The sequence below is a fragment of the Mus musculus genome, chromosome 5 (genome assembly GCF_000001635.26).
Source record: "Mus musculus strain C57BL/6J chromosome 5, GRCm38.p6 C57BL/6J".
Classification (NCBI taxonomy): Eukaryota; Metazoa; Chordata; class Mammalia; order Rodentia; family Muridae; genus Mus; species Mus musculus.
Genome location: NC_000071.6, coordinates 43,619,337 through 43,868,237, shown reverse-complemented (window position 1 = coordinate 43,868,237; position 248,901 = coordinate 43,619,337). Strand labels below are relative to the sequence as shown.

The following is a 248,901-nucleotide window of genomic DNA, read 5'->3' as shown; positions in this document are numbered from 1 at the left end:
ATGGCTTAATACCTCCTAGGTGTTTAGCATAATCCCTAAGACATAACAACCGATTACTCAATAAATGTAAGTTATTGCTGCTTACTCTAGGGGGTTGACAAAGGTAGGATTTTAGAGTTGATAGGATGCTCGCAACCCATCTCATGTGCAGTAATACTTCATCCCACATGGGAACCCCAAATACAAAGGCTCTTCCTGGCTCTCCTTCCCAAGAAGACCCCGCACTCTTCTGCTTAAACAGAGACTTGTCACAGAATGGATCATGACACAGGATTTTCACGGGACACTTTTCAGGCAGAGGGTACTGGATGCAAGAGCTGGGGCAGGAAAGCCCCTTGTTCTGTTTTAAGATGCGGGAAAGCAGCATTGCAGCTATACTACAGGATGACAGAGAATCCTTCCGAAGGCAGCAGGAGAGTAAGTCTCTGCAGCTCCGTATGTCAGGAGGACTTTTTTAGACTGTGCATTTCATTTTTTTTTAAACGTTTGCTGTCATTTTGCTTATTCATTTTGTGTGCCTCTCTCCCTCTCTTTCTTTTTTTTCCTGTGTTTTCTTTTTCTTTTTTAAAAATACATTCTTTAATCTTTTTTTACAGTCCAGACTTCATCTCCCTCCTGGTACATTCCCTCACCTCCTCCTCCCCACCCCCTCTCCAAGAGGATGTCCCCACCCCTATCCCTACCCCCCACCCCACCAGACTTCCTCACTCCCTGGGGCCCCAAGTATCTAGAGGGTTAGGTGCATCTTCTCTGACTGAGTCCAGACCCAGCACTCTTCTGCTGTATATGTGTTAGGGACCTCATATCAGCTGGTGTGTGCTGCCTGGTTGGTGGCTCAGTGTCTGAGTGGTCTCGAAGGTCCAGGTTAGTTGAGACTGCTGTTCTTATAGGGTTGCCCTCCTCCTCAGCTTCTTCTAGCTTTTCCCTAATTTAACCACAGGGGTCACCAGCTTCTGTGCATTGATTGGGTGTAAATATCTGCATCGGACTCATTCAGCTGCTTGTTGGGCCTTTCGAAAGGCAGTCATGTTAGGCCCTTGTTTGTAAGCACTCCATAGCATCAGTAATAATGTCAGGCCTTGGAGCCTCCCCTTGAGCTGGGCCTGTTAACTGGACCTTCATTTTTGTTCCTGCAGTTCTTTGGTTCTCTCTCTCTCTCTCTCTCTCTCTCTCTCTCTCTCTCTCTCTCTCTCTCTGTGTGTGTGTGTGTGTGTGTGTGTGTGTGTGTGTGTGTGTGTGTGAATATATGCCACAGGACATGAATGGAGGACCAAGGACACCTTTGAGGGGTCCTTTCTCTCTCTCTGCCATGTGTGTCCAAGGCATTAAACTGGGGTCATCAGGTCTGACAGCAGAGAAGACTGAACAGGTCAGGCCATTTTATCAGCACAGAATTCTGTTTTAACCTGTTTAAGATCAGTGACCTTAAATGACCTGGCACATGAAGTTTCAGCACAGTTTGTAAAGAGGGTCGTCATGTCACAGAAAGACTATGTAACAGATGGAATGGAGAAGTTTTAAAACCTTGGGGAACATTCTTGACGTAAGAGTCAGAAAAGTGTGAAAATCCCAGCAAAGGAAACTTGGAAGGGTGACTCATGAAAAAGAAAGAAGTTCTTAACTAACAAAAAATTAATTAATTAATTTTAAAAAACAACATATTATTTGTGCATGTATGTGTAGGCTCTTATGTGGGATGGCCATATGGGCCAAAGTAGGGCATCAGGTCCCTCAGAATTGAAGTCGTAAATGGCTGTAAGCTGCCTGATGCGGATGCTAGGGCCTAAGTCCAGTTTTCTGCAAGAACAGCAAAGTCTTAAATGCTTCTTTCCGTCCTCGAGAGGGAACATTTTCAGATTTTCAGGGAATGAGAAGGACACAGTCCAGCAGGTAGGTTCAAGAGAAGGTTTGAAGGTTCTCTTAGTAAGTTAGGGTGCAGTTGTGTTGAAAAAGGGAGCCATTTTGTTTGTTTGTTTGTTTGCTTGCTTAGTGTCAAAAGGAACAGAGAAATAAGGATGCAATTGGAAGATGCTGGGCATTATGATGTGGATATGTAAAATTCTCTATAGGATCATGATTTTAGAACTCTTGGACCTCAGGTTGGGGAACTATTTTAGAAGGTTTATGAATTTAGGAGGATGGGCCAAGATGGAGGACTTGGGTTACTCGTTAAAAGTCTTTGATGCTGTACTGTGCTATCCCTGACAACTTCCTGTCCAGTTCTCTGCCTTCTGGTTGGTCATGATGTGAACTATTCCTCTATGCCATATAATGCTCTACCAAAAGCATGAAGTTGCCGGGCGTGGTGGCGCATGCCTTTAATCCCAGCACTCGGGAGGCAGAGGCAGGCGGATTTCTGAGTTCGAGGCCAGCCTGGTCTACAAAGTGAGTTCTAGGACAGTCAGGGCTACACAGAGAAACCCTGTCTTGAAAAACCAAAAACAAAAACCAAAAAAAACCAAAACAAACAAACAAACAAAAAAACCATGAAGCCAAGAGACCATGGACCAAATCCTCTAAAACCTGAACCAAAGTGAAATTTCCTTCTTTTCAGTTGTCACGTTGGATATTTTTTCCTCAACAATGAGAAAGTAACAATAGCCTGGGAGTCAGGAAACAGCATCCTGTTCTGAGACCAGACTTCTCACAGGACTTTTGGAGGCTGACAAGATGACTCACACAGTAACACTTGACAAATGCAGGAGATGGGGAGAGGAAGCTGAGGCACGGTGGGGATGTGGGCTGAAGCTCCAGCTCCTTACAAAAAGAGGTGGAGAATATGCAAGGGTGGGGGTTTTGACAAGGAAGTTGTCTCCTGATTGCTTCTTTCATGAAGTAGAAAGAGAACACTCCTGTGAGGAACTGTTTGGAACACTGATGGAGACTACTAGTCAGGCTGGGGAGTAGACAAGTCTTCAGGGTGTCATTAAATGGTTAAAAGTTCAAAGAAAGGCCAGTTAGTGAACCCCGCCCCCTCCCGCCCCACCCCCAACCCCACCCCCGTTTGTGCAACCACACCCACTGCCTAGACAAAAACAAAAAACAAAACAAAACAACAACAACAAAAGAAAATGGACAAAGGTCTAAGCTCAGTCAGCCAGTCTGTTGGAGATGCCATAGCACAGTATCACACACACTGGGTGTCTTAAGCAAAAGAAATGTATTGTCTTGCACTACTGGATGTTCAGGATCAAGGTTTCTGCATGGGTGGCTCGTTCTGAGGCCTGTCCACTCGGCTTTCAGTCTGCCCTTCTCTTCGTCTTTATTCGCTGAGCAGGTATGTCTGTAACAGTCTGCGATCTAATTTCCAGTTTGTATGAAACCACCAGGTGATGGATTTGAGCCTTCCCTCCCTCCATGGTCTCAGTTTAATTATTCTATACAGGTAACTGGGCTATCTTCTAATACAGCTGCCTTTTGAGACATGAAGTTTAGGGCTTAGACCTAAGAATTATGGGAGTTGTCATGAAGTCCTGTTATCCTTAACACTGGGTAAACACCAAACTGAAATTTGAGCAAGGATAGATTTAAATAATAGACCATGGCTCCTAAATCCTCCAGCACAAAAGAAAGATAAAAAACAGTGAAAAGACACAAGTTATTGCTGCCATGATTCTAATGGGACTGCAGGATTATAAGAGCCCAGGACATTTATCCTTCCGTGACTTCACAGGTCAAACTCAACATTAGTCTTGTCCACCGTGGCAGAGGCGATATGGAGGGAGCATGAGAGAGCTGGTCTTTGGTCAGGAAGCTTAGAGCAATGAAAACTATCGTTCAGTTCACATTCTTTTTATTTAGACTAGGGTTCCCAAATGATAGAATGGTTGGGATATTTATCCATATTATCCTTACTTATGATTAGTCTTTCTACTTCAACTAGCTCAATCTAGAAAAATCTTCCGAAAACATGCCAATGACATGTCTCCTAGATGATTCCAGAGTCGATATTAACCGTCACAGCAGGCCTTCAAGTTGTACCCTCTCGTGGCTGAACACTACAGATGCCAGCAGATGTCCTGAGACAAGGCAGATCTCACAGGCTTGGGAATGAACTACCTAGCCACCAAACACAACTTTGCAGAACGTCTTCTAGGCTTCCTTCTCATAAGGCCGAGTATTTGCTTAGGGTGTGGTTGGTAACAGTTGATTTTTTTTCCTCTTTGTATTCTGAAATTTAACATAAAGTCCTTAAGTGCCTGTTAGGCGAATAGATGCACAGCTCCCCCAGTTTACTCCCGGTATCTAGACTTTCCGATGAGTGGAGGGTTACACATGTCACATCTGAACTATAGATTTGAAAATGGAGCATGAAGTGCTGCTCCTACTTTGCCTCAAGTTTGCCTCCCTTATCTCTGACCCTGTGCTGTTCTCCCACTTTCTTTTACCCCTTTGCCCGGTGTTTCTTTTCATGTTATCTGTAAGGGCAAAGTTCAAATACAATTACTGTGTAACGAGCCTCACTCTCTCCCCCAACCATCCCTTTTAAAAGAGTATTGTTAACTTTTTCAAAGACATGTTCACTTTTTGTTTATCTGTATGTGTGTGAGCCTATGTAGGTTTATATGTACAAGGTGTGTTCAAGAGCCCCCGGAGGTTAAGAAGAGAGCATTAGATTCTCTGAAGCTGAAGTTAAAAGAGGTTGTGAGCCACCCATGGTAGGATCTGGTACGAAATTCAGATTCTTTCAAGCACTATTCTATCTAGCCCTATGTATTTGCTTTTGACAATAAATATGATCAATACACATGGAGCAAACTGGTAAACATAAAAAATGACTTTTTCCTTCGCTGGTTTCCTCTTATGTTAATGAACAAATAAGACACACATTTACATATATACATATTTACTTGTATATAATCATATACACATGCATCCACACATACATAGACAGATCTTCATTATAGCATGCCATGTCCTATTGGTTACCTGATTACCTTGGAAAGATATCACCAGCCAAAAACATTGTAACATTGTACCAAGTGGCATGATATCTAGACTGGATTTCCTGGCATTCACATGAGTAAACCTGCTCTTTTTGCTGTCTTCATTTCTTGTTATTAATCTTCAGTGAGTTGAGGAAACTTGGGCTTTTTGTTCCTATTTCTGATAAATATAACAAACACAGAAAATGAATCCAAAACGAAGCCTGCCACCTTTGACTTCTGCAGTCACTTGGTTTGTGAGCTCTCTCCATTTGCATTTTATTTTTCTAAAAGATGCCCAGCTACCATATCTGAGATTGATATATTCTTAGAGAAGAAAACTACATCAACTGCTCATCTCTTTCAAACAGAGCATACTGCTACGATATGACTAGGGGGCTGGTTCCCTACGCCTTTCTTTTGAGAAATAGTTGACATGCGATGTCTAATCAGACAAAAGTGAGGCTGACACGAGAGAAAGCTACACACCTAAAATGGACACAGTCCTGTGATTATGGACGTATTGGGACACAGTTAACATACTGAGACACAAAGCATAGTGCATGATAGCTTTGATTCATTTGTTCATTTATTTGACAGATATTGAGGACCCACCATGTGCAAGCCACTATGTTAGGTGCCGAGAGCACAGAAATAAAGGGGCCTTGATCTTGGGACACACAGTGAAAAGCATAGGCTTTGTGGCCAGGTAGGAGGGCTTGGCCTTTCCAAAAGAGCATGAGTCTGCTCTGAAGCACACATTCCTCTTCTGTACAATGAAATTAAAGGAATCTTTGGGCTTTGTAGAATTCCTTTGCTAGGGACTCCCTCCAACACAAGTTTGAAAAGTGAGCTCAGATAGTAGCAGCAGCTACATGTCTGACCAGAGGGATGCCAGTAGGTCTGAGCAGCTTTAAGAAAGGCTTAGAGAAGACAGGGTACTACATTAGGGTGTAAATAACAAGCAAGGTATGTAGACGAAAGAGATGGGTGTTCAAACACAGCCTTAAGCAATCTTGTGGATCTGGGGGTGCTTCTAGAATGGCCCATACACAATTCCTGTTAACATTTTTTATATCTTTCTGTTTAGCCTTGTTGTTGTTGTTGTTGTTGTTGTTGTTGTTGTTGTTGTTTAATCTTTGGTAGGTTCAAAGGTAGTTATGAAGCCCAAGGGCTGTTAAGTCTGTTATGAAATTGTGTCTCTTAGAAATCACAGGGAAGCAAATACTTATGATACTGTAACAATATGGCCGCCTAAACAAGACCTGAACAACGACAACACTGATAGACGAGATATGGAAGGAAGAAATCTCATGGGGATCTACCCTTAGACAAAGCTACAGGCAGCTAATAACTGCTGGGAGAGGGCAAGTTAATTTTCCCCAGGGAGGAACCCCTACCTGGCTCTACAATATAAATCGATCAGCTTGAAATCATACATACAAGGAACACTAAACCATCTCAGCAGGTTGTACTTATATATATTTGTGTGTGTGTGTGTGTGTGTGTGTGTGTGTGTGTGTTGTGAGTGTGGGCATGTGTAAAACAAGAAGAAGGAGGAGGGGGGCAAAAGGAGGGGAGGAGGGGGAAGAGGGAGGAGGAGTGGGGAGGAGGGGGAAGAGGAAGGAGGAGGAGGGGGAGAAGAAGGAGAAGGAGGAGGAGAAGAAGGAGAAGGAGGAGGAGGAGGAGGAGAAGGAGGAGGAGGAGGAGGAGGAGGAGGAGAAGGAGAAGAAGAAGAAGAAGAAGAAGAAGAAGAAGAAGAAGAAGAAGAAGAAGAAGAAGAAGAAGAAGAAGAAGAAGAAGAAGAAGAAGAAGAAGAAGAAAGAGGCTATGAATCTGGGACAGAGTGGGGTGGGATGGTGGTAGGAGGGGTTGGAAGAAGGAAAGGAAGGAAATGACGGGGCCCATCTCCTCTCTGTGACACAAGAACCCAGACTCACTCTTCAGGAGCTCCTTGAACATGAGTGCCCTCCTTATGTAATCTTTTCCCTTCCCAGGCTTGCTGCACATATACCTCCTCCTGGGTCAAGTCTCCAGGAATGGGTGGAGCCTCTCCTCCATCCTGCCCCTGCAGCTCTCCTCCTCTAGGACAGTACACTGCTTGCCTTGGTTCATCAACTATCACAAGTACATTATGCCCCCAGTACCTAGACAATATGCAGCATGAGGCTGGCACCAGGCAATGCCTATAGGAGGAAGCCCTTTCTCAACACCTAGTTCCTGGCATTGGGCTGAGTACTAGACCATAAATCTAAGTCAAATATCATACATCACGGCAATTTTTTTTCTTATATTTCCTCAATCATCCACTTACTCATTAAATGTTTATTGAGAGTTTAACTTATGACATGTAGCCTCCCCCAGCCTCGAAGCAGGCTGATCCAGACTTTGACCTTGCTGCCACTAAGGAGAATACCTAGGGTGGAGCCTTCCTACCTAGATGGCTCTATTGTTGCTGTTCTCTTTCAAGACGTTGCTACCTGCTGAGAGGCCCCTGAGATATTCCAGAGACTACACCTGCAGCTGGTTCCAGGCACCAAGAATGGATTGGTGGGAATGCCCCCCACCCCTTTATAATCACATTTACTATTTACATTTGAGCTTTGATCAGGAACCTTGACTTAGCTCCATTTTTCTCTCGACCGTCTATTTCTCTCTCTTTCAGCTCCAGTCTGCCTCCCGGGTGTACCCCGTTTCTTGTGAGCCGCAGGTCAGCTCGCAACAATGAGCTGTTATAAGTAGCAGGTATCCAAGAACTAAAAATAGTCCTGCAGTCTAATAGAAGCAGACATGGAATAGACATACTCATTAAGTAATCCATTACACAGGTGGAACAGTGCTGGGGGGCCAGAAGACCAATTAAACAGGGCATGGATCTGGAATTGGAAGATTGCTATGGGCCTAGCGGACTGAGGAGGGTCTCATGGGGAAGGTTATTATCTGAAAGTGAGGTAGCCACATAACACAGACAGAGCAGGTGAAAGGTCTCACTTAAGGCAGGAGTAAGCCAGATATGTTCAAGGAGCGTCAAAGGGCAACTAGAGGACCCTGGTGCCAGGATTCCAGAAGAAAAGCGCAGGGGCTGAGCGATAGGCTCAGATCTGTGGTCAAAGGTAACTCTGGGATTTTAGCTGCTACAGTGAGGCTCCAGGTGCGTGCATGTGTGTATGAACAGGAATGCTGCTGACTGTGTGTTGGCAGTGGGTGCCAAGCAGACACATATATAAGAAAGTTACACCTACGGGCTTGAATTTTATTAGAGCCCTTGCTGAAAAGCAATAGAAAGGACCCCAGAAGTAGAAGCAGCTAGCAAGATCATTTAAGAGTCTGTGGCATTTGGATCCAGACCAGAGATGATGGTGTTTTGAAATGGGTTAGCAGCGGCAGATAAGATTAAACCCTGGGTGTAGCTACTAGGACGGGCTGCTAAAAGAGATATTTAGCGTCAGAGGCAGCCGCTGTGATCTGGGCTTGCGCAGTGGGGAGGATAGCGATGATGTGAGCAGACGGGTTGATAGAGAGGTTGCTTGCTGAACTGAGAAAGACGGAGGAAGGGAAATTCATCCCAGGCCCAAGTTTGGGAAGCCCATTACTCCCACAAGAAAAAAAAATGTTGAGAACAGAAGCTTTATAAATGTTAGCTCATTCAGATCTATAACGAGTTCAAAACACAGGCTGTACATGTGACCCAGACTACTGTGAGAGAAAGACTGGCTTACTAGTCACTGGTAGAGAATGGGTACTGGGATTCAAGCCTGTAGGATGGACATAGGTGTCTGTTCTTCCTCACTGTATCTATCACCTTGCAGCAGAACACTGTCACACATCCATGCGCACACCTGGCGCCTCATTGTAGTAATTAAAACCCTAGCGTTGCCTTTGAGCCCACTTCCGAGCCTATCACCCAGTCCATCCCTAGTGTGTGCTTTAAATTCGAGCAACTCCTATAGCTTGACTTTGGAAGTGGAACCCCAGGTGGACTGTGGGTTGAGTGAGAGAATGATCCTGTGTGGAAAATCAGCTTATGGACACGAGAAAAGGATGCCCTGATTCTGCCTATAATAAACAGTGTACTCACTGATTTAGTGCTCAGTGCTCACTGATTTAGTGCTCAGTGCTCACTGATTTAGTGCTCAGTACTCACTGATTTAGTCAAATTAACCCCTTTATTGCCCAAGTACTAACTCTGCACATTAGCTACTCTATACATGCATTGCCAATCAACCGAGAATACCAACATATGCCATTTCCTTTCAACAGATCTTATAAGATGTTTACTTCACTTCTAGGGATATTTATGCTTTCCATTCTTACATTCAACACCAAGAGGCTGAAGGACAAACATCTTAGCTGGAGAATTCTGGAATAGCTGAAGGACACTGAGTAATGCTCTCTCAGCCCAGTTTTAATACACTGGAAGCGAATTAAAAACAAAACAAAACCAAAAAAGAAGCAAAAAATGAAGAGAAAGTCCCAAGTGAAACCCATTTAAAGACTTTGACCCTAACTATTGAAAGAGTAGTAAACTCAGTGCTCCAAGGTATGCTAATCATAAAACAGATAGCGACATTCATTCCTCCACCCACCTGTTTCCTGGGTTCAATTCAAAGAATGGCACCCTGACCATTACTGGAACCTGCAATGCAAATGTGCTATTGTTAGGGGCTCTTAAAAACTGTCTTGAGAGTTAACAATTACCAGGTATTCCTTGTGACACCTGTGACTTTGTACTTCCTTGTGACTCTTAACTGGTATCTTTGGTATCTTCCAACAACGCCCTCCCCACTTTCTTGAGTTGTGGTTTCTTCCTTTAAATACCCCCTTATCTAGCTACTCGGGGTGCCACGGTCCTCTACCCCTGCGTGGTGTATGACGGTGGTCCCGAGAGTGCTCTTGAATAAAAATTCTCTTGCAGTTTGCAGCAAGACCGTTTCTCGTGGGTGATTTTGGGGTGTCGCCTCTCCTGAGTCAGAACGTGGGGGAGTCCTCACATTGTGGGTCTTTCACTATCACTCACTGACTTTCACACGTTTCCTTTCAACAGTGAACGTCCTTTTTAGGACAGCTTTTACATTCATAGCAAAAATTGAGCAGGAAATAGAACTCTTACACATTCCCTCATCCCTCCACCCATACCCATCCACCTATACCCAAGCACACCCCCATCCACACCCATATACCTCTTCCCACATTCATGCACACCACCAGCCATCTACCCCACCCACACCCATACCCATATCTATACCCATGCACCCCACACCCATGTATCCCCCCACTAGGTTGATTAATATTCATTATCAATTTAACTGAAATTAGAATTATCTAAGAGACATAGCTCTGGTTGTATCCAGGAAAGTTTCCAGAAAGATTTAGAGGAGGAGGGGAGAATCACTCCATTGTAGCCTGGATGGAATCTGGAACTGAGTGAAAAGAGAAGAAAAGGAAGGAAAAAAAGGAGACTGAGAACCGACATCTGTCTCCCCCATTCTCTGGACTGAATGTAGTGAGAACAGCCTCACATGCCTGCTACCCTACCTTCCCTCCTTGACTGACCAGATCCCTTCACAAACCATGAGTCCAAATCAACCTTTCCTTGTTTTAGTGGCTTTTGACAAGTATTCTGTCAAAGAAGCAAGCAAGAAGTCACTAAAACCAGAAAACAAAAGTGACTCCACATGTTAGCCAGATGTCATTGAAAGAACCTAGTGGGGAAACCCCCACTCAACTCCCGATTCAGCGAGCACCCAAGAATCATGAACAGAACAGAACGCCTTGATGTAAAAACATGAGGTAGTTTAATGGCGGAGCTCTGGGTCGAAATTTATCTCATGCAGGAGACAGTGGTTTCGACCACGAGGCTTGGAAGCTAGGGTTTTTTATAGAAAGGGGGCTGGGGCTGGGGGAGGAATTGACGTGGTTTCACAGGATTGGTCCATTTAAACATCAGCAGATTGTACATACAGATAACATTTAACTTAGGTCAGAAGGGTGGGAGATAGGGAGGCCTGGGGCCAGTCCCGCATGTCATTCTCTTTATCTTTATGGCCAAGCAGCCTCAGGAATGTCTTAACAATGGGCCTGCCCAGGCATGTCCTGGCCTGTTCTGCTATGTTCTCAGCCCCAGGTTTCAAAGCTCACAAACAACTCTTTGGGCTATTTGACATAAATTACATGAATCACAGGTCTCAAGTTTTATTTTCTTTCATCATGACTACAGTATAAGTACCCGTCTACTCTTTATACCCCGGCCCAGTCCCGTCGCCTGACATTCTATGATTTTTTGCAGGGGTGGAAGAGTATGCAGCACCTACTATGTTTGCACCCTGTTCCTGCTCAACTCAGGTAACCATTGTTTTTCTTGATAATCTTCTTTTTTTTTCTGGATTATTTTCACTGGAATTGTACAATAGGTTACTTTTTCAAAAGTTTTATTTGATTTTTTTCATGTGTCTGAATGCTTTGTGTATGCTTCTGAGGGATTGGCCTCCCTTCCTGAACTTCTCTGCTTCCATGCTTATTTCCCATAATCCCAAGCCCCTTATCTGTGCCAGTGCAGGTTCAAGACCACTAGCTAAGCCCGCCTCCCTCAGATAAGGGACAACTAGAAAGTTGTCCTTCACTCTGGTCCAGTGGACATTTTCAGCTGCCTTCATTCTTGCCACTGGGAAGTTGTACAAACATATCCCTGTGCCTGGTCTTTCTATTGCAGAGATTCCATGATCTCAAGAGCTTGAATTTAATCATCCCTGACCTAGATCAGTGGAACCAAGTGGTGTTTGACCTTGAGCCCAAAGGGATGCATTGAAGGTGATGGTGATAGGGCAGCTCCCCTTCACACTGTAGGCTCTTCGGAAGGACTATAAACTAAATGGACACAAACAAATTAACAAGGGGGAAAGCTACATTTAAATATGCAGGATATCTGAAGTCCCTGGGGGAAAAAGTAACTTGAAGAAAGAGCAAATGGTTAAAGTTTATGCTATATGCTAGGCAATGGTGGTGCATGCCTTTCATCTCAGTGCTTGGGGGTGGGGGGGCAGAGGCAGAGGCAGAGGCAGAGGCAGAGGCAGAGGCAGAGGCAGAGGCAGAGGCAGAGGCAGAGGCAGAGGCAGAGGCAGAGGCAGAGGCAGAGGCAGAGGCAGAAGGAGACAGGCAGATTCTATGACTTCTAGACTACTCTGGTCTACAGAGCTAGTTCCAGGACAGCCAAGGCTATTACACAGAGAAACCTGGTCTCAAAAAAAATTTTTATGCAACACATCCTCATTACAGGAAGGGATGGGGGTTGAGGCTTCTATGAAAGTGGGCAATTACCCAAGATGTGGTAGGGCTGGGGAGGAAGTATGCCTATCTTGCAAATAAGTCTCCCGGAAAGAAAGATTAATCTGGGTACTGTCCTCTACTTGACACGGAAAGTTTACCCTTTTACACTTCCTTTTCAAATATGTGTGTGTTTACAAAAGGAAAGCTTGCCAGAGCTGCTGCTACATCTGCAGTTTCTCATGATAACCAGCCTCAGATATGCTGAGTATAATTTGAGGTAGCATATTTTGATCTCCTATGATCATATTTAAGGGTGATGTGTCCTGAGCCCCAGTAACTGAGCATTGTGAAAAAAGAATCGGCAGGCATGGCACACAGAAAAACTCAGTCTTTAGCATGATTAAGAAAGCACCTTTCACAGAAGAAGAAGAAGAAGAAGAAGAAGAAGAAGAAGAAGAAGAAGAAGAAGAAGAAGAAGAAGAAGAAGAAGAAGAAGAAGAAGAAGGCGGCACACAAAAGGACCACAGACTTGTGTCGACAATGGAGACACTCAGTTTGAGTGGTATGTAGTCCTCAACAGTGACTGCAGCTGGTGCACAGCCCTCAACAGAGACTCAACTCATCATTTTTTTTTCTCTTTGGAATTTATGGCTCACAATGAAGTTGTCCAACTTATTGATAGCCAACAGAGAGGTTTATGACCCCTGACATAGATAGTGTAGGAAATATCCATGCCAACACAGAATAATCTCTAAGATGCATTAAGGGGAAGAAAAGCAATGGACTGAAGTTTGTTTTGAATGGCTTCATCTTTCTGTAGGACAAGGTTAAGGGCAACCATGTGTGTTCATATCTGTTTGTATGTACACAAAGAAACCCCTGATAGGCCCATAGGAATCTCTAAACAAGTGGTAACCCGAGTCGGGTACAGATCAGAAGAGGTAATGAAAGTGGGATTCCTGATCTACTATAGCCTCCCCAACTCATGTTGAAACCTACTTGACGCTGAAACAGTGTGAAGTGAGACTCCCAGGGTGTGCTGATGCCATGGGAGTCCTGCCACCATGCAAGAGTCAGTGGCTGCTGTTACTCTGGGGGTTCCTGTCCAGTGTGCTCCTGAGAAAGGAGAAGAACAAAGCTTGAGTCCTCTCTGTCTGGGTATACTGGCTTGTCCATTCAGCTTTGTCATGACAGGGAACAAAAGTTCACAGAAGGTGATACTGTGTCCCTAAGTATCCCACTCACCAGAGGTATGAGCAAGATAAATTGTTATTCTTCTGGTATACTAGTTTTTCTTCTCAGTTTTATATTTGTAATGGAGTCTCAGTCTGTAACACAGACTATTTTGGAACATGCTCTGTAGCCAAAGTTGGCTTATAACTTCTAACAATTCTCCTGCCTCAGCCTTTTGAGTGACAAGATTTCAATCATGGTATTCTATAGCCACAGAAAAGGAACAAAGATACATGATGTGTGCTTTTATAAGAACTTTTAGTTTTTAAATGCATATACATATTAGCTTTTCAAAAATAACATTAAAAACCACCAGATGTAAATAATTAAAAATTCTATTTATTTATACTATACTATAACGGTGGACCATTGAGAGATAGCTTGTGTTCCCTGTCACCAGGCAAGCTTTTAAAAGTACTCACTGTTGAGAGATCTACGGAAGAGTAGTTCCTTTTGGATAGGGCATTGTTTCTTCCTAGCATTCACAACACACTTCCTTCCTGTTTCTGCTGTAGCCCTAGAAGCCCTGAGAACACAGAAGAAAATAAAAGGTGCAGGCACCTCTTACAGAGCCCTGTGTAACTTCTCCAATTAGGGCCACCAACTGTGGAGCAAATGTTCAAATACCTGAGCCTCAGGGTAACATCTCTCATCTAAAACACCATAATGATCAATCTGTATAGTTGGAAGAGACACTCGACAAAAGTGCAGATATTTTTAATAATTTTAAATTCCAAGAGGATTTCCTGCTAATGCAAGCCTTACTGGTAGTGTTCAACATACTTCATGGCATTGGAATAACTCCGGTGGGTCTTGATGCAAATTCTTGTGCTTCTAGGACCAATGGCTTGAAACAGGATTTCTAAAATCGCTTGACTTCATGCAAATCACTTGCTCAGTCTGAATGTGATTTCAAGTATTCAGTTGGCTGATCGCGTTTTGCTATTTGCTCCGAGACTATAGTTTTCAGAGGTTTGTGTGGTAGAAAGCAGGCGTTTCTGTGCTCTCTGGAAAGACTAGTGCATTTTTAGAACCTACGTTCTGTGTTAACAATTGGTTTGTGAAAAGCCTTCTATGAAGAATCTTTTTTCTTTTTTAGTTTACCTCACCTGTGGTCTCGAATTAGACACCCCCACAGACAAGTAGATGCCATGGTGGCAGGTCTTCTGGCCTTCTCTCTCAACCTCTTCCTGTCTCACGAGCAGCAACTGTTAGGTGTGAGCTGCATTGCCTACAAAACTTTGCAGCAGGAGTAGGTTCAAGTACCTTGTGGTAAATGCTACGTGGTCTGAACTGGCTTCCTTCTCTGAGCAATCCATTCCCTGAGCAGACTTACGGTCTGTCACGGGGTCTGTTTCTGAAGAAATATAGCTAATGACAATGTCGCCTTACTTAAGGACTAAAGAGGATTTCCTGATGCTCAGCATGGGGGAAGGGCATTCTCCAAGTCCTGAGATCCTGCCCGGGCTTGTTCCAGCCATGGCAGGGGAGCTGAGAATGGTGGAAGGAAGAATAATAATTGGCTGTGTGTTGGCTGGGAGGGAGGGAGTGTCAGGGAGCTCTTGTGCCTCCATTGGACTCTCCTCATGTAGCCAATGGGGCAGGACTGACTAACCTGCTTCTTTTAGGCTGAAGGTCAGCAAACCTTTCCGGACAGGAAATGAGTACTTTCAGCTTTGATGGCTTCCTATCTCTGTACATCTAGCCAGGACTGCCATCTTAGCAGAGAGCATTAGTTGACACACACAGGAAGAAGATGGCTGTCTGCAATCAAACCATGTCCATGGACACTGGAATTTCAGCATCTTGCATTTTTTTAAGACTATAAAATGATGTTCTTTATAAATCTTTCCAATCATTTCAAAGCGTAAAATCCACTCACAGGATGACAAGATGCCTGAGTGACTGAAGATGCTTGCTACCAAGCCCTGGTGATCTTAGTTTAATTTCTAGAACCCACATAGACGAAGAGGAGAATAGACTCGCCGACATTGAACGTTGTCCTCAGACTCCCACAAGCATGTCCCATGCACACACAAGCACACACAAGTCAATCAAACAATAAAAATGAATAAACGCACTTTTTAAATGAATGAGAAAACTGACACCATGCATAGCCTCCAGGTGTATGAAAGCAAGGAAGAAGTAGACGCTGTCCGTTGCAGGCTGTCTTGGTTATTGTTTTATTGCCATAACAAAGCATCATGACCAAGGCAGCTTGTAAAAGAAAGAATTTATTTTGGGGATCAGAGTTCCAGATTGTTAGAGTCCGTTGCCATCTGTTGGGAGCCATTAAGGCAACGCTATTGTCCTGATCTCTGAATTGGGCCTCTCCCCCCCCCCCCCCCCCCCCCCGAGAAGAGGGTCAAAAGCGGGCCACCAACACATGGATTCTGAGAACCACGGGATGTTCCAGCCCTAGGTCATCACCGATGTCCTGACCACACCCTGATACCACCAAGTTCCTGCTTCCCCGTGTAGCTGTCAAAAGAAAGAATTTCTATTGCCCCCCTTCCCATAAGTACTTCTCCTTTTGCTTGTATTGCCCTACCCCTCCCACTGATAAGTATCTGTACTTCCCCCTTTGCTTGTGCATTTAAACCTTGGACCTTTCTCAATACATTGGGGTCTTGATACAACTTCAGAACGGTTTCCGTGTCGTTATTCGTACAAGACCCTCGTCTCTCTCTACCCCCCATTTGGTTATTAGGAGGAGGTCCCCTCGAGATCCTCGAATAACTGGACCTGCTGGACGGGTCAGCCATCATAGCAGGGAACATGGCGGCAGGTGGGCAGACATTCAAAATGAAGTGCAATGGTGGCTGAGAATTTACACCTGATCCACAGACTTGAGGGGAGAAAGAGAAAGAGCGAAGGTGGGGAGACAGAGACAGAGAGACAGAGAAAGACAGATAGACTGAGAGCTAACCAACTAATAGCATGGTCTTTGGACCACCAAAGCCCATCCCCAGTAACACAACTCCACTTCTCCTAATTCTTCCCAAATGGTTCTGCCAATTGCAGACCAAACATTCAGATATATGAGCCTATGGGGACCATTCTTATCCAAACCACCACACAGGCCATTGACATATACAGTCTGCAATGCTAGTTTCCCCTAAGCATTGCATTGTAAGCCACTTTACAGCTTGGGACATCCCAGCACCTATCATTGTAATTTTTCAAAAGGATTGTCAAGGGTGTAAATAGTATTTTAATAGCTAGCCCCTGGTTGTGTGCCTTGGCTCTCTTCTTTCCAGTAGCCAATTCTACTAAGAAGAACACCTGATAAAATTCTAAGGAGCCAAGAGCTCTTTTACACAGGAGCAAGGGTGTTATATCATAAGTATAATGCCATCCCTGGCCTAGCCATCTCCTCCAGGAACAGGCCCTACTACAGGGCTAAAAATATCTAGCTACTAAATAACTGTGTTAGCATTCCACCACTCTGTTAACATACCTAGAGTAATTAGCTCATGGAAAGGAAAGGTTTCTCTTTGCTCTCAGTTAGGGAGGTGTTGTTTATGATGGATTGATCTTATTGATTTGTGCCTGTGGCAAGGCAGGGCGCCACGGAGAATACTACAGAACAAAGTTGCTCACCTCATTCATGTCCAGGAAGCAAACAAGAAGACTGAAGTCCTGTGGTTACACTCAACGCCAGTCCTCAGTAACCTGAAGGTCTCCCACTAGGCCTCACTGCTTAAAAAATGTCTGCAATATTCTAAAAGTGCCACCATGAGCACCAAGATCTTAATGCATGGGCCTTTCTTGGGCACTCTGAATCCAAACTGCAACACTAATGATATCTGCATTCTAGTCGGTGATTTTATTAGTCCACACAACCTTATTAGGCAGCTCCACTGGAGAAGGGATGAATGAGAAGCCAAACTCAGAGTCGTGCCTTGAATATAATACTACCACAACACTGCATCTCCTCCCACCATTCCCAATCAAAACTGTCTGCAAATGCGGACCGAGCAAATCGGGAACGTGAAAACGCTTCATACAAACTCAGCATTTAAGAACATAAACCTTTCTGCACATTCGTGTCCCATACACTCCTTTCAGACTGGGCTCTTTCACCTGGCTGTATAACTCTCCTCCCCAGTCTCTGTCACTTTTTTTTTCCTCCCATGATGCTCAGCTGGATGGAGTCTTCCACTCTGAATCCTGAGGATCTCTGGGCCATCTTCATCACTTACATAAAACAGATGTTACTTGCTAGGCTAATTCTCCCCTAGTGGGTGTCTGTCGCCCTCCTCCCCTCCAGTCCCCTGCTCACCCGGCTTCTGAACGACATTGGTAACAGCCATGTTGAAGAATAGTGTTCCGGTGGTTACATTTTTTTTGTAAATCTTTATTTCTCAAACCCCAAACAAGCTTACTGTGCTCTTAAAGCTTGTAAGTGTGGACTTGGTCTCAAACTGTTAAGGTTTAAAACACCGTCTAGGTAGGACTAATGTGCTACATTTTCTAAAACGTGTGGAATCCTGCAGGTTAAGTTGGAAGAAGTTCAAAGCAAACCGCCCTGCTTTGGCATTGAGAAGGCACCTGTACCCGAATCAGCTTTTCAACATATGTTTTCTCCAAATAAATAAATTATTTTCTAGGAGAATTTGGGTAATTTTAGCAGCTGTCACATGATGAAAACTTCTCAAGGAGAGAATAATATAATCATGAATAAATACCTATTAGAAAAAAGTGATGCATTTTGAGTCTTTGGGGGTAAAACAAACTATAAAATGCCAAGTAATTTAACAATACATATTTCTTACTACTGGGATAGCCTTTCACTGGCTTTACAAAGAAAAACAGAAACAGTTGGGACTCAAGTCCCGGTGATCATGTTGGAATTAGCATAGTTCAGACTCTACAACCAGCCTTGCCGGGTATTAATGTGGCTTTTCAGAGCCCTTGCCAGGTCTTGAAAAGCAGTTTTCCAGTCTCAACAATCAGTCCACACTGGTCGCCAGAAGTCTTTCAGTCTGCCCCTTTCCGTGGTGCCAAAAGTCTCCTGAGAAGGGAAAGGCTGAGGTCTGGCTTTCAAAACAAGCCTGTTTACTGAGTCCCAGGAATGGCACAGTCTTCAGCGAAGATTCCTCTTCATGGGTCCTGATTGCTACCTTGAAGAATTTTGAATAGTCTCCCTTGGTGGAGAACAAGCTAGGGGCCAGTTCTGCTTGTTTGGAGTCAAATGTGACTTCTTTCCAAAGTGATGTTTGGTTCATTCATACCCATTCCACACCCTTTGCTAATCTTGACCTTGAAAGGACCACTTTTGCACAGATGTGACCTTACACTTCACTGTGGACATACTCTGTACTGGCTGGTTTTGTGTGTCAACTTGACACAAGCTGGAGTTATCACAGAGAAAGGAGCTTCAGTTGGGGAAGTGCCTCCACGAGATCCAGCTATAAGGCATTTTCTCAATTAGTGATCAAGGGGGAAGGGCCCCTTGTGGGTGGGACCATCTCTGGGCTGGTAGTCTTGGGTTCTATAAGAGAGCAGGTTGAGCAAGCCAGGAGAGGCAAGCCAGTAAAGAACATCCCTCCATGGCCTCTGCATCAGCTCCTGCTTCCTGACCTGCTTGAATTCCAGTCCTGACTTCCTTGGTGATGAACAGCAGTATGGAATTGTAAGCTGAATAAACCCTTTTCTCCCCAACTGCTTCTTGGTCATGATGTTTGTGCAGGAATAGAAACCCTGACTAAGACATACTCATTGTTTTATTTGTTTGCTAAGGCAGCTACATAAAATATGGAGTTGAGAAAAGACTGTGTTTCTTAGTGAACTGTGACCGGGACAGAAGTGCTGTAGACGATCAGCTTAAATCGGGGAAAAGGCTTCAGGGGTTTCCATCCATGGTTGACTGCACCATCATTTTGGAACTGGTGGTGATCACTGATGAAAGTACATGGTAGAAGAGACTGCTCATCCCTTGGTAGCCAGAAAAACCAAGAGAGGAGGTTTAGATCTCAGAACATCCCTTCGAGGGCAGATTCAACTCCCTCTACTAGGCTGTCCTCCTTGAAGGATCTACCACCTCTTGGAAGATCCCAGAGTTGGTGCTGATAGGCTGAGGACCAACTCTGTGGTACACAGGTCAGACTGTGGTGGGAAGGCATACAACTGAGTACCATCCAATCGGAACCTGCAAGGGGTTCCCTGAGAATTGAAGGCATTTCATGTTCTCAGTATCTTCAGCATCACAGCTTCCTCAGTTTCCTCTTTAGGTTCTGGTAGTCTTTTGTTATCAAGGCTGTTGTGTTTGAGTGGAAAACAGTCAAGTGTCGGGAGGCCAAGATGGGAACCTAGTGCCCAGAGCAGGAATGAAACAGGAACTTAGTTCTCTCAGGTCTCCACAGTTCCTCTCTTGTGCTCTGGAGTCTTCCAGGAGCATTTCTTCTTGAATGAAATGTGTGTCGTTCATTCACCCATTCAGCATGTCTGCATTATGCATCCTCTGTGTGTCAGAGGTTTGCTGGTGCTGGGATCTGTCCACTAATAAAGAAACACATGAATGGTGCCTTCCTGCTGAGGTTTGCTGCCCTCTGACTTGGGAAGGGGAAAGCAGAGGCTATGGGAGGAGTCCTTGACTAAGTGAGTAGTATGCTCTCTGCGATGCATGATAATTACAAAGATTTCACAGGGTTAAGAAAGAAGTAAAATGAACGATGTATGAAGATATTTCACCCACACATGCTGCAAGTAGCAGCTCACTTGTGCACTATTTTGGCAGGTGTTGACTAGACAACTATAAAGTAATTATATCTGTAACAATAACACCAACAATAATAAGCCCCAACACTTTCACAGTACTAAAAACATGCCTCATATCTGGGTCTACTACGCATGTTGTCTGATCATGAGTTCTTACAATCCTTACTTAAAACAATATCAAGCATCTTACTGTAAGCAATTTGTCCAGGGCTACACAGTTAGCAGGTGATAAAGTGGCATTTGGTCTAGAGTGTTTGGCCCCAGAATCCATGCTCTTTGCCATACTATTGGGCTGCTTCCCTGTGATGGTTTCTGTTCTTGTTGTTCCCCAAACCTGGTGAATCATTCCATTTTATTTATACTGTTTGTGGTGGTTTGAACAAGCTTGGCTCAAGGGAAGTGGCACTATTAGGAGGTGTGGCCTTGGAGGAAGTGCATTACTGTGGGGGAAGGCTTTAAGGGCTCATGCTTAAGCTTTACCCAGTGTGGAATTTCAGAGGCTCCTCCTGGCTGCCTGTGGAAAACAGTTGTCTCCTCCTTCTGCTGCTTTCCAGTCAAGATGTAGAACTCTTGTCTCCTCCAGCACCATGTCTGCCTGAATGCTGCTATGCTTCCTGCATGATGATAATGGACTAAACCTCTGAAACCATCAGCTTTAATTAAATTCTGTCTTTTATAGAAGTTGCCTTGGTTATGGCGTCTCTTCACAGCAATGGAACCCTATGACACTTTTCTTTTCAATTTTTATTAGCTCTTTGAGAATTTCATACAATATGTTTTGGTCATATTTACTACCCCAAGTCTTCCCAGATCTACCTTCCTTTGCTTAGCTGCCCAACTTAGTGTTGATTTTGCCTTGTTCCTCCTCCCCCTCCTCCTCTTCCTTCTCTTGTTGTCATCCCCCTTTCCCTCCCCCCTCCCCTCCTCCTCCTCCTCCTCCTCCTCCTCCTCCTCTTCTTCTTTCTTCTTCTTCTTCTTCTTCTTCTTCTTCTTCTTCTTCTTCTTCTTCTTCTTCTTCTTCTTCTTCTTCTTCACCAATCAAATCTAGTTTGTTCTACTCATGTACTTCTAGCTATCTGGCCTTCCACTGGACCTTAGTTGACCTACCAGGAGCTACATCCTTTAAGAAAACTGACCCCCCTCCCCCGGCTGCAGCTATTAGATGACAATAGCTACACAGTTAAGTGTGTGTGTGTGTGTGGGGGGGGTCGTTGAATAACCTCCCTTTTCCAGGCTGGGATTTTGTCTGGCTTGAGCTTTTGCAAAGGTCCTGTGCACACTCTCACAATCCACTGTGAGTTCTTATGTGTAGCTACCCTTTGGTGAAGGGATGAATACTATTTCCTTGTAGCTGTCTACCTCTTCTACAAAGATTCCTGAGCCTTGGGAGAAGAAGTGTGATGGAGATGTTCTACTTAGGGCGGAACATGCCAAAGTTTCTTCCCTACACTGTGACAGACTGTGAGTCTCTGTATTAACTGCCAACCACTGAAGAAAGAAGCTCCTTTGATGAGAGTTAAGAGATGCATGCACATCCAAGAGTGGTTCCTTCCTTCAGCCACTGTCCACAGAAGCAGGGACAAACAGATGCGGTCAGCATCCTCAAGAGAGACTTCACAATAAAAGTCACTAGGTCTGGAATGAACAGTGGGTCCTGCAGAGAGAGCAAACCTGACGGTTGTAAGAGGGAGAGGAAGGGGTTAAACAGGAGGTAACCAAGGGGACTGCAGCTCTGTGTCTCCTGACACTCAGAATTCCCTTATTGTGCTGAAGCAGCTTTGAAGCTGAACCAGGTTCTGTTTCAGAGGCTGGTGCCTGATCACATCCCAATTGTCACACACACACACACACACACACACATCCTGAACAGAACATCTGCGACTCCCTTATAAAAACATTTACATTGTGGTTTTGAGCCCTTCCCTTGGGATTTTCCAAAGCATCATGGGAAGAATTTTCCTAATAGCCATATCCAGTATATCATTGTTTGAGAGGTAACGGGGGAAAGCCACCTGACCCTGGAAATGAACCACTCAACCCATAAAGAATCCTAAGATTTCCTAAAAATCCACAATGCCCAGCCCAGTGTGCTACTGAACCCCTAGACCCTGCTTTCTAGTCTCTCTCTGGAGTGTAAGCTTTGGGGTGTTTTAACTGGAGCTCTGGCCTGACTCCCTTGCTGTGAGAAGAGCTGGGGTGAAGCCTTCACCTGCTGACAGATGGACAGCAGGTTGGTACTGAGAATGGGGAACTGAGAGAAGACGTGGGGTGGAGCCCCTTCCAGGCACAGGGCTAGAACAGTGCTTTAGATCACAGGAAGATAACCCTGAACACTAGGCTTAAAAGTATGGAATTTTGGCTGGCATGTACCTCAGTGGTAGAGTTTTAAGTTATACAAGGGCCAGAGCCTGAGTCTGTGTGAAGTCTTCACATAGCCAGTGTTACAGAAAAAATATAAACATGTATGAACACACACACAGGGAAAGCTTTGATACATACATAGCCTCGGCTATCAGAATGATATCTATTATCTTTTCCCCCATTTTTCTATATTGGAATTTTTTCTCAAGTGAGAAGGTATCATTCATTTTACGTTCAGAAAAAGAGAAACACTACTATTATCTTTAGAAAAAAAAAGCTTTCATTTTTTTTCTTCACAGAATTCCAAAGTGCAGCCAGCATCTAATTAAGTCACAGGTTAGTGTGCTGTGGGTGACTGTGGAAGACCCCTGTAACCCAGGCAACCTGAAGGAGCGGACACTGTGTTCTCCAAGACAGTCTGAGAGACACCCCTTGGCTCCTACTTCCGTGAGATCAGCCTGAGGAGCTGGTTGGCTCCAAAGTAAATTTGGCCCTTTGCTTCTGTTTTCTCTGAGCCAAATAGTCCTCGGCAGCATTTTCTCTCTCTGCTTCCTTCTCGCGCACACACACAAGAAATACCAGACACTTCAAAGATTTTACTGAAATGTAGAATAAATACAGAAAAGTGTGGCTCACCATACTTTTAATACTGTCTCTGCCCATTCCTGGTCTCCTCCACGAAAGACTTGCAAAAAGTGCATTTTTTTTCAAAGCTTAGTTCACATTGAATCACTTATGTCCAAATGTCTCAAACTCAGCTAAGCCAGGCCTGCAAAGATGGTTAAGTCTTCAAGGAAGCCAGGAAGCCACCGTCCAGATTAAATCCAGGTTTGGCAAAGACCACCCACACAAAAATAGCAAGACAATGGCAAGGGACCTATAGTGGATTTCATGGAGGCCAAGGAGGTAAGAGAAAAAAAGTGAGGAATAGGGCCAGGCAGTGTTGGTGTATGCCTTTAATCCCAGTGCTTGGGAGTCAGGGGCAGGTGACCTGTGGATCTCTGTGAGTTTGAGGACAGCTTGGTCTGCATCATGAGTTCCAGGACAGCCAGGGCTACCCAGAGTAATCCTGTCTCAGGAAAAAACAAAACAAAGCAGAAAGCAAACAAACAAACAAAGGAAGAAGACTAGGAAGGCTGTAGGGGGTGGGTCAGAATAGTGTTATTGTTTTTCTAAACTAAAAAAGGTTCTAGGAGAGGAGGTGACGTCCAATGTCTAAGCAGGGCTTTGAATCTGCCAGATAAATGACAGAGTAGGAAGAAAGGTCAATGAAGAGAGAACAGCAAGTTCAAATACCCAACGAAGAGAAAATAGGGCACAAGTGGGCTCTAGCAATGAAGTGATCTGGGTGACAGGGAGCTGGGCATGGCGCCTCTAAGAAGTGACAGCATTTTTACAGTAAGCTATGGTAACTATCAAATGGACCTCTACCATATGTCAAGTCTTTGTTACTCTATAGTGCCTCACATCTCACATCTGTTCTTCATCCTCCTGAATCTGACTGTGTTCCCCACCCCTGTCTTGGCTGTGACTCACAAGTCCCAGAGAATCCTAGTCTGGAAGGGGGACTGCATGTGCCTACTGGGTGCCTGGGTGTGTGCTGGGTATAAAAGCTGGGTATAAAAGGGGGAAGGCGGGCTGCATATAACTCAACAGTGCTAACTATATCCATGATGATAGTGATGAGGATGAAAGTGACTGGAGAGCCATCCATCTTTGGACTATTACAACACAACTCACATAGGCTACTTCATCCAGAAACAATTTATTTGGGTTCAAAGCATTGAAAGTGTCAGGTCGCCGGGCGGTGGTGGCGCACGCCTTTAATCCCAGCACTTGGGAGGCAGAGATAGGCGGATTTCTGAGTTCGAGACCAGCCTGGTCTACAAAGTGAGTTCCAGGACAGCCAAGACTATACAGAGAAACCCTGTCTTGAAAAAAAAAAAAAGAAAAGAAAAGAAAGAAAAGAAAGTGTCAGGTCCTAGCATCACAGTATAAACTTTACCCTGATTGAGTCTCATGGAGCAAATTTGTGTGTGGATTCCAAAGGGGTGGAGTTAGGTAAAGAGTGAAGAGAAATCAGGAATCAAGAATCAGAACTAACTATGTCAACCATATTAGCTTTGAACTAACAGAGATTCTCCTGCACCTACCTCCCAAGCGCTGGGATCAAAGGCCTGTGATAAGGCATGGAAGGCTGAGGAAGCCATAAATTGCCTATCAGGGAACTCTCATGCCTGCTGTCTATAGGTAGAGAACAAATGTATCTGTGACAGGATTTAATTTTGTTTTATTCTCTTCAGGAAATGTTCCCTATTCAACCACATTTCTGCACACATATGGTAAGTGTGTTTCCTTTTTTTCTTTGATATACTGTAAAGAAGCAGAAAATATTAATAAGCCAAAGATCAAAAACAGAATAGCTGTGAAGTCCCTATTCAGAGAGAACTGCACTCTCCTTGGGGTTATTTTCTTTTATTCATTTACAGTGTATGCATATGCTATAAACACACATAAGGAATGTGATAGTATTTCTTACATTCATATTATATTTCATAACACTTGCATCATATTGTGAGTAGTTTTATATCCCATCTCTAACACATGTTAACATTTTCTTATGTGATGAAATGTTCCTAAGACAAAGATGTTAAATTTGCATCCTGTGAGATTTACTCCTTCTGATGCACAGCTTTGAGAGTTTTGAGAAGTTTATGTGAGATGCCACCTTGGTGTTTCTCACTTCTCCTTTAACTTAGCCCCTCCCCCCCTCATGCCTCTGGCACCCCGCCCACCCATCCTGGAATCCACCGCATTCCTCTTTCTCCATAGCTTTGTCCTTTTCAGAACTCTGTATTTTTATCTGCAGTGTGTAGCCATTTGGTCAGGCTTCTTTCCCATAGCACAATGCACTGGAATTGCCATTCATATGACTATACATCAATACTAGTTCCTGCTGATGGCTGAGCAGTAGTGCCCAGTACAGAATGCACTACAGTTACAGAATGCACTACATTTGACTTAACTGTTCACCAGTCAGGTGACACACATGACATTTACTTAACAAATGAACGTTCCATCCTATGGGTATACAAAACCTTATGTAGCAGTTCCAAACCTGTGTGTGCTTGTGTGTGCTTGACATTTTGGGTTATTTCCTTATCATAAGTAGCCATTAAATAGACATCTTTAGATATACATCTTTGCATAACATCTATATATGTATACCTTTATATGCTGTACATGTAATTGAAGCTCTTAACAAACACGTGTTGTATCATTTGAAACACAAGAAAATACAGAAAATAAAAAATACAGATGCTTCCATAAATACATTTAATTATTTAAGATTAAACTATTCTCCAGGTCTCAGTGCTTTGTACCATTATCAAATAAGAGATAATAACTTTAACTCCACAGTAGCAACTTCTGTCTGCTAAGCAGGACTAGATGAATGCCTTGTTTCTTGAATCATGAGTGTAAATACAACTGGATTACCGTCTGGTTACATTGTTTTTCTAGAAGGGTTTGTCTTGAGACAGTGGGTTTCCTTAGTTTACACAGGACAGTGGACTACTCAAGGGTTGCTGCAAGGCTGGCTTCTGTTAGAACCCTGTGGGGATTTTCTAGTCACGCCTGAGAACTTGAAGCCAAAGCTACTAAGAGAGAAATGAGAAGGCTGGCGTCTCCTATTGCATGAAGAGATGCGCTCTCCCTCCGCATAGATGCTGAGGCTCTAAAGAGAATAAGAGAAATAGAGACAACATGAGTGTGTGACAAAAATCACAATGCACGCCACAGAAACGTGTGGATAGAACAGAACGCTCATAAAGTGAAAGTAAAAATTCTTAATCACTCTATTCCCATCGAACCACAGTTAATAATGTCAGTTGTCCTCCCAAGGAAGACAGCACACGCATGTACACACACACACACACACACACACACACACACCCCTCTTTATGTAAACACACAGAATGCTATTTGCTTCCTTTGCCTGACACCACCTCTTGGCACTTGGACACAGTTCATGCCGGCACACACACAGAGTCAATTCATGTTTCCTTGTGTATGCATTTCTATTTTACAAATGTTCTAGAGTGTTAGCCAAGTTCCTTATTGGTGAATAGTGTATCATCAGAGTTTAGCTGATTAAGAAAATCTTGTTCTGACTTTAAAACACTGAGCAGAGGCCCTGGCCAAATCTCATTTAAACTAGATAAGATCTGACCTTCTGAGTTTTTGAAATAGAAATTACTGAATTCTTTTCAACCAGTTAAAAGGTGAATTTAAAAAATAATAAAACTATCTTATCTTGGTTCAGAATCAAGACCCATCGATCTGGACTTGTTAGTGGCCACGTATCTTACCAACTTCCTTAGGAAGCTGAAGCCCCTTCTTTACTAGCCAATGGCGCCCTCTACTGGACATTCACTATAGTTGCAGTTCTGATTCTGTTTATGTCTATATTGCATTTCTATATTCAGTTTATGCACTATGTTTCTGGGTCTATGCTAGACGTGTTGGTTTGACACATTTCAGAGTCAAAGATGGTTGTGAGCCACCGTGTGAATGTAGGGTATCATCCCTAGATCCTCTGGGACAGCATATCTCTAGCCCTAGAATCAATTCCTTAAAAAAATATAGGAACATCTCCAAGACATACTGTTAAGAGAAAAAGAAAACAAACCCCAGAATCTTATCTATATTATCATTTATTATAACTTATATGAGAGATCTATGTGTGTTATGTGGGTACATGACCATGTGTGTGTATGAATGCACACATGTGCTGTGACAGGAATATCTTACTCTATAAGGACACACAAGAATATAGAAGTTATGGTCTACCTACTCTGAGCTTTAAAAAAAAAAAGCTGGATCATATAAGAATAAAAAAATAACAGTGTTTGTTCTCCTGACCCTTTTAATAATCGCAAACTTTGTTTCTAGCATGTATATTAATCTTTCACAAAATAAATTAAGATTAAGAAGGAAAAGGTCCAAGGTCGCCCTGTGGCCCCACCTCTAGAATTGTCTGCTGAAGTGTGCTAGGTAGAGTATGGTGTTGGGCCGTCTGGGAAGTTAGCTCAGCTGGCAGATGTCTGTGGAACTTGCGACAATTTAACCAGAGACTGAGAGGCTACAGTGCAGAAATGACCTGCTCCGCAGTGAGCTATTTAGGAAATGGATGGACAATCAGACTACAGTTCACCTGTGTTGATTCAGGCCATTTACTTACGAGTTCATGATACAGTCGGGGTGAGTGCTGTGGTCCACACACATTAAGAACTTCACTGGTCTACAGAAGAAAAACCGTACTTAAGAGATTATCCAAATCACTCCTTCGAGTTAAACACCTATGATGTGGTTGCAAAGCGCTTGGAACACAAAACACATCTTTGAAGAGCCTACAGTTTCCTCCTTTATAAACAATACTGGCTAGGCTGGGACTGGTGACTCACACCTTTAGTCCCAGCACTAGAGAGGGAAGCAGAGGCAGGCAAATCTCTGTAAGTTTGAGGCCAGCCTGGTCTTCATAGAAAGTTTCAGGACAGCCAGAGCTATACAGAGTGACCCTGTCTCAGCACCCTTCTCACAACAGGTAGCATTTATCCAGCACTTACTATGTTCCACAAATATTGTCTGTGTTTTATTTAGGTCATACCATCCGACCCTCAACAATCTAATGAAGTCGATCCTATTTTCAACCACAATTTGCTGCAGATGAAGCTGACTGTTTTCCTTATGTTCTAACAGTGGTGAGTGAGAGATCTATCCTTGAATGTGGTAGGCTAATCCAGACCCTTCCTGCCTGCACCTCCTACTTTATTAGGAAAACTCCTTGATGTGTGCTTGGACAGAAGGTTGAACGAAAAGCACGTGAGCAATAGCCCAATTGAGAATGCTCATTGCCTAGTATAATCGAGGCAGAAAATGTGAAGTTCCAGGGCAACCAGGAGGGAAGGAAGGCAGCAACAGAAGCAGGGGCAGGTGACAGTGACACAGAAGGCGTGAAATACAAGGCAGACTAAGACAACACCTCTATGACCAGATGACTGGAAAGAATTGGAAGACATGGAAGAGTTACACAGGCATGCACTGCAGGCGCTGTAGTCCCCGCTTAGAGTCGCCTACTTACAGTGAAGTTTAGTCTGTATACATACATTTTATGGCTAGTGGGTTTTGCAGATAGTATCTCACTAGGATGCCTAGGCTACTCTTGAACTTCTGGGCTCTAGTGATCCTACCACCCTGGCCTCCTGAGTGTCAACAGATGCAATCTGTCCAAACATATTTAAAAAGAAATAAATTCGGTTGTTATTGTCTTTTGACCAAGACAGACTTTGAATTTTGTGGAGTCTGATCCATTGTGGTATTGGAAGAAACCAACCAAGAAGAAAGAGTCTGTGTAGAGATAAGGCTCTGCCAGTGTCACCAAAGACCCTTATGTGAACTTGGGCTGACTCAAGACGAAAGGCCATTCCACTGAACGCTGAGGGTCAGGAGAGTCTTACCTATGTTTGGGTTGATCTTCATTTATATTCAAACCTTAGATTCTTTGCTACCCTGGAGCAACAGAAAGGCCACAACACAGAACAGGAGCCTGCAGGAGCTGAGTGAAGCTTGGAGTCCCAGAGCCAGCAGCCAGAAGAAGTGGACGCCACACAAGGGAGGAGGGACATAAACTGAGACCCAAGTCAGCTGTGATGGGGGAAAGGGCTTTGGGGTCTGGCCTGACTGCTACAGTGTTGGCTAGAGATTGAAAAAAGAGCCTTTCTAGAGAGTTCTTGGGCCAGAAAAAAGTGGTGGTAACTGAAATCTGTCCTCATCGTTGAGCTGTAATGCAGTAAGAATTGCCCATGTAGAAGTATTTCTAACACATGGTACTTTAACACAGGTGGGAACATTAGTAGGAAGTGCTGGGGAGATGTTTGCTTCAAGACTACACAAAGTCAGGTTCAAAAATCAACTCTGATCTTGAGTATTGACCTTGAGCCAGTTATTAAACTTCGTAATTCATCTACAAACAGAGAATATTTACAGCCCAAAGACAGACAAAACTAACTCACAACGCTACAAATCTAGCCAGTGATACCACAGGAGCAGACAGCTGTGACAAACAGGGACTCTTCAAGACACTAGGGGATCTTCCCTCTAGAGGATAACTGGAAAGCTGAGCTGCTGCACACTGAACTGTGTAGGGAAATGTATACATTTCCCTGTATACAGGCTATATGTCCAGAAAAGTGTATTTGCTTCTAAAGTGGATGGTAGATGGCACCTGCGTTTGCATTTGTGTCAGCATGAGCAATCATAAGTAAAGGGGCACAGGTGAGAGTCATGGAGGCCTGGAACAGGGATGGCGTCACTCACAGATGACGTCACCCACACATCCTGAGGTTGTAATCAATTGGGAGAATGGTGCAGTTCATACAGCTTTGGGAAGGCAGAAGGCAGCAACGTTATGGTGCCGGGCAAGAATACTCCAGGACATTCTGCCTAGACACACCCATTAGTGTCTAAGAAGGCCTTTCAGTGTTGAACTGAAAACCTATTCAGCTTGCACACTTACGAGCTGAAGTGCTGGTAAGAGCACATGCCATTAATTCCAGTGTTCAGGAGACAGAGACAAGTAGATCTCTGAGTTTAAGAACAGCCAAGACTATACAGAGAAACCTTATCTTTAAAAGGGATCGGGGTGGCGGCGGGGGGGGGGGCAGTTAGAGAGGAGCAGAGGCAGGAATTCTGGGTCCAGAAGAGATTACAACCACCCCAGGCTTAGAGCCAGTCTTTGCTAACATCTGTGTAGAAAAAGCCCTTGATGACACCCAAGTCACAGTATATAAAGTTCAGGTCACAGTGTCTCAATAGACAGTGATTGATATGACTTATTTCTTAGTATCTATGGTTAAGACCCATCTGTCAAACAAATGCTCAGCTTAGTATCTTTTGTACTGTGGTTTAAAGATATAGTGACCACAGCCCATGGCTCTCAATCTCGTCACACATCAACCAAGGCTGAAGGGAAAAAGCAGACTCCTCCAGCTGTCATTAAAATGAACTCAGGAAGGGTCTCCCTGCCCACTCACCCCTAGGCAACCCGGAAGTCACCAGCCACAGCCCAAACCAACTCTTTGAATAGCTCTAATTATTCAAAGTGCTTATACATAGCGCCACCTACCGGTAGTCATTGATACAGCTGTGCTGGAACCCCAGGGCCTCCAATCTGTCTTCCAGGATTTTCACACTGCCTTCGCCACAGGATTCCCTAAAACATAGACAAGTGTGGGTTTGTTTTGTTTGTTTGTTTGTTTGTTTGTTTACTCAAACAGACTACAGAAGGAGGAAAAGGTAGAAGAAGCTGTTTCAGAGATAACTGAAGATCTTTAGGCCATCCTGAATGTTCTTCCTTCTAGAGGATCACTGGAAAGCCGAACATTTGAGCATTCGCTGGAGACCCATCACCAGGAAAGAAACACGGAGGGTGTGGGGGCAGGGATGGCACCGCTTGCACCGCTTGTAGTCATGTCTGCCCCGCAGCAAACGTTTGTGATGGTCCCCAGCGGGGTGAATCTGCTCCACCTATACCAAAAGCTTCAAATAATAACAGTATCCAAAGTTTCAAGTTAGAGAATGCAAATCAGCAGAAGAGAAAAAGATCATTGCAAGTCTCAACCATAGAGATAATCACTGCTAAGACCTTCTAGATGATATTAGCCCCGCCCCGCCCCGCCCACCCCCGACGTACCCACAGTTATGCTTTCGTGATTCAGTTAGCCAGTCAATGTTGGCCTGAAAATACTAAGAAGAAAATTCCAGAAACAAAACCATTCAGAAGTTTTAAATTGCACTCCTTGATCGGCAGGAGGAAATCTCTTGCTGTTCCACTCTGTCTCACCAGGAGGTGCATCACACACCACACTGGGCCAGCATAGCCACACTGTATGCCTCCTGTCCACTGGTCGCTAAGTCATCGTCTTGGATGCCAGATGGATTGGCATGGACTTGCAGCCTTTGTTTTGGCTCTCAAAACACCAGAGCAGTTGTGCCGGCAATTTGGATATGCTGGAGAAGCTGTGAGCTTCTTCTAGGTAAAAATTCTTGACTTGGAAAGTCTTCTCTAGGCTTAGCTGAGGTTCCTAAGCCTGCAAAAGAAAAATCTATCTAGGAAGTTCTGCCGAAGAAATGTGCTGGGTTTGCTGTCATAGTCTGCAGCACAGAAGTTCTGCCCACAGTGAGCGCACACAGTCACTCTTCATTTCACCCTGGCATGGAGGCATGAATACAGTGGGATATTTAAAAGCTAGATCGCATTCAATTTTTAATTATTGTATAATATTGTTATTCTATTTTATTACTCGTTGTTCTTGTTTTTTCTTATTGTGCCCAATTTATAAAAGAAACTTCATTGTAGGTTTACTGACAGGAAAAAATACTATACATAAAATGTCAATCTTCCACTAGGCATTTAAATCGCAACCAAGAGGGGAGGAGCTGCTGTGTATAAGTTTAGAGGCTTTGCACGTGTAGCATTGAATGCTATACAGTGTGTTTGTGTGCTTCAGCCCACGTCTGTATGTATGTGGACACATATAAACATATATCGTTGTTTGTAAATCCTGCATGTATAATATATACATCTGTTGGGAGCCGCCCCCACATTCGCCGTCACAAGATGGCGCTGACATCCTGTGTTCTAAGTGGTAAACAAATAATCTGCGCATGTGCCAAGGGTATTTTATGACTACTTGTACTCTACCTTTCCCGTGAACGTCAGCTCGGCCATGGGCTGCAGCCAATCAGGGAGTGATGCGTCCTAGGCGAAATATAACTCTCCTAAATAGGGAAGGGGTTTCGGTTTCATTATTGAAGGGGGCTTTCGTTTTTGGGGCTGGGCACTGGGCGCTTGCCCTCCTGGCTCCCAAAGATGTAAGCAATAAAGTTTTGCCGCAGAAGATTCTGGTCTGTTGTGTTCTTCCTGGCCGGGCGTGAGAACGCGATTAAGAATTGGTGCTGAAATCCGGGACGAGAAAAAATCCGGGACGAAAAAATACAAGAAAACTCGGGACCGGCACAAGGAAGATCCCTCATTCCAGAACCAGAACTGCGGGTCGCGGTAATAAAGGTTCCCGTAAAGCAGACTGTTAAGAAGGATTCAACTGCATGAATTCAGAACTTTTCAGCTGGGGAACGAGAGTACCAGTGAGTACAGCTTTACGAGGTACGCCTGGCCTTGAACTTTCTAAGGAAATTCAAGACAGTCTATCAGAAGTAAAGTGGAAAATGTTTGGCCTTGAATTTTTTCTAATGTTAGGAGCCCTTTTGTTCCTTTTCACATGTTATCAGGTGATTAAGATAGGGCTGAAAATTCTGGATGAAATTCAGGGCAATCTATCAGAAGTAAAGCGGGGAGAGAGAGTAGGAGCAAAGAGAAAATATGGTACACAAAATAAGTATACAGGCCTTTCCAAGGGTCTTGAACCCGAGGAAAAGTTTAGGTCAGGTAAGAATACCTGGGGAGAGATTAGAAGGAAGGAAAAGAAAAAAGAAAAGAAAAAAGATCGATTAGCGGAGGTCTCTAGGAGATACTCGTCACTAGATGAGCTCAGGAAGCCAGCTCTTAGTAGCTCTGAAGCAGATGAAGAATTCTCCTCTGAGGAAACAGACTGGGAGGAAGAAGCAGCCCATTACCAGCCAGCTAATTGGTCAAGAAAAAAGCCAAAAGCGGCTGGCGAAAGCCAGCGTACTGTTCAACCTCCCGGCAGTCGGTTTCAAGGTCCGCCCTATGCGGAGCCCCCGCCCTGCGTAGTGCATCAGCAATGCGCAGAGAGGCAATGCGCAGAGAGATGCGCAGAGAGGCAATGCGCAGAGAGATGCGCAGAGAGGCAATGCGCAGAGAGATGCGCAGAGAGGCAATGCGCAGAGAGATGCGCAGAGAGGCAATGCGCAGAGAGATGCGCAGAGAGGCAGTGCGCAGAGAGGCAGTGCGCAGACTCATTCATTCCCAGAGAGGAACAAAGGAAAATACAACAGGCATTTCCAGTCTTTGAAGGAGCCGAGGGTGGGCGTGTCCACGCTCCGGTAGAATACTTACAAATTAAAGAACTCGCCGAGTCGGTCCGTAAATACGGAACCAATGCTAATTTTACCTTGGTGCAGTTAGACAGGCTCGCCGGCATGGCACTAACTCCTGCTGACTGGCAAACGATTGTAAAAGCCGCTCTCCCTAGTATGGGCAAATATATGGAATGGAGAGCGCTTTGGCACGAAGCTGCACAAGCGCAGGCCCGAGCAAACGCAGCTGCTTTGACTCCAGAGCAGAGAGATTGGACTTTTGACTTGTTAACGGGTCAGGGAGCTTATTCTGCTGATCAGACAAACTACCATTGGGGAGCTTATGCCCAAATTTCCTCCACGGCTATTAGGGCCTGGAAGGCGCTCTCCCGAGCAGGGGAAGCCACTGGGCAGTTAACAAAGATAATCCAGGGACCTCAGGAATCCTTCTCAGATTTTGTGGCCAGAATGACAGAGGCAGCAGAGCGTATTTTTGGAGAGTCAGAGCAAGCCGCGCCTCTGGTAGAACAGCTCATCTATGAGCAAGCCACAAAGGAGTGCCGAGCGGCCATAGCCCCAAGAAAGAACAAAGGCTTACAAGACTGGCTCAGGGTCTGTCGAGAGCTTGGGGGACCTCTCAGCAATGCAGGTTTAGCGGCTGCCATCCTTCAATCCCAAAACCGCTCCATGGGCAGAAATAATCAGAGGACATGTTTTAACTGCGGAAAGCCTGGGCATTTTAAGAAAGATTGCAGAGCTCCAGATAAACAGGGAGGGACTCTCACTCTTTGCTCTAAGTGTGGCAAGGGTTATCATAGAGCCGACCAGTGTCGCTCTGTGAGGGATATAAAGGGCAGAGTCCTTCCCCCACCTGATAGTCAATCAGCTTATGTGCCAAAAAACGGGTCATCGGGCCCTCGGTCCCAGGGCCCTCAAAGATATGGGAACCGGTTTGTCAGGACCCAGGAAGCAGTCAGAGAGGCGACCCAGGAAGACCCACAAGGGTGGACCTGCGTGCCGCCTCCGACTTCCTATTAATGCCTCAAATGAGTATTCAGCCGGTGCCAGTGGAGCCTATACCATCCTTGCCCCCGGGAACCATGGGCCTTATTCTCGGCCGGGGTTCACTCACCTTACAGGGCTTAGTAGTCCACCCTGGAGTTATGGATTGTCAACATTCCCCTGAAATACAGGTCCTGTGCTCAAGCCCTAAAGGCGTTTTTTCTATTAGTAAAGGAGATAGGATAGCTCAGCTGCTGCTCCTCCCTGATAATACCAGGGAGAAATTTGCAGGACCTGAGATAAAGAAAATGGGCTCCTCAGGAAATGATTCTGCCTATTTGGTTGTATCTTTAAATGATAGACCTAAGCTCCGCCTTAAGATCAACGGAAAAGAGTTTGAAGGCATCCTTGATACCGGAGCAGATAAAAGTATAATTTCTACACATTGGTGGCCCAAAGCATGGCCCACCACAGAGTCATCTCATTCATTACAGGGCCTAGGTTATCAATCATGTCCCACTATAAGCTCCATTGCCTTGACGTGGGAATCCTCTGAAGGGCAGCAAGGGAAATTCATACCTTATGTGCTCCCACTCCCGGTTAACCTCTGGGGAAGGGATATTATGCAGCATTTGGGCCTTATTTTGTCCAATGAAAACACCCCATCAGGAGGGTATTCAGCTAAAGCAAAAAATATCATGGCAAAGATGGGTTATAAAGAAGGAAAAGGGTTAGGACATCAAGAACAGGGAAGGATAGAGCCCATCTCACCTAATGGAAACCAAGACAGACAGGGTCTGGGTTTTCCTTAGTGGCCATTGGGGCAGTACGGCCCATACCATGGAAAACAGGGGACCCAGTGTGGGTTCCTCAATGGCCCCTATCCTCTGAAAAACTAGAAGCTGTGATTCAACTGGTAGAGGAACAATTAAAACTAGGCCATATTGAACCCTCTACCTCACCTTGGAATACTCCAATTTTTGTAATTAAGAAAAAGTCAGGAAAGTGGAGACTGCTCCATGACCTCAGAGCCATTAATGAGCAAATGAACTTATTTGGCCCAGTACAGAGGGGTCTCCCTGTACTTTCCGCCTTACCACGTGGCTGGAATTTAATTATTATAGATATTAAAGATTGTTTCTTTTCTATACCTTTGTGTCCAAGGGATAGGCCCAGATTTGCCTTTACCATCCCCTCTATTAATCACATGGAACCTGATAAGAGGTATCAATGGAAGGTCTTACCACAGGGAATGTCCAATAGTCCTACTATGTGTCAACTTTATGTACAAGAAGCTCTTTTGCCAGTAAGGGAACAATTCCCCTCTTTAATTTTGCTCCTTTACATGGATGACATCCTCCTGTGCCATAAAGACCTTACCATGCTACAAAAGGCATATCCTTTTCTACTTAAAACTTTAAGTCAGTGGGGTTTACAGATAGCCACAGAAAAGGTCCAAATTTCTGATACAGGACAATTCTTGGGCTCTGTGGTGTCCCCAGATAAGATTGTGCCCCAAAAGGTAGAGATAAGAAGAGATCACCTCCATACCTTAAATGATTTTCAAAAGCTGTTGGGAGATATTAATTGGCTCAGACCTTTTTTAAAGATTCCTTCTGCTGAGTTAAGGCCTTTGTTTAGTATTTTAGAAGGAGATCCTCATATCTCCTCCCCTAGGGCTCTTACTCTAGCTGCTAACCAGGCCTTACAAAAGGTGGAAAAAGCCTTACAGAATGCACAATTACAACGTATTGAGGATTCGCAGCCTTTCAGTTTGTGTGTCTTTAAGACAGCACAATTGCCAACCGCAGTTTTGTGGCAGAATGGGCCATTGTTGTGGATCCATCCAAACGTATCCCCAGCTAAAATAATAGATTGGTATCCTGATGCAATTGCACAGCTTGCCCTTAAAGGCCTAAAAGCAGCAATCACCCACTTTGGGCAAAGTCCATATCTTTTAATTGTACCTTATACCGCTGCACAGGTTCAAACCTTGGCAGCCACATCTAATGATTGGGCAGTTTTAGTTACCTCCTTTTCAGGACAAATAGATAACCATTATCCAAAACATCCAATTTTACAGTTTGCCCAAAATCAATCTGTTGTTTTTCCACAAATAACAGTAAGAAACCCACTTAAAAATGGGATTGTGGTATATACTGATGGATCAAAAACTGGCATAGGTGCCTATGTGGCTAATGGTAAAGTGGTATCCAAACAATATAATGAAAATTCACCTCAAGTGGTAGAATGTTTAGTGGTCTTAGAAGTTTTAAAAACCTTTTTAGAACCCCTTAATATTGTGTCAGATTCCTGTTATGTGGTTAATGCAGTAAATCTTTTAGAAGTGGCTGGAGTGATTAAGCCTTCCAGTAGAGTTGCCAATATTTTTCAGTAAATACAATTAGTTTTGTTATCTAGAAGATTTCCTGTTTATATTACTCATGTTAGAGCCCATTCAGGCCTACCTGGCCCCATGGCTCTGGGAAATGATTTGGCAGATAAGGCCACTAAAGTGGTGGCTGCTGCCCTATCATCCCCGGTAGAGGCTGCAAGAAATTTTCATAACAATTTTCATGTGACGGCTGAAACATTACGCAGTCGTTTCTCCTTGACAAGAAAAGAAGCCCGTGACATTGTTACTCAATGTCAAAGCTGCTGTGAGTTCTTGCCAGTTCCTCATGTGGGAATTAACCCACGCGGTATTCGACCTCTACAGGTCTGGCAAATGGATGTTACACATGTTTCTTCCTTTGGAAAACTTCAATATCTCCATGTGTCCATTGACACATGTTCTGGCATCATGTTTGCTTCTCCGTTAACCGGAGAAAAAGCCTCACATGTGATTCAACATTGTCTTGAGGCATGGAGTGCTTGGGGGAAACCCAGACTCCTTAAGACTGATAATGGACCAGCTTATACGTCTCAAAAATTCCAACAGTTTTGCCGTCAGATGGACGTGACCCACCTGACTGGACTTCCATACAACCCTCAAGGACAGGGTATTGTTGAGCGTGCACATCGCACCCTCAAAACCTATCTTATAAAACAGAAGAGGGGAATTGAAGAGATTTTACCCCGAGCACCAAGAGTGTCTGTGTCTTTGGCACTCTTTACACTCAATTTTTTAAATATTGATGCTCATGGCCATACTGCGGCTGAACGTCATTGTACAGAGCCAGATAGGCCCAATGAGATGGTTAAATGGAAAAATGTCCTTGATAATAAATGGTATGGCCCGGATCCTATTTTGATAAAATCCAGGGGAGCTATCTGTGTTTTCCCACAGAATGAAGACAACCCATTTTGGATACCAGAAAGACTCACCCGAAAAATCCAGACTGACCAAGGGAATACTAATGTCCCTCGTCTTGGTGATGTCCAGGGCGTCAATAATAAAAAGAGAGCAGCGTTGGGGGATAATGTCGACATTTCCACTCCCAATGACGGTGATGTATAATGCTCAAGTATTCTCCTGCTTTTTTACCACTAACTGGGAACTGGGTTTGGCCTTAATTCAGACAGCCTTGGCTCTGTCTGGACAGGTCCAGACGACTGACACCATTAACACTTTGTCAGCCTCAGTGACTACAGTCATAGATGAACAGGCCTCAGCTAATGTCAAGATACAGAGAGGTCTCATGCTGGTTAATCAACTCATAGATCTTGTCCAGATACAACTAGATGTATTATGACAAATAACTCAGCAGGGATGTGAACAAAAGTTTCCGGGATTGTGTGTTATCTCCATTCAGTATGTTAAATTTACTAGGGCAGCTAATTTGTCAAAAAGTCTTTTTCAGTATATGTTACAGAATTGGACGGCTGAATTTGAACAGATCCTTCGGGAATTGAGACTTCAGGTCAACTCCACGCGCTTGGACCTGTCCCTGACCAAAGGATTACCCAATTGGATCTCCTCAGCATTTTCTTTCTTTAAAGAATGGGTGGGATTGATATTATTTGGAGATACACTTTGCTGTGGATTAGTGTTGCTTCTTTGATTGGTCTGTAAGCTTAAGGCCCAAACTAGGAGAGACAAGGTGGTTATTGCCCAGGCGCTTGCAGGACTAGAACATGGAGCTTCCCCTGATATATCTATGCTTAGGCAATAGGTCGCTGACCACTCAGCTCTTACATCTCACGAGGCTAGTCTCATTGCACGGGATAGAGTGAGTGTGCTTCAGCAGCCCGAGAGAGTTGCACGGCTAAGCACTGCAGTAGAAAGGCTCTGCGGCATATATGAGCCTATTCTAGGGAGACACGTCATCTTTCATGAAGGTTCAGTGTCCTAGTTCCCTTCCCCCAGGAAAAACGACACGGGAGCAGGTCAGGGTTGCTCTGGGTAAAAGCCTGTGAGCCTAAGAGCTAATCCTGTACATGGCTCCTTTACCTACACACTGGGGATTTGACCTCTATCTCCACTCTCATTAGTTGGGTGGCCTATTTGCTCTTATTAAAAGGAAAGGGGGAGATGTTGGGAGCCGCCCCCACATTCGCCGTCACAAGATGGCGCTGACATCCTGTGTTCTAAGTGGTAAACAAATAATCTGCGCATGTGCCAAGGGTATTTTATGACTACTTGTACTCTACCTTTCCCGTGAACGTCAGCTCGGCCATGGGCTGCAGCCAATCAGGGAGTGATGCGTCCTAGGCGAAATATAACTCTCCTAAATAGGGAAGGGGTTTCGGTTTCATTATTGAAGGGGGCTTTCGTTTTTGGGGCTGGGCGCTGGGCGCTTGCCCTCCTGGCTCCCAAAGATGTAAGCAATAAAGTTTTGCCGCAGAAGATTCTGGTCTGTTGTGTTCTTCCTGGCCGGGCGTGAGAACGCTATTAAGATACATCTGTGTACATATGAGTATGTATACATATATGGCATGTTTGTAAGCTCTGCATGTAAGCATACATGTGTGCATATATAAGTATGTACAATATATGTCATTGTCTTTAAGCTCCGCCTGTATGTTTGTATAGATTTGTGTCTCTCATGTATGTATAGATTTGTGTCTCTCTATATAATTATATATGCATATATGCCATTGTTTGTAAATTCTGCATTGTCTCCCTTACATCAACAGATCAAATCTCACAGAGCAAAGTCCCCATTTCAAGGACCTAAGTTGATTCTTATAGTTCATTGTTATTTAAACTATAACAAAATTTGTTGAAATTTCATTTTGTACATATTAATTTTCTGTTTCTTTGGCATCAACTCCTAAAGGTGGGCTTTTGTGAATCAAACTTTGAAATTCATTCTGGGGCTCAAATTTTCACAGATAGCTTTTCTCTTAGCAACCTCAGCATATGATTTTTTTTTTCTTAAAACAGTTTTTTTTTTTTTTTAACCTAGAGAAAGCTCACAGCTTCTCTGGCATAGGCAAGTTGCCACCATGACTTCTCTGATGCCTTGGGACCAATAATAAGAACGGCACATCCACGAGAGCAAAATCGTTTATCCTGAGCATACCCATGTCCCTCATTTGCACCAATAGGAAGTGTCACCTTCCCGATGGCCACAACTAGTCGAGAGGATTTCTAAAGGCATCCAGTGACAGACACAGTACTGTGAGCTGTGGCCATGACAGAGTCCTGCTGAGTCTCTGTGGGATGGGAATGTTAGCAGTCTCTCCATCATTAAGCTGGTTGGGAGTGCATGCTCAGTGAACTGATAAGCAGCTAGAGAAAGGTTCTGTAGAAATTGAGTTCCAGGCAGTCTACGAACGGAGAGGACAAAGTACTGAGAGAGGCCATTATTTAGAACTTGTCTCAGAACGTGGGCTGATGCCCTTCTCTGGGCCCGGCTTACTTTTTAGTCAGCAACACCACAAGCCTCCAGCCTGACACAGTGTCAAGGAAAGGTTTCTTTTATGGCCTCTATAGAGTCAGTTAAAGCTGTGTTAAAAGGGCATCTGCCACACAGCTGGCGGTTCTCAGACTGGAAGTTTTGTTTAAATACACATCACGGTGTACATTTGAGGCTTGTCACAGGATGCTATAAGATCCACATACTTAGTAAGATCGTTACCAGTAAGACAGATTGACCCAGCTCTCCCTTCACCCTTGCTTTCTTGTGGCAAGGGCAGCTGCAATCTGATTACCTGAACGTAATCCCTATGGTGACACAATTCATTAGTGCTAAGCTTCATTGCTTTCCTTAGAATCTGAGACATCCAAGTGGGCGCTAGCGAGCTCATAACCTGCAAGCAGTTGCGTCTTGTGGATCAAATATTACAAGCAGGTGTTCTGATCACGTTTGAATTCCTCCTACCACAGAGGCGAGGACCTGAGATGTTAAAATGACATTTCCCAAATGCAGGGTCAAAGGACAAAATCTAGTAGATATAACAACATAACCAGTTGAAAAAGAGAAACTTCTATAAAAGGCAATTTTAAAAAAACCCAAAGTATAATGATTTTCATGCAACATTAAGCATAGTTTATTTTCTAGGAAGAAAAATGCAGATCTTGGTAAAACTTATGTAATACACAGTTTCTGAAGTTGTTGCAATCTGTTACCCAACTGGGGATGGTAAGCCATCATGAGGTGAGACTTAGGCCATATTTGAAAGGGAACTTTTCAAGGTTCTCTCGACACACAAATTCTGTGTCATATGCATCCTTGAGTTTGGCAATATTCCCCTACATGTGACATCAAGGCTTTGAAGAGCAGGCCTCTCCTCTGAAGCCCCCTCATGGCTGCTTAGCTGGAAACAAACTGTGGCCCTACTGCCAAGCTTCTGGACCAAATGGGTTTAACGTTTTAATTTGGCAAAATTTAAAACAGCAGGTAGAACTGTTTGAAAACTATAAGCAAGTTGACGAGGTAGTTAGGGGGTCTTTAGGCTCCTTGGCAGTGGTGTTCAGACATGGAAAAGATGAGCTCCACCCTTGCTTATATGTAAACTCAAGTCGTTTTGAGAAGCTGTAGTTCTCTGAAGTCTGGTCCTCACCAGTCAGCCAGCACCTACTTACAGAAGTGGTTGCTCTACAGAGAGCAAAGGCTTCCTCATAGACTAGCCCTGGGATGATCTTGAAAGCTTTGGTGAGGGTATTGAGCCTTCAGGTGACAGGAAAAAGAAGCTGGCTTTGACCCTCAGAAATATGTAAGAAACTCATTTATCCATAACTCCCAATGCCACTCATAAAAATCAGCATGGTGCCAGGCTAGGAGCACGCTGGCCTTCTCATCGGTTCTCCTTCCTCACCAGTCACATTAGAATCAGAGGCTGGCATGCTCAGAGCAAAGGGGCCACGATCATATCACATCCAAGCAAAGCAAGACCTCACAGCTACCGCCCCAAGCCCCAAAACTTACACATTGGGCCCTCCAACGTCATGCATAACCCAGATCTCTATTCTTGTGACTTTATCCTTTTGTAAGTACGGGATTTCAAAATCTGCAAAAAACCTGGGAGACAAGGAGGACATTTATTTTCATCTGTTCTTCCTTGGCTTTGAGTCTGTACACGCTAGGCAAGTTCTCTGACATTGAGTCCTGCCTTCAACCTAAGAGAACACTTCTTCAAGTCTTAACACAATGTAACAACTAATCCATTTTGGCCATTAGTTTGTTTATACATTAAAGTTTTGAAAAGTTCCCAGGAAAGCCAGTTGTGGTAGTGCATGCCTTTAAATCCAGCATTCAGGAAATAGAGGCAGGTAGATCTCTTTGAGTTTACGGCCAGTCTGGCCTACATAGTGAATTCCAGAACAGTTGGGGCTAATTCAGAGAGACCCTGTCTCCCCTGAAAAGAGTTTCTAGTGCTCATTTTACACGTTGAGTGCATGCACATGTTTATGTGTATGAGGGTGCACATTTGTATGTGTGTGAGTGTATGTACACTGGAGAACAAAATTGGGCACTGTCTAGTCTCTCATGATATCCTGGAACCCTCCAAGTAGACTAGTCTGTCTGGAATAGTGAGCCCTAGACGTCTACTTGTCTCTGCCCCCACAGCATTTGGATTACAAATGTGCCGCCACTCCCAGATATTGTACTAGAGTTCTAGGGATCAAACCGATGCCCTTGTGTTTACACAGCAAGCACTGCCTACCGGCCTGTCCCTCCAGGAGTTCTTCTTACCATCTACCTTTGGAGACTTGCCAGGGTATTGGTCTGCTCTTAACAGTTTAACTGTTTATACATGTCTCTGATCAACACATCATTCAACTGTTTTACTTACTATACCACGCTGTACAAAAGCAAACATCAAATTGGGTCTGAGGAGCTTCTCTAGCCTTTCGTTTGGTGTCTCTGGTGTCCTTACCCTCTCGTGGGATAGGCTCCTTTTGGCTCCGAGCCATTCAGCATGACGTTGATCACCCCTGAACTGTCTCTTGAATACTGCAGGAAGAAAGACAATTTTTTTTTTTGAGCAAATGAAGACACATCATTTTGTGCTGTAGAAATAGGTATTTTTTTTTGAGTGTTTATTATTTCTATTTAGGTTTTCTTTTTTTATGGTATTTTTTTAATTAGGTATTTTCTTGATTTACATTTCCAATGCTATCCCAAAAGAGGGTTTTTTTTTTTTAATTGACAATTTTCAATAGAGGAAAATTTTGTATTTTGCGTGTCTAGTAGAGATGCAGACTGACTGGTTCATTCGGAGAAGCAAATCGTCTTTAAGGTCCCCCATCCACAGACTCAGTAATTCCATGTCAGGTAATCTGAGGACACACGCCATCGTGTCTGCTAGAGTAAACTAGCCTAGACTGATGTGACAAATAGCCTCAACACTGCAGTGTCGTCACACAAGGCTTCACTTTGTGCTCCCACAGATCAGTCAGTCACCACAGGCCTCTGGTGGTTTGGCACTTTGAGTTCTCAGTATGAGGAAGCCACCACACCTGCAAAGTTGTTAACTGCCAGGAAGGGAGACAGGGCAGTGACCTGGGCTACAAGTCACACATGACACTCCCACTCACAGCCCATTGGCCCATAGAAGTCTCATGTAAATAACCGGCCAAAGCAGATCACAATTCACAGGTGTAGATGTCTCCTGGGAAACAGTACCAAGTCCCACCACAAGCCCTGCACGCATACACATGTGCACAGGGCCATGGGCTTACAAGACCAAAACATGCTCACCAGCTCGAACAGCAAGGAAACGGTGCACTAGGTTCCAACACAGCATCAAACTCTGAATAATTAATGCACCACTAGTATGAAGCTACAAGGGACATGCACGGTCATAGGACATGGTTACATTCAAGACAGAGTGCAAGATTAGACAGACAGAAGATGAGCTTCCCTGCAATGTTATAACGTGAGGCTGAGGGTATGGCTCAGGCATGCTAGCATGCACAAGGCCTGGGGTTCAGTCTTTGGTATCATTAAATAAACAGATTAATAAGCGGATGTCTAGTTGGTCTTGTTCTTAGGGTAGTGGAGACTTCTTGTCGTTGAGCCTCAGAGACAGGTTTACTCACTAATGAAATGACACCTGATGCCAGGTGCTCCAAAGCAGAGATCATCTAGTGCCAGTTCTCTCCAGCTGCTTTGTGCCAGTACTAACAGTAGCAGTTTAAGTCTTCGGATGCTGAAGTCTGACCACCTCTGTGTGAAGGGGGTAGCATTTTGGTGGTGGGAATATGGGGGCTCTCATTTGTCTTTGTGTAACTTGCTATTCTCTACCACGAGCAGTGGTTGCGATGATGACGGGAAAACATTGAAAAGGATGTGGGCATACGTGGCCCATAGCTGTGGAAAGGATTGGTTGAAAATCCAGCCTCTGAAGCTAACAAGCCTGTTTCTGAAACCTGGTTCACCAACTTACTACAATCTTGACCTCAGGGAAATATTTTTGACCTCTTTGTGATTAATTTTCCAAGTCTTAACAGTTACCTCAGAGGATGGCTATATAGATGAAACCTTTAAACTCCTAGCATTTCAGCCTGGGAGATGTAGTTCATGGTAGGAACTTGCTAGGTATGTACAATAAAGAAACTAACTTTGACCCCCAGCACCACAAATAGTAATAATAATAACAACAACATTTATTGACTACTTATAAGGTTCAGTCCCTCTCATTACTGTACGGTATTAGCTTTGCTTTAGCTTCAACTATCCAATGTACTCTAAGGGCTTAAAAGTAGGAGGTATTAGCCCAGCAATGGTGGCGCATGCCTTTAATCACAGCACTTGGGAGGCAGAGACAGGCAGATTTCTGAGTTTGAGGCCAGCCTGGTCTACAAAGTGAGTTCCAAAACAGCCAGGACTATACAGAGAAACCCTGTCTCGAAAAACAAAAACAAACAAACAAAAAATTGGAAGTATTGATACTATTTTCCCATACTTGCAGCCAGTTGAGGAACACACCTTAAAGTCAGGAAGATTCATAGTAGCCTGTGTTACAGTTCTTTTATGGACAGTGTTGATCGGAGCCCTCTTTATTTGTGTTAAGCTTTCCAGTCTCCAATAAGAGTCTATGGCAGTTAACCAGAGCCTGTATTTCAGATGAAACCCTCCCCCCAAAAGTGGGAACAAACACTGCTCCCGTGGGAGCTAACTGAAGTATACAGTCTTCAGCATGAGGTCTTATGCTTACAGGAATCCCTTTGTGTGGCCCCGGTGGAAGGTTTGACCAAAGTCCTTCACCCTATCAGTGGCACCATTGAACTCCTAGAGAGCAAAGTAGACAAGGGGAGGCAAGGACACATCACCTCTGAAAGGGGAGGGGTAGAAGTCCCCCGTCTTCTTCCTGCTTCTCAATCAGCACAATCAACATTTAACCATCAGCACAGAGCTAAGGACTTAGCCCTCCTTGTTTCTAATCTTTATTCCAATACTCATGGCAGAGACTGTAGGCTACAAACAATGTCATTTTATAGCCACTGACAGCTCCCATGAACTGTGAGGGCAATGTCCTCAGAGACACAGACATGTCTTAGCAACACTTCCGTGGCTCCGACTTATTAGTAGCCCATCAGCTCTTCTCCCATTAAGGCTACTCTGTGGACACCTCTGATGCCTACAGTGAAGTCTCCACTTTCCTAGGCTCTCCTGTAAAATCAAAGCCATTTTTTACAGCACTAAGAATGAACACGGCTTTGAACCACTAAACACGCCACGGTGCAGGAGGAATGCTGACAGTCCCCTAGCCCCACTGATAGCTAACACTTGCCGAACATTTCTCTCTGCACCAGCCACCGCAGTAAGTATTTCATCTTCATAAACCCTCACAGATTTGTGGAGCAGAGAAAAGAGTCAGAGTAACCATTACAGTGGAAAGGAAGATACACAGAAATTAGGTAAAGGCCTGGGGGTCAGTTGGCAGATTCCACACATGCTCCACACTCGCTCGCCCATCCCAGGATTACCTGCATGGATGCACTTTTCCAATAGGAGTCCACGGCGTTGTTTTCACAGTCTTCTGATGTGGGGCAGGACTGGTAGTCAAGTCCTAGGAGAAAAGTACACAGATGCATTCCGTATTGGACATGTATTAATTTCACGTATTTGCTAATTCCACATCTGGCATGGATGCTGAAAAATGTATATACTGCATTTGCCCCTTTTCAGCCTCTGTTTCCCACATCTGGAAAATAAAGGCACAAAGGCAGAGCCCTGCTGGATTGGAATCACAGGCTCTATGGTCTGACTGTGAGGCTACACAGCTTCTTGGCTATACATTCGGAAGCAACTCCCTTAATCGTGCCGTGCCTCTGTTTCCACAACTCTCAAAATAGGACTGGTCATAGTGGATAATGTGTGGACTCTAGCCTTAATGTGTCTAAAATACCGGTAAGAGCATGCAGCAAAGGTTAGGTATACTCTGCTCACTGTTGTTTGAATCCGTTACTATAGACGCCGCCTACCTCGGAGGATTTGGGAAGGATTAAATGAGATGAACGTCTATGAAGACACCCAACACGAAAGATAAACCCACAGGCTGAGGAGCTTCGATGTGTGCAAAAGTCTTACCAGAGGCATTTTCCTGTCGACACCAGCTCAAGAAATCGCCAACTTTGCCATACAGCACGTCGCACAGGGCCACGAGGCGGCGGGTGTTCTCCCCATAGCTCATAACGAGCAGGTGGTTATTCTCCCAGAACAGTGACTGATGAGAAACAACCAGGAGTTAAAATACGAAATAAAATGGAAGCACCTTGACTGCAGTGTCGTCGAGGTAAGTCAGCAGCCGTTCCTCACGGAATGCAGACCTGCCGCAGGCCCGCAGCTTTCTCTTGCCTTGCTGCTGTGGCGCCTTTGAAGAGTGTCACCTTTGTCCTTCCTGTACTACAAAGACACCATGCAGAGCAGTGGTTCTCAACCTCCCTAATGCTGTGACCCTTTAATGCAGTTCCTCGGGCTGTGGTGACCCCCAACGGTAAAATCATTTTCATTGCTACTTGCTAAGTATCATTTTGCCACTGTTATTAATTGAGATGTAGATATTTTTGGAGATAGAGGTTTGCCAAAAGGGGTCCCACTGGTTGAGAACCGCTGACTTAGATGATGACATATCTCCCCTGTAGTACAAAATGTGTGCATCATTGCTAAGAACCTTGCATTAGGAATGATTAAGACCAGGGCTTGAAGCCTGGCTCCATCGCATGCTAGATGTGTAATCTTTGTTAAGGCATTCCGTCTCTCCGTGTGTGCCTCCGTTTCTAGCTGTGGAAAAGGAGGACCAGAAGCCGTAGGCCTTGTTCCGTAGCTCTGATTAGGAAGGTATGCGATTGCACAATGCCCTTCCTGGAGCGAACAGTGCTTCAAAACACCGAATTCTTCACAGCATACCTGGAACCTTCCAGGATAAATAGTGTCTCCACGCTGCACGTACAACAACATTCTTGGTCACTGGCTCATCTGGTCCTCAGTAGTCCAGTCTCTTTGTAGACTGGAAGGGCTACAAGAACTGCTGTTTATGTCAGACCCTTAACCCTTAATGCAGCAACACCAGGAACAGAAGGATTTCAATACGTTATTTGCTTAGTTCATTGACCAGCATAATTTTTGAATTATGTTTCTGCTTTTCCTCAACAAAGACGTAGGAAGAAACAAAAGGCAGCATAGATGTAAAAATGACACTTTGGTCCATAGCTGAAGGATCTGTCCTTACCTTGTCCCTAGGAATGGGGTGCCTGGAGAGGTTAATGAAGAGATCATAGTCTGAGGGGAGCACAGAGCAGGGGTCCTTGTCCAGCACCCCCTTGAAGGCCTCCCAGATGGCTGTGCAGTTTTTGTTCCTGTACAAAAAAGTGCCGGTCAGAACTGGAGACGCAGTTCGGAGGGTAAGGCCGCTTGTGCCATAGGCAAGAGGACCTGAGTTCATCACCCACCAACCCTGCCCATATGGCTGCCGGTGCCTCTAACCCCAGCATTGTATTAGGTGGAAACAGGAAGATGACTGGGACTTGCTGGCCACTAGCCTAACTCTAGCTTCCAGACTAAGACAGAAAATGATAGAGTAGGCTGTCTTCCTCTCTGTGGGCACAGGCACAACACACACACATACACACACACACACACACACACACACACACACACACACACACATTCTGTGCACACAACAAAACAGAGTTCTCCAGTTTAAGGAAAGCAGTCCCCTACCCCATCCCCACCTCCAGACTTATGACAGAAGCAGACAAGGCCACAGATAAAAGTGATGCTAGAAAGTGACAATTTCAATGTCAATAAACCAGGAAACTTCTGGTTTTCAGAACTCTCCTTCTCCCTCTCCCTCCCCCCTCCCTCTCCGTCCCCCTCTCCCTCCCCCTCCCCCTTCCCCTCCCCTCCCCCTTCCCCCCCCTCTGTCTGTGGTGGAGGTACTGCACATGTATCATGTAGTCAACTGTTCTAGCACTGAACCACACCTCTGGCTTTCGCCTATTCATTAAGACACAAGAGTGGAGCTCCTTGTTCAGGTTCATTAGAGGGCGAGTCTCTGGGCCCACTGAGGTCAAGTCAGGAGGCAAGACTTGGGAAGATAGGAGTGGATGCCAAGTGTTGGGAGCAGTTTCCTCTACTGAGTCAGAGTGGCTTCTGGGGCCAGTTTTCACTCCTGAGGTCCAGGACGCCTTTCAAAATCACGTTCTATAGCAATGGTCATGTTGTCCTACCTTTGGTGACAATGACCAACCTGACTTCTTATGTTATTCTCTCATTTTATTTTATTGAGCTGCATCCCAATTAAAAACAACTGGCATGAGAAAGAGTGGTGTAACAACACAAAAAAGCAGATCCAGAGAAGGAAATTATTTCAATAGGAAACACAGTGTGCACAAGGTAGGGGGAACCAGAATCCTCTAGATGGGACAAGGGGAGCTAATTCCCAAGTGGTGCTCAAAATACCCAAACTGGCAGTTGTTGATAGTAGGCAAGGCTCTTTCACTCAAATTCACCTCTAGACTGGTGTCGCATTACAGCTTTCTCCTCACCTCTACACCCACAGGGGCAGCCTTAGCAGTTTCCTCCCGGGTCTGGAAATCCCCTGCACAGGGGATCTTGTCCCTAAGAATCACCTACATACACATCACCTGCATGGAGTCCCGCTAGTCCCTCCACCTGACTTTCCAAAGCCCTCACCTCACCCCACCCTTCTGCCTTTTCACTGTCTGGCTTAGCACTTACCCCAGGCTCAGCAGCGTGGTGTACTCTGCGCAGCGGCCCAGGAAGATGCTCTGGAGGTGAGGAGTGGTACCCTCCCCTGTCCACCGCGCTCTTGCCCCCAGAAGCACTGTCAGCAAGGACAGCCATAGCCACAGCCACAGAGACAACAGGCCTCCCTGGACAGCCATCAAGAAGACTTTGATTCCTCTAGCCCGTGGCCTCTTGGACTCCTCCCAGTTCCTCTTCCACTGAGGAGGCGGTTCCCCTTAGCTGAGCTTTGGCAGGACTCATCCAGATGCCAAGCCAGCCCACCTCCCATCCTCTTTCCTCTTCCATTACGACAGAAATTAAACTTAGGGCATTGCCTGGCAAAAGACGCCTCGTGGAGGGACCCCAAAGGGAATGGGAATTTGAAGCGCGCGCGCGCACACACACACACACACACACACACACACCTCTATAGAAATCTGTTACCATGTGAGCCCTAAGCAAACTTAAATTCTGTCCTGGTTCACACAGTCTTTCCAGGAGAGACATGTGCTACCCTTAGTGAAAATTGATGGCTTTGAGAAAAGCCGAAGGCACAAGGGCACAGACAAGAATCACATGCCATTCCTAAGTTGACTCTTAGGGAGTTTGTCTGGGTGGACTCTGGATGTGACTGACTGGTGCCTGTTTTGTCTTTCCTTTTCTTCCTTTGTGAGGGACATCGTCCACAGGCATCACTTACACCTGCCCCATGGATTCTGGAGCACAGGGCTTGTTTTCTAGTTTTCCAAGTGCTCACAGATAACTTTGTCTGAGAATACAGTACGGTCAGAGCTACACTCCTTTGTAATTTAGGCAGTTTAGATGTGAGATTTGGGGACTTGAATTGATACTAAAATAAGTTCATAATTGTAGGGGACGGTAGGTTAGGTAAAGGAATTTATCATGTAGGATGGATGTGAATTTTTGAAGACCAAAGGATAACTCCAATGAAGCCAAAATACCCATTAGAGATGTTTACACTCATATTCTGGAGTTCTGTGATGATTGCCTTGCATGGTAGTGAAGGCTCTATGCCCCAGTATAAGGGAATATCAGGACCAGGAATGGGAGTGAGAGGGTTAGGGAGCAGGGGGAGGGGAGAGGGGAGAGGGAATTTTCAGAGGGGAAACCAGGAAAGGGGATAATATTTGAAATGTAAATAAAAAAATCTTTCTTTAAAAAAGAAATTGCCAAAAAAAGTAAATAAACAGCAACCCCAAAAGTCCCCAAAACCCCCAAAAAACCAATCACTATAATATGCCAAGATTGTTACACAAAGATCATTTTCAAAAACAATTTCCTAAGTGAGATTTTTTTTTCCTGTGAGGAAAATGTGAATTTCTTTCCTGAATTCCTAAGCCCCGCCAACTACTTTCTTTTGGGAAAACCCAACATACTGTGTTGTGCTAGAGCAGGTCAGTATGAGTAATTCCAATATCTGAATCAAATGTTTCAAGAGATCAGCTACTCAGTGGGCTTCCTTGTCAAAGGGAAACTTTTCACTGCGCTTTCTATACTTCTGTGACAACCTGTGGAATTTCTCTGGACGGGAAAGCAACTCAGCAGATGACACAGAAACTGCAAGTGTGTTGCTAGCCATTTCTAGCGTAGTGTTAGCTCACCTCTGTGTTCTCAGTGGAACTTGCTGCTCCATCTCTTGTGATCATTTGTAACTTTCCAGCTTATTTGATATTGACCATATATATGCTTTTCTAATTCTTTAAAATTATATAAAGACTCAGATGTGAGGTTAAATTTAAAAAGCAAAAATATCTTCCATAAAATCTTCTCCACACACACATTTTACATAAACTTTAATAGTGTTGTGTGGCTCCCCTCATGGGTATTTTTTATCATGCTGGATTGCAAAATCTATCCTGGGTTATAACTGAATAATAAGCAACATTTCTAATGGTTCTGCAATACTACAGATTAGAAGAGCTACTGTGTTATTCCTAAGTTTCATTTTCAGCTTCTCTGCTGACTCATCACTAGAAATTGTCCACACCAGAATCAAATAAGCTGGGACAATTCCTTCACCATCTGTGTAAGACACTCAGGACTCCTTCCTATCAAAAGAAGGACAACCACGTTGATAGTTTTATGTCTTTTTTCTTTCTTTGAAAACATTCAATTGTCTCACCATTAACTACATCATTCTAAGTTTCTGAGCACCCCTTTATTTTGGAAGGTTTTAAGCTTTTATTTGCAAGAATATTATTACAAACGATACTTGGATGTCTTTCATTTCCAAAGGGCTCTGCACATTTGATAAAGCCATATTTTAAGTAATCTTCATTATTATGCTTTAAGCTCACTTTTTCCTTTCTGAAATGTGACTCAACTGAAGTTGAAGCTACCAAATTAGGAACAGTATTCTCCATTACTGTCAGCATTAACACTCACAGATCCAAAAGTTGAACTTAAACGTGTGTCTTAAAAAAAAAAGACTCATTTTAAAAGTATTTCTTCCATTTTAATTGAAATATCATAGTTGCTACTAATAAAAAGCAGCCTAAATAACAGTTCCAAAAATGCACTTAGAGTCTGCAACTGATTCTTTTAGAAATCACAGACTTCACTTTCATTTGTAAGTCATAGTTGATGTCCTCTGTCTGTCGAGAGAGCGAAGAGAATTGGGACACAAATATGTTCCACCAGGCTCTGGTCTGGCCCGGAATACCCAAAGTGTTACAGCTCTTAGAAGAGAAACAAGAAGGTTTGGGCAGGCTCAGGGCAGGTAGTCGAGTTTCTCGGTCTCTCATCAGCTACCACCAGCCGCACCAGCTCCAGAGGCAGGGGTGGCTGGGGCAGCTGGGGCAGCAGAGACACGGGTCTGGCCAGTTAGGCAGGTCCAAGGTCATTGATAAATGTTTCGGGTGAGAGAACTCTTCCCCAAGTGTTACAGCTCAGTAAAAACAGTCACTCTCAGATAGTCCTCCATCAAATAACTTGTGTGCTTTATTCCTTGTGATCAGAGACTATATAAACATTGATGGGTGGGGTGGGATTTAAGGGTAGATGTTTCCTATTGGCTCAGTGTGAGATATAGAGTGATGCTCTATTTGCATGGGAAAGGACGTCAGTGTTGCCTATGTGACTGACTGACTGCCTGGTTCTCTCAGTGGGGTGTCATGGTTAGGCAGGTACAAATATGGATAGGGTGTGGCTGGACTCCTGCTGATCTCAAGTCTCTGAGATTCCAGGAATCTGAGCTCACTCAGCCTTACCAGTTCTTCTGTCTGGTGGCACATTTAACTTGCCCCACAACTCCTTTTTGGTAATATAAAGGAGAAGTGTCATTGAATTAACTGTCTCCTGTATTGGAAATGGTTTGGCATCGAAACAAAACCTGATTAGTAGTGATCTTTTTAATGATACTCATGTGCAGTTTTAGAAATCGGGTAAGTCAAGGTGCCAGGGCTCCAATGGCTAGTGTGGGACCAAGGAGGGGAAGAAGTCAAGCTACCAAGGGATGTAAGTACCGTAAGGTAGGGGTGTGGGTAGCATAGTGTGCCTGAGGATCTCCCCTAAGATCTTTGAGCATGTGTATGCCTTGTTCTACCAGCCCGGATTCATTGACATAGAAGAAACATTTCTCCCCCTAGCAAAATGCGTGTCCCTCTCTGTTCAGCAGTCAGTAAGTCCTCGGGGTTTTTGTTTGATTGTCTGTTTGTTTGTTTTTTGTTTTTGTTTTTTGAGACAGGGTTTCTCTGTGTAGCCCTGGCTGTCCTGGAACTCACTTTGTAGACTAGGCTGGCCTCAAACTCAGAAACCCACCTGCCTCTGCCTCCTGAGTGCTGGGATTAAAGGCATGCACCACCACGCCCGGCTGAGACTCAGGTTTTGAAGAGCAACTCTTGCTAAGGACATTATCTGGCATAGAAAGGACTCAAGGGTGTCTGCAGTGGAGGCCATTGACTGGCCAAGTTTGTCTTGGAAGTCACTGAACAGAAGGTGTGTTTGGACGAGGGCTGCTCCAGTGGTTCCTGCTATGCCTAGTGAGACAGAGAGCCCCAATCTGACCAGCCGAGGGATGAAGATCTCTCTCTTCTTCTGAGCTCCTCCCAGCTGTAAGGCGAGTTCTTCAGGTTTGTAAAGATAAACCTGGGGAACAATCAATACAGGGGTGTAGGAACCTTGAAAAGGGAGGCTTATGCAGGAACCTGTAGTGCCTCCGCACCAGAAAAGAGCACGAGGGGTGAGGGGGGATTTAGCACATATTGGTTTGGTAATGGACACATGCATGTAGGATGGAGTCTTGAGGAGAGTCCTACCAGGCAAAGGGAGAGGGTAGATCAAAGGAAGGAATGTCTTGTGATTTTCCTGTGGGTAAGGATCCAGGGAGTTCATGAAAAGAAATGTTAATGGGAACAGCTGCCAATCCATTCAGAAAAGAGAAGCACAGGAAAAGCATTGGGAGGAGTTAGGGTGGGTGGTTAGGGGACAGATGTCAGCTGCCATACTGGATGTATCATTGCCAGGAAAGGGTAGCTTGGAGCTCCTTCTGAGATTGATTTTCCTGTTGATGAATATTAACATGGATGAAGACTGATTTGGGGCAGGGACAAGCTATCAAGAGACATGTAGGTCAGCTACAGGATATTTGGCATAGCCATTAGGGTAGAGCTTACCCATGGCTCCCATCTACCAACATTCATCCCAGGGATTACTGATGGAAAGCTGAAAAGGAGTTTTAAGGTTGGCGAGCATGGTGCCACCACAGCCGGTGGATTCCATTCTACAGCTCCGACATCTGTATCCTCCATATGTGGAGGCCTCCTGGAGGCATTCACCTGTGTTTCAGTAAGGAAAGCAGAGGAAAGAGCTGGGGGTGGGGGCGTAGTGGAGATGGAATCGGGTTGTAGGGGGAAGTGGGCAGTCCTGGGTTCCTATGATTTTGTTGTGTTTGTTGTGGGTCTTCCTGGTGGACAATCTCCAGTAGTGAGTACTAGGAAGGCTAGAGAGAGGCTTGAGCAGTAGCAGAGTTAGTATGAAGAAGGACAAAAACAGCCATAAGAATAGAGGAGAGGGGGGCTTGTGGAGGGCACATGGCCTGGGCAGCCGCTACCAGGTCATAATGTCCTTCCAGGAGATCTTGTTGTTCCTTTAAGAGGTGGGATCTCCTCCGCCTCTTCCTCCTCCTCTGACCTTGATCTGTCAGTTGAGAGTCGGGCCATCTTCTTGGTTGGTGAGGATAGGTCTAGGCTGGTCCTGTAGAAAAACACTAACAAACCCTTTTTGTTTGTAAGGAGGGGGTTTGGTCCCTTCCAAATTCCATCTAAGGGATTTCACCATTGTTTCTGGGTTATTTCTGGTGTGTGCCAATGGAGAGAGATAGGAAGGAGGGTGTTTGGAGCTCTGGTAGATGTTAAATATATTTAGGGTAGTCAGGGCTGTCATTAATTTACATTAGGGGATAGGTATTTGGCTTTTGTTTTAGAATCTGGGCTTTTAGGGTTTGACGTGGTCTTTTTAATATTCCTTGTCTCTGAGGGTCATGGGCAATCCCTGTATGGTGGGCAATTTCCTGTTGTGAGTAGAAAGTTTTGAATTGAGATATTATCCATATAATGATACATATTGAGTACCTTGCCTAAATAATGTTTCAATGTAGTGGTCACAGCCTCCTGGCAGAGGGTTGGGCTGTTAGCCATTCCCTAAGGAAAGAGGTTAGACCAGAGTTGGTAATGGGGGGACTGTGAATGCAAAGCATTGTTAGCAAAACATTCACAATTCTTGGGTGGGTGGGTGTGGAGAGGGATGGAAAACATAGATATAGTTTTTTTATATCTATTACCAATGGGGGGACAATGGCAGGAATGGCTGAGACATGGGGCATCCCCCTTTGGGGAAAGGCCCAGACTTGCTTGGTTTTATTAATTCCCCTTAAATCATGTTATTAGTTTCCATAACTCTGAGCTTTTTTTTTTTTTTTTTTTAAGAGCAAACATAGAAGTATTCCATGGACTACAGGAGGGGCAGATGTGTTGTAGTAGAAGCTGTTCTTTTACCAGTTGTGCGAGGGCTTCAAGTTTCCCTTGACAAAGGCCACTGTTCAATCCAAAGAACTTCATTGGAAAGCCAATCAAGGCAGAGAGTATTAAAATCTAACAATGGTTCTTAGGGGTTGATTTGGAGGGAGAGGTTAGGGTCTTTTGGGTATAGTTTTCTTTATAGGCATTGTTATGCATCCTAACTCTTTTAACATCTCATTACTCATGTAATCCCTTTCTGATTGAGTGGTAAGCACTGCCTCTCCCTAGAGCTACTACAGGTAATATTAGCTCCATCAGGATCTTCCCACTGAAGAGGACAGCTCAGGAACTTTGGAAAATTCCACCAGACCCTTCCCCTCCTGGAAGAGAAAGGTCATAGAACACATAGGCACCCCTCCCCTCTGGAAGGGGGAGGCTAATTACATTCTTCAGACCACAGGGGGAACCGACCATTGGCCACCTACAAATGAGGGAAGTCCAGAGCATGTAGACACATTCCTCAGGGCAGATGGACCCTTGAAAGCTGTATAAAAACTGGCTGAATGGACTGCCCGGGGTCACCGCCTCTTTTGGGTATAGGATGACCCCGACAAGTTGAAACAATAAATTCCTCTTGCTTTTGCATCAATCTCCTGCTCTGAATTGTTCACTGGGGGTGGGGGGTGGGGCTCAATAAGCCAAGGCTCATCAGAGTCTTATACCAACTGTAGACCTGATTGGTGAGAGGAGTCCCCAACGCCTAGATGCTGGGGCCCAGGAATTAATCGTCAGTCTTATAAGATCTCCTGTTGTCTTAAAATTGTCTTGCCTGCTCCAGTATCAATGAGTCATTTAAACAGCTTTTTATCTAGTTTGATGGTTATTTTTGGGTGGGAGCCTTCTGAGATGCTGGACACCTCTAAGGCTTCTATGGAAGCAGTTTTCCCTCTTACTGTCAGGGCTGAGGACCACCCCCTTTTAACTTTAAAGGTTCCAATGGTTTGCCATCTTTCTCATATAAGAAGGTAAAATCTCTTCTCCAGGGGAAACTTTCGCAACACAGTGGGAGGACTGTCTTAGGGGCATTGATTCCTTTATGGGAAGGGACTTTTCTGAGCATTCATTTTTTTCGGTGTCCTGTCTCTCCACTGCAGAATCTCCTAAAGAAGATCTCTTCTGTGCTTTATTGCTGCTGCTAAAGCCTGAGCTACAGATGTAACCTGATGTGATGTTCCTAGCCATGGGTTGCCACAACCCATCTATCATAGTGTTCATCCCAGAGACCTTGACAGGCTAGCCTGGACTCAGAAGTCATACCCTCCCAGATGATGTTCTAAGAAGGAGATCTCTGGCTGTGGGGTTGGGAATTTTTCTTTCTACGCTTATTTTAGTTCTAAGATAAAATCAAATAGGGGCTTGCCCGGCTTTTGATGGAGAAAGAGCAAGGAGAAGGCAGGCTCTTCTGAGCCTGAGGGTGGGTGAGTCTGTCCCATGCTTGAATTGCATAAAGGCAGATCTGTTAATAGTAACCTATTAGCTGTGTTGTCTGCTGTGCTCTGGTGGAAAAGTCTCCCTGGCCAAAGAGTTCATCAAATCTCTATGGAACGTCATCCCCATTCTGATTTTACCTGATTTGTTGCAGGCATTCATCTTGAAATAGGGCCTCCCATTGTAAAAATATCGGACCAGGCAGGGAGAAGGAGCAAATATCTCTCCAATCTTGGGGCATGTTTAAGGTGGCAATAAGGCTCTGTAGAAGAGATTTTGTCCAGGCTGCATGAATTCATCTTTCTTTACTTCCTGCCCAAGTTCTTTTAAGACTGAGGCTTGGAATGGATACCAGTTGAGTGGTTTATTTAGAATGGGGTTAATATTAACTGGAAATGCCTGACATTTGGGGGATTCTGGCTTCTTATCAGAGTCATGAGTAGAGTGGTAGGTGGAGTTTGTTTTCTGAATAGAATAGAATAGAAGATTACAAAGCTGTTGTGTGGTAGAGGGTCGCTGGTAGGGGGCTTTGAAGTTATGTGGCTTTATGTCTATGTTTTTGGTAGGTCTTTGGAGTGTGTGGCTTTGTTGGCTCAGGGAGGAAGGAGCAGAGGTTAGTTCTGTTCATTTTGCGGGGTGGGGGTGAAGAGTACAGAGAGGGGTGGGTGATCTTGTTGGTTTTTCTAATGGAATCCTGTAGAGAGTCAGGTAGTTGGTTGAGGTAAAGAGGGGCAGGTGAGGCCAAGGTCCATCTATGGAACTCTTCCCCAAGTCTTACAGCTCAGTAAAAGCAGCCACTATCAGATGATCCTTGGACAAATAACTTGTGTGCTTTATTCCATGTGGTCAGAGACTATATAAACATTGAGGGGTTGGGTGGGATTTAGGTATTTCCTATTGGCTCAGTTTGAAATGTTACTGATGCTTTATTTGATTGGAGGAAGGACTCCAGTGTTTCCTATGTGACTGACTGCCATGGCCCTCTCAGTGTGGTGTCCTGGTTAATGTGTTCCAGAGCAGGTACAGAAATGGATAGGGTGTGGTTGGATTCCTGCTGATCTCAAGTCTCTGAGATTCTTAGGATCTGAGCTCATGCAACCTTACCATTTTTCTGTCTGGTGGCATGGTTCACTTGCCCCACACATGGTGATAGAAAACTAAACTATATATATCCTTACTTTTGTTCTCCTGAATACCAAATGACACTCACAGGCAAGTTATTAAAAATAATTACTAGTCAATATATTCATCATCTCTCATTCTTTTCTAGTGTATTAAAATTGACCTCAATAATCCTTGGCATATGAAAAATTCAGGCAGAGGACTTTTGCAAAACATTCTGGTACTCTGTGTTTTATTTTGTTTCTAAAAGTTCACCATGTGGCCAACAATCGACTTAATGACTCAAAGACATACTGGGGTAAACACTGATAAGAAGACATTTTGTGCTGACTGCTACTTGAGTGTCTGATAATGAAAGATTTGCTGATCTCCTAGACATTTCAGACTTGCTTAGGAACTTCTTAAAGTGTTTGAAATACATCCTAGATTTTCACTGCTGATGCCCTTTGATGGGGAGTATTCAATGATCAGGTTGGACTTGGTGATGGATGGATTTTCACAGAACTTTCTTAGAATGCATGCTTGGCCTGGGGTTAAGACCAACAACATGACAGAAAAGTATCACAATACATAATAATATTATTACCAGCCTTGTTCTGACCGGTACGTTCCCTTTGCATGTAATACCTGCCTTTTCTTCCAGATAAAGTCACACTACGTTGCTCAGGCTGGACTCAAACTGGTGATCCCCCACCTCAAACTACTGAGTGACTTGGATTCTCCAGGTATACACCGCCATACCTGGCCTTTTCTTGCTTTTCATACAAACTGAAATCCTTTTCACCATTTATAACCTATCTCAAATGCTACAACATTCAACAAATAAGTATCTAAAGTGTTGGACACTAGAGACACAAAACAAAACACAGTGGATATCGTTGTCAGTAAACATGTGCAGAGTGGTCTGTATTATTGTGGGGTCGACTTAAATCCAACCTAACTCAAACACCATGTCAATGCAGATGACAAAAATTTATTGTAATCAAAACACTATTGATAGATCAGGACCACAGAATAGACTTGGGAGCTGAAGTGTGACCTTGAAGGGACATTACACAGCATATTTAAAGGATGAAACCACAAAGCAAGGGAGAGCAGGGTGGGCTGTAACACTGTCCAGTCGTATTTTGATGTAAAAGGTTGAGTAAGAGAGTTTCCATCCATTAGGATAGGAAGAGGTTCTAGGGAACATGAACTTCCATGTCTGACATTGCCAGCAAGATGGGGAAGTTGTCCTTGAGATGTCTAGACTCAGACAACTATCTCCTTATTTTTTTAAAAAAAATATCATTATTTTTTTCTAATAGAAGATGTTTAGTTTGGGGGAAGGCCCCAACTCTCCTAGGGCCTGGGTCCTTGAATGTATCTTCCCCTATGATTAAATGGAGTCTGAAAACGAAGTGATAACATTTAGAATAAGTTTCTTTTGCGTGTTCCCAATAGTATGAAGTAGAGCTACAAGAAAAACCTTGAAAGTAATATTATGTGGACAAAATAGGTATAAAGAAAATATAAATTCCTGGCCTAAAATTCACAACACCACACAGGATATGTTAACTTAAGAATTAAACATAAACATATGTGGGAAGTAGTTACTATGCAAGAAAGAGAGGTTCATGAGCAAAGTGATGGGAATAGATCAAATGACTAAGGACTTCAATTGTTTTTTAGCATTTATTTCTCCAGTTGGGTAAGTATACATAGTGTTTCTTCTGACTTGTTTTTTGTTTGTTTGTTTGTTTTTTTGTTTGTAAAATGATCTTATTATGTTTTAAAAGCATTCATTAAGACTTAGTGACTTTAAAGCCCGGCTCCATCACCTGTCTTCTCCTTCGTCATCTATATTGTCCGAATACAGGGAATCTTACAGATAGTAACTTCCAGGTGCCAGCTGTAGGAGTATTAGAATGTAAACATCTTCCCAGGAGACCCCCAACTGATGGCTCCCGGACCTCCAGGGACCCAGCTAAGACTCCAAAGCACTTCAGCCTCATTAAAGGAGCTGATCTGTGCATCTGTCCTCTGGGATACAGAATATTACCTCACTCTTCTTCCATCAGAACTTAATTTATCTCTGAGTAAATCCAGAAGGTCACCTTTTCGGATCCAGCTCCATTATAACCAGCCTTTCCTCCACCAGACGCCCAGCTGCAGACAAACTTAACCCAAAACCCTGCAGTTGAACCTGCCCGCGCATCAACCCCAAACGCCGGCTAGTGCGGAGCTGGGAGCCGGGAGCCGGATCGGCCTGAGCGCATGCACGAAGTCCTCGGCGGCTCCAGGCGTTCTCGCCGCGTTACCGCGGAAGCATCTCCTCTCGCGGGAGTGATTTGAAGCCCGGCGGAAACCGGGCTTGCCAGGGCTGAGTCTGAGGGGACGGTCGCGAGCTGCAGCTCCGAGCGCGTGGGCCGGGGAGAAGCAGCTGCTGATGAACAAGGGCTCTCAGGCGGGCTGTCGCAGCAGCAGCAGCAGCGCCAGAGCCACCGGCTGATGGTGGATCCACTCCGCTTCCAGGATCAGCCGCGACCCAGGCGATAAATCCTAATAAATCCCAGAGTGACGCACAGCCCCTGTGCGAGTATCTCTGAGACTGTTGACGTTTGGATTCCGGTTTACCTTGTCTATTTACTTAGAATACTATAGTGTTTTTGATAATCACAGTAGTCTTGTGTGGCCTTTTAGGTTAAGACAACCATTGATTAAAAAAAAAAAAACCTATAAATTCATTAATTAGATGTACATATGTATCTTTCCCTGTAATGATTTTTAATAAAACACATTTTGAAATCACTAACTAGTAAGTACAAATGAATGCATCTCTGTCACAACCCATAATTATTTTCTGTTTAATGTAGCTGCAGTCTTTCATTACAGTTCAAGAAGTAGATAAAGTGACTAAAAGCATGTATTAATCTTGGAGAGGATTGCCAGCACTTCCTTCAGGTGGCTCAAAGCCACCAGTAACTCCAATACTAGGGGATCCAGCACCCTCTTCTGGCCTCTAGGCCTGTACACACACACACACACACACACACACACACTTTTTATAATGAAAAAAAAGTTGGGCACAGAAGTTTGAATCTCAATTCAAACTTTATATGACATTTACCTCTCTCTCCCTCCCTCCCTCCCTCTCTCTCTCCCTCCCTCCCTCCCTCTCTCTCTCCCTCCCTCCCTCCCTCTCTCTCTCTCTCCCTCCCTCCCTCCCTCTCCCTCCCTCCCTCCCTCCCTCTCTCTCTCTCCCTCCCTCCCTTCCTCCCTCCCTTCCTTCCTTTTTGAGATTTCCCTTTCTCCTTTTTCTCTCATACCATGCATCTACTTCTCATACATCAGCTTTCACTCCCTCCCTTCCTCCCAGTCTCCACCCCTAACTTCCCCTCTCCCACATCTGCTGCTTCTTTGTTCAGAAGAGAGCCTGCCACCACATGATACCAACCAAACGTGCCATAACAGGACGCTGTAAGAGTAGGCATAAACCCTCACATCAAGGCTTGGCGATGCAACCCAGTAGGAAAAAGGGGTCCCCGAGCAGGCCAAACTGCTCCCACTCCCCCACTCCCATTGCCAGGAGTCTAGCAAAAACCTCAAGCTTAACAACCTCAGCTTGGATGCAGTGGGCCAGGTTCAAACCCAGACAGGTTCTGTGGTTTCAGGTTCGGTTTCTGTGAAATCTATGAGCTCTGCTTAGTGGATTCCATGGACCCTATTTTCCTGGTTCTTGACCCCTCTAGTTCCTACAGTCCTTCCTCCTCCTCCTCCTCCTCCTCCTCCTCCTCCTCCTCCTCCTCCTCCTCCTCCTCCTCCTCCTCCTCCATCTTCTGCAGAGAACCCTGAGCTCCACCTATGTTTGGCTCTAGCTCTCTGTATCTGCTCCCTTCAGTGGCTGGAGGAAGCCTCTCCGATGGTGACTGGGGCAGGCACAGATCTTATACCTTCATGTTGACTCTTACTCCAGCTGTGATAAGCCTCAACACCATAATCGTGTGTGAGTCATATATGTCAGTCATGGACCTGGTTCAAGGGTATTGACATCTAATCATCTTCTTGGGACTTTGTTCTTCTCTGCCTTCTTTGTCTACAACCACAGCCTCAGATCCACGGGGGCATCAGTCACACGGTCGAGAATCTCATGGTGGAGCGTGGGGCTGGCTCGGTCATTTTTTTTTTCTTGGACTGCTAATTTCATAATCTGAGAGGCTCGCTGCGCAGGGTTTTAAAGACACTTCTTTCCAGGAGTGCGTGGTGGCGCACGCCTTTAATCCCAGCACTCAGGAAGCAGAGGCAGGCGGATTTCTGAGTTCGAGGCCAGCCTGGTCTACAAATTGAGTTCCAGGACAGCCAGGGCTACACAGAGAAACCCTGTCTCGAGCCACCCCTCCCCCCCCAAAAAAAAAGAATAACCTCTAATGTTCTAAAGTAAGCTGTGTTCCTATGGTTGGCAGTATTTACATATTTTGCAATATCTCATAGAGAAGACTTCAAACATTCCCACCACAAAGAAACAGTAAATGTTTACTGTAAGGGATGCCAGTTAACCCCAATCTATTAGGCATTACACATTGTATACACATGTTGAAGTAGTACACCGTACTCCACAAATTCAGACCCATTATGTGTCAATTAAAAATTAAAGTACTCTTTGATTCTCAAACCCATTTGTTGATTTGCAAATATTTATTTTACATGGCTCAAACTATATAAAAGGAAATTCACTGAGAAGATTCAGCCTCCTTAGTTCACTTTTGTCATGGTTACTTTTATTGTCTTGACAAAACACTGTGACCAAGGCAACTTGTAGAAGAGAGTTTATTTCTGAGCTTGCTTACAGTTTCAGAGGATAAATCAGCAACCAGCATGGCGAGGGGCATGGCAGCAGGCCAGCATGGCAAGGGGCATGGCAGCAGGCCATGTTGGAGCATGGAGTGGTGGAGCAGTAGCTGAGAGTTTACACTTGACAAGCCCCAGTCTGAGGGGGAGAGTTAACTCAGAACGGCATGGGCTTTCAAAACCTCAACACCCAGCTCCAGTGACACACCTCCTTCCACAAGGTTATATGCCCCTAATCCTTTCCAAACAGTTCCACCAAGTGGGGACCAAGTATTCAAAGCTGTGAGCCTATATGAGCCATTCTCATTGAAACCACCACACCATCCAATACTATTCCTGATCATCTTCTACAGGTAACTATTTTTAATTAATGCCTTTTATTTTTCCATTCTTACTGTAGACACAAGCTAATGAGAATATATATTCTTTTTGCTCATTTTGTTGTTGAGATGGTCTCATGGACAAGAATTCCCTATAAAACTGCTACATTCACTCCAGTAGTGACAAGCACGACAGGCCCTGAAAACCTGGGCACTGTCCCGAGGCAAAAAGTTCACAGAAACTTAGTCTCCTGGAATCATGGCATCCTGTATAAAGAATGCTCCAATGTCCTTGCTTTAGTTGGTAAACGGATCTGTGTGCTTTCCCTTAATATTGCTTTATTGCAAGTGCTCCTAAGGATTGATTTTTTGACATATAGCTAAATTAGATTCTAGGCAGTCCTTGATCCAACCTTGGGCATGGATAGCTGAGTCACTGCCCTACACAGAAATTTACCATTATCTAGGAAGAAGGAAGTTTGTGATCTAAGAAGGAACCAGAGTAGATACTTAGAACTATAGATAGCTGAGATACAGCCATACACAAGTATTTACTATGGCCTAGGGGGAAGGTAGACTATACAATAGACTAGAATAGGAACCATGGCAAGGGCACCCAAGAAGCCCTTGACCCTGGCTTCTAAGATTAAGTGGACCTTAGGTGGAGCTGTTTTTGATCCCAGTTGTTAACATTGAATTTTATCCCAGCTGGTTCCTGCCAGTCCTTCCGTGTTTGCATTCCTCTGTTTTGTGTAAGAATCTTTGTACCTTGCCGGTGTGTCACCCAACTTCCCTATTCTGTATACAAAGTTTGATGCTCGATTTGACAAATTACATTCAGATTCTACACAATCTCATGTGTCGCTTCTGTGTGTCATTCGCCAACTCCTTGTCCACCTGCAACCAGAGACCCGTTCCACGTAGATAGGAGACCCAGAAAGGGGATAGTCTGCGGCATAAAAACCAAGAATGATCTTGAACTCTTGATCCTCCTGTCAAGCCCTGGAATTATAGGCATGAACCACTGCTCTTGGCTGAGAATGTAGTCATTATTGTTAATTATGATAACAATAATTACTATTATTTTAACATTCAGTTCTTTTTGGTGTTTTGATTGCATGTATGTCTGTGTACCATATGTGAACAGTGCTCATGGAGGCCAGAGAAGGCATTAGACCCCCTGGGACTGGAGTTAAAGATGATTGTAAGCCACCATATGGCTGCTGAAAATCAAACCAGGGTCCCCTGGAAGAGCAGCCAGTGCTCTTAATTGTTGAGCCATCTCTTCAGCTCTAGAAGTACATTCTTATCTCACTCAATTCTTCCTTCAGAATTTCTGTAGTATTCAACACCGTTTAGAAATGTACTGTATCATGGCTATTCCTCCATTCTAGTATTTAATTAAGTGTACACATTTTCCCCTGTCACATATTCTATTTTGTCAATATAATCAAAGCCCTATGTATGGGCACTTGTGTTGTTTCTAGTCTGTAAATATTGGAAAGAATACTTTGTTGAATGTCTTATGTCTTAAATTTGCAAGTATGGCTGTCCAACTCTTAGAATTACTGATCAAAAGAGAGATGTTTTGTAAATGAAATAATATTGACACCTACCCTTCACAGGGAAGAGGTATCAATGAGAACAAAGTATACTGACATCAAAATGCCATAATGAAACTTGTTTCTTTGTACACTGATAATCAGCTGGAGAGATAGCTCAACAGTTTAGAGCACTTGCTGCTCTTTCAGAGGAGTGAAGTTTTCTTGGGTGGCTCACAATCATCCATCAGCTCATAGTCACCTATAACTCTAGGGGACCTGACACTCTCTTCTGACCTCCAAGGCACCAGCACATGTACACATAGTCACACATAGTCACACACTTATAAAGAACTTTGTAAAAACTAGGTAAAAGTTTCTCTTCTGCAGACTCATCAGCAAAGAATGGAAAATATTGTTGGCTCTTGATTTGTTTTAGTTTGGAGGCTATTCTTATTCTCTCCCTGAAAGGTTTGACAATGTAATTCAATGACAAAATTTGAGTGTTTGCCATATGTAAAATAACAATTTTAATGTAAAGGATACAATGTTAGGAACACTGTCTGAGTTATGGTTTCTATTGTTTTGATGATACACCATGACCACAGTAACACTTATAATGGAAAGTTCTTAATTGGGGCTGGCTAACAGTTCAGAGGTTTAGTCCAGTGCCATCACAGCAAGAAGCACGGTGGCATGAAGGCAGACATAGTGCTGGAGAAGAAGCGGAGAGTTCTACATCTGGATGAGCAGGCAGCAGGACAAGAGAATCACACTGGACCTGGTTTGAGCTTCTGAAACCTCAAAGTCTACCCACAATGACACACATCCTCTAACAAGGCCACACCTACTTCAACAAGGCTACACCTTCTAATAGTGCCACTCCCTAGGAGCTCATGGGGGCCATTTTCATTCAAATCACCACAAACACCAAATGGAAAAAACATGTGGAACCTCGATACAAGGCTCTCATGCTCTCTTTATGTGCTTCAATACCAAATGATCTGTGTCTTCAAACTGGAAAGTCCTTGGATGTGGTTGCTTGAAAGTCTTTACCTGACCTTTTACTTAGTATCTATGGTTCAACTGTCCCTAGGCCCTCTCCTGCTCTTAGAGTTGGAAGGATGGGTTGACTAATCCAACTCCATATATGTAGTTGATTGTACTACAGGCTAGCCTAGGATGTGGAGCTACCTAATATTCCTCTCTCCAATCCAATTCTCATGCATCACCTCCCTAGTATAAATTCAGATGTGATTGAAGGAGTGAATTACAAAAGGATTCATGTCTGGAAATGACAAGTATTTAAATGGCTCTCTGCACTAGGAACTGGGGACAAAAATCAAGTCCCCCCCCCCTTTTTTTTGTACTATTGTGCTATTTAAAAGGATAATAAAATGAAAGCATCTAACATCTGACTTAAGTAATAGAGGCGTGGTGGGGGTCATATCTGTAATCCCAGCACTTGAGAGGCTGTGGTAGGAGAACTTCCATGAGTTAGCCAGGGGTACCATGTGTGTAGTTAAGAACCAGAATGCTAAGTTGGCTTTTTAAGTCTTCCTTTCTGACTGTATTCCTTCTAACGAGAAGCAGCCACTACAAGTTTTGTGTTATCTATTATATCGCTTTCCTGTTAGTTAATGCCTTTTAGTTAGCCTTTTGGATACTAAAAATGTCATGTCAACTAACAGTGTTTATACATAGCATATCTAATTCAAATTTGCGTGTCATGCTTAAACAACATAATGTCCTTCCCCAGCTGATCTTTCTACATATGTCTATCAAAGTATTGTGTAACTTGTTCTCGAAGACTGGATTATGAAATCTTACAGCTTGCAAGTACTGCTTGTAAATGTTCTGCAATGGTAAAAAAAAATGAATGATGTTAGATTGAGGCTGGAGATCACCAGGAGAAGGGTTCCCCAGCAGACGCCATGGCCTGAGTTTGATTTTCAGCATACAGTTTAAAAAGAGGAGGAAGTGAGTCAGCTAGGTAGTTTGTTAACTCTGCATAACTTTTAATTAGCTGAGCTATCAAGGTATGTATGCATCTACAAAGATGTAAAGGAATGCATGAACTGCTTTCTGCCACACAGTGGCTATTCCATGGAAATATGATTCATTAATAACAGTGGTGGAATAACTAAGAAATTAGATAGGACTCCTGAAGATTACTTTTCAATTTCTTTATCAAATAAACATATTCCCCCTTTTCTCTTCAGTGCTACAAATTATGTGTGAACTTGCAGACATTAGGCAAATGCTCTAACAGTGAGCTACAACTCCCAGTTCCTATATAGCCTTATTAATTTTTAGTATTTTAACCTTTATTTCAAGAATACCATGTGACACACTTGAGGAACTCAGAGGTTAAGTTTATCTTTAACCTAAATCTTTATTATATTTTACTTCCTTTCAAGAACATATTTTGAAGTTAAAATTTGCTGTTTAAAGTAAACTTTAAAAAATAACATTCCTATTTCTTTTTTGAGAATTCCATATGTTTTGGTCATATTCTTTTCCCTCCCCCAACTCCTCCCTGATACTACCCTACCTCCCTACCTACTCAAATTCATGTTCTTTCTCATTCCAAAAAGGAAAGGAAAGGAAAGGAAAGGAAAGGGGGAGGGGAGGGGAGGAGGGGAGAGGGGGAGGGGAGAGGAGAAGGGGAAGAGGGGGAGGGGAGGAGGGGGAGAGGGGGAGGGGAAGAGGGGGAGGGGGAAGGAGAGGGGAAAGGGGGGAAGGGAGGGGGAGGGAGAGGGGAGAGGGGAGGGGAGGAGAGGGGAGGGGGAGGGAGGAGAGGAGAGGGGGAGGGAGTAGGGGGAGAGGGAGGGGAGAGAAGGGGAAAAACAAACAGACCTTGGAGTCCAGTTAGTGTTAGCTGTTACTCCAGAGCATGAGCCTGCTTTGGAAAGTGGTTGATGTACACAGTGTCACTCTATTGAAGAACAGTGGCTTTCCCCTCTCCCAACTGCTATGGATTGCAAAGAGCTTCTTGACTAGGGGCGGCACTTTCTGCCTCCTTTCCCCCCTCCATACTAGGACTTTGGCTGGTCTGAGCTTGTGGTTTTGTGTATACAGTGACAACATTTTTCTTTTTCAATTAAAAAAATAATGTGTGGGGGCACAAGTGTGCTGCAGCAAATGTGTACGTGCATGGGTGAAGGTCAAGGGTGCATGCACAGAAGACAGGCTTCGAGATTTGAGACTTTATTTCCACTCTGTGGAATTATCATTTTATACTATATTCCCTTGATAGTGGATCTGTCACTGAACCTCAAGCTAAGCTGGCAGCCAGCAGACCCCATCAGTTTTCCTGTCTCAGGCCAGCACAGCTCAGGGGTCATAAGTAAACATAGCTCCCTGCTTTTTCCTGGAGCTAGGGGTTTAAGGTGAGGGTCTTAAGACTTGGGCAGCAAGCATTCTTATCCACTGAGTTATATCTCCGAGGCTAATATTCAACTTTTAAAAACAGAAATAATATGTATGAAAATGTCATCACGAAACGTTAAAGACTAATTTTCAAAGTTAAAACCTGTTTAAAACTTAATAAATAATGCAAACAAAACAGAACAAAAACAAAACAGTGGTTAAGCCCAACTGCTGGATCTCATATGCAAAGTGCCCTTTGATCAATCGCTTCTGATCTTCCCCCATCCCAGTCTCTCTACTTCTAGTTCAGTGTTTTTAGAATCTACATGTAAATATGATCATGCATTATTTGTATATCTGTGTTTGTCTTATAGTAATTTCTTTTAAAATGAAGCTTACTTATTAACAACAGATTAAAACACTACCACTTGTTTAAAGTCATAATCTACTAAGAAGTGGGTGAATTTCACCCATTACTACTTTATTCCCCACAAACTGTAGTTTTATCAAAGTTAGTGCAATATAAATAACAGCAGCAACCATCAGTACGATAACACTCGTAGTTTAAAAACTGAAACACTCAACCTAACTAAAAGGATTTCTATTATAGGAGCAAGTTAGAAGAAAGTAAGAACAACGAATGCCATTGCTGGGAAATTGTGGCAATTCTGGACATGAAGCCATGAGGAACATGAATCAACTTCCTCTTGCTTCACCTCAGAGGGTGTGGTGGTATGTGGCCTTGGACAGATCACTTACTTTTGACCCAGATTCTTCCAGAGGGTTCTAGAGCATAAATGTTGGTCGACTAGTGTTTTTTCCCCTCTAATTTGCTTAAACTGCAGGATTTTGTGCAGTTTTTGCTCGTGTCCTTTTCTCTCATAAGCATTAGCTCAGCTCAGATAGTGCAACTTCTTATTACTTGTTTAAAAAGAAAACATTCGGGGGGGGGGGGTACATGCAGAACTCTGGTAGGCAGGGAAGTGGGTGGATGAGAGCCAAATTATACACTGTGAACATTAACTATGGGTGGTCGAGGATTCAAATAATTTTAGATGTATTTGGGAAAGTTGTAGATGACCTCAGGAAGCCCTATGGAAATGTTAGCCAAGGTAACTATCCTGAGTCAGATTGTTTCTCAGAAGAAATTATCTGAGTCTGCAATAAAGCTATTTCTAGAGAGAAGGGGAAAGTGATTATGGGGTGGTATTCGCTACTTGTACATCACTGTTACCAAAAATCTAACAGAGCATCTTCCATTCATGGCTTCACAGGGCTTTCTGTGGCAGGCGTGAGTGTTGGAGCTCTTCATGGCGTGTTGGATCAGAAAGCAGAGACTATGGCCAGAACCAGGGATGTTTTCAATCCTCAAAAGCCCAGTTCTAGTGGCCTTCTTCTGCCACAGGGACCCTACCTCCCAAAGACTCCTCATCAATCCAAATCAATATGGCAAGCTGGAGGACTAGCATTCAAAACACAAGCCCAATGGGAAACACTTCAGATTCAAACTGTAACATTGTATCTCTGCCTGAAGAAGGCTTCTGGGCTTCTCAAACTGCAAAATGGTCTTAGCAAAACCTCAAGATTTAGCATCGTTTTAACCAATGACATTGTTCAAGGTCTGATATCTAAAATATCTTCTAAAACGTATACCAATCTCTTAGCTGTGTACTCCTGTAAAATATAAAACGTTATAAACTTCCAATATTCATACATACATACACACACACACACACACACACACAGAGAGAGAGAGAGAGAGAGAGAGAGAGAGAGAGAGAGAGAAAGAGAGAGAGAGAGAATATTAAAACTCAGAAGGGAAAACAACAAATGTAGCTCTCCATTATCCAAGCTCTGGCCACATGTCTCTGACATGTGCTTCATCTGATGGTGACTTTGGCTGGCTCCTCTCAGTGCCTTCAGCTTCCCTCTGGAGACATCTTTTGCTCCCAGGGTCTCCACTTCTTGGCCTTTCCATTGCACTTTAGATTTCATTTTCACAGCTTTGTAAATAACCTGCTCAGGGCTTCCCATTTTACACTGCCTGGCCGCTGGGATTTGGTGCAAGCAGCCTTGACCCCGTAGCTTTTATGTTATGCAGGCCTGCAAAATCAGCATGGGTAATGCTGAGTTCTGCTCCCATCTGGAACCCTGGCTGCAGAATTCTATGGGTACCTACATATCTGACCTGGGAAATGACTTCCTTGGACAGCCTTTCCTTATAGAGTGCTTCTGTGGCTTTCTTTTCAGGCAGTTTTTCATATGTTTGTATGTTCACATCTTGGAATTGTTAATGTGCAGTGCCTGGTCCATGAGGCGCTTTCCCTCTTGTCCCAGTGCAATCTGCACAGGTTACTTTTCAATGGCTCTCATCTCTTTTACATTATAGATGTTTTGTCTGCAGATGTTAAAACACTTGTCCTCCTTCCTCCGCACAGAAGGACACATTTTAAAATCTGTCTCCTCAGCCGTTTGTTCTAAGTCTCACAGAAATGCTGTCTCCCAACAACAAACAACAACCGTTACATAGACTGTTATTTTATCTTGAAATTTCCTACACCAACAATATTCTGCATTTGAATTTGCATTTTTATTCAAATCTTTAGGGCACTGGCAGAATGTAGCCAGATTCTTTTCTACAGTGTATCATGACTATACTGTTGTTCAGATCCCTGTAAGTCCTTGTTCCCATCTGTGCCTAACAAGCAGACTCTGTCGACCATACTTCTGTTGGTATTCCAGTCTTCTGCATTCCTACCAGAATGACTCGTCGAACAAAGCTCACATCATTGTAGAACTTCTCTCACCTAGTTAAGTTCTACCAAATTCCTCCCACAGATTAATTCCAAAAGTTTAAGAACCACATAGTCAGGTTTTGTCACAGAAATGAGCCCACCGCTCTGGTATCTTTTTGTCTGATTAAATTTGCACTGTTGTGACCGGAATAAGTAACAGAGACAAGTTAAGGTAAGAGAAGTTTATTTTTGTCTTTGTTTTCAGGTGGATTTCAGCGCAGTAGGATGGGGAAGGAATGACTGACAGGAGTAATTCTGTCCATGGGTAGGTATGTGGTAGAACTCGTCACATGACTAAAACCAAGGAAAGCTCTATCTTTCAGAGGCCTGCTCCCAATGGTCCATCTCTGCTAGCTAAGCCCCACCTTATTAGTGGCTCTGCAGTTCCCTCAAATAGCACAACCAATCAACATAACGCATAGACTATGGAGGATTCAAACCATAAGTGGTATGAATATCTCAAAGTTACCTTAAAATTTCAGAACACTGAGAGTGTTCCCAATAACTGAAGAACTACAGGGCTCTCAGTGACAACAACTGCAAACCATTTCACTGAACATGTGGACCAAGGCATTCCTCCACTGGGACTTTTAACAATATGTTCACAAAGGAGTAAGCCATTCTTTTCTACCTGGGTACCTGAACCCACAATGGCTGCACAAAAATGTAGGACTCAGAAGAATGGGAAAAACAATTGGCTTACCTTTCAAGCAGGTCGTCACCATAGCCATAGTGGTGAAACGTCAATGACTGTCTGTCTGTCCATGACTGTCAAAAATTATCTGTGAGGTCAAAATGCTTGTTGGTAAGATGGGGGTCTGTAGAGGCTCTGTGGATTACAGACTTTGGTAAGTCATGTAACCTCCTTTTTATTCTTTTTATCTGCAAATCCAAGATGATAGTAGCATCAACACTTCATATCCTTATCCTATGAATGGAAATGATTTTATGTTCCCAAAGTCCTTAGAAAACTGCTTTGCAATCATGCTTAATTGCTAACATTATTTCTTTTAGGACAAATGCATAAACAACAAGTTAGTGAGCCCCTCTCTTCTTATAAAATGGACATCATGGTGTAGGCCTGATTCCAGCACTTCAGAGATAGAGGAAGAAAGTTCTGGGGTTCAAGGTCATCCTCCGCTACAGAGAAGTTTGAGGCCAGCCTGGGCTAGATGCTGTCTCCCAAGCCAACCAAACTAAATAAACATACACACACACACACACACACACACACACACACACACACATCACCTCCAAAATAAGCAGAAGTCAACGAGAGGATGGTACCATAGTCTACACTGAGATGGATCATGAGAGCCCTGGAGGTCAAGCCCTACCTAGACAACCTAGCAGATCCCACCTAAATCTATAAAAGTGAATGAGATGGGAAACCAGAAGACCTGGCAAACTTAGAGGACAGAAGAACAGTGAATCACACTGTGCTTGTTGAATAGTAAGTGAGCAAATTTTGTTTTTAAAGCACTTAAAAAAAATCATGTACCAGGCACTGGTCAGTTAGCAACATACTTTTTGTGGACTGACAATAATAGAAAGTTTCTTTTTTGTTTGTTTGTTTTCTTTTTTTGTTTTCTCAAGACAGGGTTTCTCTGTGCAGCATTGGCTGTCCTGGAACTTACTCTGTAGACCAGGCTGGCCTTGAACTCAGAAATCTGCCTGCCTCTGCCTCCCAAGTGTTGGGATTAATGGCATGCGCCACCACTGCCCAGTGTGAAAGTTTCTTATTCTAGGATGCAAAAGGGTTCTGATTTATTGTAATGGTAATGCCACAATGAACGGGCCAGAATTTGAACACAGACAATTGGATTTCAATGCTAATATGTTGAGGTGTTACTAAAATCCTTACATACTCACTGGCTCTTAATACTAGAGTCTAATAAGAGAGTTGTTTAATAATAAAGCTGTTTCATATAGCTTTACATTTGTAATCACCACGGTACCTATTGTAAGGGCTAATCTTTAATGCCAACTTGAATTAAGAAGCATCTAGGATACTGGTAAAGCACACATCTAGCCTGTTGTTATGATGCATAATTTGTTGCTAACTGACCAGTGCCTGGCACTTAATGTTGCTAAATGCTTTAAAAACAAAATTTTCTCACTTGTTATTCAAGAAACAATGTGACTCACTATGTGTTGGTGAGGGATTTTCTGAGGAGGATTGACTGAAGAGGTAAAAGTTACCCTGAATGTGGGTAGCACCATCCTGTAGGCTGGGCCTTTAGATGGCAAAAGGGAAAAAGGAAGTTCACCCACCCAGGTATTCTCTGCATCCTAGTTGCTATGTGAGCCACACCCTCTCTTCTGTGATGGACTGGTCTCTGAAACAACGAAGCAAAACAAATCCTTCCTTCCTTAATTTATTCCTCTCAGGATTTGTCACAGTGACTACCATACCTAGTGTTTGCTGGGTGTCTGCTATGCCAGACATTCTAATCACTGTTTTCCTGAAGGATGTAGAAGCTAACATTCATAGAAGTTTGTAACTATGCCCACAGTTGCATATGCAGCAGAGATTTGAGTACAGGCTTCTTTATCACCAATGCATTTTTCTATTTCTATACGCATCTTTCATATTTAGCATATTATATATTTAACCCTCCTTACCTGCAGGCTCCACATTCATGGATTCACTCAATCATGAAATGGAAGTGTTTATGTCTCTCTGTGTATGTGTGTCTGTGCCTGTCCCTACTCTTGTGAGGGAGAGCTTCTTTCTGAGATGAACAGTGCAGACTTTTTTTCCTCCTTACTTCCCAAAGTGTGGTGATTTGAGTAAAAATGTCTCCTGTAGTTTCAGGTACATGGACACTTGGTCCCCAGTTGGTGGTGCAGTTTTGGGAATAGTACTGCCTTGCTGCATGAAGTACATCACTAGGGGTGGCCTTTGAGAGTTTACATAGCCCCCGAGCCACTTCTAGTTCAGTCTTTTTGCTTCACACTTGTGAATGAAACCAGCTCTCTGCTTCCTGTTCCTTTTGCCATGCCTGCTACTGACAGTTATATCTTCCTGTCGTGATGGTCTCATCCCTCTGGAACTGTAAGTCAGAATAAACTCTTTCTTCCACAAGTTTGTTCCATAAGTCATGGTGCTTTCAACATTAAAGAAATATTGAATGTTAAAGGAATATTACATCTATAACTCAAAAGTTAAGGGACGTGTGTGGAAGTATATATTCAAATATGGTATCATTTTGTGTAAGAGCTTGAGTTTCTGGGGGATTTTGGTGTTCTTGAGTGGGGTGGGAGGGAGCTGTTCTGGAATCAATCACTGTACTTATTTGTGTGGTATCCTGATGCCACAGGCTTTACAACCCCCTTATTAGGGGTAAAAACCTTTTACTACGGAAGCATCACCAGTGACTGGAATGATGTTTTTCGAATGTTAGTTACAAAGGAACATTCTAGAATCCTGAGACTAACTACAACTGCATTGACTCAGATTTCCATGGGAAAGACTCAGGCACTACATCCCTTTATGAGTCTTGAGGTCCTGATGCAGGTTCTCCAAGACCATACTTTGAGGGCACTGTGAAAGATGCTATGTCAATACTCTTGGCATTCAAGTTTCTGGGTGAAGTTTTACTACAGTGGTATTGTTGGTACTGTAGATTTTATCGCCTTCTAGATCTTATCCACTATCATTACCTTAGCTGAGGGCAAGCACGTAGGTAAGAACTTTGAACAGCATGTACTCTGCCTCCTGCTATGTGGAACATGATTATCTCCTATGGTCTCTTTCCACTGATGGCTGTGTAGCTCAACAAGTCTACAAGGTCAGATTTGTTTTTAGTGAGACGTAAACATGTAATAATGGTGCTACAAGGAAGCATTGACTAAATCCTACTTCTTGTCTCAATTTGGGTTCCCTCATCTGTTAATAGAACCCCTTTTCAATGTTTTAAGGTAACATTGTGCTAGTATACGGCCAATCTTTCAATAGCTATGCTATCATCATTGTATAATAGAGTCCTCCCTTTGCAGAGGAATAAAAAAAGTGTTATGCTATGGCTAAAGGAAGGACTATCTTATCTTAGATGAGGGAAAACATGAGCAAAACATATAATATGGAAAATTAAATATAATAATAATAATAAAGAATTGACTTGAATCTATTTTGTCATATATATTAGAATAGAAACACATAGCCCTGGAATTTCATCTAAGTCATTTTAATCAGGGGTCATTAGTATAGACTCTGTAAGTTTTGGAGGAGAAAATTGCCTTGTTTTTGTTTGTTTTTCATGTTCTTTGTGTCTTTGTGCTGAGATCTGCTCATCAGATGTTAGATCATTAGTTTAGACTTGCTGGTTTTGTTATTTTAAATCCAGGTTGCCTTTTCTCTTTCTGGTGGATTAATTTGCAGTGTTCAAGAGAGACTGGATTGTAGCATAATTGTGATGATATTTCATCCTCTTAGATTGGGGTTCTAGGCATCTGGTTCTACCTTTAATCTGCCCCATGAGTTGAGTGCTGCCTGCAGCAACTGCCACTATCTAGTATTTAATCCACTCTGATAACAGAGTAGCAGTAGACGTCAAAACTGTCTCTTGTTAGGTGCTGGTTAATTTTGGGAGTGAGGCGACCATAATGATACCGTGAATAGTCATATGTTAGGATAAATGCAACGGAAGAGAAGAGGTTAGCAATCACCTTGAGAGCAGTGATGAGCATTCATTTATATGGGAAGCAGATGATAGAGATATACATAGGAAGAGTACGTGGATGTGAGGTGTTTTGGTTAATAGTAGACTATAAAGAGGGAAGGTCAGCCTCTGGGCTTTGAGAGATGTCACAGTAAGAGGAATGAGTATGGGAAAGAGAAAGGGCAAAAAAGAAGGGAAAAGGAAAAAGAGGAAGGGAAAATAGGAGAGGGAGGGAGACACACACACACACACACACACACACACACACGAGAGAGAGAGAGAGAGAGAGAGAGAGAGAGAGAGAGAGAGAGAGAGAGAGAGAGAGAGTTGGAGACAGAGAAAGGGGTTGGGAGCTCACCAGCACAAAGATATGTGAAACAGCCAGGGACAGTGCTGTCTTGTTTCAGTGCCTCCTGCTCTATCTAGATAAGAAGTTAAGCTGTAGGGGAGCGGGGAGAGCTGGAGACAGTGGGATCACTGGCAGGGAAGAATAGCTGTGGTGGTAGAGGTGGAGCGATGGCTTCACAGTTAAGAACACTTGCCGCTCTTCCAGGGAACTCAGGCTTGATTCTCATCACCCAGATGGTAGCTTCACAACCAACCGCATGCCCTCTCCTAACCTCCATGGACTCTACACATATATGTGGTACACATACATGTGTGAGGACAAGACACTCACATATAAAGTAAAAAGAATATAGTTGGCCGTGGTGGCGCATGCCTTTAATCCCAGCACTTGGGAGGCAGAGGCAGGTGGATTTCTGAGTTCAAGGCCAGCCTGATCTACAGAGTGAGTTCCAGGACAGCCAGGGCTACACAGAGAAACCCTGTCTCAAAGAAAAAAAAAGAATCTGTAAAAATAAATAAATAAATAAATAAATAAATACTTTAAAAAATATAGGTATAGAAGGGAAGGGGAGCTGGGTGGAAACAAGACAATGAGATTACTGGCCTGACTTAGAGTTCCTCTCCTTGGCTGATCCACAACTTTGCTAGCTTAGCCCAGGTCCTGGCTGTGCGCCTACTGCATCTGAACAGTCCCGTTTTCTCTGTGGGCTCCCAGCTCCACACACTAATGTTTTCTTGACTGTTCTCCGGCACGTTGATAGATGAAGCTATCAACTGCCCAGGCTCAGCTTCTGTGTTCTCACAGAGGCAGCAGTGGCTAGGGGCTGCATGGTGCCCCATCAATGTTCATACTTTGTGTTTACCTCCCACAGCTTTCTCTTTCCCTGTTGGAGTGCTGATGGTGGTGGCCTTGGAAGTAGTCACTGGGAAGCTCTTCTGTGAAATCTCCAAGAGCCTGCTTTTGTGGAGTCTCTAGTCAGTCCTTTAGCCAATGTAGCCTGGAGGAAAACGCCCCTGTGACAGTGGAGCAAGTCAGGTCCTGCTGTAGATAAAATTTGTGACCAGAGAGAGGAAAGGGTTGTTTGAGATGTTGAGCAAGTCAATTCCAGGTTAGAAGAGGCAGCTAATGGATTGATAAAACATTCCTGCTCCCCACCCCCTTTTCTCTAATCTGTAATCAGGTACTCCATCGGATGCAGTTTCTATTCCATCATCCTACCCAGAAGCCTTTATTTTTTTTGTCTATGAATATTTACCTGGATGAGTGTTCCTGTAGCATTTGTTTATTTAATGCTCATAGATGCCAGTAGAGAGCACCGGATCCCCTGGAACTAGAGTTTCAGAGTATTGTGAGCTCCCATATGGGTGCTGGGAACCAAACCTGGATTCTTTGCAAAGGCGTTGAGTGCACTTAACCCCTGAACCATCTCTTCTGCTCCAGAAAGGGTTTTTCTGTTTTGTTTCTTACATAACATGGAGTAGGTGAGATGAACAGCTCAGCACATAATGCCTGACTACATGAGCTCTGCCTAGAGACTCACTTGTTGGAAGGAGAGTGCCAATTCATACAAGTTGACTCCTGACACAAGCTGTCTTCACGACCTCTTTGGTACTGTTAACCTTGAATGTGGGAGGAGGAAGACCCAATCCAGGACTGTCTGCTTAAATCCAGCTTTATTTTAGAAGTGCACCCGGAACTGACCCTGTTGGGATTTGAGCGATCAGCCCCTGACTGGCTTTTTGAGGTCTCTTTTATGGGGTGCAGGGAAGCTAAGGTCAATAGAAAACAGCTGTAAGGGTGTTTATGGGGCAAGATGCTGCTGCAAACAATACAATGAAAGGTGAGAATAAAAGCAAGGATATCCATCATGTGCAAAGAGTCATACACTATGGGGCAGGTGGGCACAGGTATAGATCAAGGTATCTTGGAAGGAAGGCAAAGAACAATCATACACCGTGGGGTCACAAGTTCACTGCAGAGTACAATAGGTTTAGCAAACAGAAACTTATTCTTTTTTTTTTTTTTTTTCTCAATGACATTTCCAATGCTATCCCAAAAGTCCCCCATACCCTCCCCCCCACTTCCCTACCCACCCATTCTCAGTTTTTTGGCCCTGGTGTTCTCCTGTACTGGGGCATATAAAGTTTGTGTGTCCGATGGGCCTCTCTTTCCAGTGATGGCCGACTAGGCCATCTTTTGATACATATGTAGCTAGAGTCAAGAGCTCCGGGGTACTGGTTAGTTCATAATGTTGTTGCACCTACAGGGTTGCAGATCTCTTTAGCTCCTTGGCTACTTTCTCTAGCTCCTCCATTGGGGGCCCTGTGATCCATCCAATAGCTGACTGTGAGCATCCACTTATGTGTTTGCTAGGCCCCTGCCTAGTCTCACAAGAGACAGCTATATCTGGGTCCTTTCAGCAAAATCTTGCTAGTGTATGCAGTGGTGTCAGTGTTTGGAAGCTGATTATGGGGTGGATCCCTAGATAAGGCAGTCTCTAGATGGTCCATCCTTTTGTCTCAGCTCCAAACTTTGTCTCTGTAACTCCTTCCATGGGTGTTTTGTTCCCAATTCTAAGAAGGGGCACAGTGTCCACACTTTGGTCTTCATTCTTCTAGAGCAGAAACTTATTCTTAACTAGCAATAGAAACCTATTCTTGTAGGGCACGGGGACTTAACAACAATGTGGCTCTTTAACAACAGTGCGGTGACTCGATTCTGGTTTCACAGTACGAGTGCACAGTATGTATTCTTTGTCAGGATGCCCCCACACTACACGAGTAAGCATAATAAATAAAACAAAGATACCTTTAAAATAAGTCAAGGCCTAAGAGCAGAGTGCACGCTTAGCACATACAAGTCACTGAGTCTTATACCCAGCCCTTAAAAGAAAGAAATCAATCATAAGTATAACAGTTTTGTTATCATCTTGCATACAAAGAAAATGATCAGAGTAACCCAAACGAGTCCCCTCGGTAGAGACATTATGGACAGTGAATGAAGAAATCGTGATTACCCTGATAACACAAAGTAATAATTGATTGTAGGTAATATAATCATTGACTGACTTATCTGCTTGTTGATGATTGATTTTCCAAAACAGGGTTAGTACTTACCTGACAAAGTTATTTTTCCATGTGCTAGAGATTAGTGAGGTTTTTTTTTTTTTCTTTCTTTTTTTTCCCAATGCCCCCTTATCACTGAGCAGCATCCCAGACCAAGGCTGGAGTTGAAAAAAATATGTCCCTAGAGTGGGACTATCATAGGCAATGGCTGAAGTAAGATTAGAGTTCAGGCCAGTATTTCATTTACTCATGGCTGTTTCAGAAGAACAGTGATTAGTCTATCCAGGGAAATCCTTGTCTTTTTGACCATGAAGTTTACAGTTGTACCTGTACTTTTTGTCTACTTTATTGGGTTCTTATATCTACCACCCTTCTCCACTCCAATTCCTCTCATCCCCCCAATACTAGGTAGGAGAGAAAGAAGATTAGGGGGGAAAGAAAGAGGTTGCCGAACTCTTAGACTACTTCCTGTTGATTAGAGTAATGGATTGACTTGGGGCAAGTCTAGTTTTCTTTGCCAGGATATCTCCAACCAGCAACCAGCAACAACTAGCAACCCGTAGCCATCAATCCAGCAAACAGTAACCACCACCACCAGCAGCAGTAATAAGGGAAGCGGCAGAAGGAGCAGCAGAGGGAGCAGCCCCTTACCCCATCTGACATTTTTATACCCTCTGAAAGAGTCCCCAGCATATCCCGCCCCTCGCCAGAGCACTAGACAAATCATAGTCAGCTGCTGTGAACAATCTGAAGCAGCCTCATATCCCACGCCTGGGAGTGAAACAAAAGTACATTCACCTAACATTTCTGTGTTTTTAAAGGAAACAAAATCCTCACGACACTTTGTAAATTTTCATAAAGTTATTTTATATAATATGAATTTTTTTGTACTCTGAAGTCCCCTGCCTCTGTGTCCCCATCCCCCTCCCCCTCAGTCAGAGCTAGAGAGGAAGGAAACAGACTAGTATTTCTGTAAACATTTACCCGCCTTTTGGATGGGATTAGGCAATTACTCACTGGATTTCGTCATTACAATGACTAAATCCAACAATTTACAGAAGCTTATTGCTCTTTTGTTCTAGCTGCGTGTGCTGTTTCTTACTACAAGGTAAAATAGGCGCGATGAGCTGGCTATGAAACCAGCCACCTTCTCGCAGGCCAACACACCTTGAGTACACAGTCAGGAACACAGCCTGAATGGGAAGTCCAAGCTGGTGTTGAGTTAGCAACATTAATTGAGAAAAAGAGAGGGGGGTGGGCTGTGAACATCACCAAAGTACATTGTATGCATGTATAAAATTCTCAAAGAATTAATAAACTATTCGTGTTAAAACAATAGGAGAGGTGAAAAGGTCAGGGTGTTACTCAATAGTGGAATGCCCGTCTGGCATGAACAAGGGGAATGGGGTGTGTGTGTCAGACTCTAGCAGTTAAAACAATCCAACCAACCACCACCAACAAAAAGCCTAAGAGAGATGACACTCAGATATGTTTAGGGAATGGAAGGCTCTTGTCTGGAGTGTTTGCAAAGAGACACAGGCCTTTCAACACTTCTTCACATCTCTATATTTTAAACAAAACAAACCTTCAACAAAAGGAAATCTAATAAGTAGGCATGGTTATGCTTGCTTGTAATCCTAGTGCTTAGGAAACTGAGGCAGGAGGATTGCTACAAGTCTCAGGTTAGCAAGGGGTATACAGTCAGACTGTCCCAAGAAAAAGTAAAAAGGGAGGTGGGGGCGGGGGGGGGGGGAGGTGTCCTAGGAAATGAAGGAGCATCCACATTTGGACACTTGAGAATTTATTGTATGCTTTCCTCCTCTCTGGAAACTAGAGCGAGTCATTCTTCTACTTACTCTGTCTCTATTACTTCCTATTTTCTTTACTTGTTTGCTATTTCACTAGGACAGAGAGTCCCAACAACAGTCAACTTTGGTTCCATCCCAGAGCTTAATAGCACATATTACTAGGCATTCAATATGCTGATATAAACTAATGACAGGAATTACATTTTGAGCAGCAGAGTGAATGCGTAAGACATGAATTTAGACCATAATGTTTTCCACTCACTAGCTCTATGATACTGGAAGCCAATGCCTGTCTTTGTACATCACCTTCTTTCCATTTAGTGGGAAAAATATAACAGTTGACATAAAATTACATATGACCCTCTGGAAAACATCATAAATGCCCGAGGCATGCATTGATGTATTTCAAGTATGGTTTCTTCCCGTCAATTTTTTTCTTTCCTATTTTCTTTCCCCTGCTCTGATTTTCCTCATCTTTAAAGTGTTTAATTTGTTATTTGTGCACGTTTGTGTGAATGTACGTTCCATGCCATACTGTAGAGGAGGTCCAAGGACAGCTTTCAGGAGGCAAGTTTCTCCTCCCACCACGTGGACGCAGCAGTCAAACTCTGCTCATCGGGTTTGGTGGTAAAGCTCCTTTACCTGCTGAGCTACCTCACTGGCTCCTCCTCCTCTTTTTATTCCTAGCAAACTTATCCTCCCACCCCTACTCTATCCCTTGTCTCGGGTATCCTATTTCATGCCTTTGAATATGTCCGACTAATTCTCATGTACTGAGTATCAGCGAACTACCTCTAGGTAACCGAATCTCACACCTTCAAAACAGGGCACATTATGTAGTTTCTGTCTTCCAATGTGATGCTCTTCGTAGCCTTCATATAAGAAGGGAACTATGTGCTACAGATATGCTTCCTCAGTCAGCTCTCTGTTGCTGTAACCATGGTGGTAATGGGTGGCAAAACTACTTAGCTCATGGCAGGAACTTGAAAGAAGGAACTAAAGTTCTTGTATCCCCTTTAAGATGACATCTGCCAAATGACTGGATGAACCCTTACTATTGTCTACTTCTTAAAGGTTCTACAACTTCTCCAAAGCACTATGAATTGGGGACCACACCTTTAATGTGTGGGCTTTGAAGCATACTTAGGTAAATCAGTTTAACTTGAAATTCTGTAAGTGGACACCAAGACTAATGCTGTGTATAAAAGCAGACTCCAATTAGGAAAATGTCCAAGGTGAGACATGTCCCTGAAATAGAAACTTAAGGGTTCTTTGGAAACTTGGTTGGATGATGTTTTGCTGGGGCAAACACACGTAGGAACATTTAGCTGAAGCAGACACAGGTAAAAGGATGTCTGCTAAAGCAAGCACATGAAAGCACATGTGATGAAGGATCTTTGCTAACAATACGGTTATATTGGTCCACCTTACATTGTGTAGTTGAGCTGCATTTGTCAGGATTCTATATAGAGAAATGCACCAAAAAATCTTCTGGTGGTATGCTGCAGTTTTTGGCTGCTTCCAAGGTCTTGATTGGCAGAGTGATGTCAGCTGAGACAGACATACATGCTGAGGTAAGACCTGTGGAGAAATGATGTATGGAGGAAGTATAAATAGGACTCGATGGACAGTGCCAGGGGTGAGCTTGACTTGCTTAATAGAGCTAGCTGTACAACCCTCGTGGTTCTCACGTCTCTGCTGATCTTCGCTTCCCTGAGAGAGGCAGAGCCGAGATCCTTAGGATCCTAGGGATCCTTCTGGTCCCTCCTGATTACTTGTGCTGAGGCTGAGGCCTTGCTGTCTCTGCTAGGTAGTGCTACCACTGATGATTCGTGGTTGCTATCCTGACTCTATGGAACTGGACTGCTGGTGTATCCATGAAGTGTTTGGGAGTGATTGAGCTGCCTGCCTCTGCTGACCTGTGAACTGAACTGCCGATTTCCAGACGACACAGACGGCAGTTGCTCCGAAGAACCAGGTCACTACCCCATCTCTTTTATTTCCCACTACCTCTGGTGGGTGGTGGGCTAAAAGGGAGGTTAAAGCATTTAAGAACCATTATTAAAAATAGGTTTTGAAAAAAATTAAAGTTACATGTCCTTGGACTTCTGACAGTTAGTTATTTGGACCTTAAAGGGAGCTGGTACCTATTTCAGGTAGTTAGGGAGAACTCACCAAGATAGTGTGCCTTATGTGTGTCTTGTAGGGCTTGGTCTGAAAAACTGAGAGTGCTTTCCCAGTGAAAAATGGAGAGACTTAGGTGTCAGGAAGGCAAGACACTTGGCCCCAGTCTCTGATGTCTGAGACAGGATGGGTCTCAGAGATTAGCATAACTCAGGCATTGCCTACAGATTTTGTTGCCCTTCTTGTCGATGTGACCAAATATCTAACAAGAAACAACTTAAGGGAACAAGGGTTTGGCTTTCTGTTTGAGAGTAGAGTCAGTTCATCATGGTGGGACAGGCAAATGGCTGGAGCACTCAAAGCTGCTCCACAGACCCGTAGGAAGAGACAGCACAGGAAGTGAGGGCAAGGTATTAGCCCAAGGTCCCATAGGTCTACTTTGTTCATTAAAACAAAGGAAGTGAATGCTTGAGGAATCTCCTGTCTCTGTCTCTGTCTCTCTCTGTGTGTGTGTGTGTGCGCGTACAAGTGGCATTGAGGTCTATTTACATATAAAAATGAGGAAAAACCCCAAGCACATTTGGTCTTGCATTTCAACTTATGAGCTATCTTTTATCTTTTCTTTCTCCAGTGCCAAAATTCTTTCTAAAATCAACTTACCTCATTGTAACAGATGCTGAATGGCCACTAAAAAGTTATTACTTATGTGTATGAGTGTTTCGTCTTCACGTATGTCTTTTTATCACATTCATGTCTGATGCCCATGAAGGTCAAGGAATTGAACCCAGGTCTTTTGGAGATGTAGCCAGTGTTCCTAACTGCTGAAGGCTCTCACTAGCCCTGATTAGCTTTTTTTTTTTTCCCTTTCATAACGGCAATGATCAACTCTAGTACTGTACTGAGCTCATGATTCTGTTTTATAATGGCAACCTTGTTGTCAGTACTTCTTTTCAAAGTCAACCCTCTGGTGGGGACAGTACTAGGTCATATACTCAAGTAAAGTTATATGCCTTAGAATTGGCTGATTCTGACTAGGAATTCTTCCTCAAGTCTTCACAAATACTGTTGGGAAATTCTGGGAAATGCCTTCTGTCAGTGTATTTTCAGTTTTCCAGAGAACAATTTGACACCTTCCTCCGCTTCATGTTTACTTCCTATAAGATTAAGAGTGAGGGGGAAAAAGTCACCAATCCAAGAATGAGGCTTTTCATGGCAGTGATATTACCCAGCCCCTTTGTGGGGATAAGTGGATAGGTGGTCTGTTAGAGTTTCTGTTGTCATACCTAAAGGGGTCACAGAGAGATGACTAACCTGCTAGACTGGACTTTAGTAGCAATTCAAATCTGTTGTGATTGTAGGAACTTAGAGCAACAGTATAACATTAGTTAGTCTTGTCTCTTAGGCTGAAGTTCAACGTGAATTAGTCATATCTATAGCCAGATGATTGACTGATCTTTACTTGGCCCATGGGGATAATGTCAACAGCTTCCTTGAGAGGGAAAATGACTCATAGGCCTTATTTTTTAAAATCGCTTATTTCTTTCATTTTAGTCCTTGAAATAAATCCTGTGAAATAGCCAAATTCCAAAGTAGCTGTATTTTTTCTTAGTGGACTATAATCCTTCCAATCCAGGTTATAGTGAAACTCAGTTTGTAGGTGACTATTTTTGTTGTTATACACCTACTAAATGAGGCATATATAATATGATGTATTTATAGTTAATATGAGAAAAATCACAAGGATGCTGGGTGCATCCCTCATTCTTTCTTTATTCTGGTATTCTTGATCCAGCTACTGAGGAAAATCTCTTCATATAGCTCTATGTAACTGGTACACTGAAGTCGGAGTCTATATTCCAAGATGGCTAGAGTGAAAGATTAGGATATAACAAATGAGGGGTTAGCAAATGTCTTTTGAGAATTGTTAAAAATATGGAGGCAAAGCCCTGCTTAAACAGCGGAGAAAAGAAGGGGAAAAGAGGGAAACAGAGAAGGGAACAGAGGAAAGAAGAATAATGGGGTGGAGAGGGAGGGAGAAATCTGTCAAGACTTATCAGTTCTGTAAGCTATTTTTGTTGTTGTTGTTTTCTTTTTCTTTTTCTTCAGTCACCTCTTTGTTCCAACTAATACAGTACACAGGAACAAACTTATCGTCAGATCTAGATACATTTGGCCAGAATTTTATGTACTGATTTGTGAAATCCTGGGCAATGTCTTAATTTCCTTTGTCATAGCTGTTTTCTCTAACATTGTTTACAGGGAGTATTCGTGATGAGGTATTCCTATTAGCACTTCAAAAATACACGTACTCCGTTTTCCTTAAAATCTTATGAAGTAGGTTATTTATTCCCCTCATCTCATTTTACATAAGAGAATACTGCGGTCAGAACACAGAAGTCAGGTCGCTCTCCAAGGTTAGTACAACTAGAGTTTGGTGAAACCATGAACCTAAGCTTCATCTCCAGAGTCTGTTTTCCAGCTCAATTTGCATGTTAATATCAAAAGGTAACCAGAACTAGCTGCACTAATAGAAGTATCTTTTTATTCATTTTCTGAGAGTCTGGTTCCTTTTAACCATTGACATGAATTTGGGGTAGGAAATACAAAGGTGAATAATGTAGCATATCTTCTGCTTACTGTTCAAAGTTTATGGTTGTTGAGAAAACGACACACCCTTCCCAGGTTCTCAGCCTTGCCCGTGTTTCTCCCATTTTTCCACGAATTCTAAAGCCACGGGGTGAGAGCCGGCTCTGATACTTGGGAAAAGTCTACTGGAGGGCTTAGATGAGGACAGGTGACGTGCACTGGCCTTTCTCTAGGCAGTGACCTCATTTATGGCCCTTTCTTCCTGTCTGAGCCTCCTCGGCTTAAAATGGCGGGATTTGTGCTAAGGCTCTCTCCCTACTAGACAGCCATGATGGCTCCCCGCCCCCCCCACCCCCCCCAAACCCCCGCAGGCTCATCTGGCCGCTCTGGGACTGTCGTTCCTGATCTGAGGTGTTGGTCCTCCCTCTGGTGTTTCCAGTTCCCCAGGGCCACCATCCCACTCTGCTCCGTGCCAGGAGGGGTGAGGAGGGGCTGCCAGGTCCCCAGCTCTCAGCCGCAGGGGAGAGGCCATGCTAGGCCCAGAGCCAGCATCCCAGGCCTAGCAAAACCCGAACGAGGCAGCAAAGGCGGCTGAGGGCTCGGCGCGCGCACAGCCCGCCCGTCCAGAGCACGCAGGCTCGATCTGGTCACGCAGGTCCCTGCCTCAAGGCCAGGCACCCGGAGAAGCGCCCTTGAAGACCCTCGCCCTGGGACAGTGCGATTTTTTAAGAGATGTAACGCAAGGGACCAGGGACGACCATGCCCACCGGAGGAGAGAGCTCTGGGCGCCTCAGCGCGCGCGCCGGTCACGTGGGCCGCGGCACCGCATGGCGGCGGCCCGCGCGCCCCCGCGTCACGGCCCCGCGGAACCGCCCGGGCGCGCGCGCCGACGGGGCGGGCGCATGCGCAGGGGGGCGCGCCGCCTCTGCCCCGCGGCGAGGGTGTCTATGGAGAGGCGGCGGCCGCGGCTGCTGAGGCGGACGCTGAGGCAGTGGCGATGGCGCCCTTCCCCGATGAAGTGGACGTCTTCACCGCCCCGCACTGGCGGATGAAGCAGCTGGTGGGGCGCTACTGCGACAAGGTAAAGGAGCGCGGGGCGGAGGGCGGCCGCGGAGGAGCGGCCGGGTTCCGGGAGGCCTGGCCTGCGTGCCTCCCGCAACCCCCGCGTTGGCGCCGCGCGAGCCCGTCGCCCGCGCCCCGGCACCCGCGCGGCTCCCGAACCTTCCCACCGGGGTCCCGGGAGCCCGCGCTGGCCGCGGCCTGGGACGAGCGCTCGCGGGACTGACCTGTGCCGGGGTGAGGGGCGCTCCCGGCCGTCCGGCTCGGCCGCCCGCGGGGTGCCCGCTCCCCGTCCGCAGGCCGCTTCTGCGGTTACTCGCAGCCACAGCACCGCTCGCCCGGTCCCTTCGGGCTCTTTTAGTCGCTCTGCAAACACTGCATCCTCTCTCTGGACCTCTTGACTTGCTTCCTGGCTCCACAGGCAGCGTCTTGCAGCCCCTGGAGCAGGCTTATTTTACCTGCCTGCTTTGCACTGGTTTGGTTCCGTACACAAGCCCGGTACACGGACTGGGAAGACCTGCACTCCTCTTTCCTGGTTACTCTTTTTTTCCTTCCAGTTTTTATTTTTCCTGGATACTTTATTCCTTGTAGAATTTGTTCCTCTGTTGGACTTTTTACTGGAAGCAAATGAGAGGGGCCCCTAGGAAAAGTTGCCTTGCAGTGGAACTCACTTTGGACTTTTAATGGGTGTAGCCGAAGTTGAAGAAGCACTCTTGTGAAGATGAGTTGGGAACCTTTTTCTAATGATGCTGAAAACTCTGAATTGTCACTTTATGTTCGGAAGATCATATATGAGTAAATTCTGGGCAGTCATATGTTTTGCAAAAAAGGTGAACCAAATAAATAGCTGTTAAGTAATTATTAACTTAAACGTAAAAATAAATTGAATTATCAGAGATTACGTGGAATTAGCACCACTATTAACAGCAAACAAGAGTTGTCTTTCAATCTGGAGAGGTGCTAGGAAGGAGGCCAATGTCTTCCCTGGTAGGCCACGGGAAGACCAGCAATTTGAAGTGTAGGATCTTAGCATCTTGGCTGCACAGTCCTCTCCCTCCATTTTGGGAAAAGAAAAACAAACAAACCAATAAACTCAAACCCAGTTAGTCCTAAGCCAGTGGACCTTTAAACACCAAGACCATAGGCTCATGGCTCACACTACTTGGTTGCCCAAGCTTGCTGTTAAAATCCTGATGGCTGAACCCTAACTCAAATTGGAATCTCTGAGCATAGAACCCAGATGTCAAGTACAGTTTAGAGCTCTCAGTGAGAGTGGGGCCCAGCAATGGTGAGTACCACCTTCCCAGGGGAGGCTTAAGGACTGGCTAAGCCTTGAGCAGAAGAGTATGTATACTCGCGGTAGTTCTCATTTAGTGGTTGTGTTGTTTGTAATCTCCCTGCCTTTTGATTTTTTTTTTCATTGCACTACCCTTTAATTTCAGGAATTTCTCAAAAAAGCAAAAGGGAAATGAAGTGAAGACTAATGGCTAGTTTTGGGGAGAGGTAGTCCAGAGACTCCCTGGTAATATGGGCGAAATTTTGTCAATGTGTACATCTTCCTTGGTGCTTTCTATATCTCTTCTCTTTTTCCTTCTATTTTGTTTTGTTTTTCCTGTGTCTGGATCTTGTTCTATAGAGCCAGCTAACCTTGAATTCCCAGAGATCTGCCTGCCTCTGCCTGGGATTAAAGGTATGAGCTACCATACCAGGCTTGTCTATCTGTGTGTCTGTCTTTCTTTTTCTTTTTCTTTTTTCTTTTGGTTTTTCAAGATACGGTTTTTCTGTGTAGCTCTGGCTGTCCTGGAACTCACTCTGTAGACCGGGCTGGCCTTGAACGCAGAAATCCGCCTGCTTCTGCCTCATAAGTCCTGGGATTAAAGGCTAATATTTCTTAAGATGTTTAACATTGTCAAAGGATTATGACCTTCCCAAATAATCAAAATTTGTAATGTAGTACCCAGTCTCTTTTTTAAAATAATGAGGAAGTTGGTCATTATACTTTGGTTGGTTTGGTTCTGATACTGTTTTTGAGGTAGAATCTCCCGTAATACAGGATGGCCTTGAGAACTCACTGTATTTCAGAGGCTGTCCTTGAACTCCTGATCTTCCTTCTAGATTCGAGAACTACAGGCATTTGTCATCACCCCGGGCACAGTAATTTTGTGTCTCCTTTTTGAGAATGTTTGAATAAATTTTGAAACTGCAGTTGACTTTAAAAAAAAAAAAAAAAAAAACAAGTCAAATAAGATTATTCTCAGTAGTTAAATATTCCCTATTGCATAAACTAATTTAATAAAGCATTTTTAATTTGGTATAGCTTTGGTCAAAATTGCCACTGATTTATCACCAACACTGTACAGAAAATCACTAATTCTGAATTAGTTGAATATAGTTAATGAGATTATCACATATATTCATCAAGAGTGCTAAAATTCCAGTTTTCTTAACTATGATCAAAGTAATTTAGTTGAGAAAAAAGAACTACACAGGCATTTTCATCATTTCTCGGGGTTAACATGGCCAGTAGAAGGTAATCTGGATGTCTTTGCAAGTGAAGAGTGGGAAAATGCACGTTTGTGATGGCAGAGTAGTAGCCTTGAAGGATTAAGAGTGGTTTTGACTGGTTTGTTCTCTCAAGGCTTGTCCTTTCATTTAGCTGTGTAGGTCAAGGATATCAATCTGAATGTCCAGAAACTATAAAGATTTCAATTTTATTCCCATTATTGAACTTATATATTTATAAAATGATTTCTTTAGGAGCATCAAATCAGTTGTTCTATTATTTGAGCAATGCATTATTCTTTAGTGGTTACAGATTATGTTAACAATTGCTGTATAATAGTTTAATGTGTTGCCTGTAGATTTTCTCATATAAAAAGGTCAACCAGACAAAATCCAACAAGCAGGGAGAAGGGAAAGTGGGTTCAGAGTCTGAATCTACTGATGTAGTAGTAATTTACAAGTGATAGGTTTCTCTAATGACTTGTCACTGGGTATATCAACCACCCTCCCCATGCCCAGGAGTAGTTGGCCAACAGAAAACAGACTCCATAGTTTTTTGTTTTGTGTACATGTTTTGTTTTGTTTTGGTGTTTTTGTCTCATTGATTTTGTTAGTTTGTTTTCAGAAAAAGGTGTTACGGGAAGGTTCTTTATCTCTGCCGTGCAGACCACAGGCCTTTGGCGCAAAGCAAGTAAAAGTATTGTTTGCTTCTGTCTTATGCTGGGGATTCATGGGCCTGGATTGGTTAGGGGAGAGCTTATTAAGATAGTGATAGAGACTCAGAACTACCCAAATCAGGTTTAAGACTCTCAGCTTAATTTTCTTCATCAGAAGCTGAGATAGCTTTTGATTTGTTTTGTAACAAGAGTCTTGTTTCATAAGTCACTGACCCTGCAGATTGGATTATGTGTAGTAAAAATTGGAGGCAAATGGTAGGTAATCCTTGCTCCATTTTCTTCACAATTTCTAGTATTCCCTTTAATCCTCAACACTTATTTCCATTAGTTCTTTTCTGTCTGCCCTGTAGTAGTTTCTATTGGCATTGTGAGGCCTGATTGCTATTCCTCAGGAGATCACAGTTTCATATCAGTTTCATATGCACTATCATCTGTGCTAATACAGAAATCCAAAAAGTGCAGTGGGAGCAAACAGAAGAAGGTACACAGCAAGCACTGGGAGTAGTTGCTGAGTTGACTTCTGAGAACAGTTACGTGGTTCCTATAGAGATCCCCACCACACACACACACTATATATATATATATATATATATATATATTTGTTTGTTTTTTTGAGACAGGGTTTCTCTGTATAGCCCTGGCTGTCCTGGAACTCACTTTATAGACCAGGCTGGCCTTGAACTCAGAAATCTGCCTGCCTCTGCCTCCCAAGTGCTGGGATTAAAGGTGTGTGCCACCACCACCTCACAATTTATATATATACCTGAGTTACAAAAAAGTTGGGGAGAGGCTTGAGAGATGGGTTAGCAACTAAGAGCAGAAGTTGCTCTTCCAGAGGACCTATGCTCTATTCCCAGTACCAACATGCTAATTCACAATACTCTAACTCCAGTTCTAGGGAATCTAATGTTCCCTTCTATCTTCCATTAGCATCAGATATGCATGTGGTGCATATAAATCCATGCAGACAAAACACCAACCACCCTTACCTAAAAAAATTAGTGGTGAAAGCAGTTAGAGGGAGCCTAAGTTTTTCAAGCAAGGCTGAAAGTAAACACAAAATTGAATAGGTTACTCTCTGAAACTTGAATGTAGCTTTATGGTCAGGTTCTTCCCCCTGTACCCCCATTTTTCTACATTACCTGTATTGGCATTTGGGAAGACTTAGTGGACATAATACTGAATCTTGAGCTGAGAGGGAGGAAAAGGGAGTTTAATGGATTCTTACTTCGTACTAACATTATTTCTATAATCCTTACAAGAGCTTTGTAAGACAAGTGTTATCCCTCATTTAAAAGTGAGGAAATAGTCTTAGTGGTTAAATAACTTACCAGCTCACTCGGCAATTAGAGCCTGAATTTTAATCCGAGAATTTTTTTCTCCCTCCGAAACCCATGTTTTTTAACCTTGCCTCACTTGTTGCTTATTACTAACTCTTTTTGAAAAACAGTTTATTTGTAGGTCAATTTTTCCATCTGTAAATTTAGCCAGAGCCTGTGTATCTCTGATTTACTGAAAGTATGATCTTGATAATTGGACAGAAATGGGGTGGTAATGTTTGGATTCCTGCTGTGCATTTCTGTTCCTATTTTTTAACATACTGGCTTTATGTTGCAGTTATTTTTGGCAATCAGTTTTAAGGCCAGCCTTTCTATCTTAGGCTGTACAGTATCTTGAGACAGAAAGACAGTAATGCATTTTCGTGTGAAAACCACCATTTAATTGTTTCACTGATGTTGATTGTGTGTGTCTTGTTATATGTAGGTTCTTTGTTGAATGTGGTGGCCCCCAGAGTATCTAATTGTGCAGGCTACTAGTGAGCTCTCATTCTACCACAGAGCATTGTTTTCCACAGTATATCTTATGACCCACTAGTAGGTCATCAATCAACTTTGTGCATCAGAAATGGCATTAGAAAAGGAAAGTGGAAATGTAAATACATCCCAGAGTACAGAGGGAGATAGTTTCTCCTGAATTATCTTTGAAGTATTTGTTCTCTGTCTGGATTTCACTACATTGTTTCATTATATTTTGTATAGAGAGAGACTACCAAGGTCCTTTGTAGTAAACAATATTTGGAAAACACTTGGCCTGGAGCAGCATTTTGCAGCTGAAGCACTGTTGACATTTTGGGCTACATAATTTGTTGTGGGGGTTGTCCTCTGAATTGTAAAGTGTTTAGCCATGTTCTTGGCTCATATCCACCCTATGTCAGTGGCACTTCTCTATTGGTGACAAACTAAACTGTCCCCAGACCTCCCCTTTTATATCCTGGGGGACAATGTTTCTTACAGTGAGATCTTTGTTGTCAAACCATTATTCTGACCAGTTACTGTCTTGGGTCCAAAAAGATAGCTTTCTGTGTGGGATAGACATTTTATCTATGACATAAATTAGCTACAGAAGCTAACTCTCCATTATTGCATAGTTATGTGAAGAGTTATGTTGTGTGTGAGCTAGCATTTTTTAGTTTATGTTTGTTTTTATTTTGTGGTATTGAAGATTGAACTCGGGTACTCGTTCATGCTTAGTTCTCTAATACTGAGTTTCGTCATGGATATGCTTTTATCCTTTAAATCCACTAACTTCTGTTACTAGATTAGAATTACTTTTATGTGGACAAAAATTGATGTGGGTCGTAGCTTGAGAACCTGCTTTCTCTTTTCTCTTCTTTTCTTTGTTTTTGGCCTTATTCACTATTTTATCAGAGCAACAAGTAGAAAGAATTTAATACAAAACTATTTTCTTTACCTATTCTATTAGCATTTTTTTTCTCCAGAAAGCACTTTTCAAATCTGATTATTTCCCCCCCAGCTTTAAGGTATAGTTGATAAAGTTATATATATTCAAGATGTACAGTGGTATGGTATGCCACTTACAATATGCATTTACAGTGTTTAATAATTGCCCAAATCCAATTGATTAACCTACTATTAACATAGTTATAATTTGTGTATGGGTAGGTAGAAGAAAAACACATGTTAGAGCTACTTTGTTAGTAACTGTCAAATACAGAGTAGTTAGCTGTAACAACTTTCTTAACTCACCAGTATATTGTATTCTCTGGGCAGTAAAAGTTTATGACAGTGCTTTTATGTCCTATGTCTACTACGTTCCTTTTTCCATCCTGGGGTTGAACAAACCTATCACCTAGTGCTTGCTAGGGGGGCTTTTTATTGCTCATGATATCCCTAGCCTCTAATAGGAAGACTTTTTAAAGCCCTCCCTCACGCCTCCCTCCAATTTAAGCAAAAATTACCCATGATACTATTTGTATCTAATATCCTCCAGTGAAGCTTGTTTTAATCTGGTATGGTGTATTTGAACATTTTTAAAATCTGAAGAATGTCATCAACTCTGTTATATTGCTTTTAGTGTGGAAAGGAGCAAAGCATTATTGTTTATATTGTTTCATAGTTGCACGCAAAAGAATATTTTGTGACATGTGAAAATTAAACTTCAAACGTTGTTGTCTTTGAATACAAAGTTTTATAGAAATAAAGTAACGGTCATTTGGTTACATATCACATGTGATTTCCTTGGGGCTATAGCAGCAGAGTTAAGTAGTTGGCATACGTTTATACCCTGGGAAAATGAAAATATTTACTGTTTGACTCTACAGAAATGTTGCCAACCCCAGTTCTAGATGACTGGCTAATGTAGGTTAACTATTCATTATCTTCTCTTCTGTAAAGTGTCAATTCCATGAAGACAGAAATTCTTACTTTGTTCCCCCGTGTATTCCCACACACCAGGAACTATCTGGCTTATCATAACTGCTCACTGACTATGGAATAGAACAAAAAGTATCTGCATTTATAAAAATGAATATTTAATTTTTAGAAAATGTTAGGCATTTTGTTCCTAGTTATCATCAAGCAGAAAAAAAGACATTGAGAGACAAAAGTTACCTAGCTAAATAAATGGTAGAGCTGGATCTCTTAGGGAATTTGATTCTATAGATCTCTGTGATCCTGTTGCTGATCCATGCTGCCGTTGAAGGAAGATATTTAGTTCTGTTCTGGGTAGATAGGCTTTTCTTCAGTTTGAGTGTTTTGCCATCACACCACAGTTCTTGCCGTGAAAGGCCAGTAAAACAGCTTATGGTGCCCTCTTTAGGAAAGGAAGCCTCAGAGATTTGGTGTTAGCAGCATTTAACATTTGTTGTTAATTTATCTACCTGTTGTATTTAACCTAATTGTTTCCCCATTTAAAATGAATTTTGTAATTAGAACTGAACGATAGAAGTTAGATTTAGTATAGATAATGGAAGGTTTGAATATTACTTTGAGTTTATTTATTTATTTATTTATTTAGGCAGAATCTTTCTACGTAGCCCTGGTTAGCTTTCTATTTAGAGCAGGTTGGCCTTGAACTCACAGAGATCCACCTGCCTCTACCTTCAAAATTCTGGGATTAAAGTTATCTCAATGTGCTTGGCTTACTTTAAAATTTGAAACATTTCTTTGATGTGTGTGTTTTAAATAATTGAATTTAATTTTCTATTAAGTGTGAAAGCTTGGAGTTACATTAGAATGATCATTTTCCTTCCATTGAATGCTCCAATTAAAAAATGATGGCACACTTTATATTATGTCAGTTTTCTTAAAAATATACCTCTTCAGTTGGTGTGGTGGCTCATGCCTTTATTCCCAGCTCTTGAGGTGCAATGGGTCTTTGTTGATTTGAGACCAGTCTGGTTAACCAGGACTATATAATAAGACCCTGTCTCCAAAAACAGTGTTTTCCAACGTTTAAACTGTAGAAGCAGTAAGTTTCTTCTCATGTATGTGCCTTTAGTGTATCTTTTTTTCTTTATGACACCCAGAGAGTAATGGAATTTCAGGCTTGCAGGGAACTGGGTCTGATAGGTTTTATTTAAATAAAGTATGTTATTCTCCCCCCACCCCCTGTTTTCTGTATTACCAAGTACTCGAGAATGCAGCCTTCAGCTTCCTGGTCTAGGGTACTTTTAAATCTTACAACTATAAGTTGTTATTGTATGATTTTCTTTTATTTGTAGTTTAATGTAATCATAAAGGAAATATCTTGTTATGAGCAAAAATTTAGGTGTACATTTGAATTGTATCTTGTTACATCATTTCATGTTTACATCTATTAACTATATCTTTTAAAATTTTTATTCAGCTTTCTAAAACCAACTTTTCCAACAACAATGACTTCCGTGCTCTTCTCCAGTCTTTATATGCTACTTTCAAGGAGTTTAAAATGCATGAACAAATTGAAAATGAATACATTATCGGTTTACTTCAGCAGCGCAGTCAGACCATATATAATGTACACTCTGACAATAAGCTCTCCGAGATGCTGAGTCTCTTTGAAAAGGGGCTGAAGAATGTCAAGGTAAGTCGCAGAAATTGATATGTACTGATTCTCTAATTTTTATTAGCCACAGTAATAAGTGATGTTATTTATGGAAAGATACTTCATTTATTTGAGACGGCTACGAAGGCTGTTCATGAGGATTGGTTACAGTGAAGGCTTATAGCAAGTTGAACGTAAGAGAGAACATCAGGACCAGGAGGGTTCTTGTTGAATCAGCTCTACCGGATTTTTGCTGAAGATAGGTCAGGGAATTAATCCCGGGTACTCTGGACGCAGAAGAAGGGGAATCTTTGTGAGTTCAAAGTCAGCCTGGTCTACGTACTGAGTTCCAGGCCAGCCAGGGTTATATAGGGAGACCTGTTTTCAAACAGAATAAAACTATCAAAATAGAATTGGAAGTGGAAAATGTAATTCAGTGGTAGAATTCTTGCCTAGTATGAGTAAGGCCTTAACTTCGGTCTGTAGCAGTGGAAAAAAAAATGGAATGGCAGCTATAGTGTTCACGGTATTTTATTTTTCCCTATTGTAGGAAATTGACTGGTTAAAGAAGACAATTTCAGTTATATGGCACGAATGGTGGCAACTTACTTGAAATTCCAGTAGTCAGGAGGATCACTAGTTAGTTCAAGTCCAGCCCAGGGTACAAAGTAAGATTTTATCTCAAAACCAAAACATAAGAAAATAATAAAAAAGAAAATGAAATGGATTTATGAGTATAGTTTAGAGTAGTGATGCATGTATATTAATTATATTTGTCTTAGACAGTATTTGAAAATTAATCTTAGTTTAACCCTTTCAGTTCAGAGTAGCACAGGAGCAAGTCATAGCTCCCATCAGGCCACCATATACCCTTTACTTAGACACTTTGCTTTAGAAAAGTGATTCAGTAAGAGGGGAGGTTAATTTCAAAGGACAAAAAACACTCAAATTGAAGACCATTATTAAATTCTACCAGTAGTTTCTGGAAGGAAAAACACTACATAGATATCCAGAGGAGATGTGGTTGATTAGTACAGGGAAGAATACTGGGTAGTAAGAAAAAGGAGATTTCCTTTTGTATTGAATACTCCTTTGTAAGCTCCATGTTTTGTATCATACTCATGTATTATGTAGTCAGTAATTTCTGAACCAAAGTAGTGATTGTTGAAAATATAGGGGAAGGGACATGCTTGACAATTATGTATGACCTAAGACCAGTGGAATACTAGGATTATACAGAGTGGTAGAGGAAAAGAGAGAGAGAAGTGAGAGAGAGTTGTACTGGACTTTTGTATGTGGAAGGGGGCCAGGCATTAAGACTTATTCTGATCTACTTAGTAATACAAGTGTGCATTACTAATAGGAGGAGAGGCATTGGTGGGTTTGAAGAGCAGAAAGAGTGAGGTAGTGTGAAAAGCAGATTTGATAATTACTAGCATATATGTGGAATTGGAAGCCGTACGTATGGATGGGTTTAAGGGATATGTCAAAGTCTCAGCAGAGTTCAACAGTGAACTGAATATTGGAAAGTAATTGAATAAATTATCTAAAAGAAAAATCAGGTCCTGACAGAGATAAATTAGTACTTGTCTTAGTTACTTTTTATTGCTGTAATAAAGCACCATGACCAAGAAAACTTAGAAGGGTTTATTTAGAGCTTATGCCTCCTTCCGTGTGTGTGTGTGTGTGTGTGTGTGTGTGTGTGTTAACCGGCAGGTATAGTGATTGGAGCTGAGAGCAAAGTACTCAAATCTTAAACCACACACAGGAAACAGGAAGTAGACTGAGCTTGAAATGAACAAGAAATGATGAGGATTTTTAATCTCTTGAAGTCTGTCCCAAGTGACATACTTCTTTGAGTGGGGCCACATCTCCTAAGTCTCCCCGGCAGTGCTGCTAAGCAGGTCCAAACCTCAGATACCAGAGCCTTTGGGGACATTCTCCTTCAGGTCACCACAGTATCATAGTTTTAAGTATTTCACTATTTTGAATGCTCCCTATATTTTTACATTGGAAAAGATGGAGAAATTAGAGAGAGGTTTGATTTTAATTCATATGTGAAAGAAATGTTTGGCTCTTGAGAGGTGTCCAGAATTAGAATGATTAAAGTGTGAATTTCTTGCCTTTAGAAATGTTGATATTAATATTTATGGCCTGTTAGGATAACATAAAATGTATTATGAAAACTTTATAGTATATTTGTAATATATTTTAAAATATCTTTTCTCTATTTTAGTAAAATTTAAAAACCAGAATTGGAGTTAGTAGGGAGCTCAGAGCTTGTTTCAGGGCTGTGTGTGGGAGGTGGTGTGCCAAGGCTGACTGTAGAGTGTAGACACGTTAGCAAGTGCTCTAGCTCTGAGCTGCACCCTGGCTCCAAGGACATCTTTATGCTAAAAGAAAACTAAATGGACTTCCTGTGATCAAGCAGTATATAATGAAGCAAACCTTTATACAACATTACAGTGAAGCAAAACTTACATATATTTGAGGCAGAATCCTACTATGTAGCCCTGGCTGGTCTGGAACTTGCTATGTAGGCTAGGCTGACCTCAAATTTAGAGAACCATTTGTTCCTGCCTCCTGAGTTCTGGCATTAAAGATAAGTGTCTCTACTTCCTGCTAAATGTGTATTACTCTTTGTTTCTAGAATGAGTACGAACAGTTAAATTATGCAAAACAGCTGAAAGAGAGATTGGAGGCTTTTACAAGAGATTTTCTTCCTCACATGAAAGAGGAAGAAGAGGTAAGTAGAGTTTTTCTTTGTTGTGATTTATATTCGTAATTTAACAGAAGATACTATTTTGAGTTGAGTTCCTCAAAAGAAGGAGGAAATGTGCTGTTGATAGAATCAGCTGTTTCTTCTTGGGCACAGGAATGAAATCCAGTGGAATTATAAAAAGCATAGCTTTAATTCTTCTTTTACTGAATGAATGATTTTATTTACTTAAGAATAAGTATATATATATTTTTAAATATTTATTATATATATGTGAGTACACTGTCGCTGTCTTCAGACACACCGGAAGAGGGCATCGGATCCCATTACAGATGGTTGTGAGCCACCATGTGGTTGCTGGGAATTGAACTCAGGACCTCTGGAAGAGCAGTCAGTGCTCTCAACTGCTGAGCCATCTCTCCAGCCCCATAAGTATATTTTTATGTGTGATGGCACTATGATACATTTTCATAATTGTCACTAATTTTTCAGAACTTTTAGAAGATTCTGTAAATCTTTAAATATTTTCTTTTTGCCAGGTTTAAAGAGTTCTTAGTGTTTTTTCATTAGTGGACTTGAGTAATTAAATAGTGGCTAAGTTTATCACTGTTGTGCCTCACATACATGCATTAGCATATCACTAACACACTGCAAAACAATTTGTTTTCTTTGAGTAATAAAGGATGATTAAGTATCCAGTGTAAGATAAAGAGAAACTATCCTATGAGGACTGACTACATCTGCCTTTTTTCTCTTCTAAAGATCTATTTTCATTTTACATGTATGAGTGTGTTTTTCTGCATGTTTGTATGTGCACTTTGTGCCAATGGACAATATCTGTTTTCCTGGAGTGAAGTTCCAGATGCTTGTGAGTCACCATATGGGCACTAAAGCCAAACTCAGGCCCTTCACAGTAGCAGCAAGTAGCCTTAACTGCCTAGCCATCTTTCCAGCTCTACTTTGAAAAACAAAGCCAAAACATTCATTGTGCAATTGGGAATTGTCTCCTTCCACTATGGGTTCTGAGAATTCAACTCAGGTCATCTTTCTTGGGAGCAAATATTTTTACCCACCAAGCCACCTTGTTGGCCTATGAATCCTCTTTTTTTAGTTGTAAATCATTTATTGTAGTGATTTGCAATTATGTTTTCATTTTATAATGCCTTGATAATAAAATGAAGTGTAGGCTACCCTCAAAACTCTACTTGGGATAGGCAGCATTGCCTTGGTGTTCTTCTTTGGTAGTTGATATTATTCTTTACATTGTAGTATGTAGCCTGTGCTGAAACCAAGGTAACAAACAGTCTTTTTTCTTTTTGAAAAAAAAATTTTTTTTCTAATATAATATATCCTGGCTATGGTTTCCCCTCTCTCTACTCCTCCTGGCTTCTCTCTACCTCTCCTTCTACCTGGATCAAATTCCTTTTCTGCTTCTCATTAGAAAACAAACAGGCTTCTGTGGAATAGTAAAATTATAATAAGGTAAAACAGAAAAGCTAGTGCTCAGAATTGAACAAAACAAACAGACGAAAAAGAACCCAAGAGAAGGCACAAGAATCAGAGAGCTTCCAACTGCACACCCAGGGATCCCATAGAAACACCAAACTGGAAGCCATATCCATGCACCTGGAAGCGACAACAAAGCCTTGGTTGTTCATTTAAAGATTATAATCCTATAAATTGGAGGTTAGGGCTGTTTTGCAGAAGAAATCTCTGAAAAGTTTTTCAGGACCCACTGAACTAAAATAATGTTTAGAATAAGCAGGTTGGATAGGTCATATCGACTGAGCTGCGATTGTTAGGGTTCTGGGATTGTTAGAGTTGGTGTCATACTCATGCAAAGGCCCTGTTCTGTTAGAATTCAGTTACTCAGTACCAACCAAAACAACTCTTACAGAAGAAATACGTTTAATCTGGGGCTTGCCTTCAACTTTCAGGGGCTAACTCTGTGAGTATGGCAGGGAACATGGCATCAGGGAGCAGGAAGGCATGGTGCTGGAGAAGTAACTAAGAGCTGTATCCTGATCTGTAGGCAGGCAAGTGGACAGAAAAGCAACCCCCCGCCCCCAATCCCCTGCACTCCCCAATGGCCTGGTATAGGCTTTTGACACCTCAAAGCTCACCGACGGTGACACACTTGACACACTTCCTCCAACAAGACCATACCTTCTAATCCTCAAATAGTGCCACTCCCTGATGACTAAGCATTCGAATATATGAGCCTATGGGGTCTTTCTCAAACCACCACAGGCAGGTACTGGGCTAAATGTCTAATAATAACTAAATGATTGGCTGTTTAACAAGCTTGGTACAGGAAAACCTTCCTATTCTTTAAAAATTTATAGAGGCTTGCAAAATCAGAGAAATTACAAATGTTTTGATAATTTAGTGGTAATAACTACAATTTTTATCTCTTTGAAATGTATGTTCATAGAACTTGGTTTGAACCATTAGTAAAGGGTTTTGGGTAAAATAAATTGAAATTCTTTCCCCGTGAATACTTTTGAATTTAGGTTTTTCAGCCCATGTTAATGGAATATTTTACCTACGAGGAGCTTAAAGATATCAAAAAGAAAGTGATTGCACAGCACTGCTCACAGAAGGACACGGCAGAGCTCCTCAGAGGGCTCAGTCTGTGGAACCAAGCTGAGGAGCGACAGAAAGTTCTCAAGTACTCTGTGGATGAGAAGGCAGATACAGGTAAGACTCACCTGCTCCCGATAGAGCAGTTTATTAGTCAGTGCTGTTGACATTTTGTTACAGAGTCTGTTTGAGAAAAAATTTAGGTCAGGATCATACTGTGGTTAGTTTAAACCATTCTCACATAAAGCTATAATTGAAGACAGTAGTTTTTATTTAGTAGAATTTAGTGTTTGCAATATTCTTCGATCTAGGGTTGGGTTACATGTAGTGTGGTGTTTCTTGAGTGAATTTGTAGGTATAAAATTAGTACTATTTTGACCAGTGAACATTCAGGACTGCTATGTTCAGAGTAATAGTATAGTATCAGCCAGTTTTCTGAGCTCCTTCGATTATAGTGACAGGTTTAAAAGTTTTTGTGTATCTGTGTACCGTTTGCATTCAGTACTTGCATACCCCAGAAGAGGGTGTCAGATCCTCTGGTCCTGGAGTTACAGTTGATTATATGCTACCATGTGGATCCTGAATAGAACTTGGGTCTTCAAGGAGAACAACTAGTGCTCTTAACCTCTGGGCCATCTCTCCAGCCTCACAGTAGCATGTTCTATTTTTGTGTATTTTTTCACTTTTCAAAATCAGTTAATTTATAAACATTGTCCTTGAATTAGGTTTAACATAGAATGTTTGGGCTTTAAAATGGCACGAAAGTAATTTGTATATTTCAGTTTTGAATTTTGACCCTTTTTCTGTTGGCCTAGCTTACGTGCTGAATAGAAAATAAAAAGCTTTCTAAATGTCCAAATGCTAGGCAGCAGCAGTGAGCCACGGTTCCTAGACAACTGTGCCCATTCCAGGGATCAACCAGTTCATGTTGTCCATGGAGAACTCAACAGCCATCGTGGTTGCTAGGTTGGGTGCACTTTTGTTCCTGCACATAAGGAACTGAGGATGAATTTGTTGTGAGTTAAGGAAAAGAACATTTATAATTTTATTTTTACCCTCTGATGTTTATCATTCAGTTTATCTCCAGTAATGTTCAGGGTAGTGAGTGTGAGAGAGAAACAAAGCAAAACTTTAGTCATTTTGAGAATGCATACAAGAAGTGCAGATAAAATAGATGCTTATTTCTTCTAGTAGACTTTGATTATTTTTATTCATTTCAATTGTTTTGCTTTTTAAAACATTAAAAAACCGGTTGTACAGACCTTTAATTCCCAGCACTTTGGAAGCACAGAGGCAGGCAGATCTCCAAGTTTGAGGCCAGCTTAGTCTACATAGCAAATTCCAGGCCCGCCAGGGCTACATAGACAGACAAACAAAAGAATACAAATGGTTGGCATCCTTCCTCTAGTAGCATTTCTGCTTCTCAATTAGCAATGGCAATGTTAGTCCTGTAAAATACTGTACAATTTTTTGAAATTGGTATTTTTCCAATATAAAAGTAGTCAGATTCATGTTTGAACAAAAGCAAGTTGAAGCTGTGATTAAACCCATAAAGTTCATGAGCTTTACTCTTGGAATCCAGCTTGTGCCCTGGAGACCATGCCAAAGCCTGTTAAGTCTTGTTTAATTGTAGCTATAAGATGGAGTTTAAAAGCGTCACACATTTAATTTTCTCTCTCCTTCAAAGCAAATTATAGCTACTTTATGTGTAAATATTTGGCACTTTAAAAGTGGCAGTTTAAAGTAGTTTGATCATATGTTTCTATATTGAAGATTCTTTGTGAAGACAAACCATATACATAAGATAGTGAAATTTTTCTTCTCATCCTCCTCATTGTCCCTCCATCTCCCCCCTTCCTCCTTTTCCTCCTCCTTTTTTTTTTTTTTTTTTTTCCTTTTTGAGACTTGGTTTCTTTGTGTAGTCCTGGCTGTCCTTGAACTCACAGAGATTTGCCTGCCTCTGCCTACTGAGTGCTGGTATTAAAGGTGCCACCGCTGCCCTGCAAATCTCAAATCCTTAAATAGTACTTAACACCCCATGTTCGTTTTTCTTTCAGAAGCATGCTAGCATTATGAAATCATAGGAAGTTGAATCTTTCTACAATACATAATAACAGAAGATTTCTTACTAGTTTACGAGGGAAATTTGTTTACAGAGTAGGCACATAGCTTAAGTAGATTAAGACATTTGTAAATTAAAGACCTTTTATGAAATGTCAAAATCAGAGGGAACACAAGGAAGGAACTAACAAGAGCCTTAGTGCATGAATCGAAAATGTGAGCATGTGTGTCATTTAATAATGCGTTGTAGAGCTCATAATCTGGCTGAGTATACGCTTGCTGATTTAAAGCAGTGTAACCTGTTTGGTTCCTTTTTCAAATGATGCTGCTTATGCTACAAAGTGAGTATTGTTCTGTCTATGATGCCTCTGTAAGAGGAAGTCAGTTCTGTGTTCATTATTGTCGCTCCCACTGATGAAGTATGATCTGGGCTGTGATAGTTTAACTCACGGGTTCTTAACAAGTTCAACATCCCCATGTTCCCTCTAATAGGTGTTATTTCCTTTTCACATGTTGCAAGCAGGAAGGAATCGACTTCAGGCACTGGCTTTTACTCGTGATTGTAATTTCTTAATGCATTTATTTGCTCATGTAGCCTAACTGTTAAAGGTTTTCTTTTTTATTTCAGAAGCGGAAGTGTCAGAACACTCCACAGGTATAACCCATCTTCCTCCTGAGGTAATGCTGTCCATTTTCAGTTACCTTAATCCTCAAGAATTGTGTCGGTGTAGTCAAGTCAGTACTAAGTGGTCTCAGCTGGCAAAAACAGGATCTTTGTGGAAACATCTTTACCCTGTTCATTGGGCAAGAGGTAGGTAAATGGGACTTTGAGTTTGTTTAAAAAGTATTCCAGTCTGCCTTTTTAGACAAATAGTGACAGCCATTACTATGTAATGCCAGGGAAAGGAAGGAAACTTTGAGGGTTTGACCAAAACATAGATTTTTTATAGTTGATTTGGTTTTAGTATACAGTTTAGAAGAGCAAGTCAATGGTGAAGTATTTGTGAGTAAATTATTAATGGCTGCTACTACCTTTAGAATAATGGGGAAAATACGTCAGAGAGATTGTAAAAACTACTGGTAAAATGTTGATAATTGTTGAAGATAAAAAAAATGGGTACACAGAAATTCATTGTACTGTATCTTTATACATATGTCAGTTGTAGGAATTTTTCATAGCAAAAGTTTAAGATGAATATAAGTGATTTTTTTTAAAAAAGAACTGTTAAATAATTATATTTTTTGAGTATTTTAAACATAGAATCAGTTCTGTAAAATATAAAGGTGAGATATATACAGTTTCCTTTTGGTCATGGCTTAAAGTAACCGACTCTGGTTTTGTCTTTGACATAACTTTTTACAATGATGGTTAATGTATTGCTCTTTAAATCACATTAGTTACATTGCACCAAGTTACTTTCACATATGAAGGTTTAGAGAAACTTCCCATGAGTATATTATACAATCATGGCATATTTACAGCTATTGTATATACATTGCTTCGTCACTGAATTAAAACAGTCTTTTAAATATCATCGTCAAAATTTTCCCTTATAGGGAATTTTGCAATGGAAATATGTATTTCTTAAGAAAAATTTGACTGATTTAAATTATGAGTCTTATTTAAAAACAGTTTATTTGGTAAGATGTATAGCTCTTTGTTTTGTTTTTTTTTGAAAGACAGCTTCTTTCTATCTTATTGTGTATCCCTGGCTGGCCTGGATCTCACCCAGGTCCACCTTCTTCTTCCTCTGCCAGAACTGTGCTTTGAATATTCTACTGCCTCACCTGACCTCTTAATTTTTGTCCTCCTGCATCAAACTCCTTAGTGCTGAAATTAGAGGCACCTGATGAGGGAGTTGTTAGATATTTAGTGTTTTAGAAGTAATCAGAGTTAGTTTTGTATGGATTTATTTTTCATATTACTTGTAGGATGGTAAACTTGAGTAAAACATCAGATAAGGCACATGAATGAATCAGGTTTTTCTTGTTCAGCTGTTTTTAAGAATTAAGACAAAGTCAAATAATGGTTTAAATATTATCAAAGGTGATAATGCTTATTTCATGAAGCCACTGCATGGTAAATATGCAACTTCACGTTTTTCTGTTTTTAACACATTTAGACCTTGGTTAAAAATTCCTTTTGTTTATGATAATTGTTTTTGCCATTTGTATATTTGCGGAGACATCCTTGCCTCTCTTGGTTCTGGTTACTGTGGCAACATCTAGTGCAATGGATCTCAGCTTACGGGGCTGGGACCCCTCTGGGGTTGCATATCAGATATCCTACATATAAGATATTTGTATTACAATTCATAACAGCAAAATTACAGTTCTGAGATAGCAACAAAAGGTCACCACAACATGAAGAACTAACTATATTAAATGACTGTAGTATCAGGAAAGTTGAGAACCATCGATGTAGTGGGTAGAGGCCTATGATGCTACTAAGTACCTTGTAATCCATTGATCAGCAACTTACCCAGCCTCAGATGGCAATGGTGTCTAGGTTGGGAAATCTTAAGGAAGATATAACTTTAAGAATGTAATAAATTGATTGTTATTTTCTATATCTTCATGAACATATATGTACTGTGATTGTAGGAGCTTACATTTATGATCTTGCTTTACCTCAGCGTGTCCCATCTTCTCTTCCTACCTACTGTACATTGCTGACTAATCACTATAGAGAAGCTAGCTGTTCTCAGAATGGGGCTATTTCTGGACCCAAAGTGAAGTCACAGCAGGGAAAAAAGATTAGGTTATTTCTAGTAATTTAAAAAATTGTACCTATAAATACTGATAATTACTTCTTAAAAATCACATTATGCTTAGAAACCTCATTATACTATGCTTTTTATAACCTGTATAAAGAGTAACACAGATACATGGCAGGTATACAGCAGACTGTAAGCTTCTCAAGTTCTTTTTTAGTTTTAAAGAAAGATTACTTTGGGAAATACTGTTGGTTAGTAATTAGAACTATTAATTAAACTCATATAGTCATAGTTATTTTTTATGTTTTAAATTGAATCCTTTGCCTATATATGTGTAGGTTTTTTTTTTTTAATTACAGGTATTTCCAAAAATAGCTATTGCCTGAAGTTCAAATGTGAATAGGAGATTATAATGATCTATCTAATTTGACTTTGTTCCTCTCGTCCATTCATGGTATAGGTGACTGGTATAGTGGTCCTGCCACTGAACTTGATACTGAGCCTGATGAGGAATGGGTGAGAAATAGGAAAGATGAAAGTCGTGCTTTCCAGGAGTGGGATGAAGATGCCGATATAGATGAATCTGGTATTTCACGCTTGGAATAAAAATTATTACATGGTGTTTAAATAATAGGCATTCTGCTTAATAATTATTAGGCCTTAAAGTTCATGTATCTTATGATTTCTAAAGACTTTAAAAGCCTACTTCTCTGAAGAACTTGAAGGAACAATAAATTTAGAATTTCTTGTTAGAAATATTTTTAAAAGAGAATGTTTTCTTTTTTAATATTAAAATAACAAAATCAGAAACTGATGGCTATTTTTGTGTGGAAATGAACTATTTTCATTAAAGTCTTTAGTTTACAATATGTGATTAGGAGTATTTCGGTTAATCAGTTCATCAGCATTTATTGAATCATCTGGGTTGAGAATTGGGAGGCAGGATGATGGTATGTGTGTAAAGTCATGTCACTTGCCTCAAGGTTGTTACACAGTTAAGAGGTAATGTGTATGAGAGACTTTGGGTGGGTGTAGCTTAGGGTAGAACTTTGTATAACATGTATAAAGTCCTGGGTTTAGTCTCCAACACTACAAAAAAAATCATATGTGAAAATTAATTGTGTTGCACAGCTTTGGTCCACCCCCATTAAGTATTATATGAGGGGTGGTCTGAGAGTGGGTACAAATTCATCCCTACTGTTAAATAATAGAAGTAAGGGAGAATTTAGAATATATAATATCTTTGTTCCAGGTACATAATCAGAATTGCTGTAATAGAGATTCACAGTGATGTTTGGGAGCATAGAGGAGGAAGACAGATTAGATTGTATCTTTATATATTTATTACTTTAGATAAATTTTAAAAGATCATAAAATAGTGAAAATGTATAGATGAGAAATTTTCAGAAGTTTCTGTTTATAAAACTAAGATAAGCTGGTCTGGTGGAAGATGTGTATGTATAGAGAAGAACTACAGTGATTATTACTCCAGGAGTGAAAGTGGTTCACATTGTTGTGAATTGGAGAGGACCCATTTGGGTATAGTTTTAGGAGTTTGGAAATTTGTTTAATAAGGCAGATATTAGTCTAGTTAGCTTCAATCGTATGCTTCTCTGTGGAGGCAGTAGAATGTGTAACTGTAGGGTTTTTTTTGTAAACGAAGCATACCTAGACAGGGAGGGCCACAGGGAAAAGAATGAATTAAGAATAAAAGTATAGTGGAATAAGAAATGTTTTCTGAAGTGATTTTTATGATACACATATTGTCCAAGTAAAGGAAGAACTTGAGGTATTTATGAAATACACAAAGTCAATAAAATAGTTAGTAATTACTCTTTTCACATAGCTTTCTTTTAATCACTATATTTAATTTTATTTTAAACAAATCTTTACTATATTAAGCTACTTTATTGTGCAGTACATTAAGGTTAGGAGTTTAGGTAAGTATAGTAAAGGTAGAATCCTGAAAAGTAATACAAATTTTAGGCTTACTTACAGTGTGTTTGCTTTTTATTAAATTGGGATTGTAGGAAAATTTCTTTTCTTTAATTTTCGGGCTTGAATTCAGGTCTTTACTCATCCTGTAAAAACAGTCTGCTGGCAAGCTAAGCCTGTTTAGTTTTTTGTTTGTTGTTAGAGAAGTATTACTTGCTATAGACATCCAAGCTCTATAAAAGTTACCAAGTGCAGGAAGCCATGCTTATGTTTAAACTTCTTATGAGCTGAGGTGTCTTTGCTTGAAGATTCGTACTGATTAGGTTAATGGCGTTGTTTCATATCTAGCTCTGTGTGTCCTTTTTAATTAGGTAGAATAACTTATGTTACTTTAAAAAAAAGCCAAAACATTATAGATCATTTATTCCTTCTCTTGAATGAATTTTACAGTTCTTTGACTATTCAGAACTTTTTCTTGTTGCTGGAAAGTGAATTGTTTACAAAAGTGAGGGTAGTATAGAGTATTTCATATTTAATATTTTGATGCATCCTATTGGTGGCATACTTAAAATTGGTATATCTAGTTCTTAGATGTTTGAATTCATTTTACAGAAGAGTCTGCAGAGGAATCGGTTGCTATCAGCATTGCACAAATGGAAAAACGTGTACTCCATGGCTTAATTCATAATGTTCTGCCATATGTTGGTACCTCTGTAAAAACTTTAGTGTTAGCGTACAGCTCTGCAGTCTCCAGCAAAATGGTATGTACAAATGAACACTAGCTCGAGTATTAAGGAAAATAGCAGTGAGACAACTTTAGTTTACTTATTAATGTTTAAGAGGGAAAAAATAGTGTCTTCCCATGGATAGGAGTACACTGTTCGCATTCATATAATTTCATTTCTTAGGGTATTCTATGTAGCATAGAAATCTTGCCTGTGTTATAGATAAGGGAACTAAAACTAGGCAGCTAAGCGTTTACTTGGCTTTATAGATGTTACGTGGTGAGTCTTAATTCTATAGAGTTGATTATAACATGTAAGGCATAGGAAGATGCACAAGTGAGATAATTAGTTTTATAAAATTATGACTTCCTACATATAATCTCCTTGAGTATTCCTTTAAAAGGGTGATTTTTCTGGGTCTAATTTCTAAGAAACTTTAAGAAGATTACTAGAAATATGGGCCCAGGGATTGGAGAGGTAAAAGTTCATTTGGTAAAGTGCCTTTTGTGCAAGTGTGAGACCCTGGATCCCCAGAATGTAGATATATGTATAATGGCATGTATTTGTAACCATAGTGCTGGGACCAGGAGAAATGGGTGCAGAGACAGGCAGATACCTGGTGCTTACTGTGCAGTTACACTAGCAGAACCTATGGTTTAGAGTTCAGCGAGAGATTGTGGCTCAAAATTAGATGGAGGGAGACACACTGGCTTAACTTCAGGCCTCCACACACACCTCACCAAAACAGAATTTGAGCACAGAGTGTAACTATTTTAGTGCATTGTTGGAGTGATTTTTTTTTTTTCTTTCAGTATGCATGTAGACTTAGGAAAAAACCACGGTGTTATATTTATCATTGTTGCTTTTCTAACTGAAGTTCCCACAGGTCCTCACAGTGGATTTCCTTTCCTTCTTAGGTTAGGCAGATTTTAGAGCTTTGTCCTAACCTGGAACATCTGGATCTTACCCAGACCGACATTTCTGATTCTGCATTTGACAGGTTAATTATTTTAAATATCTAAATATAGTAAATAAAATAAAACAAAGCCAGCAAAAGATTGTCTATTTTCTTGTTTACATAATTGCTGTTTACTAATCCTACCCTGTATTGTTACTAAACCCCTGCCATGTATGGTGGTAACTTGATAGAACCTTCCCAAGTTTTCCCTTGTTCACATGTGGCAGCCGATCCAGAACATCATACTTGCCATTTGTATGTCTTATCTAGCTTGCTAGGCTTGCTCTGTAACTGTTGTCTCGGTCAGTATTACTGTTCTCAAGGTTTTATTCCAGATTTTAAGTGCCTTTTCACAGAGCTCCTTTAACGTAATTCATTGTTTTTTGGTTCAGTACCAGTCTGTTCAAGCCAGACAAATGATTCTTCCTTGGAGATTGCTAGGTTTCTTGTTATTTTAGCTCTCCTTTCTTCACAGTTCTGATAGATCCTATTTCAAAGGGAGAGACAGGGTCTTTACCTGTTTCTAGAGTTTGTTTCTTCTGTATCTTCATTATATTTAGCAATTCTTTCATGTGTGTGCTGCCTCCCCTTTAACTGCTTACTTAGTGTACAGGAAACTAAATCTCTCCTATTCATTTTTTTCTGCTTTCTTTTTTCCTTCTTTAATTACTCGTCTTAGTATTTTTTTCTTATCCTTAGCACTTAACATATTCCCTGATGATTGAAATTCCAGAAATGTTAAAGTATCGATTTTGTACTTACAGTAATGCTCTTACCCATCTATCTGTATGTATAGTTTAATGCTTTTCAGGAATTTAATAGTCTTCTTCCCTCTTGTAGTTGGTCTTGGCTCGGTTGCTGCCAGAGTCTTCGGCATCTTGATCTGTCTGGATGTGAAAAAATCACAGACATGGCTCTAGAGAAGATTTCTAGAGCTCTTGGAGTTCTGACATCTCATCAGAGTGGCTTTCTGAAAAGTGCAGGCAAGGCTGCTTCAACTCCATGGACAAGTAAAGACATTACCATGCCATCCACCACGCAGTATGCCTGTTTGCACAATTTAACTGACAAAGGCATTGGTGAAGAAATAGACAACGAGCACTCTTGGACTGAACCTGTGTCTTCTGAAAGTTTGACTTCTCCTTATGTGTGGATGCTAGATGCTGAAGATTTGGCTGATATTGAAGATGCTGTAGAGTGGAGACACAGAAATGTTGAGAGTCTCTGTGTGATGGAAACAGCCTCCAACTTTGGTTGTTCCTCATCTGGTTGTTACAGTAAGGACATTGTGGGATTAAGGACTAGTGTCTGTTGGCAGCAGCATTGTGCTTCTCCAGCCTTTGCATATTGTGGTCATTCATTCTGTTGTACAGGGACAGCTTTAAGAACTATGACTACACTCCCAGCGACTTCTGCAATGTGTAGAAAAGCATTAAGGACTACATTGCCCAGGGGGAAAGACTTAATTTATTTTGGGAGTGAAAAGTCTGACCAAGAGACTGGACGAGTACTTTTGTTCCTCAGTCTGTCTGGATGTTACCAGATCACAGACCATGGTCTCAGGTGGGTGATCAGCCCTAGTTGTTAGGAAATGGATGTATTTGCACATGAAATATTACATTACTGATCTAAGTTTTTCACTTGGCTTTTTTAAGCAAGAAAGTTAACCAAGGTTTGCTACAAGTATTGGAGTAATAGTGCTTCTGATACCAACATGAAGTTTCATTTTAGTCAGTTCAAATACATTGTGGAATATAGAGGAATATACATTTAGAAGTTTAATTGCTTAGTAATTGGCCACATTACATTTTTATAATACAGTTTGGTAGATAAATGTATAGGTTATAATCTCAAGGATATGTTACAGAAGTAAATTTTATATTGAGGACTTTGTCAACCATGTCTGTTGTGGTTTGGTGTGATTTTTATACCGTGAAGTACCTATAAACCAAATTGCTGTTGATCTGTGTCCATTCGTTGCTGCTGTTGTTGAGACACTGTTAGTAAGTAACCTTGGCTGGCCTGGTGCTTGTCTTGTGGACCAGTCTAGCTTTGAACTTGAGGAGATCCACCTAGCTCTGCTTCCTAAGTGTTATGATTAAAGGCAGCACTTACTGCTTTCTTGAGGCAAGGTCTCACTCTCTCTGAGGGTGCCTTCATACTTACCGCAGTCTCTATTTCCCAGCACCCACGTGGGAGCTCATGGGAGCCAGAAACATTCTGTATCTCCAGTTCCAGGTGACCCAGTGCTCTTCTGTCCTGTGCAGGACCAGGTAGCAATTTGGTGCACACATACATACCGGCACACTACCTTCAGTTTCAGCATTGCTGGAGATCAAACCTAGACCTTTGTTTGTGCCAGCAACTCTAGCAACTCAACTGTGTTAACATCCTAACCCTATAGGCTCAATCTTCAGCGTAGTATATTAATTGCTCCAACCCTTTTAAGTGGAGAGAAGTGGGAGTAAAGTGTTGCATATCTCTTAGAGGCTGAGAGGCAGATCTCAGCAGCCAGATCTTCCTTATGTTAGGGGGACCCCTTAGATATATTAGGTTATGGATATTCTTTTTGTTTTTAGATTTATTTTTAATTATGTATGTAGGTGTATGTTTTTGCATTTGCACATATATGGAGGTGCCTGCAGAGGCCAGAAGCAATGGATCCTCTGGAACTGGAGCTATGGTTGGTGGTGAGCTGCCTGATGAGGGTGCTGGGAACACTGCTGGGTCTACTGGAGTTAGTACTCTTAATCTCCGAGTCATCTCTCCAGCTCCAGTTATACAATGTTAGAGGCAGTAAATGCAGAAACATACACACATATAGTTTAAAATAAGTAGAAATAATCAAATACTTTAGGATTTTATGGTTTTTAATGCTACTGTAAATAGAATTACATTCTTAATTTCCTTTTTCAATTAGTGTATAGAAAATAATAGTTTTGAGACAGGCATTCATCGTAGAGGCTTCCCTCAAACTCTTTCAGCTTCCCAAGTTCCGAGGTTGTAGATGTATGAATGCCCTCATGTGGACAACGTTTAGTAACAGGATTGGGTTTGTGTGTTGGTTTGTTACACATCTGTTTTGATAACTTTTCAGTTGTATCTGTGTTAAGTATGTGTTTTTGTTTTGTTTCGGGTTTTTTTGTTTGTTTGTTTGTTTGTTTGTTTTGTTTTGACCCTTTTCCCCCATGAACTAACCCAGGACTTTGGATATGTCAAGGTGCTCTGCAGTTGAGCTATACCCTAAGTCTTTAAGGATTTCTACTTATCTCATTGATAAACAGATCATTTAAATTATAACTTCCCTGTTTGGGTGCCTTTACTTTGTTTTGCTCATCCAGTTGTTCTGACTAAACATATAGTGTTTTAATGTAAATAGAAATGACCGTGCAATATTAGTGACCATAACTTTGTAATAAGTTTAGAAATTTGTCTTCCACCTTCTGTTATTTGAGATTGGTTCTCTGGAGTCTCTTGATCTTAAATGTGAATCTTAAAGGTAGCTGCATCACTGAAAAGCCCTCTATGAGTCATAAAAGCTGTACCCAGCTCTCTCTTTAATTAGCTCTAAAGAAGAGTTTTCTTATCCTCCACAGTTATTTACTGCTTGTGTGATATTGGAAGTCTTCCTTATGAGTCTTGAGCTGGGTCTTATAAGTGTGGTGAACTTCGTGCATTAGTTTTGTGAGTTTACTAAGTCTTCTGAGCTTCTCCCTCTAGGAGAGAATGTCTGAATTTAGGAGGAATAGTATACAATAACCCTTATTCTAACTTTTTGATTCATCCTATACCCACATCCCTGATATTATCTGAGTTTTGGAGGCCCTGATTTTATCTGTGTTTTGGAGGGGGTGATAAACAAATCTGGTCTTTTTCTTCCATTTGTGTCTGAGCATTCATTATAACACCTTCTATAGTGGCAGCTGACACCTAATCCCAGTAGCTTGACAAATTCTGACTCTCTGAAAAAAACTGCTTAAAGTTTTCGTCCATGACTAAGATTGACAGCCACAGTAGTCTGTGAGCATAAACACAAATATTTAGTAGAATCCAGTATGTAGGAATATCACATTTATTTAAACAAAACAGTAGTAGTGGCCTTGCTGGCTGCCAGAACATGAGAGAGGTAGCTCACTTCTGATAGTGTGACTTTTAAGAATACTTTTTCCTCTGTGTGTAAGGTGCCTTCCTTCAAACTGTTTATGTTTTTTTTGGGGGGGGGGTTCACAGGTGGGGTGTTAGTAAGGGATTTATTTAGATCCAGAATCCCAGGTAGTCCAGGCTGACCTCAGACTTACTTACGTATTCAAAGCTGCCCTCCTTGAGCTCCTGATGCTGCTGTCTTGTCTTTCTCAAGTGCTGGGGTTAAAGTCCTGGAGTGCTGCTGTTGTAGGGATGCTGGGTATCTCGCTACCTCCCATGAGTTTGGCAGGGCAATAAGGGGGAATAAAGCTGTGTACTTGCTTCCCAGACCTGCTTCTGGAGCCGGATCATGGGCTCTGCCAGGCTCCAGGAGCCTCTTCATAGGCCATACTTGGCTGCTCAAAGGCACTAGGTTGAGTGAATAATCTTGCCCTTCAGTATACTTTTCTAGGGGAGAAATGACAGTTTACTATAGGGAAGGAAACTGCCCCTAGAACGGAATGATCTTTTCTGTTCACACCACCACACACGAGTCATGCACCAAAGCCTTCCAGAGACCACCACCAGGACAACATCTGACTTTGTCATTTTATTTTTTCTAATGTTACATATCTTTTAGAAGCAGCTGGAGAGATACTGTATTTCAGAGTTTAGTCCCCTGAGAGCAGCTTTAGAATCAAGTTCTGAGCTTATAATCTCAGAAACCTATGTGACACTTGAGTCTTAGAAGAGGAAACTCTGAGGCAGACTTGATTTCACATGAGCCAAAACCCTGGTGTCTGGGGTTGAAGAGATGGCTCAGCCATCACCAACATGATGGCTTACAGGAAGTCCATAAGTTCAGTTCCAGGGGATCTAACTCTTCTGGCCTCCATTGGTACCAGGCATGCACATGATACATAGACATACACCCAGGCCAAACACTCATAGGTGTATGATAAAGTAAAACCAAAACTAATGTCACTGACTCTGAAGCACCCGTCAGCACCATGGGCCCAGGATCCTAGGTCTTAGTTGGCACAGAAGACAGTGCGCCATCTCAAACTGGGAATAGTATGACCGCTTAGGATGACCAAGGTACTTTCTCTGGGAGAAGGGTACTATTTTGGCTCAGGTAGGGGACATGATCATGACTAAGGCACCGACTCCCTGGGACTTGATTCTTGGGCCATCAGGGATGACTGATGACATCAGGGATGAGGTTGAAGGATGCCATGACTCCTTCCCTCTGGAGCAGGGCAGCAGATGTTCATGGTTTCAGAACTATGTAATGCAGTTGTTGTGTGGTCACAGTGTTGGCTCCCTCTGGCATGTCGCAGCTGCGTGATCACTAGGTAGCTGTCAATTGTGTGAGTTGACAATTGACAAGCTGTCAATTGTGTGAGGAACTGTAAGTGTTGAAAGTGGTTGCAGGGGTGCTAGAGGTCCTTACTTTTCTTTTTACCTTGGATAAGAAGTTCATCCCGTTTGCTGGTTAGGGACTGGGCTTTGGAGATGAGATGTTTTCTTTCAGGTTCTAGTGAACTGGTCCTTCTTGTGTTGGTTTCATTAAAATATAGTGCTTATTGGTTGTATTGGCTGCATTTGGGGGAGGGGCATTTAGTTGGCTATCTTGCTGATATCTCCTCTAAAAGTTCTTAAAGTCATTGTTTACTAGTTCTACCGTTTTTATAATTTATTGATGTGTGTTTCTCTTGTATGTTTCTCATAATTTTTTCTCTCAGATTCTTTTAATATTTAATAATTTTTGGTTGGACACTAGACAGTTTGAATTATATATTGTTGAATTTGGGACTTTGTTTTATTCGTTAATAATCTTCCCTTTTGCCAGGAGGTGGTGATACATGCCTTAACTCCCAATGCTTGGGAGGCAGAGGCTGGTAGATCTTTGTAAGTTCAAGGCTAGCCTGATGTATAGAACAAGTTCTAGGACAGCCAAGGTTACACAGAGAGAGCCTGTCTTGAAAAACAAAAACAAAACAAACAAAAAATTAACCCCTCTGAGTCACTGTTGCTTGCATCAGTTCTATAACTTGTACATGTTTCAGTAGCTTTTTCTTCTTTTTGTATTATTGTTTAAATGTTTCTTTCCCTCATTAAGGGCAGAATTTGTTTATTATATGTTTTTTTGTTATTTCGGTTTGAGTCTGGCATCTTTGGGCATTTGTGACAAGGCATAGATGAGAGAGATCTTTTTAGAATATATTTTCTTGCTGTACGTTATCATACCTCAGTCTTTCATTGATTGGGTCATACTGCCTTTGGCTAAAGACAGTATTTTAACTTTTGATATCCCTTTACTTTTTCTTACTCTCATCATTGCCCTCAAAAGGCGTGTGTGTGTGTGTGTGTGTGTGTGTGTGTGTGTGTGTGTGTGTGTATGTGTGTGTGTGCATGTACACACACACACACTCAGGCATACTTGCACATACATACATACATACATACACACACACATACGCGTTAGCTGTAAACAGCTGTTTTCTCCTTTTCTATGGTACTGTGCTTCTTATGTCTTTTTGTATTTTCTCTTTGTAACATAGTACTACTGGCTAAATCCTGTTCATCATTCTTTCATACATATGCCATTATGCTAGAATGAGAAACATTTTCTGATTTTTTTTCAAGACCCTTCTGTGTCTTCTTAGAAGAGTATTTGTCATACAGTATTGTAATTGCTTGTTTGTATTTATAGTTTGTTTTTCCACTAAGAGCTAATAAATCCAGTGACTGAACAAATGACTGATACAGGCACATTTGTAACATTTTACATTTCAGACACCATTTGAGCTTTCAGATTACCCTTTGAAAGGTACTTTTTATTGTGAACTGCTCAAAGTCTTAGACTTTATGAATTATTGAATTTTAAGTATTTTCTTCCTTTTAAAATTTTTTCTTGGAGCCGGGCATTGTGGCGCACGCCTTTAATCCCAGCACTCAGGAGGCAGAGGCAGGTAGATTTCTGAGTTTGAGGCCAGCCTGGTCTAAAAAAAAAATTTCTTGGACCAGTTAATTCTAGCACATAGGAGGCTTGGGCAAAAGAATTTTGAGTTCCAGACCATCCTTGGGTTTATGAGTTCAAGGTTAACTTGAACTGTAAACCCTGTCTAAAAAAATTCCCTCTTTCATGTCAAACCACATAGATTCTGAACTACTACCATTGTTAACCTGAGGTCTGTCGAGATGGAAAAATGATGGGGGAAAATCGTTTAAAATTAGATTATAAGATAAAATAGATTTAAAACATGCCCTTTCCAATCTTTACCGTTCAGTATTCTCTGAGTATCGATAATTCCTGTAGTTCTGGCTAGGTGTGGCATATGCCCGTAATCCCAGCTCTTAGGAAGGAGTCAATGGAGAGTTGCTGTTTACTGCCAAACTGTTTTGTACAGTGACTTCTAGGCTATTCAGTACTGTCTGGCAAGAATGTTTCAAAAACAAGAAACCCAACAGAATTCATAGTTCGTTCTTATCTCCATATTAGTTTACTTCTTACATTGGTTCCCAATGTACTATAACTGCATTAATTAGAAACTGAATTTGTTATACTAGTTTCTTAATTTATCTCTTCTTTATCAAGTTATCTCATTTTTGATATTTTAATATTCCTTTAATTATCATTGTATAGAAACTTGACCGTTTCAGTTTTATTCTTGATATATCCAGGAGAGGAATTCCTAGGTTGTGAGGGAGACAGAATCCTAGTCCTCACAGAATTAATCATGCAGGCGTATCTCCTCAGTGGAGGAGATAATGATCACATACCTGCCTCCCCTCCAGAAAGCTGAGAGTGGAGTTTGTTAATGACCCGGTGGTCTTGCTGTTTGTGGAGGCAGACTTCCCCCCACCTTTTGCTCTAGAGGCAGACCTCGCTCAAATTCCCCAGAATAATTACCCCAGACTTTCCTCCCTAGAGTGCTACCTGTCCTTAGGGGAGATGGCACATGTACTTGCTATTGGTCAGAAACCACTTTAGATTTAGCTATGGAACCAACCTTCTGGGTCACGGGAACTTTGTAATGGAGTTTCTGTGTAGTCAGACCTTAAGAGTTATTGTGAGTCTGGATTTGGACTGATGTTACCTGGAAACCTTTTCTCAAATTGAACTGTGTTTTAAATATGCCAACAATGAGATGCCTGGCATTAGACCACCTGAAGTCTGATCCAGGTTGATGAAGTTGATCTGTCGTGGGCTTTCATTCTTCATCTCTGTGTGGTTCAGTTCACTTCCCTGTCAGGAACTACAGGGATTACCTCTCACTAGGTTATGGGGGAAACTGGTAATTAGGTTTCAGTCATCTTTTTTTTTTGGATGATTTTTATTTTCTTAGCTTGATGGGAGAATGAACAGTACAACTGTAGGTCTCAGTGTTTCTTTGTGTGAGAATTAAGTTGCTATAATGTTTTTATACAGAAAAGTGTCATAGGCTTTATTGGAGTCTTCAGGAAAAATTAGAATATTTTTTTGAAGTCAGATATATTTCTGCCTAAGGATGAGTCAGTTATTGGTGTTTTATAAGGATTCTTAACTTATTGCCAATTTGCGAGGTATGTAAAACACTAGTGGACCATTAGCAGTATTGAGTTGCCAAGGTTCCTGTTTCTTGACTGTCGCAGTGTTTGTGTTGCAGGGCTCTGACTCTGGGAGGAGGGCTGCCTTACCTGGAGCACCTGAATCTCTCTGGCTGTCTGACTGTAACTGGTGCAGGGCTGCAGGATTTGGTCTCAGCGTGTCCTTCCCTAAATGACGAATACTTTTACTACTGTGACAACATTAACGGTAATGCCTTTTTTACAGTGAGATACTTTGAAGAATTTATTTAACATTTTTGAAGTTCTAATAATTTTTTATAGTTTTTATTTGCTTTCTAGTTCCTAATTGCACAAATTGTCTCACTTTCTGGTTTAATCCTTTAAATTTAATAAAATTAAAATGATTTGGTTCTTTAATAAAAGCAAAATACAACACATTTTTACTTTGTGGAGGTAAGTTTCTTACCATTGTACCAGATTTTTAGGCATGTAAGAGTTTAAATCACTTAAAATGACAAGTTGTTATAGAAACACGGAGATTATTCTAGGATGTTGGGAATTCCATTGTAGTATTCTAGTGTTTACCCATTAACAACTTGATTTTCTAGACACAGTGATTTCTTTGACAGGCTCATTTTTTTCCCCCTCTCAGCACTGCTTTATTTAGTGTGGTGGGTAACAAAGGAAGACTTTGGTAATGTGAACTCATCCTCAAGACTGAGTAGTGGAGACTGTAGTATTGAGAAGAGATTGGAGAAGATGCCACAGGCATGACACATTTCTATACTGTTTCAGAAGTTGATGCCTGAACCAACTGAAAGGTCATGAAGTAGGGCTTGGGGGCGATGCAGGTTGGAAGAGTGCTTGCCCAGCATTCATGAAGCCCCAGCACCACAGAAAACAGTAGCTTGGTGCCTGTCATTTGTTTGAGCACTCTGGAGGTACTGTCAGTAATCCCAGGACAGCCTTTATTTCAAGTTCATCTTGAGCTATTTTAGACCCCCATCTTAACCCCTACAGACACACAGACATAGACAGATACACACACACAGTACTAGGTAAACAACCCCCCCCCCCCTTTTTTTTAAATCTGCTCTTCATGGAGCCTGTTGGAACATGCATTTTCATGTTGCTCTTTGGGGCATTTGATCTCATTTAGTAGAAATCGAAATTTTCAGAAGCATAATAAAGCTGCTTCTCATTATTAATAAGCAAAAAACCATCCTGTATTATAACTGGAAACAAATATAAATAGCTCCATTCTCTTATTCACCTATCTTTTATTTATACTGTACACTTTTGGTTTTGAGAGCCCAATTCATTCTCAACTGAGAGGGAAGACTGGAGTTTATCCCTGGGAGAACAATTGACAGGATTCAGGGAAACTAGAGAGAAGAATATTTTAGAATGCAGAGAAGTTAGCAAGTTTTCTGTTGCTTGGAAATTAGATTTCTCTTAAAATAAATGAGAAGACAGGGGATCTCAGCTCTTATTCTGTAAGAGTTGACATGTTCCTAACAAAAGCAGCTTGGTAGAGCCTATATTTGCTTTCTCTTGATGACAGTGTAACCAAGCAGTGGAAAAATGAGGCTTTTTTTTTTTTTTTTTAAATCCAGCTGAACATAAAAACAAAATATGTTCATGAATGGAAGTTTTTGTTTATTGTTAAAAATAAAGCCACGGGGGACTGGACAGGTGACTCAGTGGTTAAGTGGATGACTCCATATTGCTATTACAAAGGACCAGAGTTTGGTTCCCAATAGATACATGTGGCAGGTCACAGCTCTATAACTCTGACTCCAGGGGCTCCAGCGCCCTGTTGTGGCCTCTGTGGCCATTGCACTCATGTGTGTATCTGCACGCACATGTCTGTGCAGTCTGAAAGAAAGAGTAAATACAGCTCTTAAACACAAGGCTTCCTAAGGCTTACAGGTGTCATTTTAAGACTAATTAATATGCAATTTTAATGAAGATATTTTATTTTATGTTACATTTAAGTTGCCTATATAATTTTAGTATAGGTTGTGTTTGGAAACAAATTTCATAATGTACTTTGTTTTACGTAATGGATATAAGTGTTTTGGTGGGAAGTATTAAGTTTTAGTTCAGCCTTATTTGCCTACTTACTTTGTACTTAAGTGTTTTTAAACTTATTGGAAAATATTTAGATGAAAAAGTTAAAGTGCTTAAAATCTTTTGTACTTTCTCAATATTATTTTTATTTTAATCTGTTTTGAATATATAATATTAGCATTCCAAAGGAGTTATTTACTCCTGTTGAATGTAAATTTTTTTATTTCTAATTTTCAGTAGAAACTTGGGAGATCTGACTTCTTTTTTTTAAAGGTTTGAAAGCTTTTTACAGTACTTCAAAAAATACAATTCTAAATGTCCTTTCTTAACCTGATAGAGGATGATTTGGAAGAAATAGAATGCTTTAAAGTTTACATAGAATGCATTTTCTAGGAGTCTAGGTAGTTGCTTTTAAAGCAGTACTTAGAGTCAGTGTGTTTTGTAAAAGAATATACAATTTAGATGGTACTGGAATTGTACCCACTGGTGACACCACTGACATAGTTTCTTCAGAAATACTCAGCTTGCACAGAAATGCTTGGTGAGGGTTTAGAAGCCCTCATTTTTATTTCTGAAAGTAGTCTTAATCTAGTACACGGTTACATACAGATTGGAAAGTAACATTTAATTTAAAGTATATTTTGTTAAAAGAAAATGTACATAATTACCACATTGTTAGTAAAAGAACTTAATGCTGATAAACATTACTTGTAGACTAGATAGTAAACAAAAAGAGAGCAGTCTGCCTCCTGAGTACTGGCAGAGACACTGGGAAAGATGTTAGCCATCAGCTGTTCCAGTACTCTGTTGAGCAAGACGCTGTACTAAGCGCCGATGCCAAACACACATTCTGATTCTTCTGAACGAGTCTCCATGATTTTTAAATTGTCCCTTGGTTTGGATATGTGAGGTGTCTTAGCTGTAATATTTACACAAATCTCTGTCACTAATGTAGTTGTTGTCTGGCATAGTTTAGAGCTCTGAAGGACATTTGAACAATGTAGTGAGTAACTTTGCTGTGCTGCTTTGCATTTCAGTTTGTGCATAATTTAGCAGTTAAGGTAGATTAGCTCATAGTTCTGAAGGTGACAGTCTCAGATGATTTGCTCTCTTATGTTTCTAATTTAAGTTAAAAAAGGAATTAAAGGTAAGTGAAGGTAAGTGCAGACATACTCATAGCATGAGCAGTATATACTTACAACCAAGAAAAACATGCCGTTTTATAAATAGAATTAACTTCTTTGTAGCTTTTTTCATCTAAATATAAAAAAGGAGTCTTTGTTTTAACACTTATGCCATTTTACTCTTTAATTTTCTATATTCTTACTATAATTTAGCCTGATACAAAATAATTGTTTGACTCCCTTTTTTCAACAGTGAGGCAGAAATTTGCTAGGAAGAAGTCAGATATGCACAGGGCAGTGTGCTTTGACTTGTGTCATGTGGGAGAATAGCATCCTTGACCAGAGGTGTCAGTGAGCCCTTTACTCTTTCCCTTAAAAACCAGGTGTGCACTTTTCTTTGATGTGTCTGGCTTTGACTGTTTTCCTAAGCCACTGTGTAATTCAGTATAATATTCCTTCTTTATCTTTCTGTCTCTAAGAATAAAGGGCATGTGTGTAGGCAGGGTATATGGAGTTGTGTAGTCCAGCTACTTGGGAAGCTAAGATACAAAGATGAACCTGCACCTTTGCAGCCAGCATGGAAGACAGAAGATCTTGTCTCTTAAAACAGAGACAAACAAAAATGTGTGTGTGTTGTATAAATATAGACATGTATGGCTTTTTATTTGGAAATTCAAATTTTTCATGTTTTCAGTAGTTGCTCAGAATAGAATTATATACTGATAAATGATAGGTACATTTAGCATTAATTAGATTAAGGTTCAAGAGGTGGGTAGAGATGATGTGAGGCAGTGCTTGGGTATTACAGAAAGGTATCAGGTATTTGATGTTGAAGCAGTAATATGTGATGGGTGGAGCCAAGCTTATTAGCAAGGGATGGGTGAGGATTGGTGTGTAGGGAAGCTGGAAATATGTACAAGGAAAACTTGGCTAAAGACTGACAGTGGGAGAAGAATGTTGAAGTTTAGGATTCTGTACCAAGGTATTTCTAACAACTACAAAGATAAATCTTTTAAATTTTAGCTTTATGTCCTATTTTATCCAGAAAATGCTGCTTTATATGGCATTATAAATTTTAAATATTTGGCATATAACAATTTAAAATGGAAGATTTTGATTTTTTTTATTAAATAAAAATTGGCCTGTAGTACTCCAGTTGTATTGGGTACTTTTAAAACCTACAACCATGTATTATCTGTGTCAGCAACCTGAAGTCTGAGCTCAGTCTTTTATTTCATGTCTTGTATGTCGTGCCCATAGCCCTTATTTGAAGCTAATCCCAGACATGTCAGTCTTCACAATCAATTGCAATTCTACACATAAACAAAATCCAATGTTTTTCTTAAAGATAATTTGTCATTTATATACTGAAATATATGAACATTATATTTCAGTGACTGTATCTTAAGAAATTCTTTTTTTTTTTTTTGCATATATGCTCTCTTGGGATAAAAGGAAATGTTGTACTTGTGGTGATACATGTAGTCTAAATTTTAGTTGCAAGTATCCTAATTACTGACTCTGGGTGTTAGCATAGTCACCTTCTGCAACATACTGCAGCTCCTATAAAGCAGTAGGATGCAAATGGGTTCTCAGTTAAGCTGGGAAGCACTGAAGGGCAGTGAGAGGTTAAGTCCATTAGATACGTTCTGTAGTGATGCCTGCTCCATGTCTTCTCATTTTGTTTTGTTCTTGTGTATCAATCACACTTGCAGGCTCTGGTTTCCTGGTGGAAGTGTAAAGAGCTGCTCCTTATTAGTTCAGTGCACCAGCTACATTGAGTCTTCGAAACGCTAGAAACAGCCCTGTAGGCTTGTGTCTCCTTAGGAAAGTCATTCTACTCAGAACATTCTCCAACTTTGTGACATTTTTGTTACTTTTCTAATTTGTAGTTATGTTCCTGAATAAACCTAGACCTTTTATCTAGTATCTGGGTAATATAGTACAGCTGTAAAATTCCAATTATTCCATAAGTGGTTTATTATTGTAAGTGAATCACAGTTTTATGTTTTAGATGTTTAATTAAACACTTGTTTGCATTCAGTTTTGGGACAAATTTTCATCTAAAGCTATCTTTTGTTTTTATTCAGAGGTCTACAAATGATCAGAGTATGGAACATTCATTGAGGATGTGTCTGTATAGTACATTGTTTTAAACTTTGAATATGACATTTATTCTAATTGTTCATTGCTGTATTCTTTAGCTGACACAGTTCAGATAGGTTTTATTTTTTGTCTTAATCATGTTTCTAGGAAGAATGCTCAAAGAAGTCTTGTTTCTGTGGATTGTCTCCTTTTTTCCTTGGGTTTTAAGATTCTTGGGAAATTTTGTTATGTTTCCTGTTCCATGGAGGATATTTTCAGTGGAATCAGACAGCCATTGGCAATTTGTGTCTGAATTTTTAATGCATGTGCTGTAAGATTTTACTTGTGTGATGTCAATGAAGTGCAAGTTAAAAACAGAGTCATAGGCAGAACTGTTTGTGCATGATCTCCAAGAAGTTCCTCCCCTCACGTGTTGTTTGCTTTCATACAGGTCCTCATGCTGACACCGCCAGTGGATGCCAGAATTTGCAGTGTGGTTTTCGAGCCTGCTGCCGCTCTGGCGAATGACCCCTGACTTCTGACCTTTGTCTACTTCATTTAGCTGAGCAGGCTTCCTTTCATGCACTTTACTTATAGCACATTTCTTGTGTTAACAACCCATTTTGGGTGTGTCTTGTTTGGCCCCATTTCTTACAGTCTCAGAAATTTAATTTAGCAGTGAACTGTACAATGTTGTTTACCCTTGCAAAATATATTTTTGTTTTAGAAAAGGTTTAGGATTTTTTGTTAGGGTGAGAACAGTCTTTCTGGTTTCTTTTCAATGAAATGCTTTAAAAAATATCACTAATACCATGCTATTTAAAGTTTTTCTAGATTATTTGCATTTTAGTCAATGGGGGTTATTGGTTCTCTTATGTGTAAACACTGTACCAAGTTTTGCAGATTCTTTCAAATCCACATTTCTGAAGTTTTATTTTCAAAGACTGAACATTTTAGAAAGGAATCTCTTTTCCCCTAACGTTTTCTTTATTTGAACAATTCTGAGGGGCCAATTCAAACACACTTAGAAGCGAGATTCTTTAAGATTATAGGATAAATTGGTCTCTTGGTGCAGCAGTCTGTTGTTTGCTGTAGACACCAGCTTCCACTGCTGTCCCTAAACTGTTGAATTCTAGAAGGATTTTTAAAAATTCCACAATTGTTTGAAGAAATGTATAAATAAAATCTACTTTGAGAACTTTACCAAGCAATATCTTTTGTGTTGTGATTTTATTTAAATCTCAATCTAAGTTTACCAAATGTTTTTGTGTTTTGGGTATCCATGAAATTATGATCCTGACACATTTAACAGTTTTAGATACTAAATATTACTGAGTTAAATTTTCTTTTAAAGTTAATTATAATATTTATCATGTGGAGAAAATAGTGCCCCCTATCTCCTCTCCTTCAAAGCTGTGGGAGGAGGAAGTAACCCTGAGTCAGCTTCTTTGTGGCTTTAAGTGCTTCTGCCTCTCAGGCTAGTGGGCCTGCTCAGTGTCTGAAGGTAAAGCAGGAATTATCTAATGGGAACATGGAGGAATTCTGGAGCATTTTGTACTTCACCTGACAGGAATTAAACACTCTGGTGTATCTACTGGCATTCTCTTTGAAGTAGTACCGTGCTGTCAGGTATTTTCTGTTTGAGGAGTGAATTACTGTTATCATTTGAAAACAAAATTGAACCCGAAAATTTTGGCATAAGGCTGAGCATATGTGAAAGCAGGTAATTTTAAGATTTTGCATTTGTTACCTCTGTGATGAAGTCATCAAGTCTTTTTGGACACTAAAATTAACTTCCTCTAGTAAGTACGAACAGGTAGAAAAACAGTATCTCATTCTCCGTGAGACTGGAAAGAAATCGAGTATAAAGTCAAGTCAAAAGTTTCAACCTTTTGTAAGATCTACTGTAGTTACTGTGTTTTTATCTCTCACAGTATATAATCAACCTTTTTTTTTTTTTGTAAAGTTGGTAGCATGTACCATTTTAGAGAACAAACTGGAAATTACCCAGGAATGAGTCTCATGTAAATGTCTACTTCACTTTCCCATTATCAACTTGAAATTACACTGTTAACAGTGGTCTTGGGTCATCAAGATAAGACAAAAGCCTATCCCTTAGGTAATCAGGAAACAGTGTAGCTTATAAGGAGATTTTTTTTTCCCTGTGGTGTTGGATATTATTTTTAGTAATTTTGAACAGCTGGTTTCCTGAAATTGTAAGTAATGGGAGTTTTTAATGTATATATTTTCTTGTTTTTCATTCTTAATGTAAGGGGAAGGGGTATGACAATATATACTTGGTTTCAATTTACTTGAGATTTTGTGATTGATACTCCTGATACTCTGAAACTCCTTAGTTATTACTTACTTACTAAATTTATATTCCATCTTTGCTACCCTAGACCCAGTTGGAGGTGGGGGCTGGCTGGGGCTGTTCTTTTCTGGCTCTTACATGATTGATACTCTTGTCTTCTACAGCTCTCAAACCTGCATCTTCTTCCTTTCCTGGCAGTGGCTACTCTTCACAACTTCTTCCTGCTGAATTGGGGCAACGAATTTTCTTAAAGGGGTGGGGAGGGGTAAGAAAATTAGAAAAATTGGTAGACGTAAGAAAGCTAGTTTTAGCATCTGTTATCTAGTCTCTGTATGCTTAGAATGCTTGGGGCTTGACTGAAGTTTGGACTGGATCCCTCTGAAAGGCTGGATGGACCAAGTCCGTCAGGAATCAGCAGTTGTTTCTGAAGCTGTTCTGGAAGCAAGTCTCTGGAAATAGCATCAGGAGGCAGGGAGCTAGAACAGTAGGTCATTTTAGTGTCCCTAGGATGAATCTTGCCAAAACTGTATATTCTGAATCTTACAACCAAAATTCTAGTACTGTATGGATTGTGCAAGGTCATTAAGGATGAATATTTGCTCCTTGTTTGAGCAGGTGAAAGACAATTATCCTTTTATGGGTTAATTTGATCAATATCCAATTGTAACAGATCTTCAGTCATGCCATGTGACGGATGGCATGATGAATATTAATGATTCCATAACTAACAAGATTTATTGTCTAGTTTTAGCTGAAGTTTTGGCTAGAGACATTTTTATGTGTGTCTGAGCCCCTTACAGGGCTGTTCCCGTGTGGAGGAATCAACAAATCATGTTACCTGTCCTGTTTAATCTCAAATTCTTCTTTTCTGACTATAGGCAAGATCTTCAGGGGTCTTCACCTATCATATCTGATCCATATCACTTTGGAAGGGGTCCTATTAACACAAATATAGAGCCTCTCTCCCAAAATAGCATGCCCTTGGTCCAGTAACCCAAAATTATCAAATGTACTGATTGATTCAAATTAGCCTCCTTTGTCTTCAGACCTGCTCTGTTTTGACCTCTCTCCCAGATGATTTTTAATATCATAACCGTATAACCATCAGACTTATAAACACATGCATTTTGATAATTAAAACAATTCAAAGCAATTAAAGCAATCTAAACAAATATTATCTGTTGAGACAGTGCTCCGTCACTATCCCTGCCTTGTTCTTACATGACTAATTTTTAATAGCAAGATCAAGGCCTAAATTTATTCATCTATGCAAATTTAAATTCTCCTATGGAGATTAATTTCTCTGTGGGTATAGATAGATAGATAGATAGATAGATAGATATAGATATCCCCTTTCTCTTTTTATAACTTGAATTAACATCCTTCCCTTGTATTTAACTGCAATTAAATTACCTTCTGCTTACTCTATAAGTCTATTTCTGGCTATTAATTTCTCATACCAGGCTAAACAATCCCAGAATTCCTGTGTAGCACACATTCAGAAGAACCCAGTTGCCTGCTCTGACACAGACCTTTTCTAATTTCCTTTAATGCATTTTTCTCATTCATTCTCCCTTCTGTGGAGATTAATATCTCATTATTTGTTGAGATAGGGTTTCTCTCTACGTGCCTTTGTTTCTTAGATTTGTGATCAAAAGCCTGGATTTCGTTATCCCATGTATACTTAAAAATAATTAAACACTTACCACTGTATCTACCGTCTGTCCTTAAAAACAATTAAACAAACCTCATTTCTCTCTCTCCTTTATTTGAGTGTAGGAGGCAAGTAGCCTGTGATTTGTCTTTCTCTGCCTTCTTAGCAGCTTGTCTCTTTGCACAGCAGGGTCTCCCAGTACCTCCAAACTCAGACTCTTCACAGCAACTCAGAACACAAGAAATGGAGCAGGCCTGAAGTTAATAGGACAGAAGAAAGGGCTTTGGACCCTTCCAAAGTATATATAGATCAGATATGTTAGGGGAAGACCCTGAAGATCCTGCCTAAAGACAAAAGAATTCCTTCCTACTCTGCTGTGGGTGTGTTTGCATGTGCAGGGAGGAGTGGGGTGGGAGTGTTTCATGGTGCATACACCTAAGTGGGACCTAATTGCCTCTTCAAAAATTTTATTTTCAAATACTTCATACTAGGGAAGAAAGATTTGCTTTGAGGTTCAAGGGGCAAGCGTGTAAGGTGCAACATGGTTTTTCTGTCATAGCCATGCCTTAGTTGTTTTGCTTTTTAAATCCCCTTTGACATATAAATATAGTCTTTGTTCATCCTAGCACTATATTATTTTCAAGGCTGTGCCAGTGTGTAAGTGCTTGCTTGCCTTGTTTTTTTGTAATTTTATGAGATAACCCAGCATTTGCTAAATTCAATGCTGCAGAGTTGTTTGTTCCTCTAGACAAGTTGCAAAGAGTTAGTGTACTAGGTCTTGGAGATGTCATTCTGCTGGACAGAAGGAAGTGAAGGGTATGCTCGAGACAAGCAAGCACCAAAGGCTCATAGTCAGGTAGTGTCACGAGGAGACAGACTAAAACAGTTTTATACAGATGATAATTTTATTCCATAACTTCAAAATATATTTTCTTTTGATTCCATTATAATTTAACATGTACATACCAATACTCTTTAGGTGATATAAAAAACACATTGAAAAATTACCTGTTCCGTACAAGAGAAGCAACATAGATCCAAACAGACAAAACGTTTTTGGGATAAGGGTGTATGTATACAGCTAAAGCAAACTCAACATTAGGAAGGTCAATGTTATGTACTCCAGTGCTATACACCGCTTCAACCAAAGGCTTCACTTCAGAATAAGGCATGTGAAGAGGAAATCCAGAGAACTGAGGAGAAAGAACATATTTGTACTCATGAAAAGTTTGAAGAAAAATAATTATTTCTTATATAAATAGCATAATTCTTAATATTAAGCCTTGAGGATCATGAGGTTGTTTCTGTTAACAAAAAAATGAAGATTCAGTATTTTTGTTTTAGCTACAAGCATATTAATAGTGTGACCAGTCATTCATTGTTCTCTCTCTCTCTTAGCTCTTTGTATACACATGGCCCATGTACTTCCAAAGACCAGGTAAAGCTAACCAGTGCTTTGTACCCCAGACACAAAAATTAGTTTCCAGGTCTGGGCATGTAGTCATAGTGAGTCTCTGGATACTTGCTACAGACAGTGACACAGTTGCAGTGACTTGCTTTGGGCAGTGTGGCCAAATACGTTCTTGGACTTGTTCTAGCATTTGTTTTTATGAATGAAGCATGCCTGATAATGTCACCACGTGGAGGTCAAAGTGGGAAGACCCGCAGAGAACTGGAACACTGCTCAAGTTTACTATGACAACTGAACACATTTTGATGATTAGTTAACTGCATTTTATTCAGTGACTCATCCATTTTTGGCTTTCATATTGTTTACTATACTGCGCTAGTTATGAAATTCCCTTTCTTTTATTACCTAGTTGTACATAACCTATAGGATGAACCAACAGGTAGTAGACAGCATACATGGTTTAATAGAACTTTTCATAAAAAATTCATCATTATAAAATCATACCCTTAGCCTGGTGGTGGTGGTGGCCCATGCCTTTCATGCCAGCACTCAGGAGATATAGGCAGGAGGATCTCTGTTAGTTCAAGGATAGTCTTGTCTACAGAGTTCCAGGACAGGCAGAGCTACACAAGAGAAACCCTGTCTTGAAAAACAAAAAACAAAACAAAAAAAATCATACCCTCAAATCTTAACCAAAAGTGTTTATTTTTACTTTTATGTAAGTTGAGTTTAATACTTTAGCCATGTGTTTTTTATTTATTCGGATAGGATACATTTCATAGACAGTGTTGTTTTTCATAGGGTTTTATTGAGTTTTAAAATGTTTGTTCACATTTCTTTTTTGGTGTATGGTACCTCACCTCACGCTTCCTGAGTTTGTGCAGGTAGTTTGATTCCCCCAAGTTATTACTGAGTAACTTGCAGTTTGAAGATGAGAAGAAGCACTGGTCATTTTGTCACACGCATGCTTACCCTGTAGTCCCCCAGCTGCTTCAACAGCTCTGCCCTGTGGTCGTCTTCTATATCTTCTCCTTGACTTCTTTCCAGTAGAGGCAAGAAGTGGCGCAGGGTGGAGGTACAGTACCTGTTCCACCTGGTCAGGTGGCGTGGCCTCCAGTCCATGATTTTTTCTTTTAGTATTTTTTCAATCCTATTCATAAAAAAGTTTTATTTATTTATTTTTCTGTTATTTAATATTTCCCAGGTTGAAAATGTAAACTTTGTATGTAGGGTTCCAGTGAATGCTTGAATGCATCTTTTTGCTGGTGGTGTTCTAGGCAGATTAGCAGCTACTTATGGGTGATCCTTGTTCTTGAAATTATATGCATTACAACAAGAAATCAACATAGAATAAACAGGAATACAGTGCTTATGATGACACAGGGCTAGCTAAATTGAATAAATTCTGTAAGACATTTTTCTAAAACATTTTATCTTTCTATTCATTGGTAATGTAATAAGCAGGTAAATTAGGCCTAGGCATAAGGTTTTCATATCTATAAAGCTTTTAATGCCTTATACCAATTTTTGTAACCTAGTTACTTATAATAGTTGTTTTTTAAAATTGCCTTTAAAATGCCACTTTTCATTGCATTGAGTTTATAGGATATGAAGTATAAACAAAGAATAAGGGAAATCTACCATTTGCTAAGCCATTATTAGCCATAGTGCTGTCTTTTATACATTTTGAATGATAACCAACAATAATGCTTTGTTGTAGGGGTTATTACAGTTTTACGGATGAGACAGTTTGCACTAGGATAAGTGACTTGAGCAAGGCAAGGACAGAGGCATTCAAGTTAAACACTTGCTGATCACTAAAGCCAGCTTAAGCTCAGGCTGAGAGATCCTCCCAGCTTCCCATTGCTCAGAAGCCGTAGCTCCACTTCCTTAGCACGGAATATGTAATCTTTGGGTTTATGATGGACTGAATAAGAGATGATGGATGGACAGTCAAACAAACCCTTTAAAAATGAAGGAATCAATGAGTCCATTAATAGCATTCTCAAGCCATTAGATGAGACTCAGGATTGTGCTAGATTGGCTCCTCTAGAGCAGCAGTTCTCAACCTTTGGGTTGTGACCCCTTTGAGCTTGAATCACGCTTTGACAGGTCACCTAAGACCACCAGAAGACAGCAAAATTCCTGTTATGAAATAGCAATGAAAATAATTTTATGGTTGGGTTCACCTCAGCATGTGAAACTATTAAAGGGTTGCAGCACTAGGAAGGCTCAGAACCACAACTCTAGATGGAGATCCCACACAAAGGCTTTATGGAGAAATTGGGAATAAACTGGTGTTCCTAGCAATAGTGTCTCAAATATGTCTTTATTCTTTTGTAATGTGACAAACTGTTCTTTACACACTGATTCAATGGGAATGAAGCACAGATTTTGAAACTGAAATGGTCTGCCTGGTGTCAGAAGCCCACTTTAACACATAACAAGCATGTGGACCACTCTGAACCTCAATTCCCATATCTGTGAAACACAGGTCAGTTGTACAGCGTTAGTGGACTTACAAAGCCTTGCAGGCTTTAGCCAGCCTTCTATGGGCTCGCTTCACAAACTGATGAAGTCCTGCACACCACTAATTGGACAGAAGAGGCATATTTAAGCCAAAGATTGTTATGTGTGCAACAAGATCCATAATTACAGCATGTTATGCATCAACCTGAGTTAGTCTTTGGAGAATTTCATGTCACTAATGTTCACCCCTGTGTGTCATGCAATATGCGACACTTCCTTCATTTGAGCCATGGGATTTAGACTTCCTGTCTGCAGACATAAAGTCTTAACTCCATCATTTTATAATAATCCAAACTGAGAATCTAAAGTTTGTTACTGTTCTTCTAGTGATGAGTCACCTGTGGACTTATGGGTATTTTGTTACCTGTCTTGCAGTTCAGCAGCTACTGCTTTGTCTGTGTGTTGATAAATTAGCTCTTCCGGCTATAAAAGAGAAAGTTTAGTAAGCACCTACTTTTAATTTGAATAGGCATTTTGTCCATTGTTAAATTTATTTTAAATTCCACAGAGGTCAGAGAAAGCCCTCAGTGTTGTAGTTATAGATGGTTGTAAGCTGCCTTGTGTGTGCTGGCGCTGTGTGTGCTAAGTCCTCTGCATGAGGAGCAAATACTATTAACCTACGAGTTATTATTTCTGCTTCCCCCTTAAGTACTGAAATTTGAGGCTGAATAGGAAAATACAGTGTAAGATGCCAAGGAATGTAGAAGCAAGGGTAAAGGAAGTGTCATAAGTTACAGTGCTCTGTAATTCCTTCTCAGTTGCATTTCCTTTAACTCTTGCCCACACAAGGAACCGTGAACTGAAGTTCTGTTCAGATCAGCTCTGATTCAGCTAAGGTTGTGGACTCACTGTTGCCAAGCCCATCCCAAGCAATGGGCATCAGTACATGACCATAAACAAACCCTGAGTTATCTACACTGTAGTTAGTTAGTGAAGATAACAGGACCTAAATGCACTGTTTCGGAGTTTTACTGCAGAACTGTAGTCCTAGGAAGCCCATATATTGTGCATGTTCTCTAAATTTGAGACTTATTTTTATGTACACACAACTTTCTTTTTCTCTCTTTACATTGTATTAAGGATAATAGCTTACTTTTATTGTTTTAAGATTCATTAAGGCAATTATTTGATTACTGCAAAGTATTACACCATGTAGTATATATAATTTGGCCCCTATTGTAATTCTTGAGGTATTTCAGATTGAATTCCTGTGAAAACTCATATATTTACTACCTTGTCACAGGTGAATGTTTCTAGTGAGCAGGGTAAAACTGGTTTGAAAGGTTTGTGCCTTGGTAAAAGGGTATTTTATGTTACAAACTTAGTTTTTTGTCTGTGTGTGTCCAAACATGTTTAATAAATAATATCCGTGCTTACAAATTGGAATTTATTTGTCAGACTCTGAAGTTAGTCTTATGAGTAGGTTGCACCTGTAGTTTGATTTCATCCTTCACAGTTAAGAAATTAATTTAGTGATTTAACATTATAAAAGTTTAGCTTTTATATGATTCTGTTTAAGTCATAGTTCCTATATTAAAGCTTTCAAATGTCTAAAATGTATATACCAGTTTTTCATATTTCTGAATGTATGATTCTTTATGTAAATTTGTCTCATTAGAAAACTGATGTTTTAAATCTTACGTGTAAATTTAGTAAGCTAAATAACCAGGAGTAGAATTGAGGACCAACAAATCTATAGTTACTTTGTGTAAAGATTTCATATCTCTTTTTTCACATTTGTGTATTAATAGAAGAATTATACCTGAACACTGGATAGGCCAGGATATGGAAGACTTCGTGAAAAAAAAGATTTCCATAGTTTGGGCTTTGTGACATCAAAATTTATCCTTAGTGGAGAATCATGGTGTTGAATATTAAACCAAATCTAAAAAAAGTACATTAGGATATATATTAGCAGATTTATACACAGATGTCTGTCTGTGTATGATACAGGGAGAGGCAGAGAATTAGGCAAAGATTCACACAGGCTACGGTTTCCCATTAAATTTTAAGCCTCTATGAATTTTATTATGTTACATATAATCAGTTATTCTTTTTTTTCACATATACGTACACACACGCAAATGCACACACACACACACACACAACTTTTAAAAAAGTGAAACCCAAACTTCTCTGTTGAGAAATTTGCTTTGATAGAAGGAACTTAGCATTGTAAGCTCTGTTGTGGACAAGACAGAGCCACTATAGAAATTAGATCCTGAGTCTAAATACTTTGGTCTTTTAAAAATTTCTGTACTCTTCTGAAGGTCAAGTAACTAATTAAATCAAGTTTAATTTAGGATTAGTTAAAGTGGATACCTCTACCAATTCTGCCAACTTATTTATATTTATATAAATGTTAATTTAAATGCTCACAATTCTACAGTCTTTACCTATGTAAAATATGCAAATAAATTGGTCAACTTAAAAAACACCCATACTTAAGAGAAAATGGTAATACTCACATTATCAGGACCAATTAAACAGCCCACACTTTTCAAAGGGCAAAATGCATCAAATTGTCCGTAACAATGTCCGCTGCAGGGATTCCATATTAAATAATAATTTTTCTCCCAAGTTAGCACATAGGCAGTTGGACCCTGAAAATAAATAGCTATTAAAATACTTTCCAATTTAATTATAAAAAAAGTTCATAGTAGTTTGTAAAATTATTCTTCAAAACGATCATGTTTTACCTGTGTGCGTGTGCGTGTGTGTGTGTGTATACATGTGTGGTGCATGTGTATCTGCCTGAGGAGTTACAGAAGGGTAACAGGTCCCCTGGAGCATGGTCTATTGGCTATGAGTTCTACAACATGGGTACTGAGAACTGAACTGTGTCCTCTGTGAGTGCAGTAAGTATTCTTATCTGTGGATCCACCTCTCCAGCCCCCAGAACAACTCCACTTAGAAACCTCTGCTTTCTAAATTTGATGGCTAATGGATTAAAAACAGAAATAAGTTTAAAAGACCTTGGATTTGATACTAGTACACGGCAGTTATCAAAGCGAGTGCTGCATTTCGCAGTCAGTATAAGTGAAGGCTTGTGAGGAACTCTTGGTAGTGGGTCTCTTTCCAGGGCCAGTAAAGTTGCCATCTGAGTATTCAGAAGGCTGCTTATGCCAAAATACTTTCCCAGTTCCTAATTAAGTCCTTTGGTACACACAGGTACATAAACACATAGATTTGGAACCAAGCTGTTGAGATGAAGGGCGTTTACTTCCTACTTGGAATAACCATATATCTGTGAGCATTCATTTATGGCTGATGCATGATTTCACTTGGAGTCGTGACATAACGACTGTGTGCTGAGAGTCACAGAAGCTAGAACACAAGCCCATGCCTTCCTTCCTTGCCTTGCCTTGTCCGTGTACTGGGTGGTAGCCCAAGGGCCACGAACCCCAAGGATTCCTGAGCATCATGGCTCCTCTTTTAGAAGAATTGCTACATCCATGTGAACGTTTAACCTTGGACCCAGAATCACTCATTGTGCCCCAATGGTTAGTATTTATGGTGGGTAGAGAATACGCTGAAAGTCATCAAGTCTTTACATTAATAACATGTTGACAAAACAGCAGAACAGAATTGCCAGCATTGCTTTTAATGTGTTTAACTGGTGTGTTCCCTACTTCCTCCCAAATTAGCAGCAGTGAAAGAAATAGGGTAAATGGAGAGAGTTCCCTACACCGCATAGCGTAATATTACCAGGGGACTGAGACTGGGAAACATGGATGAATACAGTGCATATTAAAAGGACCACTAAATAGGGACTGTCGGTGGTACAATGTTCAGGTTTGCCAAAATAGTATAGGGCCTTGAGTATGCTGTTAATGGATGCCACCCTCCATGTAGTATCCATTGTGGTTCTGCCTGCCTGTTGTATCTCTGCCACTTCCATAGCAGTTCAGATGTCATGAAAAGCATCTAGGTAACAGATAACCCACTCTTGTTACTATCACCCTAAGTGGCCGTACCTCAGGAATCGCACTGCCCATCACCAGCCATGCCTTCTTACCCAGGAACAGAAAGTAATTGCATAGCAGTACTGCATGCTCTTCTTCATCACCCGCCAGGAGGTCAAGGAATTGCTGGAAGGGAGAAAGAAAAACAAAAAAACTGTTATAGCGACTATTTCATTCTGGATTGACCATGCAGGATTTTATTTGCTTTGTGATTCAGAGTGGTCCAACACTTGCTATGTAGCCCAGGCTGGCCATGAACTGGCAATCATCTCACCTCACTCCCCTTCCGCCAAGTACTAGGATTAAAGGCATGCAGGTCCCATCACATTAGGATCTCAAGCAAAATGTAATGTGTGAGTTGAGATTAGTGCCTCAAAGTATCAGACATTTTTCAAACTTTTCTTAATTTTGTTTCTATGCCGACTCTTTAGAGGACATCATGTTTTCTTTAACATTGATGCTGCTGATGTACATATCTGGAATCAGTGATTGGAGTGTATAGAAACAGTAGCTTTCCGTGTTCTCACTTTGATGTGTATCTGAGGGCTAAACATTTTGAAGTGCATTACATTGATGGATTTATCCCAGAGCAGTGTTTGAGGGTCGTGCTCTCCTTATCCAGCCTTGCAGATGAGGAGGTGGAGGCAAAGATGAGGCAGTATCACCTCTGAGGTGGGCACCTAGTCCAGTTCTGCTCTTCCACTATTCTCGTCTTTATTTTCATGTATCCTCTGGAGAGAAAGATCCCTCCTGGCTCTAAAATCTGTATGTCTAAAAATATCTAGACTTACATTGCCAAAATGTAACTGGGAGCAAAAAAGTTAAAGTATGGCTACATTTTTCAATTTAGGACATTTCATTAAAAAAAAATGATGTGTGTGTTAAATTTTATAGAGACATAAGACAACCTGAAATCCACAATCAATTAACACCTGTGGTGCTATAGGTTTGCTCTGCTGTATATCACCCATGGTCCATGAGTCAGTTCAACATATGTGGTAGTGAGTAAGAAATATACACTGAATATATTTGATATGGTATACCTTAGGAAGCCCACAAATTAAGAAATATATAATTTCTTACTTTAGCATGAGATTTAGACTGTTTCTAAACAAAGTGATATTATTAATGTTTTATTAGGACAGTTCAGAATTACGATAGGTGAAATGCTAATTTAAGTCTCTGTGTAAATCTTCAAAATACTTTTGTGGGGGAGCCGGGGGTTTCTGAGGATCAGCCTATATCCCCGCACCTGCTGCTAGGCAAGCGTTTACTACTGAATTATATCCCCAGTCCTATTTTCTTCAACTTCTGAAGGTTGACAGAGTTGAATCAGGAAGAAAACGATTTCAGAATTTAGCTCATCCTGCTAACAGATGGCCAAGTAGGTTTTATAATACCTCATGAATGATGCAGTTGAAGATTATGCAAGCCATTTAGCTAATGTGCAGTTAAGGCCGAGAAGCTGCAAGGGAGGAAGACTCACATCAGAAGTGCTCCACAGGTCACAGACTCCAGCAAACGACACGCTATCAGGCAAGAAAGGGATCAAGGACACATACCGAGCTACCAGCTCCTGCGCAAAGAAAAGTAACTTTACAAATTACTACCGGGAAGACAGAAAGCTGCATCCCCACTTAATTTCTCAAAAGAAGTTTCATAGATGTGTAAAGCATGAAGTTGATGTTCACATCCTGATGCTTACTAATTACATCGATATCTTCATCTCCTCCTAAAGCCATGCAGAAGGTTATTTGTATTATCTCACAACAAGGCTGGCTCTGTCCCTTTGAAACATCCTTACCTTCCTCACTTCGGTTCTCATTTTTATCCTTGTTTGTTGGCACACAAGACTTTGTAACCTTATCTTGTACTGTACTTAGTCCCGTCCTGAAAGCAGCCATTCCCCTACAGGACACTGCCTTGTTTTAGGAGGGGACAGAATATTGGAGTCAAGTCTGGCCATTGTAGTATAATTCACAATTTATTCATCTCTAAGGGGGATAATTATGTTTGTACTTCTGTGAATTTCATTTTAAGAATTTGGATATTTGGGGTCCAATGAGATGGCTCAGCAGGTAAGCACACTTGCTGTTTGAGCTTAATGGCCTGAGTTTGATTTTTGGAACCCATGTGTGGTGGTTTCAGTGAGAATGGCTCTCACAGGCTCATATATTTGAACACTTGGTCCCTGTATACAAAGGATTAAAGTCATGTTACTGGGAACACGCTTTGAGATTTTAAAGTACCTGTGCCATTCCCAGTGCTCATGCTCTCCCCCCCTCTTTCTCTCCCTCCCTCTCTTCCCCCCTCCCTCCCCTCCTCCCCTCCCTCCCCCCTCTACTTTCTAGATATGGATCAGGATATGAGCTCTCAGCTATTCTTCCATGCCTACACTCTACCATTGTGACCTCTAACCTTCTGAGCCCATAAACCCCCAAACTCTTTTATAAGTTGTCTTGGTATTAAGAATTGGGATATTGTGTTACAGATCTGCCCATGTGTCCATGTTGGGTTGTTTTTTTTTTTTGTTTTGTTTTGTTTTGTTTTGTTTTTGGACAGATGTGGACAACTTTGAGACTTTGAACTAGAAAAGTGCTTGAATTGTATGCAGAGCTTAATGGGCCATCCTATTAGGAGCTTGGAAAACAGTAATGCTGAACTGCGGGGCCCAATTCAAGAGGGTTCAGAAGAGAACAGTATTAGCAGCTGGGTTAGATAGCATTTTGGGTGATATTTTGGAATTGCCTGTCTGCTGTATCTCCATGATTTGTTTGCTCTTTCCCTCAGCCCCGAGGCTCATCAGTACTCAGGTCTAGTCACCATCAGTTACCAGACAACCTGAGGTCAAACACTATTTCGGGTTCTCACTCTAGTGCACTCTTGCTGTCTTCCTTTTGATTTCTTTTCTCTTAGTTCTGTCGTAGCCATAACTTTAATAATATTTGAAATATTTTATCTATCCATTCTAAACAGTCTTTCCTGGGAGAAATTTATGCACATTTACAATGCTAAGCAGAACACAAATCACTGTTGTGGGCTCTGACAATGGAGCCCCGTGGTAGAGCAATGCCTGAGGCCTGGAATCAACCAGCAATTCACAAGTTCCTATTTGGTTTTCTATAGAAACTAATTATATATAGTGAGGCCTGTCTGTCTGTCTGTCTGTCCATAGGCATATATATCTGTCTGTCTGTCTGTCTGTCTGTCTATCTATCTATCTATCTATCTATCTATCTATCTATCTATCTATCTATCTCACCATATTAAAAACTTAGAAACAGTTGCTCCCTTTACTATCCGTAGTCTCAGAATAGTTATGGGTTATGGTATTCATGTAAAATTGGCTTAACATATATATGGCTTATAGTCCACATAATGGTGAATCTTATGGTGGGTATGGAATTTTGAAGCCAGTGAATTTATCACATCTATTTAGTGTATCCGTGTGAGTTCACATTAGGTTGGGCTATATATTGAAAATATATATTGCTCAAATAACTGCTGTTATTTTGAATTCAATGATGCGTATAGCATTAAGTAGAATACTGAGTAGTTATTTTGGTATAGCCTAACACACAACTAAGTTATGTTTATGTAGGATGTTGAAAGTTTCATATGTTAATTTTTCAGTACCTAATATATAAAACCAAGGGTATGTAGTGAGCACTCAATTATCTATGGAAAGAACAAACCAAGGTTTATCATCATCTCTGGAACTTTCAGATTTCCAAATAAAAGAAGTCCTCATTGCAGTAAAACAGTTTGACTCCTTCCTTTGATCCCTAATGATGCCTGTGTACTTAGTTTGTTACGTGTTCTGAGATGCCTGGCAGTACATTGAAATTTCAAATAATTTTTTCAACAGCACTGATTGGCTAAGGCAGACTCACCGCAGTGGCCTGCGGGTTGTTGGGGTAGACGTGAAGGAGCTCCTGCGGAGGGTTTAAAGGCTTGAGATAACGCGTAATAAAAACCGTTTTCCCGGTCATGTCAGTCACTGTGGTGAGGCACTGACGCTGGGGGAATTTTAAGGCACATTCAGCTTGAAATTTCTCTGTTGCTTGAAGTAATTTCTCATCTTCCTGGGTATCAAACTTCAAAAAGAAATACATGGGATGTATATGATTACAGGAGACAAGACAAAACATTCAGATTTCATAGACACTATGAACTGAATTTGCATGATCAACTGATTCTTTATATAGTCATTTTCCCTGGTATCTCTGCAGCTTTATTTAATTGATAATTTAAGAATGAAAATAATCCTTAAATACTAATTTACATTCAGTAAGACCAAAAGAGAGTAGTGAATTGGCAAGCCTTATGAAAACTATTAGATTAATAAACAAACAAACAAACAAACAAAACCTATGCGTGTTAAAGGCTGAAGTACTAATCTGATGGCTGAGCACAAGCAACAGAGTTTTCTGTGTGCTTGATTTAGTCTCTAAAGGGGAAGAGCGTTCAGAATCCCAAGTCAAATGTGAACTGGTACAGATTCCTGGGGTAGAGCTGTCAAGTCAGAAATTGTTGTGATTTTAGAAAATTGGAAAACTATGCAACAATGAAGGTATGAAAAATGATTGAATTTATGCTTTTCCTTTAAATCGATTTATTAAATTTGTCATTTCCTCATTTATGTAGTCGTTCGAAAACGATTTCCCAAGATTCTAAAAGATCCCAGACACTCTGGACTAAGGAGTATGGACATCTCAAGGCACTTCTAGCCTAGAGAAGAACAAAGAGAATCAAGCAAACATCTGAAGAGTTTGAGCAGATTCTACAGGGTACCATGGGGAGACCTGGGAGGAGGCAGCGGAAGCATCTACAGGGACTGTCCCCAGCAAGAGGTCCTGAGCCAGTGCAACTGTTGGCCTCTCAGGCTGACAACAGTGTGGCAGAGAATGTCTCAGCTTCTTGGAGTCAGGTGCTCTGTTAGGCATCGTGAAGGGAGGACCTGTATCTGACCTTTTCCTTCCTGTACCCGGTGCTTACGGTGCACATGCTGCACCTAGTCACTATCAGGTCATTAGTATGCATTTAGGACACCAGCACCTAAGGAGCGGTGTGCTGTTTGTGACGTGAGAAGTGTCATGGAAAGGCCAAATATTACACTGAGTTGTTTATTCTGAAGCTAATCTGGATGGAACTAACAAACTCAGGTTTATTCAGAATGCAATGTAGAAGATTCTTAAGTGGTTCAGTTCCTTGACCTGTCAGTTGACGAAACATTTGCAGAGAACAGAATGTGTTTGTCTTGCCGTCGAATAGTCAATTGTGACGACCTTCAACTGGCTAAAAATACCTGCTAGCTCTGCACTGCTTCTGTGAGAAACAGTTATGGAAAATGAAGCTAAGCTCCCCACTTGCAGGAGACATTCAGACTCAGTCAATGACGTCACTTGCAGACAAAGGGAGATAGTAAGTGGGCCAAAAAAAGGCATCTGACTTTCTCTATACCAGGGATTGTCCCCAGTTCCTTGCACATGCTACACACATGGCTGGATGTTCTTTGTGGCATCACAAGCATCTACAGTTCATTGCCAAGGGGTCACACACATTGGGACCCAGGACCAGTCCCCTGGAGGCAGTAAACAAAAGCAGCTAGTAAAAGCGTTTAACTGATGACTGCTGGATTATAAAACAAGATGCTCGGTACCTTCTTAAGCATGTCACTCATCTACCATGGGCAATAAAAAGGAAATGATAGAAACACAGTATTAGCAACAGCTTAAAGGCTTTTAACCAAAATAATGTGAAGTTAGGGCTGTTAAAATAAGTACTTTATGGTTGCTACTGACTTACAAAGCTTTTGCTCTAGTAAATACTTTAATAAAAAACAATTTGGAACTGGATGAAGGTAGGGAGATGTTTCTAATCTTCCAACCTAAAAAGCTGCTGTTAGTGAAAAACCATTTCTAGACTGTGGTCCCATGTATTTCAGGGTGAGAGCCTCTCTTTTGTTAACAGCCTGTGGGGACATCGTAGGTGGGGCTTTCTACCCCTCCATCTGTAGGCTATCACATCCTGCCTGTCACATGAGAGGACAATGGAAAATGCTGCATACAGCCACAGGGCAAAGAAATATCACCAAAGGCAGCAACAGGCTGCCAGGCTAAGTTTGAAGTCAGAATTCTGCCCTTGGTCTGAGAGCATTTGTGTGTGTGCACATGCTTGCTGCCTTTTCTCCTGAGCTCCCACCTAGAGACAGACATTCAGAATATTTCACTTTCTGAAAGATAATCTGACACAATTCTATTCTGTTTTCTTGGGAAGCTCAGCTTTAGCAATGAAGCTGAGGATGTGAGATGAGTTTTGCAGCAATCTTGTGTTTTCATTAACCATTCCTGAATAGGCCTTGCTAATGGGCTGTAGTCCTACTATTCTTCTCTGTGAACCAGACTGTAGTACTGGAAAAACAAAACAAGCAGAGGTGGGCTCAATTTCTCATCTCTACTTCAGACTTAATGACAATTGGAAACCAAGAGTCACAACACAGCAACCTGAAAGTTAAGTTCATGCATGATGTAAGCATGGTAGACTTTGCTATTGTTTTGATGTAGGTTCTCACTTATGTAGGCCAGGCTAGTCTCGAACTCACAGAGCTCTACTTGTATCCTCTCCTAGCCTCTTCTCCTGGGATTAAAAGTGTGCACCGCCATTCCTGTTACACAATAGACGTTCTATCTCCTTTCCTAGGCCATCCTTCCTCTAGTGCCTAAGGAATGCCCATTACATCCTGGATACCCAGTAAGATGTGTGAATGTATACAACGGGAAGGTAAATGTTTAACTTCTGCCCTGTACTGCTTCTGTGGCTCTAGATAAGTCTAGCCTTTCCCCCAGCTTGAAGTTGGAGACCCAGTGCCCAGGAAAGAGTAAAGTCTCCAAACATGATGCTGCCTGAAGTTTCTACAAGCTTTTCTGGAGCTATTCAAGATGCATACATTGTTTTCATTCGGTAACTTGTGAGCTATGAAGGTTATCTGACTTTATGACTGTGTGAACTGATTGAATAGCACAGCTGGGGACCTGAGGTCAGCGATGGAAACTTTAGCATCCAGGCCAGTAAATGTCAGATAGCAATCTGATTTTCTAATTGTCATACTTCGTTTTATTTGCATGGAAAACATTGTTCTCCAAGCAGAACATGTTTACATTTGTCTTGCTTTCCTACAACTTGGGGTTGCTGATCACCTTAACTGCTAGATGGTGAAGACAAATGCACACATGTCTGTCCCATGTCACCTTAGGTCCTAGCCGAGAGCTTAACGATTGGAGATCACAGTAGGAGAACTTGTGTTGATGCACTTCAGTCAAAGTTTATAAAAAGCCTAGCAAGCATCCTTAGGCTTCAGCATCCCCCTCTTAGGCTTCAGCATCCCCCTCTTAGGCTTCAGCATCCCCCTCTTAGGCTTCAGCATCCCCCCTTAGGTTTCAGCATCCCCTCTTAGCCTTCAGCATCCCCCTCTTAGGCTTCAGCATCCCCCCTTAGGTTCCAGCATCCCCCACTTAGGCTTCAGCATCCCCCTCTTAAGGCTTAACCCCCCCCCCGGCTTTCCAGACTGTACTCCAGTACCTTTTCTCTCATAGGCTCCCCAGGAACCAGCTGAGGCTCAATGGTAATAAACAGGGTGATGTAGGAGCCTTCACTCAAGCTTCGGGCAGAATCAAAGGCTCGTTCCATAATAATGTTTCGCTCCTTACTATAGCCCAGGAGAACTGGAGGAATGTCTATTTTAAATGTGCCATCAATCTGTGAAGAAAACATGACTTGGTAAGCACTGTGGTAATTTTTTTTTTTTTTTTTTTTTTGGTAACAGAAGTTCAAAGGGAATGGCCATTTCTCATAATCTAATGCATCAGATAAACATTAAGCTCCGTCCAGGTTAAAATCCCTAAATTCTCAACAGAAAGGGCTCTATACTTTCTTGACTGCTTTTCTTTGTTACAGAGTACACTGGATATGAAAGATTCCTGGATTCAAATCTTGTCTTAAACTCCAAGGGCTTCGGAGGCCTCATTTCTACGAAGAAAATAACACGACCTAATTTGTCAGGCTGTTGTGGGCAAGGAATAAGCTATGAGATGAAAGGCATAGGAACAGTATCTGGTGTGTGTGGCATGCTCCCTAGCAAGCAGCCTTCCCTCTTCTGATTTCCCAGCTTTCCCTCTCTGCCTTCCAGAATTTTAACCACGTTTCCAGGCTTAGGACTAATGTCATCTTAGAATTACTTTGCTAACTCTCTATCCTTATATATAGCTTGTTTCTTTCACTGATGTTTTAGCATCTCCTACCTGACTTTAGTAGTGTGTATTTGCCATAGTCTAGATGATTGCTCTGCAAAAAGGACGTTTGCTTTAGCTCTTCTGTGTCATCTGTCTGTGCTTTATAGCTGTATTTATAAATGTAGTAGACACATAACAAGTCTGCCTCCAGAGGTTGTGAGTGCAGGGTGAGCTGTAAGGGCATGGATGCTGCCCCCACGTGCAAAGGAGGCACACCCATTAGGGCACTCAGCGGAAGGATTTCTAAATGACCTCCAGACCCGAGATTCAACAGTGCCAACCATTAAGAGGCAGCTTCACTTGTAATTACTTATTTCTTTTAAAATCTATTAGAAAAGGGACTACAATTCTCCCAGCAAGCACATCACTACACATCCTGCATAGCTGTAGACTGTCCCATTGGCTAAGATCGCAGTTCCAGCTTATGCTGAACCTCGTAGAATAGAGGTTGGTTCGGGTCTCCTGCTGAAGACCCTGCCGTCCAGGTAGCATCTGCTCTATGTAGTTATCACAGCAGCACATAATTTCCTATTGCCATGGATTTAATGCTGAGATACCAAGAAATTACAGAATCTTCAGCTGCCTCAGTAGACTTACAAAGGCATGTAAGAATTGCCAACCTTGGGCTGGTGAGATGGCTCAGTAGTTAAGAGCCCTGACTGCTCATCCGGAGGTCATGAGTTCAAATCCCATGGTGGCTCACAACCATCCATAATGATAGATAGATAGATAGATAGATAGATAGATAGATAGATAGATAGATAGATAGATGGCTCACAACCATTCATAATGATAGATAGATAGATAGATAGATAGATAGATAGATAGATAGATAGATAGATAAGAATAGCCAACCTCATGGAATCGCTAGGCTGAACCTTTATGTCTACAAAGGGTGTCGTTGTCAAGCATTCCTGTGTTAATGAGTACACACTTTCAGAAATATTGATAGGATGCCCATGCCAGGGCTCTCAACCACTCTGACTGTTTTCTGCATCCATCCACTTCACTTCTGTGACAGTTTTTCACTGTGTCCCACATTCTTCACTTCTGTGTGGATGTTTTAAAGATTCTGAGACTCAGGTCGTCACATCTTAGCTGATATAAGGCACAAGAACGGAGTGCTGGATATATACACCATGCAATAGTGATAGAGGCCAGTGGTTTGATGTGGTGATCTTCATTTGTCCAAGTTCTGTGCACATACATTTTCACAGCTTTGAGAGTTTAATAGGAAGCATAGATAGAGGTGTTTCCTAGTGGCCTGTAATTCGGACTTTAGTCACTTACCCTTGCCTGGAAATAGATGGTGCTAAATGGGATTTTCACACATCCTAACCAGTGTCTCTCAATACGCGTATGGATCCCACTTCCTCTTTCACGGTCATCCTGAAGGAAGCATGAGAAGTACTAATTATTTAAGAACTTCAGATATTTAGGGAACTGTACGCGTGTGAACAGGTATGGATCGATGCTCTTGACTGTGCTGTGCATATGGACATCAGAACTCAATGACTTGTTTCCTATGGTCTCCCATTGGATGGGAGTTGGAGTCTAGGCAAGCCCTAGGATTCCTCTACCGCCAAGCAGGGGTACACCATCCCACTCAGCTTTTACATGTGTGCTAGGATTCCAAACTTAGGCTTGGCAGTGGGCACTTTGCCTACTGAATCTTTCTCCCAGGCCTCCGTGTAATTAATTCAGCAGGGAAGTGGCAGGATTTTCTCTAACCCTGGAAGAGGAAATCTTCCTCTGCAAGCACAGTCACAGTCCTTCCCCCCCCCCCCCCCCCGTGCTTACACAGTGGTAGGGGATCTGAATATGCCGGCAGAGTTCAAATGACCCCCTTACAGCTGGAAACTCACCTCTAGGATATCATACAGCACTTCATCAAAAATGTTAATGTATACGTCATCCTTCACTGACTGTAAGCTGGCTGTGCTGTAGTCCCCATTGGGGGCCCTGTGACAACACATGAAGAGAGACCATGGAGACAGGCAGAACAGATGCTATGAACGCTCAACATCAATGCTTTAAAAATGCTGATTCAGAACACACACACTCCTTTCATCCCAAGGAGCTCTCACACCACGGCATAAAACACATATTTTAAGTATATACCAATGGGACTGGCTCTGAACTTTGGGATCTGTACATCCAAATCCTATACTGGCTTGTACTGGTAAATACTGTATTCCCCATACTCCGTGGTAAGTCTTGCAAGGAACTTACCTGCCAGGGCCTGAGGTAGCTCTGTGGAAGACTACAAGGTCTCCAGCCAACACCAGAGTTAGGAACTTTCTAAAGCTGCTCTGACCAGAAGGAGCACCTGCTGTCAAGAACTTCCTGCTAGCCCATGACTGGAGGAATGGCAGCCGCTACTCCTCACTTTCCCACATGGAAGTCAAACAGTCCAAGGGTGAGAGAATTCTTTCCTGGACTATAGGACGGAGGACCCAGCTGTGCCTGTGTAACATGTCCCTCCTCAGCAGGGCTAGAGTCTGGGGGTACCCCAGAGATGGAAACTCTTCATCTGATCTTCCTTTGCTTGTTTTGTGTATGATGGTGGTGACCTTGCCCTCTTTTGATTTAATTACTTCTGAATTCTACCTTAACTTGTCTTTCATTCCAAAGATCTCCATAGGGACCTAGAATACACATAACACTCACCACTAAAGACTTTAAGCTGTCTTTCCTTTAAGGGTTTTAATTTCTTCTTCATGAAAGGTTAGGGTTAATTTAGGGCATTTTGGGCACTAAACTAGTAAAAACAACAAAACAAAACAACAAAAAAAGCCTTTGGCCTGTAAGAAGTCAGAGACAGGAGGAAAGTAGATTGTTCTGAAAGGGAGCATGATTTTACTCTTTTTCTCTTTTCTCTTCTCTTCCTTTCTCTTTCTTTCTTTCGTTCGTTCATTTGTTCGTTCTTCTTTTGGGAGATAGCATCTTCCTGTGTGACTCTGACTGGCCTGGAACTTACTACATAGACCAGAATGCTCTTGTAATCACAGAGATATACTTGTTTCTGCCTCTTCAATGCTGGGGTTAAAGGCATGTGACAGCTTCACCCAGCTGTGGGCACAGAGAGGCTGCCATTTTCCCCACTGTGATACTTTGTCCCAGTTCAGCCACTCCGGCTCCTTACAGAGGGGAGTTCCACTTACCTGAACGGAAGTTCAAGTTCTTCGTTCCAGCTGGGATTTGGTCCTTCAGCTGTGGTTGTGTGGCAAATTGTTCTTTGAAAAGAGACCTCCACAAAAGGCCGGACTAAGACCTGAATGTCAAAAGCAAAGCCATGTCTCTATTGATGAGTCATTTTGTTCTTCGCAGGAGGAGCTATATTTATCAGATATGTGAACATTTTCTATCTCAGGCAAAGTAAAACATGCTTATTAAGTAGTAGTTTTCAAAAGAGAATGAAACAGGAAGTCTGTTCAGGAGTTTTTAGGTAATTTTTAAAAAAAATTTTTAATAGTGAAATGCAGAAAGGGAGATTTCTTCAATGTGGTCACACTGGGAAGAAGAAAAAAGGCCCAGTGACCACTTCTCAGGTCTTCAGGATCTTGAGGGGAGGGGAGGGGAGGGGAGGGGAGGGGAGGGTTGGGTTTAAACAGAAAATAAGATATATGTACAGCTAAATAGAACTGGCCCAGGCCTGGTCTGCTGGCCCAGGCTGGCTGAGTCCCAGATCTCTTCCTCAAGGATGTCTGAAAGAGTTATATATCTTTCCCACGAGACAAGTTTTTCCTCTATTGTCCCCAGGGCTTCAGCCATTTCATTCAGACCAAGCTGGCCTCAAACTCATTATGAAGCTGAAGATGACCTTGAAGTTTGTGTTTCAATATATAAACATCTCCCCCTTAAAGTAGCATTACTTTAATCTACTCCACCTGATAAAACAAGTATTTGCAGAAAACCATGCCTCCCTACATTCCTGGAATTTGATCCCCTCTCCTGCGTTTCCTTTGTGATTCTTCCAAAACTAGCCAATTGTGAAAGACTCTGAATGGCGAAAAAGACACAGTCACCACCTGTGTTAGTATAAAAGCCAGATGGATTTTTTACCTCTATATTCCCTAGCCTCTTTTGGGTTCTGGTGCATCCATTTTGCAATAGGAATATTGCCTTGCTGGGCTGTTTCCAGTGTGTGTGTGTGTGTGTGTGTGTGTGTGTGTGTGTGTGTTTTGTTTTTGTTTTCTACACCAAGATTATTCTTTGTTCCAAACATTTCGAGACAGGATTTTATCATGTAACATTGACTGGCCTTGAACTCCTTTTGTAGATCAGGCTGTCCTTGAAACAAGATCCACCTCTGAAGTGCTAGGACTTTAAAGGCATGTGCAACAATGCCTGGTACCCAGCAGAGGCTACAAGAGGGCATCTCATCCCTGGAACTGTGGTTACAGGTTGTTCTGAGTTGCCAAGAGGAGGCATAGGAAGAGGAGGAGGATAGAAACTGGGACCTCTGTAGGAACAGCCACATGTACTTAACTGTTGTCTCTCTAGTTCCTGACCTAGAACTTCTAATCTTTTTGTTTCTACCTCAGTGCCAAGATTATAGACAGTGCTACCACCCTCAGTTTACTCAATTCCGAGGATCTAATGCAGGACCTTGTGGATGCTAGACAAGCGCTACACCAACTGAGTGATATCCAAGGCCCTTATAAAAGCAATTCTTTTTTTTTTTTTTTTTTTTTTGACACTTGAAGCAGAAATTTATTTAGGAAAGGAAAAAAAAAAAAAAACAAAAAACCCCCACTCCAACATGAAATTGGACAGAGCTTCCCAAAGGCAAATGAGTTCTTAATTGTGGATCTAAAGTTTTTGTGAATACTTATGAGGTGGGTAACTTATTTACAGAATGACTCTTCCCCCAGATTCTGATGGACTGGTTCTCCATCCAGGCTATTTCTTCCCATGATACCAACAAAAGGGAAGTGAGGTCAAAATAACAATTCAGGTGATGTCACAATGATGTCAGAGCTTTTGAAGATGAGCAGCTCTACTCTCCCATTGGAATCCATGTTTCAGACGTAGTGGGAACTGTAGCTCCAAAGATGTTTACCCACACAGGAACATATACAGATCTTTTTTGGTCACCATTTGTTATAAAACGAAGAATTAACATCTTCCACTGCATTACAACTCATATAAAAGCAATTCTTAAAGACATACAGAGCAGAAGTCAAAGCAGAAACCCAGCCTTGTTCTCTCACCTGGCCGAGGGGGTAGTCAGCGTTGTGTAGTGGGCTGTGTGTGCTGGGGGAAGCAGTTTGCTTTTCACTGAAAGTTCTTGAAGATCTCGATGGCTGCTGAAACTTGCTAGGAGGGAAACCAGATGAAAGCAGGAGATGAGAAAGAACATTTGTCTACTGAGCTAGTTTGTTTAAAGATGTGTGGTGCCGGTAGCTGTCAGAGTGCCCACTGTCTTTAAGCTTCTTGACAGCCGAGTATGTGCTGGTCCATCTGGGGTGCCTCACAATTACCAAGCCCTTCCCTAGCTTCCCTTCCCAGGCCTTCATGCCTCTCTGAGAGCGGACAAAAGGCTATCTTTCCCTCTCCTCCACTCTCAAAGACGCCTGAGTCGTGAACCCCAGTCCCTCTTGGCAGCAGCATCCCGACTCCATCTCATTCTGATTCCCTTCCACCGTATCAATAGATGCTCTGTAACAGGACAAAGAGTTAGTAAAGGAAAAGGGCAGGAGCTGAAGAGGCATCGCTAGGTAAGGGGACATGCTACACACACACAAATGCTACACACACATGGGAGCCCGAGTCTGGATCTCAGCTCCCGTATAAAACAGTAGGTGTGCATGCACCTGCAACTCTGACACTATGGGAGGTGGAGACAGTAGGACAGATGGGGGCTAGTTGGCCACCAACCTAGTTTCCACTTGAGTGGGCAACCCTATCTCAGGGGAATAAGCTAGACAGTGATAGAGCAGGATACCGGACATCCTCCGCTGGCCCCTGAACACAAGCATAAAAGTGCATGCGGCTATATGCACATGTGGATGCACACCACACATTCATACATATGCACAAGACAGAAAACGAAAAACAGGACAAAATGATGGAGCAAGAGGACAGGGAGATGGAGAAAGAAAGCACCCAGAGATTCTGAAAGAAGATGCTGCAAGCTATCTTGGCTCTCTGGAATCTGATAGTGCTGGATGACCTGGGCCAGGCCACGTACACCATCTTTGCTTGTTTTCCACCTGGTAAAACAGACCTAGTAACAGTGGCGAGAATTGAACAAGAATGACATCTCTGAACGGACCCACAATGGTGCCGTACATGGTGAATGGATTAGTTATCCTTTCTTCCATTACAATGTGGGCACCCACGAAAGAACTTCAATCCTTTATCTTTCTATCTCTATAAGAAACTCAGAATTAACCCCACTATAGTTATGGTCTCTCCACTGCATCAATATGGTGGACCACAGAAGGCACCAACATGGTGGACCATCACCCATTTTTTTGAACAGGTAGCAGGGGTGAGCCACGGACAGACACGTCTTATGTTTCTGTCTGGCACATGCCCATTTGTTAAGGCCCTGTCTCTTTGCTCCAGGGAACCAGGTCATGGGTTGTCAGCATCTGACCCCAGTTAGCACTCAGCTTCTCTCCTGAGAAGGTGATGCAGGACTACACATGAGAAAAAGGAAGCAAACAGAGAGACAAGTAGGCGAGACAACGAGTACCGAGGAAAACCACCTTAATCCCACAGTTTATCCTGTAGCTCATCTGTGCTTCTTGTCCTTGGGCTCTACAGGACATTGCCAACACCCACACCCTTGAGCCTGAGTTGACTATGTTACTTGCAAACAATAGGGCGTGGGCTTCTGCAGAGGGCTCCAGGTCTTGCTACACTGAATCTATTAAAGAAGGTCCAGGTTGGCTTGCATTCTGCGAATTCAGCTGTCCCGAAGGCTCTCACCTCACTACAGGTTTCCTTACAGGGATGTCGTAAGCCCGGATAATGTTCACCAGCAGCTTTATGTCTCCATCAGACAGGTTTTGGGCTGTCACCTTCTTCCGACCTTTCCTCCGTGGCCTCAGTGGTCGCTTTTGTTCTGCCAGCTTGAAAAGGCTTAGGCCCAAAATGCTAACGATTATAGAACAGCATTAGGATTCAGGAGGAAAGAAAGGTCTAGAAAGTTATCATATGGCCTTTTAAACTACATTCCAAGGTCCCTCAGAGACCCGTGGACATTCTCCTTTAAAGGAGGGTGGGGAAAGTCTAAAAATTCTGCTAAGTCAGGTGGGGAAGGAGGCAGTCCTATCGCATGCTTTACTAAAATTCTCAGCTGCCACTCATTAATGGAAGCAAAGTCAGGTCTATCGGAACCCTCACCCCATCTGCATCTCCTGCCTTGCCCCCTATCTTGTTCACGAGCCTGTCTAGCATGCCTTGTGCTGTCCACTGTTCACAGTGACTCCTACCAAGCCGCTGTAGCTTTATCCCCCACCCTCCAGGCTAGTCTTGCCACTTACTCCAGAGAGCTAGAGGCATCTGTTGGAAGGAACACGTTCCCTGAGCATGAACCCTGAGCGTACTGTTAGCCACCTCTGTTCACTAACTCCAACAATGCTCTTGGCCTTGCTGGGAAGTTCCTGGATAGTGCTTCTTACTCTCTGAGACTACACAGGCCTGAGTGTGAATCGTGGCTGGCTCTGCTCTTTACCTTGTGACAGGTTATGTCACCTCTGTGAGTCTCTTTCATCGTGTGTAAAAGGAGGGTATTCGCATCTTACGTGGTTGAGAGGGTAAGTGAGGAAGGGTGCATATAGCACCTTGGCACTTGTCTTGGACTTACTAGATACCCTGAAATGAGTAAGTGTGGGGATGGCAGTGACCAGGATGCGAGAGATGATGCTGGAGTTGAGAGAAGTGGGAGGGTGCTGGGGAAAGGGGATCCTCTCTGCCTTTTATTGAGAGGTGTGCCACACATTGCCCACTGACTAAAGCAGCAAGATCGGCCGAATCATGAGAGGAACTTAACAGGAAAGCAGACCTAACCATGTGCCTAGAAGCTGATTCGTGATAGTGCCATTAGCCACAGGGCACAGCCAACCGGCATCTGTAGTGTCTGGGGACTTTGCCTTTCTCCTAAGTAATGACCTGCCTACCCCAGCAGACTGTTTCCCTGGCTTTCTTTGCAGGTGACATACACCAGCTACGGACGAAAGCTCTGCAGCTGCTATCTGAGCACTACTGGTGCCTCTCACAAGGAATCCCAAGGGGATTCCAGGAGGGGCTCACTTGGTCTCTAGCATCCTACACAGAATAGGTACCATTTATAAATGTCTTCTGTTATCTAGAGGAGCACTAGCAACCCTACAATAACAGCCTTAATCTTTACAACTACATTTATCACATTTTGCAGATAAAGCAAGCAAAACTATGATAGGTGCCTTGATTTGCTGAAGGCTGCTTAGTATAGAAAGAGAATTAGGGTCTAAATTCCAGCCATATTCTAGTCACTCTGCTGGGACACATACCTAGCCCAAAGATGGGAGCCTGCCATGACACATATCCTCCTTTGACAATGCTCTCTCCCCGCAAAGATGCTCTTGTGAGACATCAATGCCTCCTTACCAAGCAGTCTACCTACAAGCACATAATTGACTGAGACTATTAGAAATGGTAGCATTTTAATTATAAGCCAAGAACAAACTAAAATTAAAAAAAAAGAAAGAACATACCCCGAGCCTTCAGAACTTAACGCAGAAAGTAAAGCAGAAAAAGAAAAAGAAAGAAAGAAAAGAAAGAAAAAGAAACAGCATGAAAAATCACCATCTGTTCTAACTGTAGCTTTTATGCCTGTGCAAACATTCAACGAGCAGCTAGGCTAAAGGAGGAGGCTGGCATATATTCATGGTCACTGTTGCCTTCAGTCCATGGATGGAATTTCAAGGGACTGCCATGGATAAGGAAGTGCAGGCATAGGAAATGACCTGCGTGTGTTTATTTTATTTTTAATTGTCTGTAATGTGTGTGTCTGTGTGGGGGTATGTCCACATTTCCATGGAGGTTAGAAGAGGGTAATAGATTTACAGGTGGTTATGAAGAGCCCAGCGTGGATGCAGAAAAAGTAACTTAGGTCCCCTGGAAGAGCATTAAGTGCTCTAAACTGCTGAGCCATCTCTTCAGCCTCAAGAAATAACATTTACAGAAGGGTGGATGCTTGACCACTGAGAAGGTCATGGCATGAATGCCCCCATAAGAATACCCTTATAGGGAGTTATCTTCTCACTTCATGCATCCACTCCTGAAGGAGACGATGTGAAGAATAGGCTGACAGGGAATCAGGCAAAAGCCAGTGGTCAACTTCCATGTGAATAGCCATTTTCCCATGTGGCCCCACCAAGCACACACCTCAGCCTTGTGGCAAAACTGGGCTGTCCCTTGGGATCCTAGAACCTCAGAGGGTGTGATCTCAGCCACCTCCACCATGTGAGATGTACAGGAAAGCCTGGTATTAGGGCACTAGAAAGGCAGGGAGAACATAAGGACACACAGGAGGGGATGCTCTCAGAGTAGTTTAACTGCGATGGGAAACAATGAGGACTGCGGAGCTGGATTTGGCAGTAGAGAAGGCTAGGATGCGCTCTCATGGAAAGTGATGTAGAGGCCCAGGGATGTTTGCCCTCATATAAATCCCTCAGCTAACATCATGGGGCATTAATCAGGTTGACCCAGACTTCTAATGCGTACAGCATAATGACAAAATCTTAGATACATCTTCCATGTAATGGGGTAAGATAAAGCACAGGCAGCAAGAACAGTAACTTTGTTTGATTATTTTTACCTGATATTGGGGACTTCTTCTTCTACTACCAAATCAGTAAGAAGAAAATGGTGTTTGGCAGTTAGGAAGCGATTTACCACTGCTTCTCTAACCTGGGAGAAGAAATCAGCGTTACTGAAGGTGATCAAGTTATTTAAATGTCATTTGGCTCAGTTTCTCTGTGCCAGTCCTCCCTCTAACTCCATCCTCCCCTGCGCCCCTGCCCCCCACCTGTCCTCTATGGCTGGAAACTCTGTAGTCCCCCACCCCCACCCACTAGACTATAAACTCATTAAGGGCAGAGTTGGACCTGGTGGTTTGGGTTGTTTTAATTTTGTTCACTGTTATATTTTTAGGAGATTGAAAAGTTTCTGAAACAGAAGATATTGATATTTTGTTGAATAATACCTGAACAATAAATAAATAAAAAAAGGAAGTCTTGAAGCATGAACAATTGAGAACAAATTCTTTTTTAGTTTGTTTTGTTTTGAGACAGGCTTTCTCTGTGTAGCCCAAGCTGTCCTGGAACTCACTCTGTAGACTAGGCTGCCTGCGAACTCTGCATCTGGAGTGCTGGGATTTATAAAGGTGTGTGCAACCACTGCTGGAGACCAAGTTCTTCGTGCTCTGCCCTAACTGAATGGCTTATGTGGAGTTCCAGTAGTGAAATTTTTAGTTGTATCACACATGCTGCTTATACAGAATAATCCACCTCCTAATTTAAATAAAGGACCTCTTAGTTGCCAAGCAGTTAGTAATTATTTTTGGTACATATGTCATAGTGTAGATAATCTAGGTAGGAAGAATGCATTATAGTTACTATAGCATTTCTTATAAATAATTTTGAGATGACAAAAACAGGGGAAAGAATAAACAAAAGGCAGCTCTAGCTAGTTTTAAGTTTTCTCGTCTGTAAGGGAAGTACAACGTGGATCAAAGCTCTTGCTTTTCTCACAACAGTTGTTGTAAGGCAGCACAACAGAGATGCAAACAGGAAAAACAGGGCCCAGAAATGGGATCCCTGCTAATCACTCCCCATTCATCGTAACAGTCCGCAGCATAGTCCCTGGCATAGCCTGGTGGTTTCATATACTCAAGAGGTGAATACAGTTGTCAATCTGTTATTTATATATGTGGGAAAACAAGCCCCAAGAGACTACATGGCTCACATAAGATGCCATAGGCATTTATAAAAGCAGAAACACTCCCATCTTACAATCGTGGCTCTTTTCCCCTATAAAGACGGCTTTCAGTGGTTTTCTTACTTGCTGAAGGTACTTGGCTACTGTGGCTCTGTGCATGTCCAGGTGGTCCTTGGTTTCAATTACATTTCTGTCTCGTAATCGTTTCTCATAGTCCTAAAATGGAAAGGACATCTTAATGTCATGATTTTTAAAGTGCTCTCTGATGTCTTTCTTGGAGTTGCAGAATTATTTATCACACGTGGCTTAAGTCATAAATCATGATTCTAAATCTCCGCCTTCCTCCGGACCTTTGGTGCATAGCCAGTACGCAGGATTCTAAGTCAGTAGCTGGAATGCCTGTACACTACTTAAGTTAAAGAGTTCACACACAGACACCATGGGAAGTTGTTGTAATTCAGGATGCTAGCATGTGTAACATGCAACTTGGACAAACCCTGTGCACGCTTTGACTTGTCAGTGTTGAATGAACTAGTCATAGACTTAGAGAAAGCTTTTGTGAAGGCTGTTATCACATGGCATCTAGCTACAGGTGACTTGGGTCAGCTTCTTGGAGGACAGTAATAGATTGCTCTGGCTTTCGTCTGCTCAGGCTTATCCTTTTAACTACTGATAAAACAGCGTGGGTACCCCTGGGGAGCACCAATTCTACTTTGTTTGCCATTCTACACCAGAGTTGAATGCCCAGCATGTCTTCTAACACAGATTGAGTGGTTCAGAGATGTCATTTTTGATGAGGAGGTCACCTCTGTCTCCATTGACTAAAGTCCATAGATCCAAACTTGGATGATACTGGTGATCATGTGGCCAACTGGAGTAGCCTATCTACAAATGAGAAGGAAGCCACACACCAGAAGCCCAGACAGGATGGAGAAGTGCCCTGGTATCTGGGTGGTCTTGAGGCATAGATGTATTCTGAAAGATCCTGGCAGAATGTAAAAGGACACAGAAGCCCTGAAATTGGCAAGATAGACGTCAGTGTTAGCAGAACTAGCTTCACTGATTTAGAAAAATAGAGGTGCACAATGCTCTGGCCACTCCTTGAACCTGTGTGTCTGCCAATGTTCTGACCAGGTGTGTGCCCATTGCTGCACTTTCATTAGACTCTTTCCTTGTACCCTTCCCATACCCATTTCTTGAGAATAGACATTGTTTAGATCTGGAAATCCCCTAATCTCCCCCTTCTCCTTTCCCCCCTGAGGGCCTATAAAAACTGGGAACTCTTTCCCCTCGAGGTCGACTCCTCTACCCCTGCGTGGGATATGAGTCGTCCCCAGAGCTCTGGCTTTCCTCGAATAAAGCCTCATGTGGTTTGCAACAAGCTCGGTCTGTCGTGAGTTCTTGGGTGTCCGCTATTGTCCTGAGGCCTGAGCGAGGGGCTCCTCTCGGAGTCTTTCATATTCCACTATCCATGTACTTTTATTTTTAACCATAAACATATATTTTAAACATTTATTTTATTTGTATAAGTGTTGTGTTTGCATGTATATTACATATGTATGTATGTATGTATGTATGTGCACCAGGTATGAGCTTAGTACCCATGTATTCAGGAGAGGGCATCAGATTCCTCTAAAACTGGAGTTATGGGTATTGAGTGCTAGGAACTGAACTCAGGTCCTCTGTAAGAGTACATGTTCATCTGTCCATCCGTAACCACTGACTTGTCTCTCCATCCTATTCTCGTCCTCGTAGAGATTTCATCATCTAATTCACTGCAGTTGGTAGCTGAGGAAATTCAATAGTGGGAAGAACCAAATAACTTAAAGATATCTGGCAGGAATAGTTTCTGCCTGAAAAATCACAATCCTTTCCAGAGCATCTCCGTTCACCTCCTCACACACAAACTTGCCTGCCTTTGGCTGGCTTGTCCCACCAACACATTCCATCCTCCATCACTCCTCAAGGGCCAGCAGGTCCCACCTGTCTCTGGGAGCTGGCTCGGCTGAGTCTTTGTTCCCCTCCTGCCCTTAGATGCTGTGCCTGGTCCCTGGCTGCTCAAATCCTACCCATCTTGTTCTCCCCATGCTTTGCCACTGTGTCCTGGAGAGTCCTTAGCACAGACTTGCTATACTCAAATGGCGTCGCATCCTTGACTAAGGTAGGCTTACTTGTGCTGCAGTAGAGAAAGCAGCGTTGTCGAGAGCACACACATTCATGCCCAGCAACAGGCCAAGTGCCACCGCAGATCATTCACTAAATTCTTTGGACAGTTTCTTACCTGGAATACCTTTTCCATAATTTCTCGGTCATATGCTGGAATTTGTTTATAGTTCCGGAATTCTGGCACCTCTTGGCTCCTAAGATGGAGAAGTCGGAACCGTTTGGATCTATTTAATTCCTCCTCTGAGACGAAGTTGAATTCCTGCTGCAGCTGCTCCAGCCGGAAGAAGTCAGGGACATAGGATTCACCACTGGTAGCAACCTGCAAGAGCAAGAAGACACACTGCTCCAGGCGGCGGGCAGATACTTTCCAAATTAACCATGTTGGGCTCAGTGAATGCCTACTAGTTTTCAACTAACAGATCTGAAAGACAAGTTACATTACATAGCGGAGACAAACAGATGCTGCTGTAGGTACTTAGTGGTTGGCTTGGTTTGTTTGTTATCACCACACACTGTTTTTCTAAAATAAATAAATAAATAAATAAATAAATAAATAAATATTATTAATTATCAATAATTAATTTCATTTTTGATATTTGTGCTCCCTGTTAATATGCAAGGTGAAAGGAATTGCTATGTCAGCACAGAGCCTTGATCAGGCGCCTACTGGAAATAAGATTACTGAATGTGTGTAAAATATCTATGACTTTTAAATTCCTATGTGCATATGTGTAGATCAAGGCTTCTTGTCAGCCGGCTTCATTCAGTTCCCAGGGTCATCATGGTCTCCTGACTGCACAGGAGCTCCTGGCCTTCGCTACTGAGAGTCAGCCAGGGATGGGCACGGGCCAGCCAACTTGGAGGGCCCAGGAAGGACAGCTCCTAGACACCACAGAGAAGCTAGCAAAGTGGCTACCCTTCCTGCGGGTGCTGCCTGGTTCTTTCCCAGCTGTGACCTCCTCCGAGGAAGAAAATGGGCAGCTACTCTCAGGGACCATGGGAGACTCTGCTCTTATACTAGGGGAACTCTCGGCCCATAAAGAGGAGCGGATTGGATGGGATCTCTGTGCTTTGCTTTTCCATGGAAAAACTACGGGGTTAAAAATAAAAGGACATGATAGATAAGTATATTTATTGTTGATTTCAAGATAGTAACTAAGACATGACTTCAAAAACATTCCATGAATTATGCTGCACTCGAGGTGGCTTTGGCTCATCTTTCTGACATGAATCATCTCTGTGCTAAGCAGTGTCACGTTGGAAGGAGAGTTTGTAAGGAACAAGGATCAAATAAAATGATCTGTCTCGAAACCTAGATGAAAATGAAAGTTTCCTAACCTGTTGTATGGTCACCCCACGAGAACCCACTTGTTTATAGTAGTTTGGAGACAGTTAAATCCACTATATTTGATTCCAAGAGAGATGAATTGGGTGTGTTTAGGGTCACGTGGTTGTAGACAATTTTCATAAAATACCCCATCAGGACTGAAAGGAGAAGAGGGAAAGCTTGGGCTCTGCTTATTATGAGTGCGGCCGTGAGCAAGCAGGTGAATCTAAAGTTAGTTTTCTTTCTGTGTAGTGGAGAAATAGAATCTTTCTCTAGGGGTGTCTCAGGCTGCAGGAAACAGTAAGGAACCTAGGTAATTATATGTATTGTATGTGGATTGTGTACCATCTAAGGGTTCATGCACATCAGCAAATATCCTTATCTACTGTGAGGGCAACACAGGGCATTGATGCTCCACTGTGTCTCACAGCCAGGGAGGTGGCAGAGCTGAAATTTCAGCCTGTGGTTGGCAGCTCTTGCATTCTTAAACAGCTGCACAGAAAACTGTAAAAGAGAATGCATGCAAAGGGCAGGGCATTTTCTCATCTGAGAATGTATAAATGGCTGGTGCCTCTCTGGCCGTCTTACCGAGATCAGCTGCATCAATGGGGCGTGGTTGGGATCATTGGGGTCAAGCTTGGACTCTGCTGCCCACTTGGCCAACTTCTTCATGTCCGTCAGCCCTGATGTGCCAATGGATGAGATGGCATCTGCCCTCCTCAAAGCACTGGAAAAACAGCAAGAACACCAACAGAGAAAGCAATCGGGAGCTTGTCCTCAGCACACCAGTGCTGCTTACAGAAGCCATGACCTTCTATAGGAGGAAGCTTGCTGTGGAGACTCTGATTATTTTCTTTACTTGATTATTAAACATGTTATAAGGCAATGAAGAAATAGGAATGAAAGGCATGCAAATGTGACCCAATGCTGCAACTTTGCCCAGTGCCATGACATGCCCCCCATTTTACATCCTGCCCCCATGGTCCAGGGAGCCCTGAAGGCCTCACCTCCCGGGACAGTGGATAGCAGCTTTGGACCCGGAACTCAACAGAGATCCATGCTCTGCACAGACGCCCATACCTGACTTGCTCATAACCTGCTTTACTTTCGGAGGAGCCAAAGTTTTAGCCCCAGGGGATGTCCCTAGTACTAAACTCCAGTGAAAAGATCAGAAAATGCCCAGCCAGGCTTCTATCAGAAGTGGTTCTTGACTTGGCACAGATCTGCATTTGCTCGTTACAGGTTGGTATGGGGATACGTAGGACAAGAAGGGAACAAAGCAAAACCCATTCTAATTTTCCATGTGTTTAGGTCATCTGGAAAAGTGTCTTCTCTGGGATGGAGATACACCATTTTATTCATCTCTCTCTCTCTCTCTCTCTCTCTCTCTCTGTGTGTGTGTGTGTGTATGTATGTATGGTTGTAAATCTTTTTATTTTAGAGGTGGGGCAGCCATGGCCGGAATGGTGAGATGATGGATTGATAATGAGTCTGTCTATGCCAAGATGGCAGAGGGAGCCTCTCATAGAAGGATGCAGGGTACCAGTCTATCGCAGTGGACTAGATTGGGAGGCCAGGACTCCTCCTTCTGCTCTGGAGGAGAACTGAAGATCTAGCTGTTGGCGAAGAAAGCTAACGATCAGGAACTTTCCCACATCTAGCAAGCTCTGCCAGTCACTTTTATCAAAGAAGCTTTATGTGCTATGCACCCACAAGTTCACGAGGTGAGAGAACGCAGAGTTTCTGAGACAATTAAACAAAGACATTTTTTGGTGTATCTGACACCAATGGCCATCCTATATATGTCAACTGATTATTATTCTAAATTTTAAGAAAAATGTAAATGAACAATTAAAGTACAGGCAGCTCTAAAGAAAGGAGAGAACATGGCATCCCAAGCCTCCCCAGCCCGTGTCTCTAATATAGTCACCAGTTCATTCTAATATAGTCACCAGTTCATTCTAATATAGTCACCAGTTCATTCTAATATAGTCACCAGTTCATTCTAATATAGTCACCAGTTCATTCTCGTCATGTTACCTTCGAAATCCAATGTTCTGCTGTGACAGTGGAGGAATTAAAGGAATCCCATTTTCCCCAACGGCCCATGCCACACTGTGGGACACTTTCCCTGATGTCATTAGAGTCAGTTGATTGCTGCCATCAGCTTCGAAGGAGAAGGGCACCCCTAAGGGAATAGCAAGGCCAACAGAATGGTGTTTAGAAAGGAGAGGACCCAGGCCTGCAAGAGTGCAGATAGTAGAGATGGAACCTGGGGTAGGGGTGGGAGGTGAGAGTGCATGCTCCAAGCTGGGCCACTAGATTTGTTTTGCAGGTAAATCTGCACAGAATCAAGCTCTCTCTAACGCTGAGAGTAGAGTTTCCATGGTGTACTATCCTTGAGACCATTGGTGTGCAGTATCTGCGTTCTGCTATTTCATAGCTGTGAGAACTTTGAAGAGTTACCTCCCTTTTCTGAACCTTAGCTCTTCTACATATGAGGGAAAATACCAGCATTCTCTTAAGAAGTTTTTAAAAATCAGGTATTTGCCCATTTATTTAAGACATTTACATGAGCTCCTATTAAGGCTGAACTTGGCAGTGAAGAAATTAAACAAATTAAAAGAAATGAGCTTATGTGATCTAAAAAATTGAGTCCTGTTGTGATGTTTGTGTTTTAGCGTTTATAACAGAGCTAGTAAAGGCTTAGGATGCTGGTGAGCATTAAGCATCAAGGAAGAAGATATCAGAGAAGATATAGAGGAAATTTATGCTGTAGGGGTCAGGGGTGTCGGTGGTTTCATGCTGTGGCCAAGGTAGCCTGATTAGAAACACTTTCTGGCCAGGCATGCAGAGGCAGGCTGGATCACTGAGTTCTGGGCCAGCCTCATCTACATAGCAAGTTCCAGGACAGACATGATGGGATCTAGCACTATCTAGGAGACAAGTGACAGAGTGACAGCTACATAGAGAGAACCTGTCTAAATAAACAAACAAGCAAACAAACAAACAAAAGAGACACCAGATAATGCCTCCGAGGAAGGAAGGAGACAGTCATGTAGGTAAAAACTAGTTAAACCAGAAGGTTGGTCCATCGTGCATTTTATCAGAATTGAGAATGTTAATGAATTGTTGTAGAATATTTAACCCCAACCCAGGATTTCTACCCAGTCTTTGCCTCTCTAGTTCCCAGACAAAAGACACACATAACCTTTTTATTCATAATAAGCCTTAAATGGCACAGGAGCTGGGCAGATACCTATTTTCCATATTGTTTTTTTTTTTTTTCCATTTTTTATTAGGTATTTAGCTCATTTACATTTCCAATGCTATACCAAAAGTCCCCCTTACCCACCCACCCATTTTCCATATTGTTAAAATTTATTTTCCTACCCATAACCCTGAGTTATTACTTACTATGTTTCATCTGGGCTGCTCTTAACTCCAACTGGCCAGCCCTCAGGGCCACCTAACCCACGAATGCTTCTCTCACCCCCATTTATCTTCTTCACTTCATGGTTCTCCTCTAACCCCAAGTTCCGGAAACCTAAACCCCACCTATGTCTCCTTTGCCTAGCTGTTGGCTGTTGGCATCTTGATTTGCCAATCAGAAATAACTTGGGGGCAGTGTCACTTGGGGCTACATGCAGACTCCAGGTCTTGGAGGCCAGCATGTAGCATTACAATAGACTGTAAGACCAAACCTCAGCAATAAATGATCTCCCTATAATGATAGAAATTAGTGTCTTTTAGCTTTATACACCTATATCTCTCCGCTACATCTTTTTATGCACAATGCTTCATTTTCATTTCTAATTATTTCTTTACAAAAGGTTATTATGAGTGGGATTAAGGCATCAAAGAGCTTATCAAAGCTCTTTAATTCATACTACAAAATACTTTATAATAGTGTAGTCATACGTGTTCTCATAGAGAAATGACTTGGCAAACATCCATGTATCTTCTGAACACACGTGAAGGCTAAAAGAAGTTCTACCATGTAGGTCCTAGAGATTAGACTCACTCCCTCAGTCTTGGCACAAAGAGAGCCTTTACATGCTGAGCCATTTTACCGGCCCTCTCTCCCTTCCCCAACAACTCCCCTGAGACAGGGCGTTATTTTGTACTTTAAACTGTGGTCATCCTCCTGCCTTAGCCTCCTGAGTGCTAGGGTCAGAGGTATGAGCCACTATCCCTGGCTTCTTTTGAATTTTTGATAACAATTTTATAATTATTTGGTGATAACTTTTAATCATCTGGGAAGTAGAAAAAGACAGATTCAGATATGACAATGGTAACCATTAGCTGCTGAAAACAACTAGCTTTGCTTACCACTTCCAACTCCCTCATGGTCTAATGTCACATGCTGGTTACTGCTGAACTCCACCTCTTCAATGGGGGCCCTTCCCGTGACAAGGGTCGTCTCAGGGATAGGCAGGAAGACCTCAGCTAGCAAGGTGGTACCACTATGACCAATAGTTTCATAGACCTGAAATCCAGAGAAGAGACTCAGCCAGTAGAAGTGGCAATAGAATGTGCTCTCAGGTATCAATCTACATTGTTAGTGTCTGTGCTGGTCTGCCCCAGAGACCATCTTATATATACTCTGCTTGGGACCAGCCTAATTCTCAGTTACTCTAGTTTCCTGGGATAGGGCATTGTGATAGTCAATATTATCAACATAATGGGATGGATCTAAGGCTACCTAGGAGACAAGTAACAGCATGTCTGGGTCCTAGTAGATGGTCACATTGAACTATTTCTTCAGCTAATCAACTAGGGAACTCTCTGATCCCAGTCGTTCCCTACCAGCCTTTTTAGACACCTAGAGTGGCAACCTATCTGTTTTCACTGACATTACAAAGAGAAATTTGATAATCAAGAGGCTGACCCATTCCTCTTGAAACACTGAGTTTGCCCATAGGTGATTTTAAACTATCTTACAATTTCAGTGACCACAAAATTCTGTGGACAGGGATTATAGTTAACAGATGTACCTGAAGCATTAAGCTCTCTGGCCAGTTGAATATCTGCAGGTTGAAAATCTGTCCAAAGTGAACCCGGAAATCTGCCCCTAGAGGCCGGCTAACAGTCCTCGACACCTCTTTGCTGTTGAAGACCACCTTTAAGTATACAGAGCGCCTCCTGACATCTTCCCTTCTGGAGACCTCCACCCTGCAAAGTGAGACCGCCCACAACTGTAGTCAGTGTTTGATTACTAAGGATCACTGTGCATTTGTTAACAGGATGGACACCAAGCATTACAAATGACACGGTGACAACATTATATCATTCCATTTGACCCATACAGTGACAGGTCTTAAGGAGCTTGCTATAATCAAATATTGTGACATGGAACTAATGGGGAAGCCATTGACAGGCACTGAAAGGACAAGGGAGTGGGCAGGCGAAGAGTCCAATCCTTTTTGGACTACAGTCTCCTCCAGTTTCATAAATAAAACCTATGCTTACATATAAAACAAAATCTTAAGTAAAGTGAATTCCTTGTTAAGTGGAATTAACTCAGAACTGGAGAGACTCAGTGGTAGAAAGAGGGGAAGGGGGAAGAGAGAGGTTCCTGTTCTTCTAGGTGATCGAAATCCAGGTCAGGCAGCTTCTACTGTCTTGAGTTCCAGAGGTAGGGGGTTCACCTGATGACCTCTTCTGACCTCCACAGTACCCACACACGTAGCATGCATACATAGACACATAAACAACAACGAAATCTTTTTAAAAATCTTTTAAAATTCAAGCTGCATGGAACAGTAATGACTTGTGTTTAAGCTGATAGATTTAAAAAAAAAGATGTATGTATGTATGTATGTATGTATGTATGTATGTATGTATGTATGTATATTGTATACGAGTACACTGTGGCTGTCTTCAAACACTGGATCTCATCACAGATGGCTGTAACCCACCATGTGGTTGCTGGAAACTGAACTCAGGACCTCTAGAAGAGCAGTCAGTGCTCTTAACTGCTGAGCCATCTCGCCAGCCTCCCTATCCAACCGCACCTGATAGATTTTACATGGAAACTATGGTAGACCATTGTAGCAGTTAGATCAGGTCTCCTTCCCTAAGCTCTAAGCTTTTCCTTCATGTTTTCATAGAGTAGGTGGCTGCTCATTGTATGCTCAATACTAAGAAATACTTTTAAAGACCATTAGAATCACAGAGCAGTGTACCCTGGCACACTGAGAGGCACAGGGAGCTTGAAAACAGATCAGATTCTTCAAGATTATTGTTTAATCTTATTGTATATATTTGCAGAGACACTACAAAAGTGCTAGTCAATAGCAATTACTGCCTATTGACAAAAGTAAAAAAGATATTCAAATAAAAAACAGATCCAGCGTTTTGAGATGGTAGTTTAGCAATTAAATATTATTTTTGGTTAAGTATATAAAACATAATATTTATTATTTTAACTTTTTTGAGACAGAGTTTATGTAGCTGGCCTTGATCCTTTTCTTTCTACTTTCCAAGTGCTGGGATTTCAGGCATGACCCACCATGCCCAACCATTATAACTATTTTTAAATCTACATTTTAGCACCAATAAATACACTCACGTGCAACAGTCACTGCTACATACCTAAAGAGTATTTCATTATCCCTAACAGAAATTCTCTTGTCGTTATTAAGTGGAGGATCATTTTAATATTTTATACTCCTGCAATTTAGACATATCCAGACACGAATGGGCTTAAAGCTGAAATCCAGAAGCAAGGAGACACCTCAGTGTATCTGCTAGCCTGAGGGGGCATGCGCACAGGAAGTCACTGTGGAGAGCAGGCATTGATTTGTTGGGGTCCTTTTCCACAGACATCTCTATGGATAGTGTTCCTGGGTAACAAGTGGGGTACAAAGATGGGGGAATTGTAGCACATCTTTAAAGTAAGCATACATGGGCAGTTTTACATAGTTCAACCTCATGTTTATGCATGGGGGCATGGTTCTTCTGTTCATATGGCATAGTGTGATTATATATATATATATATATATATATATATATATTTATCTGTGTGCTCCTGTGTGTGTATGGGTACATGTCAGTGTGCACCAGTGTTGTCAATGGTCAGAACATGTACATTCCAATATCACGTATAGTTAGAACATGTGCTTACCTAGGACACTGGTCATTGGGGGTCACATTCCCTGCCAGACTCAACTCTGGAATGAGTGTGGGCTCCCCTGGCCTCCTCCTGCTGTGGGCTGCTCTCTCCCGCACCTGCTGCTCTATGACAGCTGGGTCAGTGGGCTCTGGGGGAATGGGCTTAGTAACCTCTTCCTCAGGGAAGGACTCCTCAGCCTCTTCCTCCTCGAGGTGTTCCTCTGTTGTTTGCTTCTTTTTCTTCTTTTTGGCCCTCTGTTGGGTAGAAGGTGACCTGGTTTCAAGTCTCCGGGACTGGCTTTCAGCAGCATGGCACTGAGAACAGAGAGAACTGGACACCCCCCCCCCCTCAGCCCGTCTCTAACATCATTTCCCTGTGCTTTGGTTCTCCCCCAAAGTGGAGACAAACAGACACCACACACACACACACACACACACACACACACACACACACACACAGCTTCTGAAATGAGGCAACATCTGAAGAGCATTCAGTAGGGGCATCAACACCCTCCATGCATGGCAAATACACATTCGACATGTACATTACTGATTATACACAGTGCTATCAATATGGTGTCTGAGTGGCTTTTTGGAAAAAAGATATTACCCAATCAATCCCTTTTGGGCCTCCCTAACAAAAGAGTCGGAGGGAGCCCTAGGTGTGGCCTGTTGGTCTAGCGTCCCTCCTCCTGCCTCAGGGGTTTGCCTTCCAAGGCCCTCCCTAGGCAGCCCCACTGCAGTGATGCTGAGTGATGCTTTGCAAACCTGGGCTTTCCTCCAGGCTTTCCATTGCTGATGAGATGTTCTGTACTCTTCCATCTTTGTTGCATATTCCTCCATGTGTTCCTCCAGCAGTTCATGGATCTCAGCTTGAATCTCGGCTTCATATGCATCCTCATCTAGTTTCGGGTCAACTTTTTCCCTTTAAATGAATTTGCAGATCGTGGTTATTTCTTGGAATGACGTAAGATGGTGACCATGCAGCAGATATAGTGCTGGGCTTGCCCTGTGCCAGGGTCTTGTCTAAAACCATTGCTTGTATTAAGCTGTGAGCCTCACGCTATCATCAACCCTGAAGAGACATTAACACAGACAGTTAAGAAACTAGCCTGTGAGTATACATGGGGAAGAGCTGTGGACCACTTAGTAATAGGGCCACTCTGGATAATTGTCCCTGTGGGTTGCCAAGGTGGAGTAAATTCTACTCCAAAGGGCCTGGGGACTCATTTGAATAGTTTTATTATGTCTTTGTTACTGAGTCCCTTAAGCCACTTCCTGAACTTGGGTTGATGACTTCAGGTTGTTTCCTTATGATTTTGTTGACAAGCCATTAGTTCATCCCAATAACAAGAGTATATCCACAGTGCATTCTGTAGATGTCTGTAGTACGGAAATGCCCTTTACAACCATCTCAGTAATTGTGATGGTTTCAATAGGTATGGCCCCCATAGACTCCCATGTATGAATGCTTGACCCATAGGGAGTGGCACTATTAGGAGGTGTGGCCTTATTGGAGAAAGTGTGTCACTGTGGAGGATGGCTTCCAAGCCTCATATATGCTCAAGTTGTGCCCAGTGTCACACACAGTTTCTTTCTACTGCCTGTTGATCAAGATGTAGAACTCGCTGCTCCTCAAGCACCATGCCTGCCTGCATGATGCCATGTTTCCCTTCATGATGGTAATGGACTGAACCTCTGAAACTGTAAGCCAGCCCCACTTAAATATTTTTTCTTTATTGCCTTGCTCATGGTGTCCCTTCACAGCAATGAAATCCTAACTAAGGTACTGGGTTAAATAGATGTGAAGGTCCCCTGCTCGTCTACAAGGAGCCTTTTCCTCATTCCTGACTGGGGAGGTTTTGAGGGGGGCACAACAGACAAGCCACACCTGTGTCAGCCTGGCAGTCTGGAGTTGGTGCTGGGTATGGACTGCTGACTCATTTTTACCTGGTGTGGTCTACCTTCCTGGTTTCATACTCGGTAAATTTCTCCATTGCCTAAAACTATGAGGGTTAGTCCAATATTTGTGTGCAGAAACAAATCTTGAGAGAAACTTGTGGGGGAGGTTTGGGACATACATTTATTTATGTATGTATGGATTGATTGATTGATTGTATATGGCTGAGGACTGAAGCTAATGTCTTGGCTAAATCTAGGCAAGGGCTCTACTACTGAGCTGTATCTCTAGCTTGAAATATTTTTGACTCAGCATTTTGAATAGATACTAAGTGGGAGGTACCCTGCTAGTTCCATGTACCCAATGTGGCAAGGCTCCTGCCTCAAAGGGCAATCACACTTGTATTTGCCCTGAACATGTTATGAATGGTTTCAGTTTTGGACAATTACAGCTTCTCCATCAAAATTTATAATTATTTTCAACTGGAAAGTATCTGTTGTTAAGCAAAGTGCTAGATAAATGCCTTAGTTTGTTACTTTTCTCACATATGTATGGGTACACCATGCCCCAAAGAGATGCCCAGAAAGGGACCAATAGCAGTTGCAGAGAGAGTCTTCATGGAAATCGACAGCACAGTGGGGCATTAAACTACATTCCTACTGATGTATGGAGTTCTCCTGAACTAGGAATCACACGGGTCAGCAAAGCATATCTTTCCTATACTACAAACAAGGAACAACTGCAACTGGATTGAAAAGGAAATGGGAAACAGATAGCTAGGAAGATTGTAGGAGATGGTGAAGTAGTTATCTGTATGAAACAGGAGACAGAAAGTACCAGACAACAAACAGGAGCATATTCTATGTTTTAAAACTAAAAGTTTCTCACTAGAGGGAAAAAGGAAGAGGGAGGGGCAGAAATGAATGGGGGGGCAGGGTGGGAAGGAAGAAGGGGGAAGATCTCCTGAGAACAGAGAGGTCCTGGGTACCTGGAGCACATTTCATGTGCAAGTTCAGGTCCCAGGTATCTTCAGAAGGCATGCAAATCACAGGCAGGTAAAGGAGGCATAATAAACCCAGCCTTATGAGAAGTCAGGAGAATAGAAAGTATACCAGGTGACAGGGACACTGGTGACGGCATTAAGGGATATCACACCTCTCAAGTGCATTTGGAGTCAGCATGTCAAATGGGAGAAAACAATTTCACTTCCAGGGACATGCATCCAGGAAACTGAGGTGCGAGCACACTAAAAGGCAAGTCTGAAACTCTTATGTAGCAAAGTTTGTGGGGCGTGTGTGTGAGTATGTGTGTGTGTGTGTGTGTGTGTGTAGTATGTATGGATACATGTTGACATGTTGAGTGTCTTCCACTATTGTCCTCAGCCTTATCTTTTGAGACAGCCTCTCTTCCTAAACTTGGTTCTCATCAGTTGGCTACCCTGGCTGGCGAGGGACCTCTGGGATCCATCTGTCCTGACCCCAACTTCCAAGCACCAGAATTCCAAACTTGTGAAAGCATGCCTAGCTTTTCTCATGGGTGCTTGGGATCTGAACTCATGTCTTTATGCTTATGCTGCAAGCATTCTCTTGACTGAGACAACGTCTCACCTAGATACTGTCAATCACGGAAATATACATAGCACAAAGAATTGTGTATTTACACATTGAGTCTTTAAAAGTGGAAAACAAGCAATATTAAATTGTATATTCTCAGGGCTGGAGAGATGGCTCAGCAGTTAAGAGCTCTTCCAGAGGTCCTGAGTTCAATTCCCAGCAACCACATGGTGGCTCACAATCCCCTGTAATGGGATCCAATGCCCTCTTCTGGTGTGTCTGAAGACAGTGACAGTGTACTCATAAACTTAACATAAATAAATTATTTTTTTAAAAAAATTGTGTATTCTCAAGGGTTATACTCAAAGGCAGGAAAACAATGGTTGTAGACACGGACAGCTGGTAGTGCGGCTGGAGAGAGGCCTGGGAGCTGTCAGGTGCCTTAGATACTCCAGTTCTCCGCCTGGTAAGCAGCTGCAAGGCTGAGGCTGTTCGCTCATAGTTTCTAAACTCTATCTATGCACTCCATATTCTTTTTTGCTGTATGACACAGCCCGATAAACCAATACCCGAGAAGCCTTACTTTCTCAAGACGAGCTTCAACGGCGTGTTTGTAAACCTCTGGAACTCCCGTAATGACTTCATCTCTTTCCAGACCTTTATGATGGTCTTCAGCAGTGTTCGATCTTTCTCTTGTTCAGCATCTCGCAGTTTTCGAGTCTGCCTACGAGATGTAATAACTGGTGAGTTTGTATCAGTTGTGTTCATTTATAAAATGTTAGTAGTGCTTCATCATTGCATACTGAAGTAGACAACCCTCCCTTGCACATGTGGCTGCAAAGCTGCAGCCCAGCTTCCTATACCACATCGACTTTCTCTCTTCTAACACAGTTCTGCCAGGGTTTCTAAGTGAATTTGGGATTCTTTGCATCTCTGATTCACTCATATGACAATTTTCTCTTCTAAGAGTTTTCAGTATTTCTGAGAAACTGTTGGGTTAGCAGCTGTGAAAGGAAGTAGAAAAAGAGGAGGTAATAGGATAGGGTCTGTATTTTGGACATTTTCTTTAATTTATTCTCTCTTAACTGAATTGCTCAATTTGATAGACTAAATTACCTTTTAAAATTCTTTTTCAAATTATTGTCCCTCCTACTGACAGCTGCCTTTGTAGTTATGACAGGAAGAGACTAGTAGGAGTGCTTGTCTCAGATGAAGAGTGCTGACATCCCAGTTGTCAGACAAGCTCTGAGGGCTCTCTGTGTTGAGACAGAGCCTGAGTTCTGCACAGAGAGGATGCAATGCTGTTGCCTGCTGTGAAGAATTTTAGTGCTAATGAGATGACAAATGGTTCTGGTTTCAACTGTAGAGGTGGCATTTGAAAGTGTGTTCTCTCTCTCTCTGTCTGTCTGTCTGTCTGTCTGTCTCTCTTTTAGTTACTTAACCTGTTTTGGGATCATCTGATATATAAACCTTCTTCATGAATGGTAGCCAAATCCAGACTCCAAATTCACTTTGGCCCACCATAAATCAGCTAGTGGATTTATTTTGAACAGGTGCCATGTATGGTCCAGGGTGTACAGACATGCCTACAAAAGACACCGTGTCTCTATGCTCAAGTAGTTTGTGGTACAGCCCAGAGATGAACACACACATAAGTGATGGCAACATATGACACAGTGTGGACCTATGAGGACATCCTGGGAAAGCCAACAGGGTGGGACACTGCAGAAATTAGCATCCCCTGGCTATGGCAAGGCCCAAGAATGGCAGCTCTACTTGGACTGACTTGGGCTGTAGAGAGAGCACAGAGAAGTGAGGGCGTCTGGCTTCTTAGTGGCTCACCAGGAATTCAAAACATGATAGTTACTGTTGGAACCCAGGACTCAGGAATCTAATAGCCTTAGGAAGCAAGAAAGTGACAGCCTTGTGTGAATTTTGGCTTTGGCACCCACTAGCTGGCCTTGGACAAGCTAAGACACTCTCTATTCTCATTCATCATACAGTTCTAGGGAAAAACCACAATTGTTTCTCTTCTCTCTGTCCCTCCCCCCTCCACCTCTCTCTGTGTGTCTCTGTCTCCTTCTCTCTCTTTCTTCTCCCTCTTCTTCCCCTCTCTGTGCCTTTCTCTCTCAAGCTGATGACTATTTTCATACTCATTCTAGGCTAAAACTAAAACTATCCTCATATAGAGGCTGTGTTTTAAAGATACTTTTAGAGCCGTACATGCCTATACCTCTCAGATTTGAGAGGCTGAGGCAGGAGGACTGCCACAAATGTGAGGCCAGACTTGCTACATAATGAGAAAGGCCTTGCCAAACATCCAACATAACTGTAATAAGAGTAATACTTTACATTTTAAGCATACTTTTTATTCTTTTTCCAGTATACAAACTGCACTAATTCTCACTTTGCAAGAAGAATTTCCAATTCATGCCTAGATTGGAGAAAGAAAAATGTACATTGAAACTCCAGGATTATTATTTTCTTCTCTAAGAGTTTGTTCTATAAAAATATCCACACACTAACACACAGGGATTTTAATTATTGTACAATTTAAAAATTATCTGAGCAATGCCTGTCACTTCAGGACTTCACACTCTGTAGTAAATCTATTAGTAAATCTATATAATAAACGGTGGCCTTTGAATGATAGATACTTAAATGTGTCCTGAGAAGAAAAGGGCTAAGAGGTGGGCACATAAAAAAGCAGGTGACAGAAGGGACTATGCAAGGATTTCTCAAAACAATAAAACATGTGCATATAGACCCCCATTTGTATTCTATATTTCCTTATTCAGTAGCAATGATTAGGGCTTTACATTTTGAATTTTAAAATAATGAATAACTCAAAGAATTGGAAAAGAACAAGCCAGGCAGTGGTGGTGCACGCCTTTAATCCCATCACTTGGGAGGCAGAGGCAGTCGGACTTCTGAGTTCGAGGCCAGCCTGGTCTACAGAGTGAGTTACAAGACAGCCAGGGCTACACAGAGAAACCCTGTCTTGAAAAACAAACAAACAAACAAACAAACAAACAAACAAACAAAAACAAACAAACAAAAAAGAATTGGAAAAGAACAGACACTGAACAAGATGCTGTCCACTGACAACTTCTCTTAATGACTGTATTATTTTCAATGATATTACAACCAAAGCAGCCCTCCCCTGCCAAACTCACACTCCTTTTCTCCCTCCCAGGATAAAAAATCAGATTGGACAGGTACCTTTTCTGTCCACAGCATAGATGTCTTACCGGAGACAAATGAGTATTGTTCATGTGCAAACAGCCTATGGCAGATGGGTTTATCATTCAACACTGCTTTCCAGATTTCCCCACATGGGAGCATGCTATCAGGCATATCCATCTTAAACTGTGGAACAGATGTCTGTGTCTGCACGGATGCGATCCTGGTAGCACTGGCTTATTTCTAGATCTCCCTTTTGTGGATGATGTGGCACATCACATCATTTGTCATCCTGTGACCCAGGCATGTGGCTCTTTAGTACACACCCCTGAAACTCTCAGTTCCAGCTGGTGGGCACTTTTTTGTGCTATACTAATTTAAAAAATTATTTTTAATAATTTCACACATATACACTCTTTAGTCTTACCCCTTTTACCTCTCTACTGCCCCTGTCCACCCTGAACCCTCCCCACAAATCACATTTGTGACCTTCCAAGATCAACGAGAACAGTCTGTGTGACAGTGAGATTGGAGGTGTCTGTTGGAATCTGGTGGCCTCAGCTGTGGAGACACAACCAAAGACAGTGATTCCCTCTTCTCTCGGAGTCTATGTATAGGCAACCGTTCAGAGGTAAAGGGTAGATAGGTGGTAGGGCCTGTGAGCCCTTCTGTCTTCCTTGATTCATTTGTAATTGAGCTGTATTCATATGTTAAATTACCAATATCATTGTTTCATTTGGCAGAATTGTATATGATTTCAATGCATTTTCAAAAGTCTAACAGGAAATAGGAAGTGTGAACTCACGTCTAACAAGGAACAAAGGAAGTCCTTGAAAACTTTACTCACCGAATTTCAGATTTATACTCATTGATGGTTTTCTGGGTTGTGTCAAGAGACTGATGAGGTTTCTCTGGGTTAAGACTGGTCTGAACAGCTTTTCTTAGTGCTTGAAGCTTAACATGATAGGGATAGAAGTTTTATGTTAGAAGCTCATCAACCATGAACTGAAAGGTGTGAGCATCTTCTGTGGATGCTCAAGGCTCCAGCTATCTATTTTCAGACTTTCACCAAAAGCACCAAAGCTGATACTGACAAAGAGTTGCTGATTCTGTTTTTTATGAATCTGGAACTCTATGGAACAACGTTTACCCATCTTTGCTCTGGGATAATCAGACTGCTCAGTAGAAATACAAATTTTACTAAGGGTCTCAGAAACAAGTTTACTTTCAAAGGTAACAGTGGGTCTTTCTGGGTTCTTAACTTAAAATAGTATTTGTTTTGATATGAAGAAATCACAAAGCTGGAGGAGATATTATAGGGTAGCTGGTAAGGTTTTACAGACAATGTGAGTCCATATTGTCTGAAGCAATCATTGCCAGTAGAAGCCCCACAGGATGGTATCATACTAGAAATGAATCCAAGGGACAGCCATTTCTCTGCATCAGCTGAAGCTGCTGGTCTGTTTGCGCGCTACACTATGTAAAGGATCTACATAAAAATCAGACTGTCTGTGAACAGACATGTTCTCAAGCTACCAACAGTCTCAGGAGCCGAGATCACTTTATTTAAGTAATAACTTTGTGTCATTTCATTAATTAATAACTTTGTGTCTCGTGGGTAGAGCCACTTGTCCCACACGCAAGTCTCCCTCTGTACGGCAAATGCATGCTGCGGAATCTGGGCTTATTAACTGAATACAATCTATACCCTCCTGTAGTCGCTAATCCCAAACTTTCAACTTGTTAAGATCTAGAACCATCTGGGAGATGGGCATCTAGGCATGTGTGTGAGGGGTAATCTTGACTGAGTTCACTGGGGAAGGGAGACCCACCTACTGTGGGTAGCACCATTCCTTGGACAGAGATCCTGAACTATATAACATGGGAAAATAGCTGAGCACTTAACTCCTGCCTCCTTAACGTTCTCACTGTGATGGAGTTTATCCTGACCCGTGAGCCCAAATAAACCCTTTCTCCTTCAAGTTGCTTTTGTCAGGGTATTTTAGCACAGCAACAGGAAGAGGAAATATGACACCTTCCTTTCGCCTCTAGGTAGGACACTATCACACACCCTGGGCAGAGAACACGTGAAATGGGGACAGAAACATTCGGTGTTAGAAGCATCCCCAGTGGGTTAATCAGAAGAACCAGCCCCATCAGCCACAAGCACGGAGAACACAAGTACCTTATCTGTAAGGAATTTCGTCTTATTTCTTTGCTGTCTTGCAAGGTACTGGTCATACAACTGGGCCAGCTTTGATGCCAAGACATGCTCTCGGCTAAAACAGGGGTGATGAGTGAAGATTAAGCCAGAAATATCGATGTCCAGTTGGAAATTTCCTGGAGGGTCTCCAGATCCAATCATATGCTGTCTACTGTGGACATACTTCTCTGCCTGCCAAAGAGAGCGGAGTGTGAGTCTTGTCCTCAAAGGAAAGGCTGTCAGATAAAAGCTATCATGAATCTTTTCCCTTTAGACTTCCTTGTTTCTTAAAGTCTTGTGTTTTGCTGCTGATGGCCTGGAGCATTTGGATCACAGATACCCTCTGTTGTAACTAAGATTTAAAAATCTGTAGCATGTTGAATAATGTAGGGAGAGGTGGGGGAAAACTGAGCCCCACATGCAGAAATGGGAAGGGAATTCTTTGGTGTGCAGTGTAACAACTAAGACTGTTTTTCATCTAAAACCTCTTCAAAATCTTCCCCATCAATCATTACTGTTTACTGAAGCAGGGAGCATCACAGATTTTGTGCTTATATTCCTCTCCTGGTTAGAGACAGACTGCCACCAGAGAGTGCTGCTTTAAGACAGAGTAAAAAAAGCAAGTGTTGCCATTGGGGAATGTTTATAAGAGTATATTTTCACAGGGCAGTTGTGGCGCATGCCTTTAATCCCAGCACTTGGGAGGCAGAGGCAGGCGGATTTCTGAGTTCGAGGCCAGCCTGATCTACAGAGTGAGTTCCAGGATAGCCAGGGCTATACAGAGAAACCCTGTCTCGAAAAACCAAAACCAAAACCAAACCAAACCAAACCAAACCAAACCAAACCAATCCAAACCAAACCAAAAACAAAACAAAACAAAACAAAACAAAAAAGTCTGATAAAAGAATGAGGAGGACTGGGTGGGAGGAAGTAGGGGTATTCAGGAGTGAGACAAGGCAGGGTAACAGAGATAAGTGTGGGCATAATTCATTGCATGCATGTTGAACATTGTCAAAAATAAATAAAAGACAAGCTAAATGTCATTTTAGAGGAGAATCTGAATGTTTCAGTAATTAAATATAGGACACACCATATTAGGTCCCATAGGAGCCATTAATTCTAAGTATGCATCAATAGTGTGTGTGTTTGCTCATCTAGGAGAACCTTGTAGAACTGACTGGGTAAAAATTGACTGGGCAAAACTCGTATATGCTTTCTTTGAATTCTTGTACAAAGAAACAAGAGTACAACGAATTTTACCACCAAGTGAAGGCTCATATGAGCATGCTTTACCAGAAGTACAAATACAGAAAACTATGTCGACAATAATAACTTCAAGGCCAGACACTCTACTAAACAAATGAGATATTTCCATGCACACACACACACACACACACACACACACACACACACACACACACAGAGATACACACAGAGACGTACACAGACACACACACACAGACACACACAGACACACACACACACAGACACACAGAGACACACACACACACAGACACACACACACAGACACACACACACACATCCACACACACACACACACAGACACACACACAGACACACACACAGACAGACACACACACACAGACACACAGACACACACACAGACACACACACAGACACACACACACAGACATACATACACAGATACGATAAAAGTGTAGAGTTCCTTCCCTTCTTCGTCAGCTGTGGAATAATAACACTCTAATCATGGCTCTCTAATGCCAGAATCTCCTCTTCTGCACATTCCAAGCACATTCCCACCAGGTAAGGGTTTTTTTTTTTTTTTCTCCTTTAAATTGGCTGCAACTTGATTTTGAACTTCAGTGGACTGCAGACACCCTCCAGCCATTGTTGAATAAAGAGGATGTTGCATGCAGAGTGCAACAAGGTTTCACACGATGGACAAAGGCTAACTAAACATTTCTCCTCAGGCTACCATTTCTACAGATGAAGATACAGAGAAACCTGAAGACATACAAGATCAGGGTTCCAATCCAGCATCCCTACCTGAGACATGCAAAAGCATTAAATGTAGAGAGTACTGACCATGCTCCCCAGAGATGATGCAGAGTGGGGGCGTCAGTTCTGTCTTGGGGTTTTACATCATCCATTTAGCCTCATAACTTGCAAATAAACCATTTGTGCTATGCCATCTTGTAATTTTCTAGTTAACACAAATAGCTTCCAAAGCTCTTTCCAGTAAAAGAATTGAGCAACTGGTCTTAAAGCAGTCCCTCCCAACTTTAGTCAGTGACTACTACATTAACAGTCTATTAATCTGGAAAAAAAATGTATGGAAATGAGAGGTGGCAATTAAATTCACATATTCCTATGACCACTCAGATACTCTGCATTAATTAAAAAAAAAAAACTTCAGTGTAGCAAAACATGGATAATTAAATGTCAACCTTAGGTGTGACGGGAGTTTCCTCTCTGGCTGAGTTCTGCCCCACTCTCCCTTCTCCATGGGAGTTTCCAGACTTATAGTCACCCAGGGTGTGGTTCTCAGGCTCCAGCCTGTGTGCTCGGATGAGTAAGCGCCTGTGGTAGAGTGTTGCTCTGCACTCCCAATGTTGCCTGGGGCACTTTTTACCAAGCCTTCCTCTCCCAGCACAGGATGAGCTCACCCTCCAGTAACTGCTGCTGGTCTCTCTACCTTCAGTGCTAAGCTCAGACGTTCAGAATGCCCAAGCCTAACATGTCAGGGAGAAAGAACCCAGGGTCTCCTCTTCTTCCATCTGCTTACATTTCTTAGAGACAGAGAACTGTCATGGAAGAAATGGCAGTGAGTTCTCCCAAGGAGAGAGAGTATTTCCAAGTGTATTTCAAGTTGTGAAGTTGACATGACTCCTCATTCTTTATTTGAAAACTAAAACGCAAGGCTGTAAGAGGAAGCATTGGTGGACGATCTACTGGTATTCTCAGCAGATGCTCAAAGAGATGTCTATACCTATGTATCAACGACAGGATAGAAAATAAGTTTCTACATGGTCCTGAGGAAATAATAACAAAGCTCATTCAAGTGTTATGCCTCAGGCAGATGCCCCGTCTTCTCCTCCAGGTCTTCCTGGAGACCATTCTCACTTTCCCTTTCCAGGGACCATGCCATATCTCCTGGGTTATGGCCTGGGTGGATATAGGATTCCTTTACAACTGACTGTTATTCGTCTTAGTATTGGCAGAGGGAGATGGGGGATGGATATTATCGTTTTCCTCTAGAGCTATGAGCTAGTCCATCAAGGGTCTCTCTCTCTCTCTCTCTCTCTCTCTCTCTCTCTCTCTCTCTCTCTCAGACACACACACACACACACACACACACACACACACACACACCTGTCCCAACATATGCAGAATCAAGCAAAAGGTGAAAAGAATAAGAAGAAAGAGGGAGAGAGAGAAGGAGAGGAATGAGGGAGGGAGGGAAAGAGGGAGGAGGGGGGGAGAGGGACTGAGACTCCTCCAGCCCCTAGCCCATGTCCCAGTCTTTGACTGTGCTTCCTATGCCTCCCCCTGCAGTTTTATAAGTTTTCACTGGGTTTTGCAACAAATACAGACCTTCTATAAAAAAAATTGGGAAGAAGAACAGGAAGGCCAAGTGCTAAGTTTAACCAAGAAAGGAAGATGGACTCCTTGCAATTTCCTCACACTGGCATAGCAGGCAGTCCACTCCCAACACTGTACTGTTAGCCCCTGGCTCCTTTTCTGTCTCCTCAAATGGGCCACAAAGACTAAGGGCAACTTTGGACATGGCACCTGTTGCATTCCAAAAACTAAGTACAATACAGTATATGTCAGACTGCCAGTTAAAGACAGAACAACACAGACGGGCTCGGTGGAAGGAAGCAGCCCAGTGACTACTGAGCTGGTCCCCAGTGACCAGCCCATTGTGCTACTGTCATTGGGAAAACTTCATGTCTCTATTATGTTTTGTTCTACTTGGTATTTTTAAGTTTTAGATTTGGATTGGTCCTCTCCTAAAATATGTTAAATTGCATAGTTTATTTGTAGGTTAAGTGTGTGTTTGTACATCTGTTTTTACTCCTTTGTCATTGGTAACCGCATCTCAATTCAGAAGCTGCACACTATTCTGCTTTTAAGCAACACACATCTATCACTGGAATTGATGGTTTATTGAGTGGTAGTTGATTCCTGTTGGGCCGAGCGAGCATCAGCGTCGGAGCTCTCAGTGTGATCACCAAGAGTCCTTTAAAGGCCCAAAAGATTGCTGACTCCTGATCCAGTAGTGGGACTTTATTTCTATCATCTGATAAAGCAAAGCCAGGGCCCAAGAGAAGCCATTTAGCCCAAGAGATGGCTGAGTCCAAGAGTGGAATAGAAAGACTTTTCTGGATATACCTTGGTACAACATTTTTGCAGTTGTTTGAGGCAGGGTCTCTCTCTGTAGCCCTTGTTGACCTGGAATTAGCTCTGTAGACCAGGCTGGTCTTACATTCACAGAGATCTGCCTGCCTCTGCCTCCTAAGTGCTGGGATTAAAAGAGTGTGCTATCTGCTACCATGCCTAGCTTTCTCCTCTTAAGCTGACTACTTCAGACATTCTGTTAGAGTGCAGGAAAGCTGACAAACACATTCACTGTGTGTATCTATCACATTTTCTTTCTTCATCAATGTGACAGCCAGTGAGATTCTTCCCATCTCACATCCTAATTGCATTCTCTTGGCCAGTTTTTCTCTTGGTGCAATTGACAATCCGATCCCTTGACTTCGGTCCATTTCCACATTAGCTTAGAACTGCTAAGGGGCAGATTCACTGACCCCACAAAGAGCCTTTTTCTATTAGCTATCCAAGTTTTCTAATATTATCCATAATTTAATGCTTCATCATATTACTGTTTCATGCTTAGATGGCTGCCTGGATGAAGAGATAGACTGATGGGTTAGAAGACATATGTATAAGTTCACGCTATCTTGATCACTAATTCTATCATGCATCTTTGTTTTCTGAAAGTAGTTGATAAATCCCCCTGGCTGGGACCTAGGTGTAAACCTGCTTCCAGGATCACCCTTCTGCACAAAGCAGCCGTCATTAACAGCCACCTGTAAAAACTATCTTATAGAAATTTGAAATTCAAAGGGAGGAAGCTCAACGGTCATCTTAGCATTCACAAGGACCCAGCAGGCCACCCACAGTATCATCATTCCTACTTTCTAATGAAGGAGAGACCAGAGAGCAAAGGGATTGCCCAGAGCTGCACAAAAGACAGTATATGTCTGCGCAGTCAAACGGAGAGGAGCCTGTGTCTTCTCTGCTCACCATTCCACTTTACAGAATGGTTGTCATATGCCCATTCTGTTTTATCTAATCAGTTCAGAGATACTACAAACTTGAAATGATGTCTCATGTTTGTCCCTGAGAGCTGGAATGCTGGAAGTTTGGTCCCTGGGGTCTTGTTGCTTATTGACACAGTAGAAATTTAACAGGTGGCTTGATCATGGTGGCACTGTCCTCAGAAGGGATTAATGCTGGTCCCATGGAGTGGACCAGTTCTCAAGAGATGAGTTGTTATAAAGCAGGTCCTGGCACTTTAGTTTGTCTCTATGGCTTTCATTATCATCCCATGAGTTTTCCGATTCATAGTCCCATCCTTGTGATGGCAGCTTCCCTGAGGCTCCCAGCAGAGAGGAGCAGTTGTTGGCACCATGCTCTTGAACCCCCAGGACTGTGAGATAAATAAAATGTCTTTTCTTAATAAATCTCTAAGCCTCAGGTGTTTTCTCATGGCAGCACATATTATCTCATTTAGTCTGCACAGAATCTCTTGGAGGAAGACACTGTTGCTAATCCAACTCAATGGCAAAGAATCAAGACACAGAAAGAGGCCAAGGACCCAGTTCATTGTAGCAGCGGTAAATCAAGGACCCAAATCAGGCAGTTTAGTAGAGAGCTTCAGATGAGTGAGGTAGGGAATGTACAAGGACAGCAAACCTCCCTTAGACCATAAAAGGAGAGAAGAAAGAATAGCTTCTCAGCACAGGTGAGTAGTAAAGAGATAAGAAGGAGCAAAAGAAATGTGAAGATAAGGGCAGACTGAGCTCACTCATATAATTGCTATTTGGGCTCTTGTTTAAGGTGATAACATTAAAAAAAAACTAAGAAGTTATAAACTCAGCTCAAGCTACTCAGTAAGCAAGTTGACTTCAATTTCATGTTTTAATAAGGACTTAAAGCAAAGAGGGCACCTGTACCTTCTTGTACAAAGTCTCCAGTCCAGCCTTGGGGCTTTGCTCCCGTGTGGTTAGTGATGGCCTTGAGGGAAACGGCTTGATGGGGCTGGGCAGTGCCAGGATTCTGCCATCATCTCCGAACCACTTACTCCCCTGGGCATCAAGCAGAGAGAAGGATGGTTTGGAAAACATTTGCAGGCAATTTCTCTGTTGGTTACATATTTCCTGTGTCACCTTGGGCTCTTGAAGAACTTTAAAGGTTTCTGTCTGCATGAAATCAATTCTTCACTAACACTCCCACAATTAGGTTACATTTAAGACAAGTAAGTGGGTCGGCAAGCGTGACACACCACTTTAATTACAGCGCTTGGTGACCAGAGGCTGGCAGATTTCTAAGTTCGAGGCCAGCCTGGTCTATAGAAGGGAGCTCCAGGACAGCACCAATATACCAAGGGCTATACAGAGGCACACTCTCTTGAGAAACAAAACAAAATAAAAACCAAAGCAGAGGGGAAAGACAAGTAATTGGATGCTTAACAAGAATCTTATGTTCTCTTTGATAAGGATATAAAGGGAACACAATGTTGAGATTACTCTCCATATTGACAATTAAAATTTTGGGGACCTAAGAAATGTCAGCTTCTAGTTCTCAGTGGACATGTTCTGAGCAGCTGAGTGTTGGCATTGTTTGGGCTCTCAGAATGTACTGAGAGACAAAGACATGAAAAAAAAACTAGAAAGAGCCCGCTCTAGAGTCCAGTGTCCGGCGTGAGCCGCCAGGCTCCTCTGGAGAACGCGGTCCCTACTCACAGGCTCCTGTATCAGCAGTCGGTTCTCCATGATGTTCTCATTGGTGCGTGCCACCTCTGGTCTGGCCCCGATGTAAAGACCTTCATCTTCCAGGAATCTTGGCTGTATGTTCTCAGGAAGCTTTTTATAGGTCGGCACTACATAGTTCACAAATAAATATAATAAGCATGGACATGAGTACCAGCCTCAACCTTCAAACTGCCATTTGGGTAATTAAAACAAGTGTCAGATTTTGTTTATTTTTTAAAAAGCACGTTTTCTAAATTAATTTCCAGAAGCAGAACAGAGGAAAAGATGAATGTGCTTATTTACAAGACCATATAGAGTCGTGTACTTAGGACACAACACCTAAATAATTCAGCACTGATCTGAGCAGCGGGGTGTTCTGAGGAGAGCATGGCATTCCGAGCTAAGGGTCAGGGTAGAGAGTCTGAGCTACTGCCTTTTAGCCTGGTGAATTCAGGCCAGGCACTTGGAGCTCTTTTGTACAAGAACTACTAAATTTTTTTCCTTCACTGGGTTCCTGGGAGAATTAGATGATATCAAGTCCAAAGAAATACTTTACAAACTGAAAAGCTCACAGCCTGGGCAGGTAGTTAGTATCGAGAGTGGGGTCAACACGTCTAAGGCCTGGTACCCAGCACTAAAAAGGAACAGTTTCTGTGAGTGAGGTGAGAGTGACCAGGACTGTCTGTGTGCTCTTGATTTCTCTGTTATTTATAAAAAGCAGATCTTTACTGTGAACTTCCTACTGACAGATTCTCTTGTGACTCAGGGTTTCAGGTCAGGCTAATGCTGGGTGGAATCTCTCAGGTGGCACTGGCCACAACTCAACCTTTCCGTTCACAGGGTCTAATACCATGGGAAAACAGATATTTACACCACAACCCATAATAGTAACAAAATGACAGTTACGAAGTGGCAATGAAAATAATTTATGGTTGGGAGTCACCACAGCATGAGGAACTGTTCTGAAAGGTCCCAGCATCAGGCAGGTAGAGAACCACTGCTGTAGAGTGGCTTCTGATGAAGAGACTCAAAGTTGACGGAAACATAGGGAGGGGAGAGGTGAACTCCAGATACAAGAAGGAGTCTGCTTAGGGGCAGGCACCATGCAAGCCTAGTGTCAAGAGGAGGATGTTTGAGGCAGGAGGAGAGACCCTGCAAGTCAAGAATACCTGCTGTCACTCACATGATCGGCACAGTGGTTCCACCCAAGCTTTCTATTACAGGTGTCCCTGTACTTAGCCTTGAGCTCCATCAGCATGGTAGGTGACATGCTATGCAGGTCTTCCCTTTGGAACCATGTGCTATGAGCACAAGTCAGATGTATATGAGGCTGCACCAATTGGGTACACACAGTATACTGTGTGATGTTCTCACAACAGTAAATTCACCTAATGACTTTTTCTTAGAATGCACCCCTACCCTCAGATACCATTGTACTGAAAATGTGCATGTTGGGAGACAAGCTTGTCTTCATAACGCTGTGGTGTAGCAAGAGGAGGCACAGGGTAGCAGGGAAGAGCAAGGGAAACTCTTCAGATCATAGGGAGGAGCTCGGGGCTCTGGACTGGGGAGGGACTCCAGCAGTGTTTAGATTCTGTCGAGGCTGTGAGGCCCACTGCAACAGAGTGGACTAGAGAAGACAGAAGGGTGGGAAACGATGGCCTGGGGCAGAGGCAGGACTTAACTTAAGAGTTAATACATACAGGGCTCATAATTATCTCATCTGGATGACGTTAAGCACCTGACCATGCTGTCTTGGTCTGTGTATGGCCATCGGACACTGTATATTCCACCCCTTGCCACCTGAGCTAGGCCTGTCCCTAGAAAACTTTCCTCTGGTCCTCAGAATACACAGGACATACTTCTTTATTGATCTTCATTCATTAGACTAAAACACCAGGTCAACAGTATCTTATGGTGTCTACGTTTTTGTTAAAATAGCTTTGACTGCTCAGCCAATGTGTGTGTGTGTGTATGTGTGTATGTGTGTGTGTGTGTGCATATATATTCTGCTCTCTGACTCCTGCTTGCCATGGAGCAGGTTTATATGTGTGTGATTAAGTGAGTGTGAATATATCTAATCTAATCTAATCTATCTAATCTAAATATCCTTATCATATATATGAATATATATGCATGTAATATATGAATATCCTTATTTATCACAGATACACTACTGTGACAGCAAAATTAGATTAGATAGGTGCTTTTGCTGCACCCCTAGGTAAGTCTGTGCTCCTCTAAAGCCACTGCTATCTACAGTAGCAATAGCAATGGGGCAGAAGCTATGGGTCTGGTCATCACACTTGGCCCTTCACCCCTGTCATCTTCTCTGTGATGCACCAAGTCATCTTTTATGCGAGTTTTATTTCTTCCTTTCTTCAGCCAAGGCACCTGGGAATAAGGGAGCCTACTTTTGGTTGCAGCTCTCTGACTTCTGCTTGCACGGAGCAGGTGTGTGTGTGCCCTCAGGTAAGTATGGATGTGTGCACATTGCATTTTTGGAATAAGATAGAATCTCTCACTGAATCTAGATCGTGTCTGGCTAGGCAGCTCCAGGGATCAAAGTGTCTCCATTCCCCAGCCCTGGAATAACTGGCAGGTGTTACAGCTCCTGGCTTTTTGCACAAAAGCCAAGGATCCAAACTCAGGTTGTCCAGCTTGCGCAACAAGCGCTTTATCCACTGAGACATCTCCCCAGCTCCCAAAGATCGTTTTTAATTAGTAAATTATATTCAAGCCTAGAATGAGGTCTGGAAAGGGTGGTCCTTCTATGTCAGGCATATTTCATGACGGTGTCAGAGCTGAGCACAGAAAGAGAGAGAGAGTACCTGTCAGCCGACTAGGCGTGAAGAGGATTTCTTTCTCCTTCTGCAGCTGAATGCGGGCACTCTTGTACTCTGCAGCTCTGACTGCCACGAAGTCATGGGCCGTGGGATCTAAGCCCAACAGGAAGTCTTCAGCATCCTTCCCATTAAGCAGCTCTTCCTCTTCCTACACAGCATTGAAAAGCAACAAGTGGTACCAAGACTCTTAGCAGACTTGGGAAGAGAATTACTAAGACAGAACCCATGAAACTTACCACATCTTACAAGATTGTGTTTGCCGGGCCAGGGGAGATAGGCAAGTGGGTAAAGGTGCTTACTACAAGAGCACGAGGAAACAACTTCAAGTTCCTAGACCCCACATAAAAGCCAGGTGGAACAAGAGCATCTGCTACTGCAGTGCTCCCACTGAGAACTGGGACAGGAGAATCCCTGAAGGTTCACCGGCCAGCTAGCCTGCCACACACAGTGGGCAAACACCATGGGTTCTGTCTCAAGCAAGGAGAAGGAGGGGAGAGACACCCGAAGAACTCCTCTGCCCTACACACAAGGATGGTGGCACATACCTACCCACATTTACACACACGAACTCACCCACACACTGTGCACACATACACACAAACTGTATTTTCCTTTTCAGATGAAGGTGACATTTCATATTTCACAAGTGGGTTATGATTGGTTGCTTTTTGCTATTCTTCCAGCTACCTGGAAAATTCTACAACAGAGGAAGCCACTTCCACTCAGAAGTGTAAACCCAAACTACAGTCTGATCCTAACAGGGCCTGCACCTTTGAAGGTGGTTATGCCAGTACACTTACTTAAAGAACCTGGGCTCATAGTTATGTTGCATAATTTATACTCAGGGTGGTATTTGGCACAAAAACTTGTTCTCTTGTAAGCCTCTGTGAGAGAAAGGCAGGATTCCTTTGCCTTCTGGAGCCGAGCACTCTATATGGGAAATGTTGGGTCTAGCAAGAACACCCTCAAATCATGCTAGCTACTTTATTTCTGCTCACACAAGGAAAGATGGACAGATTTAGCTAAGGCCCTTACTGCCTGATCTGTGGGCTGTGTCAAGGGCTGCAGACAGTTATGGTGGATCAATTCTTAGTGCTTAGTGGTCTTCCTGCTTCCAACCAAGCTGTCCCATGGCCTCCTCTCCAGCCCTGTCCCCCCTACCCCTCCTCACCACCGTCACTGTATCAGATACCGTTTTCTTCGCTCTCTCTTGAGCTTGTGTTCCTTCTTCTCCTTCTTGGTCCTCATGATGAGCTCTCTCTCCACCTTTTACTGGTGATTTTTCCTCTGATTCCTCTGGCTCAGGATCAAAGTTGAACGTAAAGAAATTATAGGCCTCTTCTGCAGATGGGAAACCAGGAGGGAGCTGCAGAGAAACAGGCAGCAGCATCTTAGATGGGGGAAACTGAATGATCCCCATGTAGTTATCTGACAGCTGGCTTGATGGTGCTGTAGCTTACAGAGGCCTCCTGACCACACTATCAAGAATTTTAACAAGAGCTGCAGGCAGTTATTGAGTGTTTAAAATAAGTAACTCCAGTTACTTTTACAAAGATTATTTTATAAGTTTGAGTGTTTTGTCTGCACATATATGTACCATGTGAATGCTGTGCCAAGAGGCCAGAAGAGGGCACTAGATTCCCTGCAAGTGGAGTAACATATAGTTTTGAGTGGCTGTGTGGGTGCCAGGAATTGAATCTGGGTCTTCTAGAAGAGCAGTCAATGTTCTTAGTAGCTGAGCCATCTTTCTCCAGCTCTACCTTCTAAAAATATGAACTATTATATAATTGCATCTCACTAAGCATAAAAATATAGTATTTATAAGCACTATGCTCATTGTCCAATGGGCCATTGCAGAGAAACTTTTGCTTATTAATGAGAAATACAAGATCTGTTCTTTTTAACAAGTGACAGTTATTATTTATTTTGTTCTTGAGTTGGTACCGTCATTCCTTTCCCATCATAAAACCTGAGGCAACTTAAGAACTGAACAACCTTTCTTCATTACCATTCCCAGGCCTCATAACTCTCTCCTCCTCCCTCCCCACAATGGGGCAGTATTTTAATCTCACCTCCAGGACTTTAAAAGTAGAAATCATCTCTCTCCCCTACCCCCCATAAAACATGGCAACAGGAGGCAGTTATGCATCTATGATTAGATAATTTTGAAAAACATAAACATAATTTTAAACAGAGTTTCTAACCTGGGGTTTTGACTTAATTTTTCGTACAGAATCACGGAACTTAATTCTTGAATAACTCTTTGTGTCGTCTTCTTTTTGAGTGTCTTGCACCTCTGTACTTGGCTTTGTAAAGGGGAAAAAAACACATATTAAATCAAAAGAAGTCTAGAAACTGAAAGTATTCTAAGTTGAGGGTTAGCCTTTGTGCTGGCTTAACTGTCAACTTCATAAAAGCTACAATCACCTGGGAAGACTCTTGATCTAAAGAGTCTAGACCAGATTGTTGACCTCTGGACACCTCTCTCTCTCTCTCTCTCTCTCTCTCTCTCTCTGGACACCTCTCTCTCTCTCTCTCTCTCTCTCTCTCTCTCTCTCTCTCTCTCTCTGAGTGTGTGTTGATAGTTGATTATGTAGAAGGAGAAAGCCCACCATGGGTGGCGGTATTCCTTTAGGTAGGGGATCTTGAACTATATGAGAGTAATGAAAGCTAGACAAGTACAAACAGCAAGCAAGCAGGCAACTATGCATTTATTTTTTGTTTTTCACCGTGGATGTAATGTTTAATTCCCACCTTTACTTCTCCACAATGATAGACTATAACTTGGAATTATAAGTCAAATGAGCCCTTTCTCTCTGAACTTGCTCTTTGTCAGAGATTTTTATCACAGCAACAGAAATGAAACCAGAGCAGCCGCCTAACACCTTATCTTCTGCTCTCTGATCATCTTGTCATTCCACAGGCTACAGTGTTCAGACTTCAGACATACTTGAAGATGGAAGGGCTGAATGTTTTCTTACTTATCCCTGCTCTGTTAAGACTAAACAAATAAAAAAAATTAATTCTCAGTAGCCCCCAAATGGAAAGTCTTATTTTTACTCTGTAGAGCCAAAAATCATTCTACAGAAGATTGTTTCCAGTCTCTAAAAAAAAGCATCAACTATGACCAAGTTAAGTCCAGCGTAGGAGCCAGGGTTCAAGAGCCATCTTTCTCATTGAGCCTCAGGTCTGGTATTTGATGAGCTGGGCCTTCTGCCTAAACAGATTAAATGGCCCTTATCACCTGGAACCAGAGTTGTTTTTGACTTTGGATATTGTTCAGGTTTGGTAATATTCTCATCTCTCTTGTCTGCAGCCCATAAGGACAGCTGATATTTAGAGAACACATACCAAGCAGAGCTATACTGGTAGAGTACTTCCCTGGCATGTTCAAGGCCTTCAGGAAAAAAACTAAGAAACTCCCCATCTAAGAGGACTTACCGTGTGTCTGTTACTGATAGAAACACTGCTAATCCATGTTAACTCAGTCCATAAACAATACCAGGAATTTGTTTGTAGCTTGTCTCTGTTCTACAGAAGTGGAAACTAGGGTCAGACAGTAGGGGGACCTCATGTCAAAGTAGAAAGAATCCACTTCTTACCTCTGTGCCAAATTCAGTCTCTGTTTCCTTCTCTCTGGAGGGACTGCGCAGGCGCCTGGGTCTAGGGGTGGGGACATCCCGCAACAATGCGCTTTCTGCCTTGGACTTAAAAACCAAACAGCAAAGTATTACATATAGCAAATTATCAGAGAACTTTAGCTGCTACCTCAATAAAGAAGAATCAGTAAAACAATTGCACTCTGTCCCTCTGTAGAGCAGAGCAAGGACAATAGTTTAGAAGGATGACCACCACTTTTCAGTGCAATGTTCATCTTCCCCAATGCTACATATATTGACATTTTAGGTTTTAAAGAGGAGATGGAATGGCTCTCAGCTCCACACAGTTTGGAGTATACAAAGCAAGCAAAGCAAGCCCTGGAAAACTGCAATCAGTTCTAAAGGGAACATTCCCGCTGTGTGTCTTACCCTTGCAGCCTGAAGTTTCTCCCTCATTCGTTCCCTCATGGAAAATTCTGCAAAGCCGGTTCTAGAAGCTGAAGGGATGGGAGGTAAGCCTTAAAAATAAATACACAAAGGAAAATTACTTTCAAAACATTTATCCCCCTCAGGGGGTGAGTTAAATATAAAAAAGGGGTGTAAGTTTGCTAGTCCAGAGCTGCGTATAAGCAAACAGGCCACAATGCTAAGGCCTCTTTTGAAGATGGAAGTACATGCATTGGTTTCTTGGGGACTGGCATGGAAAACTGGGTCCTGCTGGGGACTGTCATTTTGGTTTAACCAAGACTAGAATGCCTAGTGCAGCTACCAGCTGCTCAAGGCACACAAACACTTGCCAACCCCATCAGCACTGGACTCCACCATGTTGTTTCTTGGGTGGGTGAATGGGCAGCTGAGGAGTGGAGATTTCAGGGATAAGCCTCACTTCACCTAGAGAAATCTTTGCTGAAGACATAGCCATAGCCCTTGTCTGTGTCACTGAGACAATGTGCATATCATAGATATTTTTGAATGTAGATGGGAACCCCTTGAACACACATGCACAGCTATCATGTGTTGAGTATGGTTCCGTGAATGAATTTTCATATGGCTCTCTACAACATCTTTGCTGGGTTGTCACCAGATGATAACTTCAGTGAGCTCAAGATGAGAAATGACTGACTTCCCTGATCACATGCCCAGAAAAATAGAACACTTGAGATCTGCTCCCAGTTCTGTTCTTTGCTAACCAACACCACCCCAAGAAGGCTGCCGGATACAGGAAGTGAGATGGTGTTTGATGGGTAGAATATTTCGGCTCACTGGAATCGAATCTGTAGTGGGAAGCTGGAGCAGGTGAGTTTGCAGGATTTGGGGATGAAGGGATGGGGAGCCTCTAATGTCCTGCTAATAAGTCTTGACTCTGGTTTCTGTGGAAGGCCTGAAGCAGGTGGAGAGAGCCAATGTCATTAGTGTTTCCAACAGTTCCACCTGGAGGGCAGATACAGGTGGGCTGGGGTGCAGTATGTGCACCAGAAATCCAGTTAGCATGTCATGGCCTGAGATCATAAGGAGAGAGGGTCAGACAAAGAGAGAGAAAGAAGGAGGGAGGGGTTGAGGAAGGGAGGGAGGGAGGGAGAGAGAGAGAGAGAAAGAGAGAGAGAGACAGACAGACAGACAGACAGACAGACAGAGAGAAACTGGTTCTCAATAGCAACTGGATCTAGGAAGAGCTCACATACAGAACTCTTAAGTCACAGTCAAACTTACTGAGTCAGAATATGAGCAAGTCCAAGCAGTGTGGCTGCTATGGCTACACTCAGGAGGACTCTGGTAGAAGATAAAGGAGAAGGCGAGGGTGGTAAGAGTTGACCAAGGCCATCAAGATTTTAATGCTACTGGAAAGATGGGTGAGGAGGAGAACCAGGCTGGAAGTTCCCAGGGAGAAATTTGGGATGGAAATGGGAACCAATATCCGAGCCACATATTCAGAGAAAGAGAAGAATAGAAAGTGTCTAACATCTCATTACAAAGTGTATCAAGAAGGAAATGGTGGCTGGGCATGGTGGCACACGCCTTTAATCCCAGCACTTGGGAGGCAGAGGCAGGAGAATTTCTGAGTTCGAGGCCAGCCTGGTCTATAGAGTGAGTTCCAGGACAGCCAGGACTAAACAGAGAAACCCTGCCTCAAAAAAACAAAAACAAAAACAACAAACAAACAAAAAAAAAAAAGAGAAGGAAATGGTGTACAGTGAGTGGAAATGGTAGGAAAGCGCAGAGGTCTGGAAGCCATCTGAGAACAGGAGGCTGATGTAGCCTCAGGCTAAGGGGTTTAGTAGGCAGCAATGCTTCCCGCCACACTGGTTCAGTGGCAGTGACTATATTTTAATGGGCTATCCCAGACTTCTGTCATTATCTGTGAGTTCCTTTATGCTGTTCCACCAATCTTTAACAACTTTATGAGTTATTTTCTTCACAATCACTGTGTTTGAGTATGTGGAATCTTTGTTCTTGCCAGTTTTTCAGTCATATTCTGAATGTGTATCTTCCTGTACACATAATCACATTCTTCCCTAAAGCTGGCAAGTCCAGTCTCCTCCCAGGGCAGGACAAACCCAGCCAGTGTGGAACTGCATAGATGGTTCAGTAACGGAGACATGGGGAAATGTCTTAGGAGGTCTTAGTATTTAGAATAGGTCAAAATCACTGATTTCCATACTATACCCCAACAAAGATTAAAGAACCAGACTGGAGAGATGGCTCAATAGTTAAGAGCTTTGCCTGTTCTTCCAGAGGTCCTGAGTTCAATTGCCAGCAACCACATGGTAGCTCACAATCATCTGTAATAGCATCAGATGCCCTCTTTCGGTGTGTCTGACGACATTAACAGTGTATTCACATATATAAAATAAATAATTCGTTAACAACAAACAAACAAACAAACAAACAAAGATTAAAGTACCTAATCACGAGGTCAAAGACAATGAATCAGCACCATGGCTTTCATTGGGTACCATGGTAGCAATGGTTTCACAATATTGCTCATGGCAACAGTCATGGCCACCATCAGCTTTGACTCAAATAACACTGACATTTATTTTGTCTGAAGCATCTTTTAAAGTACAATGTCCTGCACATCCTCATCGCTGCTGTGTGAGTATTCTCTTGACTGATGGGTTGTTACCATTGACCAGATGTGAAAGCATCTGCCAAGGGCCTTTTCATCATGGTCCTCACATTCTGGCAGGGAGATCAGAATTAGGAAATGTTTAAAACCTCTAAAGGTCTTTTCTCCACATAATCTCACCACCCCCCAAGTCTTAAAACATATTGAGACATGTCTTAAATATCAGCAGTTTTTAAGGATTAAAGGAGGAATGAAATCAGAGAAGCATCGATTTCATAGGGCACTGAAATTATGTTGTGCGGTTCTTCTAATTAGCACACTCATCCCAGACGCTCCACAGCAACCAGCCTCACTCCTTCAGGCAGCTCTTATGGGTGTAAGAGTAGAACACTTGTTTCCTGTGTCTGTCTCTCTGGGTCTTGATGGCTTTGAAAATGTATGTCTAAAATACATCATCTGTTTCATTTACTCAAATTTCACTGAATTTTCTTTTCCACCAGATCTGAGTAACCGGCCCCAAAGTGATACTTTAATCAGAGGAACTAGCGAGAACGGAGAGAAAACAAACAACAGATGTTAGTGAGCCACGGCTTCACACTGGACTGTTCCTTGGTTAAGAGATGGTACAAGGGAAGGAAAGGTCAAGGTAAGAATCATGCATACTCATCCAGGGGGATTGGCAGTGGAAGGCTGCGGACCACAGTCTGCTCAGAGTGGTAAGTACGCACACACCTCTAAACCAACAAGGCCTGAAGACAGGATAGGCTAGTTCTAGACACAATTCACCTAGCACACAGTGTGAGCTGCATCTGAATTTTAGCTTAAGGTGCGGCCAAAATCAGAGCCAGTCTGTGTCTTCAAGGCTGTTGGATGTCGTGTCAAGACTGGGGGGAGGGCAGATTGTAAGTCAACAACATGACTTCAGACAGGCACAAGACTTGTGGGAGCCCAAGGAGGGTCCACTGGGCCCACTGGACCTAGGGAATGCTTTCTAAAGGAGACGGTTATGTGTACTGATGTTTGAAAGATGAGTAGTCAGGATAAAACAAGTAAAATGTCAACAACAATAACAAAAATCTAATAATCAACGAGTTATTTTGTGAAGTCAGGGGTGGACTCTATGGAAGAAAAAGAGCAGGAATGGTTGGGTCTATAATTTCATGAAGATTCTAACTGATTCTATGCCTCTTTTTAGGACTTTTCTATAGGCTCGGAAGAACTGCTGCTGGGCTTATAGTACTGGATTGGATAATTAAGTCTATAGAGCACCCAAGGTTAAGTGTGTGGATCCACATTGATGCATCAGGCAGCGAGTGGGAACACAGGTTATTAGAGCCAGAATCTGTTTTCATTGCTTCTGCTGTTAATACCTCCTAGATCGTGTCTCTAATCTACTAAACAATGCCTGAGAATAGGATTATTTGGGAAATTAAATAAGAAAATACACATAAAAAGGCCTTAGTGGTACATTCCGTATCATTGCCTAGCTCAGAACATGGTCTTAAGTTCTTGACATTTTCAGATGTATCTGATTTATCCGTTTCTCTCAACATCCATGGCTCTGTCTATCTAGAGTAAAAGCTCAAGATAATCCAGAAAGTTCCATAGCTTTCTCAGTATTACTCAGGGATGTAAACTTTCATGTTATTGCTGGGGAGAACACAAAATTGGAGGTTTTGCCTGAGAACTGTAGCTAAATAATGTTTGTTAGGAGTTATGATGAATAGCCTCACAATTGGTTTATGGAACGTTTAACTCAAATCAACAAGCCTTCCCCATGGGCTCAGACTATGAACACAGAACTTCCCCAGAACATTTAAAAGCGGGACAGGAAGAGGCATGCAACGAAGGTTCAACATATGAAAACCAACTTCAGAGTAAGGATCAAAACCACTCGGTCATCTCAACTGACACAGAAAAGGTAACTGACAGAATTTAATACTTCTTCAGGATAAAAAACGTTCATAACATAGAAACAGAAGGAACGACCTCAATATAATAAAGAGAATTTAAAAGCCTCACAACTGATGCCATATTCAGGTCTCAAAAATTCTTTTTTCCCTCTAAGATCAGGAACAAAGAAAGATAGTAGCTTTTGCTCTTTCTGTTCAACAGAGTTTTGAGACTCTTACCCAGATCAACAAAGGAAGAAAAATAAATTTTAAAAAAATCACTCTGATTGGGAAGTTAAAAGCCTAATTATCTCTATTTCAGTGATTACGTGATTTGGTATAATGAAATTCTAGTGATTCCACAAAAGACTCATTAGAACAACACAGGAACTCAGCAAAGTTTTGGGATATAAAACCAATGTACAAAAACCAGTTGCATTTGTATATACCAAATATAAATGGTTCAAAATGAAATTAAGAAAACAATTCCACTTAGAATAACATCAGAAACTAAGTAATACACTTAGAAGAAAGTCAGTGGAGGAAGTGAAGGGTGTATAGACCGAAAACTAAAATTCAACTGAAAGGAGATAAAGATGAAAAAAATAAACACAAGAGCTGTTTGTAGACTTACAGACTCAGTGTTGTTAAAATGTCAACACTACCCAAACAATCTATAGATATACCACAATCCTTGTGAAAAGCACAATGATTTTCGTTTTGCAGAAATAGAAATGTCTACTCTGGAGTGCTTAAGGGTCACTGAAGGACCTTGAATAACTGAAGCAGTTTTGAACGTGAACAACCTTCAAGGTCTCACATTCCCTAATTCCAAAACTCGTTTCAAAGTTGAAGTCATCAAAACTGCATGGTAGTGGCATAAAGACAGAAATGTAACCCAATGGAATAGTACGGAGAATCCAGAAATAAATCCCTGGCTATATGGTCAAATGATCCTCAACAGATGTGCCAAGACCAGTCAATAAGAAAGCATCTCTAGTCAACAATTGGAGCTGGGAAAACCCATGTCCCAAGACAAGACAATGATATTGGCATCTGGTGAGATGGCTCAGGGGAAAAGGCACTTGCCACCAAACCTGCCAACCTGAGTTCTATGATTCACATAAGTTGTCCTGGAACCTTCATATGTGCGCTGTGGACACACATATGCCACCCAACAATGTAAATGATTAAATTAATTAATAAAATATGAAATTGGATCCTTACCCAATAAGCAAAAAGTAACTCAAAATGAATAAGGGAAAAGATTTATGACATTAAACTGGGCCATGATCTTTAGGATAATGACACCAAATACAAAAGTGTCAACAACCAATTACTGGAGCTACATCAAACTTTAGAAACTTCTGTGCACCGAAGGATGGCACAATCTGCAGAGCAAACACAATGCACACGAGGAAGCTCTGCCCTAGCAGAGCAGTCTGTTCCCAGCAGCTCACAGGCACATGCCCACGAGGTGAGGTGTGTACTGAAAGAAACCAGCTCAGGGGACAGGATGGAGTGGGAGAAAGGACTACTCTCCATGGAGGGGTGAGGAAGCCTTCTCCAGTCCCAGTCTCTCACTCCCTCCACCAGAGTCCTACATCCATAGACCATGTCCACCTGGATAACCAAGGAACATCTCGTCCTCTGCATCTTTATTTCTGATCACCAGCCCTCACACATGTCCTTGCTGCTGCCCTGTTTCCCTGAAGATGGCAGCCTCGCTTGCCCAGTTGCTAATTCAAAGCCATGGAGTCACCCACTGTGCTTGAGCAAGTCTACTCCATCTGGTAATAAGGATCCTCTGTGATGAATTCAGTGAGCTTCTGAATTTTAATAAAGCCATGCAATCTATGAGATTTAGTTAGGGCATCCCAAGCTGATAAAGGCAAAGGCACAGCTATGTAGACTCAATCTTGGTCTGTTGTTCTGGGATTCTTAGCAGCTCTAATACCATGACTCTTTCAGTTGTCAGAGCCACACTTTTCTTAGGGTTGGACTTAGGTCAGCAGCTTCCAAAGGCATTGAATGTCTAACAGTCACTCTACTTTCAAGCTCTGCCACATTACAAGAGTGTAACTGGAAGAATGCAGCACATTTCCCTTGTCTACAGTGGGCTCACAATGAACGATGCTCACTGTATGGAGAAGAACAAATGCTGTAAAGTCCAAGGACAGACGGAGGCTCTTTAAAACAAAAGTCCTCCTGTGTATGTACGTATGTCCACGCGAATCTGTGTGCCTGAGTGCAGGTATGAGTTTGTCTCTGTGAGCCCGTTATAAACCACAGGGGTTTGTCCTCTCCTTCCACCTTGTTGGCAACAGGGTCTCTTGGTCGTTTGCCTGTGTGTGTGCCAGGCTAGCTGGATGGTAAGCATTGAGGGATTCTCCTGCCTCCACCTCCCATAGGAGGTGTTGACATAGGGGTAGTGGGGTTACAGATATGTGATACTATGCATGGCTTTTACACAGGTTCTGGGGACTTGAACTTGAGTTTTCACACTTGCAAGGCCAAGAGCTTTTCCCACTGAGCCACCTCCCCCAGCCCCCAGCCCCCAGCTTCCTGGAAGTTCGTGTGCAGGGGACGGGTGTCAGTGGGGTAAAGGGTGAGTGGCATCACCTCTGTTCTTCAGTCGGGTTCCTCTTCTGCTTCGTGTCTCCTCTGTGCCACTCCCCTTTGAATTCTGACATGTCTGACATTACTCATGCCTTTTCTACTTCACTTCCTACTAGCCACCTTTCCTGGTTATAGAGAAGCCCCCAAACGCTCTGTCTTGGCTTCTAGTCTGATGCTACCCTAAAAAATTGTACCACAGAGTTGCAGTAAAGTGGGTGAAGCTCCCTTCAAGAAGGGCTTCCAAAACTCAACCTCTGTGTGTTACTATATTCCCTTTAGCTTTGTCCTATCCAGGCAGCCTTGCTCCTGGTCATACATTAAAAACAATGCTCCAAATCAAGCCTCATGCTGCTCAGTGCTGAGCTTGTGGTTGGCAGTTAATAACTACCAGCCAAATAAACCAAGATACTCACTCCGGGGCCCCCGCCGGGCTGTCAAGCTCAGGAGGTTGGTCTCGGGCTCTTCCTCCACCACTTCCTGCTGCCCACCATCTTGGAATTTGTCTGACACCATTTCCTCAGGGGGAGAGGCGGGTGGCTGTGAATAGATCAGAGGTTTCTGAGACATCAGGAGTTTAGTTGGCTCAGTTCCTTTTAAGAAGTGGTGGGTACCTTAGAAGGGATGGGCCCTAGTACCATCCACGTTATAGACTGTGGTTTCTTGCTCAGATCAGCCTGAGCTGCTACTAACGGTCTTCCCACCATAGTGTTGAGACATCCCCAAATAAGACGATAATTTCCAAAACTTTAAGCTATGTAGGAATCACAGGAGAACACTTCATCTCCAGCTCCAGATCGACAGGAAAGAACTGTTCAAGCTTCTCTGGCTAATCTGGGCTGATTCTGTTTCCACACTAGGTGCACCTGAGGACAGTCTATAGTATCTTCATCAAAGTCTTGAGGAAGCAGGGGTGGTATGGATGTCTGTGTGGCCAGACCGAATAAAGCTCACAGCCAATTCAGCCTGGCTGTGAACTCTGGGCAAGCCTGTAACCACTTACTCTGTAAAAGCATTGCCATGAATGGGGAACCATACTCTGTCTGTCTGTCTGTCTGTCTGTCTCTCTCTCTCTCTGAACTCATTGTTATACACAAAGAATTGCAGCATAGAAATTCAGATGGAAATAGATTAGATGACTCTAAAGGATGTGAACATCTGAATAAAAACCCTGGTCGGCATCAAGGCTCTAGAGCAGGCTAAATGAACGGGAGTGTGCCTGTTCATTTCGGGTTTCTGAAACTCAGCCACTGAATTGTTACATCCCTCCTGTGGCTTTCTCCTACTAGGTCCTGGATGCCAGGCAGCTTTATTTGGTCGCTCTCTGTTCACTCTGTGATTCAAAGACACTTTTTATCTGACATCTCAGGGTCCCCTGCCCAGGGTTGCAGAGCAACAAACAGGCTGAACTGGTAAGAATGGGTAAAAACTTCAGGCACGTGGCCAGAGAGTGGCCCCATGGCGCTGCTGCAGCTCCCGTCTGTCCCCAGCGCACTTCCCCAGGCTGCATTCAGCCTGCAGGAAAGGTAGAAGGGTCCTTTTCTCCCCTCTTTCCCTGGGAAGCAGGAAGTGTGCTGCAAGGAGCTGGAATGGGGGTGGGGGTGGGGGTGGGGTGTCCCCTTCTTTTCCAGTGCTCTCTCCACCGCCCAGGTCTGTTTGCCCTCAGCCGGCAGTCTAGTCTCGTCTTATGACTGCTAATTCAAAATGGCGCTTCCTTTCCTTCCCTCCCAGGCTGGCTTAATGATTACTCCAGGCGAGTCCATAACAAGCCCCTTTCTTGTCTTTCTTCTCCAGGAGAGCAGCTCTTTAATAAGGGAACTGAGTTACCTTACAGGGATGTTTCCAGCGGAGGAATGGAACTCCTGCAGAGAGGTGGGGGAACAGGGGCTGCAGGCTGGGGAGACAGGAGTTAATCTTTGGCTGAAAATTTGGGACTCGGGATAGGAGAAAGAGGGAGTCTCTTAAGATTTGTTATCCTGCACTGCCATCTACCGCCCACCATAGTCTATGGCCATCAGTGGCAATACTCAAATTAGCTGCTTTCCTTTTTCCTAGACTTGAAGAGACAGGATAACACAGAGAAGGAAAGAAAAGAAGAAAGAAAGGAGGGAGGGAGGGAGGGAGGGAGGAAGGGGGGGAGGGAGGAAGGGAGGAAGGAAGGAAGGAAGGAAGGAAGGAAGGAAGGAAGGAAGGAAGGAAGGAAGAAAGAAAGGAAGAAAGAAAGAAAGAAAGAAAGAAGGAAAGGAGGGAGGGAGGGAGGGAGGAAGGAAGAAAGGAAGAAAGAAAGAGAGAGAGAGAAAGAAAGAAAGGAAAGGAGGGAGGGAAGAAGGAAGCAAGAAAGAGAGGAGAGAGAGGAAGCAAGCTCTTAATACTGGTCATAGCTTTATTCTGAGTACCATCTCTATAAGCCCGACAACCAGCATCTCACATTAGACACATCCCTGCCCCACAGCTTCCAGGAGTAAGCCCAAAGAGGGATGTTTTCTGCTGGGCCATAATAGTTAAGTTTCTATTGCTGTGACCAAAAGCAACTTGAAGAGAAAAGGGCTTTTTTCATCTTACACATCTAGGTAATAGATCATCACAGAGGGAAGTCAAGATGGGAATTCATTGCAGGAACCCAAAGGCAGGAACTGAAGGAGAGATTGTGGAGGGAGTGGTACTGCTTACTGTATTGCTGCCAGGCTCTTGATCACCTGCCTTTACTATACAGACACTGCCCACAGTGGACCAGACCCTTCTACATCAATTATTAAACAAGCAAAGGCTCCACAGATATCCCACGAGTGTCAGACTGACAGCCAAGATTAGCCATCACAGGTGTATCCTGTGTGGCTCCCCAGAGGTGAGCGCAGGCCGTCTGTCCATCAGTGATGTGGATCAGTAACACTCTGCCCGGACAGACACAGGTTCTCATCACCTCTCACCTTTTTCTTTCTCTGCTGTCTTCGCACCTTTGAATTCTTCTTCCGTCTTCCCGCCTCTGTGTCCACACCATCTCCAGTGAAGTCCTTTGTCAAAAGGAAAAGAGAAGAAAAGACTCTTGAGGTATCGAGTTCCTCCCTGACATCAGTTCTCACCACCACAGAGTTAGCAAAGGGACAGAAAACAAAATCTAAGTGGCCACCTACCCGCCACTCTTCTCAGAATAGGTACGCTCTAGCCAACTTCTCCTCTAACTGAAATAAGTGGGATGGGATGGTACTAAGGCTCCTATTTTTATTGTTACAAGTGCTCATTCATACTTTCAACATTTATTGAGCACCTACTGTGTACCAGGTCCTGATGTTATAGGGCAATACACTGTGGTCCCCACTCTCATTAAGAAAGGTGAGTATTGAGTGAAGCTTCCAGGACAGATGGAGAAGTGGGGACCGGCATGGACTCACGTGTGGGATTTCATTTACTGCTTTCTAAGTTGAGTAGCAGGTAAAGGAAAAAGGAAAGAATAGTGTAAGTTGAATTAGCAGGAAAAGTTCAACTCACAGGGAATGTTGGCAGATCTCTTTGGACAGGTAAAAGGCCAATGAAGGTCGCATTCTTCTTTTCACGTTATGCATTGTACATCTGATACCGAAGATATTAGAGCTAATATCTCTGACGTGCTCAAACCTTGACATTTTGAGTTATGAAATTTTGCAAATAGGGGCATCGGCACTTTTGAGTGAATGAGACACTTTAAATTTGCTGGCTGTGTATTACACACCTGTGATCCCTGCACCCAGGAGCTAAGGCAGCGAGCCTGGGCCACCCAGAAAGTTCAAGGGCAGCCTGAGTTCCAAAGTGAGACAATCTCAACAACAAGTTCATCGATTCTCCTACTGCCTCACTAAATCCACTGAAGCAGAATTGGAATGCAGAACTTGGATGTTAGTGTAGAAACCTTGTGTTGTGGCTGATCCACGTTCTCCTATCTCCCCATTCCCCCTCCTCCTTAGCTATTGGGATTAGGACATGGAGGTCACTTCCAGAGGAGGGAGCTGAGATCCCAGCCAGAGAATGGGTGTGGCTTAGCTTTTGTTTTTGTGATGAGCTCTGTCTAACAGGAGTACTGAGTAGAGGCCCCATCCTAACTCCTTTCCCCAGACTTGCTAGCAAAGGACTGTTGTAGGTTAGAGATCATCAAGAGGATGATGCCCAAGAGGACGAGCATGGCTCGGAGTCCAATTGTTAGTTTTCTTGGGCTTTGGACAAGCTTCTGAGACATCTAAGCCATCCTTGGTTTTCAAGTACTGTCCTAATCCTCAGTCCGTGGGGAAGTAAGTGTCCATAATAGTTATGGAAGGATGGAATGCAAGCTCAAAGTCATAGGGCTCTCTTCACTACTAGATCACCAGAGACTATTTAAGTGAATGAATGACAGACAGAGGTGTGTGTGGCTTACAATGACCTGTCAGCTTGCTTAAAGTGAATCTGTGTGACTTTATAAAGGGTGCCACCAGGGGTTAAAGAGACAGTTCATTGGTTAAGAGCACTGGCTGCTGTTCCAGAGACCCAGGTTCAATCCCCAGCATCTACCTGGTGCTCATAACTGTCTGTGACTCTAGTTCCAGGCAACTGGACACCCTCATACAGACATACATGCAGGTTAAACAGCAAAACACATGAAGCAAAAATAAACTAAAAAAAAAAAAAAGTGTCCCCGGGCTTTGTTTCTTGTGGTCTCAAACCCCTGAGCCTTAATCCAAGTGGGAGTAAGGGTTTGAAGGGCCTCTTGGGCCTCTGCTGAGTGGGCACAGTCTCCACTGTAGGTGGCTTCCCTTATCTGGTCAGAAATGGCGAGACTCCAGGAACAGGATTTCCTTCATAACCTCAGGTTGTCAGACATGATTAGATTTATTAGAATTGGTGTTCTCAGAGCTGGGCCCAGTAGCATACAGCGAGAGCTGCTGTGTGCTGGATTCATGGAATGGTGACGCAAGTCCCCGAGCATCCAGGTAGAGATTAGACGCCGGGGTGCCTGCAGGCTTGCTTCCTTCTTTACCAAAGGCAGATAAAGAACGTGTGTGGGTTCTGATAGTTGTTAAATTCAACAAACAGATTGGCCTAAAGGTGCCTCTGTCCTTGTCACATGTGACAAATGATAATGAACTGATACATGAAAATGATAATGAACACAAGTATGCAAATGAACTGAAATCTAGATGGGTGTGTATTTTGCTAACAAGTACTTCTGTCTTAGAGAATCCTATCAGTCAATCACAGGGCAGGAAATGATCACACATATTTAAATCAAACAGCCCTAGTTAAATGTTGTCCTTTATAAGAGCTACCTTGGTCATAGTGTCTGTTCACAGCAGCAAAATCCTAACCGAGCAGTCAGGCAAGCTTTTCTAGGCCCTGACCTGTGTTTTCACCCTTAGTGTACCTGCCACTGTCTGATTGTGCTAAATTTAAGTTATCTGGAGCATTGCTTTTTTTGTGTGTGTGCACATTTTATGTTCATTTTAGAAGCATCGCTTTTAACACATGGAGCAAATGCCTGTTGCTAGACAGAGCTTGCTCACTCACAAGCAGCGACTTACCTCTGAAATTATTTTCATTTTTTCGTCGTTGGTATTCATCTTGTCCGTGATGGCTTCCTGACTGAGAACGAATGAGCAAGGAAGTGGTCAGGCATAGTGAAGTGAACAACGTCTCTCTTGCTCTCGATGGACAGAGCCTGGGAAGCTCACACCCGGGCCTGCTGAGCTGTTCCTCACAAGTATTGCAGACCACAGGAGCCAGCAGCGGAGGAGAAGAAAGAAGGAGGAGGAGAAGGAGGAGGAGAAGAAGTGCAGCCTGCTGGCCAGATGAACCTCAGCCAGAATGCAAAGGACCATTTCTGTCTTCTCCCTTTCTGACTGCTACGTCTTAATTTTTAATCCTCTCCTTCCAATGAGCAGAGAGCTGAGACCACAGAGAGTGCCAAATCCCCTCACCTCCTGCCACCCCTACTGGGTCCCAGCACTCCCTGTCACCACTTCCCCTTGGTACAGTGAAGTGGTCTCTCTGGTTTCTTCTCTGCTTTCACCCAGCCCATCTCGAGACGGTCAATGAGTCCCATCACTGTCCCCCTAAGACCATGATCTTGTCACCTCCCACCCTCACGCTGGTGCCTGAACAGTCATTTCTTTTCTCTATATAGGTTCATTCCTATCAGAGTTAAAAATAGCCCATCTTTTCCTTACCCACAAAAATGCCTTCTGTCCACTTCACTTCTCTCTATCGCTCTTGCTCTATTTTTCAGCCTTTCTAGGGACGCTCTGGAACACCACCGACTCCTTTGCCCAATCTTTATTATTATGGGTGTGTTTGAGGTGTCTAATGCTCCCTATGCCTGTTCCTGCTGGGGTCTGTTAAGGACTCCAGCATTGTTGTGTCTGAGGATCAGTGTTCTTGCTCATGTACTGAACCTCATCAGACATGTCATCAAAACACCTCCTTCACTTGCCTTCTGCAACAGGTTTCTTCTTGCTCTTCTTGCCACCCCTGGACTCCACTTCTCAGCACCTCATCTCCTCAGTGTTCCGAGGCTCTGCCCTGCCTGTCCTCACTCCCCTGGCTAACTCTTGGCCTGACATACCGTATGTACACTGATCTTTCCCACATTAACACCTGAGTTTAGACACTTCTTCAGAATCCATTATGTGATTGTGTCATGGATACCTTCCCTTGGCCCTAAATGAAGCTCTTGGCCTTTGCCTATTAATTAGCCTGTGCTGCAAACTTCCTGTTATAGGAAACAAATCCCTTCTACCCAGGACAGAATCTTTGCAGCTGTCTTTAACTGTTATCATTCTTCTATGATATAGTGTACCTATGAAATTTTTATACGTCGACTTGACTAGATCAAGGAATACTTAAAAATGTGAGAAATTACTATTCTCTGTGTCTGGAAGTGTATTTCCAACGTTATATTGGTGTTTGAATCTGACTGGACTTGGTGGAGAAGAGCCACTTCCAAAATGAAGGGAATCATCTAATTATCCAAGACCCAGAGAGGACAAATACAAAGGGAGACTTAGCCTATCCCTCATCCTAAGAGTCAGGATGCTTCGAAGCCCAGGTCCCCTGGCCTTAGGACACCAGGCCTCACACCAGTCTCTAAACCTCACCCCTTCATCTCAGGCTTTTGGCCTAAACCTAGAGTGACAGTGGCTTCCCTGGATCAGAGGCCTTTAGACTTGGACTGCTGCTCTCAACTACCAAAATGCAAGGCTCCAAGACTGTAGCCTGCTCACAGTGGGACTCTAGAGTCAGGAGAGACAAGAATCAAGAAGATCTCTACTCTGAGATAGCGCCTCCATTCAATTTTCCTGAGAAACTCTGGCTCATTTAGCCTTCTGTCCTCCAGAAATCCTGCCAGCTTTCCAGGTGTATCCAGGACTGCACCAAAAGATGTCTGCTGCTAATACTTGGTCAAGTCAGGCTCCATCGTCTCTCTTACAGATTGCCCTGGGAATGTCCAGACCCTTCACTTCCCACATTACTCACCTCCAGTGGTCTCTACATGGAAGCCAGGTTGAATGGTTGGAAATTTAAGTAGGATCCTGACATTCCACCACTCACAGTCCTCCAATGACTTTCCTCTGACTAATGAGTGAAGTTCAAAATCCTGTCAAAACCTTATAGTTCCCCTACATGGTTTTGCACTAGGGCCCTCTGGCCTCAGGTCCTTTGCACTTAGTGTTTCTTCTACCTAGAGCTTTCTCTTAGAAGCTAGCTATACTATTGGTCTCTCTCTCTCCCTCCCCCTCTCTTTCTCTCTCTCTCTCTCTTTCTCTCTCTCTCTCCTACCCCTCTGTTACACACACACACACACCACCCCACAGTTCTTTTGGGTCTCTAGTAAATACACTTTCAGAGGTGTCTTTCCTGAGAGTCCTTTATACAGTAACTTTTTCATTGTGTTATCAATCTTCTGAGGACCTCGTGAGTACCTTACAACGACTTCTTTTTCTATAATACTTACCACCAATCAGCATTCGTAATTATATGTCAGCATCTCTCCATCACCATTAGAATAGAGCTTCCAGAGAGCAGGAGCAGTACTTTGTGTATTGTTTATCCCCAGAGCCTTTGCCCAGGCCACTCAGTAGACGGACAGTTCATGTGTGTTTGTCAAATGAATGGCTCAATTGCTATTCGGATCCATTTTTCATGGGCACATTCTGGAGTCCTTCAAAGCCTCGCTAGGATGCTGTGAAGATTCAATGAGAGAAGATGAGGAGAAATATTACACACAGGACTGACAAACCTTAAGCTTTTCTTAATCTTATGGGAGCCAAATCTTAGCTGCTCTGGGGCCCTTAAGCAGCTCGCCCCAGGTGCTGGGGGAGGGGGTTGCTGACCCTCCTACGGAGTAAACATGTGAAAGAAAAACAAATGATCTGCCAGTCAGTTGTTCTTCATCCAGACCCTTCCAAACACTCAAGCAGGAGAGGAGAGAGGCTGAAAGCCAACCCAGAGGCAAAGAGGTGTGCACGGGAATGGGAGGGGCCAGGAAACGTACACAGAGATGCCTACGGACATCAATGGCTCTGACCAACACTTCTGGTTCTTAGAAATTGGAAAGAAAGGATGCAAAGTATTTTAGTCAGTGGAAAACAACCTCTCCACAAATTAAAAACAAGTCGTACATGGAATTAAAAACTCGAGGAGGAAAATGACAGATGTAATGGACTTGTTTCCTCTCTCCCCATTCTTTCCCCATCATTACCTTCCAATGAGTTTTGAGAGAAATCAAATGACACCAAAATTGATCTCTCCTCTGAGCACTGCTGGCTCCAAAAAGATGAATAAACACCGCTCGCTCAGCTTTAATAAGCCCCTGTCGTCAGTGTTGGCCATGGCCACTTGTTAATACATTCTTTGACAGTGTCAAAATAAAAGCCCTGGGTGTGTGGAGCTGGAGCTTGGCAGTCTCCCTGTGCACTCGCTCTGCTCACCCTGATACACCAGCTCTCAGTAGGATGAGTGTCAATTTAGACCCAAGCAAACCAAGATTTCCGAAATCATGTGAGGCCACAGGTTTGAAATCTCCCTCTCAGAGTCTGACCTTTGTGCTTTGTGGTTCCAAAGTTCTCTCTCCATGGCCCCACTTTAATTTTGTTAAAACAAGATTACCATCACTAGTCTATACTGTCCTTGCTGTGAAAATACAATGGAAAACCACAAACACTATAGCAATGTCCTAATTATATAGGTGACACAAGGCCAATAATCTATTTTACACAGGGCAGATAACCAACTAATTTTAAAGGAAAGTATCTACACTGTTTTCTGACCACATGAACTGTCTCTAAAGTCAGCCATTAAGAGTCATATCCAAGAATCCAGGGATGAACCTCCAAGATACAGAGAAGGACTGAGAGGAAATGGCTATACTATATAAAGTACTTCTTAATTGAGACTGCTCCGAAAGGATGGTGTATTAATTATACAAAGAAATTATGGCTTTAAAGAGTGAGGTCTTTGGGAAAAAAAACATAGTCCTAGGTTCAAAATCCCCATTTTCTCACCAGTGTGTGATCTTGAAACAACACAGCCAATTCTATAAATTCATAATCAAATGTCCCACCTTAGGTGATCATCATTTCTTATGGGTAACCCATTCTTATGATGGACTCTGTACTGAAATGATTGTAATAAAGTGACTGTCACAGACCAGGCTCTCTGTGTTGGTAGGGTTTATGGTTTTATTATTATGGATGTTGCCAGAGTTTGGGTTAGAACAGTTGGCAACTCTAACAAGATAGGTTTGGCCACCAGTGCCCCAGTAGGGCAATGAAAGAGAAAAATAATGGACAAATCAGAGACAACATGATGACTTTGGGAAGTGGAACAGAGGTGCCCAGTAATGTCACAGTCAGTCTTCCAGGGTCCTGATATGAAATTTGGGTCTGAATAAAAGGTACCAGGAGGGATACATAGCTAAGCAATTTTGGTCAGTGTGGTCCTTTCCATCACTGACATGGCATTGTCTCTGTCCCTGTACCTTCTGCAAGGTGATTGACAAGCTGTCAGAACTGTCTTTTGGAGACAAGTCCTCCCTTGTGCTGGTACGAGCAGCCCATCTTTTCCTTCTCCCAGCGCTCAATACTGAGAAAATACAGCTCTGAGAGTCCATTGTTTTAATGGCTTAGAGTCCATTGTTTTAATGGTCCGATAGCTGAAGGAGATACACAAATGTGTCTTTAGAGTATCTTTTTACCAACCAGGATGGTCAGATGAAGAGGTCATGGTTGCGAGGGGAGGTGGGAGGAAGGGATGGAGAGGGGAAACAGAGGTTCAGAGATGGAAGAGAACCATAAGAAAACCTTAGGGTGTTGAGTGCTATCCCTTTACTCTCTTTAGTTTTTGTCACCCATCCCTGACAGCCATACACAAGTCTCTTCTCCCCTTCCTCCAGCCAGGACCAGGACACTTGTTTTCCCTCGTCTGTTTAAAATGTTGCTGGAACCTCCTCCCCTCCACGCATGCTCACTTTCTCTCTTCAGAGACGAGGCTTTTCCTTTCGAGTGGGAGGGCCCGCTCAAAGTTGTGAACTCTCAGGAGCCATCCTGTGCCTTTTTAATGATTAATTATGTAGCAGCAAGTTACTCTAGCCCCAGCTTCTAGGGTACCAGGTGAGTGACACAGCTGTGTGTGGTCATTTAATCAGATGGACGGGACACCTTTCACTTGATGAGGCCAGGTCAGCACCCAGGCTCTGCTCATGGGATTGCTCAGCTGCACAGGGGGTGCTGGAAGCACCTCTATGGCAGGAGTCCCGCTGTGGGCCAAGCTCTTTAGACCTTTTTACAAGTCTGTTTTGTCACTGATCTCATTATCTGTTTCTACATCTGCTTCCCCAGCAAAGTCTCACCACTGGACCTGGTCTAAGTTGGTTTTGTACACTGTAAACTTGAGTTCTTCATCTGCTGCATCATTGATGCTCACTAAAAACTTGAATAAATGACTCTGTAAGTGAACTCTAGGCCAACTATCTATATACAGATTGATCTATGTTTATATATGTGCATATCTCTCTATCTCTATGTATACATATATGCACATATTTTCTCTATCCATATACAGTTCCCCTCTATACAAAGCATGCTGTCGTTACACTTATTTGCAGAAATGTTATATAAAATGCAATAGCAGACATGTATTTCTCATTAGATTTTATTAGCATTTCATAGCACCTAGCATTTCATAGCACCTAAAATGAAAACAGCTGAGCTGATGGCCAGTAGACTTCTGAAAGCTTGGCAGACCTCAGCCCTGCGGTTCAGAGCTCTTTGTCCAATAACAAGAAAAGTGGAGCTCGCCACACGGAGAGTACTCCCTCCGGCCCGCCCTCCCCTTCCCCGGAGCAGTTTAAACTAAAGGCCCGAAAGCAACACGCAGCTAGTGCTTAGCAGCACACTGACCAGAGAGGCTCTCTGTGAACCGGTTTGCTTTTCCCCTGCAAGCCAGACAGCAGCTGAAATCAGAGCTGTCCCTGCAGTGCCCCCACTTTGCATTGAGAGAGTGAAACTGCAAGCAAGATGAAGGGTCTCTAATGTTAGCAAGATGAGAGTCCCTAACGTTACAAAGCATTCATTCCACTCTCACTGCACCAGGGAGGGGCTGGTTTCTCTGCCGGAACGGAAAGGAGAGGAAAGCAGGACACTGCAGCCTGTCTCTGTTAAAGACTGATTTACCTTCGTCCACTCTACAAAACGAAGTTTGCAGATTCCACTTGCTGGGCTGAAGGGATGAGATGAGAGACCAGTTGTGTCAAGCCAGAGAACCTTTTAGAAATGAGCGAAAGGGTGGGCTGGGGTAAGAGAGGTTACTCCCTGGGAAGCTGCAGCCATATCTCAGGGTTTAAAAAAAAACACCAGCTTAGCAACCAGTTCCCAGGGAAGGTCACTAGGCGGCCGCTTTTTTTTTTTAAAGTGGCAGTTTACTTTTAAGACTTGGAATATGAGCTTGCTGGGCAAGCAGTGGAAAAATAACGTGCTGAAGAGAGACAAAGGGAAAGCAACTGGGCAGCCTAGCAGAGAGGACTCAGGCTCTCAGCAGGGTGTCCTGCCTTATGTCTCTGGGTTGCATGGCCTGTTGGGTCAAGGACAGAAGGTGTTGATAAGTAGAGTGGTTTAGAATCAGGAGGGGCCATGTTGTGTGGAGCTGCCTAGTAAGCAGTAGCAAAGACTATGTGGCCGGGCATCAGAGCTATCAGAGCTCCAGCGTGTGTTGCATTAGGGATGTTGGCTGGCTGTGCACAGAAGCTGGACCGCACACGCCTAACCTCTGTTTCTTCAACTCTTCACTACAAATGACCCAGCGGCCCAGCAGGGATACAGACAAGATGGCTCAAAAAAAAAAAAAAAAAAAAAAAAAAAGGCAAGAAACCAGGAGAAAAGGCCAAGTAGTGAGAACAGTAGTAAGCAGACTCAGACTCTACAGGCCAAAGACAACCACAGATCAAGGAACTCCACAGACCGCGGCCTCCTAACCCCAAGTGTTGTTCCTCAGAAGCCTGCCATTTTGTTTCTTAGACAAGACCTCTGACTGGAAGCTGGCATTTGGTGATTAGGCTAGGCTGCCTGCCTAACTCCAGATCCCTGCTTGTCTTAGCTTGTCTGGTGCTGATAGAACAAACGTGGGCCACCATGCTGAGTGTTAGCCACCTTCAAAGCCAGGTCCTCATGCTTGTGTGATGAAAAGCCCTTTACTAATAGAACTATCTCCCAGCCCCTATTTTCTGTATCCCTAAAGCTCTGGCATTCACTGCATGGGTCTTAGATAGATCTCTGAAGCTAACTAATTCCTAGAGACAATAAATGACTCCAAGGAAATGCATATATTCTCTTTGATACGTACTAACTGACCCCAAGCTGGCATCTCCATCTACTGCAATCACCAAGAAGTACCCCTCTGCTCTAAGTCACTCTGGAGGCAGGTGCTTAGGGAGCATGTCTATGATCCAGAATATTCTGAAACAAGTCAAATTATTTAATTCTAAACCCACCAGCACACTTACCATGCCACAACCTTCCTTCCAGGGAAAACCCCAGTAAAGGGTCTCTTTTGGAGCCTGATGTTTGGAGAATGCTGTTTTTGGAGACTGCTGCTGATTGTGTTTGGTTGATTGGTCTGTCTTTGTATCCCCAGTGCTGGGAATATAGATGCCTGTAGCCACTTGGCTTTTTATGTGGGTGCTGGAGACCTGAGCTCAGTATTTATTCTGGGCCAGTATCTTATTGATTGAGTCATTTTTTTCCCAGCCCAAGAAACAAATTTATATCCATTGTGATATTCTGTTATAGAATTATAAGACATTTCCTGCTTTGAAGGATCTGTGTGAATAACCTTTCTACAAGACAGCCATGTCTGTGTCTTCATGTCTCACCGTACCAGAGAACCCAGAGTTCACTTTTTAACATATGTGTGTACAGTGTACACATGAGCCAACATGTTTGTGTGGTGTGTGTGATGGGGAGAAGGAAGATATCAGATTGAGGTACTAATATGGTCTTCATAACATATTGACATCTTCACTCCCAGTACCACAGAACCTGACATTATTAGAGGTAGGGTCCTTACAGTGTGTGCTGGTCAGTCTTATGTCAACTTGACACAACCTAGAGTCATTGGAATGAAGTGAACCGTAATTGAGAAAATGCCTCTATAAGGTTAGGCTGTAGAAAAGCCCGTAAGACATTTCCTTAATGACTGATTGATGTGGGAAGGCCCAGACCATTGTGGGTTGTGGCATTTCTAGGCTGGTAGTCCTGGAACCTATAAGAAAGCAGGCCAAGCAAGCCAGGAAGAGCAAGCCAATAAGCAACACCCTCCATGGTGTCTGCATCAGCTCCTGCCTCCAGGTTCCTGCATTGTTTGAGTTCCTGCCCCAACTTCCTTCATTGGTGAACAGGGATATGGAAGTGTAAGTCAAATAAACTCTTTTGTCCCCAAGTTGCTTCATCACAGGTATAGTAATGCTGACTAAGACATGGAGGTAATGGAGTTAAAGTGGGGTCATTAGGGTGGAACTCAACCCATGGCAAACAAGAGGAGGATGCTGGGACACAGAGATAGACATTTGTAACAGAAAGTGAATGAGAAATCACAAGGTGATCACTCTGGGGCTGCCAATAGCTACTCCATCATTATAGGACAGATTCTCCTTCAGCTCTCACAAGGAACGAACCCAGTTAGTACAGATTTGGGACCTGCTTATAGAATTGTGAAGCAAGGAGATGCTGGTTGTTTCAAGTCCCCTGGTATGTGATACTTTGTTACAGTAGCCCCAATCAGACTCTGAGAAAGCAGAAAGAGAGGAGGAGGATTGGGGGGAGGGGGCAAAAGTTGCAGGAAGACTGGGCATTTATGTAAGGAGGGGATGGATTCTTAGACCATCTGGTATTCTTGGCAGCCAGAAGGGTGCTTTCTGCTCTCGCACCCCTTCTTCTGTTGCCCAGAAGAGACTAGGGGTGCTCTTTCACAGTGACATTGAACCAGAATGTTCAGTGCAGCTGGATATGTCTCTGGACAGTCACTGGGTCCCTTCCTAAGCTTCTCAATAGAACGTAAGCATCGAGGCTCATACCTTCACTTCTCCTCAAGCTGTCTCTGTGGTGCTGAATTAAACAAATAAAAGAAAATGCATTTTCAGAATAAAACTTAACATTATAAGAAATGGGGCCTAGAAGTTAACATTTCTGCACCAGCCGTAAACAAACCAACCAACCCCAAAACAACAATACCCACCTACTCCACCCCCAACACCCCCCACCCCCAAACTGAGGTAAACAGTTCAGGACTTGTTTCAACAAGAGGATGTAACTTCAATTTTTTTCAACACCTATTTTTTTTTGTTGTTTGTTTGTTTGTTTGTTTTGAGACAGGGTTTCTTTGTATAGCTCTGGCTGTCCTAGAACTCACTTTGTAGACCAGGCTGGCCTCAAACTCAGAAATCCGCCTGCCTCTGCCTCCCAAGTGCTGAGATTAAAGGCGTGCACCACCAAGCCCAGCCTCAACACCTATTTTTAATGATGGATCTTAATCACTTTAACCTCCCTTGTAGCCCACCACCCATCAGAGGTAGTGGAAAAGAAAGGATACGGGGGCGGGGGTGGGTGGGTAAGGGAAGTGGATCTATTTAGAAAGGTTATTTGGGGCAACTCCCATCTGTGTTGTCTGGAAATTGGTAGTTCAGTTCACAGGTTAGCAGTGGCAGCTCAAGCCACTCGCAAACACTTCATGGATATACCAGCAGTCCAGTTCGGTAGAGTCAGGCTAGCAAACGGGAATCAGTAGCAGTGGCACTAACTAGCAGAGACAACCAGGCTTCAGCCTCAGCAAAAGTCAGCAGGAGGGACCAAGAAGAACACCAGGAGAGGTTGTCTTCTGGTGTCCCTCTCTCAGGGAAGAGAAGATCAGCAAGGACTTGAGACCCACAAGCACTGGAAAGCAAGCTCTATATATAAGCCTAGCTCAGCATCCACCACTATCTATCCAGTCATTTTTATACTCCTTCCAAAAATTTTGTGTCATCCATAGGTCTTGCCTCAGCATCTGTTTCTAAGTTAACATTGCTCTGCCAATCAGCCCAAATCCTTGGAAGTGGCAATAAACTGCAGCACACCACCAGAAGCACCACTTTTGGTGCATTTCTCTTCATGGAGTCTTGACAAATGTAGCTCATGTATGCAAAGTAAGGCAGACCAATACACTTTTTTTTTTTTTTTTTTTTTTTTTTTTTTTTTTTTACCAAAGAATCCTTCATCATCTTTCCTTTCACGTGCTTGCTTTAGCAAAACATCATTTTTCCTGTGTCTGCTTCAGCTAAACATTCCTTCACGAGTCTGCCTTAGTCTTTCAACTGTGTCCACTTCAGGAAAACATTCTTTCATGTGTTTGCCCCAGCAAAACACCATCCAACACAAAGGCTTATCAAAAGAACCCTTAAGTTTACATTTCAAGAGGAAATGGAAAAAATGAGATAGAATTTATGGCAGAAATAATGTCACACCAATGTGAAAGAGTCTTCAAATTGAAGGGACTACTGAGTATTATAGGGACAACAGAGACACTTGTCAGTATCAGTTCGTATTTTGCACATGGTGGGAAAAACACTCCCTGAGAAACACAAAGCCACTGACTTTGTATTTTAACTGTTTATTCTTGCTACCTGTATTTTTTAGGAATCTCCCAAATGTCTTACACGCGTTCTCCCAACCGGCCAGGAAAGAACGCAGCAAACCGGAATCTTCTGCGGCAAAGCTTTATTGCTTACATCTTCAGGAGCCAGAGAGCAAGAGAGCAAGAGTGCAAGAGAGAGAGAAAAAACAAGAACAAGAAAGCAAGAGAGAGAATGGCAAAACCCCGTCCCTTTTAAGGAGAATTATCCTCCGCCTAGGACGTATTACTCCCTGATTGGCTGCAGCCCATCGGCCCAGTTGTCATCACAGAAAAGGCAGAACACATGGCGGGAAAACTGCCCCTGCACGTGTGCAGATTATGTTTACCACTTAGAACACAGCTGTCAGCGCCATCTTATAATGGCAAATGTGAGGGCGGCTTCCTACACAAATGACCCATTTTAAAAAGTGGTCTCAGGTTTGCATGTCTCCTAAGGATCTAGCAAAGCCTTTTTTTTGGATGGGAGAACAACCCTTCAAGGAATAGCTCAACATGATGACAGAAGACCTCTGATCACAAGACATCCAGAAATTATTCAGTCAGCAGCAAAAGCAGAGGACCATTAGACATGGAGAATGTCTGATAATACAGTAGTCAGATGGAGAAGCTATAAAATTCAGTGACCATATACTTCAGAACAAAAGGAGAATCTGAATGTATGAAAAGAGAGTAAGATACTGTAAACACGTGAGGCAGATTTGAAAAGAACTATGTGCGATTTTTAGAAATGAGTACTTAAAGTCATGGATATTTAAAAAAAAAATTTATTACGTATTTTCCTCAATTACATTTCCAAAGCTATCCCAAAAGTCCCCCATACCCTCCCACCCACTCCCCTACCCACCCATTCCCACTTTTTGGCCCTGGTGTTCCCCTGTACTGGGGCATATAAAGTTTGCGTGTCCATGGGCCTCTCTTTCCAGTGATGGCCGACTAGGCCATCTTTTGATACATATTCAGCTAGAGACAAGAGCTCTGGGGTACTGGTTAGTTCATAATGTTGTTGCACCTACAGGGTTGCAGATCTTTTTAGCTCCTTGGATACTTTCTCTAACTCCTCGATTGGGGGCCCTGTGATCCATCCAATAGCTGACTGTGAGCATCCACTTATGTGTTTGTAGGCCCCGGCCTAGTCTAACAAGAGATAACTATAGCAGGGTCCTTTCAGCAAACCCTTGCTAGTGTATGCAATGGTGTCAGCGTTTGGAAGCTGATCATGGGATGGATCTCTGGATATAGCAATCACTAGATGGTCCATCCTTTTGTCACACTTCCAAATTTTGTCTCTGTAACTCCTTCCATGGGTGTTTTGTTTCCTATTCTAAGAAGGGGCAAAGTGTCCACACTTTGGTCTTTGTTCTCTTGAGTTTAATGTAAATTGTATCTTATATCTTGGGTATCCTAGGTTTTGGGATAATATCCACTTATCAGTGAGTACATATTGTGTGAGTTCCTTTGTGAATGTGTTACCTCACTCAGGATGATGCCCTCCAGGTCCATCCATTTGGCTAGGAATTTCATAAATTCATTGTTTTTAATAGCTGAGTAGTACTCCATTGTGTAAATGTACCACATTTTCTGTATCCATTCCTCTGTTGAGGGGCATCTGGGTTCTTTCCAGCTTCTGGCTATTATAAATAAGGCTGTTATGAACATAGTGAAGCATGTGTCCTTCTTACCGGTTGGGGAATCTTCTGGATATATGCCCAGGAGAGGTATTGCTGGATCCTCCGGTAGTACTATGTCCAATTTTCTGAAGAACCGCCAGACTGATTTCCAGAGTGGTTGTACAAGCCTGCAATCCCACCAACAATGGAGGAGTGTTCCTCTTTCTCCACATCCACGCCAGCATCTGCTGTCACCTGAATTTTTGCTCTTAGCCATTCTGACTGGAGTGAAGTGGAATCTCAGGGTTGTTTAGATTTGCATTTCCCTGATGATTAAGAATGTTGAACATTTTTTCAGGTGCTTTTCTGCCATTCGGTATTCCTCAGGTGAGAATTCTTTGTTCAGTTCTGAGCCCCATTTTTAATGGGGTTATTTGATTTTCTGAAGTCCACCTTCTTGAGTTCTTTATATATGTTGGATATTAGTCCCCTATCTGATTTAGGATATGTAAAGATCCTTTCCCAATCTGTTGGTGGTCTTTTTGTCTTATTGATGGTGTCTTTTGCCTTGCAGAAGCTTTGGAGTTTCATGAGGTCCCATTTGTCAATTCTCCATCTTACAGCACAAGCCATTGCTGTTCTATTCAGGAATTTTTCCCCTGTGCCCATATCTTCAAGGTTTTTCCCCACTTTCTCCTCTATAAGTTTCAGTGTTTCTGGTTTTATGTGAAGTTCCTTGATCCACTCAGATTTGATCTTAGTACAAGGAGATAGGTATGGATCGATTCACATTCTTCTACATGATAACAGCCAGTTGTGCCAGCACCAATTGTTGAAAATGCTGTCTTTCTTCTACTGGATGGTTTTAGCTGCCTTGTCGAAGATCAAGTGACCATAGGTGTGTGGGTTCATTTCTGGGTCTTCAATTCTATTCCATTGGTCTACTTGTCTGTCACTATACCAGTACCATGCAGATTTTATCACACTTGCTCTGTAGTAAAGCTTTAGGTCAGGCATGGTGATTCCACCAGAGGTTCTTTTATCCTTGAGAAGACTTTTTGCTATCCTAGGTTTTTTGTTATTCCAGATGAATTTGCAGATTACTCTTTCTAATTCGTTGAAGAATTGAGTTGGAATTTTGATGGGGATTGCATTGAATCTGTAGATTGCTTTTGGCAAGATAGCCACTTTAACTATATTGATCCTGCCAATCCATGAGCATGGGAGATCTTTCCATCTTCTAAGATCTTCTTTAATATCTTTCTTCAGGGACTTGAAGTTCTTATCATACAGATCTTTCACTTCTTTAGATAGAGTCACGCCAAGGTATTTTATATTATTTGTGACTATTGAGAAGGGTGTTGTTTTCCTAATTTCTTTCTCAGCCTGTTTATTCTTTGTATAGAGAAAGGCCATTGACTTGTTTGAGTTAATTTTATATACAGCTACTTCACCGAAGCTGTTTATCAGGTTTAGGAGTTCTCAGGTGGAATTTTTAGGGTCACTTATATACACTATCATATACTCTGCAAAAAGTGATATTTTGACTTCATCTTTTCCAATTTGTATCCCCTTGATCTCCTTTTGTTGTCGAATTGCTCTGGCTAGGACTTCAAGTACAATGTTGAATAGGTAGGGAGAAAGTGGGCAGCCTTGTTTGATCCCTGATTTTAGTGGGATTGCTTCCAGCTTCTCACCATTTACCTTGATTTTGGCTACTGGTCTGCTGTAGATTGCTTTTATCATGTTTAGGTATGGGCCTTGAATTCCTGATCTTTCCAGGACTTTTATCATGAATGGGTGTTGGATCTTGTCGAATGCTTTTTCCGCATCTAAGGAGATGATCATGTGGTTTTTGTCTTTGAGTTTGTTTATATAATGGATTACGTTGATGGATTTCGGTATATTAAACCATCCCTGCATCCCTGGAATAAAACCTACTTGGTCAGGATGGATGATTGCTTTAATGTGTTCTTGGATTCAGTTAGCGAGAATTTTATTAAGTATTTTTGCATCGATATTCATAAGAGAAATCGGTTTGAAATTCTCTATGTTTGTTGGATCTTTCTGTGGTTTAGGTATCAGAGTAATTGTGGCTTCATAGAATGAGTTGGGTAGAGTACCTTCTACTTCTATTTTGTGGAATAGTTTGTGCAGAACTGGAATTAGATCTTCTTTGAAGATCTGATAGAACTCTGCACTAAACCTATCTGGTCCTGGGCTTTTTTTTTTTTGGCTGGGAGACTATTAATGATTGCTTCTATTTCTTTAGGGGATATGGATGTTTAGATCGTTTACATGATCCTGATTTAACTTCGGTACCTGGTATCTGTCTAGAAATGTGTCCATTTTGTCCAGGCTTTCCAGTTTTGTTGAGTATAGCCTTTTGTAGAAGGATCTGATGGTGTTTTGGATTTCTTCAGGATCTGTTGTTTTGGCTCCCTTTTCATTTCTGATTTTGTTAATTAGGATGCTGTCCCTGTGCCCTCTATTCAGTCTAGCCAAGGTTTTATCTATCTTGTTGATTTTCTCAAAGAACCAACTCCTCCTTTGGTTAATTCTTTGAATAGTTCTTCTTGTTTCCACTTGGTTGATTTCACCCCTGAGTTTGATTATTTCCTGCCTTCTACTCCTGGGTGAATTTTCTTCCTTTTTTTCTAGAGCTTTTAGATGTGTTGTCAAGTTCCTAGTGTGTGCTCTCTCTAGTTTCTCTTTGGAGGCACTCAGAGCTACGAGTTTCCCTCTTAGAAATGCTTTCATTGTGTCCCATAGGTTTGGGTATGTTGTGGCTTCATTATCATTAAACTCTAAAAAGTCTTTAATTTCTTTCTTTATTCCTTCCTTGACCGAGGTATCACTGAGAAGAGTGTTGTTCAGTTTCTACGTGAATGTTGGCTTTCCATTATTTATGTTGTTATTGAAGATCAGCCTTAGTCCATGGTGATCTGATAGGATGCATGGGACAATTTCAATATTTTTGTATCTGTTAAGGCCTGTTTTGTGACCAATTATATGGTCAATTTTGGAGAAGGTCCCGTGAGGTGCTGAGAAGAAGGTATATCCTTTTGTTTTAGGATAAAATATTCTGTAGATATCTGTCAGATCCATTTGTTTCATAACTTCTGTTAGTTTCACTGTGTCCCTGTTTAGTTTCTGTTTCCACGATCTGTCCATTGATGAAAGTGGTGTGTTGAAGTCTCCCACTATTATTGTGTGAGGTGCAATGTGTGCTTTGAGCTTTACTAAAGTGTCTTTAATGAATGTGGCTGCCCTTGTATTTGGAGCATAGATATTCAGAATTGAGAGTTCCTCTTGGAGGATTTTACCTTTGATGAGTATGAAGTGTCCCTCCTTGTCTTTTTTGATAACTTTGGGTTGGAAGGCGATTTTATTCAGTATTAGAATGGCTACTCCAGCTTGTTTCTTCAGACCATTTGCTTGGAAAATTGTTTTTCAGCCTTTCACTCTGAGGTAGTGTCTGTCTTTTTCCCTGAGATGGGTTTCCTGTAAGCAGCAGAATGTTGGGTCCTGTTTGTGTAGCCAGTCTGTTAGTCTATGTCTTTTTATTGAGGGAATTGAGTCCATTGATATTAAGAGATAGTAAGGAAAAGTAATTGTTGCTTCCTATTATTTTTGTTTCTAGAGTTGGCATTCTGTTTTTGTTCCTGTCTTTTTTTGGTTTGTTGAGGGATTACTTTCTTGCTTTTTCTAGGGCGTGATTTCAGTCCTTGTATTAGTTTTTTTCTGTTATTATCCTTTGAGGGGCTGGATTCGTAGAAAGATAATGTGTGAAATTGGTTTTGTCGTGGAATACTTTGGTTTCTCCATCTATGGTAATTGAGAGTTTGGCCGAGTATAGTAGCCTGGGCTGGAATTTGTGTTCTCTTAGTGTCCATATAACATCTCTCCAGGTTCTTCTGGCTTTCATAGTATCTGGTGAAAAGTCTGGTGTAATTCTGATAGGCCTGCCTTTTTATGTTACTTGACCTTTCTCCCTTACTGCTTTTAATATTCTCTCTTTATTTAGTGCATTTGTTGTTCTGATTATTATGTGTCGGGGGGAATTTCTTTTCTGGTCTAGTCTATTTGGAGTTCTGTAGTCTTCTTGTATGTTCATGACCATGTCAAGTTTTGGGAAGTTTTCTTCTTTAATTTTGTTGAAGATATTTGCTGGCCCTTTTAGTTGAAAATCTTCATTCTCATCAACTCCTATTATCGGTAGGTTTGGTATTCTCATTGTATCCTGGATTTCCTGGATGTTTGAGTTAGGATGTTTTTGCGTTTTTTATTTTCTTTGATTGTTGTGCCGATGTTCTCTATGGAATCTTCTGCACCTGAGATTCTCTCTTCCATCTCCTGTATTCTGTTGCTGATGCTCCCATCTATGGTTCCAGATTTCTTTCCTAGGGTTTCTATCTCCAGCGTTGCCTCACTTTGGGTTTTCTTTTTTTTTCCTGTCATTCTTTTTTTTCCATTTTTTATTAGGCATTTAGCTCATTTACATTTCCAAAGCTATACCAAAAGTCCCCCATACCCACCCCCCCACTCCCCTACCCATCCACTCCCCCTTTTTGGCCCTGGCGTTCCCCTGTACTGGGGCATATAAAGTTTGCCTGTCCAATGGGCCTCTCTTTCCAGTGATGGCTGACTAGGCCATCTTTTGATACATATACAGCTAGAGACAAGAGCTCCGGGGTACTGCTTAGTTCATATTGTTGTTCCACCTATAGGGTTGCAGTTCCCTTTAGTTCCTTGGGTGCTTTCTCTAGTTCCTCCATTGGGGACCCTGTGGTCCATTCAATAGCTGACTGTGAGCATCCACTTCTGTGTTTGCTAGGCCCTGGCATAGTTTCACAAGAGACAACTATATCTGGGTCCTTTCAGCAAAATCTTGCTAGTGTATGCAATGGTGTCAGCGTTTGGAAGCTGATCATGGGATGGATCTCTGGATATGGCAATCACTAGATGGTCCATCCTTTCGCCACACTTCCAAATTTTGTCTCTGTAACTCCTTCCATGGGTGTTTTGTTTCCTATTCTAAGAAGGGTTAACGTATCCACACTTTGGTCTTCGTTCTCTTGAGTTTCGTGTGTTTAGCAAATTGTATCTTATATCTTGGGTATCCTAAGTTTCTGGGCTAATATCCACTTATCAGTGAGTACATATTGTGAGAGTTCCTTTGTGATTGTGTTATCTCACTCAGGATGATGCCCTCCAGGTCCATCCATTTGGCTAGGAATTTCATAAATTCATTGTTTTTAATAGCTGAGTAGTACTCCATTGTGTAAATGTACCACATTTTCTGTATCCATTCCTCTGTTGAGGGGCATCTGGGTTCTTTCCAGCTTCTGGCTATTATAAATAAGGCTGCTATGAACATAGTGGAGCATGTGTCCTTCTTACCGGTTGGGGCATCTTCTGGATATATGCCCAGGAGAGGTATTGCTGGATCTTCCGGTAGTACTATGTCCAATTTTCTGAGGAACCGCCAGACTGATTTCCAGAGTGGTTGTACAAGCTTGCAATCCCACCAACAATGGAGGAGGGTTCCTCTTTCTCCACATCCTCGCCAGCATCTACTGTCACCTAAATTTTTCATCTTAGCCATTCTGACTGTTGTGTGGTGGAATCTCAGTGTTGTTTTGATTTGCATTTCCCTGATGATTAAGAATGTTGAACATTTTTTTCAGGTGCTTCTCTGCCATTCGGTATTCCTCGGGTGAGAAATCTTTGTTCAGTTCTGAGCCCCATTTTTTAATGGGGTTATTTGATTTTATGGAGTCTACCTTCTTGAGTTCTTTATATATATTGGATATTAGTCCCCTGTCCGATTTGGAATAGGTAAAGATCCTTTCCCAATCTGTTGGTGGTCTTTTTGTCTTATTGACGGTGTCTTTTGCTATGCAGAAGCTTTGCAATTTTATGAGGTACTTTGGGTTTTCTTTATTGTGTCTACTTCCCTTTTTATGTCTTGGATGGTTTTATTCAATTCCATCACCTGCTTGGTCGTGTTTTCCTCCAATTCTTTAAGGGATTTTTGTGCTTCCTCTTTAAGGTCTTCTACCTGTTTAGCTGTGTTCTCCTGTATTTCTTTAAGTGAGTTATTAAAGTCCTTCTTGATGTCCTCTATCATCATCATGAGATATGCTTTTAAATCCGGGTCTAGCTTTTCAGGTGTGATGGGGTGCCCAGGACAAGGTGGGGTGGGAGTGCTGCGTTCTGATGATGGTGAGTGGTCTTGATTCCTGTTAGTAGGATTCTTATGTTTGCCTTTCTCCATCTGGTAATCTCTGAAGCTAGTTGTTATAGTTGTCTCTGGTTAGAGCTTGTTCCTCAGGTGATTAAGTTAGCCTCTATAAGCAGACCTGGGAGACTAGCTCTCTCCTTTGTTTCAGTGGTCAGAGTACTCTCTGCAGACAAGCTCTCCTCTTGCAGGGAAGGTGCCCAGATATCTGGTGTTTGAACCTGCCTCCTGGCAGAAGTTGTGTTCCACTCACCAGAGGTCTTAGGATCCCGTGGGGGATCCTGTGTGGGTCCTTGCGGGTGTCTGGAGAGTCCGCGGGCAAGGAACCTCGGTGTTGGAGTGGACCGGAAGGGACTTGTGCCCCTGATCAGGCTGGGTTATCTGCTTCCCTAGTTAATTCAGTCTCAGGTCCCATGCGGTTGGATTGGAGCAGACACTGTGTTCCATTCACCAGAGGTCTTAGGATCCCGTGGGTGATCCTGTGTGGGTCCTTGTGGGTGTCTGGAGACTCTGCTGGCAAGGAACCCCAGTGCTGGAGTGGACCGGAAGGAGTCATGGATATTTTAAGAAGCAAAAAGCACGTTCAGACACATTTGAGCTGAAGAGAGGATTAACGCTATGAAAGAAAGATTTAAAAAATTAAAATCTAGCACAGAACACTAGACAATAGGAAAGAATTGGTAAGTGAACAAGAATTGAAAGTGGTCCATTAGGTCAGGGGAGTCTCAGAAGAAGAGAAGATAGAAGGGAGTTGAATGCTGAATCTTATGGCTGAGGGATTATGGTCAACTTCCCCAACAATACCCATGTTCCAATTCCCTTATATGTAAAAGAGGGCTAACTGTTGTTGTTAACCATTGGCTTACATCTATAACTCTAGCATCTGGGAGGCAGAGGCAGGATGATTGCTCTATGTTTGAAATCAACCTGGGCCTCAAATTGTGAGGGTGCAAGAATCGTTGAAGGAAGATTCCAGTCTCAAAAGCAAAGAGCTTTACTCAGCTGAATTGCAGGGGTTTCTTCATTCAGGAATGGAGGCACCTAGTGGGCTTGAAGGCCCAGATTTTATTGTCAGTAAGGGAATTCCAGGGAGAGATATGTGACCTTTTACCTTGATTGGTTAGCTCTATCTCTAGGGGTCTGATTAATTCTACAATCGGTTAGGCTCTGGAGACCTACGTGTGTGTGTGTGTGTGTGTGTGTGTGTGTGTGTGTGTGTGTGTGTACCACTTATTCATTCTAGCTACCTATTCTAACTTCAGGCCAGATGACAAGGTGTTCTCAGATTGGCTGCCCATGGCTGTGATTGGCTGACCACAGGTTCCTGGATCCTAGTTCTCATTTCTGGAAAACAGAAACTTAGGCCTAGTCGCTCAAACTTCCAGGGTGCAGCCTGCCATGGAGTTAGCCTGGCTCTGGCTTGCTCAGTCTTCTCAAAATATAGCAATTTATTGGTTAGTCTGGACTACAGAGAGAGATTGACAAGAAGACAGACAGTCAAGCTACTTTGAGAATGTTCTCTATTGAACTGGCTTAATTTAAAAATCCCAGCGGGATCATCCTCCAGAACTTAGCCAGCATCAGAATGATGGACTTAGTTCTGCCCTCCCTGAGTTTCTAGTCACTTGTATCTGTTGTTTGGAGAACGCTGTATGTGAGGTTGGACACTGGTAGTGGACTGGTGGCTGTAACAGGCAGACAGCATAGAGAATACCTTAGCAACCCAGGACTCCCAGTGCTAAACATATACCTCTCTCTAAATAATGCATCTAGTAACCTGTTAGCAACCTAGCACCACCATCTGCATTGAGCTGCATTTATTCCTGCTTTAATAAACGTAAATAACGAATGTACTAACTCTCCTTAGCAATACCTTGACAACACTGTACTAGAGCCACTCACATATCTTCTGGAGCACCATCTGGGAACTATGGGCAATGGACCTGTTTGGTTTTTGGTGTGTATATAATAAGGCAGGCTGTATCCTCAAAGTGAACTTTTAGAGAGAATCCTTTATTTACCATCTCCTGCCTATGCACACTTGGGTGTGAATATGATTAGATAATCCAAACCTGTCAGTCAAAATAGAGAGTCGTCCAAACTAAGCTCTTAGTAACCAAGCTTCTCCTTCTTTATCTTGAACCCCATAAAATGACGCCCCAGGTAGTAGCTGGGGTCCTTGACTATATTTAGTCCTGTGATCCGCTGTGAATCTTGACAGTGTATTTCTCTTTAACCTATACCACTGCTACGCTTCAAATACAGCTTCTCTGCTACTTTGCAACCAGTGCATATTTATTTCGTGCATGAAAAAGACACCAGGAGCCTGGAAACATCTGACGCAGACCTGAACGTCAGCAGATTCAATTGCCTTAGTGCTTACACAATCATTCACACTCGGTGCTCTGACCCGCAGTTTTAGTGTGTTATGTATGCTAAGAAAATTTCCTTTTACTTGGATTTAAAATAAAATTTAAAATATTATAAAATGGATAGATGTGTGGTTTTATTCTTTATTATTCTTGATAGCAAGCCTCTTCTGCTCCATTTTGGCAAGGCCCCCACAGTGGCTCAACTAACAAACAAAGATGTCCAAATTCTTTGGCGCTTTTCTCATCAGGAAGTGAAGTCCATTTTTCTTCTCCCTGTATGGGAGGGACGAGAGGCTGTACTGAGCAATGAAGGCTGGCTGAATTCTGAATGGTGAGGCCATTTCTATGATGTTTGCTTGGAGTCTTGAGCTTGGAGTCTCACTGCATTAGAAGTCTCACTACTCGGAGACACGTGTGCTGCTAGGGAGCCACACCACACGGGAAGACTATATATTTCCACTCTCTGTTGGCTGCTTCATTCTGAGTCACTCCAGCCACACTGCAGACACGAGTGAACACGTGTCTGCATGATTCCAGCCCTCAGATGTTCAGTCCCGTCTCAGGAGTCACAATTCTCAGCGGAGCCTTTGGCACTGTCGAGCAGAGATTACTTAGCTAGCAGACTCAGAGAATCCATCTGCTGTCTAGATAATTCTTGTTTTGGCAGGTCTGGCCATTGAATCTAGGGCCTCATGTGTGTGAGGGAAGCACCCGACCACTGGCCACTGAGCTACACCTCTATCTAAAACGATTGTCTTAAGTACAGTATTTGAGATCATTCATTTGCAGTAATAATCATGGTAGTCATATGTTTAAATAGATTAGCAGATAGATGAATAAATAAATAGAATATACTGGAAAGAAGATAAGGCAATACTAGGGTGAAGGGGAAAGAGAGGGTCATGGAGCTAGAGGAGAATCGTGGAGGGTCAGCTCCAACCAAGACTGTGAAATGGCTGTAAAGAAAGAAATCACTTTGTGTGCTGATTAAAAATAAATGCCATTTTAAAAAGGGAGTAAAGTAATGTCACAAAGGACTACATGTGAGACAATGCATAAGAGCCATCTTCCGAGACAGCCACAGGACAGAAAATAGTGGTTGTCTGGGTGGGTGTGGAGATGAGGATGGGGATATGAAGTGATCCCTATACCCGAATAAGTGTGAAAGGCATTTAGTTGACCCCCAACCATAAAATTATTTTGTTGGTACTTCACAGCTGTAATTTTGCTATGGTTATGAATTGCAATGTAAATACCTGATATGTAGGGTATCTGATAGGTGAGCTCCAAAGGGGCCATGACCCACAGGTTGAGAACCGCTGTCACTAAAACCAGGTGCTTCTGAAGGCTCTTTAAGACAGCTGTTCTCAACCTGTGGGTCATGGCGTCTTTGGGGTTTGAATGACTCTTTCAGAAGGGTTGAATGTCAAGTATCCTGCATATCAGATATTTACATTACAATTCATAACAGCAGCAAAATTACAGTTATGAAGTAGCAATGAAATAATTGTATGGTTGGGGGTCACCACAATGCTAGGAACTGTATTAAAGGGTCACAGCATTAGGAAATTTGAAGACCACTGCTTTAGGAGATTAGAGCTCCTTGGTGAAATAAACATTAAGAAACTTTAGGGCTGGGGACGTCTCTCAGTTGCTGGAGTATCTTCAGATCATATACAAAATCCATTTTCGACTTACAGCACAACAAATGTCCTAGGTTTGCTTCGAGATGTGGTGATAATATAAGCTGACAAATCAGTGTGTGGAGGGGGAGTTTAGTCACCTTATAATTCCAGGTTCCAGTCCATCAGGGAAGCCAAGGCCTCAGGATTTGAAAAAAATCTAGTCACGTCACATCTACTGTCAAAGGCAGAGCAACATGAATGATATGGGAAGGCCCAGACCATTGAGGGTGGTGCCATTTCTAGGCTGGTAGTCCTGGAATCTATAAGAAAGCAGGCCAAGCAAGCCAGGAAGAGCAAGCCAATAAGCAACACCCTCCATGGTGTCTGCATCAGCTCCTGCCTCCAGGTTCCTGCATTGTTTAGGCTGTATCAGGTTGGCAATTATAGCTATCACAGCCTAAAACCAGACATGATGGAACTCAGGATGTTTGAGTTCAGCCTGGGCTACCTGAGACACTGAGAATTTTCTGCTATCATTTGTCGCTTTCCCAGCGGCAATGGGCCCTTACTTGGGTCAGTATAAGCTCAGATATGCTTGTTTCACCTGGGCACAGACAACACAATTCCCTTTTCCGATTGTTTGCATGCAGGCAGGCCTTTGAACTTTACAATACTGATGTTTGCAGCTCATTTGCTTCCTATGAGTAATAAACACATCTCAAGGAAAAACATCTCACTAAGATAGGGCTCAAGTTGAAAGCTGAAGAATCTCCTCTGGGTCATAAATTTTGTAAAACTGCGCTTTTCATCTTTGAGTCTGTGTTTTCCAATTTACTGAATTTTATAGTTCTCCCCTTGAAATATAGCTCAAATGCCAGCAAATTGGAACCTCTTGTTTCTATACTCAACAGAGAGAAGCACTTATTGACTTGGAACTATTGGCTGTGTGGCCTGTTTTTACTGTGTAGATATCAAAGCTTTTAATTTTCTTCCCGCAGTGCTGTGATTCTCAACCTGTTTTGAATTACAAGGCTTTCCAGTCATTTGCTCCGTTTCACAACAGTCTCCCTTCTCCAGAGAACTGTCTGAATTACTGCGAATAAAAAGCCCCGTGATTCATTCCTTTTAGAGACTTGGGCCCTGACTTGAAATAAGCTGAGAAAACTGCTGCTCATGTGTGAATCTTGAATTTAATGCTTTTTGTTTTTGCTGCAAAAATTAATGTACTACAATTAAAAAAAAAAACATTCTTGTCAGCTACTTCCCCGAAGTATATCTCATGGGCTCAGTGAGTGGAGACAACCATAACTCTCATTTTTCCACCAGTAGCTTGAAGACATGCTTGCCCTTTCTGTAGGACACCCAGTGTCTTTTTGAAGGTTCTTGCACATTGAGTTGTTTGTATATCTTGAAGGGATTATTTGGTTCAAAGGATAACCCTCTGTTAAAGGCCAAAGAAGAAAAAGCACTGGCTGGCTGGCTGCTGCTGGCAGTGGCTGTAGACATCTCATGGTGTCTAGGCATTTTTACTCTTAGCTTCACCAATGGGAGGCATTTTTACTCTTAGCTTCACCAATGGGCCTGACAATTCAGATGACACAAATATGAAATTCCACAGTCATATTCTTTGCTTTTGCATTGTCCCATTTTGGTGATAGGGATGTGTCTGTATATGCATCTTGCATATGTATAAGCACGTGTGTGTGTGTGTGTGTGTGTGTGTGTGTGTGTGTGTATGTGTGCCCATGTGTTTGCGTGTGCATGTAGAGGTCTGAGATGGATGCCTGGTTTCATCCTCTATTGGTTTTCGTCCTTATTTTTCGAGGTAGAGTCTCTTAGTCAAACTCCAAACTTGCTGATATGGCTTATCCTGCTAGCCAGCTTGCTCTGCCTTCTGAGCTAGTATTACAGTAAGGCCTGGGATTGACATGAATTTATAGGATTCTGGATACACTGTCGAGCCATATTCTTTTAGCTTATATTAGTGCACGTCAGCCAGTGTTAATGTCCCCACTGCCTGGCCATTTGACAAAGTCTGCAGGCATTTTTAGTTGTACTAGTCTGAAGGTAGACATACTAATGGCATCTTGTGAATAGAAACCCTGTTGCTCTTAAACATCCTACAGTGGATAGGACAGTCTCTTACTTATAGTCCTAACACCCAAAGTCATGTTCGGACCCCACATGTCAGTAGCACCGGCTGAGAACTCTTTCTCCAGTGTGGCTTACCCAAGCATAACCATTTCTGCTTCCAGCACTGGGCAAGGTTAGGCCTCAGTCCCAGCTGCAGTGCCCAGGCCACCTTCATTCTCACAAGTCCCTGGTCACAACATCCTCTTTCTCATGTCATAACGCTTTCTGTGATGTCAAGCATCTGTTTGGCTGATCTATCTCAGCTTGGGCCATCCACGTCACTGAGGTCTTGATGCTGCTGATGCCGGTCAGCAGTCTCTGAGTGTTTTTCCTTAGGCTGTTCCTGATGTCATTTATATGTAGACTTACTCAGTGTATGTTAAGGACTATAAGAGATTCTTGGAAATTTGGGGAGCATTAGTTATATCACAGGCAATTCTGTAATGCCTCAATTTCTCTAAGCGTCTGGGCACCCATCATAGTTGCGACACTTGCCTGAAGGAATGTTTACTGAGATAAGATCATATCCAAAGACACTTGCTGGGCTCACTAGACAGAGGAATAGTTGAGAATCCCCTTTGATTTAAAAATGTGTCTCCCTTTTCTAAGCATTCTGATCTATTTATCATGTTCTTATGTCCTATGATGCGAGCAATGGCATTGTATCCCTCGCACAGAGCACCAGGGGCTAAAATATTCAAGAATCAGGCAGTTTGCCGGAGTTGGTTTAAGAAGGACTACTTTACGATTTCTAGAAGTTTGTAATTATAACCACAGCTCCCTGTGAGGTAAAGTGCTGGAAGACCTCTATACTTTGGGCCCTAATCCAACAGAGGAGATAGTATCAGAACAAAGAAGAGTATACATGTCCTGATTTCTATTCAACTTGGAAATTGGATTCTAACTCCCTTAGGTGGAGATGCATGTGCAGTATACGCCTCTGACCTCAGTTCCTGATGATCTTTGGAAATCATTGCAGAGTCTTAGGATCTGACTAGCAGACATATCTAGATTAAAAAGCACACTGAAAATTGGTATCTGCCTGTGTTTTTTCTATTAGGGGATAGAGTTTTGGGGAGAAGACAAAACAATATCCAGCTATCTCTATGTACTGGTATGTTTGTTCCCTTAGGCTTTGCTTCCAAGGGGGTTGTCCTTGAGAGGCTTCCTCTGGGGAGGAGGAAAATATTGGCCGAGCCATATGCCATCCATCTAGGATTAAACAGACATGGAAATCTTGAGGGCTTCTGTAAACCTCGTGGGGGTAGTCAGGGCTAGGGGGCTTCTAGATTCCTAATATGTGGTTGTGAGTTAGTGACACAGAGTCACTAACTCTTGTCCTCTCTTCTACACTGGGACTTCAAATCTCAAGATCCCAGCATCATCTCATCTGTGAAGTGGGAAATTGCAGGAAGAGTTTGAACCATGATAAAAGGAAAGGAAATTTCAGGCATCAAAATGGTGGTGGTGAGCCGGGCGTGGTGGTGCATGCCTTTAATCCCAGCACTTGGGAGGCAGAGGCAGGTGGATTTCTGAGTTCGAGACCAGCCTGGTCTACAAAGTGAGTTCCAGGACAGCAAGGGCTATACAGAGAAACCCTGTCTTGAAACAAAACAAAACAAAACAAAACAAAACAAAACAAAACAAAACAAAACAAAACATGGTGGTGGTGTATGTGAAAGTTGCAAAAATCCTCAACGGGCAAGTTGATTCTTGAAACAAAATATGTGAAATTTTGCCCGTGTATACAGAGTCTCTCTACACAGATAACATGGGTTATTTTAGCATGGCATCCTGAGTTCATTCACACATTCTTTTTTTTTTTTTGCTATTCTTTTTAATTAGGTATTTTCCTCATTAACATTTCCAATGCTATCCCAAAAGTCCCCCATACCCACCCCCACAATCCCCTACCCACCCACTCCTCCTTTTTGGCCCTGGCGTTCCCCTGTACTGGGGCATATAAAGTTTGCAAGTCCAAAGGGCTTCTCTTTCCAGTGATGACTGACTAGGCCATCTTTTGATACATATACAGCTAGAGACAAGAGCTCCGGGGTACTGGATAGTTCATAATGTTGTTCCACCTATAGGGTTGCAGTTCCCTTTAGCTCCTTGGGTACTTTCTCTAGCTCCTCCATTGGGGGCCTTGTGACCCATCCAATAACTGACTGTGAGCATCCACTTCTGTGTTTGCTAGGCCCTGGCATACTCTCACAAAAGACAACTATATCTGGGTCCTTTCAGCAAAATCTTCCTAGTGAATGCAATGGTGTCAGCGTTTGGAAGCTGATTATGGGATGGATCCCTGGATATGGCAATCACTAGATGGTCCATCCTTTCGCCACACTTCCAAATTTTGTCTCTGTAACTCCTCCCATGGGTGTTTTGTTCCCATTTCTAAGAAGGGGCAAAGTTTCCATACTTTGGTCTTCGTTCTCTTGAGTTTCATGCGTTTAGCAAATTGTATCTTATATCTTGTGTATCCTAAGTTTCTGGGCTAATATCCACTTATCAGTGAGTACATATTGTGCGAGTTCCTTTGTGATTGGGTTACCTCACTCAGGATAATGCCCTCCAGGTCCATCCATTTGGCTAGGAATTTCATAAATTCATTGTTTTTAATAGCTGAGTAGTACTCCATTGTGTAAATGTATCCTGTATCCATTCCTCTGTTGAGGGGCATCTGGGTTCTTTCCAGCTTCTGGCTATTATAAATAAGGCTGCTATGAACACAGTGGAGCATGTGTCCTTCGGTTGGGACATCTTCTGGATATATGCCCAGGAGAGGTATTGCTAGATCCTCCAGTAGTACTATGTCCAATTTTCTGAGGAACCGCCAGACTGATTTCCAGAGTGGTTGTACAAGCTTGCAATCCCACCAACAATGGAGGAGGGTTCCTCTTTCTCCACATCCTCTCCAGCATCTGCTGTCACCTGAATTTTTCATCTTAGCCATTCTGACTGGTGTGAGGTGGAATCTCAGGGTTGTTTTGATTTGCATTTCCCTGATAATTAAGGATGTTGAACATTTTTTCAGGTGCTTCTCTGCCATTCGGTATTCCTCAGGTGAGAATTTTTGTTCAGCTCTGAGCCCCATTTTTAAATGGGGTTATTCGATTTTCTGGAGTCCATCTTCTTGAGTTCTTTATATACATATACATATATATATATGTATATATTGGATATTAGTCCCCTATCCAATTTGGGATAGGTAAAGATCCTTTCCCAATCTGTTGGTGGTCTTTTTGTCTTATTGACGGTGTCTTTTGCCTTGCAGAAGCTTTGCAGTTTCATGAGGTCCCATTTATCGATTCTCCATCTTACAGCACAAGCCATTGATGTTCTATTCAGGAATCCCCCCCCCACCCCGTGCCCATCTCTTCGAGGCTTTTCCCTACTTTCTCCTCTATAAGTTTCAGTGTCTCTGGTTTTATGTGGAGTTCCTTAATCCACTTAGATTTGACCTTAGTACAAGGAGATAGAAATGGATCAATTCGCATTCTTCTACATGATAACTGCCAGTTGTGCCAGCACCATTTGTTGAAAATGATGTCTTTTTTTCCACTGGATGGTTTTAGATCCTTTGTCAAAAATCAAGTGACCATAGGTGTGTGGGTTCATCTCTGGGTCTTCAATTCTGTTCCATTGGTCTACTTGTCTGTCACTATACCAGTACCATGCAGTTTTTTTTTTTAATCACAATTGCTCTGTAGTAAAGCTTTAGGTCAGGCATGGTGATTCCACCAGAGGTTCTTTTATCCTTGAGAAGAGTTTTTGCTATCCTAGATCTTTTGTTATTCCAGATGAATCTGCTGATTGCCCTTTCTAATTCCTTGAAGAATTGAGTTGGAATTTTGATGAGGATTGCATTGAATCTGTAGATTGATTTTGGCAAGATAGCCACTTTTACTATATTGATCCTGCCAATCCATGAGCATGGGAGATCTTTCTATCTTCTGAGATCTTCTTTAATTTCTTTCTTCAGAGACTTGAAGTTCTTATCATACATATCTTTCACGTCCTTAGTTAGAGTCACGCCAAGGTATTTTATATTATTTGTGACTATTGAGAAGGGTGTTGTTTCCCTAATTTCTTTCTCAGCCTGTTTATCCTTTGTGTACAGAAAGGCCATTGACTTGTTTGAGTTAATTTTATATACAGCTACTTCACTGAAGCTGTTTATCAGGCTTAGGAGTTCTCAGGTGGAATTTTTAGGGTCACTTATATATACTATCATATCATCTGCAAAAAGTGATATTTTGACTTCATCTTTTCCAATTTGTATCCCCTTGATCTCCTTTTGTTGTCTAATTGCTCTGGCTAGGACTTCAAGTACAATTTTGAACAAGTAGGGAGAGAGTGGACAACCTTGTCTAGTCCCTGATTTTAGTGGGATTGCTTTCAGCTTCTCACCATTTACTTTGATGTTGGCTACTGGTTTGCTGTAGATTGCTTTTATCATGTTTAGGTATGGGCCTTGAATTCCTGATCTTTCCAAGACTTTTATCATGAATGGCTGTTGGATTTTTTTCAAATGCTTTCTCTGCATCTAAGGAGACGATCATGTGGTTTTTGTCTTTGAGTTTGTTTATATACTGGATTACGTTGATGGATTTCCATATATTGAACCATCCCTGCATCCCTGGGATGAAACCTACTTGGTCAGGTTGGATGATTGTTTTGATGTGTTCTTGGATTCGGTTAGCAAGAACTTTATTGAGGATTTTTGCATCGATATTCATAAGGGAAATTGGTCTGAAGTTCTCTATCTTTGTTGGGTCTTTTTTATGGTTTAGGTATCAGAGTAATTGTGGCTTCATAGAATGAGTTGGGTAGAGTACCTTCTGTTTCTATTTTGTGGAATAGTTTGTGAAGAACTGGGATTAGATCTTCTTTGAAGGTCTGATAGAACTCTGCACTAAACCCATCTGGTCCTGGGCTTTTTTTGGCTGGGAGACTATTAATGACTGCTTCTATTTCTTTATGGGATATAGGACTGTTTAGATTATTAACCTGATCTTGATTTAACTTTGGTACCTCGTATCTGTCTAGAAACTTGTCCATTTCATCCAGGTTTTCCAGTTGTGTTGAGTATAGCCTTTTGTAGAAGGATCTGATGGTGTTATGGATTTCTTCAGGATCTGTTGCTATGTTTCCCTTTTCATTTATGATTTTGTTAATTAGGATGCTTTCCCTGTGTCCTCTAGTGAGTCTGGCTAAGGGTTTATCTATCTTGTTGAATTTCTCAAAGAACCAGCTCCTTGATTGGTTGATTCTTTGAATAGTTCTTCTTGTTTCTACTTGGTTGATTTCACCCCTGAGTTTGATTATTTCCTGCCTTCTACTCCTCTTGGGTGAATTTGCTTCCTTTTGTTCTAGAGCTTTTAGGTGTGTTGTCAGGCTGCTAATGTGTGCTCTCTCTAGTTTCTTTTTGGAGGCACTCAGAGCTATGAGTTTTCCTCTTAGAAATGCTTTCATTGTGTCCCATAAGTATGGGTATGTTGTGGGTTCATTTTCATTAAACTCCAAAAAGTCCTTAATTTCTTTCTTTATTTCTTCCTTGACCAAGGTATCATTGAGAAGAGTGTTGTTCAGTTTCGACGTGAATGTTGGCTTTCTATTATTTATGTTGTTATTGAAGATCAGCCTTAGTCCATGGTGATCTGATAGGATGCATGGGACAATTTCAATATTTTTGTATATGTTGAGGCTTGTTTTGTGACCAATTATGTGGTCAATTTTGGAGAAGGTACCATGAGGTGCTGAGAAGAAGGTATATCCTTTTGTTTTAGGATAAAATGTTCTGTAGATATCTGTCAGATCCATTTGTTTCATAACTTCTGTTAGTTTCACTGTGTCCCTGTTTAGTTTCTGTTTCCATGATCTCTCCATTGGTGAAAGTGGTGTGTTGAAGTCTCCCACTGTTATTGTGTGAGGTGCAATGTGTGCTTTGAGCTTTACTAAAGTTTCTTAATGAATCTGGCTGCCCTTGTATTCGGAGCATAGATATTCAGAATTGAGAGTTCCTCTTGGAAGATTTTACCTTTGGTGAGTATGAAGTGCCCCTCCTTGTCTTTTTTGATTACTTTGGGTTGGAAGTCGATTTTGTTAGTTATTAGAATGGCTACTCCAGCTTGTTTCTTCAGACCATTTGCTTGGAAAATTGTTTTCCAGCCTTTTACTCTGAGGTAGTGTCTCTCTTTTTCCCTGAGATGAGTTTCCTGTAGACAGCAAAATGTTGGGTCTTGTTTGTGTAGCCAGTTTGTTAGTCTATATCTTTTTATTGGGGAGTTGAGTCCATTGATATTCAGAGATATTAAAGAAAAGTAATTGTTGCTTCCCGTTATTTTTGTTGTTAATGTTGGCATTCTGTTCTTGTGGCTGTCTTCTTTTAGGTTTGTTGAGGGATTATCTTCTTGTTTTTTCTAGGGTGTGGTTCCCGTCCTTGTATTGGTTTTTTTCTGTTATTATCCTTTGAAGGGCTGGATTTGTGGAAAGATAATGTGTGAATTTGGTTTTGTCGTTGAATACTTTGTTTTCTCCACCTATGTTAATTGAGAGTTTGGCCGAGTATAGTAGCCTGGGCTGGAATTTGTGTTCTCTTAGTGTCTGTATAACATCTGTCCAGGTTCTTCTGGCTTTCATAGTCTCTGGTGAAAAATCTGGTGTAATTCTGATAGGCTTGCCTTTATATGTTACTTGACCTTTTCCCCTTACTGCTCTTAGTATTCTATCTTTATTTACTGCATTTGTTGTTCTGATTATTATGTGTCAGGAGGAATTTCTTTTCTGGTCCAGTCTATTTGGAGTTCTGTAGGCTTCTTGTATGTTCATGGGCATCTCTTTCTTTAGATTTTGGTAGTTTTCTTCTATAATTTTGTTGAAGATATTTGCTGGTCCTTTGAGTTGAAAATCTTCATTCTCATCAACTCCTACTATTTGTAGGTTTGGTCTTCTCATTGTGTCCTGGATTTCCTGGATGTTTTGAGTTAGGATCTTTTTGCATTCTCCATTTTCTTTGATTGTTGTGCCGATGTTCTCTATGGAATCTTCTGCACCTGAGATTCTCTCTTCCATCTCTTGTATTCTATTGTTGATGCTCGCATCTATGGTTCCAGATTTCTTTCCTATGATTTCTATCTCAAGCATTGCCTCACTTTGGGTTTTCTTTATTGTGTCTACTTCCCTTTTTAGGTCTTGGATGGTTTTATTCAATTCCATCACCTGTTTGGTTGTGTTTTCCTGCAATTCTTTAAGGGATTTTTGTGCTTCCTCTTTAATGTCTTCTACCTGTTTAGCAGTGTTCTCCTGTATTTCTTTAAGTGAGTTATTTAAGTCCTTCTTGATGTCCTCCACCATCATTATGAGATATGCTTTTAAATTCAGGTCTAGCTTTTCGGGTTTGGGGTGCCCTGCACTGGGGAAGTGGGAGTGCTGGGTTCTGATGATGGTCAGTTGTCCTGGTTTCTGTTAGTAAGATTCTTACGTTTACTTTTCGCCATCTGGTAATCTCTGGCGTTAGTTGTTATAGTTGTCTCTGTTTAGAGATTGTTCCTCTGGTGATTTTGTTACCCTCTATCAGCAGTCCTCGGAGACTAGCTCTTTCCTCTGAGTTTCAGTGGTCAGAGCAGTCTCTGCAGGCAAACTCTCCTCTTTCAGGGAAGGTGCACAGTTATCTGGCATTTGGATCTCCTCCTGGCCGAAGATGAAGGCCCAAAACAGGATCTTTCCCAGAAGCTGTGTTTCTTTGGCCTGTCACAGAAGCCTTTGTTTCAGTAGTCCACACTCTCACCTGTGTAGTCTACTTACCGCGGAGTCCTGAAACCAACATGGCTTCCGCGGCTCCTGAGGCAAAGGCCTCCCAGGGCGGGTGGACACCTGTCCTCTGGCCAGGAAGGTGGCCGGATGTCTGGAGCCTGAAAAGGCGCTGCCCCAGAAGTTCTGCGGCTCTCGTGTGTCCCAGAAGCTGCTAGCCTCTGTAGTCCACACTCTCACCTGTGCAGACTGTCCACAGCAGAGTCCCGGAACCAAGATGGCTCCCGAGGAACCTGAGGCAGAAGCCTCCCGGGCCGGGCGGACACCTTTCCTCTGGCCCTGAAGGTGGCTGGTTGTCTGGAGCCGAAAACGGCGCCGCCTCAGAACTCTGTAGCTCTCGCCTGTCCCAGAAGCTGCTAATCTCTGTAGTCCACACTCTCACCTGTGCAGACTGCCCGCCGTGGAGTCCCGGAACCAAGATGGATCCACTCACACATTCTTTAAGATACTGATATGACCGTAGTATCTGAGCACTCACCTAATTCACATCTTCTTTAACACTGGGAATGGGTTACAGCATAATCCAGGCTTCCTTCTCTATCCTTTCTGTCCTTCCCACTTCTACTACAGTTGGCACATCTTCTGTCTTCCCAATTGGCTCTCATTACTCAGGGCTCACATACTCAATGAAAATTCTGAATGATGAGGAAACAAACCACTTCATGATGGAAAGAAATCTTCATTAGGTCCTTGTTTGAGAACAGAAACCTTATGACTTATGACCGAGAGTCTGAAAAATAATGTGCACTTAGGTCATGTGAATTGATCTGGAGAGATATGAAGGTTATCATTAATAGGAAGGGATCCTTGGAGCGTTTTTAACAGATGGCGCATTTGAGATAAGACTGGGCCTTTAGCTTCAAGACTAAGATCTTCCATTTGCTAGTAGAACAAGAAAGTAAGCAGCTTTTGGTTTTAATTCTACTTTTGAATTGAAGTTTATCTGCCCTCCTGTGAATCCACCCATCTTACATCTATTTAGTCCTTGGCATGTGGCCGATAGGGTGTAAAGTATTGGAGATTTAAAGAAAACCCAGTTAAAACCTGTACACTCGCTTGTTTATCATCTAGTAGATGTTGCAGCCTTTCTTCATATTTATCTGATCATGTTTTGTGGTAAGGCACTCTGAAACTGTGAGGCTGTCTCTTTCAATTATTTCTTAATTGTAGTGTATCAGGAAATGTAGTTTTCAGCTGTGTGCCAGGCAGTGGGAGGGAAGAACCAAACGAAAGCCAGAATTCCGATCTTGACTCCAGTCCCACGAGAGAGACAGCTGGTTAGCACCCGAATGTGTGGAGTAGGCAGATTAAGCTGAGCTCAGAGAAGTCTGTCTCATCCCATGCCTTCTTTTTACAAAATCTTACAAAACATTCTACAGTCATGTCATTGTCTTTACAGACCACTAGAGGTCAGCACTTTAAAAAGTAAACGGGCCACATTATATTCCGTTCCCCTCAAAGTAAGCCTTGAAACGAATGCAGAATAACAATTTTTGAAAATCCCATTTAGGTTAGGGAGAAACATTCCCAAAGGAACAATGTTCTCTCTGACGTGTTGGAGCTGTAGGCTTGACATGCCCTACGAGTTGCCCTGACTGAGTGCTCTCATAGAGGGCTCATTGGACTTGACTACCAACCTCCATGTGAGAGGTGAACAGAAGCTATAGTCCTTGCAGCTGGGGGACTTACGGTTTTTACTTTATTTTATTTTGAATTTATTTTTTTTTATTTTATTTTATTTTATTTTATTTTATTCACAACCTAGTCGTTGCCTCCCTCCCAGTTCCCCCTCCCTCTGTTCTCATTCCATTCCTCTTCCCCACCCCCCTGTCTTCGAGAGGACATTCCTCTAACCCACCAGACCAACCCCACTCCACTCATAGTGGGGCCTCAAGTCTCTCTAGTGTTTGGCCTATCTTCTCCCACTGTGGCCAGAATAGGCAATCCTCTATGTGATGGGGGCCTGGGACCAGATTGTGTATGCTGCTGCCCAGTTGGTGGCTCAGAGTCTGGGAGCTCCCAGGGGTCCAGGTTAGTTGAGACTGCTGGTCTTTCTATGAGGTCGCCCTCCCCTTCACCTTCTTCAGTCCTTCTCCTAATTCAACCATAGGGATCCCCGACATCAGTCCAATGGTTAGTTGTAAGTATCTGCATCTGTCTCAGTCAGCTGCTGGTTGGGACTCTCAGAAGACAGCCATGCTAGGCTCCTTCCTGTATGTAAGCACATCATAGCATTAGTAATAGTGTCAGGCCTTGTCGTCCCCCATTCCCCGTCCCCCATGAGATGGATTCTAAGTTGGCCTGGTCGCTGGAATGTCTTTCCTTCATTCTCTTCTTCATTTTTGGCTATGCAGTTCTTTTAGACAGAAACAATTCTGGGTCAAAAATTTCGACTGTTAGTTGGTAACTCCATTCCTCCACTTGAGGCCCTGTCTCTCTATTGGAGGTGGAGTATTCAAATTCCCTCTCTCCACTGTTGGGCTAAGGTCAACCCTGTTGAGTCCTGAGACTGTCTCACCTCCCAGGTCTCTGGTACTTTTTAGAGGGTCCCCCACCTCCCACCTCTGAGGCTACATATTTACATTCATTCTGCTAGCCCTCTGGGCTTCTCTCCTGCTCCCTCCATACCTGATATTGTTCCCCCTTCCCCTTCCTTCTCCAACCCAGGTCCCTCCCTCTCTCTACTGCCCATGATTATTTTCTTCCCCTTTCTAAGTGGGATTGAAGAATGGGGCCTTCACTTGGGCCTTTCTGATTGTTAAACTTCTTACGGTCTGTGGGTTGTAAAATAGGTATTTTGTACTTTTTGGCTAATATCCACTTATTAGTGAGTACATACCACGTATGGCCTTTTGGATCTGGGTTACCTCACTCAGGATATTTTCTAGTTCCATCCATTTACCTGCAAAATCATGATGTCCTTGTTCTTAATAGCTGAATAGTATTCCATTATGTAAATGAACCACATTTTGGGTATCCACTCTTCAGTCGAGGGACATCTGGTTTGTTTCCAGCTTATGGCTATTACAAATAAGGCTGCTATGACCATAGTGGAACATGTGTCCTTGTGGTATGGTGAGGCATCTTTTGGATATATGCCCAAGAGTTGTATAGCTGGATCTTCAGGTAGATTCATTTCCAATTTTCTGAGGAACCACCAGATTGATTTCCAGACTGGTTGTACCAGTTAGCAATAGAGTGTTTCTCTTTTTCCACATCCTCACCAGCATGTGATATCACTTGAGTTTTTGATCTTAGCCATTCTGATTGATGTACGGTAGAAACTCAGGGTTGTTTCGATTTGCATTTCCCTGGTGACTAAGGACTCTCAACATTTCTTTAAGTGCTTCTGAATCATTTTAGATTCTTCTGTGAATTCTCTGTTTAGCTCTGTACCTGATTTTTAAATTGGGTTGGTTTTTTGGTGGGGTTAACTTCTTGGATTCTTTATATATTTTGGATATTGACCCTCTATTGGATGTGGGGTTAGTGAAGTTTTTTTCCCCATTCTGTAGGCTGTCGATTTGTCCTATTGGCTATGTCCTTTGCCTTATAGAAGTGTTCCAGTTTCATGAGGTCCCATTTATCAATTCTTGATCTTAGAGCATGAGCCATTGGAGTTCTGTTAAGGAAATTTCCCACTGTTCCAATGAGTTCAAGGCTCTTTCCCACTTTCTCTTATATTCAATTTAGTGTATCAGATTTTATGTTGAGGTCTTTGATCCACTTGGACTTGATCTTTTATGCAAGGTTATGGATCTATTTTCACATTTCTATATACAGACTGCCAGTTAGTTCAGCACCATTTACTGAAGATGCTTTCTTTTTATTTCATTGTTTGGTTTTGGCTTCTTTGTTAAAGATCAAGTGTCCATAGATGTGTGGGTTTATTTCTTGGTCTCCAATTATATTCCATTGATCTTCTTGCCTATCTCTGCACCAATACTATGCGTTTTTTTTTTTTTTATCAATATTGCTCTGTAGTACAGCTTGAGGTCAGGGATGGTGATTTCCCCAGCAGTTCTTTTATTGGAATAGTTGGGAATAGTTTTTGCTATCCTTTTCCAATTTGTGTCCCCTTGATCTCCTTTTCCTTTCTAATTACTCCAGCTAGAACTTCAAGCACTATATTGAATAGATATGGAGAGAGTGGGCAGCCTTGACTTGTCCCTGACTGTAGTGGGATTGCTTCAAGAATCTCTCCATTTAATTTGATATTGGCTGTTGGTTTGCTGTATATTGCTTTTATTATGTTTAGGTATGGGCCTTGAATTCCTGATATCTTCAATACTTTTAACATGAAGGGGTGTTGTTGTACTTTGTCAGATGCCTTTTAAGCAACTAATGAGATGATCGTTTGATTTTTTTCTTTAATTTTGTTTATTCAGTAGATTATGTTAATGGATTTTTATATATTGAACCATCCCTGTATCCCTGGGATGAAGCCTACTTGATTGTGCTGAATGATGTTTTTGATGTGTTCTTGGATTCAGTTTGCTAGATAGAATTGCATTGAGTGTTTTTGCAGCAATATTCATAAGTAAAATTGGTCTGACGTTCTCTTTCTTTGTTGATTCTTTGTGTGTTTTAGGTATCAGGGTAAGTATGGCTTCATAGAATAAATTAGGTAGTGATCCTTCTGTTTCTATTTTATGGAATAGTTTGAGGAATGCTGGTATTAGCTCTTCTTTGGAGTTCTGGTAGAATTCTGCACTAAAACTGGCCATAGGCTTATTTTGGTTGGGAGGATTTTAGTAAAGGCCTCTATTTCTTTAGGGGTTATGGGATGGTTTAGATAGTTTACCTGCTCTTGATTGTACTTTGGTATGGTCTCTAGCTATAAAATCATTCATTTCATCTAGATTTCCCAGTTTTGTTGAGTATAGGCTTTTGTAGTAAGATCGGATGGCTTTTTTTTTTATTTACTCTGTTTCTGTTATGTTTGCCTTTTCATTTCTGATTTTGTTAATTTGAATACTTTCTCTGTGTCCTTTAGTTAGTTTGGCTAAGAGTTTATCTATTTTGTTAATTTTCTTAGAAAAAAAAAAAGCCAAAATACCAGCATTTGGTTTTGTTGATTATTTGTATCTTTCTCTTTCTTTCCAGTTGGTTGATTTCCACCCCGAGTTTGATTATTTCCTGCAGTATACTCCTCTTGGATATGTTTGCTTCTCTTTGTTCTAGAGCTTTCAGGTATGCTGTTAAGTTGCTATGTAGGATGTCTCTAGTTTATTTATGAGTGCACTTAGTGCTATGAATTTTCCTCTTATCACTGCTTTTATTGTGTCCTATAAATTTGGGTGTGCTGTGTCTTCATTTTCATTAAATTCTAGAAAGTCTTTAATTTCTTTCTTTATTTCTTCCCTGACCAAGTTACCATTGAGTAGAGAACTGTTCAGTTTCCATGGGTATGTGGGCTTTCTATTGTTTTTGTTGTTATTGAAGTCTATCAGTCTAATGATCTGATAGGATGCATGGGATTATTCCTATCTTCTTGTATCTGTCAAGGCTGGTTTTGAGGCCAATTATATGGTCAGTTTTGGAAACAGTACCATGAGGTGCTGAGAATAAGGTATATTCTTTTGAATTAGGGTGAAATGCTCTATATATACTTGTTAAATCCATTTGGTTCATAACTTCAGTTAGTTTCACTGTGTCTCTGTTTAGTTTCTGTTTCCATGACCTGTCCATTAATGAGAATGGGGTGTTGAAGTCTTCCACTATTATTGTGTGATGTTCAATGTGTGCTTTGATCTTTAGTAATGTTTCTTTTACAAATGTGGGTTCCCTTGCATTTGGGGGGAGTAGATGTTCAGAATTGAGAGTTCATCTTTGTAGATTTTTCCTTTGATGAGTGTGAAGTGTCCTTCCTCATCTTTTTTTTTTTTTGATAACTTTTGGTTGAAAGTCAATTTTATTCAATATTAGAATAGCTACTCCAGTTTTTTCTTGGGACCAATTGCTTGGAAAGCCTTTTTCCAGCCTTTTACTCTGAGATAGTGTCTGTCTTTGTTACTGAAGTGTGTTTCTTGTATGCAGCAAAATGCTGGATCCTGCTTTGATATCCAGTCCGTTAGCTTATGTCTTTTTTTGGGGGGGGGGATTGAGTCCATTTATGTTGAGAGATATTAAAGACTGGTGATTTTTAGTTCCTGTTATGTTTGTTGTTGGAGATGGTATTATGTATGTATGATTCTCTCCCTTTGTGTTTGCTGTGAGACATTTAATTTCTTGTTTTTTCTTTGGTGTAGATACCCTCCTTGTGTTGGAGTTTTCTTTCTAGAATCCTCTGTAGGGCTGGATTGGTAGATAGATATTGTTTAAATTTAATTTTGTCATGGAATATTTGATTTCTCCATCTATGATGATTATGTGTTTTGCTGGGTGTAATAGCCTGGGCTGGCACTTGTGTTCTCTTAGTGTCTGCATGACATCTGTCCAGGATTTTCAGGCTCTTAGAGTCTCTGTTGAGAAGTCTGGTGTAATTCTGATATGTCTGCCTTTATATGTTACTTACCCTTTTTCCTTTACTGCTTTTAGTATTCTTTTTTTTTTTTTCATTCTGTAATGCATTTTGTGTTTTGATTATTATGTGATGGGAGGATTTTCTTTTCTGGTTTAATCTATTTGATGTTTTGTAGGATTCTTGTACACTTATGGCTATCCTCTTTCTTTAATTTGGGAAAGTTTTCTTCTATGATTTTGTCAAAGATGTTTTCTGGTCCTTTTAGCTGTGAATCCTCACTCTCTTCTATTTTTATTATTCTTAGGTGTGGTACTTTTATTGTGTCCTGGATTTTCTGGATGTTTTGGGTTAGAATCTTTTTATGCTTTGTATTTTCCTTGGCTCTTGTGTCAATATCTTCTATGGTACCTTCTATGCCTGAGATTCTCTCTCTTATCTCTTTTATTCTGTTGGTGATGCTTGCATCTGTAGCTCCTGATCTCTTTCCTAGGTTTTCCATTTTCAGGCTTGTCTGCTTTTATGATTTCTTTATTGTTTATACTTCCATTTTTAGTTCTTGGACAGTTTTGTTCAATTGATTCATTGTTTGATTGTTTTTTCCTGTCTTTCTTTCAGGTTTTTATTTGTTTCCCCTTTAAGGGCTTCTACCTGTTTGGCTGTGCTTTCCTGTATTTCGTTCAGTGAGTTATTTATATTCCCCTTAAAGGACTTCATTATCTTCATGAGATGGGAATTTAGGTCAGCATTACATTTTTTAGTTGTGTTGGGGTAGGATAGAGCTTGCTGTGGTCGGAGAACAGGATTCTGATGAAGCCTTCTCTTGGTTATGTTCTTGCACATGCCTCTCACCATCTGGTTATTTCCAGTGTTAACTGGCTTGGATGTCTCTGTCTGGAGCCTGTTTCCTATGATCCTGGTTGCAGGAGATTTCCTGGGAGACCTGCAGACTGTGAGGTGGTGAGAGGGGCAGACATGCCAATCTGCCCCAGCAGACAGGGCTTTGTTGTTTGTTTATTTCAAAGCAGAGTTTCTCAACATCCCTAGTGCTTCAACTTTTTAATGCAGTTCCTCATGTTATGGTGAACCCCAACCATAAAATGGCTTTCCTTGCTACTTTATTACTGTAATTTTGCTACTTTTGCTAAATTTACAAATGTTGCTAAATTTGAACCCTAATATGAATATCTGATATGCAGGGTGGTCTTTGGTGACCCCTGTGAAAGAGTCCTTCAATCCCTAAAGGAGTTGAGACCCGTAGGTTGAGAGGCCCATGCTTTGAAGCCCTTATATATGAGTGACAGAGTGGAGAGGAACTTGAAATATCTCCTGTAGAGCCAGTTCTGGCAGGAACTTCCCTAGTCCATCGCTAGAGTCAATGGGGTAACTGGTGTTTGGGTGAGCACCTTTCTCATAGATGCAGTGGGAAAGCCACCATTCCTCACACTCCCTTTACCTGAGTTTCTACCACTTAAAAGGATATATGGGGATCTAGAGATGGCTCAGGGTTTGGTAGTACCTGATGCTCTTTTAGAGGACTAGAGAGGTTCACAGCACCTATGTTGGGATACTCACAACTGTTTGTAACTCTAGATCTAAGAGAGTAACTCCAACAACCTTGGTAGTCTTTGTGACACATTTACACACATACACAAACACAAATTATTATTATTATTAACAATAACAACAACAGCAACAACAACAGCAACAACAACAATAGAGATAAACCTTCATAAAACCCTAAGTACTTCCATTTCAAGTACCCACTTCAAGTTGCCAGTGACTTCTTTCAATAGCTCCTTCCAGTGGAGAGAGTAAACGTTCCTCCTTCTGACCATTATTGAGAGGAATATGGTCTAGCATCACTTGGCTTTGGGTCACTATTTGGAATGAGCTATCATAGTCACCTGCAGGTGTGGTGTATCTTAGGTGCTATGAACTTCTCCTGGGCCAAAGTAGATTTTTGTCCACTCTGAAGCTAGATGAGGACACATGAGATCTAGACCTGGAGTCAGGTGCTAAGAAGTTTCTTTTAAAAATCATTTACTCACTCACACCAATTTTATATAAATGTATATGCAGAGCCCCAGTGATGCACAGGAACATTGCTGGAAATAGCTCTCAGTTGGGAGTTAAATACTGCAGCAGGAGCTGTTTGGGTTAGAGAGAGAGAGAGAGAGAGAGAGAGAGAGAGAGAGAGAGAGAGAGAGTGTGTGTGTGTGTGTGTGTGTGTGTACTAGCCCATTCCCACTGGCTGCTCTTTGGATAAGCATCAGCCGCCACTGGCTCTCCTTGACACTATTGGTGTTTCCTATACCCTCCAAATAAATTGCTTAACATCCTAATCCTTGCCTCAAGCCGTGGGTTTAGGAAAAATTGTGAAAACAGCCACTTTAACACATATCAACACACTTGGCTCTCAGAAGGATTATTGTGAAATTTTGAGCCTACTACTGCAGTGTCTGCCTAATGAGTTCATACAGGCAGTCACATCCTGTTTACCCCTAGTTGAAGAATTTGAGTATATTGTCCAAGGTAGCTGAAGTTTAATTTCTGTTTCTATCCAGTTTCTCTTATGTCTTTCTGATCCAGATAATCTGGCAGCTTGAAAACTCTTTTGGGGCTGGGGAAATGGCTCAGTGGGCAAATTACTTGCAGCATAATCACAAGATCGAGATTTGAATCCCTAAAATCTATGTAAAAGCCAGGTATGACACTGCATGCCTATAACCTCAGTGCTGGGGAAGGGAGCAGTGGGGACAGGTGTGTTCTAGAGATCAGCTGGCCATCCAGCCTGGCCAAAATGGAGAGGTCTAGGATCAGTGTGAAACTCTGTCTCAAAAGTAAGGTGGAGAGAAACCGAGGGAGATACCAAGTGTCAACTCACAGACGACACACATGTACTTCCATGGGTAGGTTCACCTTCAGAGGTGGAACCAGACAGCCATCATATATAGATTCTCCTAGGTTAAGAAATGTCTTCTTACTAGATATTGTATGCATTGACCTTCTGCAGGACACCTGTATTCCCATTATATCTTTGCAGATGAGGTCTAGGCAAACAGATTAGATTAGGTGAAGAATAATACTGGACACTCAGGAGAATATTTACAATTTATCTTAAGCTAAATGATTACTATTGTGTAATCTGAGATTCACAAATAAGTTTCCTGAGTTTTATCTGGAAGTCCTAAGGGGACTCAGATGGACAGCAAGTTCTTGTGTGTGTATCTTTTTTTTTTTAAATTGGATATTTTCTTTATTTACATTTCAAATATTTTCCCCTTTCCAGATCTCCCTTTTGGAAACCCCTATCCCATTCCTCCTCCTCCTGCCTCTATGAGCATGTTCCCCCACTCCCCCACTCCTGTCCTCCCACACTGGAATTCCCCTACACTTTGGCATCGAAAACTCTCAGGCCTAAGGGCCTCTCTTTCCAGTGATGTCCAATAAGGCCATCCTCTGCCATATAAATGGCCAGCACCATGGGTTACTCCATGTGTATTCTTTGGTTGATGGTCAAGTTCCCAGGAGCTCTGGGTTGGGGGTCTGGCCAGCTTTCTCTATGGGGCTGCAACCCTCCCCCCACCCCCAGGTCCTTCAGTCCCTTCTCCAACTCCTCCATTGGGACCTCCACACTCAGTCCAATGGTTGTCTGCGAGCATCTTCCTCTGTATTTGTCAGGCTCTGGCAGAGCCTCTCAAGAGACAGCCATATCAGACTTTCATCAGCAAGCACTTCCTGGCATCCACAATAGCATCTGGGTTTGGTGGCTGTATATGGGGTGGACCCCCAGGTGGGGCAGTCTCTGGATGGCCTTTCCTTCAGTCTCTGCTCCTTGTGAGTGTATCTTGACCTACAGATGCATACTTGCTGTGTCCTGACACCTCACACACCAACCATTTAACTATTATTTGGCAGTAGTCTGTCCTTCTGGACTGCCTGTGTAGCTACACCTCTGGTTCTGAATTCAGTAAGACCTGGATATTTTCTAGAAAGTCTGTACAATTCCCTATTATTGTCCCCTAGTGATTTCATTATTAGCAGATGAGCTGCTCTGAGGCTGGGTGTGACAAGATCAGACAGCCTTTACGAGTACAGGACAGCATCCCACTTAGTCTTGAGAAAGACTTTGGTAACATTTGGTCAGCTACAACCTCCCTAGAGTTTATAGTTTTTCTGCCCCTTCAGCTCTCAGATCATTTCCTGGGATTCTGATGAAATGTGGCAAGCTTTTATTTTAAGAAATTCTGCCATCCCTTGATGGCAATGGAGCACAGCCACAGATTCTCTTCCTGCTGTGGCTCATAAACTCTTTGCCATCTGACAAACGCATTGGTTCTGAGTTCTGAGTGACTTCATGCTATGGCTAACCCGCTGGGTTTATGGTTCCGGACCAATAAAAAAAAAAAAAAACAGAATAAAATGATACCAACTCAAGGCTAATTTTCTTTTCTGTTCAAGTTAGAATGGGGTAACTTTAAAAAGTTACTTACAAACTCCAGTTATTTTGCCTTATTCTTTTTTTGAAGAAATCCTCTGGGATAAAAATCCGGATATGTCACCAGGAAATTTTAGGGTGATGTCATTTCACACTTCAATCCACAATTTTAAGGAGTTTGTTTTCGTCTGTCTCCTTAGAGCATTTCTTCTGCAATTCTTTGGAAGTAAAATAGCTTGCAATTACCTTACACTCCAGCAGTTTATGTGAAAGTATTACATACAAGAAGTGAAATGCTTTATTATAATAAATTGAAATGTAAGTCAGAAGGTAGAAATATAGCATTTTAATTACTTTTCTTACTTATTCTATTCAAGCTTTCCCTATATACATGCACATGTTTATTTTAACATGGGATCATTGCTGAACATATCATCCAGTAACCATTGTTCAGTTAATATTTCATGATCATCTGCTGTGCCAATGTATTTCCATCCTCCTTTTTAATACCTGTCCTCTGTTGGAGGGAGGAATCACAGTCCATTTAACGCATCTTCTATTATCAGACACCCAGGCTATTTTTCAAATTTCCATTTTACACGCTTTGTTGATGTAAGACTGTAATTAAACCTTTGCAAATATTAATTACTTTCTTGTAGTAAGTTCTTAGAAACAGGAGGCTTTGCAGTGTGTATATTTTAGACTAAGAATAACCTATCTGTAGCAAGAGGGGATTGGGGTAAGACAGAGTTTTCTTTCTTTCTTTCTTTCTTTCTTTCTTTCTTTCTTTCTTTCTTTCTTTCTTTCTTCCTTCCTTCCTTCCTTCCTTCCTTCCTTTCTTTCTTCCTTCCTTCCTTCCTTCCTTCCTTCCTTCCTTCCTTCCTTCCTTCCTTCCTCCCTCCCTCCCTCCCTCCCTCCCTCCCTATTTCTTTCTTTCTTTCTTTCTTTCTTTCTTTCTTTCTTTCTTTCTTTCTCTCTCTCTCTCTCTCTCTCTCTCTCTCTCTCTCTCTTTCTTTCTTTCTTTCTTCCTTTCTTTTTTACATGTCATAATCTTCATTTTTATTACATATTTTTTATATACATTTCAAATTTCAAATGCTATCCCAAAAGTTCCCTATACCCTCCCCCCGCCCTGCTCCCCTACCCACCCACTTCTGCTTCTTGGCCCTGGCATTCCCTTGTACTGAGGCATATAAAGTTTGTAATACTAAGAGGCCTCTCTTCCCAGTGATGGCTGACTAGGCCATCTTCTGCTACATATGCAGCTAGAGACACGAGCTCTGGAGGTACTGGTTAGTTCATATTGTTAAGACAGAGTTTTCTTATTGCTTCTTGAACAACTTCAGGATGAATTTATGCCTATTGGAGGCTGTCATGAAGGAACTGATGGCCAACTGTGGGCATATACCTGTACAAATGTCACTTAGGAGCCGGTTACAGGCCAAAAGGGAGACTGCAGATCCTGAGCAGGCTCTGTCTGTGGGGAATCGGTTCTAATGCTTTGTCTTATTTCAGCTCCCAAAAGCCATGCTTCCAGACCCGAGGATCTGATTGATAATAAAGAATTGCCATTCGGCCAATGGCTGGCCCAGGAGACAGGCAGGACTTTTAGATTTTGCTGGCAAGAGACTGAGAGTGAGGGGAAGAAGAGGAGAAACTCCATGATGGGGAAGGAGAAAGATGAGACATAAAGGCCCTCCAGCACATGTAAGAATCCAGGAAAGTGGCCCTAGAAGCCACTTCCCAGATTGGGTCTAGGATAGCAGAGATGAAATATCGATTTTAAAAGTTGTTAAAGATTTTAAAGATGCAAACCCTGTCTTGAAAAAACAAAACAAAACAAAACAAGACAAAACAAAACAAAACAAAATAGAACAACAAAAAAAAAAGATGGTAACTCAGGAATACCAGAGGGGAGTGTTTGGTAGTAGCAGGGAGTTTTTGTTTGTTTTTTGTTTTTTTTATTCACAAAATATTTTTTTCAATCAATACAACAATCTTATGATATAGGTATCATCCCCCCTTCAGATATATGGAAACAAGTTCACATGACATGGAGCTTTGGTATCATGCAGGCATATAACCAAGCCATTACCATCCCTACTCTCCCAATGTGAGCATATAGAATTGGAGAAAATACTTATATTTTTATTGTCGTTATTATCTACAAAGATCCTCACCCAGGAAATCATAGAACTCTATTTTGCCCTAGAAAATGTAGAGAAATAAAGAATTAGATATAACCCACATTGTCAAAATATTTTTATTATTTTCTTCATTTACATTTCAAATGCTATCCTGAAAATCCTCTATACACTTCCCCCACCCTGCTCCCCAACCCACCTACTCCAGCTTCCTGGCCCTGGTATTCCCCTGCACTGGGACCTGGCAAATACAGAAGAGGATGCTCACAGTCATCTATTAGATGGAACACAGGGCCCCTAATGAAGGACCTAGAGGAGAAAGTACCCAAGGAGCTAAAGGGGTCTGCAACCCTATGGGAGGAACAACAATATGAACTAACCAGTACCCCACCCCCAGAGCTCTGTCTTTAGTTGCATATGTAGCAGAGGATGGCCTAGTAAGCCATCAATGGGAGGAGAGGCCCTTGGTTTTGTGAAGATCAGCTGCAGGGAGTTTTAAAAGTGCCAAACTATTAAGCTAGTCGTGAAGTGTGCACGGCCTGCTGGGAGCCAAATTGGTGGTTTAACTAATTTGTTGCTACACCTGTCAGCATTCCAACAGTGTGGAGAACTGGTTCTCAACTGGGGACAGTTTCTTATCACCCATGGACATTTGACACTGCTGATAGTTATGAGCCAGAAGATGTTCCTCTGTCTCTATGGGTAGATGCTAGGGGGTGTTGCAGGGCATCCTAAAATGTGCAGGTATCCCCTCCCAACATGGATGATCTGTTCCAAAGCCATCAGTGCCAAGGGTGAGAAACTATGATGCAGGAAAAGAAACATGTGAACGTGTCTCTTGGGAACCACAGTATGGAAGTGGCAGTGGAAATTTTCCTACATTTTTTTTTCCTTTCCTGTGACACTTCACTTGTATAACACATTTGATGTGTTTTGGAGCTGATCTGCAAATGCCACTGGGGTGCAAATACGGTCCAGGGAGAGAGTGTTCCTATTTGCCCTCGCCTTAGCTCAGGGTTAAATCTGAGAAGGACATACAAGTGCATGCAGCCCCTATAGATGGGGCTGTTTTGCAGAGAATTCAGAGTGCTTGTGCTTTTACAGCCATAATGATATAGTGATGGAGACTCTCTTTTAGATTCTGCTTGGCACGGGGCCTTCGGAGCCAGTCTTTGTTCTCTGCACAGAAAAAGGCAGATGGTAGATTGCTGCCTGTCATTGTTTTCAGAGCACTGTGGTCTGGCCACACTGAGTATTTTGGGCACAAATGAGCCAGTCCTGAGGCGACAAACATGTCTCCCAGTCAAACAGAGGATCCTGAAGTTTTACTATGGTTAAAAAAAAAGTGTGAGTGGTTCCCTTATAGATATTTGTAGCATGTCCTGGAAAATGCAGGAAAGCAGAGGCCCTGGGAGGTAGAGCAATGGGTGTGTCAGCACCTGAGCATGCAAGCCTATAGGCAGCAGTTAGAACAGCATTCACTAAGGCATGGCAGTGGGCACATTACTTGGGTTTCCTGTCTCTGATGGATGTGGACGGTCATCTAATTCATGTGGGCCAAAAAGCAATGTTTTGGGGACTCAGAATCCCTGAATGCTCCCTCCACTGCTCGCTGCTGCTGAGTGCTTAAAAGAGGACTTCCAGAAGGAAGATTGGCAAAACCCTCTGTCTCCACAAGGCTACAGCAAAATATGTCCATGCAAATTCCTGGTAAATAGAGCTGAGTTGCTTTGGGGACCTGAGGGCTGCTGACTGCATCTCTTAGGTAGCCTCGAGCAACAGTGGAAAGGCTGTGTGCTGCTCTTCTTGGTTCACTGTGCCCCCCCACCCCCTTGCAGGGCATTTTAGAAGCGTTGGAGTTGGAAGTGATTTAAGAGGGGAGCCTTATGCCCTCTCCCACTCTCCTGAGGTCTCTGCCCATTTTCTGCTCCTCTTAGTTCTACAGTTGTGAGGAAGCTCATTTCTGGGCACCATGTCACTCAGAATGCTTTGTGTCCTAGAGTGGTTTGGTTTGACGAATGGGGCACCGTCGAGATAGAGCAGAAGAATAGCTGGAACGTATCTTGCTTCTTGCTTCTATGTAGTTGTGGCAATCCCTCTGGTGGCACCGCCCCTTTTCTACATATTCAGTTTTACAAATGCTCAGTCTTCTGAGGTGTCTGACATTGCCTTAGGTTCAGATACCTCAAGGTCGTTACCTGATACATTTTACCCTACCCACACCACTGAATGAAATTCCTTCTTCATTCAAGTCTCTGTAGAGAAATATTTTAGATTGTGCTCCACTACGTCATGCCTGGTCCCCAAGTAGCATGTGATCAGAAGCCAGAGACCTTAGTATGTGGTCCCAAGAGATGCTGACCTCATGCACTCTCAAGCTCCAGGCCCCCAACATGTCCATACCAGCTTTCCTCTTTTAATGTGGGAACTGGGTGTGGTACTCTATAGAAGTTAGAACACATTATGTCACTACATGGCTCTTTTATTTTTTTAAAATAAAAGAAGTACATATTACAAATACTCTTCATGAGGCCATTAACAAAGGGTGCACTTAGTAAATGGTTGCTATTAGTATCTTAGGTAGTTGTTCTCTCTCTCTCTCTTTCTCTCTCTCTGTCTCTCTCTCTCTCTCTCTCAGAAATCTTGCAAGAATGGTAGTTCATGAGCTAGGGTGGCTTTTCAGTGCCAGTGTTATGTTCTCTAAGGAACAAACTGAGTTTACTTGGCCATGTGATTCCATAAAGAGATCAATCTCAAAGGATGCCTCACTAATGCTCTTTAAAAATCAGTATTAAAGAGAATTGTTGAATATCCTAGGTAACTGAGGTTAAAAAAAATCAGAGCTTTCAGGGAGAAGAAGGAAGCTTGTTGAGAGTAACACTATTTCATTTAAAGTATCAGTGGAGGCCAAGACTATGACAGACTGTAGGGCTGAGCCATCACAGATGCCAGGTCACAGGGTATGAAGTACCCAGTCAATGCTGGCCAAATGTTATAGAAAGTCAGTTTATTTCAGAGAAAAGAAACTCTAGTGATACACATATTGTGCATCATTCAGAAATAAAGGGAGTTTTGACTGTGTATGGAGACAGTTGATTGCCAATAACCAATAATTCATTGTTTAGACTTGACGCATTTATCTTCTATTGAGAAATGATCTTGTTCTAAACCTGGGGCCAGGAGTTTAAGTGAGAATTATACCAGTTTCAGGGGTGGGTGTGACACAATAACTACCAAGGTTCATCCCTTTGACCAGTAACTGATTAAGGGATAGACTCAGGACCAATCATAGTCAGTTGTCTGTCATATCTGAGCCTTCTGCCAGAATTAGTGCCTTCTGCTAGAATTCCCTCTTGGGATCACAAATTCATGCTGGGTTCCTAGTCCCATCAAACAAGAAACAAACAAATCACAAAGCAATGCCCACCTCAGATGTGGTGGCCACCTTTGTCACAAAATAAAATCTTGCCAGAGTTGAAGCTAGCCCTGAAAAGAATTGATCTTGAGGTGAGAAAGGTAAAGCATTGCTGCCAAAGCCTGTGTAACCAGATCTGTCTCCAAATTTCTCTTAGTCTGTCTCTGTCTCTCTTGAATTAGCATATATCATGTTCTAGCAGGTGAATTTTGAAGAGTCTGGATTAATGTGCAGGTGACTATGGGGCTTTCCAGGCCTGATGTCCCTCTTTCTCTCCTTCCCTCTCCCTTCTCTTCTCTTTCTTTCTCTCCATGTGTGAAGACTACATTAAAAAGAACTTTTCATTGATTAATTTGGCATGATTTTATTGAGCACCTACCATGGCAGGTAGAATTCTGAGATATATACAGGAATACTTCTGTACAGATAGACAAATGAAAGCATGTGTCAACAATATAGTGGGTCACCATTAGGA

General features: G+C 42.3%; 3 protein-coding genes and 1 long non-coding RNA gene across 14 annotated transcripts; 2 read left to right on the top strand and 2 right to left on the bottom strand.

Moving 5' to 3' along the window:
* Positions 1-24,769: 24,769 nt before the first annotated feature.
* Bst1 (bone marrow stromal cell antigen 1) lies at positions 24,770-49,358 on the bottom strand. 2 transcript variants are annotated; one of them, NM_009763.3, is made up of 9 exons: positions 49,145-49,345; positions 47,634-47,760; positions 46,493-46,628; positions 45,889-45,971; positions 42,834-42,910; positions 41,882-41,974; positions 30,691-30,777; positions 27,748-27,807; positions 24,770-26,241 (listed from the first exon to the last, which is right to left on the bottom strand). In NM_009763.3, exons 1-9 carry the CDS (start codon positions 49,309-49,311, stop codon positions 26,136-26,138), a joined length of 936 nt encoding a protein of 311 aa, NP_033893.2. In that variant the 5' UTR covers positions 49,312-49,345; the 3' UTR covers positions 24,770-26,135. The 2 variants fall into 2 exon arrangements, with proteins under 2 accessions (NP_033893.2, XP_006503769.1); XM_006503706.3 differs by lacking the exon at positions 41,882-41,974 and having other exon boundaries at positions 24,926-26,241; positions 49,145-49,358.
* A 36,730-nt stretch (positions 49,359-86,088) lies between these two features.
* Fbxl5 (F-box and leucine-rich repeat protein 5) lies at positions 86,089-123,620 on the top strand. Of its 2 annotated transcripts, NM_001159963.1 has the most exons (11): positions 86,089-86,273; positions 94,579-94,794; positions 97,406-97,501; positions 99,988-100,174; positions 102,747-102,929; positions 105,296-105,421; positions 107,383-107,531; positions 108,413-108,495; positions 109,294-110,016; positions 117,228-117,376; positions 122,863-123,620. In NM_001159963.1, the coding sequence occupies exons 1-11, from the start codon at positions 86,190-86,192 to the stop codon at positions 122,937-122,939; spliced, it is 2,073 nt and encodes a 690-aa protein (NP_001153435.1). In that variant the 5' UTR covers positions 86,089-86,189; the 3' UTR covers positions 122,940-123,620. The 2 variants fall into 2 exon arrangements, with proteins under 2 accessions (NP_001153435.1, NP_848844.1); NM_178729.4 differs by lacking the exons at positions 117,228-117,376; positions 122,863-123,620 and having other exon boundaries at positions 109,294-110,489.
* Positions 123,621-127,262: 3,642 nt separating this feature from the next.
* Positions 127,263-205,864, bottom strand: Cc2d2a (coiled-coil and C2 domain containing 2A). 9 transcript variants are annotated; one of them, NM_172274.2, is made up of 40 exons: positions 205,679-205,859; positions 201,961-202,188; positions 199,532-199,592; positions 196,934-197,017; positions 194,423-194,546; positions 186,861-186,949; positions 186,435-186,539; positions 185,037-185,138; positions 184,025-184,198; positions 182,818-182,980; positions 179,978-180,114; positions 179,189-179,320; positions 172,944-173,153; positions 171,606-171,712; positions 168,159-168,299; positions 164,891-165,047; positions 164,136-164,377; positions 162,004-162,181; positions 161,339-161,495; positions 159,047-159,194; positions 157,595-157,733; positions 155,795-155,998; positions 153,637-153,729; positions 152,393-152,484; positions 151,287-151,301; positions 149,518-149,685; positions 147,792-147,897; positions 145,740-145,849; positions 144,441-144,537; positions 143,866-143,964; positions 141,866-142,042; positions 139,947-139,967; positions 138,178-138,381; positions 135,771-135,860; positions 134,297-134,410; positions 132,788-132,922; positions 132,082-132,204; positions 130,684-130,742; positions 128,763-128,940; positions 127,266-127,572 (listed from the first exon to the last, which is right to left on the bottom strand). In NM_172274.2, exons 3-40 carry the CDS (start codon positions 199,568-199,570, stop codon positions 127,384-127,386), a joined length of 4,902 nt encoding a protein of 1,633 aa, NP_758478.1. In that variant the 5' UTR covers positions 199,571-199,592; positions 201,961-202,188; positions 205,679-205,859; the 3' UTR covers positions 127,266-127,383. The 9 variants fall into 9 exon arrangements, with proteins under 9 accessions (XP_006504001.1, XP_006503997.1, XP_006503999.1 ...); XM_006503938.3 differs by lacking the exon at positions 139,947-139,967 and having other exon boundaries at positions 127,263-127,572; positions 168,159-168,295; positions 205,679-205,864; XM_006503934.4 differs by lacking the exons at positions 139,947-139,967; positions 205,679-205,859 and adding an exon at positions 202,708-202,862 and having other exon boundaries at positions 127,263-127,572.
* Positions 196,295-200,870, top strand: Gm35762. The gene is made up of 2 exons (XR_376931.3): positions 196,295-196,851; positions 197,011-200,870. It is a non-coding gene; the product is annotated as a predicted gene, 35762 (long non-coding RNA).
* Positions 205,865-248,901: the final 43,037 nt, after the last annotated feature.

Coding starts and splice junctions, on each gene's coding strand:
- Bst1 (NM_009763.3), bottom strand. CDS start 49,311: ATGGCTGTCCAGGGAGGCCTGTTGTCTCTGTGGCTGTGGCTATGGCTG. Junction 47,761..49,144: donor ACCACGCTGCTGAGCCTGGG/GTAAGTGCTAAG, acceptor TTTTTTGTACAG/GAACAAAAACTGCACAGCCA. Junction 45,972..46,492: donor TCGACAGGAAAATGCCTCTG/GTAAGACTTTTG, acceptor CTTTTCTCCTAG/GACTTGACTACCAGTCCTGC.
- Fbxl5 (NM_001159963.1), top strand. CDS start 86,190: ATGGCGCCCTTCCCCGATGAAGTGGACGTCTTCACCGCCCCGCACTGG. Junction 94,795..97,405: donor AGGGGCTGAAGAATGTCAAG/GTAAGTCGCAGA, acceptor CTTTGTTTCTAG/AATGAGTACGAACAGTTAAA. Junction 117,377..122,862: donor CTACTGTGACAACATTAACG/GTAATGCCTTTT, acceptor GCTTTCATACAG/GTCCTCATGCTGACACCGCC.
- Cc2d2a (NM_172274.2), bottom strand. CDS start 199,570: ATGAATACCAACGACGAAAAAATGAAAATAATTTCAGAG. Junction 165,048..168,158: donor TTGAAGCTCGTCTTGAGAAA/GTAAGGCTTCTC, acceptor ATTCATTTAAAG/GGAAAAAGTTGACCCGAAAC. Junction 162,182..164,135: donor CCCAATGACCAGTGTCCTAG/GTAAGCACATGT, acceptor CTCACTTTGCAG/GGTGGAGGTCTCCAGAAGGG.